This window comes from Halichoerus grypus, chromosome 6 (genome assembly GCF_964656455.1).
Source record: "Halichoerus grypus chromosome 6, mHalGry1.hap1.1, whole genome shotgun sequence".
NCBI lineage: Eukaryota > Metazoa > Chordata > Mammalia > Carnivora > Phocidae > Halichoerus > Halichoerus grypus.
In genome coordinates this window covers 24,744,475-24,953,724 of record NC_135717.1, presented here as the reverse complement: position 1 = coordinate 24,953,724, position 209,250 = coordinate 24,744,475, and the positions used below count along the sequence as shown (strand labels likewise).

At 45.9% G+C, this 209,250-nt stretch overlaps 3 protein-coding genes, 5 long non-coding RNA genes and 3 pseudogenes across 9 annotated transcripts; 5 read left to right on the top strand and 6 right to left on the bottom strand.

The window, feature by feature from the left end:
- Nucleotides 1-1,285: 1,285 nt before the first annotated feature.
- LOC144382279 (acyl-coenzyme A synthetase ACSM1, mitochondrial-like) lies at nt 1,286-29,327 on the bottom strand. Of its 2 annotated transcripts, XM_078074756.1 has the most exons (8): nt 29,189-29,327; nt 19,930-20,011; nt 19,274-19,375; nt 17,426-17,617; nt 5,270-5,397; nt 4,096-4,195; nt 3,081-3,200; nt 1,286-1,609 (listed from the first exon to the last, which is right to left on the bottom strand). In XM_078074756.1, the coding sequence occupies exons 4-7, from the start codon at nt 17,426-17,428 to the stop codon at nt 3,096-3,098; spliced, it is 336 nt and encodes a 111-aa protein (XP_077930882.1). In that variant the 5' UTR covers nt 17,429-17,617; nt 19,274-19,375; nt 19,930-20,011; nt 29,189-29,327; the 3' UTR covers nt 1,286-1,609; nt 3,081-3,095. The 2 variants fall into 2 exon arrangements, with proteins under 2 accessions (XP_077930882.1, XP_077930881.1); XM_078074755.1 differs by lacking the exon at nt 17,426-17,617.
- LOC144382280 (uncharacterized) lies at nt 26,908-44,761 on the top strand. The gene is made up of 3 exons (XR_013448871.1): nt 26,908-28,704; nt 29,141-30,450; nt 44,548-44,761. It is a non-coding gene; the product is annotated as an uncharacterized LOC144382280 (long non-coding RNA).
- Nucleotides 34,284-39,565, top strand: LOC144382278 (thyroid receptor-interacting protein 11 pseudogene; annotated as a pseudogene).
- A 6,324-nt stretch (nt 44,762-51,085) lies between the features above and the next one.
- Nucleotides 51,086-55,932, bottom strand: LOC144382277 (uncharacterized). The gene is made up of 4 exons (XR_013448870.1): nt 55,512-55,932; nt 53,537-53,699; nt 52,862-52,944; nt 51,086-51,276 (listed from the first exon to the last, which is right to left on the bottom strand). It is a non-coding gene; the product is annotated as an uncharacterized LOC144382277 (long non-coding RNA).
- Nucleotides 55,933-56,250: 318 nt separating this feature from the next.
- LOC144382049 (uncharacterized) lies at nt 56,251-95,093 on the bottom strand. Its single transcript, XM_078074033.1, has 22 exons — nt 94,855-95,093; nt 93,822-94,023; nt 84,579-84,660; nt 83,923-84,024; nt 82,075-82,266; nt 77,179-77,306; nt 76,005-76,104; nt 74,990-75,109; nt 72,292-73,517; nt 70,128-70,215; nt 66,892-67,023; nt 63,437-63,458; nt 61,608-61,696; nt 61,298-61,375; nt 60,177-60,240; nt 59,869-60,007; nt 57,779-57,880; nt 57,051-57,111; nt 56,907-56,942; nt 56,760-56,827; nt 56,542-56,636; nt 56,251-56,273 (listed from the first exon to the last, which is right to left on the bottom strand). The coding sequence occupies exons 9-22, from the start codon at nt 72,351-72,353 to the stop codon at nt 56,251-56,253; spliced, it is 1,059 nt and encodes a 352-aa protein (XP_077930159.1). The 5' UTR covers nt 72,354-73,517; nt 74,990-75,109; nt 76,005-76,104; nt 77,179-77,306; nt 82,075-82,266; nt 83,923-84,024; nt 84,579-84,660; nt 93,822-94,023; nt 94,855-95,093.
- A 4,661-nt stretch (nt 95,094-99,754) lies between these two features.
- LOC144382048 (thyroid receptor-interacting protein 11 pseudogene) lies at nt 99,755-104,424 on the top strand (annotated as a pseudogene).
- Nucleotides 104,425-108,560: 4,136 nt separating this feature from the next.
- LOC144382276 (uncharacterized) lies at nt 108,561-109,644 on the top strand. The gene is made up of 3 exons (XR_013448869.1): nt 108,561-108,720; nt 108,909-108,982; nt 109,380-109,644. It is a non-coding gene; the product is annotated as an uncharacterized LOC144382276 (long non-coding RNA).
- A 6,304-nt stretch (nt 109,645-115,948) lies between these two features.
- On the bottom strand, nt 115,949-120,785 carry LOC144382275 (uncharacterized). Its single transcript, XR_013448868.1, has 4 exons — nt 120,365-120,785; nt 118,400-118,562; nt 117,725-117,807; nt 115,949-116,139 (listed from the first exon to the last, which is right to left on the bottom strand). It is a non-coding gene; the product is annotated as an uncharacterized LOC144382275 (long non-coding RNA).
- Nucleotides 120,786-121,103: 318 nt separating this feature from the next.
- On the bottom strand, nt 121,104-159,944 carry LOC144382047 (uncharacterized). Its single transcript, XM_078074032.1, has 22 exons — nt 159,706-159,944; nt 158,673-158,874; nt 149,430-149,511; nt 148,774-148,875; nt 146,926-147,117; nt 142,031-142,158; nt 140,857-140,956; nt 139,842-139,961; nt 137,145-138,370; nt 134,981-135,068; nt 131,745-131,876; nt 128,290-128,311; nt 126,461-126,549; nt 126,151-126,228; nt 125,030-125,093; nt 124,722-124,860; nt 122,632-122,733; nt 121,904-121,964; nt 121,760-121,795; nt 121,613-121,680; nt 121,395-121,489; nt 121,104-121,126 (listed from the first exon to the last, which is right to left on the bottom strand). Exons 9-22 carry the CDS (start codon nt 137,204-137,206, stop codon nt 121,104-121,106), a joined length of 1,059 nt encoding a protein of 352 aa, XP_077930158.1. The 5' UTR covers nt 137,207-138,370; nt 139,842-139,961; nt 140,857-140,956; nt 142,031-142,158; nt 146,926-147,117; nt 148,774-148,875; nt 149,430-149,511; nt 158,673-158,874; nt 159,706-159,944.
- A 4,661-nt stretch (nt 159,945-164,605) lies between these two features.
- Nucleotides 164,606-169,275, top strand: LOC144382046 (thyroid receptor-interacting protein 11 pseudogene; annotated as a pseudogene).
- Nucleotides 169,276-186,694: 17,419 nt separating this feature from the next.
- LOC144382274 (uncharacterized) lies at nt 186,695-202,178 on the bottom strand. The gene is made up of 3 exons (XR_013448867.1): nt 202,012-202,178; nt 195,439-195,626; nt 186,695-186,912 (listed from the first exon to the last, which is right to left on the bottom strand). It is a non-coding gene; the product is annotated as an uncharacterized LOC144382274 (long non-coding RNA).
- Nucleotides 202,179-209,250: the final 7,072 nt, after the last annotated feature.

The window sequence follows — 209,250 nt, the reverse complement described above, 5'->3', positions numbered from 1 at the left end:
CATTTGTATGAAATTCTGTTTAGATGCTGCTGCCCGCCTCCAGAGCCCCAGAGTTGGGTGGTCCTGGTTATAGAAGGAGAGACCAGCTACAGAAGGGGTGGAGTCAGACTAGCCCAAAAGTGAACGGGAGAGAGGCCCAGCCTCTAAGGGGGACTAGGGAATTCCAGGAAGGATGGCCGGGGTCACCCTGATTATAAGTGGAACAGGGAGCAGGGAAAGAAGAAGCAGTGAACAGAGTTTGGGGGCCTCGAACAGGTGAGATCACTCGTGGAGGTGAGGAAGTGTCCCCAAAGCCAGCGTCAGCCTCCCGTCTACGAAGCCCTTCGTGGCCCCTGGAAACAGGGCCGGGAGCCTAGAGTGTGACATCCAGCTGTGCTGCTTACCAGCTGTGTGACCCTGGGCTGGTTTCCTTCAGTGAGCTGGGGGCGTCCAAGCCTGTGTCCATAACTGTGCTGAGGACAAGAGGAAGCCACGTGCTGAGCACCTATGGACATGAGCAGCAGCATCTCCATGGGGCAAGTGCCTTCCCAGATGCGGTGCCTCACGTCTCACAGCTGTTAAAGGCGACACTGGTGACAAGCACAGGTCCCTCCTGTTTCAGGCCTGTGCTAAGCCCTGCCCTTTGCACACATCATCTCTCGGTCTCCAGATGGCAGGAGGACCTCCTAAAGTGCGGGGAGAGCTCCGGGCCCCTGGGGAGGCTGAGGGATTCCTGGGCCCTGGGGAAGGGTGAGTGATTGGGGGACCCTACGGAGGGCTGGGGAACGGAGCTCCTGGGCTCCATGGAAGGAATGGGGGATCGGGCACCCCGGAAAGGGCTGGAGGAGTCTTGCAGGATTCCTGGGTCCCCACAGGGCAGATCCCTCCCACACCTAAGCTGGTGCAGGCTGGGACCTGGAAGCAGCAGCATACAGAGGCAGCAGGTCCATGGGATGCTGGATGGAACGGAGAGGAATGGTCTGGCAGGCAAGTGGAATCACCAGGCTGGGCTGCCCTCGGCGCCTTCCCCCTTCCCCAGCCACCTCACTAGCTCTGGCCCTGACCTCACCCTCCAGCAGGGCATGGGCAAGCCAGGCAGAGGTGGACACCTGGGCCCAAGGAAGGGTCCCTCCTCAGACCTCTGTGTTGTGCTTGTTGAACAGACAAAAGGAGTCACCCAGGGCCCCTGGAACCAGGGGGGAGAATCTGGCCCCAGAGTCCTCTCCAATGGGGCTTGGGGAGAATCATGGAGGGACAGCATTTAGCACTGGTTCATTCACAGAATAAAAGCACAACACGAGTCCCCTTGGATGCTGATGTCAGTTCATTACCCCAGCCACATACTGGGCGCTCACTCGGGGACTTGGAAGCAGGAGAGTAACGGATAGTAATTTAAAAGAACAAAAATGCTGGAATGTGAGCACTCCTGGTGCTCTTAAAATCAATGTCCAACACTCCCCTCCTCACCCTCCCCATAGTGAGGAAACTGAGGCAGCCAGGGATGTGGCGAAGAAGACACAGTGGTTTCTGAGGCTTTTGCTGATTCCATCTGACCAAACTCCTTGTTCCGAAGGTCACTTCTTTTAATCTTGCCCGTGACGGTTTTGGGCAGCTCTGAGACAAATTCCACCTGGTCAAGGATAAAGCAAACCCATCCCAACTTAGTCCTGCTGTCATTTCTTACCAATGCCCCAGGCTCCTCCTCTGCCCCTGCACAGTCCCCCAGACGGGCTGGCACCATGTGGTGGCCCCAATAGGCTCCACCAAGGCATGTCAGGGTGTCCCCTGACCCGGGAAGTTGGATGCAGCCCTGTGACGTGCTCTGACCAGTGAGATGTGAGTGGGAGTGAGGCGTGCCACCTCGAACAGAACACTTGGGACAACTGGGTCTGGCATCCACTCTGGCCATCTCTTCTAGCACCTGGCAGTTACCTATGGTGGGTGCTCCTTTATCCTGGTCCCAGGAAGACCATGCGGACATGTGGCAGGAGCAAGAAAGATACTTCCCTAGTAGGAGCCACTAAGACGAGGGGCTCCTAGTTCCTCACAGTAACATCAGCCCATCCTAACTGGCATGCAGCCTCCAGTCTACTCTCTAGGAGGCAGCAGAGCCTTACATGTGAAGGACGAACTCTGTTTTCAGATACACTGGCTTTGAGTTCAGCTCTGCCCTTTTCTTCAGTCCAACCTCCGGCAATTTACTGTGAGTCTCTCAGCCTCCCCCATTTCCAGTCTGTCAAATGGATGCTTATGCCATCTCAGGTTTGGGGGGATTAAATGAAATAATACATGTAGAGCTTTGAGTCCAGCCCCTGGCACACATGTTCAATAAATATTAGCTATCTACCTTTGGGTAAACACTCAGAAAGCACAGCAATGTATTATTACAAAAGAAAGACACGTTAAATTTTTCACCCATGTATCCTTGCAAACGTGGTTTTTCAACAAGTCAGATAACATGTATATTTATTCACAGCCTGCTTTTTTCTCTTAATAATATATTTTTGTGATGTTTTTTATGTTACAAATAAGAGATCTGCATCATCTTTTTAAATTATAGGACAGCATTAATTACCACGAATAATTTAATCATTTCTCTATTGTTGGACATTTTCATAGTTCGCACATGGCACTGAAAACAAATGAGGTAGAAAAAAAACCTCTCAGAATGTATTTTATGCTACAATAAATATTATTTTGTTAACTTTTGTTTGTTATGTATCTATATATGTACTGGGCTTCAATTTAGAATATATTTCTTACTACAAATAATGTTTTTTACAAGTGTGGCAGTTGTTGACTTGAATGTCTTTTTCACATTGTGAAAGATTTCAAATAACCTTCTTGGATATTTCTAGGCTCTTGGCTGATTTTTTTCTGTAGGTTTTTTGTCAGCCTTTTTGTTTTCTGACACAGGATAGAGGTTTCCAGGATTAAGATGGATCTCCCCTAAACCCCTAAGTTGAATGCTTCTTCGGTAGAGAAAAATGCTCATTCCATGGGCTACATCAGCTTCACCTCAGCGACCCTAGGAGATTTGGGGCAGCAGAGCCCAGGGCCCACTGGAGGGGACCAGACCCCATCCCTCTGCCCTCACTCACCTTCCTGGGGTACTTCTACGGGGCTGTCACTGACTTCACATGCTGCTGCAGCTCCTTGGTGAGCTGGTCCCGGCCATGGGAGAGGAATTCCGGGGTCAGGACAATAAATGCCTTCCCCACCTGCAGCACAGAACCAGAGTGGAGGCTCAGGGGGAGTGGCAACCAAGTGTAGAGTCTAAAAAGTCAATGTGTATTAAGTAAATGGAAAAACAAGTTGACAGTTGAGCCCCTGGAAAAGAACAGGACCAGTGTCCATACTTCCAATTTCTACTCTCTGCCTTGGAAAATTACTTCACCTCCCTCAGCCTCCATGTCCTTCTCTGATGTGGGGACAGCACGGCTTCATTCCTCAGGGCATGGCTCTCAAGATTCATCGAGATCATTCATATAAACCACGAAGCTCGTTTCAACTGATTTTTATTCCTATCATTATCATCACCATTTTCACTATTATTGTAGGTAGAGTTCTGTGGGCATTAAATCAATGGTGGTGATTAACTACGTTCCTATTATTCATGTCGCTTCTACAGGGCACAGGGCCTTGTCCAGAGTAGGTGCTCAGCACACAGTGAATCAATGAATGCTTGCTCTGGAGCCAGACTGCTCAGATTCCCATTCTGGCTCCACCACTTAACAGCTTTGTGATCAGGCAACTTATTTAATCTCCTTATGCTTGTTTCTTTCCCTGTAAAAAAGGGTCTCAGAGCCCTTAATTAATGAGGTTGCTGTGAGGGGGGTGAAATGAGCCGGCAGGTAGGAAGGGCTCAGAAATTAGGAGATGGGCAGCAGTAGCCCCAGCTGCAAGCCACACTCACAAGCATCATGTTCTGTCACACATGGTTGAGGCCACACTGCTCTCTGGTGGCCACACAGTGTAAATGCACATGCACACCCCGGGGGGGCCCCCCTCCACCCTAGGTCCAAGGTTGGAGAGACAGGACCGGGAGGAAGGTTTCCCCGCACCTGCCTTGGTGCCCACACACAGACACGATGACCTCTGTGTCCTCCTCCTTACCTCCCTTCGAATTGGGTCCAGGCTGCTCACCACAGCTGATTCAGCCACAGCCGGGTGTTCGGCCAGGGCATTCTCCACCTCTGCGGGCCCGATGCGGTACCTGCAGGATCAATGGCTCCTTGGTTTCTGAGTGGCTGCCAGGGCCGGGTGACCCAGGCCCTCAAGTCTCATGTTTTGGAGGGTCACCTCGTCCCTTGTCACATAGGATAACTGTCACAGGAAGCCAGATACCTGTGCCCTGGCTCTGTCATGGGCCCCAAACGTGAAGAATGGGCACTCCGTGCTGAGAAATACAACACTCACATGCTCCCCAGAGTTTCTCACCTCACTGTCTCTGCTCAGGGAGGAGGGTGAATGTTTAGTCCTCCCCGAGCTCTGGGGCTGGGCTCAAGCAGCTTCCCTTGGCATGAAACCTAGTAGAAGCCTCGGCCTTTATCTTAAACATTCATGCAAATTCTGCATACTCTTCCCCATTATATTAGCATGTTTTAGAAATTTAAAAGGTAAACACACTCAACTTCCCTGAAATATCCAAGAGAACTTGTTACTCTGGTACAATGTGTCATTTTTTTTTTCTTCCAAATCACGTTAAGGTTTAGGGACGACTGACTTGGAGCCAGACAGCTTTGGTAAATCTTGGTTGTACCCAGCACTCTTTGAAACTTTAAGGAACTTTATTCACTAGTCAGTAACCCAGTTCCTTCATCTGTAAAATGGCAAAATTGCATCTACCTTCTAGCATTGAGAGCTGGGTTATATAAAGCACTGCAGAGTGTGCGTCCCCATAGTAAGTGCCTCATAAAGGTTTATGTTGTTGTTATCTATTATTAAAATTTTCAGTGATTGTTGTGTCCCATTAGAGGAGCCAAACATAGAGGAAGCTTCCTCAACCAAAAAGGGCCTAAGTAACGTCTTCCTTCCAAATTCCTTAAATTGCATAATGTCTCATTATGGTTCGCCTTGCAGACCTCTTGAACTACATTTTGATAGACTTTTCTGGATGCAGGGCTTGGGGGAGGTACACAGGTATCCCCAGAAAAGGGCCCCACGGACAGAGCTCTGCTCAGAGTTAGACTGAGCTAACCATCACCAAGCTTGGATGAATGTCAGAACAAGCTAGATCCCATGAGGCATGTGAGGGTGATGCCTCCCGGCTCAGGTCAGCCATACCTACCCAGAGGCATTGATGATGTCATCGTTCCTCCCCAGGAACCAGATGTAGCCCTCTTCATCCATAGTTGCTCTATCTCCAGAGTTGTAAAAGTCCCCACACGCCACTTCGGCTGTCTTTACTGGGTTGTCCTGCAAAGACAACAATACCCCTTTGTTGAAGGCAATGAGTTTAGAGATGATGAGCCACAACCTGGTGCTCAGATCTGGGTCTGGATCGCGCTCCTGGCTCTACCTGGCACCTGGGCAAGTTTTGTAATCTCTCTGAGTCTATTTTCATTATATCCAAGTACTCAATGAACACTACTTGTCAATTAGTGAACAATATTGAGCCAATTTTAAGGATAATTTCTTAAAGTAACAACTCACTTTTGTGTGGCACTCTAGTATAACAAAATTTCCACTAGAACATGGACCCTGTGTATTTTATTTACTTGTTCTCAGCTTAGCATTCACATAGTGCCTGGACAAATGAGAGGTGTCAATAAACTTTTGTTAAATGAATTTCCTTCCCAAAATACTACATCATCTGATCCTCCCAGAAAACCTACAAGGCTTTTATTTTTCTAATTAAACTGTTTATTTTAAGATCATTGTATATTTGCAGGGTACCTGGGTGGCTCATTCGGTTGGGCGGATAACTCTTGATTTCTGCTCAGGTCATAATCTCAGGGTTGTGAGATCGAGCCCTGTGTAGGGCTCTGCACTCAGCATGGAGCCTGCTTGAGATTCTCTGTGTCCCTCCACCCCTTCCCTAACTAATGCACACATGCATGAATACATGTTCTCTCTCTCTCTCTCAAATAAATAAATAAATCTTTTTTAAAAAGACAATTATATATTTGCATGCAGTTATAAGAAATAACACAGAGAGATCCTGTGTGCCACTTACTCAGTTTTCTCCAATGGTAGCATCTTGCAAAACTACAGTTCAATATCACAACCAGGATATTGACATTGCTACAGTCCACCAATCTCACTTAGATCTCCCAGTTTACTTTTACTTTTTTGTGTGTGTCTACGTGTATTTTATCAAATGTGCATCCCCCACCAGAGTCAAGTTACAGAAGACTCCCGTCATCCTGAGGATCTCCTGTGTTGCTCTTTTATATCTACACCCATCTCCCTCATCTTTTCCCTCCCTCCAAATCCCTAAGCCCTTGACAGGGACTGATCTATTCCCTAGTTTTATAATTTTGTCACTTTAAGAATGTTACATAAATGGAATCCTATAGTATGTAATCTTTTGGGACTAGCTCTGTTTTTATTTTTTTCACTCAGTATAATTTTCTGGAAATTCATCCAGCTTCTTATGTTCATCAATACTTTGTTCTATTTACTGCTAAATGGTACTTCATGTTATGGATGAACCACAGTTTGGGTGTCAACCCATTGAAGGGCATCTGGGTTGTTTCCAGTTTGGGGCTATTGTGAATAAAGCTGCTCTCAACATTCATGTGCAGGTTTTATGTGAGGCTAGATTTTTATAGGCCATAACAGAAGAAATGAATGCTCAGAGAAGCACAATAACTCACTCAAAGTCACTCAGCTGGTCAGTGGTAGGGTTGGTATTTGAATTTAATTCTTGCTCCACAGCCTTTGTACTCAACCACTAAGCAATGTGTTGAGATCATCCCTCTCATGAAACACGAAATGATTTGAAAAGGGTCCAGGAAAAAAAAAAAACAAAAAACATTGAATGACATCCCATTTTAGGTTCCCTTCCAATTGTTCTGATTGTATTAAGGAGACTGTCTGACATGTTTTTAAAAGCTCTGGAACTACCAAGAGTGAGTTTCAGGACTGGAGCTTTTAGTGGGAACAGGGTTTAGTTAGAATTCAAGAAAAATTGTTTTGTTTGCATTGTAGTTATAGTTTAATTGCCTTCTGTTTTTGGCAAATCATACTGTTTTCCATTTGTGATACCGATTAACTTTTTAAAAAACATATGTTTTATTTTTTTTAAAGATTTTATTTATTTATTTGACAGAGAGAGACACAGCGAGAGAGGGAACACAAGCAAGGGGAGTGGGAGAGGGAGAAGCAGGCTTCCCGCGGAGCAGGGAGCCCGATGCGGGGCTCTATCCCAGGACCCTGGGATCATGACCTGAACCGAAGGCAGATGCTTAACGACTGAGCCACTCAGGTGCCCCCAAAAAACAGATGTTTTAAAGTAAAATAATGATTATTGTGTGCATCTTTTCTAACCTATCTGGGGGGCTGCCTGAAGGACAGGTGCAAGGAACTCACTTTATGTAACTCAGAAAAAAGCAGCAAGCACGGCTCATAGAAGCTACCAGGCAAACTACAAAAGTGAAGTTGCCTGAAGTAAGAGATTATGGGTGGAGATATACAATAGACCATCAAGGTCTGGGGGAGATGCTGGAGTGAGTTTTGGGGGGTTTTTTGTTTTTTGTCTTTGAAATTAGGATGTTCAAGACAGCTATATGCATGGGGGAATTAAGACAGCCATGAACATGCCTGGGCAAGATGCATGCTCAGCAAAGTCCTGAGAAAACCTTAAGCTTTCATCTCAGGCTGATCCCTAGGCTCAGAGCAAGTCCAGCTAAGTGGTGAAGGAGTATCCCAGCACAGAGCCAATCTGCACAGTGGTTGTTCTCTCTTCTTTTTTGGTTGGTGATGTTTTTCTTTGTTCATTTGAGCTCCTGCCCCTCAAGGAAATCTCTGTCAAAACATTAACTGAACACGAGCTAAAGGATCAGAAACCTCAGTAATCACACATGACAAACAATAGTCTTTAAAGAATCTGCAAAAGTACCACAACAAAGGACTACGATAGCCTTCAACAGTCCAAAATCAAAAACAAAACAATGAAACCCCAGCAACCTCAACCCCCAGGGAAGTGGGAGAATCTGATTTCTAGAGTTCACTCATATGTGGAATTTAAGAAACAAAACAAATGAACATTGGGGAAAAAAGAGGGGAAAGCTAAGAAACTGACTCTTAACTGTAGAGAACAAAGTGATGGTAACCAGAGGGGGGGGCAGGGGGATGGGTGAAATAGGTGATGGGGATTAAGGAGTGCACTCCTTAGGATGAGCACTGGCTGATGTATGTAAGTGATGAATCACTAAATTCTGTACCTGAAACTAATATTGCACTGTATGTTGACTAAGTGGAATTTAAATAAAAACTTGGAAGAAATAATAAGTCAAACGTGTTAAATGATCAAAAACTAAGAGAAAAAATGAACAAAGAACTAAAAAACAGAAAAAATTATATATGGACAAAAGAAATTAAAAAATGATTCTATTTAGAATAGCAACAAAATGAATATAATACTAAGAATAAATTTAGTCAAGAAAGTGAAAGACTTGTACACTGAAAAATAAAAATTTTTGCTGAAAGAAATGAAAGAAGGTATCAATAAATGGAAAGACATACTGTATTAATTGGAGACTTAATATTAAGATGACAATACTACCCAAAGCCATCTTCAGGTTCAATGCACTCCCTATCAAAATCTCAGTGGTATAGAAATATTCATCCTAAAATTCATATGAGATCTTGACGGATCCCAAATAGCCAAGACAATCTTTTTTTTTTTTTTTTTTTTTTTAATTTTTTTTATTGTTATGTTAATCCCCATACATTACATCATTAGTTTTAGATATAGTGTTCCATGATTCATTGTTTGTGCATAGCACCCAGTGCTCCATGCAGAACGTGCCCTCCTCAATACCCATGACCAGGCTAACCCATCCTCCCAACCCCCTCCCCTCTAGAACCCTCAGTTTGTTTTTCAGAGTCCATCGTCTCTCATGGTTCTTCTCCCCCTCCGATTTCCCCCCCTTCATTCTTCCCCTCCTGCTACATTCTTCTTCTTTTTTTCTTTCTTAACATATATTGCATTATTTGTTTCAGAGGTACAGATCTGAGATTCAACAGTCCTGCACAATTCACAGCGCTTACCAGAACACATACCCTCCCCAGTGTCCATCACCCAGTCACCCCATCCCTCCCACCCCACCCCCCACTCCAGCAACCCTCAGTTTGTTTCCTGAGATTAAGAATTCCTCATATCAGTGAGGTCATATGATACATGTCTTTCTCTGTTTGACTTATTTCGCTCAGCATAATACCCTCCAGTTCCATCCACGTCTTTGCAAATGGCAAGATCTTATTCCTTTTGATGGCTGCATAATATTCCATTGTATATATATACCACATCTTCTTTATCCATTCATCTGTTGATGGACATCTTGGCTCTTTCCACAGTTTGGCTATTGTGGACATTGCTGCTATAAACATCGGGTTGCACGTAGCCTTTCGGGTCCCTACATTTGTATCTTTGGGGTAAATACCCAGTAGTGCAATTGCTGGATCATATGGTAGCTCTATTTTCAACTTTTTGAGGAACCTCCATACTGTTTTCCAGAGTGGCTGCACCAGCTTGCATTCCCACCAACAGTGTAGGAGGGTTCCCCTTTCTCCACATCCCCGCCAACATCTGTCATTTCCTGACTTGTTAATTTTAGCCATTCTGACTGGTGTGAGGTGGTATCTCATTGAGGTTTTGATTTGGATTTCCCTGATGCCGAGCGATATTGAACACTTTTTCATGTGTCTGTTGGCCATTTGGATGTCTTCTTTGGAAAAATGTCTGTTCATGTCTTCTGCCCATTTCTTGATTGGATTCTTTGTTCTTTTGGTGTTGAGTTTGATGAGTTCTTTATAGATTTTGGATACTAGCCCTTTATCTGATATGTCATTTGCAAATATCTTCTCCCATTCTGTCAGTTGTCTTTTGGTTTTGTTGACTGTTTCCTTTGCTTTGCAAAAGCTTTTTATCTTGATGAAGTCCCAATAGTTCATTTTTGCCCTTGCTTCCCTTGCCTTTGGCGATGTTTCTAGGAAGAAGTTGCTGCGGCTGAGGTCGAAGAGGTTGCTGCCTGTGTTCTCCTTTAGGATTTTGATGGACTCCTGTCTCACATTGAGGTCTTTCAACCATTTGGAGTCTATTTTTGTGTGTGGTGTGAGGAAATGGTCCAGTTTCATTCTTCTGCATGTGGCTGTCCAATTTTCCCAACACCATTTGTTGAAGAGACTGTCTTTTTTCCATTGGACATTCTTTCCTGCTTTGTCAAAGATTAGTTGACCATAGAGTTGAGGGTCCATTTCTGGGCTCTCTATTCTGTTCCATTGATCTATGTGTCTGTTTTTGTGCCAGTACCATACTGTCTTGATGATGACAGCTTTGTAATAGAGCTGGAAGTCTGGAATTGTGATGCCGCCAGCTTTGCTTTTCTTTTTCAACATTCCTCTGGCTATGCGGGGTCTTTTCTGGTTCCATACAAATTTTAGGATTATTTGTTCCATTTCTTTGAAGAAAGTGGATGGTATTTTGATGGGGATTGCATTGAATGTGTAGATTGCTCTAGGTAGGATTGACATCTTCACAATATTTGTTCTTCCAATCCATGAGCATGGAACGTTTTTCCATTTCTTTGTGTCTTCCTCAATTTCTTTCATGAGTATTTTATAGTTTTCTGAGTACAGATCCTTTGCCTCTTTGGTTAGATTTATTCCTAGGTATCTTATGGTTTTGGGTGCAATTGTAAATGGGATCGACTCCTTAATTTCTCTTTCTTCTGACTTGTTGTTGGTGTATAGGAATGCCACTGACTTCTGTGCATTGATTTTATATCCTGCCACTTGACTGAATTCCTGTATGAGTTCTAGCAGTTTTGGGGTGGAGTCTTTGGGATTTTCCACATAAAGTATCATATCATCTGCAAAGAGTGAGAGTTTGACTTCTTCTTTGCCAATTTGGATGCCTTTGATTTCTTTTTGTTGTCTGATTGCTGTGGCTAGGACTTCCAGTACTATGTTGAATAGCAGTGGTGATAGTGGACATCCCTGCCGCGTTCCTGACCTTAGGGGGAAAGCTCTCAGTTTTTCCCCATTGAGAATGATATTCGCTGTAGGTTTTTCATAGATGGCTTTTATGATATTGAGGTATGTACCCTCTATCCCTATACTCTGAAGAGTTTTGATCAAGAAAGGATGCTGTACTTTGTCAAATGCTTTTTCTGCATCTATTGAGAGGATCATGTGATTCTTGTTTTTTCTTTTGTTAATGTATTGTATCACGTTGATTGATTTGCGGATGTTGAACCAACCTTGCAGCCCAGGGATAAATCCCACTTGGTCGTGGTGAATAATCCTTTTAATGTACTGTTGGATCCTATTGGCTAGTATTTTGGTGAGAATTTTTGCATCCATGTTCATCAGGGATATTGGTCTGTAATTCTCCTTTTTGATGGGGTCTTTGTCTGGTTTTGGGATCAAGGTAATGCTGGCCTCATAAAATGAGTTTGGAAGTTTTCCTTCCATTTCTATTTTTTGGAACAGTTTCAGAAGGATAGGTATTAATTCTTCTTGAAATGTTTGGTAGAATTCCCCTGGGAAGCCATCTGGCCCTGGGCTTTTGTGTTTTGGGAGATTTTTGATGACTGCTTCTATTTCCTTAGTGGTTATAGGTCTGTTCAGGTGTTCTATTTCTTCCTGGTTCAGTTTTGGTAGTTGATACATCTCTAGGAATGCATCCATTACTTCCAGGTTATCTAATTTGTTGGCATAGAGTTGCTCATAATATGTTCTTATAATTGTTTGTATTTCTTTGGTGTTGGTTGTGATTTCTCCTCTTTCATTCATGATTTTGTTGATTTGGGTCATTTCTCTTTTCTTTTTGATAAGTCTGGCCAGGGGCTTATCAATCTTGTTAATTCTTTCAAAGAACCAGCTCCTAGTTTCGTTGATCTGTTCTACTGTTCTTTTGGTTTCTATTTCATTGATTTCTGCTCTGATCTTTATTATTTCTCTTCTCCTGCTGGGTTTAGGCTTTATTTGCTGTTCTTTCTCCAGCTCCTTTAGGTGTAGGGTTAGGTTGTGTACTTGAGACCTTTCTTGTTTCTTGAGAAAGGCTTGTATTGCTATATACTTTCCTCTTAGGACTGCCTTTGCTGTATCCCAAAGATTTTGAATAGTTGTGTTTTCATTTTCATTGGTTTCCATGAATTTTTTTAATTCTTCTTTAATTTCCTGGTTGACCCATTCATTCTTCAGTAGGATGCTCTTTAGCCTCCATGTATTTGAGTTCTTTCTGACTTTCCTCTTGTGATTGAGTTCTAGTTTCAAAGCATTGTGGTCTGAAAATAGGCAGGGGATGATCCCAATCTTCTGGTACCGGTTGAGACCTGATTTATGACCTAGGATGTGATCTATTCTGGAGAATGTTCCATGGGCACTAGAGAAGAATGTGTATTCCGTTGCTTTGGGATGGAATGTTCTGAATATGTCTGTGAAGTCCATTTGGTCCAGTGTGTCATTTAAAGTCTTTATTTCCTTGTTGATCTTTTGCTTAGACGATCTGTCCATTTCAGTGAGGGGGGTGTTAAAGTCCCCCACTATTATTGTATTGTTGTCAATGTGTTTCTTTGCTTTTGTTATTAATTGCCTTATATAATTGGCTGCTCCCATGTTAGGGGCATAGATATTTACAATTGTTAGATCTTCTTGTTGGATAGACCCTTTAAGTATGATATAGTGTCCTTCCTCATCTCTTATTACAGTCTTTGGTTTAAAATCTAATTTGTCTGATATAAGGATTGCCACCCCAGCTTTCTTTTGGTGTCCATTAGCATGGTAAATGGTTTTCCACCCCCTCACTTTCAATCTGGGGGTGTCTTTGGGTCTAAAATGAGTCTCTTGCAGACAGCATATCGATGGGTCTTGTTTTTTAATCCAATCTGATAGCCTGTGTCTTTTGATTGGGGCATTTAGCCCATTTACATTCAGGGTAACTATTGAAAGATAGGAGTTCAGTGCCATTGTATTGCCTGTAAAGTGACTGTTACTGCATATTGTTTGTGTTCCTTTCTGGTCTATGTTGCTTTTAGGCTCTCTCTTTGCTTAGAGGACCCCTTTCAAGATCTCTTGTAGGGCTGGTTTCGTGTTTGCAAATTCCTTTAGTTTTTGTTTGTCCTGGAAGCTTTTTATCTCTCCTTCAATTTTCAATGACAGCCTAGCTGGATATAGTATTCTTGGCTGCATATTTTTCTCATTTAGTGCTCTGAATATGTCCTGCCAGTCCTTTCTGGCCTGCCAGGTCTCTGTGGATAAGTCTGTTGCCAATCTAATGTTTCTACCATTGTAGGTTACATATCTCTTCTCCCGAGCTGCTTTCAGGATTTTCTCTTTGTCTCTGAGACTCGTAAGTTTCACTACTAGATGTCGGGGTGTTGACCTATTTTTATTGATTTTGAGAGGGGTTCTCTGTGCTTCCTGGATTTTGATGCCTGTTTCCTTCCCCAAATTAGGGAAGTTCTCTGCTATAATTTGCTCCATTATACCTTCTGCACCTCTCTCTCTTTCTTCTTCTTCTGGGATCCCAATTATTCTAATGTTGTTTCGTCTTATGGTATCGTTTATCTCTCGAATTCTGCCCTCGTGATCCAGTAGTTGTTTATCTCTCTTTTTCTCAGCTTCTTTATTTTCCATCATTTGGTCTTCTATCTCACTGATTCTTTCTTCTGCCTCATTTATCCTAGCAGTTAGCGCCCCCATATTTGATTGCACCTCATTAATAGCCTTTTTGATTTCTACTTGGTTTGATTTTAGTTCTTTTACTTCTCCAGAAAGGGTTTCTCTAATAACTTCCATGTTTTTTTCAAGCCCAGCTAGTATCTTTAAAGTGATGATTCTGAACTCTAGATCTGACATCGTACTAATGTCCGTATTGAGTAGGTCCCTGGCAGTCGGTACTACCTCTTGTTCTTTTTGTTGAGGTGATTTTTTCCGTCTTGTCATTTTGTGCAGAGGAGAATAGATTAATGAGAGAACAAAATGCTAACAGGGTAACAACGTCCCCAGAAAATATACTCTAAACAAATCAGAAAAGACCTGAAGCAGTGGGAAAAGGGAAAGAGAGAAAAAAGAAAAGGAAAGAAAAAAAGAAAAAAGAAAAAGATAAAGATAAAAACAAACAAAAGCAGAACAAAACAAAACAAAACAAAAACAGAATGTGATCAAATATGATCAGGCTGGATTATAGATCAGTGCCACACACTAGATTTTGGGTGTATTTTGGTCTGTTAAAAGAAAGTCCCTCCCAAAATTTTAAAGAAAGAAAAACTTATATATGTACAAAAATAAGGGTTGATATGATGAAGGGATGGAATATGACTGTAAAGATGGAAATTATAAAAAATTTTAAAAAAGGATTTGATAAGTTGTTTGAAAAAAGAAAGAAGAGGATTAAAAAAAAAAAAAAAGAAAGAAAAAAGGGAGAGAATGTGATCAGGCAGGGGAGTAGAAAAAAACCATACACTAGAGATTTAGAGTATATTTTGATCTGTTAGAAGAAACTATCTCAAGATTTTAAAGAGAGAACAACTTATATATATATGCCAAAAATACGGGTAACTACTATGAAAGGATAGAATATGACTTTAAAAATGAAAAATAAAAATGTTTTTTTAAAAAAGGGATTGATAAGATGTTGGTTGAAAAAGGGAAAAAGAAAAATTCAAAAAAAAAGAAAAAAAGAAAAAAAGACAGTTAAAAAAAATAATTAACTTTGAAAGACTAAAGAATCATGGTAAAAAAGCCATGAATTCTATGTGCAGTATTCCCCTAGCGCTGGAGTTCTGCCGTTCTCATTGATCAGTAAACTTGGTCTTGGCTGGCTGCTCTCGCTGATCTTCTGGGGGAGGGGCCTGTTGCCGTGGTTCCCAAATGTCTTTGCCGGAGGCAAAATTGCCCCGCCCTTGCCGGTCCGGGCTAAGTAATCTGCTCGGGTTTGCTCTCCGGAGCTTTTGTTCCCTGCAAGCTTTCCGTACAGCTTTGGAGGCGGAGAGTGAAAATGGTGGCCTCCCAGTCTCCGCCCCGGCGGAGCCGAGAACTCGGGGTCCCGCTCCTCAGCGAGCCCCCAGAGAAAAGCCGTCAGTCACTCCCGTCTCCCCGGTCTCTGGCCGCACTCCGCGCTCACCCGGCCTGTGACCGCGCCTTTCTATCTGGCACCCGACCCCGTGTGGAGTCTCCAAACCCAGCAGATCCCTGCGGTGCACTCCCGCACCTCTCCTCCCGGGGGAAGAAGGTGAGTCTCCCCGGATCTGCCGCTTGTTGGGTCCCTGCTGGAGGAGCTGTGGCCCGACTGTGCCGCGGATCACGGTTTATAGCAACCCCGAGCTGAGAGCCCGCGCCTGGGCTCCGTCTCTGCAGCCGGCTTCCCCGCTCCGATCCCTGGGAGCTCTGCCACACTCAGGCACCCCCGGTCTTTCTGTGACCCCGAGGGTCCTGAGACCACACTGTCCCCCGAGGGTTCCACCCCCCACTTCGCCACCAGAGTGACGTCCCTCAGCGGAGCAGACTTCTAAAAGTTCCGATTTTGTGCTCCGTGGCTCTATCACTTGCCAGAAGCGGCCGTCGGAGGCCCCTCCCCCACCGTCTATCCTCCCGAATGTCGCCTCGGATTCACTTCTCCGCACGTCCTACCTTCCAAAAAGTGGTCGCTTTTCTGTTTAGAGAGTTGTTGCTCTTCTTTTCTTTGATCTCCTGTTGAGTTTGTAGGTGTTCAGAATGGTTTGATCCCTATCCAGCTGAATTCCTGAGAGGAGACGAAATCCAGGTCTCCTACTCCTCCGCCATCTTGCTCCCTTATCGCCAAGACAATCTTTTAAAGGGAGAAGAAAGTTCTTCTTTTCAGGGAGAAGAGCTTACACTACTGATTTTTAAACTTACTGCAAAACTATAGATTTCATATGAAATCTTGACGGATCCCAGATAGCCAAGACAAACTTTTAAAGGGAGAAGAAAGTTCTTCTTTCCAGGGAGAAGAGCTTACACTACTGATTTTTAAACTTACTGCAAAACTATAGATTTCATATGAAATCTTGACAGATCCCAGATAGCCAAGACAATCTTTTAAAGGGAGAAGAAAGTTCTTCTTTCCAGGGAGAAGAGCTTACACTACTGATTTTTAAACTTACTGCAAAACTATACTGGAAATAATCTAAATGTCTATTAAGAAATTGATGGATATACAAAATATGGTACACCCATACAAAACTGGCATAAAAAAAAAAAACAACACATAGATGATTGGAATAAAATAGAGAACCCAGAAAGAAATCCTCACATATATTGTCAATGGCTTTTAGGCAAAAATGCCAAGACCATTCAGTGGGAAGAGTCAATCTTTTCAACAAATGGCACTGAGAAACTTAGATGTTCAGATGCAAATGAATGCAGTTACCTTATACACCATATACACAAATTAACTCAAAATGGATCAAAAACCTAAACACAAGAGCTAAAATTCTGAAACTCTTAGAAGAAAACATAGGGGGAAGTCTTCATGATTTTGGATTTGACAATTATTTATTGACTATGACACCGAAAGCACAGGAAACAAAAGAAAAAAATAGATAAAATGTTCCTCATCAAATTTTTAGAATTTTACTTGAAAGGACACTATCAAAAGAGTGAAAAGACAATGCACTGAATGGGAGAAAATATTTGCAAAGCATATATCTTATGAGGGGTTCATATTCAGAATATATAAAGAGCTCTTACAAATCAACAACAAAACAAACAACCCAATTTTAAAAATAGGCAAAGGACTTGAATAGACAATTCTCCAGAGAAGGTACACAAATGGCCAATAAGCACATGAAAAGATGCTCAACATCACTAGTCATTAGGGAGATGAAAATCAAAACCACAATGAGATACCACATCACATGCGGTAGAATGACTATTATACACACAAAACAAACAAACAAACCTGAAAATAACAAGGTTTAGCAAGGATATGGAGAAACCGGAACACTTGTACATTGCTGATAGAAATATAAAATGGTGCAGCCACTGTGGAAAACATTTTGGCAGTTCCTCAAAAAGTTAAATATAGGGGCGCCAGGGTGGCTCAGTCATTGGGCGTCTGCCTTTGGCTCGGGTCATGATCCCAGGGTCCTGGCATCAAGCCCCACATCAGGCTCCCTGCTCAGCGTGGAGTCTGCTTCTCCCTCTCCCACTCCCCCCTGCTTATATTCCCTCTTTCACTGTCTCGCTGTCTCTCTCTCTCTGTCAAATAAATAAATAAAATCTTTCAAAAAAAAGTTAAATATAGAATTACCATATGATGCAGCAATTCCACTTTCAGGTATATATCCAAAAGAAGTGAAAGCAGGAACTCAAAACGGATACTTGCACACCAATGTTCATTGCAGCATTATTCACAGTAGCCAAAAGATGGAAATAATCTAAATGTCTATTAAGAAATTGATGGATATACAAAATATGGTACACCCATACAATACCATTCAGCCTGAAAAAAAATGACATTTGGTCACACGCTACAACATGGATGAACCTTGAAAACATGTGCTAGGTGAGATAAGCCAGACACAAAAGGGCAAATGTTGTAAAATTCCACTTAATAGAGGTAACTAAAATAGGCAAATTCTTAAAGCCAAAAAGTGTATTAAAGGTTACCAAATGCTGGGGATATGAGGAGGAGGGGGGAGTTATTATTTAATGGGAACAGAGTCTCCATTTGGGATGGAAAAAATTTCTGGAGATGCATGGTGGTAACTGTACAATGTTGTGATTTACTCAGTGCTGCTGAATTGTATGCTTAAAAATGGTGAAAAGGGTAAATTTTATATATTTTACCTCAGTAAAGAAAAGAAAGGAAAAAAGCAAACAAATCTCAGTGGAGGAGTGACAACATATAGTCAAGAGAGCATGTGAAATGGGGTATATATCTACATAGGTGTGGGCATAGAGGAGGACATCTTTGTAAAATAAAATATGTTATTTCCAACTAAAAAAAAAACTGATGTTGCTCTGGACCATCCCAGTTTAATTTAACCAGAATCTCTATGGTTGGATCCAAGAATTATTTTTTTAAATCTTCTCAACTGATTCTAACATACAGGCAGGGTTGAGAACCACTGATCTATATATCTGTTACTCTGTTTATTTTCTCTTTTATCCAAGCCTAAAATCGTACTACTGTGAATTAAGGCTAGGGCCTGCATTATTTGCTTTTGGTCAATAATGGCACAAAAGGAGCAGCACCACCCACCCCCAAGGCATAGAGTGAGGCCAACAGGGACACCAACGGTTGTTCCTGTGGAGAAAGGAGACGGGTCTGAGATCAACTTCAAGGTCTGTCCACTCTCCCCTGACAGTCTTGGAAGCTGAGAATTTGGTCAAGAGTTTCAGGTTTCCTTAGAGCCTGTCACAGTTTTATGTAATCCCTGGATCTTACGTAGGGTTTGGGAACCAAAAAGATGTGGGTTTGAATCCTAGACCTGCCATTTATTTGACGTGGGGAAAACATACAAAGCTTCCAATCTGCAGTTTCTTCCTCTGTGAAGTGGGGGCACCACTGTCCTCTCTGGAGGCTCAGCAAGGTTAACAGATTTGTGCACAGCCTGTTGGTAAGTGGGACTGTAGGATCTGAACTCAGTCAAAGCTTCCTGCATACTCAACCTCAAGAGATCATTGGACGGGCGCCTGGGTGGCTCAGTCGTTAGGCTTCTGCCTTCGGCTCAGGTCATGATCCCAGGGTCCCGGGATCAAGTCCCACATCGGGCTCCCTGCTCAGCGGGAAGCCTGCTTCTCCCTCTCCCACGCCCCCTGCTTGTGTTCCTTCTCTCACTGTGTCTTTCTCTGTCAAATAAATAAATAAAATCTTTAAAAAAAAAAAAAAAAGAGATCATTGGAACCCAAGTCTGGGGTGCTTCTTTCTACCCTGTCAGCACTTAAGTGTCAGACGGTTTCGGACAGGAAAGGATGTGAGAACACACTAGGAGCTTAGAGATTAGTTAGAAGAGGCTTCATTGAGTTGGAGTGACTGAAGGGAGGTGTGAAGAAGGCTCGTGTTGCGGAGTTGTATCCACCCCCTTAGCACCCACACTGCTCCCTGAAGGGGTTTTGGGGGCCTGGAAGTGGGCAGGTGAGGATCACCACTTACTTCGTAGCCCATGAAGAGGCCAATGGGCTTGGTGGGCTTCATCCTGATGCCAGTGTTGCCTTCAGTGTTGAACGGCAGGCTGTTGCCCTTGTCGTCAATGATCTGGAGCAACAGGCGTGTGAATCCCACCCTGCAGGGTCACCCCAACACGCCTGCCCCACCCACACAGTACCGGACTATTTGTGTGACACTGGTGAGAATAAATGGGGGGAGGAGCCCTGTTGGGAAATAGATTACAGCTGTCAGAAGAGTTTGAAGTCAGGAAGTGGTGAAACCCAAGTTATGGGTCTACTGGTCTCATGGACATGCAGACGTGGCAAACGTGTCTTCAAGCTAGAAAACACAGATCAGGGAAAACTAGAAGCACCAGCTGATGGAGAGAGCTGCCAGGGCTCCCTCCAGGTGCTCTGGTCCCATCTGTTGTGTATGAGGCTTCCGGCTGCCAGGCTGAGCAGCATTCATGCCCAGGATACTGCAGTTCTCAACTGAAGCCTCCCCAGGAAATCGGCGGGAAAACAGGAGGAGAGGAAGAAGGACAACAACTGGGGTGGGGGTGGGGTGGAGTGGGCACAGCTGGTTCTGTCACCTGGTGTCCCACAATTGTCCAATCCCAGCTGAGCCCTAACTGCACCCAGCAAATGCCTTTAGGACCAGACCTGGACGTCGAAGGCGGGGGATGCCTTCCCCGATGGAACCCGGCTTGATCTTCATTCCACGGAGAGTGCCACAACTTACTCCCTATTCATAAAAGAAAGAAAATGGGGTTGGTCCAAGAGTCCAGGCTGATTACAAAGCATTAAGAACCACACACAGCATCCTCACTCATCCATGTCATTCGATGCTATGCAAAGAACCCTTATGGGGAAGCTAGAAGGCCCAGATTCTAGGTGCAAGGCATTGACCCAATTCTGGTCAGCAGATATTCACCACACCTGACATGGACTGGGCCTGTGCTAGCTCCTGGGGCTACCCGGTCCAGTGGGAGGGGCCAAAAAAGAAGCAAAGGGGTGAGCCCGGGGCTGTGGGCATGTAATGTGAGGTGTGGAGTACGCACTGTATGTCAGACATGTGTCCGTTTGTTAGAGGAAGGCCATGACATCATTTAACATTGACTCAGGCTGTTAAACAGTGATAGGAACACTGTCTCAACGACTCAGAGCTGTGCTGAGAATATTCAGATTGTGTTGTCCCCTCTGCTAGGCAACTGCCCCACCCCCATTTATCTTCCTGATGAACTTTATTCCTCCTTTATGGTACTCTAAAATATCTTTCTAAAGCTAAGCCAGACCAGGATTTGAATCTTTTTTTTTTTTCTTTTTAAGATTTTGTGTGTTTATTTGAGAGAGAGAAAAACGAGAGACAGAGTAGGGGTGGAGGGGGAGGGGCAGAGGGAGAGGGAGAAGCAGACTCCCCAGCTGAGCAGGGAGCCCAATGCGGGGCTCGATCCCAGGACCCCAGGACCACCACCCAAGCCAAAGGCAAATGCTTAACCGACTGAGCCACCCAAGGATTTGAATCTTGACTCCAGCTATGTGCCAATTAATCCCCTTTCATCTTCTCCTCTGTAAAGGGGGGTAATTACAACACTTAGCTCTCATAGTACCTGTGAGTGTGTGGAAAACTCTTCACACAGTGCCTGGCACACCAAGTTAGTTCCATAAACAGTTACAACTAGCTATTATCCTGGCCCCAAGAAAAGTCAGTTGGGAGATTCTCCTTCTGTAGTATTTCTTCCCACACTTCCATTGTAGCCAACAGAGCATTATACTTCTTTTTTTTTAAAATATTTATCCATTTATTTTAGAGAGAGAGAAAGAGCTCAAGAGTGCTTGAATGGGGTTTGGGGGGCAGAGGGAGAGAGAGTCTTAAGCAGACTCCCTGCTGAGCATGGAGCTCTATGCGGGGGCTCAATCCCACGACCCATGAGATCACCACCTAAGCTGAAACCAAGAGTCGGAAGCTCAACCCACTGAGCCAACCAGGAGCTCCCAATTATACTTATTTTTGCTTGTCTGTTTCCCTCAGTGGATAACAAGCATCCTGAGAATAGAGATTGCCCCATTCATCTCTACTATCCTAGCATCTAGGGCAACACTTACTTAAAAACAAGAGTAACGGCAAGGTGAGCATGTACAAGAGGTTGGACATTGTAGCCAGAGCTTTATATACTTCCTTTCATTTCCCTTATCACAACCCAGCGAGACTGGGTTATATTTCCATTTTGGAGACAGAGAAGCAGAGACTCTGGAAGGTTCAATGCTATGCCAATGGTCTTGAAGCCTGTAATTGGCAAGCTGAGATTTGAACTGGGGTCTGAGTTCCTGAGAGGGAAAGCTCTTTCTCCTTTGCTATGTTGCTGCTCACAGTACAGGCATGTGGAAAATGTTCCACAGATGAGTCAGTGGCTATGAAAATACTTTGTGAAATACAGCACCACCTGGGTATAAGGCAGTATTCTGTTGTTGCAAATAGTTGATACAAAGGAACCTGGATCATGGGTATATTGTAGTTCTCATCCCACCCTCCTCCTTGTCCAAATATAAACTATGAACCATACAAGAACTAACCTAGAGTCTTAATATTTCTTAGGCCTGGAAGCAGACCAATTAACTGATGATTTAAAAGCATATTTTTTTGCAAAAAAGTCAGACAAGTATGTGAATTGAGGCTAAAATAGTCATTTTGCTCCAGCTCCTGAGGTGGTAGTCATCTGTCTGTCAGTTACAGGGATAACAAGGAGGCTGGGCAAAGTGGCCCAGCAACAGAAATGACTTGAGAATTGTGTTGGAAGAAAGATACCTGCCCCTGCCCCTACTATCATTAATAACGTTTTTGTGGTTCAAGACATGCCTGATACTCTGAATGCCCTGTCACCTGGCTAGTCAGTGATGCCTTTGGGAGTCACACTGTGTGTGTGTGTGTGTGTGTGTGTGTGTGTGTGTGTCTGTGTGTGTGTGTTGGTATATACAGGAAGTTTCTGCTCCCTCCCCCACTCTAGCTAGTGTCCCACAATCAAACCTGTGTGCTGTCCACGTGAACACCAGAAATGAACTGCTGGGGCCAGCTCCTGGCTGCCTGTGGTTGCCACCCTAGGAAGGGATGAAGTAGGCAGGACTTGCAGATGGTGGGCTCCATGTAACTGGAGAGAACCTCCCATCCCGCCACCCTTCCTGGGCTCCCTAGAGCTAATGATCACAAGGATGGTAGCACCATGTCCTTACACCCCTTTTCAAAGTTTTGTCCAATAGTTTTCAGTACATTGGCCTCTTGACAAACTGATGAGCTGTGAATTGTCTTTGTGCAAATTGATTTGGGGCAAATTAGCCTAGAATTCTGAAGCCTCCCATTGGCTTCAAGCAATGCTGTGAGCAGAGTGGGGCCTCTGCACATACATGGTTCAGCTCGTCTGCTGGGCTCAGTGGCTCAGCACATCCTGACTGACCAAGAAAGTACCATCTACCTACTGTTTCTGACTGTCCGTAGACCTCGTAGAGCAGAAGACCTGTCCATTTTCTCCACTGCTCTTGATCCTCCGGCAGCAGAGCCTCCCCGCCAGCACTGCAGTGCTCCAGGGTAGGGAACCTGAGACTTAGGGGAAGGCAAAGTGACAAGAGAACTTGCAATCAGGCCTTGGATGTTCTGCCCCAGGCCCAGAGTGTTAAGAGCTCAGAGCCTCGTCATCTGGATCATTCATGCTTCTGCTTCCTCATGTTCTTACTTGCCTTTTGGGCAATTTGCTGGTGGTCAAAGCCAACTGGAAGTCACTCACTTCCTGTCAGTTCATGTTAACTCTTCTGGCAAGGGCTGGGTGGTGGTGGTGAGGCTAATGGGTTTGGATCAAAGGTTTGGATCAACTTTGGAAGTTGACATAAAAAGATGGCAAAGATGTATTTATCAGACCTTGTCTTCACATTCTCCGTGGCTATGAGGGGTATTTTATAAACTGTAATGTGATGGGGGATAAAATCCCAAGAGCATGTTAGGATGCTAACAGAACTGCATTGCCTTCTCTGAAGGGTAGGGTCATGTGAATTGAAGGGCTTTTGTATTTCTGAGCAGAGAATGCAAGTTAGAGGGTAGAAATGAATTGCCCAGGACATCAAGGAAGACTGGGATGCGTGTAAGAAAGGAGAGAAGGGTTATGGTAGCAGCCCTGAGAGAAAGAATTTCAGGGAGCCAAAAAGTTGGCTGTGAACATCTGTGGTAGGTACATTGCATGATGTAAATCCTCTTCTTCATTTTTCCCCATAAAATTTTCTGCTTATAAAAAAACAACCACAAAATAATGATGGATTCCCTGAAGGACGTGCGGAGAAGTGATTGAGGTCTGAGTACCAGGTGGCCTGGGGCTGAGCCGGGTCAGCTCTTGGGGATGAGAGAGGTAGCAGACATCTGGTTCACCTTCTCATCCTCATCACGCTGTCCTGGTACATCAGAGTCAGAGTCAGGGACAGGAGGGCTGAGTTCACTGAGGGTGTCTTCTTCATTCTTCTGTAGCTTTATCCAAAGTAGGTAAAATGGGCAGATTCTCTCATGCAGTCATTAGCTATGCTTTGGTTGTATTTTTACTGGGTTTGGACAAAGATCATCGACTGAGGAATGTTCAAAAAGTAGCTTAATATGAGCTTTGAAATACAGATGGAAACAGGATCCAAATCGCTTGAGGCTTCATGAATAAAATCAAACCTGTGTTTCAGAGTTAGCTTCATAAGGGTAGCCATAGAACACCTTAATATTTTAATTCTATATTTAAGACATGTTACTCTGATTTTTGAAGTAGCCGTTTTAATCTCAGACTCTTTAAAAGATACATAAATGCCCATAAGTTTCAAAGAGCAGATTTCAGTTTAGCTGAAATTAACCTGCAAACATGGGGAAATGCAAAACTAAAACTCTACAGTAAGATAACACTATATATCCATCAGATTGACAAAAATTAAAAACTCTGACAATAACAAATATTGCCAATGTTATGGAACAATGGGAATTCTCCTCTCCTGTTAATGGGAGCATTTCAATACTTTGGAAAATCGCATGGTAAAATGTCATGTCAGTGTGAACTAGCAATTCGTCTTCCAGAAAAATGCTACAGAAATGCATGCTTATACGCACCAGCGTACATGTACAAGAATCCAATGCAGCATGAATCACTAATAGCCCCAAAATGAAAACTACCCAGTGTCCATTAATGGTAGAACAGATAAAAAACACATGATGTTTTTATACAATGGGATATTATACAGCAATGAAAATTAACTACAGCAACCTGCAGCAACGTCGACACATCTTAAAAACATAATGCTGAGAAAAGAAGCCAAATATTACAGAGTAATATCTGATTACACACATAAAGGTCAAAAGCAAGTAAAATATGATAATTTGTTTAGGGGTATTTCCTTAGGAGGTAAACTATAAGGGAAAACAAGGAAATGAACACCATAAAAGTCAAGATAGTAAATTCCTTTAGGGAAGAAAGAGAACCATGAAGAGATCTCTGGGGTGTGGGCAATATTCTGTTTTTCTGATTCAGTGAGTGGTGACACACGCATCCTCGCCAACATTTGTTATTTCCCGTCTTGTTAATTTTAAGCATTCTGACTGGTATGAGGTGGTATCTCGTTGTGGTTTTGATTTGTATTTCCCTGATGCCGAATGAAGTGGAGCAGTTTTTCATGTGTTTGTTGGCCATTTGTATGTGTTCTTTGGAGAAATGTCTGTGCATGTCTTCTGCCCATTTCTTGACTGGACTAATTGTTTTTTGAGTGTTGAGTTTGGTAAGTTCTTTATAGATCCTGGATACTAGCCCTTTATTTGATAAGACATTTGCAAATATCTTCTTCCATTCCATAGGTTGCCTTTTCTAGTTTTGCTGAGCTTTTCCTTTGCTGTGCAGAAGCTCTTTATCTTGATGAAGTTGCAATAGTTCATGTTTGCTTTTGCTCCCTTGCCTTTGTAGATGTATCTAGCAAGTAGTCGCTGCGGTTGAGGTCGAAGAACCTCCTGCCTGTGTTCTCCCCTAGGATTTTGATGGATTCCTGTCTCACAGTAAGGTCTTCCATCCATCTTGAGTTTATCTTTGTGTATGGTGCCAAAAAATGGTCCGGTTTTATTCTTCTACATGTGGCTGTCCAGTTTTCCCAGTACCATTTATTGAAGAGACTGTCCTTTTTCCACTGGATATTCTTTCCTGCTTTGTCGAAGATTAGTTGACCATAGAGTTGAGGGTCCATTTCTGGGTTCTGTCTTCTGTTCCATTGATCCATGTGTCTGTTTTTGTGCCAGAACCATAGTGTCTTGATGATTACAGCTTTGTACAATAGCTTGAAGTCTGGCATTGTGATGCCACTAGCTTTGGTTTTCGTTTTCAACATTCCTCTGGCGATGCAGGGTCTTTTCTGGTTCCATACCAATTTTAGGATTATTTGTTACACTCTGTGAAAAAAGTTGATGGTATTTTGATGGGGATTTCATCGAATGGTTAGATTACTCTGTGTAGACATTTTAACAATGTTTTTCCAATCCATGAGCATGGAACGTTTTTTCATTTCTTTGTGTCTTCCTCAATTTCTTTCCTAAGTGTTGTGTAGTTTTTGGAGTACAGATCCTTTACCTCTTTGGTTAGGTTTATTCTTAGGTATCTTATGGGTTTCAGTGCACTTGTAAATGGGATCGATTCCTTCATTTCTCTTTCTTCCGTCTCATTGTTAGTGTATGGAAATGCAACTCATTTCTGTGCATTGATTTTATATCCTGCTGAATTCTTGTATGAGTTCTAGCAATTTTGGGGCGGTCTTTTGGGTTTTCCACATAAAGTATCATGTCATCTGCAAAGAGTGAGAGTTTGACTTCTTTGCTCAGTCGGATGCCTTTTATTTCTTTTTTGTTGTTGTCTGATTGCTGAGGCTAGGACTTCTCTAGTTGAAAAACTGTGGTGAGAGTGGGCATCCCTGTCATGTTCCTGACCTTACAGGAAAAGGTCTCAGTGTTTCCCCATTGAGAATGATATTCGCTGTGGGCTTTTCATAGATGGCTTTTATGTTATTGAGGTATATCCCCTCTACCCCTATACCGTGGAGAGTTTTAATCAAGAAAGGATGCTGCATTTTGTCCAGTGCTTTTTCTGCATCAATTGAGAGGATCATATGGATCTTGACCTTTCTTTTATTAATGTGAAGTATCACATGGATTTGATTTGCGAATGTTGAACCACCCTTACAGCCCAGGAATAAATCCCACTTCGTCACGGTGAATACTCCTTTTAACGTGCTGTTGGATCCTGTGCGCTAGTATTGTGCTGAGAATTTTTGCATCCATGGGGTCTTTGTCTGTTTTTGGGATCAAGGTCATGCTGGCCTTATAGAACAAGTTTGGAAGTTTTCCTTCCATTTCTATTTTTTGAAACAGCCTCAGAAGAATAGGTATTAGTTTTTCTTTGAATGTTTGGTGGAATTCCCCTGGGAAGCCATCTGGCCCTGGACTCTTGTGTGTTGGTAGATTTTTTGATCACTGCTTCAATTTCCTTGCTGGTTATGGGTCTGTTCAGGTTTTCTATTTCTTCCTGATTCAGTTTTGGTGGTTTCTAAGTTTCCAGGAATGCATCCATTTCTTTCAGATGGCCTAATTTGTCGTCATATAGTTGCTGTGTGTGTTCTTAAGATTGTTTGTATTTCTTTGGTGTTGGTTGTGATCTGTCCTCTTTCATTCATGACATTATTATTTTGGGTCCTTTCCCCTTTCTTTTGGATAAGTGTGGCTTGAGGTTCATCAAGCTTATTAATAATTTCAAAGAACCAGCTCCTGGTTTCATTGATTGTTCTACTGTTCTTCTGGTTTCTATTTCATTGTTTTCTGCTCTAATCTCTATAATTTCTCTTCTCCTGCTTGGTTTAGGCTTTATTTGCTGTTCATTCTCTGGCTCCTTTGGGCATAAGGTTAGCTTGTGTATTGGAGACTTTCTGATTTTTTGAGGAAAGCTTGTATTGCTATGTACTTTCCTCTTAGGACCGCCTTTGCTGTATCCCAAAGGTTTTGAACAGCTGTGTTTTCATTTTCATTCATCTCCATGAAATCTTCAATTCTTCTTTAATTTCCCGGTTGATGCATTCATTCTTTAGTAGGATGCTCTTTAGCCTCCGAGTGTTTGAGTTCCTTCCCTATTTCCTGTTGTGATTGAGTTCCTGTTTCAAAGCGTAGTGGTCTGAAAATATGCAGGGAATAATCCCAATCTTTTGGTATGGGTTGAGACCTGATTTGTGCCCCGGTATGGGATCTCTTCTGGAGAATGTTCCATGTGCCCTGTAGAAGAATGTGTATTCTGTTGCTTTAGGATGGCATTCTGTGATATATCTGTGAAGTCCATCTGGTCCAGTGTGTCATTCAGAGCCCTTGTTTCCTTGTTGATCATCTGCTTAGATGATCTGTGCATTGCTGTGAGTGGGGTGTTGAAGTCCCCTACGGTTATTGTATTATTCTCGTTGTGTTTCCTTCATTTGGTTATTAATTGGTTTATGTAATTGGCTGCTCAAGTTAGGAGCATATATATTTATAATTGTTAGATCTTCTTGTCGGGTAGGCCCTTTAAGTATGATACAGCGTCCTTCTTCATCCCTTACTACAGTCTTTGGTTTAAAATCTAATTTGTCTGATAGGAGGATTGCTACCCCAGCTTTCGTTTGAGGTCCATTAGCATGATAAATGGATCTCTACCCCCTCACTTTCGATCTGGAGGTGTCTTTAGTTCTAAAATGAGTCTCTTGTAGATAGCATATGGATGGGTCTTGCTTTTTTATCCAATCGGATACCCTGTGTCTTTTTTTTTTTAAATGATGTTTTTTTTTTTTAAAGATTTTGTTTATTCATTTGAGACACAGAGATACAGGGAGAGACAGAGAGAGAGAGAGAGCATGAGCAGGGAGAGAGGCAGAGGGAGAAGGAGAAGCAGGCTCCCCGCTGAGCCAGGAGCCCGATGCGGGGCTCGATCCCAGGACCCTGGGATCATGACCTGAGCCGAAGGCAGACGCTTAACCATCTGAGCCACCCAGGCACCCCTACCCTGTGTCTTTTGATTGGAGCATTTAGCCCATTTACATTCAGAGTAACTATTGAGAGATATGAATTTAGTACCGTCGTATTACCTGTATAGTCCCTGTTTCTGTAGATCTTTTTCTTTCTGGTCCAGTGTTACTTTTGGGCTCTCTCTTGGCGTAGAGGATCCCTTTTAGTATTTCTTTCTTTTTTTTTTTTTTTAAGATTTTATTTATTTGACAGAGAGAGACACAGCGAGAGAGGGAACACAAGCAGGGGGAGTAGGAGAGGAAGAAGCAGGCTTCCCGCGGAGCAGGGAGCCCAATGCGGGGCTCGATCCCAGGACCCTGGGATCATGACCTGAGCCAAAGGCAGAGGCTTAACGACTGAGCCACCCGGGTGCCCCAGTAATTTTATTTTATATTCCTCTTCTTTTGGGGGTGAAGTTGAAGATCGTTTTTATATGTTTAAGAGCCATTTATATTATCTTTTACTGTGAACTGTCTGGTCAAGTAAGGAATTACTTTCTTGACCTTAGTAAAATGATAGTAACACTGTTAGGCTCTGAAGTCCTTTCTATCAAGGCAGTGAAGGGATTTGAGATGGGAGGATGACTTAGTCAGATTGAGAAATTGACCAAATGACCACAGTCCTTGGGCATGCAGGGGAATCCTCACCCTAAAGATGGAGCCTATGGGTAGATTGTATAAGAAATGTAAAGAAAGTGTAAAGTGGTGGTTCCTGAGAATAAGGCCATGGACCTTACTTGGAGCTGAGGGTGAACCCAGGCATCAGGGAGATGGGGCCAGGCCTGGCTAAGAGGCCTGAAATCCTGTCTCCCAGGCTCCTGAGGCAGCTTTCCTAACCAGTGCTACAGAGGTGGGAACCCACCTTGGGGCCCTGGGAGCTGGACGCCCCAGGCAGGGTGTCAGCCGGCCTTCCTTCCTTCTTCCTCTGCATGGGCTGGCATCTCCAGACCGGACCCACTAGGAGAGGGCTTCCCAGGCAACATGTGGTGAGCATCTTTAAAGTTTTGTTCCAATAATCTATCTGTTGTGGACGATATTCTATGACATACATGAAAAATGATTTCCTAGAAAAATAAAATGCAAGAGACACATAAAATAGAAGCTCAACTTATTTATTAGGAGAATCAATAGACATAGAATTCCTATGTCCCATTGCAGTAAGTTTCTAAATGCTACTGAGATTTGGTTCTTAAAGTAGTTATACTTTAAGCAACAGGGCTTTAGAACAGATATTATCTTCCATTTCCCCCTCTTAGAACAGATACTATTTTCCATTTTCCCCTCTTTTATTTCTCATCGTCTTCACTCCAGCTCCCCACCCCACAGCTGAACCAGTCCATTTATTCGGCAACGTTTGCTCATGCCTTCCCCTCCCGCAGACGGTCTATGAGGCCACTTTATAAACAGGGGCTCTTACCCACACAGGATGGAGAGGAAGGGAACGTGGTGGCAATACGGCTTTTCTTTCTTTCTTTTTTTTTTTTTTTTGCTTTGACATTTATCTGCCCCATTTCCTGACCCCAGAATCTTATTTTCGTCATGATCTCGCATTGTTGAGTTTTCACAGAGTCCTGAGAGGCTTACACCTAACCAAGAGAAAGTATATTTCCAAGAGGAACATTTAGATCTGATTTTTTATGTAAAACCCTTGGCTTTCTTATGTAAAATTATGGGACTTTTTTTTTAAGATGGTTAATTCCACCATCAAGTAGATTGTACTTACTTGAGTTCAAACAGCTTTAAAAAAAAAACTGGGTGTTGCACGCAAATAATGAATCATGGAACGCTATATCAAAAACTACTGAAGTACTATATGGTGATTAACATAACATAAAACAAAAAACAAGAGAATGTGAAAGTCACTCTTTGTCCCATGAAGTCCACAGATAAACCGCTGACCCCAAAGAAGAGCAGAAGGGTCCTCATTTGCTCTTCTCCTGGGGTGGGCTCTGCAGGGATGATTTCCCACCTCACTGAGCGATAGCTTGTCTCTGTCTCTCAGGATATTTTGCTCGAGTCCAAGGCATCAGCCAGCTGCTAAAGGCATTTCTGCGGAAGACAGGATGTCATTATCAAATTCTAAATCTTGGCGCTGGGATAGATACCACCTTCTGGAGATTAAAGGTAAATGAAAATTCCCCTTTTTCTTTTCCGAATTGTTTCATTTGTGAAGGTGCCCGCCTGGTTCAAAAATGTTAAAAACATATTCAGAAGGAATGCAGTGACTGCCTGTCTCGCACCCCTGTCCCCAGCTGCTTGCACCTGCTGCCACCCTCAGCCACATATGTGATGTCACCAGGGCCTCGGTGAAGGATAGGTGCCTGGCTTCCCATCCTTTGCTGTTGCAACAGGGGTTATGAAAAAAATCCTTGTAGACATGTCCTCAGCACGTGTGGAAGAGCCCTGCCAGTGGAATTGTGAGACCCAGAGCCCCTGCATCTGCCATATTGACGATAAGGAAGAGGTTTCCTTTTTTATTATGTTATGTTAATCACCATTCATTACATCATTAGTTTTTTTTTTAAAAGATTTTATTTATTTATTTGACAGAGAGATTGACAGCGAGAGAGGAACACAAGCAGGGGGAAGTGGGAGAGGGAGAAGCAGGCTTCCCGCTGAGCGGGGAGCCCGATGCGGGGCTCGAACCCAGGATCCTGGGATCATGACCTGAGCCGAAGGCAGACGCTTAACGACTGAGCCACCCAGGCGCCCCTCATCATTAGTTTTTGATGTAGTGTTCCGTGATTCGTTGTTTGTGCATAACACCCAGTGCTCCATGCAGAACGTGCCTTCCCCAATACCCATCACCAGGCTAACCCATCCTCCCACCTCGCTCCCCTAGAACCCTCAGTTTGTTTTTCAGAGTCCATAGTCTCTCGTGGTTCATCTCCCCCTCCAATTTCCCCCCCTTCATTCTTCCCCTCCTGCTATCTTCTTCTTTTTTTTTCTTAACATATAATGTATTATTTGTTTCAGAGGTACGGATCTGTGATTCAACAGTCTTACACAATTCACAGCGCTCACCATAGCACATACCCTCCCCAATGTCTTACCACCCAGCCACCCCATCCCTCCCACCCCCCACGACTCCAGCAACCCTCAGTTTGTTTCCTGAGATGAAGAATTCTTCATATCAGTGAGGTCATATGATACATGTCTTTCTCTGATTGACTTATTTCGCTCAGCATAACACCCTCCAGTTCCATCCATGTCTGATAACGATGATTTTATTGTCATCATGACAGCATCCTCGGTACGGTTTGGGGATGTGCAAGGCTGGGTGATGGTGATATGAAACAAAGGCCTTTTGTAGCTATTCCCTGATTTGGTCCCTCACCTGCTCTGTTAGGGGGCAAGAACAGGTGTATGTAACTACGCTCATTCACAGGAAAGGCGATGGGTCTGGTTAGTGGCAGAACCAGGACAATATGGACTGCAGCTCCTGCAAGTCCGGGTTCCTTCCCTGTTCTCTACACAGGGCCTTGTGCTTGTTCAGGGGGTTCTTTGCGGTCTGTCGATTCACGGTGTGTCTGTACCTCAGGCCCCACGTCTGTGTCCCGTGTCATAAGTCATAAAGGCACAGCCACGGCGCTTACTAGGGCAGGTCCTGCTGGGAGAGTCTCTCGTGTATTTATTTCCTCAGGAATCCTCACAACCCCGTGAGGTGCTGTCCCTTTCTCTACTGTGCAGACGAGGAACGCTTGGCCCGGGGAGGTTAGTGACTTCCAGCGCCTCACAGCAGACACGTGGTGGAGCTGGGATCGGAAGCCCATTCCCCGGCTCCAGAGTGCCGGCCCTTTCCCCCCACCGTGCTCTCCTCTCACAGAAAAAGTAGTAGTACCACAAGACAGTGCTCACCCTCACCATGCGGGGTGCTTTGTGATATTTGCTCTTGTATCCTATTTGATCCCCTAAATGCTGGCCCCACTCCACCCCCCCCCACATTGGTTTCCTGACCCTCCCTAATCTGTCTCAGTCTGGGTTTTGGAAAACTCTGTTAGGTCCTACTTCCCCAGCACCTCTCAGTGCCTCCCCACGTCCATCCCAGTGGTGGCTCCCCCAGTTCAGGCTCCCCTTGACTTCTTCCCTGGACCTTCTTCCTGGATGGCTGTGAGATCCTCCTAAGTTTTGTCCTCCATCCGTTCTCCATGCGGAGACCAAAGTCACCTCAAAATACATTTCTGACCATAGTGTTCCTAATTTAAGGCGCTAAGTACACCTTTGCTGTTTGGGGCCTAGTGTTCAGTCCATGAAGATGGTCGGTCAATGTATGAGGGAATACAGAATTAGAAAACTTACTGTGTGTTCGTCCTCAGGATGAAGATCTTCTCCCAAGTAAGTATTCTGAGGTCGACTTTCCAATGATAGTCACGAGAAAGCTGCACAGCACCACGGAACCTCACTGTGGGGTTGCTCACAAGGTCCTCGATCTTGGGACGAGAACGTGGCCTCGCAATGCTCTATGAATGGATAACACACAGGATGCACGTGCCATTCACACACGTGCTTTGGTCAAACTAAACTCCCCTTTTGACCCCACTATTGGGGAAAAAAAGAAGCAAAAGCTGTGGAAAACTCACACTTTCCTATTTCTCCCAGCATAAACAGTAGGTCCAGTACAGCCAACTGCCCCAAAGACGTTGAAAGATGTGCCCCCGATAACGGGGCACATGACAGTCACCTGCAGGAGCTCTCAACACCACCAACGGTTCCTGTTGCAACAGCCTGATGCTCCACAAATTCCGGTCTGTTCTGTCATTTCATAATGGATCATGTTTCCTGTCAAGCATTAAAGCAGTCCCAAAGAAACCTGGAGAAGACTCGGCTTCCAAATCCAAAGGGAGAAAGGCTTTTTAAAAAGCTCTTCAAAATTACACTAAAAGTCGTCCCAAGGCGTTTCCACAGTTCTTTCCTCCCAGTTCCCAATTTCTCAATGTCAGGATCTTGGGCAGTCTGGTCATAGGGGCCCGGGTCTGGAGACAGCGGCACCTCTACAGTCCCTGGATGGACGCCCGAACGTCCTGGGCGGATCCGATGGGCTCTGATGGCCCCTTCCTTATTTAGTGCCGTCAGGCACTGGGAGGTGGAGGGTCTGCAGCGGCGGGGCGACCGGGAACGCCTGAGACCATGGCCCGCAGAGCACAGCGTCCGCTCGGCCTGGGGCTCACTGGTTAGCGGAGTTTTCACCCAGGGCAAACCCCGGGGGAGGGCAGGGGAAGGCTCGGGTGCAGTCCGCCCAGGGCGATGCTGGGTGGGGCCCGGACAGAGGGCGACGGGGACGGCCGACCCACCCCGCTGCTCCCCAGGGGCTCGGGCAGCGGCACCGAGCCGGGCTCCAGGTCTTGGCGTGGCGCAGCCCCAGGCCCGGACCCCGAGGCCTGATGTGGGGCGGCGGCAAGGGACCAGAGCTCGCGACCAGGAGAGCAGCCGGCCCTCCCGCGCCCGAGCCTGGTACGGGCTCCTGCCGACCGGGACCGACGCACTCGCCTTCCCACGGTCTGGTGGGTCAGCTGCTTCATGCAGCTGCATTGCTTCTTCCTGGCGGCGGCGGCGGCCGGCACGGCCAGGGCAGGGCAGGGCAGCTCGAGGAATCGCCCGGGGGGAGGGGGGCCGACATCGCTTCATGTCCACCCGAGGCGGCAGTGGAAGCGGCTCTGGGGCCGGCGCCCCGCCCTCGCCGCCTCTCATCCAGTGGCGCGGCGGGTCGGGGCCTTGGGAGGCCAGACCCGGGACGCGGTACCCAGCCCCTCCTCCACCCATGGCGGGAACCCCGGGGCCGCCCTGTGCAGGGCCCGGAGGCCCCCTATCCGGCACCGCCACCACCGCCGCCCGCGACCCCCTGCCGGGTCAAGCCGCAAGCCTCCGCGAGGCAGCGGATGCGCCCAGCGCACGGAGCCTGCAGTGAACCGCCAAACCCCGGTGTGGGACGCACTGTCCGCGTAGAGCTGGCAGGGCACAGAGGGACAGAACACTCTGGAGCCTCTGGAGGCTGGAAATGCCCAAAGTCTCCTTGAGGGCCGTGCCTCTGCGCAGGTGTAGATATCTGTCAAATGCACCTGCGATCTGCTCTCCTAGGTGAATGGATGCGTGTGCCTGTGTACTAGTCACCTCGATTAAGAAGATACTGTTGTGTGGAAAGCACAAGCCGCAGGAGTTGTGTACCGAGATACCACTTAGGGGGAAAGTCCAGGGCCACATGCATTTTCTGTGGGCAGGCACCTGGGGGCAGTCAGGCAGGAGCACTCACTAGGGGCCCACCCAGGAGAGCCAGGAAGCAGGGGCAGAAGGGGAAGGGGCCCAGCCCTGCATGGGAAGTCGTGGGGCTGAGCGGCTGGGACCGGGACCAGTGGCCAGAGTCGGCCCTGGGAAGGCCCGAGGCCTCGGCCTTTCCTAGCAACGTGGCCTGCGCAGGGGAGGCGGGTGCCGGGCCCACGCAGGCGTTGCCTAGAAACGCCTATTGTCTTCTGATTCTTAGCCTGGCGCAAGCAGGGGTTCTGGGACACTTGGCGGGGTAGTCCGACTGCGCTGGACGCTTTTCCACAGCGGACCACGACAGTTATATGACCCGCGGAGATGTGCTCTTGGGTTGGTGGCCTGGGCTCTGGCCTAGGCCATTCCCAGGGGGGAGTGGATGGCCGTGAGACTTCCTTGACCGGCTACAACTCGGATCTCACGATGGACTTTGCTGATGTCATATCATCTCAGACAGAAATCAACAGACTCCTCAACGAGATCAAAACACTGGAGGCTGATCTTACACTTTGGAAACGTTTGTCCAAGGGACCAAATAGCTCAGACTCCAATGCCATCTGGAAACTGAAGAGCACCATCAGGGACCTAGAAGAGAGGCGCATGAGGGAGATGGAGGAACATCAACTCGGAGTTGCGATACTGCACAGTGTCCATCAAGAAAAACTGGCCGACATCATTGACAGGCACCGCAAACAACTCCTCGAGTATGAAAAACGGATAGAAGACCTGCAACATCAAGAGTCTGCCGGTCATGGGAAAGATGACTTACTTCAAGAAAGGGAAACTGAGCTTCGAAGGTTGAAGCAACAGCTTGCAGAAATGGAGCGGCTGAATGACAGTTTAAACAACGTTGCTTCTGATCTCAGAGCAGAAAACCAAAAGTTGGTTTTGGCGCTCCAGGATGTAAGACATCAGCTGGAAGAATCGATTCTCCGGAACAACGAGGATTCTCTGGAAAACAACACTGCTGTGAGGGCTTTAAAAATAGAAAAAGGACGGTTAATAGCAAAATTGGCTCGGGCGGAAAAGAAGCTGTTGGAGGAAACAAACAAGTGTGAGCAAACTATCAAAGAATTGTCCCCTTTAGAGCATGTGCATTTCATTCAACACAGTCAAGAGAAAGACCTGGAAATAGTACACCTCAAAAAGAGGATCGAGCAGATGGACGCTGACCGTAAAGAAACGAAGGAAATGCTGTCCTCTGCTCTGGAGGAGCAGAAGCAATTGACACAACTCATTAAAGAGAAAGAGATGTATATTGAAGAACTTACAGGAAGTCCAGAGCTTCAGGAGGAATTCGGCCAGTCTACCCAAACCTTCAGAAGCAGTGACATTTTCCAGCCATCCGTGGAGGACAAAGACAGGTGTCTCCCATCCGTGACAGGCAAAAATCATCATGTGAGAGAAGAACTGGAGAGCCTAAGACAACAGAGTCGCTCTGTTCCTGCGGTCGACCCTAAAATCCTAGACGAGATCATAGAACTAGAGTGTGAGGTGTTTCAACTGCAGGAGTTAAAGGATGATCTCGAGGAGGAAATCAGAGAGCAACAGAAGATCATTCACAACCAGCAGCAGGGGAAGATAGGACTGCTTCATTCTTTACAAGAGCAGAAGCAGAAAGTGGAGCATCTCCAATACCGGCAGGAGCAGATGAATACTGAACACGCTCAGCTCCTTTCAGCGAAAGACGAGGAGATTCAGCATTTGCAGGACACGATAGAACAAATGAAAGCCCGGTTGCCTGACAAAAGCCAGCACATTCCAACAGAAGACTGTGATGATGTGGAAGTCACAACCAGTCAGCCTCTTCCTAGAGAAAACGGAAGCGAAAAGCTTGATTCACGTGAAGCCGAAACTCAAAGATCAGTCCTAGGAATCAAAGAACACGAACTGGAGATGAAGCTTCTAACTGAACAGAACATCCGACTGACGGAACAGATCGATCGGCTCTCCAAAGAGGAGATTGGTAAACTAACTCAGATTATCCAGCAGAAAGACTTGGAGATTCAGGGTCTTTCCAGCAGGATCTCTGCGGCTTCTCACAGCCAGAACGGGGACGTGGAGCGACTTCAGCGGCAATTGCAAGAGCATGCTTGGAAAAGCGAACAGGTCTTGGCTGTCTTAAATGAGAAAACGAGGGAGAACAGCAATCTGAAGACAGAGTATGACAAAATGGCAGATAGAATGGCTGCCACAGAAGCAGAGCTCCGGCGGATGCAAGAGGAAAATCAAAAACTGTCCACTAGAATTGACAGTAGTGGTCAGGAGCTGTTTAGAGAAACGATTCAGAATTTATCACACATTGTTCGAGAGAAAGACCTCGAAGTGGATGCGTTAAGTCAGAAATGTCAGACTTTATTGACACTCCTGCAACCATCCAGCACTGGTAATGAGGTTCGAGGCGTTAATATGGATCAGTTCAAGCAGCTTCTACAGGAACGGGACACATTAAAACAGCGAGTGAAGATCATGGAAGAGTGGAAACAGCAGGTGATGACCACAGTCCAAAATATGAAGCGTGAGTCACCCCAGCTTCAGAGAGCTCTGGCACAACTCCAGGCGGGGGCTTTCGCCAGCAGCGAAAAGGATTCTGAACTAGAGACGACCTCTAGTGACCTGATCCAAACGTACAAAGGCAATGAAATAAAATTACAACATTTAGAGAAGGAACTGGCACAAATTCAGCTCAGCATCGGGGAGCTTTGCAATGCCAAGGATCTCCTTCTAGGGAAACTGGACGTGATTTTCCTCCAGCCCTCCCCCGACTCCTCAGAGTCAGCGGACTCTCTGGAGGCCATGAAATCTGACAGAGTGAGTGAGGCTTCTCACTTGCTCCAAGCGGAGGTAGAAGAGCTGAGAAAATCCATGCAAGAAAAAGATACAATGATTCGAGCCCTCCAGGAAGATAAGCAGAGATGGATTGATTCAGTGGCTGCCACGTGGGAAGGAGAAGGCCAAGAACAGGAACACAGGGATTCTGACATCGAGCAGCTGAAGGAGAAACAGGCCGTTCTACAAAACTTCATTAAGGATCAGGAGCTCCGAATCCAAGCGAAAAGTGAGGACTTGCTTTCTTTACCGGAGAACTTCCGTAGCCAAGTGAGTGAAAATGAACTTTTGAGGCAGACGGTCACCAATCTGAAGGAGAGAATAGCAGAGTTGGAAATGGATGTGTGTCAACTGAAAGAGGAAAATGCAAAAGTCGAGGAAAACTCTAGAGAAAAGGAAGTGGGAAATGAGGCATTGCAAGAGACAGATAGGCTGCTTTCAGTGATGCGGAGAGAGGAGGAATCCCAGGGTGCTGCGATGAAAGAGAAGGCACTTGCTTTGGAGCAACTATTGCAAGAGAAAGAAGAGCACGAGACCGGGGTATTGAACCGGCTGGTCAGTGCAGTTACATCCATGCAGGGAAAGACAGTTCTGTGCCAACAGGGGAGAGATGAAGTCCTGTTGGCCCTGAAACAGAAACAAACGGAAACCTGTGCCCTCCAGAAGGAGGTCCACCATTTACGTGAGAGCGAATTACGCCTAACCCAGGAGCTGGAGAGACGGCGACACCTCGCTCTAGAAGCCGAAGACGCTCATCGCCGGGAAGCTCTGGCCTCAGAAGACAAAGTGGCTCAACTCAGGAAGGAAGTGACGGTCTTGCAGGGAAAACTCGTTTTGTCTTCCACTGCCATGGAAAATGCCAGCCGAGGAGCCAGTGTGCAGGTAGAGTCGCTGCAGGAGCAGCTGCACGTGGTGACCCAGCAGAGAGAGGACACCGCGCTGCAGCTTGCTGCCTCCCAGGAAGAAGGAAAGCGGTATGGTCACATCCTAGCTGACCTCAAGTTGGAGCTCGCCGAATGGATGGAAAAGGCAGACAGCCTAGAAGGAAAACTGAAGTCATTGCAGGGACGATTACATAAAACAAATGCTGACTTGGAGCTGAAGGAAGACCAACTCCAAGAATTCCAGAAACAGAATGAGGTCCAGCAGGAAATCCTGGAGGACACACAGAAGAAACTGATGAACTTAGTAAGTCCGAAGGAATGGTGGACAAAAGCCTACTAAGGAGCCTCTTCCTGGGATCTTTCCAAGCACCTGATGCTGAACGGCAGGAAGCCTTAAGGTTGATGGGAAGCATGCTGGGGATCCGAGAAGACCAGATGCGGCAGCTGTTCAATGAAGGGCCAGGAGGTGTTACCAGCTGGATGACTCGGGGGCCTGGATCCAAAAGCGCCCCCAACACACGTGTGAAGCCAAATCACCGACCTATGGCCAAGAATTCTTTTTCAGGACTTTTCGTCCAGTTTCTAGAAGCGGAATCTCATTCAGCTTTGCCACCACCAAAGCCCTCTGCTCATGACGCGAAGCCCCCAGATTCCGGAGGAAGGGGAAAACTGGCTATGAAACAGGGCCCACCACGTCTGAACGCTACCCTAGGATCCACATCCCGGACAAAAGATGCGAAGCCCCGCACCACAACTGTGTCTCTTATTACCCCACCTGGACCGGAAACGGATGGATCGGAGCACCTTCTTCTAAATGCCGTCACTGATGCTTTGCCCACGTACACACCCCAAATACTGTCACCTGCCAAGAAGGTTGGAATGGCAGCCAAAGGCCTCTCAAAGGAATAGAGGATTCTCAAGCCAGAGATGAGACAGCGCTCGAAAGACCCCAAGTCGCTCTGTGTGTTTACCTTATCCCAAAATGTCCTTTTGCAAAACGTAATATTTTTGCAGTCTTGCTTTCAGCTTAATAAAAATATTCTTTTATGAGTTAACAAAAACAGGCATCTTTTCATGACTGCAGAGGTATTCACCAAACTGAAAATGGTGGTTATTTCTTATGAGAGTAGACACTGGTGGGGTTGGGGGCTGTGGTCAATGGTACTTCCAGTATTGTTTGTAATGCTTTGATGTTTTCATAAGGAGCACCTATCTACATATACCTTTGGTAAGGAAAACATCAACTTGTTTTAATGTTCCAAACTTATCAAATACACGAGCACATCCGCTTTGTTTGAGAAACTAGGTGTATAGCATGAAAGTTTAAGATGAATACATTTTTTTTAAAAATGCAAGTTTGATTTTCCCATCTATGTCCCATTTCTCTTTCTCCTTTTTTATTTTTAATTGTTTTTTCCATTTCACTTTATGTTGCCTGGGAATCTACTTCATGGGTAACCTGATTTATCTCAGGCCTTTAGAAATATATGTATATTTGTCTATTTGGGCGTATAGTATTCTATGACTTGCTTTTTAAAAAAAAAATCACTCTGCCTTGGAGATCTTTACAAATGTGAATGAATTCCAATTCATTCTTTAAAAGGAAATGCAGGCATTTATGGATATACCCTAAATTACTTAACTAGCTCCTATTGATCAGTATTTAATCGGTTTTTACTTCAAATGTCCATGGTCAACTCCCTTCTTCATTTCCTCAAAAGCCACTGCAAATCTTCATTTGCAGTTCCAGGCTAATTACTCCACTATACTCTGGAAACCATCCATTCAGACTTCTTTTCTTCTTCTTCTTCTTTTTTTTTTTTTTTAAAGATTTTATTTATTTATTTGACAGAGAGAGCAGGAGAGCACAGGCAGGGCGGGTGGCAGAGGGCGAAGGAGAAGCAGGCCCCTTGCTGAGCAGGGAGCCTGATGTGGTGCTTGATTCCCGGGTCACCGAGATCATGACCTGAACCAAAGGCAGACGCTAAACTGACTGAGCCACCCAAGCGCCTCCCATTCAGACTTCTTTAAAGATCTCATTCCATTAATTTTCCATTCTGCTGTATCTTCCGCCTGCCAAATATCTTAACTCCTTCCCTCCCTTTCTGTTGCCAGTGCTCTGGTTCACCCATTCCTGTCTCTTGCACAGACTAGTGCAGTAGACTGCCTACTGATCTTGCTGGTTCCACTCTCGGCCTCCTTTGAATCCATTCTCCATGCTGCTGTCAGGGCGAACTGAGATGAAAATCTGATGTGACTTCCCTGCTGTCATTATTTGTGGGTTCCCTCATTGCTTGGAGTTCGACCTTTAAGAGACCATCCAAGCCCTTGCTTTTGCAGCCTTCCCTCCTGCTCATCATTCACATACAGGCCGCCCTTTAGCCCCAGGGAATTCTTACAAGCCCCAAATAGATTATTATCCAAATAACTTCAAGTGCATGAGCCTCATCATTGTGCCTTGACAAAGGTACAAAGCAGAAGGATTTCATTTTTCTCCTCTTCACCCATTGGTAAAGGGAGTGATTCCCACCCTAAAGTTATGGGATGTCCGGATGCTGAACAGATGAGCTCGACAGTAATTTATTACCCATGTATACTCCTGGCGCACACCGTGCAGGGCCACAAGGGGGTTTTACCTGGGAGCAGAATGAAGAAGGGCTTTGGGGCGGGGGCAGACCTTGTAGTAACAGGAGAGTGACGGTGAGCCCTTCTTCCTGCAGGAGGGCATGACTGGCTTGCTGGATAATTCCACACGCTGTCAGGGAAATGGACCTTACTCCTTGGGGAGAAACTGTGCCTGGTCCCTGGGATAAAGAAGGTCGTTTGGCCAGGAGACCTGATCTGTGGGAGCAGAGGGGGAAGGGAACTTTGAGTGAGGCCGAGGCCATTGGAGGCCCTCTGATGTTCCCTGCTACCAAGACAACACTGCCTATTGAATCTTAATCTCAGGCTTTCCATCACAGTGGACTCTGATATCTAGACATCAATTTCAACCTGGGACTGAGACTTTTAAGGATTAGGACAGGTGCTTCTCTAGGAAGTGAAATTGTCACGTGACCAAGAGGGGGAGTTGGTCTTCAAAACCAAAATGTATCAACTGTCATTGATGGTCACTCAGTTGATCCCAAGGGAATCCTGAGGTAGCCAAGGGGTAGAAGGAAAGGCTGACGTCCTCCAGCACCATGGAATCTGGCAATGGACTGTGGATAGAAGCAGCCACCCCCACCTGCAGGTTGGATATGCAGACTTTGGCTTCAGCCTGTAGCAAGAAGGCCTTGGTAACTACATTGAGCTGGTGGGGGTATCATGACCCGAGGAACAGCAGACAGCAGGACATGAAGGCTCAGAGTCTGTGAGAGACTCCGTTTCCAGGAGAGCCCAGTGCATGGCCAGCAATTGCTTCTTTCCTGGTCTATAACCCAGGGCCAAGGAGGGCCATTACTTGCATTGGGAGTCCATGGACAATTCCAGGGACTCCAGGAACCTGGAGAGGTAGTTGCTAAAGCCTTTTTACTTGGAGCACTAACGGGTGATTTTTTCTTTTTTAAGATTTTATTTATGTATTTGAGAGACAGTTGGAGCTGGAGGAGGAGGTCAAAGGGAGTGGGAGAAGAAGCAGGCTCCCCACTGAACAGGGAGTCCCCTGCCAGGCTGGATCTCAGGACCCTGCGATCATGACCTGAGCCAAAGGCAGACGCTTCACCAACTGAGCCAGCCAGTCGTCCCCTCACAGGTGTTTTGGACAGATCCTAGAGCCTTTTGTTGAGGGGAGCCCCACCCAGCATGGGCTCATTGACAAGTAACAGCCTAAATGGGCTTATGTAAAATTTATAAACAAGGAATATGTTGCCTCCAGAACCAAAAAAAAAATACTGACAGACTTTGAACTTGTACGTCCTTCTTTGTTTCTAAGGATTTTATTTGGTTACTTGAAAGAGCCCGAGAGTGAGAGTACAAGGGGCTGGTAGGGGCAGAGGGAGAGGGAGAAGCAGGCTTCCCAGGGAGCGGGGAGCCTGATGCGGGGCTTGTTCCCAGGACGCTGGGTTCGTGACCTGAGCCGAAGGCAGACGCTTAATGGACTGAGCCACCCAGTCGCCCCTGCACCTGTATGTCCTTAACAAGTGTGTCAAACAGATGTCCTCACGTAGGTAGTCGTAGATGTGATGTCATACCTATGTTCCTGGAGAAAGACGGGTGCAGGAAGATCCTGCCCACAAAGATGCCTGTGATAGCAGAGAGGTTTGGGTGCCCTGTGCTTAACAAGGTAAAATGTGTCCCCTTCAAAGTCAAGGCACATTTGACTGAGAGGATGTTGAAATACGCATGGAACAGAACATACTGACCAAATCTATATTAGCAAAATATTCCCCATCGTTAAATTTGTTGGGCTCCCTTGTGTTTTTTTAAAGATTTTATTTCTTTCTTTTAAAGAGAGAGACACTTAGTGCACGAGCCCAGTGGGGGGGGGGAGGGGGGACGGAAGGGCCGAGTGAGAGAATCCCAAGCTGACTCTACCCTGAGCATGGAGCCTAACATGGAGCTGGATCCTATGACTCTGAGATCATGACCTGAGCAGAAAGCATAGCCCACTGACCCACCCAGGTGCCCCTAGGGGTCTCAAGGTTTTAAGGGGACCAGGATTTATTTTAATCAGGTATGATAAGTCAGGAAGATATAGAAGTAGCTGTCACAATGGAAGAAGTTTTGTAGATTTACAGATCCCAAGAAAGGAGGTTCTGAGAGCCATGGAGGGCCACCTGGGGAAGCACCAGGATTGGTCAGGAGAAAGAGGGAGTGAAGGGAAAATGTGGGCAAGACCCTTTATTGTGGTTTCCATGGGAAGGGACAGGTGAGGCAGGATAAGCACATTTAAGACTGGCTAGTTTGAATAATTTCAGTGGGCTCCAGGGCATAGTGGTGTCTGCAGTAGTCTGTCCCTGCCCTTGGGGTGATCAGGGCAGGGCATAGTGGCCCAGAGCTTCTTAAGAGGAGGTGGTTGGGGGGTAAGGGTTCTGTACTGGTTGGTTTAGATGTGAAAGGTATGCTCACAGGCAAGTTGTTGACTTTTTCTAAGAATTAAGTAAGCCTGCCAGGGACAGTCCCTCCAAAGTCAGCAAGGCCTGATGTCAAAGCATTAAATACAGAAGCTAGAAAATATGGTTATTTTACTAGGTATAACCATAATTGGAGCCCTGGTATTGAGTCCATGAAGGTTACCCAACTGGTACATCTTAGCAGACATTAAAGTTAATTCAGAACCCATGTTTTAGAGGGCCAAAAGCCAATTGACCTCCTTTTATCTTTTGCCATATACATTATCTTAGTAAATTTTGGATTTCTTTTTTTTTTTTTTTTTTTTAAGGTTTATTCCTTCATTTGAGAGAGAGACAGCAAGCCAGTGTGAAAGAGCAGGAACCAGGGGGAGCTGCAGGCAGAGGCAGAGGGAGAAGCCGACTGACTCCCCTCCAAGCAGGGAGCCTCTCATGGGGCTCAATCCCAGGACTCTGGGATCACGGCTGGAGCCGAAGTCAGACGCCTAACCATCCGAACCACCCAGGCGCCCCTGTAAATTTTGGATTTCCAATTGGGCCCAATTGTGAACCTATGTTGAATTAATTTGGGGGGTTCCTCTTCCTGTATCCAGTTTTCTTTCTTCCATTCCTCCTTTTCTTGGGTTTGTTTGGTCCTTGATATATGGTTGGGTTAGGGAGTGTCTTTTTACCCTGTTCATCTTTCTCCGTTTTTTCTTCCAGAGAGTCTCAAATCAGCATCATCAGGGTTGGAGCCTCTGTCGTGGCAATGGTCGTATGGTCTCAAGTCTCCTGGCGTAAGTCAGGGTGTGAATTGATACCCTCACTGTGCCACAGGGGTGCCACGGATGTTTCCCCCATAACCCTGAGGATGGCGATCTTGTGCCAAAGAGGTTTAGGCAGTGGAGTGGTAAGTGAAAGAGCACAGGACCCACAGCGCAGACGTTGATAAAGCCAAACCACCTTCTGCTACAGCCCTACCTTCTCTCAGTGTGGACTGCTTCCCCTCCCCCCTTTTCCCACTCTACAGATTCCCTCAGGAGACTATTTCATTTCTAGCCCCATAAAGTCATGGGTTTTTGTTTCTGTCTCCAGCTATTCAGACATGGTGCACATGTCCTGGGTGTTTATGGGGAAAGGGAGCCGGGTGGGTCGGCCCCACAGATGACTGTCCTCTTCCTGCAGGCATGCCAGTCCATCTCCCCAGTGTTGGAGTCCACAGCCAGGAAGACCATTTTGTCCATGGCCAGAGTGGGAGCCTCAAGCCCCTGGATCCAGAGATGAGTCCCTGGACGCGCTGGGAAGCAACAACACTAAGAGAAAGCAAGTGTGTGGAGGAGGGGTTTTGCACTGGGAGAGAAGTGGAGCACCAAACGGCCGACCCTCCACTTTTGTGTTTCTCATCAGCTCCTGGGCCCTGGGCTGCCATGGATGTGCGCCTCAAAAGCCTGAGGGCTCCGGAGGACACACGGTAACAGGGAGAGGAGCGGCAGCTGGGGAGATGGGCAAGGCCACTCGCGTTGCCTGAACCACAGTGACTCAGGAGAGAGTCTGTTTCTGAAATGTCCCAGAAGTATTCCTATTCTTGCAACAAGTTCTCTAACTATTGCTTCATGTTCTTCAGTGTACTCTAGGTTCCCTAATGTGCTCAGTGATTTCATTCAGTGCATTCCTGCAGTATTGGTCTCTTTTGTTCCTAGCCACTGGGGGAGGACACTTCCAGGAGGCATACAGGACTCCGGGTTTGCCTTCAGTCCAAACAAGTGCCAATAAATATTTTCAGTTGGCTCCTTTCAGACCTAGGGTCCTGGATTAAAACCAACCTATGGTTTGGAATTGTCATCTTGTTTTGGATTCTGTACTTGCTGTCTCTCAATCCTCTGTAGAAACACTGTCTCCAATGAAGTGATGCTGGCTCACTGGTCTCAATCTTGAGCAGATACAGACTTCACATGGGAAGTTCGTGAGAGTTTCTCCCATCTAACCCTCCCTGTTCCTCAAGTGTCACTTGAGTAGTTTCCAACCGCGATGCACATTCCCTCCAACGTGAGACATGCCGATCTGAAAAAGCTTTGCTGGCACTCAAACACAAAACCACTAAATACAAAGAACTTGACTGTTGATCAGGAAGCCTTCTGGGGACACCTGGGCGGCTCAGTCGATTAAGCGTCTGCCTTTGGCTCAGGTCATGGTCCCAGAGTCCTGGGATTGAGTCCCACATTGGGATCCTTGCTCAGCGGGGGCCTGTTTCTCCCTCTGCCTCTCTGTCTCTCTCTCTCTCTCTCATACATACATACAAATAAATAAAATCCTAAAAAGAAAAAGAAATTCTCCCAAGGAAACTTTTTTAAAGTTTTTATGTACAATTAGTCCACATACACTATGATAGTCATTTCAGGTGTACAATCTAGCGCTTCAACACTTCCAGGCAACACCTGGTGCTCATCACAAGTGCATGACCTAAGCCCTATCACCTATTCAACCCATTCCCCCAAACACCTCCCCTCGGTAACAACAGCTTGTTCTCTATACTTAAGAGTGTTTCTTGCTTTGACTCTTTTTTCTTCTCTTTGCTCATTTGTTTTTTTTTTCTTTAGAAACTCCACAGATGAGTAAAATCATACAGTATTTATCTTTCTCTGATGTATTTTGCTCATCAAAGCAAATCTTGATGAGAAGCAGGAAGGGTGTTACACAAATACAATGAATCGTGGAACACTACATCAAAAACTAACGTACTGTATGGCGACTAACATAACATAATAAAATTTTTAAAAAAGCGTCATTTTGAAAACTCATAACGGGAAACGTCACAAAACACAGGCAGGAGGTTTGGGCAGGGGGGGCCCTCACACACTACCCCTCCAGATCCAGTGGGGACCCAACAGGAAGACATGGACTTGACCGCGCACACGGATACGCCACTATTCCAGCTAGCAGAACTCGATTCTCACCTCTCTATGCCCCCCCCACCTCCTCCAACAGGACTCACCCATGAGAAGCTACCACACTTGGAACTACCAGATGCCGCCAATGGACCTTTGGTCCTTAACAGCCTTCCAAATTGCCCCCTTTCCTCCTGAAAACAGTGAGCCTCTCTGATAGTCCCCAGTGTGCCTGAGGTTTCATCACAGCTTCTCTGTCCTACATTCAAGTCTCTTTCCTCCCAAAGAAACCCGACAGTGGCTGATAATTCCCTGAGAGTTTCTCCCTTTAAGGTTACACACTGGACGGGACTTTGTTTTTACCTGGGGCTCTGGTCGGTTCCAGCAGAAATCAGACAGTGGGATCCCAGCTCATTCTTCTAGAAGGTCCTGAGAGTCAGCAGTTAGTGTGTTCACCTCCCAACTAAATGCTGCTCCCCTTCCTCTTCATTGGAGTCAGGGTTTCTCCCCAGAAACCAGCCTGCATCTGTAACAAAACCACCACAGCATCTCTGACGTGGCGTCGCGGGACCCCTCAATCCACGGACCCCTGAGGAAAATACCTCTGGTTCAAATACCCTCAGGGAACATAAGGACCAAACCAGGGGAACAGCCCCCAAAATGCAAGCGACTGTGCTGCTCACCTACCAGCAGGTCCTGGGAAGCCGCCCAGAGCCCCCTCCTCAGCACTCAGCCAACAAGGCTGCTTCTCCGTCGCTCCTCAGGAGGCACCAAGTTGCTGCAAAGGCCCCAGGTTCTCCCCAGGGCGGCGGCAGAACTTGCTGGTAAACGCAGCTCTGGCTCTCGGAGGGCTAGTGGGTCCTCAGGGGGCAGCAGCAACCTCTCCTGCCCTGAGCTACCCTGGCTCGGATAACGCCATGACGTCTTCTGACAGCAGGCAGTTGCTGCGCGCGCGGGGACACCGCCCCCTCCCGGTGGAGGTGCGCGGGCGCCCCCTGCTGGCCGCACTGGGAATCCCTACAATGCTCAAAGCCAGGGCCCCTCAGCTGCAGGCACAGAGCATGCTCAGGTCCAGCCAAGCCATCTCTCTCCATGACAGATCCTGAGGCTCGGCCCCACAACCCCATGCAAAAGGGGGTGTGCCCATCTTCCCAAGTGAAACGGCCTCTGCAAAGCTCAGCCCTAGGAAGGTTGGAGCTTTCGGCTCAGGGAAATCTGATCACCGGCTTTCCCACCTTCTCTGGTCCCAATGCTCAAAGCACCTACATCGACCTCCTCCACCCTGGTCCATGGTCCACTTCCATACACCTAGACCAGCAACCTCTTGTCATCCTTGAAATTCCTCTTCGTCTCTGCTTCTCTCTACCCTGTGTCTCTCTCTTGGTTCCTCTCGCTTTCTAGGACTTGCCCAATCCCCCCACCACTCACTCAGCGTCTCTCTCCCTGACAGTCTCTTTCCCTCTCTCCCCAGGCCCTCGGGCCTTCTGCTCTGTGCAGCCCTGTCCAAGACCACAGGGAACCACCTCTCCTGTCTCCCCCTCTCTCCTGCCATCATTCGGCCCAGACCCTGCTCACAGGGCATGGCAATCCCATTTTCAAAGGCTGCTCAGGCTGACCTTGACCACAGCAGTGCACTTCCCAGCCACTCCTGGGAAGCATGTGGACAGACAGACCTGGACACCTCGGTGGCCCAGCCACGACCCCAAAGCTACTGGGGGATGGCTGCTTCCACAAGCCGGGAAGAAGGAGGGCTTTGCAAGACCCAGGAGTTCTGGTGCAGAATGGATTGGAGTACAGGACCTAAACAGTGACAGAAGCATACACCCAACTCCTCCTGTGTGGTGAGGGAGGAATGGGTCCCCTGTCATTGTCCTCTGCCCTGCCCATCCCTCAACAAGGAAACTGGGGGAGGATTATGGGGCATCGTGGGTCTTACCAAGAAAACTGTCACCATCAGCCCCGCTCAGAGCCCACCTGCTGTTGGGGGGCAGCTGGTGAGGTGAAACCAGTGCACACAATCTGGATTAATGCAGGGCCTCCTCACCGGTCTCCCAGGGCCACTAGGGATGCTTCATTCATTCCTCACCATCACAACAGACCACTGCCTGGGGACAGACACCTGTCCTGCTCATCACCACACACCCCCTAAACGAGCAGGCGCCATGTGCTCGAGAGTATCTAGCACCAGAGTTAATACAACCACCAACAGACTTAAATACATGTTGTGTCCGCCTCCCCAGAAGGATTTCTTACGCCCCTTGCAGTGAAGATACCACAAAGGGGAATCTTGCTACTCTCCTCCATCACCACCATTGCTGCCGGTTTGTTTTCTGTGTGTACGGGCCTCACACTGTGCACTGGAAGGGGAGCGACTGCAGGGCCTCCTGATGGCAGACGCTGACACAGAGACAGAGCCGTGAAAGGTTTATTTGGGGGATCCCAGGAGAGACAGAGCACAGGGGACAGGATGGGCAGGGACAACACTCAGGACATTAGGCTGATCTGACAATTTTCTAAATATATGCACACACAGCCTGGTTGTTACTGCTCAGGGACGTCTTCAAATATCAAATGTACTGTCCTGTAAGGCAGATAGATTTGGGTTAGTACACTGTGACCTTATGTTTTCCTAAATGCATTTGCTTCCTCTGGTATATCTGAGGCCTTGAATGAACACCTGAGTGTGTGGCTGCTTCCGTGAGTCTGTATGTAATAGAAAATAATTGTCTTCACATCTCAGATATAAATCTCTGCATGGACATGTTCTCAGAATGATCTTTTACTTCATTCTCGGCTAGGACCTAAAATTTAATAGAAAAAAAAAGGGGGTCTTTGCCTTATTTTTGAAATGAGGATGCCAATCTCTGGGCTGAGGTGTTATACTCTCAGTGTAATGTTGTGGACTTAAATGAACATCTTTTGATGATCATCTGATGGAGCTATTTTCATGTAAACAGTGAGAAGGGGGAGTGGCCAACAGCCCAGATATTTTGCATATTCTTTCTCTTTTTTTGAGATAGAGAGACAGAGACCAAAAAAGGGCAAATTTGTGCTGGAAAGGCGGCGGGGGGTGGGGAGTGGGGAGGAGAGAAATTCCTAGATAGGCTCCACACTCAACGCCGAGCCTGACTTGGGGCTCGATCACAGAACCCTGAGATCATGACCTGAGCAGAAATCAAGAGTCCGATGCTTAATCGACTGAGCCACCCAGGGGCCCCTGCAGATTCTTTATGTACTTCAACTCCTATTCTTCTAATGACCTCAGAATCCGACAGGCTCCCCTTTCACAGATAACAAAGCTGAGGCTCTGAGTAGGCCCCACGGAGAGCTGGCATTCGGGCAGGAACACAGGTAAATCCGCAGGATACTGTGACCAAAGTTCAGGGAGATGCAAAGTGCAGGCAGAGCGGTGACTCAGAGGCAGAGGCGTAGTGACAGGGATCCAGCGAGGGTGGCTCCTGGTCAATCCTGAATTCCCCACCAAGAGTCTGACTCGGGCTGAAGGCCAAGGCAGCCACTCTGCTGATCTTGGTCCCGTCTTCACTTTTTCTCACTGGGGCCCACAAACTCAGGCAGACAAGAATCCCCAAAGGAACCAAGTTCAATTTCCCAAGTCTCCACCACATTCTTTCACCCAGTTCAGAACCTTCAGAAATTCAGAGGAAACAATCCTTATAGATTAGGAACGAACAGCTTTATGGCAACAATGACGTTCTGATACAAATAACTGCATTATCCACGCCGTGTGACGGACACAGGCAGCAACCCGGTGTGGATCTCACGGTGTCCTCACACTCACTGCTCAAGCTGCTGGCCTGCAGGAACAGCCTCTGCTCTACCCGAGAGAGGCCCATCCACTCCCCTGAGCACCTCCATCCTTCTCATCCACAGCCTCCTGTTTCTAGTGACTCATGGCTCCCTCTCTTGTCCTTCAGATGCATCGCTGGTGCTTCCCTTATACGGAACACAACATCTATGTCGTTTAATGAGTGTGTCCCTCGCTGCTCTCAGACACCTGAAATTCCCTCCTCATCCCTCCCAGAGCACAGAATATGGTCTCTGTACAGTGTGCATGCGCATACCTGCTGTGCCCAGCTTTTGGAGAAGAGCGGCTCTCCTTCACCACAAAGGGCCCTGCCGACCACCTCAGTGTGAGTGAAAGACAAAGTCCATCAAAGGCGTCTCCTGAGCAACCTGAAGAAAGTGATCCTGTCCTTAGCAACATTCACTCTCCCATAACATGAGAGGTCTGCATGCAGGACTGCTCTTCCTTATGGAGGATGCCCCAGCGTCTGCATCTGACCCACGTCAGAGAAAAGACGGAAGACCATCCCACTGGAAGTGACTGAGCAACATTCCAACAAACCGTCTACACCTGCCTCCAGCATCTGCCACTGTTTCTCATTCTCACCTCCCTTACCGGACAAGAGGGTTTCCCACAAGTATCCACTGACTGCCGAGGACAAGGGACAGACCCCTACCCTGATGATTAATCAAGGCACCATAGCCCTGCTTCAGGTGTTTCTATAACTAAGGAAATGAGAGCTCAAACTCAACACGCTGAAAACAAAGTGAGAGGTGTGTTTCATCCCACCCAGAACAACAACTGTGGACTCTGGACGTGCCCAACGGTAAGAAATATATGTCTGCCATTGTGCGATAGAGAGGATTCCTTCCCAACGACGGCACCTCCCCCCCCCCCCCCCCCCCCCCCGCTCAGTGTGTGCAAATAGCCAAGCACAACACCTGTATGTCCTGAGAAACCTCAGGATGTTACAGCGCCCCCTGGCGGTTTTCCCCTCGCAATGTCAAGGCCTCAGCACAAACTCAGCCTTTGCCCCACCAACTCAATAAGAAAGAAGACAATACACATTGTAAGTCAATTCATACGATTCATATCATCCCACCCTGTGCTGTAGGTTCGGGTGCAGGGTAAGGACGCAGAGACCACTGGGTGGGTGGAGGGAGATGTGCCCCAGGGCCCCAGGATGGTGATGAAGGGGGATCCGTGGGGTACGGTGGACCCAGTGGGCCGGGTACAGGAGGGGGTCCTCTTGCATCCACAGGGTTCTGCAGAACAGAAACCAAAGGAATGTTGCTATGACAGACAGAAGCAGAACCCCCACCAACCTGAAACCCAAAGAAGCAGGGGTCAGCACCTGGCCCTCTCTTCACCCTGAGCTTCCAGGGAGCAGAGCACCAGTGCCACTAAACCCTAGTCCCCCTCTTGGTGCCACCACACACTCAGGGACCAAGGAAGGAAAGAACGTAGTGTCCCCACACATCACCATCCATGTCTGAGAAGGTGGGACGTCAAGTCGTCTTCGCCTACCAGGTGACCAGAGGCCACAAGAAAGGGCCCATAAGCAGCATATGCCAGACAGGCACGCATCTGCGTCCAGGCCCACTCTGATCCCCTCGTCCAGTGTGGCCCCAGAGGCTTGCCATGTGACTCAGAACAAAAACACGCTGAGAAGTCCGGAGAAGCCCAGTGTCCACACGTGGAATCACAGCCCCTCGTGGGTCCAACTGCTTCCCACCAGCACCCGCCTGACCCTGCTCCGCTTCCCTCCCTGACAAAGGGGTCTTCTTCTACTCTCCCAAGTGCTGTCCATGGCCACAGACACCGCTCAAGAGACAGGAGTTTCTGGAGTCCTGCAGCGGACCGGGAAAAGTGCTGAGAAGAACACGATCCCGAGGAGTTCGTGAGACCCAGCTCTGTGGATCTGCGTCACCGGCATTCCGATGCTCCTCAGCTCAGGCACAGAGCAAATGCGTAGTCGTAGTCCTTGGTGCCGAGAACCACTGAGGGGCCGATTCTGCATCCCCGGATGCAAACCAATGTGTCTGGAGAGCAGGCGTCACCCTCCCAGGATGGATCAGGAGAGACGCTATCAGTTGGCACAGCCACCAAAGCGCATCAGAACCCGCTCACGGGAGCACGACTGAAACGTGTGTGAGCCGTGGGCCCTGCAGGGAGTCACCGGGATTCCCTCTTCACGGCTGTGCTCCGGGGGGCCTTTTCTACCACACACCTGGCCCCTGGCAGAGTTCACCTTCATCTCACCCAGGGTGCAACTGGAGGGATTCCGGGTCGCGTCTTCACCCACACAGATGGAACGCACGTGAGGTCGCAGCTCACCTTCTCCACCAACACTCACAGCTGCCCAAAGCACGTGGCACAAAGTGTGAGGCAGGGCATGGCTTTCCCGTTTCCAGCTGTGAGGATTACGCAGACATTCTCCCAGCTTAGTCTCCTGACCCGAAAACCAACACCACTACCGCTCTCGCGGGAAAGCAAACTGCAAGGAGTCAGCGGGACTGGCCGACTTCAGTGTGGAGTGACATATTGCTCTCCTCCGGAGTTTACACACACACACACACATGCACACACACACACACACACACACAAGGGCAGGGTCCTGCTCTCCTTCATTTCTAAGCACCTGGAGCTTCAGGACGCCCCGCGGAAGGTGATGATTTGGAAACAGAGAAGTCTGTAGGCTCCGAATGAAGACTTGGCATATTGAAAGGTCAATGACACCACACACAGATCCCAGGACATACCCAATAGACACAGGTCAGGACAGGGTGCTGCCCAGACAGGAACAGGATTCCAGAAATGGTTACAATTGAGGAAAGACACAGTATTTACCTGGTCCTTCTGTGGGACCTTCTTGGGCGGGGTGCCGCTGTTGTCCCCTTGTGTGCCACAGGTTTCTGAATACGGCCGAAGCCCTACAAGGGACGGAGGTGGATTCAGACTGGCCTTGACCATGCAGGATGGAAGCCAACCCTCTACACCTGCCCCACCCTGTTCCACTCTCTCCCACTCCCACATCCCTTCCAGATTCAGAGCGTTTCTCACAGGTCTCCTCTCACCCCTGTGGACAAAGGAGACACAAGTCCCCCACACCTGAGGATGTGATCAGTCCACCCAGTGACAGATGTTTTCAGAGCTAATGAATAACACTGGACAACTGGGGCCTCCACAAGTCACAGTGACTTGAGGTTGTGCTTCATCCATCCCAGGGCCCAAAACATTGTGTCTGGGCAGTGCCCATGGGCAAAGCTTTTATGTCTGTCTTTTGCAAACTGTCACTTTTCTTCTCGATGGCGGACACCTGCTGCCCATTTCTGTAGGGTGAAACAAGACAGTCCATGAAATGGATGTCCACAGAAAGGTGAGGAATGCTACTATGTCCTCACTCAGGTCGATCCTTGCATTGCAAAGCCTTCTGGTACCTCCTCTACATCTTCTCCACCAACTGAAGTACTTAAACTATGAATAGGCTTTACGATTCAGGTCATCCAATTCAGATCATCTTACCATGTGTAGCAGGAACGAGCTGTGCTTGAGGCCCCCATGTCCACCCATGTGGAGGAGGTGCAGGTGGCCCATAGCCAGTGAAGCCTGGTAAACCCTGCCCCATGTGGTAGGGCATATGGGGGGGCCTTGGGGCATGAGGAAACCCTCTCACATCTGTACCGACCTGCAGAACAGAGGAGAAAATATTTGGGCAAGACACACAAAAGTTGCAACACCAAGAGCTGAAACCCAAGAGAGCTCTCAGCATCCTGCTCCTTCTCCAATACCATGTTCCAGGAGAGCCACATCGTGCTAGAAAACTTTATCCCTCCCAATAGCTGCCTACTATAATAAGGGGGGTGGGGTGAGGAAGGAGAATGGATGTTACAGGAATAACCTACTGTCACCAAACATCACTACCCATGTCTGCCAACGTTCACTACCAAGAAGTAGTGTCTTAAAGGGTGAAAAGGGATCACTGGAAACGAGTAAAGCAGCCCACACTCCAGACACGGAGGCATTGACATCGTGGACAACACTTCATCGTTCCTCTTCAACCACCGCAGAAGATTTGGGTTTGTTAAGAATAGACAGAATGTGGGGCGCCTGGGTGGCTCAGTTGGTTAAGCGTCTGCCTTCGGCTCAGGTCATGGTCCCAGGGTCCTGGGATCGAGCCCCGCATCGGGCTCCCTGCTCAGCGGGCAGCCTGCTTCTCCCTCTCCCACTCCCCCTGCTTGTGTTCCCTCCTCGCTCTGTCTCTCTCTGTCAAATTAATATTTAAAAAAAAAAAAGAATAGGCAGAATGTGGTGAAACTGAATGCCCTTTCTCCACAAGGAATCTGAGCCACTCGAGGTGAATCCCTTGCCCACAAAGCCCCTGACTGTCCCCACCTGCCTCACTTCCTGACAAAGCGGTCTTCTACTCTCTGCAGTTTCTGTCCAGGCCACAAAGACCCTTGAGGAATTAGGGGCCTGTGGTCTGATAGTGGACCTGGAAAAGGGTTTTCCCAGAGGAACATGATACCAATGGCCCTTATTTACGTGCAGCGGCTGTGTTTATCTTAAAACACAGTCTTCGGAATTTTCCGCACACTGAGTTCCAGAGCAATTTTGTCCAGTGGGAAATTAAGATGGGAAGGCTAAATAACAGAATTCACAAAAATGTTTATGTTTTCTCATGGACAACTCCAGAACGTGTGATGAGAGAAGAAACCAGCTCTCACAGTGACATAAGACCAAAAAGACCTGCTCCTAGAAGCCCAACTGAAGGGCTTGTGAGGCCCGGGTCATGCAGCTAATCACCGACATCCCCCCTTCAGATCGTGTGGGCCAGTACACCCAACAGCTTTGGAAATTCACAACAGTCGTCGAAAGGGTACAAGTAGAGGGATTCTGTACAGCATTTTTACCAGCAGAAGTCAAACAGGGATGACTTACGAAACTTGCCCTATCTAAGAACATGCCAAACTGCAAAACAGGCAATATAAAATGGAGAGAGAGTTTCCCCTAGTTTCCAGTTGTGAGGATTACCACAGACCTTGTCCCAGGTAAATCATCTAACCCCAACATGAACACTACACCAATCGCACCTGATCGTAACCTACTGACTGGCAGTCAGGCCGGCCAGAGACTTCACTGTGGAGTGACGTGTCATCCTCCTCGAGCTAAGTCCCCGCCCGGGCACTGTGGGTGGGCAGGGGTCGACTCACACACACACTCACACACACACACACACACACACACACACACACACACACACACAGTGAGCGCCCTGCCATCCTTCACCTCTAAGCACCTGTGGCTTCAGGAGGTGCCACCGAAGGTGAGGATCTGTAATGGAGAAGCCTGTCAGCCCCTGGGTGAACTGCTTGTATTTTGAAAGGTGAACGACACCACAGACAAACCCTAACCCACCCAACAGACACAAGGCCAGGACAGGGTGCTGCTCAGAAAGGGAGAAGTTTCCGGAACACCTGGTAGAGGCCACGGTAGTTACCTTGCTCATCCCTGGGTCTCTAGGAGGCTCGGTGCCCCTGTTCCCCATGGGAGACGCACCAGTTTCAGCATCAGACCAAAGCCCTAGAACAGATGGAGGTGGATTCAGACCAGCACCGACTGTGCAGAATTCAAACCCACCCTCCAAACCCGCCCCTAACACGTTCCCCTCTGTCCCACTCTTGGGTCCCTTCTCAGACACACAGCATTTCTCAAATGTCTCTGCTGACCCCTGAGGACAAGGGGGAGACCTCTGCCTCTCCCCCTCGAGGATGGGACCACCATCGCCCAGCTTGCTTCAGGTGTTTTCATAGCTAAGGGAACGGCAGTAGACTGCTCTGGGCTCAACCAGCTAAAAATGGAGAAACCCTCAACATGAACGGCATGCATTCTTTTCTCAGGCCGCCAGTTGACGGTTCAATCCTTCAGTCTATAGATGAGGCCTAGCATGTGTGACTGGCTATTACGTAAATATTTAAGAGAAGAATTGGAGTAGACTAATCGTACAGTCAGGAGCAAAGTAAAAATAGGCAGATTGAGAAGTAAAGCTGTGGCTTTATACCGATAACATTAGAGGAGTAAAATGCATGACTTTCACGGATTAATAGATTACTGTCGATGACAAATAAAACAAAAATCAAGGAACCTCCATAAAGAGTAAATAAATGCCATTTTTCTCAATTTTTGTTTTTTTCCAAAAAGTCTTCACCGTTGCGTCAAAGTGGGAAGGGAGCTCGGGCTCACAACTCCTCCAGGCTCAGCTCTGCAGTAGGTGGGTGGTAGAGGGGGTGGGGGAGGGTCTGCAGTCAGGGGAGGGGCATGAGCTCCACCTGTCACAGGGACAGGTGCCCTGCTGCCGGTGGGCACCTGAGGAAAGCACCCTCCTGTCACCCCTTCAGACGACCTGCTGTCCTTAGGGAGTGGTCGTGATTCTCTCCAGGACACACAGTGATCACCCACAGGAACGGGAAGGACATCGTGTGCTTTCCCAGCAGAGATCAGGCTGCTGCATTTCACAGCACGCTCCCTACCTCTCCACACACGGTTCTGTGTCTCAGGTCTTCCCGGCATCGGTTCCTGCCTCATGGATCCCTCAGGCAGCGTCCCTCTCCTCATCATGTGCAATCTTGAATACAGAAAAAGAATGGACGTCTAGAAGAATTACAACACCATGTCCTCTACTAGACACTAAACAGCTTAGCCTTGACCCCTCAAGACACCCAGAAAAGGGCACGTCAAACTCGCACACCTGTGTCTCACGTAGGCGTTCTCCCTGCTCTGCTGCACTATCTTCCTCTCCCAAACCCGAGCCTTAGTCTGGGGGAGAAAAACACATCCGCCTTCAGCTGTGCCGGACTGTGCCCCAAACGAAGAGGAGGAAAAAGAAAACACTTACCCAGTTATCTAGAGCACTTCTCTCATGAGCTGCGATCTGAAAAAGTCAACGCACCAAGAGCCCATGTTCAGGGATCTAAGGGCCACTTCCATCACCTGCAGGAGGCGCGAAGGGGCCAGGATGTTGGGGCACAACTCAGGTTACCTTGTGTTTGAAGGTGAGCTCTGCCTCCCGCAGCTGATCTTGCAACGCTCCGACTTCTCGCCTGTGAGTTATAATTGCTTTCGTCAGATAACACCCAATATTGGCTGTGATTTTAAATCATCTGCCCACGTGGCCATTCTCCTCTTATCTGTCCCCTCATACAATTGATCCTGACACAGGAAACACTTTTCACATGGTTATAATGCACAGTAGGATCAAAGCTATTGCTACCTCTTTTCCGTAATCGTTTTTCTTCCCCTGCAGGGTTCAGAGTTGACATAATTTCCTTACCCATTTTCAATCTTTCCCTAATTTATCACATGACAAGTGTGCCATCAAGTGTACTGGGAAACTTCTATCCTCGCCATGGTTCCCAGGGTTGCAGAGACCAGCGCCATCAGATGGCACTACCGGCTTTATGGGTAGGATTCATCCTACGACAAACTGCTTTCCTCAAGATTAGGACAACTGACACCACCCCCAGGGACGATGGCGTGGAAGAAGTTTCCACAGAATCAGGCCAGCGCTGGGGATCAGGACATGTTTAGTAATGAAATGGTTTTGTTCTTTCTAGAGCTTCACTTTTTGTGTCTGGTAATTCTCTCTGGATATGCCTTTGAATTTTTGTTTCTATTACATGGGAATTGAGTCTAAACAATGAAGAAAAGTGAAAAATACGAAGTCAACAGGGATGTCAGGAGCCGCTAATATTTAGTTTCTGAACTCACTTGTACTTGTCCGTTTCTTCTTTGATTCCTTTCAGATTTTCCACGGCAGCTGACAGCTGACTCTCTGTTGCCTCCAGGTCACGGCGGGTCTTTGCGACCTTCCTAAGACAGGAAAGGTATAGACATGGTCCAGTAGCCAAGGTCCAGAAGTTCTACCGTCATTCCTCCCAGCACACTGGATGGCCTAGATTCCAGTGTCCCTCATAAATGCACAGACTGACAACACAAGGAGGGAAATGAACTGAAGGTCCCATTTAGGGTTCAAGAAAAATCAAACTCCGGATGCTGCCAAGTCGTTGCAATCAGAGCTGTCTTTACACTTCTCTACTTCATTATCAAGTCCTCAAGTAACATTGCAGTTTGTGTCCTCTCAGAGTTGGTCTTTTGTCGGAGACGGTGAAGGCTCCTTTCAGTTCAAAGGGAAAACCAAGCCTGACCAACTATAGGATGAGGCGGGGGACCATCGTTAGTCGTACACCTCCACGGGGAGCCCTGATCCTCAGACCAAGGCTGTGCCTGACACAATGAACCCGAAAGGAAGCCTTCCAGAATATGGCTTCATCAGCATGGCAACTCACTCCCAGACATCTCTGGGTCTACAACTACAACCCCCGCCTCCTCCTTTGAAGAGGCCAATCTTAGTGCCGGCAATATGTCCTCAAGTGTAAAAGGCTGTGAACTGTCACATAGTCAGTGTGTTCTCTCCACGCAACAGATTTCAGATGGAAAACTATCAACTGCATGGAGTCAACCGACTTGAACAAGACTGAGTTCACTGATAGTGAAGGCAGCAACGTGCGATGCTTAGAAAGGCTGGTTTGCTGTGTTGCCCTCAGACTCTTTTGTTCATGGTGTTGATTGAAAGGGTTTCAACAGGACACCTGATTTACTCAATATCACATGCAAAAAGACTCTTAGAAACGGAGTCAAAAGCTCCAGACAGAGAAAGACACATGCATTTGCTTCTGGTCTCTCAGGCAATCCTTCAGCAAATGCTTTCTGGAGCGGCTGTAATGGAGTGGCTCAGTTGTAAAGTGTAGAAGACAGAAAGGTGGTCAGGACACTGTACCCACCCCCAAAAGAAATTTCCAATGAACAGAACCAGGATGCCAATGACACAGAGCAGCCCCCACCCCCGCTGTGGGAAGGAATAACACAAAGCTGAGTGTCCAGGGAAGACAGGGAACAGTTTTGCTTTTCAACGTGAATGAGGGACTCGAAGGTCCTGATCTCCTCCTGAGAAAATCAAGGAAACACTGGACAAAAGAGCAAACTCGTGAGTGAATGCACCCAATTTCTAAAGAGTACATGAAGAAACACGAGAACCAGATGGAGAAGAAGGAAGCCTAGGAGAAGGCCAGCCTGGCAGTGGGAGCCAATCTCGCCAGGACACATCAATACATTCTGGAACAGGCAAGTGAACTGGAAAGAAGCTGAACAACTTTATGGGCATGGGCTTAGAAGGAAACGAGTCAAGTTCAGGGTCAGCCAGCAAAGGTGAGCCCTAGTGAAACCGCAGGCTTTGGCTGGGACCCAGGAGAGTTCCACCTAAAAAAATCAGCTGGATGGGAAATACCCTGGCCTTCTTAGGGACTGGGCTACAGTGAGTGATGTCAGTCGTACACTGGATGAAGGGATCCAGGACTGCTGGAGCCCCAACCCACTTTCCACAAAGAAACTCCCAGTGTCTCTGCAGCAGGACAATTCCATTTTTCTATCCACATTATTGACCCAAGTCTCGTACTGAACCAAAAGTGACTGAATTCAGGGCTAATAAGAACATGGGATGACACGGAAACCAAAAGGACAATGCAGACAGACCCAGAGGGGATCCAGGTATCAAAGTTTTTAATGATGGTACCTTCCCTCTTCTACTCCAAGGAGTCACACAACAAGCGTGACAAGCAGTTAGAACACACAGGGAAATGCAGGTCACACACATCAAGGCAGGAAGGGCAGGCACTATCCTACAGAATGCATTTGGCAAAAATACTCTAGAGCCAATTCTAAAAGAAATACAATTATCTAGACTGGCCGTCACAGAAATTCATACAATAGTATCTGTGGCAATTCACACAAGAATAGCTTACTCTTCGGCAGCCACTCGTCTCTGTTCAGAGAAATCCACCACGATACCCACTTTCCTCCTCAGGAGTTTCAATTCGGCTTCTTGAGTGGTTTTCAAAGAACTCAGGGCATTGCAATGGTCTTCCATCCATCGTTGATATTCTGGAAAGGATGAGTTTTCTTTTGTGTGTGTATGTGCACATGACCTGAGAACTTCGGTTTGATAGGGAAAGGAGAAGGGCAAGACCTTGAAGGCAGGAAGGCATTCTTTCCCTTCCCAATGCAAACTCATTGCCACCATATGGGGATTTCTTCCCCCAAAATAACATACCCTGCAGTTCTCGTTTTTTGGCCCTAAAGGCTCTCTGCTCTCCATCCTCGGATGCATCCTGGGCCTTTAAGACAGATATGAGAAAAGACATTCAGGAAATCATGATCACACAACAACGTGAGGGCGCCTAACAGGACAGGATCATGCAGTGCAACAAAGAAAGCCCTTAAGGCATAATAGAAGAAGGAGAAAGTAAGCAAAGTGGAAAAGAGTTCAAGTCAAAGAACTCACAAATGACTTTCTTAGTGGCTTTCATTCATATATATATCCACATACATACATATATACACGTCTTCCCCTATTCACATTGAAAATGCTCCGTTTGGCATTAAGAGAGGAAGGGACTGTACAGTCGGGCCAGCCATCGCCCTTCATCGCTCAAGTATCTTGTGGGGATCTGCTACATATCTTGGAGGGCAGGGCTGAATGATGTGATCATTACCTCGCTGTGAAATCAACCATACTTCCTAGTCCTTATAAGAGCAAACCTCATCATGGTGGTTCTAAGTGAAATCCCAGCTCACTGCTCCGTAGGAGTTTCAGTTCCCAGATGCCCACTCTCTACTGTGCTAAACAGCAAGCGAGGATGCTGCACTCACCTCACCCAGTGAACCAAAAGCCTGCCGGAGCCACATTAAGCTAAAACTCAACAGCCAGCTCTTACCACACCCTGATTCTTGACCTTCTTCTCTCTCTCAATTTGCAAGTGAGCCCGTGCCCGACGAAGGGTGTCATTTAAATTTTCATTAACTTCCTCAACCTTTTTGATGTTCTCCTTCAACAAAACATTTTGAATGAGTAATAATAATCCATTCCTTGGGGCACCTGGGTGGCATCCGGGTGGCACAGTCGGTGGAGTGTCTGACTCCTGCTTTCGTTTTGGCTCAAGGCCTGATCTCAGGGTTATGGGATTGACCCCTGCATCAGGCTACACACTCAGCATGGAGTCAGCTTGGGATTCTCTCTCTCCTTCTGTCCCCTACCACTCACTCTTTCTCTCTCTCTCAAATCAATCAATCAATCAGTGTTTAAAATAATAATAATAATCATGATAATGATGATAATTCATTACTTTGATTTCTGTTGGTAGGACACAATTCAGGCAAAGAAGGGATTCTTACCTTCCATTGAAGCACTTCCTCAGAGAGAAACTTATGTTCACTCTTGGTTTCTGCAAGGTGTTTCTTGCCTTCCTGGATCTATAAAACATATGAAGAAGGAAACAGAATTCCAAAATAGCATCGTGTTACACAAACCTATCTACTCATGTGTGACTCCTTTCAAAATAGAGAGGCAGTGCTCTACATTTGTGAAACTTCTCTTGAATCAGGACCATTTCTGGATCACATGAAATAGGTCAATAGGATGAACTACAAGAGGTGGAAGTAACCAAAATGAAATCACAAAAAGTATTTGAAAAGGCACTGATACCTTCAGCTCCCAAAGGGATATTTCCTGAGCAAGCTCCCTGTTTTCTGTTCTAAGTCGATGGATCTTCTCCTTTATTTGTTGTAAGGTTACTAAAAGGAGAAAAAAGCATCTCAAAGATAACTAGCAAAACCAGTGACATTGAATAATCCCAGTGTATGAGCACCAGAGACACATTCTCTGACACTTGGGTGTAACTAACTTGTTAGCATTCCCATTGTGCCCTAAGGAAGCAAGTTTTAGCAGCATTGGAAACCTAAGACAACCTATTTCGGGGAGATTCCTACTGAAATTTTTTTCAAAAATAGAGAAACGCCCTCAAATGTCTTCTAAGTTTGCTCCCATGCGGAAGCACCAATCTTGGAAAATGCAATCACTGCAAATGCTGATGTCATCCCCAGATACCTAACAGAAAAACCAAGCATCCTGTCAACTAACATTTCTCTCCTCCAATGATTAAGGTACAAAAATAAGTCCCTGCAAACAACCCAAAATGAACAAAACCATCCTTTGCTCCTGCTCAGCGCCATGTCCGTTTCCAGATCCTCCTTGGAATTCCACACAAGGAAAGCTCAAAGTGGCAATTGAGTGACACCTCCAAGGCCTTCAGTGACTTTCTGCTGCTCACAGATTGCCTGTCATGAACCCTAGGCAGGGGCTCTGGAGGACAAGATCTTTGGAATCAAACACACTCGGGTACAAACTCCACATTACAGTCTCTGGAGGGCCTGGATAACTCACACTCCCTGGGACACAAGCTTTTCTCATCCCAACATGAGAAGTTTACCCTCTACCCTGACAGGAAAACAACACTCATGAAGCGCCCTATCACTGATGGATAACACATCGAAGGTCAAGAACACAGACTCCTCTAACTGGCACTTAATTCTCTCATCTCGGGGTACTTGCGTGGCTCAGTCGCTTAAGTGTCTGCCTTCAGCTTGGGTCATGATCCCACATCGGATCATGATTCCACCCTGGGTCCTGGGATCCCACATCTGGGTCTGGGCTCAGTGGGGTGCATGCTTCTCCCCCTCCCTCTGCCAGCCACTCGGTCTGCTTGTGCCCTCTCTGTCAAGTGAATAAACAGAATCTTCTAAAAAATCATAATTCTCTCATCTTACCTCAAAGTGCAAACTTCTCTTCTATTGGCCCAATGTGAGCGCTCTCGTGCCCTGAGATCTCTCTTCTCACCACCCCCACTGCTGCACTCACAGGGACGAACACCAGCATTCGAGGGTTTGCTATGTGCCAGGCAGCCACCCTGGCCGTCAACAGACAGCACCACGGAATCACCACAATCCATGAGGCCCGACACAGTACATCACCCCCACTGGCACCCGTTCCTTTCCACTCATTCTCCCCTGGCAGGAAAGGCTCCCTCCACTTCAGACTCAAAACCACGCTTTAAACCTCTCTTGTGACACACGCTCTGTCTGGCAACATGTGGCTCCTTCTCTAAGTGTAGCCCGCTTGTTAGACTCAAAGAGTGTTTTCTCATCTCGACATTTCACCAAGAGCCAGGTCATGGCAAAGTACTCACTCCAGACCTCAGGCTCCTATCATCGCATGCCTCCTAAACATGTCTCTGCAAAATGACTCTTCCTATTCTCCCTACTCCCATGAGGTATACCTCCTCCTGGTCTCCTAAGAGATGGCAACACCCTCCACATTGTCACTTAGACTCCACATGGGAAAGAGAACGATTTTCAGGAGTTAACAAGTCAATTAGACATCAGGAGTCACCATATTTATCCCTAGTCCTATTATACCCACATCAAACACCAGTACCGAGAATTTACGACAATGAAAACTAAAGCCAAAAAACTTACCTTGATATTGTCGAGGCTTTATCTAAGAGAGGAAGAAACAAAATGAAGTTTGATGTCAAAACATATTACTAGTCAAAATCTCTAGTTCAGGTCAATACGGAAACAGTCATCCAATAAAATTACAATAATCATTTTGTTTAGCAGAATGACTTCACAGGATGAAAAAAGAAGACAAAATTGGAATTTCCTGATTAAGTCACCATAGTTCACAATCCATTTCTGATAAAGAGCACAAAGGTATATAACTTAGTTTTGACCCCAAAATCTAGTCACATTCTGTGAAATGAACGTTCAACCTGTTCAATTTTGACAGCGGACCATGCAGACATTTTAAAACACATTCATGAATTCATCATTTCCGTAACTTTAATGCAACCCAATATCCACACTGAGTTCAGAAACGGATTATTCTAAGATCCTGAAAGAAAGAAAATGGAAGGAAGGGAGGAAGGAATGTAGGAAGGGAGGCTGGCAGGTGAGCAAAGCGCTGACAAAATTATGCCGTTTTCCTTGTCCAGAAAGCTTCTCTGAACTATTACTAAGGGTTGGCTGTTTGCTGAATTCACACACAGTTATGGCACATCAGGTGCTATGAAGTTTCCCAGATTGCTACAGAGGGTCATCAAAAAGAAAGAAAAGCCATCGAAGGAGAAAAAGAGTGGCACGTGGCGAGAGATGAAGCATAAGCAACAAGAGAAATGACAGCGGATGTTTCAAAAGAGGGGAACCCGGCTATCCAGATCGAGTCACCCTGATAAATTATAGCTTAGGAAACTCTAGGCAAGACCCCATTTTGACACCATTAACATATTTCCCCATTCAAAAGTTTTACAGGATGAGGAGAGGCTGAGGCCAGCCCCCAAATCTTGCCAGGATATTGGAATATCAGCACGCTATCAACAAGCCAGTTGTTAGGGGAAAGTCCATCAGTGGAGGGCAAACAGAAAACCATGGTGATTCCTGTAACTTCACATGTTGCTTAGGAATCTCTGAGTTGCTCTGGCCCTTGTCACCCAGCCCCACAGGAAGGGGAAGTGAAGAGACAGATGAGCACAGCAAAGACGTCAAAGTTTTGTTTTCCTTTTTTTAAAAATTTTTTATTGTTATGTTAATCACCATACATGACATCATTCGTTTTTGATGTAGTGACCCATGATTCATTGTGCATAACACCCAGTGCTCCATGCAGAACGTGCCCTCTTTACCTGGCTAACCCATCCTCCCACCCCTCTCCCCTCTAGAACCCTCAGTTTGTTTTCAGAGTCCATCGTCTCTCATGGTTCATCTCCCCCTCCGACTACCCCCCCTTCATTCTTCCCCTCCTGCTATCTTCTTCTTCTTTTTTTCTTAACATATATTGCATTATTTGTTTCAGAGCTACAGATCTGTGATTCAACAGTCTTGCACAATTCACAGCGCTCACCGTAGCACATACTTGTTTTCCTTTTGAAGGGAAGGTTTCTCCATTGGCAGGGAGAGGGGGGAGGTTCCATTTAGAAATAACCTCAGAAGTTTTCTGTTCTTCTTAGAAAGGTCTGCCTTCAAGTGAAACTATGTCCCCAGAGCCTAACTGGGCCTTTCCCAAAGACTGCAATAGAGGTGAGGGGGAAAGTCTCAACTCCAATGCAATCTCCTCCCTGTCTCACCTGGGAGTAAACTCAGTCTAACCCCACACAGATGAGTAGACAACCTCACCCTAACGTCCTATTTACCTCAGTTCCTTTACCAGAACAGGAGATCTAGCTTTCAACACAACCTCACAAGGCATACTAGAGGTAAAAACCACGCCAGCAAGCACTAGAATCACACTACCTGAGGCATCTAAGGCAGAGACGATGGCATCGGCAGGCTGGGAATTTCAAGTCCCTTCCATACCTGATCTTGGATCTAAGCAAAAAGGGGGCAGTAGGAAGAAGAGATGATGAATGTAAGCAGAGATATGAAACTCTAAGATTTTACCGGGATGCTGGACAACACCATAACAGAAATGAAGAATGCCTTTGATGGCTTCATTAAGAGACTCAACATACCAGAGGAAAGAATCATTGTGCCTAAAGAATTTCCGGCAGAAACTTCCAAAAAGAAAAACAAAGACAAAAATTAAAAAGACAGCACAGAAAATCCAAGACCAGTGGGACAATTACAAATCGTGTAACACACACATAATAGGAAAACAGCAGGAGAATGGACAGAGAGACAGTTGGAGCAATAATGACTGAGGATTTTCCTAAATTAATATAGCCACCAAATCGCAGATCCAGGAAGCTCAAGACAAGGAAAGCAGGATAAATACCAAAAGAAACACACAAACAACTAACACCAACGATGCCTAACCCAGAATGTTCAGTCACAGGTCCTTAAAGACAAAGAAACAATTCTGGAAATCTGGAGCAGGGCTTGGGTGTGGGTGGTGGAAGGGGGAAGGAGAGCAGTAACCCTTACCCAAGAGGAATAAGGATAAGGACTACATCACACTTCAGAAACCTTGCCATCAAGAAGGATGAAATGTTTAAAGTGTTCAAAGAAACATCCAACTAGAAACCTGTGGCCAGTGAAATGATCCTGCAAAACACACTACAGAGGAAGGAAAACCGTCGGGGATAATGATGGGAATGACGTCAACGGTAAAGGTGTCAATTCTCCAAAAGACATAATAATTTCTCATGTGCATGCATTAACAACAGAGTGTCCAAGTACATCAGGCAGAAACTGAAAGAATTGCTGATGGAAACAGACGAATCCCTATTATAGCTGGGGAATTCAGAATCCTCTATCAGTCATTGACAGATCCAACAGATACAGAAATTCCATGAGAACACAGGTGAACTGAAAAGCATCACCGATCAGCTGGATCCATTAACATCTGCAGAATAATCCATTCAACAACCCAAGGAAAGACATTCTTCTCAAGTTCCCATGGAACATTCACTAAGAGAGGCCATATTCGGGGCCATAAGATACATCTGAACAACCAAAGGAAAAGAAATCACAGGAAGTATGTTCTCAGACCACAGACGACTCAAACTAGACATCAAGCACCGAAAGATAGCTAGAGAATGACCCAAAAATGGAGATGAAACAACACACTTCTAAAGAACACATGGGTTGGAGGGCAGGTGGGTGGAGGGATGGAGGAAAGAGGTGAAGGGGATTAAGAGTACACTTATTGTGATGAGCACTGAGAAATGTATAGACTTGCTGAATCATGTTGTACACCTGAAACGAATACTACACTGTTGGCCAATTATGCTTGAACTTTAAAAAAAAAAAAGAACATATGGATCACAGAAGGCACTGCAACACAAATTTACATCTATTTCAATCTAGGTGATCATCAAAATTGATGTATTAGAGGGATATTTCTATTACTGAATGGATACAAAAGGTCCAATGACTATAAAATTTTCTGCTTATGTATGAAGAACAGTATATATAAGCTACTTTAGTATACTTACAGCGAGGATGGTTCTCCAGATATAAATGAGAAGGACACAAACTCCCAAGGGGGCAGTGATAATGGGAAGTTTCCATAGAACTCCAACCCCATCAGGGCCAAGAGGGAAACGGCCAGGCACAACATGGACAAGCTGAAATAACACGTGAGACAATGAGGAATCTCAAAGATTTACAATGTCTCTGTCCCAAACCATCAACTTTACAAACCCTCAACCAGCCTCCCCCAGGTAAGCACACCTCTCAAGTGCCTCCCCACGGAGGAGAAGGAGCACAGAGGAATTCCAAAGGAGCAGGGGCAAACTTTTGGGAGTGATGAGTGTGTTTACTATCTTACTGTGCTGATGGGTTTCACTGTGTTTACCTATGTAAATATCAACAAACTCTATTCTTGAAAAAGGTGTTGTGATCATATATACATTATAGAACACTGAAGCTGTAGGAAAAATCTAATAGGCAAATCTGAAGAGATTTGATTTTGCCTACAAACACATTGCAAATAAATTTTCTATAGCTAACAGAACTTAAGAATTTATAAGCCCACATAAAATAGACAAGAGAAGTAAATGTAAACTTACAGTAGGTAAGAAGTCACTGACTTCTATTGTACATCCATGAAGGACCTGGATAAACTCCTCTGGAACCTTTCCAAAAATATGCCCCAAATTTATGGAAGAATGAGAGAAAGCAAGAATAAAAAATGTACTAGAGATATAAATGAGAATGTTCTATGGACAGATGTTTATCGATAAGGACATGAGTGAGAGAGAGACAGGAGGCTTCTATTAGAATAATATGGGATGAGTATTTCAACAAAAATAAAGTACAATTATTGCTTAGTTTCTGAAAACAGTGATGTTTTCTTTCAATGCCCACTTTGCTTCAGAATCACAGCCCAAAATGTCAGATTTCAGGGGTACATGAAGATTTTCATGATCAGGTGATCTTGTTTCTTTTGATGATATCTGTGACATTTTAAATTACTTGAACACCTATCTCCAAAAGCCAGTGAAAGGCATTCATGTTCCTATTTCTCAGTATTGTAACTAAATCAGTCAAGACCAACTCTAAAATTTAATTTTTTAAAAGATTTTATTTATTGATGTGAAAGAGAGAGAGAGCATGAGCAGGGGAAGGGGTAGAGGGGGACAGAAAAGAAGACTGCCGGCTGAGCAGGGAGCCCAAGCAGGGCTCAATCCCAGGACCCTGGGATCATGACCCAAGGCTAAGGCAGAAGCTCAACTGACTGAGCCACCCAGGTGACCATGAAATTTCATTTCTAAAAGAATACAAAATTCCTGGATATGGACACCAAAACAAAGAACACATCTCATTTTACAAAAACTGGACTTCCAAGTATTTTAGGAGACGAGACGCTCACAATGCAATTCATACTCATTCACACCAAGCTTGAATTGCGTGCAAACACAACTCTCTAGAAAGTACCCCTGAAATCTATAACATTTTCATCTTCAGCCCTCACAGCTGAGGTCACAAACATGTGTGCTGGTGGGAAACATACACGGTCTTTGAACAGCCGCTGTCTGAAAGAGAACATTAGCTATCTGCACAATGGTTGATCATGGGGATCAAATGCACAAAAGACAGAGGCCATCTTGTCACAAATGGAAAACACCCCCAGTTGTGGCCACGTGGTACATCTGGCAGCTGTCGGGATGCTGACCAGTAGCTGATTCTTAACTAGATGACATCCAATGGGGCCAATAACACTGGCTTCTAACAGACAATGGCCATGAGCAGGTGGAGGAGGGAAATGCGAGACCAGGTAGTTTATGCAAGAGCTCAGAGATGAGGGAGGGTGAGAAAGTCCAAGTGATCTATGAGATGCAGCCTCGGTAGAGGGGACTATTTCCAATAAAGACTACCAAGAAATTCCCTCCTTTGAAGACTCAAAAGAAACAGAATCGAGTCTCTTTTGACTGGAGGTATTCATGTGGGATGAGTCTGCCTCAACACTAGGGTCCTTCCTGACTACTCCCACTTTGCAGAGCCCTCTCTAAGAATCTGGTGTAGGCCGATCTAAAGAAGTCTGCTTATTTCTAGGGTGTTCCCTGTCTGTCTCTCTCTCCTGACGGTAAGGGTTTTATTTTTTAAGGAGTGAAATATCACACTAGGAACCAGGTATTTCTTTATATTGGGACAATCCTAAGGACATTCAGGAGCTTTTGACTTTGGGGAAATCAACACTCTGTACATACTGGGCCAAAGAATGGATAACAACTCATTCGCTTCCTGATGACATCAATCCATCAGATTTTCCTGGGACAGACGTCCCAGCAAGATGCGGTCACTTAGTCTCTGCTGGGCTTCTCAGGGCTCCCATGGACCTGGTGGGACACAGAGTCCCTGGGGACAGCCTCCGAGCCCAGAAGGAAAGGGCTGACTCAGAAGTTGTTACAAGTCAACCAACCAGGAAGCACAGAGCACAAAGGACACTTCACTGTTTAACACTTGAGTCCCAACACCAATGCTTAAGATACCACTGTTCCCAGGGCTGTCAAACTTCACAAATATGAACAATGTGCTGATATGAAATCAAAGTATGTAGAAGATGGACCCTAAACATACAAGGCTTGCAGCAGGATCTTCACTGGGCTTCCAGGAGCTAGTCTAATACCCGTAGCTCCTAGACATTAGCATTCCTGACATTTTCAAAGACAAGTTGAATGAGATCTAATGTACATATCATACAAGCCCCCTATTGAAGACAAAGAGCTCAATGGCTTTTCATATCTTCTCAAATCCTTCCTTCTTGACACCATAAGCCTAGTATTTTCAGGTTTCCATCCTGCCAGAGCTGCTCTTTTTGGACCAAGCACACAGACAGGACCCAGAACTTGATGTGGACGGCTGTGGCCCCAGCCCCTTCAGGCTGACCGAGAAACCTGCCCTGCGGTCCTCGGTCTTCAGGAAGAACTGCAGTTCTTCTCAAGTTCCCACCAAGGACCCCATGAAAAAACTATTATTTCACCACCATGTGAAAGAACCCAGGAGGAACGAAGACACCACTAGCAGCTTTGAGTCACCGGGTGGCTCAGTCAGTTAAGTGACGACGTCTTGGTTTGGATCAAGTCATGATTTCATGGTCCTGAGGCTGAGCCCCTCTTCAGGCTCTGGACTCACTGCACAGCTGGCTTGGGATTCTCTCTCTCCCTCCCCCTCTGCCCTTCCCCCCCCACACCTGTGAAGATACCAGTGAAGTGCCATGTTTACTCACATTTGGGTTTGGGGAACCGGGACAGCGGAGCAAGAGCACCAGGAACAACAGCCTCTGCACCTTCATGTCTTGGTCCTTCCAAGGGGTGCTGGGGCGTCAGGGAGGAGGTGGAGATGGGGGGTGGAGTGGAGGTAGGGGTGGGTGGGGTAGGGAGGGGTGGGCAGGGGTGGGAAGGGGACAGGGTTTTAAGGAGGGTTGGGAGCAGGGTAGAAGTAAAGGGTGGGATTGGGGAAGGCGTTTGTCAGGAGAAGAAGGGGTCAGCGACGGTGTCAGGGTCAGAGTAAGTACTCGAGGGGAGGTTCAGAAAGGGTAGTAGGTCAGCAGGTTAGGAAATCACTAGGTCAGCAGGAAACAGTAGCAGGTGAAGGGATTGGAGGACGATACACTTTTCTCCAAGCCTTGCCCTGGTTGAACCGTTCCTTAGCAACCCAGAGGCTTTATACTCTCTCTCAGCCAGTCATCTGCCTTTGCCCCTGCTAGATCATAATGGACACCCCGCGTGACCTCATACTTAAAGAGCCCCTTCCCAACTGGCGCCCCACCACGTGCCATCCCAATAACAGGTCCTCTCTGGAACTTTGGCCATCCTTCTTGTTTCTGCTCCCTCCCAACCCGGGTCCCTGTTCCCCTCTTCTGGGCGCTATCTCCTTCCTTCCAGAACTCCCATCCTAGAGCCATTGGCTGAACAACATATAAAGCAAAGGAGGACAGAACTGCAACAACAAGCAAATACACAAGCAGAGTGGGAGGTTTCAACCCTCTCTCAGTGACTCAAAGCACACAGAACATCCATAACATGTAGACCTTGATAGCAAACCATCTGAATCCCACAGCTATCTCCGTATGTCTGTCCATATCCATATACCACTGTGGAGGACACATTAACTTTGGGCATATAGGATACACTTACAAAAATGCACCCGATCTATTTTGGCCATAAGGGACATTTCAGTACGTTTCAGAGGCATGAAATCACACAGAGCATGTTGTGGTAATAGAATGTGCTAGAAATCATGGCTAAAAAGCTCACTAGAATTTCCCATATGTTTAGAAATTGAGAAGTACCTCTATAAATAAAATAGGAGTAAAGAAATCCCAAAGAAAAAGCTACCTTGGAACCGAATGAAATAAGCATGAGAAAATTGTAATCAAGTATGTCTTCTGGGCTGGTATATCCTGGGATATTAGTATGAGAAGACTGTATGGCCTCAAAATCATCCCTAGTTGACGGAGACATTTTAACACCTCAAACAGCGGTAGATCTGTCACTTACCTATGTGACCCTGCTACACACTAGCTTGGGCTTTACGTTATGAACCTCACAGGGGAAACAATCCAAGCTGACTCTCATGGGATCGCTTGGGACCTCCAGGAATGAGAGTATTTTAAGAGAAAACATTCACCAGCTTCTCTCCTGGGGAATCCAAGACAACACCCAGAGAGCTGGCAGCTCCAGGTGTGCTGGGCGGGGAGAGCCAAGCAGGTGGGCAGGGCCAGGGACCCAGGTGACTAGACAAACCCCCTGTGATCATCTCTCTTGGGCCCTGTCCTGAGCCGAACTTCCTAAACTGTTTCTCTCTAGGACTAACACAATGTTTCCCCAACTCATTCAGGCCCAAGGCAGCTGAAAATCAATGCTCTACAAACCACCACTTATTGTGTCAATTTCTTGTCAACAGGAACCATTTTAGCACTGCTAAAATAGGAACGCAGTATCTTGAACATAAATATAAAGAAACCATAAAAAACAAGCAAACAAAAACAAAACAAGGAGAGCAAAACATTTGTATGAAATTCTGTTGAGAGGCTGCTGCCCGCCTCCAGAGCCCCAGAGTTGCGCGGTCCTGGTTATAGAAGGAGAGACCAGCTACAGAAGGGGTGGAGTCAGACTAGCCCAAAAGTGAACGGGAGAGAGGCCCAGCCTCTAAGGGGGACTAGGGAATTCCAGGAAGGATGGCCGGGGTCACCCTGATTATAAGTGGAACAGGGAGCAGGGAAAGAAGAAGCAGTGAACAGAGTTTGGGGGCCTCGAACAGGTGAGATCACTCGTGGAGGTGAGGAAGTGTCCCCAAAGCCAGCGTCAGCCTCCCGTCTACGAAGCCCTTCGTGGCCCCTGGAAACAGGGCCGGGAGCCTAGAGTGTGACATCCAGCTGTGCTGCTTACCAGCTGTGTGACCCTGGGCTGGTTTCCTTCAGTGAGCTGGGGGCGTCCAAGCCTGTGTCCATAACTGTGCTGAGGACAAGAGGAAGCCACGTGCTGAGCACCTATGGACATGAGCAGCATCATCTCCATGGGGCAAGTGCCTTCCCAGATGCGGTGCCTCACGTCTCACAGCTGTTAAAGGCGACACTGGTGACAAGCACAGGTCCCTCCTGTTTCAGGCCTGTGCTAAGCCCTGCCCTTTGCACACATCATCTCTCGGTCTCCAGATGGCAGGAGGACCTCCTAAAGTGCGGGGAGAGCTCCGGGCCCCTGGGGAGGCTGAGGGATTCCTGGGCCCTGGGGAAGGGTGAGTGATTGGGGGACCCTACGGAGGGCTGGGGAACGGAGCTCCTGGGCTCCATGGAAGGAATGGGGGATCGGGCACCCCGGAAAGGGCTGGAGGAGTCTTGCAGGATTCCTGGGTCCCCACAGGGCAGATCCCTCCCACACCTAAGCTGGTGCAGGCTGGGACCTGGAAGCAGCAGCATACAGAGGCAGCAGGTCCATGGGATGCTGGATGGAACGGAGAGGAATGGTCTGGCAGGCAAGTGGAATCACCAGGCTGGGCTGCCCTCGGCGCCTTCCCCCTTCCCCAGCCACCTCACTAGCTCTGGCCCTGACCTCACCCTCCAGCAGGGCATGGGCAAGCCAGGCAGAGGTGGACACCTGGGCCCAAGGAAGGGTCCCTCCTCAGACCTCTGTGTTGTGCTTGTTGAACAGACAAAAGGAGTCACCCAGGGCCCCTGGAACCAGGGGGGAGAATCTGGCCCCAGAGTCCTCTCCAATGGGGCTTGGGGAGAATCATGGAGGGACAGCATTTAGCACTGGTTCATTCACAGAATAAAAGCACAACACAAGTCCCCTTGGATGCTGATGTCAGTTCATTACCCCAGCCACATACTGGGCGCTCACTCGGGGACTTGGAAGCAGGAGAGTAACGGATAGTAATTTAAAAGAACAAAAATGCTGGAATGTGAGCACTCCTGATGCTCTTAAAATCAATGTCCAACACTCCCCTCCTCACCCTCCCCATAGTGAGGAAACTGAGGCAGCCAGGGATGTGGCGAAGAAGACACAGTGGTTTCTGAGGCTTTTGCTGATTCCATCTGACCAAACTCCTTGTTCCGAAGGTCACTTCTTTTAATCTTGCCCGTGACGGTTTTGGGCAGCTCTGAGACAAATTCCACCTGGTCAAGGATAAAGCAAACCCATCCCAACTTAGTCCTGCTGTCATTTCTTACCAATGCCCCAGGCTCCTCCTCTGCCCCTGCACAGTCCCCCAGACGGGCTGGCACCATGTGGTGGCCCCAATAGGCTCCACCAAGGCATGTCAGGGTGTCCCCTGACCCGGGAAGTTGGATGCAGCCCTGTGACGTGCTCTGACCAGTGAGATGTGAGTGGGAGTGAGGCGTGCCACCTCGAACAGAACACTTGGGACAACTAGGTCTGGCATCCACTCTGGCCATCTCTTCTAGCACCTGGCAGTTACCTATGGTGGGTGCTCCTTTATCCTGGTCCCAGGAAGACCATGCGGACATGTGGCAGGAGCAAGAAAGATACTTCCCTAGTAGGAGCCACTAAGACGAGGGGCTCCTAGTTCCTCACAGTAACATCAGCCCATCCTAACTGGCATGCAGCCTCCAGTCTACTCTCTAGGAGGCAGCAGAGCCTTACATGTGAAGGACGAACTCTGTTTTCAGATACACTGGCTTTGAGTTCAGCTCTGCCCTTTTCTTCAGTCCAACCTCCGGCAATTTACTGTGAGTCTCTCAGCCTCCCCCATTTCCAGTCTGTCAAATGGATGCTTATGCCATCTCAGGTTTGGGGGGATTAAATGAAATAATACATGTAGAGCTTTGAGTCCAGCCCCTGGCACACATGTTCAATAAATATTAGCTATCTACCTTTGGGTAAACACTCAGAAAGCACAGCAATGTATTATTACAAAAGAAAGACACGTTAAATTTTTCACCCATGTATCCTTGCAAACGTGGTTTTTCAACAAGTCAGATAACATGTATATTTATTCACAGCCTGCTTTTTTCTCTTAATAATATATTTTTGTGATGTTTTTTATGTTACAAATAAGAGATCTGCATCATCTTTTTAAATTATAGGACAGCATTAATTACCACGAATAATTTAATCATTTCTCTATTGTTGGACATTTTCATAGTTCGCACATGGCACTGAAAACAAATGAGGTAGAAAAAAAACCTCTCAGAATGTATTTTATGCTACAATAAATATTATTTTGTTAACTTTTGTTTGTTATGTATCTATATATGTACTGGGCTTCAATTTAGAATATATTTCTTACTACAAATAATGTTTTTTACAAGTGTGGCAGTTGTTGACTTGAATGTCTTTTTCACATTGTGAAAGATTTCAAATAACCTTCTTGGATATTTCTAGGCTCTTGGCTGATTTTTTTCTGTAGGTTTTTTTGTCAGCCTTTTTGTTTTCTGACACAGGATAGAGGTTTCCATGATTAAGATGGATCTCCCCTAAACCCCTAAGTTGAATGCTTCTTCGGTAGAGAAAAATGCTCATTCCATGGGCTACATCAGCTTCACCTCAGTGACCCTAGGAGATTTGGGGCAGCAGAGCCCAGGGCCCACTGGAGGGGACCAGACCCCATCCCTCTGCCCTCACTCACCTTCCTGGGGTACTTCTACGGGGCTGTCACTGACTTCACATGCTGCTGCAGCTCCTTGGTGAGCTGGTCCCGGCCATGGGAGAGGAATTCCGGGGTCAGGACAATAAATGCCTTCCCCACCTGCAGCACAGAACCAGAGTGGAGGCTCAGGGGGAGTGGCAACCAAGTGTAGAGTCTAAAAAGTCAATGTGTATTAAGTAAATGGAAAAACAAGTTGACAGTTGAGCCCCTGGAAAAGAACAGGACCAGTGTCCATACTTCCAATTTCTACTCTCTGCCTTGGAAAATTACTTCACCTCCCTCAGCCTCCATGTCCTTCTCTGATGTGGGGACAGCACGGCTTCATTCCTCAGGGCATGGCTCTCAAGATTCATCGAGATCATTCATATAAACCACGAAGCTCGTTTCAACTGATTTTTATTCCTATCATTATCATCATCATTTTCACTATTATTGTAGGTAGAGTTCTGTGGGCATTACATCAATGGTGGTGATTAACTGCGTTCCTATTATTCATGTCGCTTCTACAGGGCACAGGGCCTTGTCCAGAGTAGGTGCTCAGCACACAGTGAATCAATGAATGCTTGCTCTGGAGCCAGACTGCTCAGATTCCCATTCTGGCTCCACCACTTAACAGCTTTGTGATCAGGCAACTTATTTAATCTCCTTATGCTTGTTTCTTTCCCTGTAAAAAAGGGTCTCAGAGTCCTTAATTAATGAGGTTGCTGTGAGGGGGGTGAAATGAGCCGGCAGGTAGGAAGGGCTCAGAAATTAGGAGATGGGCAGCAGTAGCCCCAGCTGCAAGCCACACTCACAAGCATCATGTTCTGTCACACATGGTTGAGGCCACACTGCTCTCTGGTGGCCACACAGTGTAAATGCACATGCACACCCCGGGGGGGCCCCCCTCCACCCTAGGTCCAAGGTTGGAGAGACAGGACCGTGAGGAAGGTTTCCCCGCACCTGCCTTGGTGCCCACACACAGACACGATGACCTCTGTGTCCTCCTCCTTACCTCCCTTCGAATTGGGTCCAGGCTGCTCACCACAGCTGCTTCAGCCACAGCCGGGTGTTCGGCCAGGGCATTCTCCACCTCTGCGGGCCCGATGCGGTACCTGCAGGATCAATGGCTCCTTGGTTTCTGAGTGGCTGCCAGGGCCGGGTGACCCAGGCCCTCAAGTCTCATGTTTTGGAGGGTCACCTCGTCCCTTGTCACATAGGATAACTGTCACAGGAAGCCAGATACCTGTGCCCTGGCTCTGTCATGGGCCCCAAACGTGAAGAATGGGCACTCCGTGCTGAGAAATACAACACTCACATGCTCCCCAGAGTTTCTCACCTCACTGTCTCTGCTCAGGGAGGAGGGTGAATGTTTAGTCCTCCCCGAGCTCTGGGGCTGGGCTCAAGCAGCTTCCCTTGGCATGAAACCTAGTAGAAGCCTCGGCCTTTATCTTAAACATTCATGCAAATTCTGCATACTCTTCCCCATTATATTAGCATGTTTTAGAAATTTAAAAGGTAAACACACTCAACTTCCCTGAAATATCCAAGAGAACTTGTTACTCTGGTACAATGTGTCATTTTTTTTTTCTTCCAAATCACGTTAAGGTTTAGGGACGACTGACTTGGAGCCAGACAGCTTTGGTAAATCTTGGTTGTACCCAGCACTCTTTGAAACTTTAAGGAACTTTATTCACTAGTCAGTAACCCAGTTCCTTCATCTGTAAAATGGCAAAATTGCATCTACCTTCTAGCATTGAGAGCTGGGTTATATAAAGCACTGCAGAGTGTGCGTCCCCATAGTAAGTGCCTCATAAAGGTTTATGTTGTTGTTATCTATTATTAAAATTTTCAGTGATTGTTGTGTCCCATTAGAGGAGCCAAACATAGAGGAAGCTTCCTCAACCAAAAAGGGCCTAAGTAACGTCTTCCTTCCAAATTCCTTAAATTGCATAATGTCTCATTATGGTTCGCCTTGCAGACCTCTTGAACTACATTTTGATAGACTTTTCTGGATGCAGGGCTTGGGGGAGGTACACAGGTATCCCCAGAAAAGGGCCCCACGGACAGAGCTCTGTTCAGAGTTAGACTGAGCTAACCATCACCAAGCTTGGATGAATGTCAGAACAAGCTAGATCCCATGAGGCATGTGAGGGTGATGCCTCCCGGCTCAGGTCAGCCATACCTACCCAGAGGCATTGATGATGTCATCGTTCCTCCCCAGGAACCAGATGTAGCCCTCTTCATCCATAGTTGCTCTATCTCCAGAGTTGTAAAAGTCCCCACACGCCACTTCGGCTGTCTTTACTGGGTTGTCCTGCAAAGACAACAATACCCCTTTGTTGAAGGCAATGAGTTTAGAGATGATGAGCCACAACCTGGTGCTCAGATCTGGGTCTGGATCCCGCTCCTGGCTCTACTTGGCACCTGGGCAAGTTTTGTAATCTCTCTGAGTCTATTTTCATTATATCCAAGTACTCAATGAACACTACTTGTCAATTAGTGAACAATATTGAGCCAATTTTAAGGATAATTTCTTAAAGTAACAACTCACTTTTGTGTGGCACTCTAGTATAACAAAATTTCCACTAGAACATGGACCCTGTGTATTTTATTTACTTGTTCTCAGCTTAGCATTCACATAGTGCCTGGACAAATGAGAGGTGTCAATAAACTTTTGTTAAATGAATTTCCTTCCCAAAATACTACATCATCTCATCCTCCCAGAAAACCTACAAGGCTTTTATTTTTCTAATTAAACTGTTTATTTTAAGATCATTGTATATTTGCAGGGTACCTGGGTGGCTCATTCGGTTGGGCGGATAACTCTTGATTTCTGCTCAGGTCATAATCTCAGGGTTGTGAGATCGAGCCCTGTGTAGGGCTCTGCACTCAGCATGGAGCCTGCTTGAGATTCTCTGTCTCCCTCCACCCCTTCCCTAACTAATGCACACATGCATGAATACATGTTCTCTCTCTCTCTCTCAAATAAATAAATAAATCTTTTTTAAAAAGACAATTATATATTTGCATGCAGTTATAAGAAATAACACAGAGAGATCCTGTGTGCCACTTACTCAGTTTTCTCCAATGGTAGCATCTTGCAAAACTACAGTTCAATATCACAACCAGGATATTGACATTGCTACAGTCCACCAATCTCACTTAGATCTCCCAGTTTACTTTTACTTTTTTGTGTGTGTCTACGTGTATTTTATCAAATGTGCATCCCCCACCAGAGTCAAGTTACAGAAGACTCCCGTCATCCTGAGGATCTCCTGTGTTGCTCTTTTATATCTACACCCATCTCCCTCATCTTTTCCCTCCCTCCAAATCCCTAAGCCCTTGACAGGGACTGATCTATTCCCTAGTTTTATAATTTTGTCACTTTAAGAATGTTACATAAATGGAATCCTATAGTATGTAATCTTTTGGGACTAGCTCTGTTTTTATTTTTTTCACTCAGTATAATTTTCTGGAAATTCATCCAGCTTCTTATGTTCATCAATACTTTGTTCTATTTACTGCTAAATGGTACTTCATGTTATGGATGAACCACAGTTTGGGTGTCAACCCATTGAAGGGCATCTGGGTTGTTTCCAGTTTGGGGCTATTGTGAATAAAGCTGCTCTCAACATTCATGTGCAGGTTTTATGTGAGGCTAGATTTTTATAGGCCATAACAGAAGAAATGAATGCTCAGAGAAGCACAATAACTCACTCAAAGTCACTCAGCTGGTCAGTGGTAGGGTTGGTATTTGAATTTAATTCTTGCTCCACAGCCTTTGTACTCAACCACTAAGCAATGTGTTGAGATCATCCCTCTCATGAAACACGAAATGATTTGAAAAGGGTCCAGGAAAAAAAAAAAAAAAAAAAAAACATTGAATGACATCCCATTTTAGGTTCCCTTCCAATTGTTCTGATTGTATTAAGGAGACTGTCTGACATGTTTTTAAAAGCTCTGGAACTACCAAGAGTAAGTTTCAGGACTGGAGCTTTTAGTGGGAACAGGGTTTAGCTAGAATTCAAGAAAAATTGTTTTGTTTGCATTGTAGTTATAGTTTAATTGCCTTCTGTTTTTGGCAAATCATACTGTTTTCCATTTGTGATACCGATTAACTTTTTAAAAAACATATGTTTTATTTTTTTTAAAGATTTTATTTATTTAATTGACAGAGAGAGACACAGCGAGAGAGGGAACACAAGCAAGGGGAGTGGGGGAGGGAGAAGCAGGCTTCCCGCGGAGCAGGGAGCCCGATGCGGGGCTCTATCCCAGGACCCTGGGATCATGACCTGAACCGAAGGCAGATGCTTAACGACTGAGCCACTCAGGTGCCCCCAAAAAACAGATGTTTTAAAGTAAAATAATGATTATTGTGTGCATCTTTTCTAACCTATCTGGGGGGCTGCCTGAAGGACAGGTGCAAGGAACTCACTTTATGTAACTCAGAAAAAAGCAGCAAGCACGGCTCATAGAAGCTACCAGGCAAACTACAAAAGTGAAGTTGCCTGAAGTAAGAGATTATGGGTGGAGATATACAATAGACCATCAAGGTCTGGGGGAGATGCTGGAGTGAGTTTTGGGGGGTTTTTTGTTTTTTGTCTTTGAAATTAGGATGTTCAAGACAGCTATATGCATGGGGGAATTAAGACAGCCATGAACATGCCTGGGCAAGATGCATGCTCAGCAAAGTCCTGAGAAAACCTTAAGCTTTCATCTCAGGCTGATCCCTAGGCTCAGAGCAAGTCCAGCTAAGTGGTGAAGGAGTATCCCAGCACAGAGCCAATCTGCACAGTGGTTGTTCTCTCTTCTTTTTTGGTTGGTGATGTTTTTCTTTGTTCATTTGAGCTCCTGCCCCTCAAGGAAATCTCTGTCAAAACATTAACTGAACACGAGCTAAAGGATCAGAAACCTCAGTAATCACACATGACAAACAATAGTCTTTAAAGAATCTGCAAAAGTACCACAACAAAGGACTACTATAGCCTTCAACAGTCCAAAATCAAAAACAAAACAATGAAACCCCAGCAACCTCAACCCCCAGGGAAGTGGGAGAATCTGATTTCTAGAGTTCACTCATATGTGGAATTTAAGAAACAAAACAAATGAACATTGGGGAAAAAAGAGGGGAAAGCTAAGAAACTGACTCTTAACTGTAGAGAACAAAGTGATGGTAACCAGAGGGGGGGGCAGGGGGATGGGTGAAATAGGTGATGGGGATTAAGGAGTGCACTCCTTAGGATGAGCACTGGCTGATGTATGTAAGTGATGAATCACTAAATTCTGTACCTGAAACTAATATTGCACTGTATGTTGACTAAGTGGAATTTAAATAAAAACTTGGAAGAAATAATAAGTCAAACGTGTTAAATGATCAAAAACTAAGAGAAAAAATGAACAAAGAACTAAAAAACAGAAAAAATTATATATGGACAAAAGAAATTAAAAAATGATTCTATTTAGAATAGCAACAAAATGAATATAATACTAAGAATAAATTTAGTCAAGAAAGTGAAAGACTTGTACACTGAAAAATAAAAATTTTTGCTGAAAGAAACGAAAGAAGGTATCAATAAATGGAAAGACATACTGTATTAATTGGAGACTTAATATTAAGATGACAATACTACCCAAAGCCATCTTCAGGTTCAATGCACTCCCTATCAAAATCTCAGTGGTATAGAAATATTCATCCTAAAATTCATATGAGATCTTGACGGATCCCAAGTAGCCAAGACAATCTTTTAAAGGGAGAAGAAAGTTCTTCTTTTCAGGGAGAAGAGCTTACACTACTGATTTTTAAACTTACTGCAAAACTATAGATTTCATATGAAATCTTGACAGATCCCAGATAGCCAAGACAAACTTTTAAAGGGAGAAGAAAGTTCTTCTTTCCAGGGAGAAGAGCTTACACTACTGATTTTTAAACTTACTGCAAAACTATACTGGAAATAATCTAAATGTCTATTAAGAAATTGATGGATATACAAAATATGGTACACCCATACAAAACTGGCATAAAAAAAAAAAAAAGACACATAGATGATTGGAATAAAATAGAGAACCCAGAAAGAAATCCTCACATATATTGTCAATGGCTTTTAGGCAAAAATGCCAAGACCATTCAGTGGGAAGAGTCAATCTTTTCAACAAATGGCACTGAGAAACTTAGATGTTCAGATGCAAATGAATGCAGTTACCTTATACACCATATACACAAATTAACTCAAAATGGATCAAAAACCTAAACACAAGAGCTAAAATTCTGAAACTCTTAGAAGAAAACATAGGGGGAAGTCTTCATGATTTTGGATTTGACAATTATTTATTGACTATGACACCAAAAGCACAGGAAACAAAAGAAAAAAATAGATAAAATGTTCCTCATCAAATTTTTAGAATTTTACTTGAAAGGACACTATCAAAAGAGTGAAAAGACAATGCACTGAATGGGAGAAAATATTTGCAAAGCATATATCTTATGAGGGGTTCATATTCAGAATATATAAAGAGCTCTTACAAATCAACAACAAAACAAACAACCCAATTTTAAAAATAGGCAAAGGACTTGAATAGACAATTCTCCAGAGAAGGTACACAAATGGCCAATAAGCACATGAAAAGATGCTCAACATCACTAGTCATTAGGGAGATGAAAATCAAAACCACAATGAGATACCACATCACATGCGGTAGAATGACTATTATACACACAAAACAAACAAACAAACCTGAAAATAACAAGGTTTAGCAAGGATATGGAGAAACCGGAACACTTGTACATTGCTGATAGAAATATAAAATGGTGCAGCCACTGTGGAAAACATTTTGGCAGTTCCTCAAAAAGTTAAATATAGGGGCGCCAGGGTGGCTCAGTCATTGGGCGTCTGCCTTTGGCTCGGGTCATGATCCCAGGGTCCTGGCATCAAGCCCCACATCAGGCTCCCTGCTCAGCGTGGAGTCTGCTTCTCCCTCTCCCACTCCCCCCTGCTTATATTCCCTCTTTCACTGTCTCGCTGTCTCTCTCTCTCTGTCAAATAAATAAATAAAATCTTTCAAAAAAAAGTTAAATATAGAATTACCATATGATGCAGCAATTCCACTTTCAGGTATATATCCAAAAGAAGTGAAAGCAGGAACTCAAAACGGATACTTGCACACCAATGTTCATTGCAGCATTATTCACAGTAGCCAAAAGATGGAAATAATCTAAATGTCTATTAAGAAATTGATGGATATACAAAATATGGTACACCCATACAATACCATTCAGCCTGAAAAAAAATGACATTTGGTCACACGCTACAACATGGATGAACCTTGAAAACATGTGCTAGGTGAGATAAGCCAGACACAAAAGGGCAAATGTTGTAAAATTCCACTTAATAGAGGTAACTAAAATAGGCAAATTCTTAAAGCCAAAAAGTGTATTAAAGGTTACCAAATGCTGGGGATATGAGGAGGAGGGGGGAGTTATTATTTAATGGGAACAGAGTCTCCATTTGGGATGGAAAAAATTTCTGGAGATGCATGGTGGTAACTGTACAATGTTGTGATTTACTCAGTGCTGCTGAATTGTATGCTTAAAAATGGTGAAAAGGGTAAATTTTATATATTTTACCTCAGTAAAGAAAAGAAAGGAAAAAAGCAAACAAATCTCAGTGGAGGAGTGACAACATATAGTCAAGAGAGCATGTGAAATGGGGTATATATCTACATAGGTGTGGGCATAGAGGAGGACATCTTTGTAAAATAAAATATGTTATTTCCAACTAAAAAAAAAACTGATGTTGCTCTGGACCATCCCAGTTTAATTTAACCAGAATCTCTATGGTTGGATCCAAGAATTATTTTTTTAAATCTTCTCAACTGATTCTAACATACAGGCAGGGTTGAGAACCACTGATCTATATATCTGTTACTCTGTTTATTTTCTCTTTTATCCAAGCCTAAAATCGTACTACTGTGAATTAAGGCTAGGGCCTGCATTATTTGCTTTTGGTCAATAATGGCACAAAAGGAGCAGCACCACCCACCCCCAAGGCATAGAGTGAGGCCAACAGGGACACCAACGGTTGTTCCTGTGGAGAAAGGAGACGGGTCTGAGATCAACTTCAAGGTCTGTCCACTCTCCCCTGACAATCTTGGAAGCTGAGAATTTGGTCAAGAGTTTCAGGTTTCCTTAGAGCCTGTCACAGTTTTATGTAATCCCTGGATTTCTTACGTAGGGTTTGGGAACCAAAAAGATGTGGGTTTGAATCCTAGACCTGCCATTTATTTGACGTGGGGAAAACATACAAAGCTTCCAATCTGCAGTTTCTTCCTCTGTGAAGTGGGGGCACCACTGTCCTCTCTGGAGGCTCAGCAAGGTTAACAGATTTGTGCACAGCCTGTTGGTAAGTGGGACTGTAGGATCTGAACTCAGTCAAAGCTTCCTGCATACTCAACCTCAAGAGATCATTGGACGGGCGCCTGGGTGGCTCAGTCGTTAGGCTTCTGCCTTCGGCTCAGGTCATGATCCCAGGGTCCCGGGATCAAGTCCCACATCGGGCTCCCTGCTCAGCGGGAAGCCTGCTTCTCCCTCTCCCACGCCCCCTGCTTGTGTTCCTTCTCTCACTGTGTCTTTCTCTGTCAAATAAATAAATAAAATCTTTAAAAAAAAAAAAAAGAGATCATTGGAACCCAAGTCTAGGGTGCTTCTTTCTACCCTGTCAGCACTTAAGTGTCAGACGGTTTCGGACAGGAAAGGATGTGAGAACACACTAGGAGCTTAGAGATTAGTTAGAAGAGGCTTCATTGAGTTGGAGTGACTGAAGGGAGGTGTGAAGAAGGCTCGTGTTGCGGAGTTGTATCCACCCCCTTAGCACCCACACTGCTCCCTGAAGGGGTTTTGGGGGCCTGGAAGTGGGCAGGTGAGGATCACCACTTACTTCGTAGCCCATGAAGAGGCCAATGGGCTTGGTGGGCTTCATCCTGATGCCAGTGTTGCCTTCAGTGTTGAACGGCAGGCTGTTGCCCTTGTCGTCAATGATCTGGAGCAACAGGCGTGTGAATCCCACCCTGCAGGGTCACCCCAACACGCCTGCCCCACCCACACAGTACCGGACTATTTGTGTGACACTGGTGAGAATAAATGGGGGGAGGAGCCCTGTTGGGAAATAGATTACAGCTGTCAGAAGAGTTTGAAGTCAGGAAGTGGTGAAACCCAAGTTATGGGTCTACTGGTCTCATGGACATGCAGACGTGGCAAACGTGTCTTCAAGCTAGAAAACACAGATCAGGGAAAACTAGAAGCACCAGCTGATGGAGAGAGCTGCCAGGGCTCCCTCCAGGTGCTCTGGTCCCATCTGTTGTGTATGAGGCTTCCGGCTGCCAGGCTGAGCAGCATTCATGCCCAGGATACTGCAGTTCTCAACTGAAGCCTCCCCAGGAAATCGGCGGGAAAACAGGAGGAGAGGAAGAAGGACAACAACTGGGGTGGGGGTGGGGTGGAGTGGGCACAGCTGGTTCTGTCACCTGGTGTCCCACAATTGTCCAATCCCAGCTGAGCCCTAACTGCACCCAGCAAATGCCTTTAGGACCAGACCTGGACGTCGAAGGCGGGGGATGCCTTCCCCGATGGAACCCGGCTTGATCTTCATTCCACGGAGAGTGCCACAACTTACTCCCTATTCATAAAAGAAAGAAAATGGGGTTGGTCCAAGAGTCCAGGCTGATTACAAAGCATTAAGAACCACACACAGCATCCTCACTCATCCATGTCATTCGATGCTATGCAAAGAACCCTTATGGGGAAGCTAGAAGGCCCAGATTCTAGGTGCAAGGCATTGACCCAATTCTGGTCAGCAGATATTCACCACACCTGACATGGACTGGGCCTGTGCTAGCTCCTGGGGCTACCCGGTCCAGTGGGAGGGGCCAAAAAAGAAGCAAAGGGGTGAGCCCGGGGCTGTGGGCATGTAATGTGAGGTGTGGAGTACGCACTGTATGTCAGACATGTGTCCGTTTGTTAGAGGAAGGCCATGACATCATTTAACATTGACTCAGGCTGTTAAACAGTGATAGGAACACTGTCTCAACGACTCAGAGCTGTGCTGAGAATATTCAGATTGTGTTGTCCCCTCTGCTAGGCAACTGCCCCACCCCCATTTATCTTTCTGATGAACTTTATTCCTCCTTTATGGTACTCTAAAATATCTTTCTAAAGCTAAGCCAGACCAGGATTTGAATCTTTTTTTTTTCTTTTTAAGATTTTGTGTGTTTATTTGAGAGAGAGAAAAACGAGAGACAGAGTAGGGGTGGAGGGGGAGGGGCAGAGGGAGAGGGAGAAGCAGACTCCCCAGCTGAGCAGGGAGCCCAATGCGGGGCTCGATCCCAGGACCCCAGGACCACCACCCAAGCCAAAGGCAAATGCTTAACCGACTGAGCCACCCAAGGATTTGAATCTTGACTCCAGCTATGTGCCAATTAATCCCCTTTCATCTTCTCCTCTGTAAAGGGGGGTAATTACAACACTTAGCTCTCATAGTACCTGTGAGTGTGTGGAAAACTCTTCACACAGTGCCTGGCACACCAAGTTAGTTCCATAAACAGTTACAACTAGCTATTATCCTGGCCCCAAGAAAAGTCAGTTGGGAGATTCTCCTTCTGTAGTATTTCTTCCCACACTTCCATTGTAGCCAACAGAGCATTATACTTCTTTTTTTTAAAAATATTTATCCATTTATTTTAGAGAGAGAGAAAGAGCTCAAGAGTGCTTGAATGGGGTTTGGGGGGCAGAGGGAGAGAGAGTCTTAAGCAGACTCCCTGCTGAGCATGGAGCTCTATGCGGGGGCTCAATCCCACGACCCATGAGATCACCACCTAAGCTGAAACCAAGAGTCGGAAGCTCAACCCACTGAGCCAACCAGGAGCTCCCAATTATACTTATTTTTGCTTGTCTGTTTCCCTCAGTGGATAACAAGCATCCTGAGAATAGAGATTGCCCCATTCATCTCTACTATCCTAGCATCTAGGGCAACACTTACTTAAAAACAAGAGTAACGGCAAGGTGAGCATGTACAAGAGGTTGGACATTGTAGCCAGAGCTTTATATACTTCCTTTCATTTCCCTTATCACAACCCAGCGAGACTGGGTTATATTTCCATTTTGGAGACAGAGAAGCAGAGACTCTGGAAGGTTCAATGCTATGCCAATGGTCTTGAAGCCTGTAATTGGCAAGCTGAGATTTGAACTGGGGTCTGAGTTCCTGAGAGGGAAAGCTCTTTCTCCTTTGCTATGTTGCTGCTCACAGTACAGGCATGTGGAAAATGTTCCACAGATGAGTCAGTGGCTATGAAAATACTTTGTGAAATACAGCACCACCTGGGTATAAGGCAGTATTCTGTTGTTGCAAATAGTTGATACAAAGGAACCTGGATCATGGGTATATTGTAGTTCTCATCCCACCCTCCTCCTTGTCCAAATATAAACTATGAACCATACAAGAACTAACCTAGAGTCTTAATATTTCTTAGGCCTGGAAGCAGACCAATTAACTGATGATTTAAAAGCATATTTTTTTTGCAAAAAAGTCAGACAAGTATGTGAATTGAGGCTAAAATAGTCATTTTGCTCCAGCTCCTGAGATGGTAGACATCTATCTGTCAGTTACAGGGATAACAAGGAGGCTGGGCAAAGTGGCCCAGCAACAGAAATGACTTGAGAATTGTGTTGGAAGAAAGATACCTGCCCCTGCCCCTACTATCATTAATAACGTTTTTGTGGTTCAAGACATGCCTGATACTCTGAATGCCCTGTCACCTGGCTAGTCAGTGATGCCTTTGGGAGTCACACTGTGTGTGTGTGTGTGTGTGTGTGTCTGTGTGTGTGTGTTGGTATATACAGGAAGTTTCTGCTCCTTCCCCCACTCTAGCTAGTGTCCCACAATCAAACCTGTGTGCTGTCCACGTGAACACCAGAAATGAACTGCTGGGGCCAGCTCCTGGCTGCCTGTGGTTGCCACCCTAGGAAGGGATGAAGTAGGCAGGACTTGCAGATGGTGGGCTCCATGTAACTGGAGAGAACCTCCCATCCCGCCACCCTTCCTGGGCTCCCTAGAGCTAATGATCACAAGGATGGTAGCACCATGTCCTTACACCCCTTTTCAAAGTTTTGTCCAATAGTTTTCAGTACATTGGCCTCTTGACAAACTGATGAGCTGTGAATTGTCTTTGTGCAAATTGATTTGGGGCAAATTAGCCTAGAATTCTGAAGCCTCCCATTGGCTTCAAGCAATGCTGTGAGCAGAGTGGGGCCTCTGCACATACATGGTTCAGCTCGTCTGCTGGGCTCAGTGGCTCAGCACATCCTGACTGACCAAGAAAGTACCATCTACCTACTGTTTCTGACTGTCCGTAGACCTCGTAGAGCAGAAGACCTGTCCATTTTCTCCACTGCTCTTGATCCTCCGGCAGCAGAGCCTCCCCGCCAGCACTGCAGTGCTCCAGGGTAGGGAACCTGAGACTTAGGGGAAGGCAAAGTGACAAGAGAACTTGCAATCAGGCCTTGGATGTTCTGCTCCAGGCCCAGAGTGTTAAGAGCTCAGAGCCTCGTCATCTGGATCATTCATGCTTCTGCTTCCTCATGTTCTTACTTGCCTTTTGGGCAATTTGCTGGTGGTCAAAGCCAACTGGAAGTCACTCACTTCCTGTCAGTTCATGTTAACTCTTCTGGCAAGGGCTGGGTGGTGGTGGTGAGGCTAATGGGTTTGGATCAAAGGTTTGGATCAACTTTGGAAGTTGACATAAAAAGATGGCAAAGATGTATTTATCAGACCTTGTCTTCACATTCTCCGTGGCTATGAGGGGTATTTTATAAACTGTAATGTGATGGGGGATAAAATCCCAAGAGCATGTTAGGATGCTAACAGAACTGCATTGCCTTCTCTGAAGGGTAGGGTCATGTGAATTGAAGGGCTTTTGTATTTCTGAGCAGAGAATGCAAGTTAGAGGGTAGAAATGAATTGCCCAGGACATCAAGGAAGACTGGGATGCGTGTAGGAAAGGAGAGAAGGGTTATGGTAGCAGCCCTGAGAGAAAGAATTTCAGGGAGCCAAAAAGTTGGCTGTGAACATCTGTGGTAGGTACATTGCATGATGTAAATCCTCTTCTTCATTTTTCCCCATAAAATTTTCTGCTTATAAAAAAACAACCACAAAATAATGATGGATTCCCTGAAGGACGTGCGGAGAAGTGATTGAGGTCTGAGTACCAGGTGGCCTGGGGCTGAGCCGGGTCAGCTCTTGGGGATGAGAGAGGTAGCAGACATCTGGTTCACCTTCTCATCCTCATCACCCTGTCCTGGTACATCAGAGTCAGAGTCAGGGACAGGAGGGCTGAGTTCACTGAGGGTGTCTTCTTCATTCTTCTGTAGCTTTATCCAAAGTAGGTAAAATGGGCAGATTCTCTGATGCAGTCATTAGCTATGCTTTGGTTGTATTTTTACTGGGTTTGGACAAAGATCATCGACTGAGGAATGTTCAAAAAGTAGCTTAATATGAGCTTTGAAATACAGATGGAAACAGGATCCAAATCGCTTGAGGCTTCATGAATAAAATCAAACCTGTGTTTCAGAGTTAGCTTCATAAGGGTAGCCATAGAACACCTTAATATTTTAATTCTATATTTAAAACATGTTACTCTGATTTTTGAAGTAGCCATTTTAATCTCAGACTCTTTAAAAGATACATAAATGCCCATAAGTTTCAAAGAGCAGATTTCAGTTTAGCTGAAATTAACCTGCAAACATGGGGAAATGCAAAACTAAAACTCTACAGTAAGATAACACTATATATCCATCAGATTGACAAAAATTAAAAACTCTGACAATAACAAATATTGCCAATGTTATGGAACAATGGGAATTCTCCTCTCCTGTTAATGGGAGCATTTCAATACTTTGGAAAATCGCATGGTAAAATGTCATGTCAGTGTGAACTAGCAATTCGTCTTCCAGAAAAATGCTACAGAAATGCATGCTTATACGCACCAGCGTACATGTACAAGAATCCAATGCAGCATGAATCACTAATAGCCCCAAAATGAAAACTACCCAGTGTCCATTAATGGTAGAACAGATAAAAAACACATGATGTTTTTATACAATGGGATATTATACAGCAATGAAAATTAACTACAGCAACCTGCAGCAACGTCGACACATCTTAAAAACATAATGCTGAGGAAAGAAGCCAAATATTACAGAGTAATATCTGATTACACACATAAAGGTCAAAAGCAAGTAAAATATGATAATTTGTTTAGGGGTATTTCCTTAGGAGGTAAACTATAAGGGAAAACAAGGAAATGAACACCATAAAAGTCAAGATAGTAAATTCCTTTAGGGAAGAAAGAGAACCATGAAGAGATCTCTGGGGTGTGGGCAATATTCTATTTTTCTGATTCAGTGAGTGGTGACACACGCATCCTCGCCAACATTTGTTATTTCCCGTCTTGTTAATTTTAAGCATTCTGACTGGTATGAGGTGGTATCTCGTTGTGGTTTTGATTTGTATTTCCCTGATGCCGAATGAAGTGGAGCAGTTTTTCATGTGTTTGTTGGCCATTTGTATGTGTTCTTTGGAGAAATGTCTGTGCATGTCTTCTGCCCATTTCTTGACTGGACAAATTGTTTTTTGAGTGTTGAGTTTGGTAAGTTCTTTATAGATCCTGGATACTAGCCCTTTATTTGATAAGACATTTGCAAATATCTTCTTCCATTCCATAGGTTGCCTTTTCTAGTTTTGCTGAGCTTTTCCTTTGCTGTGCAGAAGCTCTTTATCTTGATGAAGTTGCAATAGTTCATGTTTGCTTTTGCTCCCTTGCCTTTGTAGATGTATCTAGCAAGTAGTCGCTGCGGTTGAGGTCGAAGAACCTCCTGCCTGTGTTCTCCCCTAGGATTTTGATGGATTCCTGTCTCACAGTAAGGTCTTCCATCCATCTTGAGTTTATCTTTGTGTATGGTGCCAAAAAATGGTCCGGTTTTATTCTTCTACATGTGGCTGTCCAGTTTTCCCAGTACCATTTATTCAAGAGACTGTCCTTTTTCCACTGGATATTCTTTCCTGCTTTGTCGAAGATTAGTTGACCATAGAGTTGAGGGTCCATTTCTGGGTTCTGTCTTCTGTTCCATTGATCCATGTGTCTGTTTTTGTGCCAGAACCATAGTGTCTTGATGATTACAGCTTTGTACAATAGCTTGAAGTCTGGCATTGTGATGCCACTAGCTTTGGTTTTCGTTTTCAACATTCCTCTGGCGATGCGGGGTCTTTTCTGGTTCCATACCAATTTTAGGATTATTTGTTACACTCTGTGAAAAAAGTTGATGGTATTTTGATGGGGATTTCATCGAATGGTTAGATTACTCTGTGTAGACATTTTAACAATGTTTTTCCAATCCATGAGCATGGAACGTTTTTTCATTTCTTTGTGTTCCTCAATTTCTTTCCTAAGTGTTGTGTAGTTTTTGGAGTACAGATCCTTTACCTCTTTGGTTAGGTTTATTCTTAGGTATCTTATGGGTTTCAGTGCACTTGTAAATGGGATCGATTCCTTCATTTCTCTTTCTTCTGTCTCATTGTTAGTGTATGGAAATGCGACTCATTTCTGTGCATTGATTTTATATCCTGCTGAATTCTTGTATGAGTTCTAGCAATTTTGGGGCGGTCTTTTGGGTTTTCCACATAAAGTATCATGTCATCTGCAAAGAGTGAGAGTTTGACTTCTTTGCTCAGTCGGATGCCTTTTATTTCTTTTTTGCTGTTGTCTGATTGCTGAGGCTAGGACTTCTCTAGTTGAAAAACTGTGGTGAGAGTGGGCATCCCTGTCATGTTCCTGACCTTACAGGAAAAGGTCTCCGTGTTTCCCCATTGAGAATGATATTCGCTGTGGGCTTTTTATAGATGGCTTTTATGTTATTGAGGTATATCCCCTCTACCCCTATACCGTGGAGAGTTTTAATCAAGAAAGGATGCTGCATTTTGTCCAGTGCTTTTTCTGCATCAATTGAGAGGATCATATGGATCTTGACCTTTCTTTTATTAATGTGAAGTATCACATGGATTTGATTTGCGAATGTTGAACCACCCTTACAGCCCAGGAATAAATCCCACTTCGTCACGGTGAATACTCCTTTTAACGTGCTGTTGGATCCTGTGCGCTAGTATTGTGCTGAGAATTTTTGCATCCATGGGGTCTTTGTCTGTTTTTGGGATCAAGGTCATGCTGGCCTTATAGAACAAGTTTGGAAGTTTTCCTTCCATTTCTATTTTTTGAAACAGCCTCAGAAGAATAGGTATTAGTTTTTCTTTGAATGTTTGGTGGAATTCCCCTGGGAAGCCATCTGGCCCTGGACTCTTGTGTGTTGGTAGATTTTTTGATCACTGCTTCAATTTCCTTGCTGGTTATGGGTCTGTTCAGGTTTTCTATTTCTTCCTGATTCAGTTTTGGTGGTTTCTAAGTTTCCAGGAATGCATCCATTTCTTTCAGATGACCTAATTTGTTGTCATATACTTGCTGTGTGTGTTCTTAAGATTGTTTGTATTTCTTTGGTGTTGGTTGTGATCTGTCCTCTTTCATTCATGACATTATTATTTTGGGTCCTTTCCCCTTTCTTTTGGATAAGTGTGGCTTGAGGTTCATCAAGCTTATTAATAATTTCAAAGAACCAGCTCCTGGTTTCATTGATTGTTCTACTGTTCTTCTGGTTTCTATTTCATTGTTTTCTGCTCTAATCTCTATAATTTCTCTTCTCCTGCTTGGTTTAGGCTTTATTTGCTGTTCATTCTCCGGCTCCTTTGGGCATAAGGTTAGCTTGTGTATTGGAGACTTTCTGATTTTTTGAGGAAAGCTTGTATTGCTATGTACTTTCCTCTTAGGACCGCCTTTGCTGTCTCCCAAAGGTTTTGAACAGCTGTGTTTTCATTTTCATTCATCTCCATGAAATCTTTAATTCTTCTTTAATTTCCCGGTTGATGCATTCATTCTTTAGTAGGATGCTCTTTAGCCTCCGAGTGTTTGAGTTCCTTCCCTATTTCCTGTTGTGATTGAGTTCCTGTTTCAAAGCGTAGTGGTCTGAAAATATGCAGGGAATAATCCCAATCTTTTGGTATGGGTTGAGACCTGATTTGTGCCCCGGTATGGGATCTCTTCTGGAGAATGTTCCATGTGCCCTGTAGAAGAATGTGTATTCTGTTGCTTTAGGATGGCATGCTGTGATATATCTGTGAAGTCCATCTGGTCCAGTGTGTCATTCAGAGCCCTTGTTTCCTTGTTGATCATCTGCTTAGATGATCTGTGCATTGCTGTGAGTGGGGTGTTGAAGTCCCCTACGGTTATTGTATTATTCTCGTTGTGTTTCCTTCATTTGGTTATTAATTGGTTTATGTAATTGGCTGCTCAAGTTAGGAGCATATATATTTATAATTGTTAGATCTTCTTGTCGGGTAGGCCCTTTAAGTATGATACAGCGTCCTTCTTCATCCCTTACTACAGTCTTTGGTTTAAAATCTAATTTGTCTGATAGGAGGATTGCTACCCCAGCTTTCGTTTGAGATCCATTAGCATGATAAATGGATCTCTACCCCCTCACTTTCGATCTGGAGGTGTCTTTAGTTCTAAAATGAGTCTCTTGTAGATAGCATATGGATGGGTCTTGCTTTTTTATCCAATCGGATACCCTGTGTCTTTTTTTTTTTAAATGATGTTTTTTTTTTTAAAGATTTTGTTTATTCATTTGAGACACAGAGATACAGGGAGAGACAGAGAGAGAGAGAGAGCATGAGCAGGGAGAGAGGCAGAGGGAGAAGGAGAAGCAGGCTCCCCGCTGAGCCAGGAGCCCGATGCGGGGCTCGATCCCAGGACCCTGGGATCATGACCTGAGCCGAAGGCAGACGCTTAACCATCTGAGCCACCCAGGCACCCCTACCCTGTGTCTTTTGATTGGAGCATTTAGCCCATTTACATTCAGAGTAACTATTGAGAGATATGAATTTAGTACCGTCAAATTACCTGTATAGTCCCTGTTTCTGTAGATCTTTTTCTTTCTGGTCCAGTGTTACTTTTGGGCTCTCTCTTGGCGTAGAGGATCCCTTTTAGTATTTCTTTCTTTTTTTTTTTTTTTAAGATTTTATTTATTTGACAGAGAGAGACACAGCGAGAGAGGGAACACAAGCAGGGGGAGTAGGAGAGGAAGAAGCAGGCTTCCCGCGGAGCAGGGAGCCCAATGCGGGGCTCGATCCCAGGACCCTGGGATCATGACCTGAGCCAAAGGCAGAGGTTTAACGACTGAGCCACCCAGGTGCCCCGGTAATTTTATTTTATATTCCTCTTCTTTTGGGGGTGAAGTTGAAGATCGTTTTTATATGTTTAAGAGCCATTTATATTATCTTTTACTGTGAACTGTCTGGTCAAGTAAGGAATTACTTTCTTGACCTTAGTAAAATGATAGTAACACTGTTAGGCTCTGAAGTCCTTTCTATCAAGGCAGTGAAGGGATTTGAGATGGGAGGGTGACTTAGTCAGATTGAGAAATTGACCAAATGACCACAGTCCTTGGGCATGCAGGGGAATCCTCACCCTAAAGATGGAGCCTATGGGTAGATTGTATAAGAAATGTAAAGAAAGTGTAAAGTGGTGGTTCCTGAGAATAAGGCCATGGACCTTACTTGGAGCTGAGGGTGAACCCAGGCATCAGGGAGATGGGGCCAGGCCTGGCTAAGAGGCCTGAAATCCTGTCTCCCAGGCTCCTGAGGCAGCTTTCCTAACCAGTGCTACAGAGGTGGGAACCCACCTTGGGGCCCTGGGAGCTGGACGCCCCAGGCAGGGTGTCAGCCGGCCTTCCTTCCTTCTTCCTCTGCATGGGCTGGCATCTCCAGACCGGACCCACTAGGAGAGGGCTTCCCAGGCAACATGTGGTGAGCATCTTTAAAGTTTTGTTCCAATAATCTATCTGTTGTGGACGATATTCTATGACATACATGAAAAATGATTTCCTAGAAAAATAAAATGCAAGAGACACATAAAATAGAAGCTCAACTTATTTATTAGGAGAATCAATAGACATAGAATTCCTATGTCCCATTGCAGTAAGTTTCTAAATGCTACTGAGATTTGGTTCTTAAAGTAGTTATACTTTAAGCAACAGGGCTTTAGAACAGATATTATCTTCCATTTCCCCCTCTTAGAACAGATACTATTTTCCATTTTCCCCTCTTTTATTTCTCATCGTCTTCACTCCAGCTCCCCACCCCACAGCTGAACCAGTCCATTTATTCGGCAACGTTTGCTCATGCCTTCCCCTCCCGCAGACGGTCTATGAGGCCACTTTATAAACAGGGGCTCTTACCCACACAGGATGGAGAGGAAGGGAACGTGGTGGCAATACGGCTTTTCTTTCTTATTTTTTTTTTTTTGCTTTGACATTTATCTGCCCCGTTTCCTGACCCCAGAATCTTATTTTCGTCATGATCTCGCATTGTTGAGTTTTCACAGAGTCCTGAGAGGCTTACACCTAACCAAGAGAAAGTATATTTCCAAGAGGAACATTTAGATCTGATTTTTTATGGAAAACCCTTGGCTTTCTTATGTAAAATTATGGGACTTTTTTTTTAAGATGGTTAATTCCACCATCAAGTAGATTGTACTTACTTGAGTTCAAACAGCTTTAAAAAAAAAACTGGGTGTTGCACGCAAATAATGAATCATGGAACGCTATATCAAAAACTACTGAAGTACTATATGGTGATTAACATAACATAAAACAAAAAACAAGAGAATGTGAAAGTCACTCTTTGTCCCATGAAGTCCACAGATAAACCGCTGACCCCAAAGAAGAGCAGAAGGGTCCTCATTTGCTCTTCTCCTGGGGTGGGCTCTGCAGGGATGATTTCCCACCTCACTGAGCGATAGCTTGTCTCTGTCTCTCAGGATATTTTGCTCGAGTCCAAGGCATCAGCCAGCTGCTAAAGGCATTTCTGCGGAAGACAGGATGTCATTATCAAATTCTAAATCTTGGCGCTGGGATAGATACCACCTTCTGGAGATTAAAGGTAAATGAAAATTCCCCTTTTTCTTTCCCGAATTGTTTCATTTGTGAAGGTGCCCGCCTGGTTCAAAAATGTTAAAAATATATTCAGAAGGAATGCAGTGACTGCCTGTCTCGCGCCCCTGTCCCCAGCTGCTTGCACCTGCTGCCACCCTCAGCCACATATGTGATGTCACCAGGGCCTCGGTGAAGGATAGGTGCCTGGCTTCCCATCCTTTGCTGTTGCAACAGGGGTTATGAAAAAAATCCTTGTAGACATGTCCTCAGCACGTGTGGAAGAGCACTGCCAGTGGAATTGTGAGACCCAGAGCCCCTGCATCTGCCATATTGACGATAAGGAAGAGGTTTCCTTTTTTATTATGTTATGTTAATCACCATTCATTACATCATTAGTTTTTTTTTTAAAAGATTTTATTTATTTATTTGACAGAGAGATTGACAGCGAGAGAGGAACACAAGCAGGGGGAAGTGGGAGAGGGAGAAGCAGGCTTCCCGCTGAGCGGGGAGCCCGATGCGGGGCTCGAACCCAGGATCCTGGGATCATGACCTGAGCCGAAGGCAGACGCTTAACGACTGAGCCACCCAGGCGCCCCTCATCATTAGTTTTTGATGTAGTGTTCCGTGATTCGTTGTTTGTGCATAACACCCAGTGCTCCATGCAGAACGTGCCTTCCCCAATACCCATCACCAGGCTAACCCATCCTCCCACCTCGCTCCCCTAGAACCCTCAGTTTGTTTTTCAGAGTCCATAGTCTCTCGTGGTTCATCTCCCCCTCCAATTTCCCCCCCTTCATTCTTCCCCTCCTGCTATCTTCTTCTTTTTTTTTCTTAACATATAATGTATTATTTGTTTCAGAGGTACGGATCTGTGATTCAACAGTCTTACACAATTCACAGCGCTCACCATAGCACATACCCTCCCCAATGTCTTACCACCCAGCCACCCCATCCCTCCCACCCCCCACGACTCCAGCAACCCTCAGTTTGTTTCCTGAGATGAAGAATTCTTCATATCAGTGAGGTCATATGATACATGTCTTTCTCTGATTGACTTATTTCGCTCAGCATAACACCCTCCAGTTCCATCCATGTCTGATAACGATGATTTTATTGTCATCATGACAGCATCCTCGGTACGGTTTGGGGATGTGCAAGGCTGGGTGATGGTGATATGAAACAAAGGCCTTTTGTAGCTATTCCCTGATTTGGTCCCTCACCTGCTCTGTTAGGGGGCAAGAACAGGTGTATGTAACTACGCTCATTCACAGGAAAGGCGATGGGTCTGGTTAGTGGCAGAACCAGGACAATATGGACTGCAGCTCCTGCAAGTCCGGGTTCCTTCCCTGTTCTCTACACAGGGCCTTGTGCTTGTTCAGGGGGTTCTTTGCGGTCTGTCGATTCACGGTGTGTCTGTACCTCAGGCCCCACGTCTGTGTCCCGTGTCATAAGTCATAAAGGCACAGCCACGGCGCTTACTAGGGCAGGTCCTGCTGGGAGAGTCTCTCGTGTATTTATTTCCTCAGGAATCCTCACAACCCCGTGAGGTGCTGTCCCTTTCTCTACTGTGCAGACGAGGAACGCTTGGCCCGGGGAGGTTAGTGACTTCCAGCGCCTCACAGCAGACACGTGGTGGAGCTGGGATCGGAAGCCCATTCCCCGGCTCCAGAGTGCCGGCCCTTTCCCCCCACCGTGCTCTCCTCTCACAGAAAAAGTAGTAGTACCACAAGACAGTGCTCGCCCTCACCATGCGGGGTGCTTTGTGATATTTGCTCTTGTATCCTATTTGATCCCCTAAATGCTGGCCCCACTCCACCCCCCCCCACATTGGTTTCCTGACCCTCCCTAATCTGTCTCAGTCTGGGTTTTGGAAAACTCTGTTAGGTCCTACTTCCCCAGCACCTCTCAGTGCTTCCCCACGTCCATCCCAGTGGCGGCTCCCCCAGTTCAGACTCCCCATGACTTCTTCCCTGGACCTTCTTCCTGGATGGCTGTGAGATCCTCCTAACTTTTGTCCTCCATCCGTTCTCCATGCAGAGACCAAAGTCACCTCAAAATACATTTCTGACCATAGTGTTCCTAATTTAAGGCGCTAAGTACACCTTTGCTGTTTGGGGCCTAGTGTTCAGTCCATGAAGATGGTCGGTCAATGTATGAGGGAATACAGAATTAGAAAACTTATTGTGTGTTCGTCCTCAGGATGAAGATCTTCTCCCAAGTAAGTATTCTGAGGTCGACTTTCCAATGATAGTCACGAGAAAGCTGCACAGCACCACGGAACCTCACTGTGGGGTTGCTCACAAGGTCCTCGATCTTGGGACGAGAACGTGGCCTCGCAATGCTCTATGAATGGATAACACACAGGATGGACGTGCCATTCACACACGTGCTTTGGTCAAACTAAACCCCCCTTTTGACTCCACTATTGGGGGAAAAAAGAAGCAAAAGCTGTGGAAAACTCACACTTTCCTATTTCTCCCAGCATAAACAGTAGGTCCAGTACAGCCAACTGCCCCAAAGACGTTGAAAGATGTGCCCCCGATAACGGGGCACATGACAGTCACCTGCAGGAGCTCTCAACACCACCAACGGTTCCTGTTGCAACAGCCTGATGCTCCACAAATTCCGGTCTGTTCTGTCATTTCATAATGGATCATGTTTCCTGTCAAGCATTAAAGCAGTCCCAAAGAAACCTGGAGAAGAATCGGCTTCCAAATCCAAAGGGAGAAAGGCTTTTTAAAAAGCTCTTCAAAATTAAACTAAAAGTCGTCCCAAGGCGTTTCCACAGTTCTTTCCTCCCAGTTCCCAATTTCTCAATGTCAGGATCTTGGGCAGTCTGGTCATAGGGGCCCGGGTCTGGAGACAGCGGCACCTGTAGAGTCCCTGGATGGACGCCCGAACGTCCTGGGCGGATCCCAGGGGCTCTGATGGCCCCTTCCTTATTTAGTGCCGTCAGGCACTGGGAGGTGGAGGGTCTGCAGCGGCGGGGCGACCGGGAACGCCTGAGATCATCGCCCGCAGAGCACAGCGTCCGCTCGGCCTGGGGCTCACTGGTTAGCGGAGTTTTCACCCAGGGCAAACCCCGGGGGAGGGCAGGGGAAGGCTCGGGTGCAGTCCGCCCAGGGCGATGCTGGGTGGGGCCTGGACAGAGGGCGACGGGGACGGCCGACCCACCCCGCTGCTCCCCGGGGGCTCTGGCAGCGGCACCGAGCCGGGCTCCAGGTCTTGGCGTGGCGCAGCCCCAGGCCCGGACCCCGAGGCCTGATGTGGGGCGGCGGCAAGGGACCAGAGCTCGCGACCAGGAGAGCAGCCGGCCCTCCCGCGCCCGAGCCTGGTACGGGCTCCTGCCGACCTGGACCGATGCACTCGCCTGCCCACGGTCTGGTGGGTCAGCTGCTTCATGCAGCTGCATTGCTTCTTCCTGGCGGCCGCGGCGGCCGGCACGGCCAGGGCCGGGCAGCTCGAGGAATCGCCCGGGGGGAGGGGGGCCGACATCGCTTCATGTCCACCCGAGGCGGCAGTGGAGGCGGCTCTGGGGCCGGCGCCCCGCCCTCGCCGCCTCTCATCCAGCGGCGCGGCGGGTCGGGGCCTTGGGAGGCCAGACCCGGGACGCGGTACCCAGCCCCTCCTCCACCCATGGCGGGAACCCCGGGGCCGCCCTGTGCAGGGCCCGGAGGCCCCCTATCCCGCACCGCCACCACCGCCGCCCGCGACCCCCTGCCGGGTCAAGCCGCACACCTCCGCGAGGCAGCGGATGCGCCCAGCGCACGGAGCCTGCAGTGAACCGCCAAACCCCGGTGTGGGACGCACTGTCCGCGTAGAGCTGGCAGGGCACAGAGGGACAGAACACTCTGGAGCCTCTGGAGGCTGGAAATGCCCAAAGTCTCCTTGAGGGCCGTGCCTCTGCGCAGGTGTAGATATCTGTCAAATGCACCTGCGATCTGCTCTCCTAGGTGAATGGATGCGTGTGCCTGTGTACTAGTCACCTCGATTAAGAAGATACTGTTGAGGGGCGCCTGGGTGGCTCAGTTGGTTAAGCGACTGCCTTCGGCTCAGGTCATGATCCTGGAGTCCCGGGATCGAGTCCCGCATCGGGCTCCCTGCTCGGCAGGGAGTCTGCTTCTCCCTCTGACCCTCCCCCTTCTCATGCTCTCTGTCTCTCGTTCTCTCTCTCTCAAATAAATAAATAAAATCTTTAAAAAAAAAATAAAAAAAAATAAAAAAAAAAAAAAAGAAGATACTGTTGTGTGGAAAGCACAAGCCGCAGGAGTTGTGTACCGAGATACCACTTAGGGGGAAAGTCCAGGGCCACATGCATTTTCTGTGGGCAGGCACCTGGGGGCAGTCAGGCAGGAGCACTCACTAGGGGCCCACCCAGGACAGCCAGGAAGCAGGGGCAGAAGGGGCAGGGGCCCAGCCCTGCATGGGAAGTCGTGGGGCTGAGCGGCTGGGACCGGGACCAGTGGCCAGAGTCGGCCCTGGGAAGGCCTCGGCCTTTCCTAGCAACGTGGCCTGCGCAGGGGAGGCGGGTGCCGGGCCCACGCAGGCGTTGCCTAGAAACGCCTATTGTCTTCTGATTCTTAGCCTGGCGCAAGCAGGGGTTCTGGGACACTTGGCGGGGTAGTCCGACTGCGCTGGACGCTTTTCCACAGCGGACCAGGACAGTTATATGACCCGCGGAGATGTGCTCCTGGGTTGGTGGCCTGGGCTCTGGCCTAGGCCATTCCCAGGGGGGAGTGGATGGCCGTGAGACTTCCTTGACCGGCTACAACTCGGATCTCACGATGGACTTTGCTGATGTCATATCATCTCAGACAGAAATCAACAGACTCCTCAACGAGATCAAAACACTGGAGGCTGATCTTACACTTTGGAAACGTTTGTCCAAGGGATCAAATAGCTCAGACTCCAATGCCATCTGGAAACTGAAGAGCACCATCAGGGACCTAGAAGAGAGGCGCATGAGGGAGATGGAGGAACATCAACTCGGAGTTGCGATACTGCACAGTGTCCATCAAGAAAAACTGGCCGACATCATTGACAGGCACCGCAAACAACTCCTCGAGTATGAAAAACGGATAGAAGACCTGCAACATCAAGAGTCTGCCGGTCATGGGAAAGATGACTTACTTCAAGAAAGGGAAACTGAGCTTCGAAGGTTGAAGCAACAGCTTGCAGAAATGGAGCGGCTGAATGACAGTTTAAACAACGTTGCTTCTGATCTCAGAGCAGAAAACCAAAAGTTGGTTTTGGCGCTCCAGGATGTAAGACATCAGCTGGAAGAATCGATTCTCCGGAACAACGAGGATTCTCTGGAAAACAACACTGCTGTGAGGGCTTTAAAAATAGAAAAAGGACGGTTAATAGCAAAATTGGCTCGGGCGGAAAAGAAGCTGTTGGAGGAAACAAACAAGTGTGAGCAAACTATCAAAGAATTGTCCCCTTTAGAGCATGTGCATTTCATTCAACACAGTCAAGAGAAAGACCTGGAAATAGTACACCTCAAAAAGAGGATCGAGCAGATGGACGCTGACCGTAAAGAAACGAAGGAAATGCTGTCCTCTGCTCTGGAGGAGCAGAAGCAATTGACACAACTCATTAAAGAGAAAGAGATGTATATTGAAGAACTTACAGGAAGTCCAGAGCTTCAGGAGGAATTCGGCCAGTCTACCCAAACCTTCAGAAGCAGTGACATTTTCCAGCCATCCGTGGAGGACAAAGACAGGTGTCTCCCATCCGTGACAGGCAAAAATCATCATGTGAGAGAAGAACTGGAGAGCCTAAGACAACAGAGTCGCTCTGTTCCTGCGGTCGACCCTAAAATCCTAGACGAGATCATAGAACTAGAGTGTGAGGTGTTTCAACTGCAGGAGTTAAAGGATGATCTCGAGGAGGAAATCAGAGAGCAACAGAAGATCATTCACAACCAGCAGCAGGGGAAGATAGGACTGCTTCATTCTTTACAAGAGCAGAAGCAGAAAGTGGAGCATCTCCAATACCGGCAGGAGCAGATGAATACTGAACACGCTCAGCTCCTTTCAGCGAAAGACGAGGAGATTCAGCATTTGCAGGACACGATAGAACAAATGAAAGCCCGGTTGCCTGACAAAAGCCAGCACATTCCAACAGAAGACTGTGATGATGTGGAAGTCACAACCAGTCAGCCTCTTCCTAGAGAAAACGGAAGCGAAAAGCTTGATTCACGTGAAGCCGAAACTCAAAGATCAGTCCTAGGAATCAAAGAACACGAACTGGAGATGAAGCTTCTAACTGAACAGAACATCCGACTGACGGAACAGATCGATCGGCTCTCCAAAGAGGAGATTGGTAAACTAACTCAGATTATCCAGCAGAAAGACTTGGAGATTCAGGGTCTTTCCAGCAGGATCTCTGCGGCTTCTCACAGCCAGAACGGGGACGTGGAGCGACTTCAGCGGCAATTGCAAGAGCATGCTTGGAAAAGCGAACAGGTCTTGGCTGTCTTAAATGAGAAAACGAGGGAGAACAGCAATCTGAAGACAGAGTATGACAAAATGGCAGATAGAATGGCTGCCACAGAAGCAGAGCTCCGGCGGATGCAAGAGGAAAATCAAAAACTGTCCACTAGAATTGACAGTAGTGGTCAGGAGCTGTTTAGAGAAACGATTCAGAATTTATCACACATTGTTCGAGAGAAAGACCTCGAAGTGGATGCGTTAAGTCAGAAATGTCAGACTTTATTGACACTCCTGCAACCATCCAGCACTGGTAATGAGGTTCGAGGCGTTAATACGGATCAGTTCAAGCAGCTTCTACAGGAACGGGACACATTAAAACAGCGAGTGAAGATCATGGAAGAGTGGAAACAGCAGGTGATGACCACAGTCCAAAATATGAAGCGTGAGTCACCCCAGCTTCAGAGAGCTCTGGCACAACTCCAGGCGCGGGCTTTCGCCAGCAGCGAAAAGGATTCTGAACTAGAGACGACCTCTAGTGACCTGATCCAAACGTACAAAGGCAATGAAATAAAGTTACAACATTTAGAGAAGGAACTGGCACAAATTCAGCTCAGCATCGGGGAGCTTTGCAATGCCAAGGATCTCCTTCTAGGGAAACTGGACGTGATTTTCCTCCAGCCCTCCCCCGACTCCTCAGAGTCAGCAGACTCTCTGGAGGCCATGAAATCTGACAGAGTGAGTGAGGCTTCTCACTTGCTCCAAGCAGAGGTAGAAGAGCTGAGAAAATCCATGCAAGAAAAAGATACAATGATTCGAGCCCTCCAGGAAGATAAGCAGAGATGGATTGATTCAGTGGCTGCCACGTGGGAAGGAGAAGGCCAAGAACAGGAACACAGGGATTCTGACATCGAGCAGCTGAAGGAGAAACAGGCCGTTCTACAAAACTTCATTCAGGATCAGGAGCTCCGAATCCAAGCGAAAAGTGAGGACTTGCTTTCTTTACAGGAGAACTTCCGTAGCCAAGTGAGTGAAAATGAACTTTTGAGGCAGACGGTCACCAATCTGAAGGAGAGAATAGCAGAGTTGGAAATGGATGTGTGTCAACTGAAAGAGGAAAATGCAAAAGTCGAGGAAAACTCTAGAGAAAAGGAAGTGGGAAATGAGGCATTGCAAGAGACAGATAGGCTGCTTTCAGTGATGCGGAGAGAGGAGGAATCCCAGGGTGCTGCGATGAAAGAGAAGGCACTTGCTTTGGAGCAACTATTGCAAGAGAAAGAAGAGCACGAGACCGGGGTATTGAACCGGCTGGTCAGTGCAGTTACATCCATGCAGGGAAAGACAGTTCTGTGCCAACAGGGGAGAGATGAAGTCCTGTTGGCCCTGAAACAGAAACAAACGGAAACCTGTGCCCTCCAGAAGGAGGTTCACCATTTACGTGAGAGCGAATTACGCCTAACCCAGGAGCTGGAGAGACGGCGACACCTCGCTCTAGAAGCCGAAGACGCTCATCGCCGGGAAGCTCTGGCCTCAGAAGACAAAGTGGCTCAACTCAGGAAGGAAGTGACGGTCTTGCAGGGAAAACTCGTTTTGTCTTCCACTGCCATGGAAAATGCCAGCCGAGGAGCCAGTGTGCAGGTAGAGTCGCTGCAGGAGCAGCTGCACGTGGTGACCCAGCAGAGAGAGGACACCGCGCTGCAGCTTCCTGCCTCCCAGGAAGAAGGAAAGCGGTATGGTCACATCCTAGCTGACCTCAAGTTGGAGCTCGCCGAATGGATGGAAAAGGCAGACAGCCTAGAAGGAAAACTGAAGTCATTGCAGGGACGATTACATAAAACAAATGCTGACTTGGAGCTGAAGGAAGACCAACTCCAAGAATTCCAGAAACAGAATGAGGTCCAGCAGGAAATCCTGGAGGACACACAGAAGAAACTGATGAACTTAGTCAGTAAGTCCGAAGGAATGGTGGACAAAAGCCTACTAAGGAGCCTCTTCCTGGGATCTTTCCAAGCACCTGATGCTGAACGGCAGGAAGCCTTAAGGTTGATGGGAAGCATGCTGGGGATCCGAGAAGACCAGATGCGGCAGCTGTTCAATGAAGGGCCAGGTGGTGTTACCAGCTGGATGACTCGGGGGCCTGGATCCAAAAGCGCCCCCAACACACGTGTGAAGCCAAATCACCGACCTATGGCCAAGAATTCTTTTTCAGGACTTTTCGTCCAGTTTCTAGAAGCGGAATCTCATTCAGCTTTGCCACCACCAAAGCCCTCTGCTCATGACGCGAAGCCCCCAGATTCCGGAGGAAGGGGAAAACTGGCTATGAAACAGGGCCCACCACGTCTGAACGCTACCCTAGGATCCACATCCCGGACAAAAGATGCGAAGCCCCGCACCACAACTGTGTCTCTTATTACCCCACCTGGACCGGAAACGGATGGATCGGAGCACCTTCTTCTAAATGCCGTCACTGATGCTTTGCCCACGTACACACCCCAAATACTGTCACCTGCCAAGAAGGTTGGAATGGCGGCCAAAGGCCTCTCAAAGGAATAGAGGATTCTCAAGCCAGAGATGAGACAGCGCTCGAAAGACCCCAAGTCGCTCTGTGTGTTTACCTTATCCCAAAATGTCCTTTTGCAAAACGTAATATTTTTGCAGTCTTGCTTTCAGCTTAATAAAAATATTCTTTTATGAGTTAACAAAAACAGGCATCTTTTCATGACTGCAGAGGTATTCACCAAACTGAAAATGGTGGTTATTTCTTATGAGAGTAGACACTGGTGGGGTTGGGGGCTGTGGTCAATGGTACTTCCAGTATTGTTTGTAATGCTTTGATGTTTTCATAAGGAGCACCTATCTACATATACCTTTGGTAAGGAAAACATCAACTTGTTTTAATGTTCCAAACTTATCAAATACACGAGCACATCCGCTTTGTTTGAGAAACTAGGTGTATAGCATGAAAGTTTAAGATGAATACATTTTTTTTAAAAATGCAAGTTTGATTTTCCCATCTATGTCCCATTTCTCTTTCTCCGTTTTTATTTTTAATTGTTTTTTCCATTTCACTTTATGTTGCCTGGGAATCTACTTCATGGGTAACCTGATTTATCTCAGGCCTTTAGAAATATATGTATATTTGTCTATTTGGGCGTATAGTATTCTATGACTTGCTTTTTAAAAAAAAAAATCACTCTGCCTTGGAGATCTTTACAAATGTGAATGAATTCCAATTCATTCTTTAAAAGGAAATGCAGGCATTTATGGATATACCCTAAATTACTTAACTAGCTCCTATTGATCAGTATTTAATCGGTTTTTACTTCAACTGTCCATGGTCAACTCCCTTCTTCATTTCCTCAAAAGCCACTGCAAATCTTCATTTGCAGTTCCAGGCTAATTACTCCACTATACTCTGGAAACCATCCATTCAGACTTCTTTTCTTCTTCTTCTTCTTTTTTTTTTTTTTTTTTTAAAGATTTTATTTATTTATTTGACAGAGAGAGCAGGAGAGCACAGGCAGGGCGGGTGGCAGAGGGCGAAGGAGAAGCAGGCCCCTTGCTGAGCAGGGAGCCTGATGTGGTGCTTGATTCCCGGGTCACCGAGATCATGACCTGAACCAAAGGCAGACGCTAAACTGACTGAGCCACCCAAGCGCCTCCCATTCAGACTTCTTTAAAGATCTCATTCCATTAATTTTCCATTCTGCTGTATCTTCCGCCTGCCAAATATCTTAACTCCTTCCCTCCCTTTCTGTTGCCAGTGCTCTGGTTCACCCATTCCTGTCTCTTGCACAGACTAGTGCAGTAGACTGCCTACTGATCTTGCTGGTTCCACTCTCGGCCTCCTTTGAATCCATTCTCCATGCTGCTGTCAGGGCGAACTGAGATGAAAATCTGATGTGACTTCCCTGCTGTCATTATTTGTGGGTTCCCTCATTGCTTGGAGTTCGACCTTTAAGAGACCATCCAAGCCCTTGCTTTTGCAGCCTTCCCTCCTGCTCATCATTCACATACAGGCCGCCCTTTAGCCCCAGGGAATTCTTACAAGCCCCAAATAGATTATTATCCAAATAACTTCAAGTGCATGAGCCTCATCATTGTGCCTTGACAAAGGTACAAAGCAGAAGGATTTCATTTTTCTCCTCTTCACCCATTGGTAAAGGGAGTGATTCCCACCCTAAAGTTATGGGATGTCCAGATGCTGAACAGATGAGCTCGACAGTAATTTATTACCCATGTATACTCCTGGCGCACACCGTGCAGGGCCACAAGGGGGTTTTACCTGGGAGCAGAATGAAGAAGGGCTTTGGGGCGGGGGCAGACCTTGTAGTAACAGGAGAGTGACGGTGAGCCCTTCTTCCTGCAGGAGGGCATGACTGGCTTGCTGGATAATTCCACACGCTGTCAGGGAAATGGACCTTACTCCTTGGGGAGAAACTGTGCCTGGTCCCTGGGATAAAGAAGGTCGTTTGGCCAGGAGACCTGATCTGTGGGAGCAGAGGGGGAAGGGAACTTTGAGTGAGGCCGAGGCCATTGGAGGCCCTCTGATGTTCCCTGCTACCAAGACAACACTGCCTATTGAATCTTAATCTCAGGCTTTCCATCACAGTGGACTCTGATATCTAGACATCAATTTCAACCTGGGACTGAGACTTTTAAGGATTAGGACAGGTGCTTCTCTAGGAAGTGAAATTGTCACGTGACCAAGAGGGGGAGTTGGTCTTCAAAACCAAAATGTATCAACTGTCATTGATGGTCACTCAGTTGATCCCAAGGGAATCCTGAGGTAGCCAAGGGGTAGAAGGAAAGGCTGACGTCCTCCAGCACCATGGAATCTGGCAATGGACTGTGGATAGAAGCAGCCACCCCCACCTGCAGGTTGGATATGCAGACTTTGGCTTCAGCCTGTAGCAAGAAGGCCTTGGTAACTACATTGAGCTGGTGGGGGTATCATGACCCGAGGAACAGCAGACAGCAGGACATGAAGGCTCAGAGTCTGTGAGAGACTCCGTTTCCAGGAGAGCCCAGTGCATGGCCAGCAATTGCTTCTTTCCTGGTCTATAACCCAGGGCCAAGGAGGGCCATTACTTGCATTGGGAGTCCATGGACAATTCCAGGGACTCCAGGAACCTGGAGAGGTAGTTGCTAAAGCCTTTTTACTTGGAGCACTAACGGGTGATTTTTTCTTTTTTAAGATTTTATTTATGTATTTGAGAGACAGTTGGAGCTGGAGGAGGAGGTCAAAGGGAGTGGGAGAAGAAGCAGGCTCCCCACTGAACAGGGAGTCCCCTGCCAGGCTGGATCTCAGGACCCTGCGATCATGACCTGAGCCAAAGGCAGACGCTTCACCAACTGAGCCAGCCAGTCGTCCCCTCACAGGTGTTTTGGACAGATCCTAGAGCCTTTTGTTGAGGGGAGCCCCACCCAGCATGGGCTCATTGACAAGTAACAGCCTAAATGGGCTTATGTAAAATTTATAAACAAGGAATATGTTGCCTCCAGAACCAAAAAAAAAATACTGACAGACTTTGAACTTGTACGTCCTTCTTTGTTTCTAAGGATTTTATTTGGTTACTTGAAAGAGCCCGAGAGTGAGAGTACAAGGGGCTGGTAGGGGCAGAGGGAGAGGGAGAAGCAGGCTTCCCAGTGAGCGGGGAGCCTGATGCGGGGCTTGTTCCCAGGACGCTGGGTTCGTGACCTGAGCCGAAGGCAGACGCTTAATGGACTGAGCCACCCAGTCGCCCCTGCACCTGTATGTCCTTAACAAGTGTGTCAAACAGATGTCCTCACGTAGGTAGTCGTAGATGTGATGTCATACCTATGTTCCTGGAGAAAGACGGGTGCAGGAAGATCCTGCCCACAAAGATGCCTGTGATAGCAGAGAGGTTTGGGTGCCCTGTGCTTAACAAGGTAAAATGTGTCCCCTTCAAAGTCAAGGCACATTTGACTGAGAGGATGTTGAAATACGCATGGAACAGAACATACTGACCAAATCTATATTAGCAAAATATTCCCCATCGTTAAATTTGTTGGGCTCCCTTGTGTTTTTTTAAAGATTTTATTTCTTTCTTTTAAAGAGAGAGACACTTAGTGCACGAGCCCAGTGGGGGGGGGGAGGGGGGACGGAAGGGCCGAGTGAGAGAATCCCAAGCTGACTCTACCCTGAGCATGGAGCCTAACATGGAGCTGGATCCTATGACTCTGAGATCATGACCTGAGCAGAAAGCATAGCCCACTGACCCACCCAGGTGCCCCTAGGGGTCTCAAGGTTTTAAGGGGACCAGGATTTATTTTAATCAGGTATGATAAGTCAGGAAGATATAGAAGTAGCTGTCACAATGGAAGAAGTTTTGTAGATTTACAGATCCCAAGAAAGGAGGTTCTGAGAGCCATGGAGGGCCACCTGGGGAAGCACCAGGATTGGTCAGGAGAAAGAGGGAGTGAAGGGAAAATGTGGGCAAGACCCTTTATTGTGGTTTCCATGGGAAGGGACAGGTGAGGCAGGATAAGCACATTTAAGACTGGCTAGTTTGAATAATTTCAGTGGGCTCCAGGGCATAGTGGTGTCTGCAGTAGTCTGTCCCTGCCCTTGGGGTGATCAGGGCAGGGCATAGTGGCCCAGAGCTTCTTAAGAGGAGGTGGTTGGGGGGTAAGGGTTCTGTACTGGTTGGTTTAGATGTGAAAGGTATGCTCACAGGCAAGTTGTTGACTTTTTCTAAGAATTAAGTAAGCCTGCCAGGGACAGTCCCTCCAAAGTCAGCAAGGCCTGATGTCAAAGCATTAAATACAGAAGCTAGAAAATATGGTTATTTTACTAGGTATAACCATAATTGGAGCCCTGGTATTGAGTCCATGAAGGTTACCCAACTGGTACATCTTAGCAGACATTAAAGTTAATTCAGAACCCATGTTTTAGAGGGCCAAAAGCCAATTGACCTCCTTTTATCTTTTGCCATATACATTATCTTAGTAAATTTTGGATTTCTTTTTTTTTTTTTTTTTTTTAAGGTTTATTCCTTCATTTGAGAGAGAGACAGCAAGCCAGTGTGAAAGAGCAGGAACCAGGGGGAGCTGCAGGCAGAGGCAGAGGGAGAAGCCGACTGACTCCCCTCCAAGCAGGGAGCCTCTCATGGGGCTCAATCCCAGGACTCTGGGATCACGGCTGGAGCCGAAGTCAGACGCCTAACCATCCGAACCACCCAGGCGCCCCTGTAAATTTTGGATTTCCAATTGGGCCCAATTGTGAACCTATGTTGAATTAATTTGGGGGGTTCCTCTTCCTGTATCCAGTTTTCTTTCTTCCATTCCTCCTTTTCTTGGGTTTGTTTGGTCCTTGATATATGGTTGGGTTAGGGAGTGTCTTTTTACCCTGTTCATCTTTCTCCGTTTTTTCTTCCAGAGAGTCTCAAATCAGCATCATCAGGGTTGGAGCCTCTGTCGTGGCAATGGTCGTATGGTCTCAAGTCTCCTGGCGTAAGTCAGGGTGTGAATTGATACCCTCACTGTGCCACAGGGGTGCCACGGATGTTTCCCCCATAACCCTGAGGATGGCGATCTTGTGCCAAAGAGGTTTAGGCAGTGGAGTGGTAAGTGAAAGAGCACAGGACCCACAGCGCAGACGTTGATAAAGCCAAACCACCTTCTGCTACAGCCCTACCTTCTCTCAGTGTGGACTGCTTCCCCTCCCCCCTTTTCCCACTCTACAGATTCCCTCAGGAGACTATTTCATTTCTAGCCCCATAAAGTCATGGGTTTTTGTTTCTGTCTCCAGCTATTCAGACATGGTGCACATGTCCTGGGTGTTTATGGGGAAAGGGAGCCGGGTGGGTCGGCCCCACAGATGACTGTCCTCTTCCTGCAGGCATGCCAGTCCATCTCCCCAGTGTTGGAGTCCACAGCCAGGAAGACCATTTTGTCCATGGCCAGAGTGGGAGCCTCAAGCCCCTGGATCCAGAGATGAGTCCCTGGACGCGCTGGGAAGCAACAACACTAAGAGAAAGCAAGTGTGTGGAGGAGGGGTTTTGCACTGGGAGAGAAGTGGAGCACCAAACGGCCGACCCTCCACTTTTGTGTTTCTCATCAGCTCCTGGGCCCTGGGCTGCCATGGATGTGCGCCTCAAAAGCCTGAGGGCTCCGGAGGACACACGGTAACAGGGAGAGGAGCGGCAGCTGGGGAGATGGGCAAGGCCACTCGCGTTGCCTGAACCACAGTGACTCAGGAGAGAGTCTGTTTCTGAAATGTCCCAGAAGTATTCCTATTCTTGCAACAAGTTCTCTAACTATTGCTTCATGTTCTTCAGTGTACTCTAGGTTCCCTAATGTGCTCAGTGATTTCATTCAGTGCATTCCTGCAGTATTGGTCTCTTTTGTTCCTAGCCACTGGGGGAGGACACTTCCAGGAGGCATACAGGACTCCGGGTTTGCCTTCAGTCCAAACAAGTGCCAATAAATATTTTCAGTTGGCTCCTTTCAGACCTAGGGTCCTGGATTAAAACCAACCTATGGTTTGGAATTGTCATCTTGTTTTGGATTCTGTACTTGCTGTCTCTCAATCCTCTGTAGAAACACTGTCTCCAATGAAGTGATGCTGGCTCACTGGTCTCAATCTTGAGCAGATACAGACTTCACATGGGAAGTTCGTGAGAGTTTCTCCCATCTAACCCTCCCTGTTCCTCAAGTGTCACTTGAGTAGTTTCCAACCGCGATGCACATTCCCTCCAACGTGAGACATGCCGATCTGAAAAAGCTTTGCTGGCACTCAAACACAAAACCACTAAATACAAAGAACTTGACTGTTGATCAGGAAGCCTTCTGGGGACACCTGGGCGGCTCAGTCGATTAAGCGTCTGCCTTTGGCTCAGGTCATGGTCCCAGAGTCCTGGGATTGAGTCCCACATTGGGATCCTTGCTCAGCGGGGGCCTGTTTCTCCCTCTGCCTCTCTGTCTCTCTCTCTCTCTCTCATACATACATACAAATAAATAAAATCCTAAAAAGAAAAAGAAATTCTCCCAAGGAAACTTTTTTAAAGTTTTTATGTACAATTAGTCCACATACACTATGATAGTCATTTCAGGTGTACAATCTAGCGCTTCAACACTTCCAGGCAACACCTGGTGCTCATCACAAGTGCATGACCTAAGCCCTATCACCTATTCAACCCATTCCCCCAAACACCTCCCCTCGGTAACAACAGCTTGTTCTCTATACTTAAGAGTGTTTCTTGCTTTGACTCTTTTTTCTTCTCTTTGCTCATTTGTTTTTTTTTTCTTTAGAAACTCCACAGATGAGTAAAATCATACAGTATTTATCTTTCTCTGATGTATTTTGCTCATCAAAGCAAATCTTGATGAGAAGCAGGAAGGGTGTTACACAAATACAATGAATCGTGGAACACTACATCAAAAACTAACGTACTGTATGGCGACTAACATAACATAATAAAATTTTTAAAAAAGCGTCATTTTGAAAACTCATAACGGGAAACGTCACAAAACACAGGCAGGAGGTTTGGGCAGGGGGGGCCCTCACACACTACCCCTCCAGATCCAGTGGGGACCCAACAGGAAGACATGGACTTGACCGCGCACACGGATACGCCACTATTCCAGCTAGCAGAACTCGATTCTCACCTCTCTATGCCCCCCCCACCTCCTCCAACAGGACTCACCCATGAGAAGCTACCACACTTGGAACTACCAGATGCCGCCAATGGACCTTTGGTCCTTAACAGCCTTCCAAATTGCCCCCTTTCCTCCTGAAAACAGTGAGCCTCTCTGATAGTCCCCAGTGTGCCTGAGGTTTCATCACAGCTTCTCTGTCCTACATTCAAGTCTCTTTCCTCCCAAAGAAACCCGACAGTGGCTGATAATTCCCTGAGAGTTTCTCCCTTTAAGGTTACACACTGGACGGGACTTTGTTTTTACCTGGGGCTCTGGTCGGTTCCAGCAGAAATCAGACAGTGGGATCCCAGCTCATTCTTCTAGAAGGTCCTGAGAGTCAGCAGTTAGTGTGTTCACCTCCCAACTAAATGCTGCTCCCCTTCCTCTTCATTGGAGTCAGGGTTTCTCCCCAGAAACCAGCCTGCATCTGTAACAAAACCACCACAGCATCTCTGACGTGGCGTCGCGGGACCCCTCAATCCACGGACCCCTGAGGAAAATACCTCTGGTTCAAATACCCTCAGGGAACATAAGGACCAAACCAGGGGAACAGCCCCCAAAATGCAAGCGACTGTGCTGCTCACCTACCAGCAGGTCCTGGGAAGCCGCCCAGAGCCCCCTCCTCAGCACTCAGCCAACAAGGCTGCTTCTCCGTCGCTCCTCAGGAGGCACCAAGTTGCTGCAAAGGCCCCAGGTTCTCCCCAGGGCGGCGGCAGAACTTGCTGGTAAACGCAGCTCTGGCTCTCGGAGGGCTAGTGGGTCCTCAGGGGGCAGCAGCAACCTCTCCTGCCCTGAGCTACCCTGGCTCGGATAACGCCATGACGTCTTCTGACAGCAGGCAGTTGCTGCGCGCGCGGGGACACCGCCCCCTCCCGGTGGAGGTGCGCGGGCGCCCCCTGCTGGCCGCACTGGGAATCCCTACAATGCTCAAAGCCAGGGCCCCTCAGCTGCAGGCACAGAGCATGCTCAGGTCCAGCCAAGCCATCTCTCTCCATGACAGATCCTGAGGCTCGGCCCCACAACCCCATGCAAAAGGGGGTGTGCCCATCTTCCCAAGTGAAACGGCCTCTGCAAAGCTCAGCCCTAGGAAGGTTGGAGCTTTCGGCTCAGGGAAATCTGATCACCGGCTTTCCCACCTTCTCTGGTCCCAATGCTCAAAGCACCTACATCGACCTCCTCCACCCTGGTCCATGGTCCACTTCCATACACCTAGACCAGCAACCTCTTGTCATCCTTGAAATTCCTCTTCGTCTCTGCTTCTCTCTACCCTGTGTCTCTCTCTTGGTTCCTCTCGCTTTCTAGGACTTGCCCAATCCCCCCACCACTCACTCAGCGTCTCTCTCCCTGACAGTCTCTTTCCCTCTCTCCCCAGGCCCTCGGGCCTTCTGCTCTGTGCAGCCCTGTCCAAGACCACAGGGAACCACCTCTCCTGTCTCCCCCTCTCTCCTGCCATCATTCGGCCCAGACCCTGCTCACAGGGCATGGCAATCCCATTTTCAAAGGCTGCTCAGGCTGACCTTGACCACAGCAGTGCACTTCCCAGCCACTCCTGGGAAGCATGTGGACAGACAGACCTGGACACCTCGGTGGCCCAGCCACGACCCCAAAGCTACTGGGGGATGGCTGCTTCCACAAGCCGGGAAGAAGGAGGGCTTTGCAAGACCCAGGAGTTCTGGTGCAGAATGGATTGGAGTACAGGACCTAAACAGTGACAGAAGCATACACCCAACTCCTCCTGTGTGGTGAGGGAGGAATGGGTCCCCTGTCATTGTCCTCTGCCCTGCCCATCCCTCAACAAGGAAACTGGGGGAGGATTATGGGGCATCGTGGGTCTTACCAAGAAAACTGTCACCATCAGCCCCGCTCAGAGCCCACCTGCTGTTGGGGGGCAGCTGGTGAGGTGAAACCAGTGCACACAATCTGGATTAATGCAGGGCCTCCTCACCGGTCTCCCAGGGCCACTAGGGATGCTTCATTCATTCCTCACCATCACAACAGACCACTGCCTGGGGACAGACACCTGTCCTGCTCATCACCACACACCCCCTAAACGAGCAGGCGCCATGTGCTCGAGAGTATCTAGCACCAGAGTTAATACAACCACCAACAGACTTAAATACATGTTGTGTCCGCCTCCCCAGAAGGATTTCTTACGCCCCTTGCAGTGAAGATACCACAAAGGGGAATCTTGCTACTCTCCTCCATCACCACCATTGCTGCCGGTTTGTTTTCTGTGTGTACGGGCCTCACACTGTGCACTGGAAGGGGAGCGACTGCAGGGCCTCCTGATGGCAGACGCTGACACAGAGACAGAGCCGTGAAAGGTTTATTTGGGGGATCCCAGGAGAGACAGAGCACAGGGGACAGGATGGGCAGGGACAACACTCAGGACATTAGGCTGATCTGACAATTTTCTAAATATATGCACACACAGCCTGGTTGTTACTGCTCAGGGACGTCTTCAAATATCAAATGTACTGTCCTGTAAGGCAGATAGATTTGGGTTAGTACACTGTGACCTTATGTTTTCCTAAATGCATTTGCTTCCTCTGGTATATCTGAGGCCTTGAATGAACACCTGAGTGTGTGGCTGCTTCCGTGAGTCTGTATGTAATAGAAAATAATTGTCTTCACATCTCAGATATAAATCTCTGCATGGACATGTTCTCAGAATGATCTTTTACTTCATTCTCGGCTAGGACCTAAAATTTAATAGAAAAAAAAAGGGGGTCTTTGCCTTATTTTTGAAATGAGGATGCCAATCTCTGGGCTGAGGTGTTATACTCTCAGTGTAATGTTGTGGACTTAAATGAACATCTTTTGATGATCATCTGATGGAGCTATTTTCATGTAAACAGTGAGAAGGGGGAGTGGCCAACAGCCCAGATATTTTGCATATTCTTTCTCTTTTTTTGAGATAGAGAGACAGAGACCAAAAAAGGGCAAATTTGTGCTGGAAAGGCGGCGGGGGGTGGGGAGTGGGGAGGAGAGAAATTCCTAGATAGGCTCCACACTCAACGCCGAGCCTGACTTGGGGCTCGATCACAGAACCCTGAGATCATGACCTGAGCAGAAATCAAGAGTCCGATGCTTAATCGACTGAGCCACCCAGGGGCCCCTGCAGATTCTTTATGTACTTCAACTCCTATTCTTCTAATGACCTCAGAATCCGACAGGCTCCCCTTTCACAGATAACAAAGCTGAGGCTCTGAGTAGGCCCCACGGAGAGCTGGCATTCGGGCAGGAACACAGGTAAATCCGCAGGATACTGTGACCAAAGTTCAGGGAGATGCAAAGTGCAGGCAGAGCGGTGACTCAGAGGCAGAGGCGTAGTGACAGGGATCCAGCGAGGGTGGCTCCTGGTCAATCCTGAATTCCCCACCAAGAGTCTGACTCGGGCTGAAGGCCAAGGCAGCCACTCTGCTGATCTTGGTCCCGTCTTCACTTTTTCTCACTGGGGCCCACAAACTCAGGCAGACAAGAATCCCCAAAGGAACCAAGTTCAATTTCCCAAGTCTCCACCACATTCTTTCACCCAGTTCAGAACCTTCAGAAATTCAGAGGAAACAATCCTTATAGATTAGGAACGAACAGCTTTATGGCAACAATGACGTTCTGATACAAATAACTGCATTATCCACGCCGTGTGACGGACACAGGCAGCAACCCGGTGTGGATCTCACGGTGTCCTCACACTCACTGCTCAAGCTGCTGGCCTGCAGGAACAGCCTCTGCTCTACCCGAGAGAGGCCCATCCACTCCCCTGAGCACCTCCATCCTTCTCATCCACAGCCTCCTGTTTCTAGTGACTCATGGCTCCCTCTCTTGTCCTTCAGATGCATCGCTGGTGCTTCCCTTATACGGAACACAACATCTATGTCGTTTAATGAGTGTGTCCCTCGCTGCTCTCAGACACCTGAAATTCCCTCCTCATCCCTCCCAGAGCACAGAATATGGTCTCTGTACAGTGTGCATGCGCATACCTGCTGTGCCCAGCTTTTGGAGAAGAGCGGCTCTCCTTCACCACAAAGGGCCCTGCCGACCACCTCAGTGTGAGTGAAAGACAAAGTCCATCAAAGGCGTCTCCTGAGCAACCTGAAGAAAGTGATCCTGTCCTTAGCAACATTCACTCTCCCATAACATGAGAGGCCTGCATGCAGGACTGCTCTTCCTTATGGAGGATGCCCCAGCGTCTGCATCTGACCCACGTCAGAGAAAAGACGGAAGACCATCCCACTGGAAGTGACTGAGCAACATTCCAACAAACCGTCTACACCTGCCTCCAGCATCTGCCACTGTTTCTCATTCTCACCTCCCTTACCGGACAAGAGGGTTTCCCACAAGTATCCACTGACTGCCGAGGACAAGGGACAGACCCCTACCCTGATGATTAATCAAGGCACCATAGCCCTGCTTCAGGTGTTTCTATAACTAAGGAAATGAGAGCTCAAACTCAACACGCTGAAAACAAAGTGAGAGGTGTGTTTCATCCCACCCAGAACAACAACTGTGGACTCTGGACGTGCCCGACGGTAAGAAATATATGTCTGCCATTGTGCGATAGAGAGGATTCCTTCCCAACGACGGCACCTCCCCCCCCCCCCCCCCCCCCCCGCTCAGTGTGTGCAAATAGCCAAGCACAACACCTGTATGTCCTGAGAAACCTCAGGATGTTACAGCGCCCCCTGGCGGTTTTCCCCTCGCAATGTCAAGGCCTCAGCACAAACTCAGCCTTTGCCCCACCAACTCAATAAGAAAGAAGACAATACACATTGTAAGTCAATTCATACGATTCATATCATCCCACCCTGTGCTGTAGGTTCGGGTGCAGGGTAAGGACGCAGAGACCACTGGGTGGGTGGAGGGAGATGTGCCCCAGGGCCCCAGGATGGTGATGAAGGGGGATCCGTGGGGTACGGTGGACCCAGTGGGCCGGGTACAGGAGGGGGTCCTCTTGCATCCACAGGGTTCTGCAGAACAGAAACCAAAGGAATGTTGCTATGACAGACAGAAGCAGAACCCCCACCAACCTGAAACCCAAAGAAGCAGGGGTCAGCACCTGGCCCTCTCTTCACCCTGAGCTTCCAGGGAGCAGAGCACCAGTGCCACTAAACCCTAGTCCCCCTCTTGGTGCCACCACACACTCAGGGACCAAGGAAGGAAAGAACGTAGTGTCCCCACACATCACCATCCATGTCTGAGAAGGTGGGACGTCAAGTCGTCTTCGCCTACCAGGTGACCAGAGGCCACAAGAAAGGGCCCATAAGCAGCATATGCCAGACAGGCACGCATCTGCGTCCAGGCCCACTCTGATCCCCTCGTCCAGTGTGGCCCCAGAGGCTTGCCATGTGACTCAGAACAAAAACACGCTGAGAAGTCCGGAGAAGCCCAGTGTCCACACGTGGAATCACAGCCCCTCGTGGGTCCAACTGCTTCCCACCAGCACCCGCCTGACCCTGCTCCGCTTCCCTCCCTGACAAAGGGGTCTTCTTCTACTCTCCCAAGTGCTGTCCATGGCCACAGACACCGCTCAAGAGACAGGAGTTTCTGGAGTCCTGCAGCGGACCGGGAAAAGTGCTGAGAAGAACACGATCCCGAGGAGTTCGTGAGACCCAGCTCTGTGGATCTGCGTCACCGGCATTCCGATGCTCCTCAGCTCAGGCACAGAGCAAATGCGTAGTCGTAGTCCTTGGTGCCGAGAACCACTGAGGGGCCGATTCTGCATCCCCGGATGCAAACCAATGTGTCTGGAGAGCAGGCGTCACCCTCCCAGGATGGATCAGGAGAGACGCTATCAGTTGGCACAGCCACCAAAGCGCATCAGAACCCGCTCACGGGAGCACGACTGAAACGTGTGTGAGCCGTGGGCCCTGCAGGGAGTCACCGGGATTCCCTCTTCACGGCTGTGCTCCGGGGGGCCTTTTCTACCACACACCTGGCCCCTGGCAGAGTTCACCTTCATCTCACCCAGGGTGCAACTGGAGGGATTCCGGGTCGCGTCTTCACCCACACAGATGGAACGCACGTGAGGTCGCAGCTCACCTTCTCCACCAACACTCACAGCTGCCCAAAGCACGTGGCACAAAGTGTGAGGCAGGGCATGGCTTTCCCGTTTCCAGCTGTGAGGATTACGCAGACATTCTCCCAGCTTAGTCTCCTGACCCGAAAACCAACACCACTACCGCTCTCGCGGGAAAGCAAACTGCAAGGAGTCAGCGGGACTGGCCGACTTCAGTGTGGAGTGACATATTGCTCTCCTCCGGAGTTTACACACACACACACACATGCACACACACACACACACACACACAAGGGCAGGGTCCTGCTCTCCTTCATTTCTAAGCACCTGGAGCTTCAGGACGCCCCGCGGAAGGTGATGATTTGGAAACAGAGAAGTCTGTAGGCTCCGAATGAAGACTTGGCATATTGAAAGGTCAATGACACCACACACAGATCCCAGGACATACCCAATAGACACAGGTCAGGACAGGGTGCTGCCCAGACAGGAACAGGATTCCAGAAATGGTTACAATTGAGGAAAGACACAGTATTTACCTGGTCCTTCTGTGGGACCTTCTTGGGCGGGGTGCCGCTGTTGTCCCCTTGTGTGCCACAGGTTTCTGAATACGGCCGAAGCCCTACAAGGGACGGAGGTGGATTCAGACTGGCCTTGACCATGCAGGATGGAAGCCAACCCTCTACACCTGCCCCACCCTGTTCCACTCTCTCCCACTCCCACATCCCTTCCAGATTCAGAGCGTTTCTCACAGGTCTCCTCTCACCCCTGTGGACAAAGGAGACACAAGTCCCCCACACCTGAGGATGTGATCAGTCCACCCAGTGACAGATGTTTTCAGAGCTAATGAATAACACTGGACAACTGGGGCCTCCACAAGTCACAGTGACTTGAGGTTGTGCTTCATCCATCCCAGGGCCCAAAACATTGTGTCTGGGCAGTGCCCATGGGCAAAGCTTTTATGTCTGTCTTTTGCAAACTGTCACTTTTCTTCTCGATGGCGGACACCTGCTGCCCATTTCTGTAGGGTGAAACAAGACAGTCCATGAAATGGATGTCCACAGAAAGGTGAGGAATGCTACTATGTCCTCACTCAGGTCGATCCTTGCATTGCAAAGCCTTCTGGTACCTCCTCTACATCTTCTCCACCAACTGAAGTACTTAAACTATGAATAGGCTTTACGATTCAGGTCATCCAATTCAGATCATCTTACCATGTGTAGCAGGAACGAGCTGTGCTTGAGGCCCCCATGTCCACCCATGTGGAGGAGGTGCAGGTGGCCCATAGCCAGTGAAGCCTGGTAAACCCTGCCCCATGTGGTAGGGCATATGGGGGGGCCTTGGGGCATGAGGAAACCCTCTCACATCTGTACCGACCTGCAGAACAGAGGAGAAAATATTTGGGCAAGACACACAAAAGTTGCAACACCAAGAGCTGAAACCCAAGAGAGCTCTCAGCATCCTGCTCCTTCTCCAATACCATGTTCCAGGAGAGCCACATCGTGCTAGAAAACTTTATCCCTCCCAATAGCTGCCTACTATAATAAGGGGGGTGGGGTGAGGAAGGAGAATGGATGTTACAGGAATAACCTACTGTCACCAAACATCACTACCCATGTCTGCCAACGTTCACTACCAAGAAGTAGTGTCTTAAAGGGTGAAAAGGGATCACTGGAAACGAGTAAAGCAGCCCACACTCCAGACACGGAGGCATTGACATCGTGGACAACACTTCATCGTTCCTCTTCAACCACCGCAGAAGATTTGGGTTTGTTAAGAATAGACAGAATGTGGGGCGCCTGGGTGGCTCAGTTGGTTAAGCGTCTGCCTTCGGCTCAGGTCATGGTCCCAGGGTCCTGGGATCGAGCCCCGCATCGGGCTCCCTGCTCAGCGGGCAGCCTGCTTCTCCCTCTCCCACTCCCCCTGCTTGTGTTCCCTCCTCGCTCTGTCTCTCTCTGTCAAATTAATATTTAAAAAAAAAAAAGAATAGGCAGAATGTGGTGAAACTGAATGCCCTTTCTCCACAAGGAATCTGAGCCACTCGAGGTGAATCCCTTGCCCACAAAGCCCCTGACTGTCCCCACCTGCCTCACTTCCTGACAAAGCGGTCTTCTACTCTCTGCAGTTTCTGTCCAGGCCACAAAGACCCTTGAGGAATTAGGGGCCTGTGGTCTGATAGTGGACCTGGAAAAGGGTTTTCCCAGAGGAACATGATACCAATGGCCCTTATTTACGTGCAGCGGCTGTGTTTATCTTAAAACACAGTCTTCGGAATTTTCCGCACACTGAGTTCCAGAGCAATTTTGTCCAGTGGGAAATTAAGATGGGAAGGCTAAATAACAGAATTCACAAAAATGTTTATGTTTTCTCATGGACAACTCCAGAACGTGTGATGAGAGAAGAAACCAGCTCTCACAGTGACATAAGACCAAAAAGACCTGCTCCTAGAAGCCCAACTGAAGGGCTTGTGAGGCCCGGGTCATGCAGCTAATCACCGACATCCCCCCTTCAGATCGTGTGGGCCAGTACACCCAACAGCTTTGGAAATTCACAACAGTCGTCGAAAGGGTACAAGTAGAGGGATTCTGTACAGCATTTTTACCAGCAGAAGTCAAACAGGGATGACTTACGAAACTTGCCCTATCTAAGAACATGCCAAACTGCAAAACAGGCAATATAAAATGGAGAGAGAGTTTCCCCTAGTTTCCAGTTGTGAGGATTACCACAGACCTTGTCCCAGGTAAATCATCTAACCCCAACATGAACACTACACCAATCGCACCTGATCGTAACCTACTGACTGGCAGTCAGGCCGGCCAGAGACTTCACTGTGGAGTGACGTGTCATCCTCCTCGAGCTAAGTCCCCGCCCGGGCACTGTGGGTGGGCAGGGGTCGACTCACACACACACTCACACACACACACACACACACACACACACACACAGTGAGCGCCCTGCCATCCTTCACCTCTAAGCACCTGTGGCTTCAGGAGGTGCCACCGAAGGTGAGGATCTGTAATGGAGAAGCCTGTCAGCCCCTGGGTGAACTGCTTGTATTTTGAAAGGTGAACGACACCACAGACAAACCCTAACCCACCCAACAGACACAAGGCCAGGACAGGGTGCTGCTCAGAAAGGGAGAAGTTTCCGGAACACCTGGTAGAGGCCACGGTAGTTACCTTGCTCATCCCTGGGTCTCTAGGAGGCTCGGTGCCCCTGTTCCCCATGGGAGACGCACCAGTTTCAGCATCAGACCAAAGCCCTAGAACAGATGGAGGTGGATTCAGACCAGCACCGACTGTGCAGAATTCAAACCCACCCTCCAAACCCGCCCCTAACACGTTCCCCTCTGTCCCACTCTTGGGTCCCTTCTCAGACACACAGCATTTCTCAAATGTCTCTGCTGACCCCTGAGGACAAGGGGGAGACCTCTGCCTCTCCCCCTCGAGGATGGGACCACCATCGCCCAGCTTGCTTCAGGTGTTTTCATAGCTAAGGGAACGGCAGTAGACTGCTCTGGGCTCAACCAGCTAAAAATGGAGAAACCCTCAACATGAACGGCATGCATTCTTTTCTCAGGCCGCCAGTTGACGGTTCAATCCTTCAGTCTATAGATGAGGCCTAGCATGTGTGACTGGCTATTACGTAAATATTTAAGAGAAGAATTGGAGTAGACTAATCGTACAGTCAGGAGCAAAGTAAAAATAGGCAGATTGAGAAGTAAAGCTGTGGCTTTATACCGATAACATTAGAGGAGTAAAATGCATGACTTTCACGGATTAATAGATTACTGTCGATGACAAATAAAACAAAAATCAAGGAACCTCCATAAAGAGTAAATAAATGCCATTTTTCTCAATTTTTGTTTTTTTCCAAAAAGTCTTCACCGTTGCGTCAAAGTGGGAAGGGAGCTCGGGCTCACAACTCCTCCAGGCTCAGCTCTGCAGTAGGTGGGTGGTAGAGGGGGTGGGGGAGGGTCTGCAGTCAGGGGAGGGGCATGAGCTCCACCTGTCACAGGGACAGGTGCCCTGCTGCCGGTGGGCACCTGAGGAAAGCACCCTCCTGTCACCCCTTCAGACGACCTGCTGTCCTTAGGGAGTGGTCGTGATTCTCTCCAGGACACACAGTGATCACCCACAGGAACGGGAAGGACATCGTGTGCTTTCCCAGCAGAGATCAGGCTGCTGCATTTCACAGCACGCTCCCTACCTCTCCACACACGGTTCTGTGTCTCAGGTCTTCCCGGCATCGGTTCCTGCCTCATGGATCCCTCAGGCAGCGTCCCTCTCCTCATCATGTGCAATCTTGAATACAGAAAAAGAATGGACGTCTAGAAGAATTACAACACCATGTCCTCTACTAGACACTAAACAGCTTAGCCTTGACCCCTCAAGACACCCAGAAAAGGGCACGTCAAACTCGCACACCTGTGTCTCACGTAGGCGTTCTCCCTGCTCTGCTGCACTATCTTCCTCTCCCAAACCCGAGCCTTAGTCTGGGGGAGAAAAACACATCCGCCTTCAGCTGTGCCGGACTGTGCCCCAAACGAAGAGGAGGAAAAAGAAAACACTTACCCAGTTATCTAGAGCACTTCTCTCATGAGCTGCGATCTGAAAAAGTCAACGCACCAAGAGCCCATGTTCAGGGATCTAAGGGCCACTTCCATCACCTGCAGGAGGCGCGAAGGGGCCAGGATGTTGGGGCACAACTCAGGTTACCTTGTGTTTGAAGGTGAGCTCTGCCTCCCGCAGCTGATCTTGCAACGCTCCGACTTCTCGCCTGTGAGTTATAATTGCTTTCGTCAGATAACACCCAATATTGGCTGTGATTTTAAATCATCTGCCCACGTGGCCATTCTCCTCTTATCTGTCCCCTCATACAATTGATCCTGACACAGGAAACACTTTTCACATGGTTATAATGCACAGTAGGATCAAAGCTATTGCTACCTCTTTTCCGTAATCGTTTTTCTTCCCCTGCAGGGTTCAGAGTTGACATAATTTCCTTACCCATTTTCAATCTTTCCCTAATTTATCACATGACAAGTGTGCCATCAAGTGTACTGGGAAACTTCTATCCTCGCCATGGTTCCCAGGGTTGCAGAGACCAGCGCCATCAGATGGCACTACCGGCTTTATGGGTAGGATTCATCCTACGACAAACTGCTTTCCTCAAGATTAGGACAACTGACACCACCCCCAGGGACGATGGCGTGGAAGAAGTTTCCACAGAATCAGGCCAGCGCTGGGGATCAGGACATGTTTAGTAATGAAATGGTTTTGTTCTTTCTAGAGCTTCACTTTTTGTGTCTGGTAATTCTCTCTGGATATGCCTTTGAATTTTTGTTTCTATTACATGGGAATTGAGTCTAAACAATGAAGAAAAGTGAAAAATACGAAGTCAACAGGGATGTCAGGAGCCGCTAATATTTAGTTTCTGAACTCACTTGTACTTGTCCGTTTCTTCTTTGATTCCTTTCAGATTTTCCACGGCAGCTGACAGCTGACTCTCTGTTGCCTCCAGGTCACGGCGGGTCTTTGCGACCTTCCTAAGACAGGAAAGGTATAGACATGGTCCAGTAGCCAAGGTCCAGAAGTTCTACCGTCATTCCTCCCAGCACACTGGATGGCCTAGATTCCAGTGTCCCTCATAAATGCACAGACTGACAACACAAGGAGGGAAATGAACTGAAGGTCCCATTTAGGGTTCAAGAAAAATCAAACTCCGGATGCTGCCAAGTCGTTGCAATCAGAGCTGTCTTTACACTTCTCTACTTCATTATCAAGTCCTCAAGTAACATTGCAGTTTGTGTCCTCTCAGAGTTGGTCTTTTGTCGGAGACGGTGAAGGCTCCTTTCAGTTCAAAGGGAAAACCAAGCCTGACCAACTATAGGATGAGGCGGGGGACCATCGTTAGTCGTACACCTCCACGGGGAGCCCTGATCCTCAGACCAAGGCTGTGCCTGACACAATGAACCCGAAAGGAAGCCTTCCAGAATATGGCTTCATCAGCATGGCAACTCACTCCCAGACATCTCTGGGTCTACAACTACAACCCCCGCCTCCTCCTTTGAAGAGGCCAATCTTAGTGCCGGCAATATGTCCTCAAGTGTAAAAGGCTGTGAACTGTCACATAGTCAGTGTGTTCTCTCCACGCAACAGATTTCAGATGGAAAACTATCAACTGCATGGAGTCAACCGACTTGAACAAGACTGAGTTCACTGATAGTGAAGGCAGCAACGTGCGATGCTTAGAAAGGCTGGTTTGCTGTGTTGCCCTCAGACTCTTTTGTTCATGGTGTTGATTGAAAGGGTTTCAACAGGACACCTGATTTACTCAATATCACATGCAAAAAGACTCTTAGAAACGGAGTCAAAAGCTCCAGACAGAGAAAGACACATGCATTTGCTTCTGGTCTCTCAGGCAATCCTTCAGCAAATGCTTTCTGGAGCGGCTGTAATGGAGTGGCTCAGTTGTAAAGTGTAGAAGACAGAAAGGTGGTCAGGACACTGTACCCACCCCCAAAAGAAATTTCCAATGAACAGAACCAGGATGCCAATGACACAGAGCAGCCCCCACCCCCGCTGTGGGAAGGAATAACACAAAGCTGAGTGTCCAGGGAAGACAGGGAACAGTTTTGCTTTTCAACGTGAATGAGGGACTCGAAGGTCCTGATCTCCTCCTGAGAAAATCAAGGAAACACTGGACAAAAGAGCAAACTCGTGAGTGAATGCACCCAATTTCTAAAGAGTACATGAAGAAACACGAGAACCAGATGGAGAAGAAGGAAGCCTAGGAGAAGGCCAGCCTGGCAGTGGGAGCCAATCTCGCCAGGACACATCAATACATTCTGGAACAGGCAAGTGAACTGGAAAGAAGCTGAACAACTTTATGGGCATGGGCTTAGAAGGAAACGAGTCAAGTTCAGGGTCAGCCAGCAAAGGTGAGCCCTAGTGAAACCGCAGGCTTTGGCTGGGACCCAGGAGAGTTCCACCTAAAAAAATCAGCTGGATGGGAAATACCCTGGCCTTCTTAGGGACTGGGCTACAGTGAGTGATGTCAGTCGTACACTGGATGAAGGGATCCAGGACTGCTGGAGCCCCAACCCACTTTCCACAAAGAAACTCCCAGTGTCTCTGCAGCAGGACAATTCCATTTTTCTATCCACATTATTGACCCAAGTCTCGTACTGAACCAAAAGTGACTGAATTCAGGGCTAATAAGAACATGGGATGACACGGAAACCAAAAGGACAATGCAGACAGACCCAGAGGGGATCCAGGTATCAAAGTTTTTAATGATGGTACCTTCCCTCTTCTACTCCAAGGAGTCACACAACAAGCGTGACAAGCAGTTAGAACACACAGGGAAATGCAGGTCACACACATCAAGGCAGGAAGGGCAGGCACTATCCTACAGAATGCATTTGGCAAAAATACTCTAGAGCCAATTCTAAAAGAAATACAATTATCTAGACTGGCCGTCACAGAAATTCATACAATAGTATCTGTGGCAATTCACACAAGAATAGCTTACTCTTCGGCAGCCACTCGTCTCTGTTCAGAGAAATCCACCACGATACCCACTTTCCTCCTCAGGAGTTTCAATTCGGCTTCTTGAGTGGTTTTCAAAGAACTCAGGGCATTGCAATGGTCTTCCATCCATCGTTGATATTCTGGAAAGGATGAGTTTTCTTTTGTGTGTGTATGTGCACATGACCTGAGAACTTCGGTTTGATAGGGAAAGGAGAAGGGCAAGACCTTGAAGGCAGGAAGGCATTCTTTCCCTTCCCAATGCAAACTCATTGCCACCATATGGGGATTTCTTCCCCCAAAATAACATACCCTGCAGTTCTCGTTTTTTGGCCCTAAAGGCTCTCTGCTCTCCATCCTCGGATGCATCCTGGGCCTTTAAGACAGATATGAGAAAAGACATTCAGGAAATCATGATCACACAACAACGTGAGGGCGCCTAACAGGACAGGATCATGCAGTGCAACAAAGAAAGCCCTTAAGGCATAATAGAAGAAGGAGAAAGTAAGCAAAGTGGAAAAGAGTTCAAGTCAAAGAACTCACAAATGACTTTCTTAGTGGCTTTCATTCATATATATATCCACATACATACATATATACACGTCTTCCCCTATTCACATTGAAAATGCTCCGTTTGGCATTAAGAGAGGAAGGGACTGTACAGTCGGGCCAGCCATCGCCCTTCATCGCTCAAGTATCTTGTGGGGATCTGCTACATATCTTGGAGGGCAGGGCTGAATGATGTGATCATTACCTCGCTGTGAAATCAACCATACTTCCTAGTCCTTATAAGAGCAAACCTCATCATGGTGGTTCTAAGTGAAATCCCAGCTCACTGCTCCGTAGGAGTTTCAGTTCCCAGATGCCCACTCTCTACTGTGCTAAACAGCAAGCGAGGATGCTGCACTCACCTCACCCAGTGAACCAAAAGCCTGCCGGAGCCACATTAAGCTAAAACTCAACAGCCAGCTCTTACCACACCCTGATTCTTGACCTTCTTCTCTCTCTCAATTTGCAAGTGAGCCCGTGCCCGACGAAGGGTGTCATTTAAATTTTCATTAACTTCCTCAACCTTTTTGATGTTCTCCTTCAACAAAACATTTTGAATGAGTAATAATAATCCATTCCTTGGGGCACCTGGGTGGCATCCGGGTGGCACAGTCGGTGGAGTGTCTGACTCCTGCTTTCGTTTTGGCTCAAGGCCTGATCTCAGGGTTATGGGATTGACCCCTGCATCAGGCTACACACTCAGCATGGAGTCAGCTTGGGATTCTCTCTCTCCTTCTGTCCCCTACCACTCACTCTTTCTCTCTCTCTCAAATCAATCAATCAATCAGTGTTTAAAATAATAATAATAATCATGATAATGATGATAATTCATTACTTTGATTTCTGTTGGTAGGACACAATTCAGGCAAAGAAGGGATTCTTACCTTCCATTGAAGCACTTCCTCAGAGAGAAACTTATGTTCACTCTTGGTTTCTGCAAGGTGTTTCTTGCCTTCCTGGATCTATAAAACATATGAAGAAGGAAACAGAATTCCAAAATAGCATCGTGTTACACAAACCTATCTACTCATGTGTGACTCCTTTCAAAATAGAGAGGCAGTGCTCTACATTTGTGAAACTTCTCTTGAATCAGGACCATTTCTGGATCACATGAAATAGGTCAATAGGATGAACTACAAGAGGTGGAAGTAACCAAAATGAAATCACAAAAAGTATTTGAAAAGGCACTGATACCTTCAGCTCCCAAAGGGATATTTCCTGAGCAAGCTCCCTGTTTTCTGTTCTAAGTCGATGGATCTTCTCCTTTATTTGTTGTAAGGTTACTAAAAGGAGAAAAAAGCATCTCAAAGATAACTAGCAAAACCAGTGACATTGAATAATCCCAGTGTATGAGCACCAGAGACACATTCTCTGACACTTGGGTGTAACTAACTTGTTAGCATTCCCATTGTGCCCTAAGGAAGCAAGTTTTAGCAGCATTGGAAACCTAAGACAACCTATTTCGGGGAGATTCCTACTGAAATTTTTTTCAAAAATAGAGAAACGCCCTCAAATGTCTTCTAAGTTTGCTCCCATGCGGAAGCACCAATCTTGGAAAATGCAATCACTGCAAATGCTGATGTCATCCCCAGATACCTAACAGAAAAACCAAGCATCCTGTCAACTAACATTTCTCTCCTCCAATGATTAAGGTACAAAAATAAGTCCCTGCAAACAACCCAAAATGAACAAAACCATCCTTTGCTCCTGCTCAGCGCCATGTCCGTTTCCAGATCCTCCTTGGAATTCCACACAAGGAAAGCTCAAAGTGGCAATTGAGTGACACCTCCAAGGCCTTCAGTGACTTTCTGCTGCTCACAGATTGCCTGTCATGAACCCTAGGCAGGGGCTCTGGAGGACAAGATCTTTGGAATCAAACACACTCGGGTACAAACTCCACATTACAGTCTCTGGAGGGCCTGGATAACTCACACTCCCTGGGACACAAGCTTTTCTCATCCCAACATGAGAAGTTTACCCTCTACCCTGACAGGAAAACAACACTCATGAAGCGCCCTATCACTGATGGATAACACATCGAAGGTCAAGAACACAGACTCCTCTAACTGGCACTTAATTCTCTCATCTCGGGGTACTTGCGTGGCTCAGTCGCTTAAGTGTCTGCCTTCAGCTTGGGTCATGATCCCACATCGGATCATGATTCCACCCTGGGTCCTGGGATCCCACATCTGGGTCTGGGCTCAGTGGGGTGCATGCTTCTCCCCCTCCCTCTGCCAGCCACTCGGTCTGCTTGTGCCCTCTCTGTCAAGTGAATAAACAGAATCTTCTAAAAAATCATAATTCTCTCATCTTACCTCAAAGTGCAAACTTCTCTTCTATTGGCCCAATGTGAGCGCTCTCGTGCCCTGAGATCTCTCTTCTCACCACCCCCACTGCTGCACTCACAGGGACGAACACCAGCATTCGAGGGTTTGCTATGTGCCAGGCAGCCACCCTGGCCGTCAACAGACAGCACCACGGAATCACCACAATCCATGAGGCCCGACACAGTACATCACCCCCACTGGCACCCGTTCCTTTCCACTCATTCTCCCCTGGCAGGAAAGGCTCCCTCCACTTCAGACTCAAAACCACGCTTTAAACCTCTCTTGTGACACACGCTCTGTCTGGCAACATGTGGCTCCTTCTCTAAGTGTAGCCCGCTTGTTAGACTCAAAGAGTGTTTTCTCATCTCGACATTTCACCAAGAGCCAGGTCATGGCAAAGTACTCACTCCAGACCTCAGGCTCCTATCATCGCATGCCTCCTAAACATGTCTCTGCAAAATGACTCTTCCTATTCTCCCTACTCCCATGAGGTATACCTCCTCCTGGTCTCCTAAGAGATGGCAACACCCTCCACATTGTCACTTAGACTCCACATGGGAAAGAGAACGATTTTCAGGAGTTAACAAGTCAATTAGACATCAGGAGTCACCATATTTATCCCTAGTCCTATTATACCCACATCAAACACCAGTACCGAGAATTTACGACAATGAAAACTAAAGCCAAAAAACTTACCTTGATATTGTCGAGGCTTTATCTAAGAGAGGAAGAAACAAAATGAAGTTTGATGTCAAAACATATTACTAGTCAAAATCTCTAGTTCAGGTCAATACGGAAACAGTCATCCAATAAAATTACAATAATCATTTTGTTTAGCAGAATGACTTCACAGGATGAAAAAAGAAGACAAAATTGGAATTTCCTGATTAAGTCACCATAGTTCACAATCCATTTCTGATAAAGAGCACAAAGGTATATAACTTAGTTTTGACCCCAAAATCTAGTCACATTCTGTGAAATGAACGTTCAACCTGTTCAATTTTGACAGCGGACCATGCAGACATTTTAAAACACATTCATGAATTCATCATTTCCGTAACTTTAATGCAACCCAATATCCACACTGAGTTCAGAAACGGATTATTCTAAGATCCTGAAAGAAAGAAAATGGAAGGAAGGGAGGAAGGAATGTAGGAAGGGAGGCTGGCAGGTGAGCAAAGCGCTGACAAAATTATGCCGTTTTCCTTGTCCAGAAAGCTTCTCTGAACTATTACTAAGGGTTGGCTGTTTGCTGAATTCACACACAGTTATGGCACATCAGGTGCTATGAAGTTTCCCAGATTGCTACAGAGGGTCATCAAAAAGAAAGAAAAGCCATCGAAGGAGAAAAAGAGTGGCACGTGGCGAGAGATGAAGCATAAGCAACAAGAGAAATGACAGCGGATGTTTCAAAAGAGGGGAACCCGGCTATCCAGATCGAGTCACCCTGATAAATTATAGCTTAGGAAACTCTAGGCAAGACCCCATTTTGACACCATTAACATATTTCCCCATTCAAAAGTTTTACAGGATGAGGAGAGGCTGAGGCCAGCCCCCAAATCTTGCCAGGATATTGGAATATCAGCACGCTATCAACAAGCCAGTTGTTAGGGGAAAGTCCATCAGTGGAGGGCAAACAGAAAACCATGGTGATTCCTGTAACTTCACATGTTGCTTAGGAATCTCTGAGTTGCTCTGGCCCTTGTCACCCAGCCCCACAGGAAGGGGAAGTGAAGAGACAGATGAGCACAGCAAAGACGTCAAAGTTTTGTTTTCCTTTTTTTAAAAATTTTTTATTGTTATGTTAATCACCATACATGACATCATTCGTTTTTGATGTAGTGACCCATGATTCATTGTGCATAACACCCAGTGCTCCATGCAGAACGTGCCCTCTTTACCTGGCTAACCCATCCTCCCACCCCTCTCCCCTCTAGAACCCTCAGTTTGTTTTCAGAGTCCATCGTCTCTCATGGTTCATCTCCCCCTCCGACTACCCCCCCTTCATTCTTCCCCTCCTGCTATCTTCTTCTTCTTTTTTTCTTAACATATATTGCATTATTTGTTTCAGAGCTACAGATCTGTGATTCAACAGTCTTGCACAATTCACAGCGCTCACCGTAGCACATACTTGTTTTCCTTTTGAAGGGAAGGTTTCTCCATTGGCAGGGAGAGGGGGGAGGTTCCATTTAGAAATAACCTCAGAAGTTTTCTGTTCTTCTTAGAAAGGTCTGCCTTCAAGTGAAACTATGTCCCCAGAGCCTAACTGGGCCTTTCCCAAAGACTGCAATAGAGGTGAGGGGGAAAGTCTCAACTCCAATGCAATCTCCTCCCTGTCTCACCTGGGAGTAAACTCAGTCTAACCCCACACAGATGAGTAGACAACCTCACCCTAACGTCCTATTTACCTCAGTTCCTTTACCAGAACAGGAGATCTAGCTTTCAACACAACCTCACAAGGCATACTAGAGGTAAAAACCACGCCAGCAAGCACTAGAATCACACTACCTGAGGCATCTAAGGCAGAGACGATGGCATCGGCAGGCTGGGAATTTCAAGTCCCTTCCATACCTGATCTTGGATCTAAGCAAAAAGGGGGCAGTAGGAAGAAGAGATGATGAATGTAAGCAGAGATATGAAACTCTAAGATTTTACCGGGATGCTGGACAACACCATAACAGAAATGAAGAATGCCTTTGATGGCTTCATTAAGAGACTCAACATACCAGAGGAAAGAATCATTGTGCCTAAAGAATTTCCGGCAGAAACTTCCAAAAAGAAAAACAAAGACAAAAATTAAAAAGACAGCACAGAAAATCCAAGACCAGTGGGACAATTACAAATCGTGTAACACACACATAATAGGAAAACAGCAGGAGAATGGACAGAGAGACAGTTGGAGCAATAATGACTGAGGATTTTCCTAAATTAATATAGCCACCAAATCGCAGATCCAGGAAGCTCAAGACAAGGAAAGCAGGATAAATACCAAAAGAAACACACAAACAACTAACACCAACGATGCCTAACCCAGAATGTTCAGTCACAGGTCCTTAAAGACAAAGAAACAATTCTGGAAATCTGGAGCAGGGCTTGGGTGTGGGTGGTGGAAGGGGGAAGGAGAGCAGTAACCCTTACCCAAGAGGAATAAGGATAAGGACTACATCACACTTCAGAAACCTTGCCATCAAGAAGGATGAAATGTTTAAAGTGTTCAAAGAAACATCCAACTAGAAACCTGTGGCCAGTGAAATGATCCTGCAAAACACACTACAGAGGAAGGAAAACCGTCGGGGATAATGATGGGAATGACGTCAACGGTAAAGGTGTCAATTCTCCAAAAGACATAATAATTTCTCATGTGCATGCATTAACAACAGAGTGTCCAAGTACATCAGGCAGAAACTGAAAGAATTGCTGATGGAAACAGACGAATCCCTATTATAGCTGGGGAATTCAGAATCCTCTATCAGTCATTGACAGATCCAACAGATACAGAAATTCCATGAGAACACAGGTGAACTGAAAAGCATCACCGATCAGCTGGATCCATTAACATCTGCAGAATAATCCATTCAACAACCCAAGGAAAGACATTCTTCTCAAGTTCCCATGGAACATTCACTAAGAGAGGCCATATTCGGGGCCGTAAGATACATCTGAACAACCAAAGGAAAAGAAATCACAGGAAGTATGTTCTCAGACCACAGACGACTCAAACTAGACATCAAGCACCGAAAGATAGCTAGAGAATGACCCAAAAATGGAGATGAAACAACACACTTCTAAAGAACACATGGGTTGGAGGGCAGGTGGGTGGAGGGATGGAGGAAAGAGGTGAAGGGGATTAAGAGTACACTTATTGTGATGAGCACTGAGAAATGTATAGACTTGCTGAATCATGTTGTACACCTGAAACGAATACTACACTGTTGGCCAATTATGCTTGAACTTTAAAAAAAAAAAAGAACATATGGATCACAGAAGGCACTGCAACACAAATTTACATCTATTTCAATCTAGGTGATCATCAAAATTGATGTATTAGAGGGATATTTCTATTACTGAATGGATACAAAAGGTCCAATGACTATAAAATTTTCTGCTTATGTATGAAGAACAGTATATATAAGCTACTTTAGTATACTTACAGCGAGGATGGTTCTCCAGATATAAATGAGAAGGACACAAACTCCCAAGGGGGCAGTGATAATGGGAAGTTTCCATAGAACTCCAACCCCATCAGGGCCAAGAGGGAAACGGCCAGGCACAACATGGACAAGCTGAAATAACACGTGAGACAATGAGGAATCTCAAAGATTTACAATGTCTCTGTCCCAAACCATCAACTTTACAAACCCTCAACCAGCCTCCCCCAGGTAAGCACACCTCTCAAGTGCCTCCCCACGGAGGAGAAGGAGCACAGAGGAATTCCAAAGGAGCAGGGGCAAACTTTTGGGAGTGATGAGTGTGTTTACTATCTTACTGTGCTGATGGGTTTCACTGTGTTTACCTATGTAAATATCAACAAACTCTATTCTTGAAAAAGGTGTTGTGATCATATATACATTATAGAACACTGAAGCTGTAGGAAAAATCTAATAGGCAAATCTGAAGAGATTTGATTTTGCCTACAAACACATTGCAAATAAATTTTCTATAGCTAACAGAACTTAAGAATTTATAAGCCCACATAAAATAGACAAGAGAAGTAAATGTAAACTTACAGTAGGTAAGAAGTCACTGACTTCTATTGTACATCCATGAAGGACCTGGATAAACTCCTCTGGAACCTTTCCAAAAATATGCCCCAAATTTATGGAAGAATGAGAGAAAGCAAGAATAAAAAATGTACTAGAGATATAAATGAGAATGTTCTATGGACAGATGTTTATCGATAAGGACATGAGTGAGAGAGAGACAGGAGGCTTCTATTAGAATAATATGGGATGAGTATTTCAACAAAAATAAAGTACAATTATTGCTTAGTTTCTGAAAACAGTGATGTTTTCTTTCAATGCCCACTTTGCTTCAGAATCACAGCCCAAAATGTCAGATTTCAGGGGTACATGAAGATTTTCATGATCAGGTGATCTTGTTTCTTTTGATGATATCTGTGACATTTTAAATTACTTGAACACCTATCTCCAAAAGCCAGTGAAAGGCATTCATGTTCCTATTTCTCAGTATTGTAACTAAATCAGTCAAGACCAACTCTAAAATTTAATTTTTTAAAAGATTTTATTTATTGATGTGAAAGAGAGAGAGAGCATGAGCAGGGGAAGGGGTAGAGGGGGACAGAAAAGAAGACTGCCGGCTGAGCAGGGAGCCCAAGCAGGGCTCAATCCCAGGACCCTGGGATCATGACCCAAGGCTAAGGCAGAAGCTCAACTGACTGAGCCACCCAGGTGACCATGAAATTTCATTTCTAAAAGAATACAAAATTCCTGGATATGGACACCAAAACAAAGAACACATCTCATTTTACAAAAACTGGACTTCCAAGTATTTTAGGAGACGAGACGCTCACAATGCAATTCATACTCATTCACACCAAGCTTGAATTGCGTGCAAACACAACTCTCTAGAAAGTACCCCTGAAATCTATAACATTTTCATCTTCAGCCCTCACAGCTGAGGTCACAAACATGTGTGCTGGTGGGAAACATACACGGTCTTTGAACAGCCGCTGTCTGAAAGAGAACATTAGCTATCTGCACAATGGTTGATCATGGGGATCAAATGCACAAAAGACAGAGGCCATCTTGTCACAAATGGAAAACACCCCCAGTTGTGGCCACGTGGTACATCTGGCAGCTGTCGGGATGCTGACCAGTAGCTGATTCTTAACTAGATGACATCCAATGGGGCCAATAACACTGGCTTCTAACAGACAATGGCCATGAGCAGGTGGAGGAGGGAAATGCGAGACCAGGTAGTTTATGCAAGAGCTCAGAGATGAGGGAGGGTGAGAAAGTCCAAGTGATCTATGAGATGCAGCCTCGGTAGAGGGGACTATTTCCAATAAAGACTACCAAGAAATTCCCTCCTTTGAAGACTCAAAAGAAACAGAATCGAGTCTCTTTTGACTGGAGGTATTCATGTGGGATGAGTCTGCCTCAACACTAGGGTCCTTCCTGACTACTCCCACTTTGCAGAGCCCTCTCTAAGAATCTGGTGTAGGCCGATCTAAAGAAGTCTGCTTATTTCTAGGGTGTTCCCTGTCTGTCTCTCTCTCCTGACGGTAAGGGTTTTATTTTTTAAGGAGTGAAATATCACACTAGGAACCAGGTATTTCTTTATATTGGGACAATCCTAAGGACATTCAGGAGCTTTTGACTTTGGGGAAATCAACACTCTGTACATACTGGGCCAAAGAATGGATAACAACTCATTCGCTTCCTGATGACATCAATCCATCAGATTTTCCTGGGACAGACGTCCCAGCAAGATGCGGTCACTTAGTCTCTGCTGGGCTTCTCAGGGCTCCCATGGACCTGGTGGGACACAGAGTCCCTGGGGACAGCCTCCGAGCCCAGAAGGAAAGGGCTGACTCAGAAGTTGTTACAAGTCAACCAACCAGGAAGCACAGAGCACAAAGGACACTTCACTGTTTAACACTTGAGTCCCAACACCAATGCTTAAGATACCACTGTTCCCAGGGCTGTCAAACTTCACAAATATGAACAATGTGCTGATATGAAATCAAAGTATGTAGAAGATGGACCCTAAACATACAAGGCTTGCAGCAGGATCTTCACTGGGCTTCCAGGAGCTAGTCTAATACCCGTAGCTCCTAGACATTAGCATTCCTGACATTTTCAAAGACAAGTTGAATGAGATCTAATGTACATATCATACAAGCCCCCTATTGAAGACAAAGAGCTCAATGGCTTTTCATATCTTCTCAAATCCTTCCTTCTTGACACCATAAGCCTAGTATTTTCAGGTTTCCATCCTGCCAGAGCTGCTCTTTTTGGACCAAGCACACAGACAGGACCCAGAACTTGATGTGGACGGCTGTGGCCCCAGCCCCTTCAGGCTGACCGAGAAACCTGCCCTGCGGTCCTCGGTCTTCAGGAAGAACTGCAGTTCTTCTCAAGTTCCCACCAAGGACCCCATGAAAAAACTATTATTTCACCACCATGTGAAAGAACCCAGGAGGAACGAAGACACCACTAGCAGCTTTGAGTCACCGGGTGGCTCAGTCAGTTAAGTGACGACGTCTTGGTTTGGATCAAGTCATGATTTCATGGTCCTGAGGCTGAGCCCCTCTTCAGGCTCTGGACTCACTGCACAGCTGGCTTGGGATTCTCTCTCTCCCTCCCCCTCTGCCCTTCCCCCCCCACACCTGTGAAGATACCAGTGAAGTGCCATGTTTACTCACATTTGGGTTTGGGGAACCGGGACAGCGGAGCAAGAGCACCAGGAACAACAGCCTCTGCACCTTCATGTCTTGGTCCTTCCAAGGGGTGCTGGGGCGTCAGGGAGGAGGTGGAGATGGGGGGTGGAGTGGAGGTAGGGGTGGGTGGGGTAGGGAGGGGTGGGCAGGGGTGGGAAGGGGACAGGGTTTTAAGGAGGGTTGGGAGCAGGGTAGAAGTAAAGGGTGGGATTGGGGAAGGCGTTTGTCAGGAGAAGAAGGGGTCAGCGACGGTGTCAGGGTCAGAGTAAGTACTCGAGGGGAGGTTCAGAAAGGGTAGTAGGTCAGCAGGTTAGGAAATCACTAGGTCAGCAGGAAACAGTAGCAGGTGAAGGGATTGGAGGACGATACACTTTTCTCCAAGCCTTGCCCTGGTTGAACCGTTCCTTAGCAACCCAGAGGCTTTATACTCTCTCTCAGCCAGTCATCTGCCTTTGCCCCTGCTAGATCATAATGGACACCCCGCGTGACCTCATACTTAAAGAGCCCCTTCCCAACTGGCGCCCCACCACGTGCCATCCCAATAACAGGTCCTCTCTGGAACTTTGGCCATCCTTCTTGTTTCTGCTCCCTCCCAACCCGGGTCCCTGTTCCCCTCTTCTGGGCGCTATCTCCTTCCTTCCAGAACTCCCATCCTAGAGCCATTGGCTGAACAACATATAAAGCAAAGGAGGACAGAACTGCAACAACAAGCAAATACACAAGCAGAGTGGGAGGTTTCAACCCTCTCTCAGTGACTCAAAGCACACAGAACATCCATAACATGTAGACCTTGATAGCAAACCATCTGAATCCCACAGCTATCTCCGTATGTCTGTCCATATCCATATACCACTGTGGAGGACACATTAACTTTGGGCATATAGGATACACTTACAAAAATGCACCCGATCTATTTTGGCCATAAGGGACATTTCAGTACGTTTCAGAGGCATGAAATCACACAGAGCATGTTGTGGTAATAGAATGTGCTAGAAATCATGGCTAAAAAGCTCACTAGAATTTCCCATATGTTTAGAAATTGAGAAGTACCTCTATAAATAAAATAGGAGTAAAGAAATCCCAAAGAAAAAGCTACCTTGGAACCGAATGAAATAAGCATGAGAAAATTGTAATCAAGTATGTCTTCTGGGCTGGTATATCCTGGGATATTAGTATGAGAAGACTGTATGGCCTCAAAATCATCCCTAGTTGACGGAGACATTTTAACACCTCAAACAGCGGTAGATCTGTCACTTACCTATGTGACCCTGCTACACACTAGCTTGGGCTTTACGTTATGAACCTCACAGGGGAAACAATCCAAGCTGACTCTCATGGGATCTCTTGGGACCTCCAGGAATGAGAGTATTTTAAGAGAAAACATTCACCAGCTTCTCTCCTGGGGAATCCAAGACAACACCCAGAGAGCTGGCAGCTCCAGGTGTGCTGGGCGGGGAGAGCCAAGCAGGTGGGCAGGGCCAGGGACCCAGGTGACTAGACAAACCCCCTGTGATCATCTCTCTTGGGCCCTGTCCTGAGCCGAACTTCCTAAACTGTTTCTCTCTAGGACTAACACAATGTTTCCCCAACTCATTCAGGCCCAAGGCAGCTGAAAATCAATGCTCTACAAACCACCACTTATTGTGTCAATTTCTTGTCAACAGGAACCATTTTAGCACTGCTAAAATAGGAACGCAGTATCTTGAACATAAATATAAAGAAACCATAAAAAACAAGCAAACAAAAACAAAACAAGGAGAGCAAAACATTTGTATGAAATTCTGTTGAGAGGCTGCTGCCCGCCTCCAGAGCCCCAGAGTTGCGCGGTCCTGGTTATAGAAGGAGAGACCAGCTACAGAAGGGGTGGAGTCAGACTAGCCCAAAAGTGAACGGGAGAGAGGCCCAGCCTCTAAGGGGGACTAGGGAATTCCAGGAAGGATGGCCGGGGTCACCCTGATTATAAGTGGAACAGGGAGCAGGGAAAGAAGAAGCAGTGAACAGAGTTTGGGGGCCTCGAACAGGTGAGATCACTCGTGGAGGTGAGGAAGTGTCCCCAAAGCCAGCGTCAGCCTCCCGTCTACGAAGCCCTTCGTGGCCCCTGGAAACAGGGCCGGGAGCCTAGAGTGTGACATCCAGCTGTGCTGCTTACCAGCTGTGTGACCCTGGGCTGGTTTCCTTCAGTGAGCTGGGGGCGTCCAAGCCTGTGTCCATAACTGTGCTGAGGACAAGAGGAAGCCACGTGCTGAGCACCTATGGACATGAGCAGCATCATCTCCATGGGGCAAGTGCCTTCCCAGATGCGGTGCCTCACGTCTCACAGCTGTTAAAGGCGACACTGGTGACAAGCACAGGTCCCTCCTGTTTCAGGCCTGTGCTAAGCCCTGCCCTTTGCACACATCATCTCTCGGTCTCCAGATGGCAGGAGGACCTCCTAAAGTGCGGGGAGAGCTCCGGGCCCCTGGGGAGGCTGAGGGATTCCTGGGCCCTGGGGAAGGGTGAGTGATTGGGGGACCCTACGGAGGGCTGGGGAACGGAGCTCCTGGGCTCCATGGAAGGAATGGGGGATCGGGCACCCCGGAAAGGGCTGGAGGAGTCTTGCAGGATTCCTGGGTCCCCACAGGGCAGATCCCTCCCACACCTAAGCTGGTGCAGGCTGGGACCTGGAAGCAGCAGCATACAGAGGCAGCAGGTCCATGGGATGCTGGATGGAACGGAGAGGAATGGTCTGGCAGGCAAGTGGAATCACCAGGCTGGGCTGCCCTCGGCGCCTTCCCCCTTCCCCAGCCACCTCACTAGCTCTGGCCCTGACCTCACCCTCCAGCAGGGCATGGGCAAGCCAGGCAGAGGTGGACACCTGGGCCCAAGGAAGGGTCCCTCCTCAGACCTCTGTGTTGTGCTTGTTGAACAGACAAAAGGAGTCACCCAGGGCCCCTGGAACCAGGGGGGAGAATCTGGCCCCAGAGTCCTCTCCAATGGGGCTTGGGGAGAATCATGGAGGGACAGCATTTAGCACTGGTTCATTCACAGAATAAAAGCACAACACAAGTCCCCTTGGATGCTGATGTCAGTTCATTACCCCAGCCACATACTGGGCGCTCACTCGGGGACTTGGAAGCAGGAGAGTAACGGATAGTAATTTAAAAGAACAAAAATGCTGGAATGTGAGCACTCCTGATGCTCTTAAAATCAATGTCCAACACTCCCCTCCTCACCCTCCCCATAGTGAGGAAACTGAGGCAGCCAGGGATGTGGCGAAGAAGACACAGTGGTTTCTGAGGCTTTTGCTGATTCCATCTGACCAAACTCCTTGTTCCGAAGGTCACTTCTTTTAATCTTGCCCGTGACGGTTTTGGGCAGCTCTGAGACAAATTCCACCTGGTCAAGGATAAAGCAAACCCATCCCAACTTAGTCCTGCTGTCATTTCTTACCAATGCCCCAGGCTCCTCCTCTGCCCCTGCACAGTCCCCCAGACGGGCTGGCACCATGTGGTGGCCCCAATAGGCTCCACCAAGGCATGTCAGGGTGTCCCCTGACCCGGGAAGTTGGATGCAGCCCTGTGACGTGCTCTGACCAGTGAGATGTGAGTGGGAGTGAGGCGTGCCACCTCGAACAGAACACTTGGGACAACTAGGTCTGGCATCCACTCTGGCCATCTCTTCTAGCACCTGGCAGTTACCTATGGTGGGTGCTCCTTTATCCTGGTCCCAGGAAGACCATGCGGACATGTGGCAGGAGCAAGAAAGATACTTCCCTAGTAGGAGCCACTAAGACGAGGGGCTCCTAGTTCCTCACAGTAACATCAGCCCATCCTAACTGGCATGCAGCCTCCAGTCTACTCTCTAGGAGGCAGCAGAGCCTTACATGTGAAGGACGAACTCTGTTTTCAGATACACTGGCTTTGAGTTCAGCTCTGCCCTTTTCTTCAGTCCAACCTCCGGCAATTTACTGTGAGTCTCTCAGCCTCCCCCATTTCCAGTCTGTCAAATGGATGCTTATGCCATCTCAGGTTTGGGGGGATTAAATGAAATAATACATGTAGAGCTTTGAGTCCAGCCCCTGGCACACATGTTCAATAAATATTAGCTATCTACCTTTGGGTAAACACTCAGAAAGCACAGCAATGTATTATTACAAAAGAAAGACACGTTAAATTTTTCACCCATGTATCCTTGCAAACGTGGTTTTTCAACAAGTCAGATAACATGTATATTTATTCACAGCCTGCTTTTTTCTCTTAATAATATATTTTTGTGATGTTTTTTATGTTACAAATAAGAGATCTGCATCATCTTTTTAAATTATAGGACAGCATTAATTACCACGAATAATTTAATCATTTCTCTATTGTTGGACATTTTCATAGTTCGCACATGGCACTGAAAACAAATGAGGTAGAAAAAAAACCTCTCAGAATGTATTTTATGCTACAATAAATATTATTTTGTTAACTTTTGTTTGTTATGTATCTATATATGTACTGGGCTTCAATTTAGAATATATTTCTTACTACAAATAATGTTTTTTACAAGTGTGGCAGTTGTTGACTTGAATGTCTTTTTCACATTGTGAAAGATTTCAAATAACCTTCTTGGATATTTCTAGGCTCTTGGCTGATTTTTTTCTGTAGGTTTTTTGTCAGCCTTTTTGTTTTCTGACACAGGATAGAGGTTTCCAGGATTAAGATGGATCTCCCCTAAACCCCTAAGTTGAATGCTTCTTCGGTAGAGAAAAATGCTCATTCCATGGGCTACATCAGCTTCACCTCAGCGACCCTAGGAGATTTGGGGCAGCAGAGCCCAGGGCCCACTGGAGGGGACCAGACCCCATCCCTCTGCCCTCACTCACCTTCCTGGGGTACTTCTACGGGGCTGTCACTGACTTCACATGCTGCTGCAGCTCCTTGGTGAGCTGGTCCCGGCCATGGGAGAGGAATTCCGGGGTCAGGACAATAAATGCCTTCCCCACCTGCAGCACAGAACCAGAGTGGAGGCTCAGGGGGAGTGGCAACCAAGTGTAGAGTCTAAAAAGTCAATGTGTATTAAGTAAATGGAAAAACAAGTTGACAGTTGAGCCCCTGGAAAAGAACAGGACCAGTGTCCATACTTCCAATTTCTACTCTCTGCCTTGGAAAATTACTTCACCTCCCTCAGCCTCCATGTCCTTCTCTGATGTGGGGACAGCACGGCTTCATTCCTCAGGGCATGGCTCTCAAGATTCATCGAGATCATTCATATAAACCACGAAGCTCGTTTCAACTGATTTTTATTCCTATCATTATCATCATCATTTTCACTATTATTGTAGGTAGAGTTCTGTGGGCATTACATCAATGGTGGTGATTAACTGCGTTCCTATTATTCATGTCGCTTCTACAGGGCACAGGGCCTTGTCCAGAGTAGGTGCTCAGCACACAGTGAATCAATGAATGCTTGCTCTGGAGCCAGACTGCTCAGATTCCCATTCTGGCTCCACCACTTAACAGCTTTGTGATCAGGCAACTTATTTAATCTCCTTATGCTTGTTTCTTTCCCTGTAAAAAAGGGTCTCAGAGTCCTTAATTAATGAGGTTGCTGTGAGGGGGGTGAAATGAGCCGGCAGGTAGGAAGGGCTCAGAAATTAGGAGATGGGCAGCAGTAGCCCCAGCTGCAAGCCACACTCACAAGCATCATGTTCTGTCACACATGGTTGAGGCCACACTGCTCTCTGGTGGCCACACAGTGTAAATGCACATGCACACCCCGGGGGGGCCCCCCTCCACCCTAGGTCCAAGGTTGGAGAGACAGGACCGTGAGGAAGGTTTCCCCGCACCTGCCTTGGTGCCCACACACAGACACGATGACCTCTGTGTCCTCCTCCTTACCTCCCTTCGAATTGGGTCCAGGCTGCTCACCACAGCTGCTTCAGCCACAGCCGGGTGTTCGGCCAGGGCATTCTCCACCTCTGCGGGCCCGATGCGGTACCTGCAGGATCAATGGCTCCTTGGTTTCTGAGTGGCTGCCAGGGCCGGGTGACCCAGGCCCTCAAGTCTCATGTTTTGGAGGGTCACCTCGTCCCTTGTCACATAGGATAACTGTCACAGGAAGCCAGATACCTGTGCCCTGGCTCTGTCATGGGCCCCAAACGTGAAGAATGGGCACTCCGTGCTGAGAAATACAACACTCACATGCTCCCCAGAGTTTCTCACCTCACTGTCTCTGCTCAGGGAGGAGGGTGAATGTTTAGTCCTCCCCGAGCTCTGGGGCTGGGCTCAAGCAGCTTCCCTTGGCATGAAACCTAGTAGAAGCCTCGGCCTTTATCTTAAACATTCATGCAAATTCTGCATACTCTTCCCCATTATATTAGCATGTTTTAGAAATTTAAAAGGTAAACACACTCAACTTCCCTGAAATATCCAAGAGAACTTGTTACTCTGGTACAATGTGTCATTTTTTTTTTCTTCCAAATCACGTTAAGGTTTAGGGACGACTGACTTGGAGCCAGACAGCTTTGGTAAATCTTGGTTGTACCCAGCACTCTTTGAAACTTTAAGGAACTTTATTCACTAGTCAGTAACCCAGTTCCTTCATCTGTAAAATGGCAAAATTGCATCTACCTTCTAGCATTGAGAGCTGGGTTATATAAAGCACTGCAGAGTGTGCGTCCCCATAGTAAGTGCCTCATAAAGGTTTATGTTGTTGTTATCTATTATTAAAATTTTCAGTGATTGTTGTGTCCCATTAGAGGAGCCAAACATAGAGGAAGCTTCCTCAACCAAAAAGGGCCTAAGTAACGTCTTCCTTCCAAATTCCTTAAATTGCATAATGTCTCATTATGGTTCGCCTTGCAGACCTCTTGAACTACATTTTGATAGACTTTTCTGGATGCAGGGCTTGGGGGAGGTACACAGGTATCCCCAGAAAAGGGCCCCACGGACAGAGCTCTGTTCAGAGTTAGACTGAGCTAACCATCACCAAGCTTGGATGAATGTCAGAACAAGCTAGATCCCATGAGGCATGTGAGGGTGATGCCTCCCGGCTCAGGTCAGCCATACCTACCCAGAGGCATTGATGATGTCATCGTTCCTCCCCAGGAACCAGATGTAGCCCTCTTCATCCATAGTTGCTCTATCTCCAGAGTTGTAAAAGTCCCCACACGCCACTTCGGCTGTCTTTACTGGGTTGTCCTGCAAAGACAACAATACCCCTTTGTTGAAGGCAATGAGTTTAGAGATGATGAGCCACAACCTGGTGCTCAGATCTGGGTCTGGATCCCGCTCCTGGCTCTACTTGGCACCTGGGCAAGTTTTGTAATCTCTCTGAGTCTATTTTCATTATATCCAAGTACTCAATGAACACTACTTGTCAATTAGTGAACAATATTGAGCCAATTTTAAGGATAATTTCTTAAAGTAACAACTCACTTTTGTGTGGCACTCTAGTATAACAAAATTTCCACTAGAACATGGACCCTGTGTATTTTATTTACTTGTTCTCAGCTTAGCATTCACATAGTGCCTGGACAAATGAGAGGTGTCAATAAACTTTTGTTAAATGAATTTCCTTCCCAAAATACTACATCATCTCATCCTCCCAGAAAACCTACAAGGCTTTTATTTTTCTAATTAAACTGTTTATTTTAAGATCATTGTATATTTGCAGGGTACCTGGGTGGCTCATTCGGTTGGGCGGATAACTCTTGATTTCTGCTCAGGTCATAATCTCAGGGTTGTGAGATCGAGCCCTGTGTAGGGCTCTGCACTCAGCATGGAGCCTGCTTGAGATTCTCTGTCTCCCTCCACCCCTTCCCTAACTAATGCACACATGCATGAATACATGTTCTCTCTCTCTCTCTCAAATAAATAAATAAATCTTTTTTAAAAAGACAATTATATATTTGCATGCAGTTATAAGAAATAACACAGAGAGATCCTGTGTGCCACTTACTCAGTTTTCTCCAATGGTAGCATCTTGCAAAACTACAGTTCAATATCACAACCAGGATATTGACATTGCTACAGTCCACCAATCTCACTTAGATCTCCCAGTTTACTTTTACTTTTTTGTGTGTGTCTACGTGTATTTTATCAAATGTGCATCCCCCACCAGAGTCAAGTTACAGAAGACTCCCGTCATCCTGAGGATCTCCTGTGTTGCTCTTTTATATCTACACCCATCTCCCTCATCTTTTCCCTCCCTCCAAATCCCTAAGCCCTTGACAGGGACTGATCTATTCCCTAGTTTTATAATTTTGTCACTTTAAGAATGTTACATAAATGGAATCCTATAGTATGTAATCTTTTGGGACTAGCTCTGTTTTTATTTTTTTCACTCAGTATAATTTTCTGGAAATTCATCCAGCTTCTTATGTTCATCAATACTTTGTTCTATTTACTGCTAAATGGTACTTCATGTTATGGATGAACCACAGTTTGGGTGTCAACCCATTGAAGGGCATCTGGGTTGTTTCCAGTTTGGGGCTATTGTGAATAAAGCTGCTCTCAACATTCATGTGCAGGTTTTATGTGAGGCTAGATTTTTATAGGCCATAACAGAAGAAATGAATGCTCAGAGAAGCACAATAACTCACTCAAAGTCACTCAGCTGGTCAGTGGTAGGGTTGGTATTTGAATTTAATTCTTGCTCCACAGCCTTTGTACTCAACCACTAAGCAATGTGTTGAGATCATCCCTCTCATGAAACACGAAATGATTTGAAAAGGGTCCAGGAAAAAAAAAAAAAAAAAAAAAACATTGAATGACATCCCATTTTAGGTTCCCTTCCAATTGTTCTGATTGTATTAAGGAGACTGTCTGACATGTTTTTAAAAGCTCTGGAACTACCAAGAGTAAGTTTCAGGACTGGAGCTTTTAGTGGGAACAGGGTTTAGCTAGAATTCAAGAAAAATTGTTTTGTTTGCATTGTAGTTATAGTTTAATTGCCTTCTGTTTTTGGCAAATCATACTGTTTTCCATTTGTGATACCGATTAACTTTTTAAAAAACATATGTTTTATTTTTTTTAAAGATTTTATTTATTTATTTGACAGAGAGAGACACAGCGAGAGAGGGAACACAAGCAAGGGGAGTGGGGGAGGGAGAAGCAGGCTTCCCGCGGAGCAGGGAGCCCGATGCGGGGCTCTATCCCAGGACCCTGGGATCATGACCTGAACCGAAGGCAGATGCTTAACGACTGAGCCACTCAGGTGCCCCCAAAAAACAGATGTTTTAAAGTAAAATAATGATTATTGTGTGCATCTTTTCTAACCTATCTGGGGGGCTGCCTGAAGGACAGGTGCAAGGAACTCACTTTATGTAACTCAGAAAAAAGCAGCAAGCACGGCTCATAGAAGCTACCAGGCAAACTACAAAAGTGAAGTTGCCTGAAGTAAGAGATTATGGGTGGAGATATACAATAGACCATCAAGGTCTGGGGGAGATGCTGGAGTGAGTTTTGGGGGGTTTTTTGTTTTTTGTCTTTGAAATTAGGATGTTCAAGACAGCTATATGCATGGGGGAATTAAGACAGCCATGAACATGCCTGGGCAAGATGCATGCTCAGCAAAGTCCTGAGAAAACCTTAAGCTTTCATCTCAGGCTGATCCCTAGGCTCAGAGCAAGTCCAGCTAAGTGGTGAAGGAGTATCCCAGCACAGAGCCAATCTGCACAGTGGTTGTTCTCTCTTCTTTTTTGGTTGGTGATGTTTTTCTTTGTTCATTTGAGCTCCTGCCCCTCAAGGAAATCTCTGTCAAAACATTAACTGAACACGAGCTAAAGGATCAGAAACCTCAGTAATCACACATGACAAACAATAGTCTTTAAAGAATCTGCAAAAGTACCACAACAAAGGACTACTATAGCCTTCAACAGTCCAAAATCAAAAACAAAACAATGAAACCCCAGCAACCTCAACCCCCAGGGAAGTGGGAGAATCTGATTTCTAGAGTTCACTCATATGTGGAATTTAAGAAACAAAACAAATGAACATTGGGGAAAAAAGAGGGGAAAGCTAAGAAACTGACTCTTAACTGTAGAGAACAAAGTGATGGTAACCAGAGGGGGGGGCAGGGGGATGGGTGAAATAGGTGATGGGGATTAAGGAGTGCACTCCTTAGGATGAGCACTGGCTGATGTATGTAAGTGATGAATCACTAAATTCTGTACCTGAAACTAATATTGCACTGTATGTTGACTAAGTGGAATTTAAATAAAAACTTGGAAGAAATAATAAGTCAAACGTGTTAAATGATCAAAAACTAAGAGAAAAAATGAACAAAGAACTAAAAAACAGAAAAAATTATATATGGACAAAAGAAATTAAAAAATGATTCTATTTAGAATAGCAACAAAATGAATATAATACTAAGAATAAATTTAGTCAAGAAAGTGAAAGACTTGTACACTGAAAAATAAAAATTTTTGCTGAAAGAAACGAAAGAAGGTATCAATAAATGGAAAGACATACTGTATTAATTGGAGACTTAATATTAAGATGACAATACTACCCAAAGCCATCTTCAGGTTCAATGCACTCCCTATCAAAATCTCAGTGGTATAGAAATATTCATCCTAAAATTCATATGAGATCTTGACGGATCCCAAGTAGCCAAGACAATCTTTTAAAGGGAGAAGAAAGTTCTTCTTTTCAGGGAGAAGAGCTTACACTACTGATTTTTAAACTTACTGCAAAACTATAGATTTCATATGAAATCTTGACAGATCCCAGATAGCCAAGACAAACTTTTAAAGGGAGAAGAAAGTTCTTCTTTCCAGGGAGAAGAGCTTACACTACTGATTTTTAAACTTACTGCAAAACTATACTGGAAATAATCTAAATGTCTATTAAGAAATTGATGGATATACAAAATATGGTACACCCATACAAAACTGGCATAAAAAAAAAAAAAGACACATAGATGATTGGAATAAAATAGAGAACCCAGAAAGAAATCCTCACATATATTGTCAATGGCTTTTAGGCAAAAATGCCAAGACCATTCAGTGGGAAGAGTCAATCTTTTCAACAAATGGCACTGAGAAACTTAGATGTTCAGATGCAAATGAATGCAGTTACCTTATACACCATATACACAAATTAACTCAAAATGGATCAAAAACCTAAACACAAGAGCTAAAATTCTGAAACTCTTAGAAGAAAACATAGGGGGAAGTCTTCATGATTTTGGATTTGACAATTATTTATTGACTATGACACCAAAAGCACAGGAAACAAAAGAAAAAAATAGATAAAATGTTCCTCATCAAATTTTTAGAATTTTACTTGAAAGGACACTATCAAAAGAGTGAAAAGACAATGCACTGAATGGGAGAAAATATTTGCAAAGCATATATCTTATGAGGGGTTCATATTCAGAATATATAAAGAGCTCTTACAAATCAACAACAAAACAAACAACCCAATTTTAAAAATAGGCAAAGGACTTGAATAGACAATTCTCCAGAGAAGGTACACAAATGGCCAATAAGCACATGAAAAGATGCTCAACATCACTAGTCATTAGGGAGATGAAAATCAAAACCACAATGAGATACCACATCACATGCGGTAGAATGACTATTATACACACAAAACAAACAAACAAACCTGAAAATAACAAGGTTTAGCAAGGATATGGAGAAACCGGAACACTTGTACATTGCTGATAGAAATATAAAATGGTGCAGCCACTGTGGAAAACATTTTGGCAGTTCCTCAAAAAGTTAAATATAGGGGCGCCAGGGTGGCTCAGTCATTGGGCGTCTGCCTTTGGCTCGGGTCATGATCCCAGGGTCCTGGCATCAAGCCCCACATCAGGCTCCCTGCTCAGCGTGGAGTCTGCTTCTCCCTCTCCCACTCCCCCCTGCTTATATTCCCTCTTTCACTGTCTCGCTGTCTCTCTCTCTCTGTCAAATAAATAAATAAAATCTTTCAAAAAAAAGTTAAATATAGAATTACCATATGATGCAGCAATTCCACTTTCAGGTATATATCCAAAAGAAGTGAAAGCAGGAACTCAAAACGGATACTTGCACACCAATGTTCATTGCAGCATTATTCACAGTAGCCAAAAGATGGAAATAATCTAAATGTCTATTAAGAAATTGATGGATATACAAAATATGGTACACCCATACAATACCATTCAGCCTGAAAAAAAATGACATTTGGTCACACGCTACAACATGGATGAACCTTGAAAACATGTGCTAGGTGAGATAAGCCAGACACAAAAGGGCAAATGTTGTAAAATTCCACTTAATAGAGGTAACTAAAATAGGCAAATTCTTAAAGCCAAAAAGTGTATTAAAGGTTACCAAATGCTGGGGATATGAGGAGGAGGGGGGAGTTATTATTTAATGGGAACAGAGTCTCCATTTGGGATGGAAAAAATTTCTGGAGATGCATGGTGGTAACTGTACAATGTTGTGATTTACTCAGTGCTGCTGAATTGTATGCTTAAAAATGGTGAAAAGGGTAAATTTTATATATTTTACCTCAGTAAAGAAAAGAAAGGAAAAAAGCAAACAAATCTCAGTGGAGGAGTGACAACATATAGTCAAGAGAGCATGTGAAATGGGGTATATATCTACATAGGTGTGGGCATAGAGGAGGACATCTTTGTAAAATAAAATATGTTATTTCCAACTAAAAAAAAAACTGATGTTGCTCTGGACCATCCCAGTTTAATTTAACCAGAATCTCTATGGTTGGATCCAAGAATTATTTTTTTAAATCTTCTCAACTGATTCTAACATACAGGCAGGGTTGAGAACCACTGATCTATATATCTGTTACTCTGTTTATTTTCTCTTTTATCCAAGCCTAAAATCGTACTACTGTGAATTAAGGCTAGGGCCTGCATTATTTGCTTTTGGTCAATAATGGCACAAAAGGAGCAGCACCACCCACCCCCAAGGCATAGAGTGAGGCCAACAGGGACACCAACGGTTGTTCCTGTGGAGAAAGGAGACGGGTCTGAGATCAACTTCAAGGTCTGTCCACTCTCCCCTGACAATCTTGGAAGCTGAGAATTTGGTCAAGAGTTTCAGGTTTCCTTAGAGCCTGTCACAGTTTTATGTAATCCCTGGATTTCTTACGTAGGGTTTGGGAACCAAAAAGATGTGGGTTTGAATCCTAGACCTGCCATTTATTTGACGTGGGGAAAACATACAAAGCTTCCAATCTGCAGTTTCTTCCTCTGTGAAGTGGGGGCACCACTGTCCTCTCTGGAGGCTCAGCAAGGTTAACAGATTTGTGCACAGCCTGTTGGTAAGTGGGACTGTAGGATCTGAACTCAGTCAAAGCTTCCTGCATACTCAACCTCAAGAGATCATTGGACGGGCGCCTGGGTGGCTCAGTCGTTAGGCTTCTGCCTTCGGCTCAGGTCATGATCCCAGGGTCCCGGGATCAAGTCCCACATCGGGCTCCCTGCTCAGCGGGAAGCCTGCTTCTCCCTCTCCCACGCCCCCTGCTTGTGTTCCTTCTCTCACTGTGTCTTTCTCTGTCAAATAAATAAATAAAATCTTTAAAAAAAAAAAAAAGAGATCATTGGAACCCAAGTCTAGGGTGCTTCTTTCTACCCTGTCAGCACTTAAGTGTCAGACGGTTTCGGACAGGAAAGGATGTGAGAACACACTAGGAGCTTAGAGATTAGTTAGAAGAGGCTTCATTGAGTTGGAGTGACTGAAGGGAGGTGTGAAGAAGGCTCGTGTTGCGGAGTTGTATCCACCCCCTTAGCACCCACACTGCTCCCTGAAGGGGTTTTGGGGGCCTGGAAGTGGGCAGGTGAGGATCACCACTTACTTCGTAGCCCATGAAGAGGCCAATGGGCTTGGTGGGCTTCATCCTGATGCCAGTGTTGCCTTCAGTGTTGAACGGCAGGCTGTTGCCCTTGTCGTCAATGATCTGGAGCAACAGGCGTGTGAATCCCACCCTGCAGGGTCACCCCAACACGCCTGCCCCACCCACACAGTACCGGACTATTTGTGTGACACTGGTGAGAATAAATGGGGGGAGGAGCCCTGTTGGGAAATAGATTACAGCTGTCAGAAGAGTTTGAAGTCAGGAAGTGGTGAAACCCAAGTTATGGGTCTACTGGTCTCATGGACATGCAGACGTGGCAAACGTGTCTTCAAGCTAGAAAACACAGATCAGGGAAAACTAGAAGCACCAGCTGATGGAGAGAGCTGCCAGGGCTCCCTCCAGGTGCTCTGGTCCCATCTGTTGTGTATGAGGCTTCCGGCTGCCAGGCTGAGCAGCATTCATGCCCAGGATACTGCAGTTCTCAACTGAAGCCTCCCCAGGAAATCGGCGGGAAAACAGGAGGAGAGGAAGAAGGACAACAACTGGGGTGGGGGTGGGGTGGAGTGGGCACAGCTGGTTCTGTCACCTGGTGTCCCACAATTGTCCAATCCCAGCTGAGCCCTAACTGCACCCAGCAAATGCCTTTAGGACCAGACCTGGACGTCGAAGGCGGGGGATGCCTTCCCCGATGGAACCCGGCTTGATCTTCATTCCACGGAGAGTGCCACAACTTACTCCCTATTCATAAAAGAAAGAAAATGGGGTTGGTCCAAGAGTCCAGGCTGATTACAAAGCATTAAGAACCACACACAGCATCCTCACTCATCCATGTCATTCGATGCTATGCAAAGAACCCTTATGGGGAAGCTAGAAGGCCCAGATTCTAGGTGCAAGGCATTGACCCAATTCTGGTCAGCAGATATTCACCACACCTGACATGGACTGGGCCTGTGCTAGCTCCTGGGGCTACCCGGTCCAGTGGGAGGGGCCAAAAAAGAAGCAAAGGGGTGAGCCCGGGGCTGTGGGCATGTAATGTGAGGTGTGGAGTACGCACTGTATGTCAGACATGTGTCCGTTTGTTAGAGGAAGGCCATGACATCATTTAACATTGACTCAGGCTGTTAAACAGTGATAGGAACACTGTCTCAACGACTCAGAGCTGTGCTGAGAATATTCAGATTGTGTTGTCCCCTCTGCTAGGCAACTGCCCCACCCCCATTTATCTTTCTGATGAACTTTATTCCTCCTTTATGGTACTCTAAAATATCTTTCTAAAGCTAAGCCAGACCAGGATTTGAATCTTTTTTTTTTCTTTTTAAGATTTTGTGTGTTTATTTGAGAGAGAGAAAAACGAGAGACAGAGTAGGGGTGGAGGGGGAGGGGCAGAGGGAGAGGGAGAAGCAGACTCCCCAGCTGAGCAGGGAGCCCAATGCGGGGCTCGATCCCAGGACCCCAGGACCACCACCCAAGCCAAAGGCAAATGCTTAACCGACTGAGCCACCCAAGGATTTGAATCTTGACTCCAGCTATGTGCCAATTAATCCCCTTTCATCTTCTCCTCTGTAAAGGGGGGTAATTACAACACTTAGCTCTCATAGTACCTGTGAGTGTGTGGAAAACTCTTCACACAGTGCCTGGCACACCAAGTTAGTTCCATAAACAGTTACAACTAGCTATTATCCTGGCCCCAAGAAAAGTCAGTTGGGAGATTCTCCTTCTGTAGTATTTCTTCCCACACTTCCATTGTAGCCAACAGAGCATTATACTTCTTTTTTTTAAAAATATTTATCCATTTATTTTAGAGAGAGAGAAAGAGCTCAAGAGTGCTTGAATGGGGTTTGGGGGGCAGAGGGAGAGAGAGTCTTAAGCAGACTCCCTGCTGAGCATGGAGCTCTATGCGGGGGCTCAATCCCACGACCCATGAGATCACCACCTAAGCTGAAACCAAGAGTCGGAAGCTCAACCCACTGAGCCAACCAGGAGCTCCCAATTATACTTATTTTTGCTTGTCTGTTTCCCTCAGTGGATAACAAGCATCCTGAGAATAGAGATTGCCCCATTCATCTCTACTATCCTAGCATCTAGGGCAACACTTACTTAAAAACAAGAGTAACGGCAAGGTGAGCATGTACAAGAGGTTGGACATTGTAGCCAGAGCTTTATATACTTCCTTTCATTTCCCTTATCACAACCCAGCGAGACTGGGTTATATTTCCATTTTGGAGACAGAGAAGCAGAGACTCTGGAAGGTTCAATGCTATGCCAATGGTCTTGAAGCCTGTAATTGGCAAGCTGAGATTTGAACTGGGGTCTGAGTTCCTGAGAGGGAAAGCTCTTTCTCCTTTGCTATGTTGCTGCTCACAGTACAGGCATGTGGAAAATGTTCCACAGATGAGTCAGTGGCTATGAAAATACTTTGTGAAATACAGCACCACCTGGGTATAAGGCAGTATTCTGTTGTTGCAAATAGTTGATACAAAGGAACCTGGATCATGGGTATATTGTAGTTCTCATCCCACCCTCCTCCTTGTCCAAATATAAACTATGAACCATACAAGAACTAACCTAGAGTCTTAATATTTCTTAGGCCTGGAAGCAGACCAATTAACTGATGATTTAAAAGCATATTTTTTTTGCAAAAAAGTCAGACAAGTATGTGAATTGAGGCTAAAATAGTCATTTTGCTCCAGCTCCTGAGATGGTAGACATCTATCTGTCAGTTACAGGGATAACAAGGAGGCTGGGCAAAGTGGCCCAGCAACAGAAATGACTTGAGAATTGTGTTGGAAGAAAGATACCTGCCCCTGCCCCTACTATCATTAATAACGTTTTTGTGGTTCAAGACATGCCTGATACTCTGAATGCCCTGTCACCTGGCTAGTCAGTGATGCCTTTGGGAGTCACACTGTGTGTGTGTGTGTGTGTGTGTGTCTGTGTGTGTGTGTTGGTATATACAGGAAGTTTCTGCTCCTTCCCCCACTCTAGCTAGTGTCCCACAATCAAACCTGTGTGCTGTCCACGTGAACACCAGAAATGAACTGCTGGGGCCAGCTCCTGGCTGCCTGTGGTTGCCACCCTAGGAAGGGATGAAGTAGGCAGGACTTGCAGATGGTGGGCTCCATGTAACTGGAGAGAACCTCCCATCCCGCCACCCTTCCTGGGCTCCCTAGAGCTAATGATCACAAGGATGGTAGCACCATGTCCTTACACCCCTTTTCAAAGTTTTGTCCAATAGTTTTCAGTACATTGGCCTCTTGACAAACTGATGAGCTGTGAATTGTCTTTGTGCAAATTGATTTGGGGCAAATTAGCCTAGAATTCTGAAGCCTCCCATTGGCTTCAAGCAATGCTGTGAGCAGAGTGGGGCCTCTGCACATACATGGTTCAGCTCGTCTGCTGGGCTCAGTGGCTCAGCACATCCTGACTGACCAAGAAAGTACCATCTACCTACTGTTTCTGACTGTCCGTAGACCTCGTAGAGCAGAAGACCTGTCCATTTTCTCCACTGCTCTTGATCCTCCGGCAGCAGAGCCTCCCCGCCAGCACTGCAGTGCTCCAGGGTAGGGAACCTGAGACTTAGGGGAAGGCAAAGTGACAAGAGAACTTGCAATCAGGCCTTGGATGTTCTGCTCCAGGCCCAGAGTGTTAAGAGCTCAGAGCCTCGTCATCTGGATCATTCATGCTTCTGCTTCCTCATGTTCTTACTTGCCTTTTGGGCAATTTGCTGGTGGTCAAAGCCAACTGGAAGTCACTCACTTCCTGTCAGTTCATGTTAACTCTTCTGGCAAGGGCTGGGTGGTGGTGGTGAGGCTAATGGGTTTGGATCAAAGGTTTGGATCAACTTTGGAAGTTGACATAAAAAGATGGCAAAGATGTATTTATCAGACCTTGTCTTCACATTCTCCGTGGCTATGAGGGGTATTTTATAAACTGTAATGTGATGGGGGATAAAATCCCAAGAGCATGTTAGGATGCTAACAGAACTGCATTGCCTTCTCTGAAGGGTAGGGTCATGTGAATTGAAGGGCTTTTGTATTTCTGAGCAGAGAATGCAAGTTAGAGGGTAGAAATGAATTGCCCAGGACATCAAGGAAGACTGGGATGCGTGTAGGAAAGGAGAGAAGGGTTATGGTAGCAGCCCTGAGAGAAAGAATTTCAGGGAGCCAAAAAGTTGGCTGTGAACATCTGTGGTAGGTACATTGCATGATGTAAATCCTCTTCTTCATTTTTCCCCATAAAATTTTCTGCTTATAAAAAAACAACCACAAAATAATGATGGATTCCCTGAAGGACGTGCGGAGAAGTGATTGAGGTCTGAGTACCAGGTGGCCTGGGGCTGAGCCGGGTCAGCTCTTGGGGATGAGAGAGGTAGCAGACATCTGGTTCACCTTCTCATCCTCATCACCCTGTCCTGGTACATCAGAGTCAGAGTCAGGGACAGGAGGGCTGAGTTCACTGAGGGTGTCTTCTTCATTCTTCTGTAGCTTTATCCAAAGTAGGTAAAATGGGCAGATTCTCTGATGCAGTCATTAGCTATGCTTTGGTTGTATTTTTACTGGGTTTGGACAAAGATCATCGACTGAGGAATGTTCAAAAAGTAGCTTAATATGAGCTTTGAAATACAGATGGAAACAGGATCCAAATCGCTTGAGGCTTCATGAATAAAATCAAACCTGTGTTTCAGAGTTAGCTTCATAAGGGTAGCCATAGAACACCTTAATATTTTAATTCTATATTTAAAACATGTTACTCTGATTTTTGAAGTAGCCATTTTAATCTCAGACTCTTTAAAAGATACATAAATGCCCATAAGTTTCAAAGAGCAGATTTCAGTTTAGCTGAAATTAACCTGCAAACATGGGGAAATGCAAAACTAAAACTCTACAGTAAGATAACACTATATATCCATCAGATTGACAAAAATTAAAAACTCTGACAATAACAAATATTGCCAATGTTATGGAACAATGGGAATTCTCCTCTCCTGTTAATGGGAGCATTTCAATACTTTGGAAAATCGCATGGTAAAATGTCATGTCAGTGTGAACTAGCAATTCGTCTTCCAGAAAAATGCTACAGAAATGCATGCTTATACGCACCAGCGTACATGTACAAGAATCCAATGCAGCATGAATCACTAATAGCCCCAAAATGAAAACTACCCAGTGTCCATTAATGGTAGAACAGATAAAAAACACATGATGTTTTTATACAATGGGATATTATACAGCAATGAAAATTAACTACAGCAACCTGCAGCAACGTCGACACATCTTAAAAACATAATGCTGAGGAAAGAAGCCAAATATTACAGAGTAATATCTGATTACACACATAAAGGTCAAAAGCAAGTAAAATATGATAATTTGTTTAGGGGTATTTCCTTAGGAGGTAAACTATAAGGGAAAACAAGGAAATGAACACCATAAAAGTCAAGATAGTAAATTCCTTTAGGGAAGAAAGAGAACCATGAAGAGATCTCTGGGGTGTGGGCAATATTCTATTTTTCTGATTCAGTGAGTGGTGACACACGCATCCTCGCCAACATTTGTTATTTCCCGTCTTGTTAATTTTAAGCATTCTGACTGGTATGAGGTGGTATCTCGTTGTGGTTTTGATTTGTATTTCCCTGATGCCGAATGAAGTGGAGCAGTTTTTCATGTGTTTGTTGGCCATTTGTATGTGTTCTTTGGAGAAATGTCTGTGCATGTCTTCTGCCCATTTCTTGACTGGACAAATTGTTTTTTGAGTGTTGAGTTTGGTAAGTTCTTTATAGATCCTGGATACTAGCCCTTTATTTGATAAGACATTTGCAAATATCTTCTTCCATTCCATAGGTTGCCTTTTCTAGTTTTGCTGAGCTTTTCCTTTGCTGTGCAGAAGCTCTTTATCTTGATGAAGTTGCAATAGTTCATGTTTGCTTTTGCTCCCTTGCCTTTGTAGATGTATCTAGCAAGTAGTCGCTGCGGTTGAGGTCGAAGAACCTCCTGCCTGTGTTCTCCCCTAGGATTTTGATGGATTCCTGTCTCACAGTAAGGTCTTCCATCCATCTTGAGTTTATCTTTGTGTATGGTGCCAAAAAATGGTCCGGTTTTATTCTTCTACATGTGGCTGTCCAGTTTTCCCAGTACCATTTATTCAAGAGACTGTCCTTTTTCCACTGGATATTCTTTCCTGCTTTGTCGAAGATTAGTTGACCATAGAGTTGAGGGTCCATTTCTGGGTTCTGTCTTCTGTTCCATTGATCCATGTGTCTGTTTTTGTGCCAGAACCATAGTGTCTTGATGATTACAGCTTTGTACAATAGCTTGAAGTCTGGCATTGTGATGCCACTAGCTTTGGTTTTCGTTTTCAACATTCCTCTGGCGATGCGGGGTCTTTTCTGGTTCCATACCAATTTTAGGATTATTTGTTACACTCTGTGAAAAAAGTTGATGGTATTTTGATGGGGATTTCATCGAATGGTTAGATTACTCTGTGTAGACATTTTAACAATGTTTTTCCAATCCATGAGCATGGAACGTTTTTTCATTTCTTTGTGTTCCTCAATTTCTTTCCTAAGTGTTGTGTAGTTTTTGGAGTACAGATCCTTTACCTCTTTGGTTAGGTTTATTCTTAGGTATCTTATGGGTTTCAGTGCACTTGTAAATGGGATCGATTCCTTCATTTCTCTTTCTTCTGTCTCATTGTTAGTGTATGGAAATGCGACTCATTTCTGTGCATTGATTTTATATCCTGCTGAATTCTTGTATGAGTTCTAGCAATTTTGGGGCGGTCTTTTGGGTTTTCCACATAAAGTATCATGTCATCTGCAAAGAGTGAGAGTTTGACTTCTTTGCTCAGTCGGATGCCTTTTATTTCTTTTTTGCTGTTGTCTGATTGCTGAGGCTAGGACTTCTCTAGTTGAAAAACTGTGGTGAGAGTGGGCATCCCTGTCATGTTCCTGACCTTACAGGAAAAGGTCTCCGTGTTTCCCCATTGAGAATGATATTCGCTGTGGGCTTTTTATAGATGGCTTTTATGTTATTGAGGTATATCCCCTCTACCCCTATACCGTGGAGAGTTTTAATCAAGAAAGGATGCTGCATTTTGTCCAGTGCTTTTTCTGCATCAATTGAGAGGATCATATGGATCTTGACCTTTCTTTTATTAATGTGAAGTATCACATGGATTTGATTTGCGAATGTTGAACCACCCTTACAGCCCAGGAATAAATCCCACTTCGTCACGGTGAATACTCCTTTTAACGTGCTGTTGGATCCTGTGCGCTAGTATTGTGCTGAGAATTTTTGCATCCATGGGGTCTTTGTCTGTTTTTGGGATCAAGGTCATGCTGGCCTTATAGAACAAGTTTGGAAGTTTTCCTTCCATTTCTATTTTTTGAAACAGCCTCAGAAGAATAGGTATTAGTTTTTCTTTGAATGTTTGGTGGAATTCCCCTGGGAAGCCATCTGGCCCTGGACTCTTGTGTGTTGGTAGATTTTTTGATCACTGCTTCAATTTCCTTGCTGGTTATGGGTCTGTTCAGGTTTTCTATTTCTTCCTGATTCAGTTTTGGTGGTTTCTAAGTTTCCAGGAATGCATCCATTTCTTTCAGATGACCTAATTTGTTGTCATATACTTGCTGTGTGTGTTCTTAAGATTGTTTGTATTTCTTTGGTGTTGGTTGTGATCTGTCCTCTTTCATTCATGACATTATTATTTTGGGTCCTTTCCCCTTTCTTTTGGATAAGTGTGGCTTGAGGTTCATCAAGCTTATTAATAATTTCAAAGAACCAGCTCCTGGTTTCATTGATTGTTCTACTGTTCTTCTGGTTTCTATTTCATTGTTTTCTGCTCTAATCTCTATAATTTCTCTTCTCCTGCTTGGTTTAGGCTTTATTTGCTGTTCATTCTCCGGCTCCTTTGGGCATAAGGTTAGCTTGTGTATTGGAGACTTTCTGATTTTTTGAGGAAAGCTTGTATTGCTATGTACTTTCCTCTTAGGACCGCCTTTGCTGTCTCCCAAAGGTTTTGAACAGCTGTGTTTTCATTTTCATTCATCTCCATGAAATCTTTAATTCTTCTTTAATTTCCCGGTTGATGCATTCATTCTTTAGTAGGATGCTCTTTAGCCTCCGAGTGTTTGAGTTCCTTCCCTATTTCCTGTTGTGATTGAGTTCCTGTTTCAAAGCGTAGTGGTCTGAAAATATGCAGGGAATAATCCCAATCTTTTGGTATGGGTTGAGACCTGATTTGTGCCCCGGTATGGGATCTCTTCTGGAGAATGTTCCATGTGCCCTGTAGAAGAATGTGTATTCTGTTGCTTTAGGATGGCATGCTGTGATATATCTGTGAAGTCCATCTGGTCCAGTGTGTCATTCAGAGCCCTTGTTTCCTTGTTGATCATCTGCTTAGATGATCTGTGCATTGCTGTGAGTGGGGTGTTGAAGTCCCCTACGGTTATTGTATTATTCTCGTTGTGTTTCCTTCATTTGGTTATTAATTGGTTTATGTAATTGGCTGCTCAAGTTAGGAGCATATATATTTATAATTGTTAGATCTTCTTGTCGGGTAGGCCCTTTAAGTATGATACAGCGTCCTTCTTCATCCCTTACTACAGTCTTTGGTTTAAAATCTAATTTGTCTGATAGGAGGATTGCTACCCCAGCTTTCGTTTGAGATCCATTAGCATGATAAATGGATCTCTACCCCCTCACTTTCGATCTGGAGGTGTCTTTAGTTCTAAAATGAGTCTCTTGTAGATAGCATATGGATGGGTCTTGCTTTTTTATCCAATCGGATACCCTGTGTCTTTTTTTTTTTAAATGATGTTTTTTTTTTTAAAGATTTTGTTTATTCATTTGAGACACAGAGATACAGGGAGAGACAGAGAGAGAGAGAGAGCATGAGCAGGGAGAGAGGCAGAGGGAGAAGGAGAAGCAGGCTCCCCGCTGAGCCAGGAGCCCGATGCGGGGCTCGATCCCAGGACCCTGGGATCATGACCTGAGCCGAAGGCAGACGCTTAACCATCTGAGCCACCCAGGCACCCCTACCCTGTGTCTTTTGATTGGAGCATTTAGCCCATTTACATTCAGAGTAACTATTGAGAGATATGAATTTAGTACCGTCAAATTACCTGTATAGTCCCTGTTTCTGTAGATCTTTTTCTTTCTGGTCCAGTGTTACTTTTGGGCTCTCTCTTGGCGTAGAGGATCCCTTTTAGTATTTCTTTCTTTTTTTTTTTTTTTAAGATTTTATTTATTTGACAGAGAGAGACACAGCGAGAGAGGGAACACAAGCAGGGGGAGTAGGAGAGGAAGAAGCAGGCTTCCCGCGGAGCAGGGAGCCCAATGCGGGGCTCGATCCCAGGACCCTGGGATCATGACCTGAGCCAAAGGCAGAGGTTTAACGACTGAGCCACCCAGGTGCCCCGGTAATTTTATTTTATATTCCTCTTCTTTTGGGGGTGAAGTTGAAGATCGTTTTTATATGTTTAAGAGCCATTTATATTATCTTTTACTGTGAACTGTCTGGTCAAGTAAGGAATTACTTTCTTGACCTTAGTAAAATGATAGTAACACTGTTAGGCTCTGAAGTCCTTTCTATCAAGGCAGTGAAGGGATTTGAGATGGGAGGGTGACTTAGTCAGATTGAGAAATTGACCAAATGACCACAGTCCTTGGGCATGCAGGGGAATCCTCACCCTAAAGATGGAGCCTATGGGTAGATTGTATAAGAAATGTAAAGAAAGTGTAAAGTGGTGGTTCCTGAGAATAAGGCCATGGACCTTACTTGGAGCTGAGGGTGAACCCAGGCATCAGGGAGATGGGGCCAGGCCTGGCTAAGAGGCCTGAAATCCTGTCTCCCAGGCTCCTGAGGCAGCTTTCCTAACCAGTGCTACAGAGGTGGGAACCCACCTTGGGGCCCTGGGAGCTGGACGCCCCAGGCAGGGTGTCAGCCGGCCTTCCTTCCTTCTTCCTCTGCATGGGCTGGCATCTCCAGACCGGACCCACTAGGAGAGGGCTTCCCAGGCAACATGTGGTGAGCATCTTTAAAGTTTTGTTCCAATAATCTATCTGTTGTGGACGATATTCTATGACATACATGAAAAATGATTTCCTAGAAAAATAAAATGCAAGAGACACATAAAATAGAAGCTCAACTTATTTATTAGGAGAATCAATAGACATAGAATTCCTATGTCCCATTGCAGTAAGTTTCTAAATGCTACTGAGATTTGGTTCTTAAAGTAGTTATACTTTAAGCAACAGGGCTTTAGAACAGATATTATCTTCCATTTCCCCCTCTTAGAACAGATACTATTTTCCATTTTCCCCTCTTTTATTTCTCATCGTCTTCACTCCAGCTCCCCACCCCACAGCTGAACCAGTCCATTTATTCGGCAACGTTTGCTCATGCCTTCCCCTCCCGCAGACGGTCTATGAGGCCACTTTATAAACAGGGGCTCTTACCCACACAGGATGGAGAGGAAGGGAACGTGGTGGCAATACGGCTTTTCTTTCTTATTTTTTTTTTTTTGCTTTGACATTTATCTGCCCCGTTTCCTGACCCCAGAATCTTATTTTCGTCATGATCTCGCATTGTTGAGTTTTCACAGAGTCCTGAGAGGCTTACACCTAACCAAGAGAAAGTATATTTCCAAGAGGAACATTTAGATCTGATTTTTTATGGAAAACCCTTGGCTTTCTTATGTAAAATTATGGGACTTTTTTTTTAAGATGGTTAATTCCACCATCAAGTAGATTGTACTTACTTGAGTTCAAACAGCTTTAAAAAAAAAACTGGGTGTTGCACGCAAATAATGAATCATGGAACGCTATATCAAAAACTACTGAAGTACTATATGGTGATTAACATAACATAAAACAAAAAACAAGAGAATGTGAAAGTCACTCTTTGTCCCATGAAGTCCACAGATAAACCGCTGACCCCAAAGAAGAGCAGAAGGGTCCTCATTTGCTCTTCTCCTGGGGTGGGCTCTGCAGGGATGATTTCCCACCTCACTGAGCGATAGCTTGTCTCTGTCTCTCAGGATATTTTGCTCGAGTCCAAGGCATCAGCCAGCTGCTAAAGGCATTTCTGCGGAAGACAGGATGTCATTATCAAATTCTAAATCTTGGCGCTGGGATAGATACCACCTTCTGGAGATTAAAGGTAAATGAAAATTCCCCTTTTTCTTTCCCGAATTGTTTCATTTGTGAAGGTGCCCGCCTGGTTCAAAAATGTTAAAAATATATTCAGAAGGAATGCAGTGACTGCCTGTCTCGCGCCCCTGTCCCCAGCTGCTTGCACCTGCTGCCACCCTCAGCCACATATGTGATGTCACCAGGGCCTCGGTGAAGGATAGGTGCCTGGCTTCCCATCCTTTGCTGTTGCAACAGGGGTTATGAAAAAAATCCTTGTAGACATGTCCTCAGCACGTGTGGAAGAGCACTGCCAGTGGAATTGTGAGACCCAGAGCCCCTGCATCTGCCATATTGACGATAAGGAAGAGGTTTCCTTTTTTATTATGTTATGTTAATCACCATTCATTACATCATTAGTTTTTTTTTTAAAAGATTTTATTTATTTATTTGACAGAGAGATTGACAGCGAGAGAGGAACACAAGCAGGGGGAAGTGGGAGAGGGAGAAGCAGGCTTCCCGCTGAGCGGGGAGCCCGATGCGGGGCTCGAACCCAGGATCCTGGGATCATGACCTGAGCCGAAGGCAGACGCTTAACGACTGAGCCACCCAGGCGCCCCTCATCATTAGTTTTTGATGTAGTGTTCCGTGATTCGTTGTTTGTGCATAACACCCAGTGCTCCATGCAGAACGTGCCTTCCCCAATACCCATCACCAGGCTAACCCATCCTCCCACCTCGCTCCCCTAGAACCCTCAGTTTGTTTTTCAGAGTCCATAGTCTCTCGTGGTTCATCTCCCCCTCCAATTTCCCCCCCTTCATTCTTCCCCTCCTGCTATCTTCTTCTTTTTTTTTCTTAACATATAATGTATTATTTGTTTCAGAGGTACGGATCTGTGATTCAACAGTCTTACACAATTCACAGCGCTCACCATAGCACATACCCTCCCCAATGTCTTACCACCCAGCCACCCCATCCCTCCCACCCCCCACGACTCCAGCAACCCTCAGTTTGTTTCCTGAGATGAAGAATTCTTCATATCAGTGAGGTCATATGATACATGTCTTTCTCTGATTGACTTATTTCGCTCAGCATAACACCCTCCAGTTCCATCCATGTCTGATAACGATGATTTTATTGTCATCATGACAGCATCCTCGGTACGGTTTGGGGATGTGCAAGGCTGGGTGATGGTGATATGAAACAAAGGCCTTTTGTAGCTATTCCCTGATTTGGTCCCTCACCTGCTCTGTTAGGGGGCAAGAACAGGTGTATGTAACTACGCTCATTCACAGGAAAGGCGATGGGTCTGGTTAGTGGCAGAACCAGGACAATATGGACTGCAGCTCCTGCAAGTCCGGGTTCCTTCCCTGTTCTCTACACAGGGCCTTGTGCTTGTTCAGGGGGTTCTTTGCGGTCTGTCGATTCACGGTGTGTCTGTACCTCAGGCCCCACGTCTGTGTCCCGTGTCATAAGTCATAAAGGCACAGCCACGGCGCTTACTAGGGCAGGTCCTGCTGGGAGAGTCTCTCGTGTATTTATTTCCTCAGGAATCCTCACAACCCCGTGAGGTGCTGTCCCTTTCTCTACTGTGCAGACGAGGAACGCTTGGCCCGGGGAGGTTAGTGACTTCCAGCGCCTCACAGCAGACACGTGGTGGAGCTGGGATCGGAAGCCCATTCCCCGGCTCCAGAGTGCCGGCCCTTTCCCCCCACCGTGCTCTCCTCTCACAGAAAAAGTAGTAGTACCACAAGACAGTGCTCGCCCTCACCATGCGGGGTGCTTTGTGATATTTGCTCTTGTATCCTATTTGATCCCCTAAATGCTGGCCCCACTCCACCCCCCCCCACATTGGTTTCCTGACCCTCCCTAATCTGTCTCAGTCTGGGTTTTGGAAAACTCTGTTAGGTCCTACTTCCCCAGCACCTCTCAGTGCTTCCCCACGTCCATCCCAGTGGCGGCTCCCCCAGTTCAGACTCCCCATGACTTCTTCCCTGGACCTTCTTCCTGGATGGCTGTGAGATCCTCCTAACTTTTGTCCTCCATCCGTTCTCCATGCAGAGACCAAAGTCACCTCAAAATACATTTCTGACCATAGTGTTCCTAATTTAAGGCGCTAAGTACACCTTTGCTGTTTGGGGCCTAGTGTTCAGTCCATGAAGATGGTCGGTCAATGTATGAGGGAATACAGAATTAGAAAACTTATTGTGTGTTCGTCCTCAGGATGAAGATCTTCTCCCAAGTAAGTATTCTGAGGTCGACTTTCCAATGATAGTCACGAGAAAGCTGCACAGCACCACGGAACCTCACTGTGGGGTTGCTCACAAGGTCCTCGATCTTGGGACGAGAACGTGGCCTCGCAATGCTCTATGAATGGATAACACACAGGATGGACGTGCCATTCACACACGTGCTTTGGTCAAACTAAACCCCCCTTTTGACCCCACTATTGGGGGAAAAAAGAAGCAAAAGCTGTGGAAAACTCACACTTTCCTATTTCTCCCAGCATAAACAGTAGGTCCAGTACAGCCAACTGCCCCAAAGACGTTGAAAGATGTGCCCCCGATAACGGGGCACATGACAGTCACCTGCAGGAGCTCTCAACACCACCAACGGTTCCTGTTGCAACAGCCTGATGCTCCACAAATTCCGGTCTGTTCTGTCATTTCATAATGGATCATGTTTCCTGTCAAGCATTAAAGCAGTCCCAAAGAAACCTGGAGAAGAATCGGCTTCCAAATCCAAAGGGAGAAAGGCTTTTTAAAAAGCTCTTCAAAATTAAACTAAAAGTCGTCCCAAGGCGTTTCCACAGTTCTTTCCTCCCAGTTCCCAATTTCTCAATGTCAGGATCTTGGGCAGTCTGGTCATAGGGGCCCGGGTCTGGAGACAGCGGCACCTGTAGAGTCCCTGGATGGACGCCCGAACGTCCTGGGCGGATCCCAGGGGCTCTGATGGCCCCTTCCTTATTTAGTGCCGTCAGGCACTGGGAGGTGGAGGGTCTGCAGCGGCGGGGCGACCGGGAACGCCTGAGATCATCGCCCGCAGAGCACAGCGTCCGCTCGGCCTGGGGCTCACTGGTTAGCGGAGTTTTCACCCAGGGCAAACCCCGGGGGAGGGCAGGGGAAGGCTCGGGTGCAGTCCGCCCAGGGCGATGCTGGGTGGGGCCTGGACAGAGGGCGACGGGGACGGCCGACCCACCCCGCTGCTCCCCGGGGGCTCTGGCAGCGGCACCGAGCCGGGCTCCAGGTCTTGGCGTGGCGCAGCCCCAGGCCCGGACCCCGAGGCCTGATGTGGGGCGGCGGCAAGGGACCAGAGCTCGCGACCAGGAGAGCAGCCGGCCCTCCCGCGCCCGAGCCTGGTACGGGCTCCTGCCGACCTGGACCGATGCACTCGCCTGCCCACGGTCTGGTGGGTCAGCTGCTTCATGCAGCTGCATTGCTTCTTCCTGGCGGCCGCGGCGGCCGGCACGGCCAGGGCCGGGCAGCTCGAGGAATCGCCCGGGGGGAGGGGGGCCGACATCGCTTCATGTCCACCCGAGGCGGCAGTGGAGGCGGCTCTGGGGCCGGCGCCCCGCCCTCGCCGCCTCTCATCCAGCGGCGCGGCGGGTCGGGGCCTTGGGAGGCCAGACCCGGGACGCGGTACCCAGCCCCTCCTCCACCCATGGCGGGAACCCCGGGGCCGCCCTGTGCAGGGCCCGGAGGCCCCCTATCCCGCACCGCCACCACCGCCGCCCGCGACCCCCTGCCGGGTCAAGCCGCACACCTCCGCGAGGCAGCGGATGCGCCCAGCGCACGGAGCCTGCAGTGAACCGCCAAACCCCGGTGTGGGACGCACTGTCCGCGTAGAGCTGGCAGGGCACAGAGGGACAGAACACTCTGGAGCCTCTGGAGGCTGGAAATGCCCAAAGTCTCCTTGAGGGCCGTGCCTCTGCGCAGGTGTAGATATCTGTCAAATGCACCTGCGATCTGCTCTCCTAGGTGAATGGATGCGTGTGCCTGTGTACTAGTCACCTCGATTAAGAAGATACTGTTGAGGGGCGCCTGGGTGGCTCAGTTGGTTAAGCGACTGCCTTCGGCTCAGGTCATGATCCTGGAGTCCCGGGATCGAGTCCCGCATCGGGCTCCCTGCTCGGCAGGGAGTCTGCTTCTCCCTCTGACCCTCCCCCTTCTCATGCTCTCTGTCTCTCGTTCTCTCTCTCTCAAATAAATAAATAAAATCTTTAAAAAAAAAATAAAAAAAAATAAAAAAAAAAAAAAAGAAGATACTGTTGTGTGGAAAGCACAAGCCGCAGGAGTTGTGTACCGAGATACCACTTAGGGGGAAAGTCCAGGGCCACATGCATTTTCTGTGGGCAGGCACCTGGGGGCAGTCAGGCAGGAGCACTCACTAGGGGCCCACCCAGGACAGCCAGGAAGCAGGGGCAGAAGGGGCAGGGGCCCAGCCCTGCATGGGAAGTCGTGGGGCTGAGCGGCTGGGACCGGGACCAGTGGCCAGAGTCGGCCCTGGGAAGGCCTCGGCCTTTCCTAGCAACGTGGCCTGCGCAGGGGAGGCGGGTGCCGGGCCCACGCAGGCGTTGCCTAGAAACGCCTATTGTCTTCTGATTCTTAGCCTGGCGCAAGCAGGGGTTCTGGGACACTTGGCGGGGTAGTCCGACTGCGCTGGACGCTTTTCCACAGCGGACCAGGACAGTTATATGACCCGCGGAGATGTGCTCCTGGGTTGGTGGCCTGGGCTCTGGCCTAGGCCATTCCCAGGGGGGAGTGGATGGCCGTGAGACTTCCTTGACCGGCTACAACTCGGATCTCACGATGGACTTTGCTGATGTCATATCATCTCAGACAGAAATCAACAGACTCCTCAACGAGATCAAAACACTGGAGGCTGATCTTACACTTTGGAAACGTTTGTCCAAGGGATCAAATAGCTCAGACTCCAATGCCATCTGGAAACTGAAGAGCACCATCAGGGACCTAGAAGAGAGGCGCATGAGGGAGATGGAGGAACATCAACTCGGAGTTGCGATACTGCACAGTGTCCATCAAGAAAAACTGGCCGACATCATTGACAGGCACCGCAAACAACTCCTCGAGTATGAAAAACGGATAGAAGACCTGCAACATCAAGAGTCTGCCGGTCATGGGAAAGATGACTTACTTCAAGAAAGGGAAACTGAGCTTCGAAGGTTGAAGCAACAGCTTGCAGAAATGGAGCGGCTGAATGACAGTTTAAACAACGTTGCTTCTGATCTCAGAGCAGAAAACCAAAAGTTGGTTTTGGCGCTCCAGGATGTAAGACATCAGCTGGAAGAATCGATTCTCCGGAACAACGAGGATTCTCTGGAAAACAACACTGCTGTGAGGGCTTTAAAAATAGAAAAAGGACGGTTAATAGCAAAATTGGCTCGGGCGGAAAAGAAGCTGTTGGAGGAAACAAACAAGTGTGAGCAAACTATCAAAGAATTGTCCCCTTTAGAGCATGTGCATTTCATTCAACACAGTCAAGAGAAAGACCTGGAAATAGTACACCTCAAAAAGAGGATCGAGCAGATGGACGCTGACCGTAAAGAAACGAAGGAAATGCTGTCCTCTGCTCTGGAGGAGCAGAAGCAATTGACACAACTCATTAAAGAGAAAGAGATGTATATTGAAGAACTTACAGGAAGTCCAGAGCTTCAGGAGGAATTCGGCCAGTCTACGCAAACCTTCAGAAGCAGTGACATTTTCCAGCCATCCGTGGAGGACAAAGACAGGTGTCTCCCATCCGTGACAGGCAAAAATCATCATGTGAGAGAAGAACTGGAGAGCCTAAGACAACAGAGTCGCTCTGTTCCTGCGGTCGACCCTAAAATCCTAGACGAGATCATAGAACTAGAGTGTGAGGTGTTTCAACTGCAGGAGTTAAAGGATGATCTCGAGGAGGAAATCAGAGAGCAACAGAAGATCATTCACAACCAGCAGCAGGGGAAGATAGGACTGCTTCATTCTTTACAAGAGCAGAAGCAGAAAGTGGAGCATCTCCAATACCGGCAGGAGCAGATGAATACTGAACACGCTCAGCTCCTTTCAGCGAAAGACGAGGAGATTCAGCATTTGCAGGACACGATAGAACAAATGAAAGCCCGGTTGCCTGACAAAAGCCAGCACATTCCAACAGAAGACTGTGATGATGTGGAAGTCATAACCAGTCAGCCTCTTCCTAGAGAAAACGGAAGCGAAAAGCTTGATTCACGTGAAGCCGAAACTCAAAGATCAGTCCTAGGAATCAAAGAACACGAACTGGAGATGAAGCTTCTAACTGAACAGAACATCCGACTGACGGAACAGATCGATCGGCTCTCCAAAGAGGAGATTGGTAAACTAACTCAGATTATCCAGCAGAAAGACTTGGAGATTCAGGGTCTTTCCAGCAGGATCTCTGCGGCTTCTCACAGCCAGAACGGGGACGTGGAGCGACTTCAGCGGCAATTGCAAGAGCATGCTTGGAAAAGCGAACAGGTCTTGGCTGTCTTAAATGAGAAAACGAGGGAGAACAGCAATCTGAAGACAGAGTATGACAAAATGGCAGATAGAATGGCTGCCACAGAAGCAGAGCTCCGGCGGATGCAAGAGGAAAATCAAAAACTGTCCACTAGAATTGACAGTAGTGGTCAGGAGCTGTTTAGAGAAACGATTCAGAATTTATCACACATTGTTCGAGAGAAAGACCTCGAAGTGGATGCGTTAAGTCAGAAATGTCAGACTTTATTGACACTCCTGCAACCATCCAGCACTGGTAATGAGGTTCGAGGCGTTAATACGGATCAGTTCAAGCAGCTTCTACAGGAACGGGACACATTAAAACAGCGAGTGAAGATCATGGAAGAGTGGAAACAGCAGGTGATGACCACAGTCCAAAATATGAAGCGTGAGTCACCCCAGCTTCAGAGAGCTCTGGCACAACTCCAGGCGCGGGCTTTCGCCAGCAGCGAAAAGGATTCTGAACTAGAGACGACCTCTAGTGACCTGATCCAAACGTACAAAGGCAATGAAATAAAGTTACAACATTTAGAGAAGGAACTGGCACAAATTCAGCTCAGCATCGGGGAGCTTTGCAATGCCAAGGATCTCCTTCTAGGGAAACTGGACGTGATTTTCCTCCAGCCCTCCCCCGACTCCTCAGAGTCAGCAGACTCTCTGGAGGCCATGAAATCTGACAGAGTGAGTGAGGCTTCTCACTTGCTCCAAGCAGAGGTAGAAGAGCTGAGAAAATCCATGCAAGAAAAAGATACAATGATTCGAGCCCTCCAGGAAGATAAGCAGAGATGGATTGATTCAGTGGCTGCCACGTGGGAAGGAGAAGGCCAAGAACAGGAACACAGGGATTCTGACATCGAGCAGCTGAAGGAGAAACAGGCCGTTCTACAAAACTTCATTCAGGATCAGGAGCTCCGAATCCAAGCGAAAAGTGAGGACTTGCTTTCTTTACAGGAGAACTTCCGTAGCCAAGTGAGTGAAAATGAACTTTTGAGGCAGACGGTCACCAATCTGAAGGAGAGAATAGCAGAGTTGGAAATGGATGTGTGTCAACTGAAAGAGGAAAATGCAAAAGTCGAGGAAAACTCTAGAGAAAAGGAAGTGGGAAATGAGGCATTGCAAGAGACAGATAGGCTGCTTTCAGTGATGCGGAGAGAGGAGGAATCCCAGGGTGCTGCGATGAAAGAGAAGGCACTTGCTTTGGAGCAACTATTGCAAGAGAAAGAAGAGCACGAGACCGGGGTATTGAACCGGCTGGTCAGTGCAGTTACATCCATGCAGGGAAAGACAGTTCTGTGCCAACAGGGGAGAGATGAAGTCCTGTTGGCCCTGAAACAGAAACAAACGGAAACCTGTGCCCTCCAGAAGGAGGTTCACCATTTACGTGAGAGCGAATTACGCCTAACCCAGGAGCTGGAGAGACGGCGACACCTCGCTCTAGAAGCCGAAGACGCTCATCGCCGGGAAGCTCTGGCCTCAGAAGACAAAGTGGCTCAACTCAGGAAGGAAGTGACGGTCTTGCAGGGAAAACTCGTTTTGTCTTCCACTGCCATGGAAAATGCCAGCCGAGGAGCCAGTGTGCAGGTAGAGTCGCTGCAGGAGCAGCTGCACGTGGTGACCCAGCAGAGAGAGGACACCGCGCTGCAGCTTCCTGCCTCCCAGGAAGAAGGAAAGCGGTATGGTCACATCCTAGCTGACCTCAAGTTGGAGCTCGCCGAATGGATGGAAAAGGCAGACAGCCTAGAAGGAAAACTGAAGTCATTGCAGGGACGATTACATAAAACAAATGCTGACTTGGAGCTGAAGGAAGACCAACTCCAAGAATTCCAGAAACAGAATGAGGTCCAGCAGGAAATCCTGGAGGACACACAGAAGAAACTGATGAACTTAGTCAGTAAGTCCGAAGGAATGGTGGACAAAAGCCTACTAAGGAGCCTCTTCCTGGGATCTTTCCAAGCACCTGATGCTGAACGGCAGGAAGCCTTAAGGTTGATGGGAAGCATGCTGGGGATCCGAGAAGACCAGATGCGGCAGCTGTTCAATGAAGGGCCAGGTGGTGTTACCAGCTGGATGACTCGGGGGCCTGGATCCAAAAGCGCCCCCAACACACGTGTGAAGCCAAATCACCGACCTATGGCCAAGAATTCTTTTTCAGGACTTTTCGTCCAGTTTCTAGAAGCGGAATCTCATTCAGCTTTGCCACCACCAAAGCCCTCTGCTCATGACGCGAAGCCCCCAGATTCCGGAGGAAGGGGAAAACTGGCTATGAAACAGGGCCCACCACGTCTGAACGCTACCCTAGGATCCACATCCCGGACAAAAGATGCGAAGCCCCGCACCACAACTGTGTCTCTTATTACCCCACCTGGACCGGAAACGGATGGATCGGAGCACCTTCTTCTAAATGCCGTCACTGATGCTTTGCCCACGTACACACCCCAAATACTGTCACCTGCCAAGAAGGTTGGAATGGCGGCCAAAGGCCTCTCAAAGGAATAGAGGATTCTCAAGCCAGAGATGAGACAGCGCTCGAAAGACCCCAAGTCGCTCTGTGTGTTTACCTTATCCCAAAATGTCCTTTTGCAAAACGTAATATTTTTGCAGTCTTGCTTTCAGCTTAATAAAAATATTCTTTTATGAGTTAACAAAAACAGGCATCTTTTCATGACTGCAGAGGTATTCACCAAACTGAAAATGGTGGTTATTTCTTATGAGAGTAGACACTGGTGGGGTTGGGGGCTGTGGTCAATGGTACTTCCAGTATTGTTTGTAATGCTTTGATGTTTTCATAAGGAGCACCTATCTACATATACCTTTGGTAAGGAAAACATCAACTTGTTTTAATGTTCCAAACTTATCAAATACACGAGCACATCCGCTTTGTTTGAGAAACTAGGTGTATAGCATGAAAGTTTAAGATGAATACATTTTTTTTAAAAATGCAAGTTTGATTTTCCCATCTATGTCCCATTTCTCTTTCTCCGTTTTTATTTTTAATTGTTTTTTCCATTTCACTTTATGTTGCCTGGGAATCTACTTCATGGGTAACCTGATTTATCTCAGGCCTTTAGAAATATATGTATATTTGTCTATTTGGGCGTATAGTATTCTATGACTTGCTTTTTAAAAAAAAAAATCACTCTGCCTTGGAGATCTTTACAAATGTGAATGAATTCCAATTCATTCTTTAAAAGGAAATGCAGGCATTTATGGATATACCCTAAATTACTTAACTAGCTCCTATTGATCAGTATTTAATCGGTTTTTACTTCAACTGTCCATGGTCAACTCCCTTCTTCATTTCCTCAAAAGCCACTGCAAATCTTCATTTGCAGTTCCAGGCTAATTACTCCACTATACTCTGGAAACCATCCATTCAGACTTCTTTTCTTCTTCTTCTTCTTTTTTTTTTTTTTTTTTTAAAGATTTTATTTATTTATTTGACAGAGAGAGCAGGAGAGCACAGGCAGGGCGGGTGGCAGAGGGCGAAGGAGAAGCAGGCCCCTTGCTGAGCAGGGAGCCTGATGTGGTGCTTGATTCCCGGGTCACCGAGATCATGACCTGAACCAAAGGCAGACGCTAAACTGACTGAGCCACCCAAGCGCCTCCCATTCAGACTTCTTTAAAGATCTCATTCCATTAATTTTCCATTCTGCTGTATCTTCCGCCTGCCAAATATCTTAACTCCTTCCCTCCCTTTCTGTTGCCAGTGCTCTGGTTCACCCATTCCTGTCTCTTGCACAGACTAGTGCAGTAGACTGCCTACTGATCTTGCTGGTTCCACTCTCGGCCTCCTTTGAATCCATTCTCCATGCTGCTGTCAGGGCGAACTGAGATGAAAATCTGATGTGACTTCCCTGCTGTCATTATTTGTGGGTTCCCTCATTGCTTGGAGTTCGACCTTTAAGAGACCATCCAAGCCCTTGCTTTTGCAGCCTTCCCTCCTGCTCATCATTCACATACAGGCCGCCCTTTAGCCCCAGGGAATTCTTACAAGCCCCAAATAGATTTTTATCCAAATAACTTCAAGTGCATGAGCCTCATCATTGTGCCTTGACAAAGGTACAAAGCAGAAGGATTTCATTTTTCTCCTCTTCACCCATTGGTAAAGGGAGTGATTCCCACCCTAAAGTTATGGGATGTCCGGATGCTGAACAGATGAGCTCGACAGTAATTTATTACCCATGTATACTCCTGGCGCACACCGTGCAGGGCCACAAGGGGGTTTTACCTGGGAGCAGAATGAAGAAGGGCTTTGGGGCGGGGGCAGACCTTGTAGTAACAGGAGAGTGACGGTGAGCCCTTCTTCCTGCAGGAGGGCATGACTGGCTTGCTGGATAATTCCACACGCTGTCAGGGAAATGGACCTTACTCCTTGGGGAGAAACTGTGCCTGGTCCCTGGGATAAAGAAGGTCGTTTGGCCAGGAGACCTGATCTGTGGGAGCAGAGGGGGAAGGGAACTTTGAGTGAGGCCGAGGCCATTGGAGGCCCTCTGATGTTCCCTGCTACCAAGACAACACTGCCTATTGAATCTTAATCTCAGGCTTTCCATCACAGTGGACTCTGATATCTAGACATCAATTTCAACCTGGGACTGAGACTTTTAAGAATTAGGACAGGTGCTTCTCTAGGAAGTGAAATTGTCACGTGACCAAGAGGGGGAGTTGGTCTTCAAAACCAAAATGTATCAACTGTCATTGATGGTCACTCAGTTGATCCCAAGGGAATCCTGAGGTAGCCAAGGGGTAGAAGGAAAGGCTGACGTCCTCCAGCACCATGGAATCTGGCAATGGACTGTGGACAGAAGCAGCCACCCCCACCTGCAGGTTGGATATGCAGACTTTGGCTTCAGCCTGTAGCAAGAAGGCCTTGGTAAGTACATTGAGCTGGTGGGGGTATCATGACCCGAGGAACAGCAGACAGCGGGATATGAAGGCTCAGAGTCTGTGAGAGACTCCGTTTCCAGGAGAGCCCAGTGCATGGCCAGCAATTGCTTCTTTCCTGGTCTATAACCCAGGGCCAAGGAGGGCCATTACTTGCATTGGGAGTCCATGGACAATTCCAGGGACTCCAGGAACCTGGAGAGGTAGTTGCTAAAGCCTTTTTACTTGGAGCACTAACGGGTGATTTTTTCTTTTTTAAGATTTTATTTATGTATTTGAGAGACAGTTGGAGCTGGAGGAGGAGGTCAAAGGGAGTGGGAGAAGAAGCAGGCTCCCCACTGAACAGGGAGTCCCCTGCCAGGCTGGATCTCAGGACCCTGCGATCATGACCTGAGCCAAAGGCAGACGCTTCACCAACTGAGCCAGCCAGTCGCCCCCTCACAGGTGTTTTGGACAGATCCTAGAGCCTTTTGTTGAGGGGAGCCCCACCCAGCATGGGCTCATTGACAAGTAACAGCCTAAATGGGCTTATGTAAAATTTATAAACAAGGAATATGTTGCCTCCAGAACCAAAAAAAAAATACTGACAGACTTTGAACTTGTACGTCCTTCTTTGTTTCTAAGGATTTTATTTGGTTACTTGAAAGAGCCCGAGAGTGAGAGTACAAGGGGCTGGTAGGGGCAGAGGGAGAGGGAGAAGCAGGCTTCCCAGGGAGCGGGGAGCCTGATGCGGGGCTTGTTCCCAGGACGCTGGGTTCGTGACCTGAGCCGAAGGCAGACGCTTAATGGACTGAGCCACCCAGTCGCCCCTGCACCTGTATGTCCTTAACAAGTGTGTCAAACAGATGTCCTCACGTAGGTAGTCGTAGATGTGATGTCATACCTATGTTCCTGGAGAAAGACGGGTGCAGGAAGATCCTGCCCACAAAGATGCTTGTGATAGCAGAGAGGTTTGGGTGCCCTGTGCTTAACAAGGTAAAATGTGTCCCCTTCAAAGTCAAGGCACATTTGACTGAGAGGATGTTGAAATACGCATGGAACAGAACATACTGACCAAATCTATATTAGCAAAATATTCCCCATCGTTAAATTTGTTGGGCTCCCTTGTGTTTTTTTAAAGATTTTATTTCTTTCTTTGAAAGAGAGAGACACTTAGTGCACGAGCCCAGTGGGGGGGGGGAGGGGGGACGGAAGGGCCGAGTGAGAGAATCCCAAGCTGACTCTACCCTGAGCATGGAGCCTAACATGGAGCTGGATCCTATGACTCTGAGATCATGACCTGAGCAGAAAGCATAGCCCACTGACCCACCCAGGTGCCCCTAGGGGTCTCAAGGTTTTAAGGGGACCAGGATTTATTTTAATCAGGTATGATAAGTCAGGAAGATATAGAAGTAGCTGTCACAATGGAAGAAGTTTTGTAGATTTACAGATCCCAAGAAAGGAGGTTCTGAGAGCCATGGAGGGCCACCTGGGGAAGCACCAGGATTGGTCAGGAGAAAGAGGGAGTGAAGGGAAAATGTGGGCAAGACCCTTTATTGTGGTTTCCATGGGAAGGGACAGGTGAGGCAGGATAAGCACGTTTAAGACTGGCTAGTTTGAATAATTTCAGTGGGCTCCAGGGCATAGTGGTGTCTGCAGTAGTCTGTCCCTGCCCTTGGGGTGATCAGGGCAGGGCATAGTGGCCCAGGGCTTCTTAAGAGGAGGTGGTTGGGGGGTAAGGGTTCTGTACTGGTTGGTTTAGATGTGAAAGGTATGCTCACAGGCAAGTTGTTGACTTTTTCTAAGAATTAAGTAAGCCTGCCAGGGACAGTCCCTCCAAAGTCAGCAAGGCCTGATGTCAAAGCATTAAATACAGAAGCTAGAAAATATGGTTATTTTACTAGGTATAACCATAATTGGAGCCCTGGTATTGAGTCCATGAAGGTTACCCAACTGGTACATCTTAGCAGACATTAAAGTTAATTCAGAACCCATGTTTTAGAGGGCCAAAAGCCAATTGACCTCCTTTTATCTTTTGCCATATACATTATCTTAGTAAATTTTGGATTTCTTTTCTTTCTTTTTTTTTTTTTTTTTTAAGGTTTATTCCTTCATTTGAGAGAGAGACAGCAAGCAAGTGTGAAAGAGCAGGAACCAGGGGGAGCTGCAGGCAGAGGCAGAGGGAGAAGCCGACTGACTCCCCTCCAAGCAGGGAGCCTCTCATGGGGCTCAATCCCAGGACTCCGGGATCACGGCTGGAGCCGAAGTCAGACGCCTAACCATCCGAACCACCCAGGCGCCCCTGTAAATTTTGGATTTCCAATTGGGCCCAATTGTGAACCTATGTTGAATTAATTTGGGGGGTTCCTCTTCCTGTATCCAGTTTTCTTTCTTCCATTCCTCCTTTTCTTGGGTTTGTTTGGTCCTTGATATATGGTTGGGTTAGGGAGTGTCTTTTTACCCTGTTCATCTTTCTCCGTTTTTTCTTCCAGAGAGTCTCAAATCAGCATCATCAGGGTTGGAGCCTCTGTCGTGGCAATGGTCGTATGGTCTCAAGTCTCCTGGCGTAAGTCAGGGTGTGAATTGATACCCTCACTGTGCCACAGGGGTGCCACGGATGTTTCCCCTATAACCCTGAGGATGGCGATCTTGTGCCAAAGAGGTTTAGGCAGTGGAGTGGTAAGTGAAAGAGCACAGGACCCACAGCGCAGACGTTGATAAAGCCAAACCACCTTCTGCTACAGCCCTACCTTCTCTCAGTGTGGACTGCTTCCCCTCCCCCCTTTTCCCACTCTACAGATTCCCTCAGGAGACTATTTCATTTCTAGCCCCATAAAGTCATGGGTTTTTGTTTCTGTCTCCAGCTATTCAGACATGGTGCACATGTCCTGGGTGTTTATGGGGAAAGGGAGCCGGGTGGGTCGGCCCCACAGATGACTGTCCTCTTCCTGCGGGCATGCCAGTCCATCTCCCCAGTGTTGGAGTCCACAGCCAGGAAGACCATTTTGTCCATGGCCAGAGTGGGAGCCTCAAGCCCCTGGATCCAGAGATGAGTCCCTGGACGCGCTGGGAAGCAACAACACTAAGAGAAAGCAAGTGTGTGGAGGAGGGGTTTTGCACTGGGAGAGAAGTGGAGCACCAAACGGCCGACCCTCCACTTTTGTGTTTCTCATCAGCTCCTGGGCCCTGGGCTGCCATGGATGTGCGCCTCAAAACCCTGAGGGCTCCGGAGGACACACGGTAACAGGGAGAGGAGCGGCAGCTGGGGAGATGGGCAAGGCCACTCGCGTTGCCTGAACCACAGTGACTCAGGAGAGAGTCTGTTTCTGAAATGTCCCAGAAGTATTCCTATTCTTGCAACAAGTTCTCTAACTATTGCTTCATGTTCTTCAGTGTACTCTAGGTTCCCTAATGTGCTCAGTGATTTCATTCAGTGCATTCCTGCAGTATTGGTCTCTTTTGTTCCTAGCCACAGGGGGAGGACACTTCCAGGAGGCATACAGGACTCCGGGTTTGCCTTCAGTCCAAACAAGTGCCAATAAATATTTTCAGTTGGCTCCTTTCAGACCTAGGGTCCTGGATTAAAACCAACCTATGGTTTGGAATTGTCATCTTGTTTTGGATTCTGTACTTGCTGTCTCTCAATCCTCTGTAGAAACACTGTCTCCAATGAAGTGATGCTGGCTCACTGGTCTCAATCTTGAGCAGATACAGACTTCACAGGGGAAGTTCGTGAGAGTTTCTCCCATCTAACCCTCCCTGTTCCTCAAGTGTCACTTGAGTAGTTTACAACCGCGATGCACCTTCCCTCCAACGTGAGACATGCCGATCTGAAAAAGCTTTGCTGGCACTCAAACACAAAACCACTAAATACAAAGAACTTGACTGTTGATCAGGAAGCCTTCCGGGGACATCTGGGCGGCTCAGTCGATTAAGCGTCTGCCTTTTGCTCAGGTCATGGTCCCAGAGTCCTGGGATTGAGTCCCACATTGGGATCCTTGCTCAGCGGGGGCCTGTTTCTCCCTCTGCCTCTCTGTCTCTCTCTCTCTCTCATACATACATACAAATAAATAAAATCCTAAAAAGAAAAAGAAATTCTCCCAAGGAAACTTTTTTAAAGTTTTTATGTACAATTAGTCCACATACACTATGATATTCATTTCAGGTGTACAATCTAGCGCTTCAACACTTCCAGGCAACACCTGGTGCTCATCACAAGTGCATGACCTAAGCCCTATCACCTATTCAACCCATTCCCCCAAACACCTCCCCTCGGTAACAACAGCTTGTTCTCTATACTTAAGAGTGTTTCTTGCTTTGACTCTTTTTTCTTCTCTTTGCTCATTTGTTTTTTTTTTTTTAGAAACTCCACAGATGAGTAAAATCATACAGTATTTATCTTTCTCTGATTTATTTTGCTCATCAAAGCAAATCTTGATCAGAAGCAGGAAGGGTGTTACACAAATACAATGAATCGTGGAACACTACATCAAAAACTAACGTACTGTATGGCGACTAACATAATAAAATTTTTTAAAAAGCGTCATTTTGAAAACTCATAACGGGAAACGTCACAAAACACAGGCAGGAGGTTTGGGCAGGGGGAGCCCTCACACACTACCACTCCAGATCCAGTGGGGACCCAACAGGAAGACATGGACTTGACCTCGCACACGGATACGCCCCTATTCCAGCTAGCAGAACTCGATTCTCATCTCTCTATGCCCCCCCCCCCACCTCCTCCAACAGGACTCACCCATGAGAAGCTACAACACTTGGAACTACCAGAGGCCGCCAATGGACCTTTGGTCCTTAACAGCCTTCCAAATTGCCCCCTTTCCTCCTGAAAACAGTGAGCCTCTCTGATAGTCCCCAGTGTGCCTGAGGTTTCATCACAGCTTCTCTGTCCTACATTCAAGTCTCTTTCCTTCCAAAGAAACCCGACAGTGGCTGATAATTCCCTGAGAGTTTCTCCCTTTAAGGTTACACACTGGACGGGACTTTGTTTTTACCTGGGGCTCTGGTCGGTTCCAGCAGAAATCAGAAAGTGGGATCCCAGCTCATTCTTCTAGAAGGTCCTGAGAGTCAGCAGTTAGTGTGTTCACCTCCCAACTAAATGCTGCTCCCCTTCCTCTTCATTGGAGTCAGGATTTCTCCCCAGAAACCAGCCTGCATGTGTAACAAAACCACCACAGCATCTCTGACGTGGCGTCGCGGGACCCCTCAATCCACGGACCCCTGAGGAAAATACCTCTGGTTCAAATACCCTCAGGGAACATAAGGACCAAACCAGGGGAACAGCCCCCAAAATGCAAGCGACTGTGCTGCTCACCTACCAGCAGGTCCTGGGAAGCCGCCCAGAGCCCCCTCCTCAGCACTCAGCCAACAAGGCTGCTTCTCTGTCGCTCCTCAGGAGGCACCAAGTTGCTGCAAAGGCCCCAGGTTCTCCCCAGGGCGGCGGCAGAACTTGCTGGTAAACGCAGCTCTGGCTCTCGGAGGGCTAGTGGGTCCTCAGGGGGTAGCAGCAACCTCTCCTGCCCTGAGCTACCCTGGCTCAGATAATGCCATGACATCTTCTGACAGCAGGCAGTTGCTGCGCGCGCGGGGACACCGCCCCCTCCCGGTGGAGGTGCGCGGGCGCCCTCTGCTGGCCGCACTGGGAATCCCTACAATGCTCAAAGCCAGGGCCCCTCAGCTGCAGGCACAGAGCATGCTCAGGTCCAGCCAAGCCATCTCTCTCCATGACAGATCCTGAGGCTCGGCCCCACAACCCCATGCAAAAGAGGGTGTGCCCATCTTCCCAAGTGAAACGGCCTCTGCAAAGCTCAGCCCTAGGAAGGTTGGAGCTTTGGGCTCAGGGAAATCTGATCACCGGCTTTCCCACCTTCTCTGGTCCCAATGCTCAAAGCACCTACATCGACCTCCTCCACCCTGGTCCATGGTCCGTCATTCCTTCCAGCACACTGGATGGCCTAGATTCCAGTGTCCCTCATAAATGCACAGACTGACAACACAAGGAGGGAAATGAACTGAAGGTCCCATTTAGGGTTCAAGAAAAATCAAACTCCGGATGCTGCCAAGTCCCTTGCAATCCGAGCTGTCTTTACACTTCTCTACTTCATTATCAAGTCCTCAAGTAACATTGCAGTTTGTGTCCTCTCAGAGTTGGTCTTTTCTCGGACACGGTGAAGGCTCCTTTCAGTTCAAAGTGAAAAACCAAGCCTGACCAACTATAGGATGAGGCGGGGGACCATCGTTAGTCGTACACCTCCACGGGGAGCCCTGATCCTCAGACCAAGGCTGTGCCTGACACAATGAACCCAAAAGGAAGCCTTCCAGAATATGGCTTCATCAGCATGGCAACTCACTCCCAGACATCTCTGGGTCTACAACTACAACCCCTGCCTCCTCCTTTGAAGAGGCCAATCTTAGTGCCGGCAATATGTTCTCAAGTGTAAAAGGCTGTGAACTGTCACATAGTCAGTGTGTTCTCTCCACGCAACAGATTTCAGATGGAAAACTATCAACTGCATGGAGTCAACCGACTTGAACAAGACTGAGTTCACTGATAGTGAAGGCAGCAACGTGCGATGCTTAGAAAGGCTGGTTTGCTGTGTTGCCCTCAGACTCTTTTGTTCATGGTGTTGATTGAAAGGGTTTCAACAGGACACCTGATTTACTCAAGATCACATGCAAAAGGACTCTTAGAAATGGAGTCAAAAGCTCCAGACAGAGAAAGACACATGCATTTGCTTCTGGTCTCTCAGGCAATCCTTCAGCAAATGCTTTCTGGAGCGGCTGTAATGGAGTGGCTCAGTTGTAAGGTGTAGAAGACAGAAAGGTGGTCAGGACACTGTACCCACCCCCAAAAGAAATTTCCAATGAACAGAACCAAGATGCCAATGACACAGAGCAGCCCCCACCCCCGCTGTGGGAAGGAATGACACAAAGCTGAGTGTCCAGGGAAGACAGGGAACAGTTTTGCTTTTCAACGTGAATGCGGGACTCGAAGGTCCTGATCTCCTCCTGAGAAAATCAAGGAAATACTGGACAAAAGAGCAAACTCGTGAGTGAATGCACCCAATTTCTAAAGAGTACATGAAGAAACACGAGAACCAGATGGAGAAGAAGGAAGCCTTGGAGAAGGCCAGCCTGGCAGTGGGAGCCAATCTCCCCAGGACACATCAATACATTCTGGAACAGGCAAGTGAACTGGAAAGAAGCTGAACAACTTTATGGGCATGGGCTTAGAAGGAAACGAGTCAAGTTCAGGGTCAGCCAGCAAAGGTGAGCCCTAGTGAACCCGCAGGCTTTGGCTGGGACCCAGGAGAGTTCCACCTAAAAAAATCAGCTGGATGGGAAATACCCTGGCCTTCTTAGGGACTGGGCTACAGTGAGTGATGTCAGTCGTACACTGGATGAAGGGATCCAGGACTGCTGGAGCCCCAACCCACTTTCCACAAAGAAACTCCCAGTGTCTCTGCAGCAGGACAATTCCATTTTTCTATCCACATTATTGACCCAAGTCTCGTACTGAACCAAAAGTGACTGAATTCAGGGCTAATAAGAACATAGGATGACACGGAAACCAAAAGGACAATGCAGACAGACCCAGAGGGGATCCAGGTATCAAAGTTTTTAATGATGGTACCTTCCCTCTTCTACTCCAAGGAGTCACACAACAAGCGTGACAAGCAGTTAGAACACACAGGGAAATGCAGGTCACACACATCAAGGCAGGAAGGGCAGGCACAATCCTACAGAATGCATTTGGCAAAAATACTCTAGAGCCAATTCTAAAAGAAATACAATCATCTAGACTGGCCGTCACAGAAATTCATACAATAGTATCTGTGGCAATTCACACAAGAATAGCTTACTCTTCGGCAGCCACTCGTCTTCGTTTAGAGAAATCCACCATGATATCCACTTTCCTCCTTAGCATTTTCAGTTCGGCTTCTTGAGTCGTTTTCAAAGAACGCAGGGCATTGCAATGGTCTTCCAACAATTGTTGACATTCTGGAAAAGATGAGTTTTCTTTTGTGTGTGTATGTGCACATGACCTGAGAACTTCGGTTTGATAGGGAAAGGAGAAGGGCAAGACCTTGAAGGCAGGAAGGCATTCTTTCCCTTCCCAATGCAAACTCATTGCCACCATATGGGGATTTCTTCCCCCAAAATAACATACCCTGCAGTTCTCGTTTTTTGGCCCTAAAGGCTCTCTGCTCTCCATCCTCGGATGCATCCTGGGCCTTTAAGACAGATATGAGAAAAGACATTCAGGAAATCATGATCACACAACAACGTGAGGGCGCCTAACAGGACAGGATCATGCAGTGCAACAAAGAAAGCCCTTAAGGCATAATAGAAGAAGGAGAAAGTAAGCAAAGTGGAAAAGAGATCAAGTCTAAGAACTCACAAATGACTTTCTTAGTGGCTTTCATTCATATATATATCCACATACATACAAATATACACATCTTCCCCTATTCACATTGAAAATGCTCCGTTTGGCATTAAGAGAGGAAGGGGCTGTACAGTCGGGCCAGCCATCGCCCTTCATCGCTCAAGTATCTTGTGGGGATCTGCTACATATCTTGGAGGGCAGGGCTGAATGATGTGATCATTACCTCGCTGTGAAATCAACCATACTTCCTAGTCCTTATAAGAGCAAACCTCATCATGGTGGTTCTAAGTGAAATCCCAGCTCCCTGCTCCGTAGGAGTTTCAGTTCCCAGATGCCCACTCTCTACTGTGCTAAACAGCAAGCGAGGATGCTGCACTCACCTCACCCAGTGAACCAAAAGCCTGCCGGAGCCACATTAAGCTAAAACTCAACAGCCAGCTCTTACCACATCCTGATTCTTGACCTTCTTCTCTCTCTCAATTTGCAAGTGAGCCCGTGCCCGACGAAGGGTGTCATTTAAATTTTCATTAACTTCCTCAACCTTTTTGATGTTCTCCTTCAACAAAACATTTTGAATGAGTAATAATAATCCATTCCTTGGGGCACCTGGGTGGCATCCGGGTGGCACAGTCGGTGGAGTGTCTGACTCCTGCTTTCGTTTTGGCTCAAGGCCTGATCTCAGGGTTATGGGATTGACCCCTGCATCAGGCTACACACTCAGCATGGAGTCAGCTTGGGATTCTCTCTCTCCTTCTGTCCCCTACCACTCACTCTTTCTCTCTCTCTCAAATCAATCAATCAATCAGTGTTTAAAATAATAATAATAATCATGATAATGATGATAATTCATTACTTTGATTTCTGTTGGTAGGACACAATTCAGGCAAAGAAGGGATTCTTACCTTCCATTGAAGCACTTCCTCAGAGAGAAACTTATGTTCACTCTTGGTTTCTGCAAGGTGTTTCTTGCCTTCCTGGATCTATAAAACATATGAAGAAGGAAACAGAATTCCAAAATAGCATCGTGTTACACAAACCTATCTACTCATGTGTGACTCCTTTCAAAATAGAGAGGCAGTGCTCTACATTTGTGAAACTTCTCTTGAATCAGGACCATTTCTGGATCACATGAAATAGGTCAATAGGATGAACTACAAGAGGTGGAAGTAACCAAAATGAAATCACAAAAAGTATTTGAAAAGGCACTGATACCTTCAGCTCCCAAAGGGATATTTCCTGAGCAAGCTCCCTGTTTTCTCTTCTCAGTTGATGGATCTTCTCCTTTATTTGTTGTAAGGTTACTAAAAGGAGAAAAAAGAATCTCAAAGATAACTAGCAAAACCAGTGACACTGAATAATCCCAGTGTATGAGCACCAGAGACACATTCTCTGACACTTGGGTGTAACTAACATTCCAGAAAGTTACAGACTTTATCTTTTTTTTTCTTTGTTTCTTTTTTTTTTAAATTTTTTTATTGTTATGTTAATCCCCATACATTACATCATTAGTTTTAGATATAGTGTTCCATGATTCATTGTTTGTGCATAACACCCAGTGCTCCATGCAGAACGTGCCCTCCTCAATACCCATCACCAGGCTAACCCATCCTCCCAACCCCCTCCCCTCTACAACCCTCAGTTTGTTTTTCAGAGTCCATTGTCTCTCATGGTTCTTCTCCCCCTCCGATTTCCCCCCCTTCATTCTTCCCTTCCTGCTACATTCTTCTTCTTCTTTTTTTCTTTCTTAACATATATTGCATTATTTGTTTCAGAGGTACAGATCTGAGATTCAACAGTCTTGCACAATTCACAGCGCTTACCAGAACACATACCCTCCCCAGTGTCCATCACCCAGTCACCCCATCCCTCCCACCCCACCCCCCACTCCAGCAACCCTCAGTTTGTTTCCTGAGATTAAGAATTCCTCATATCAGTGAGGTCATCTGATACATGTCTTTCTCTGTTTGACTTATTTCGCTCAGCATAATACCCTCCAGTTCCATCCACGTCGTTGCAAATGGCAAGATCTCATTCCTTTTGATGGCTGCGTAATATTCCATTGTATATATATACCACTTCTTCTTTATCCATTCATTACAGACTTTATCTTATGTTTTTAGTATGTGCAGCAAAGTTGTATGACTTTAATCTTATGGGAACCAGGTGTTTTTTTTTCTTTTTTCTTTATGTTTGGGATGTTCCTTTTTTATTATATTTTTAATGAAGCAGATATACAATGTGCACTGGGGACAGAAATAGAGCCAATGCTTTGAGGTTTTGCTGAGTCATTATGACCTCGGTAAATGTTAAAGTCGAGCTTCCCTGGGAGCCCAGAAGCAGGGCCCACATACATGAAATTTTCCTTTCTTTTATCAACTAGAATGAATAGACCTATAGAACACTCTACCACACAACAACAGAACACACATTTTCCTCAAGTGCACAAAAAACATTCTCCCAGACAGACCATATGTTAGGCCAGGAAGCAACTCTCAATAAATTTAAAAGGAAGGAGTGAAATAATAAAAAGTATGTTCTCTAACCATAATGGAATAAAATTAGAAATCCACAACATAAAGAAATTTGAAAAATTTACAAATATGGAAAATCAACATGAACACACACTACCAAATGATCAACGGGTCCAAGAAAAATTTACAAGGGAAATCTGAAAATACCTTGATGAATGAAAGCAGAATACAACATACCAAAACTTATGGTAAGCCACGAAAGCAGTGCTGAGAGGGAAATTTATGGTTGTAAACTCCTACATTCAAAAACTATGAAAGATCACTTATCAATAGCCTAATCTTTCATTTTAAGAAACTGGAAAAAAAAAAAAAAGAGCAAACTAAACCCAAAGCAAGCATAAGGAAGAAAATTTACAACATTGAAAATACAGAAATATAGAAAAATAGAAAAAATAAATTTAAAAAATATAAGGAAAATGAACTAGGGACAAAGAAAAAAAAGAACAAAAGAAAAAGAAAAAAAAAATCACCTGAACAAAACTTATTTCTTGAAAAGATTAACAGAGTTGACTAATCCTTTAGATAGGATGACCACAATAAAAAGAGAGAAGACTCAAATTACTAAAGTCAGGAATAAAATAGAGGTCATTCTGACCACACAGAAACAAAAAAGATTATAAGGAAATACTATGAACAATTGTGTATCAACAAGTTTAATAACCGAGATGAAATAGACAAATTCTTAGTAAAACACGACTACCAACAAAGACTTAAGAAGTAATTAAAAATCTGAATAGACGGACAACAAGTCAGGAGATTCATCGGTAATCAGAAAACCTCCCACAAAGAAAAGCCCAGACCTAGATGGCTTCACTAGCAAATTCTACCCAAAGTTTAAAGAAGAATTAACATCAATCTTTCACAAACTCTTCCAAAACATATGAAACCATTTATTTTGAGGACTGGCCTCAAAATAAAGCCTAGGTGGCTAAGTCAGTTAAGGGTCCAACTCTTTTTTCTTTTCTTTTCTTTTTTTTTTTATGTTCAGTTAGCCAACATACAGTACATCCTTAGTTTTTGATGTAGTGTTCAATGATTCATTAGTTGCATAGAACATTCAGCCCAGGTCATTATCTCAGAGTTGTGGGATCAAGCCCAGCATCAGGTTCTGTGCTCAGCATGGAGCCTGCTTGTCCCTCTCCCTCTGCTCCTCCACCCTCCTCTCCCCACCACCCCGCTTGTGCTCTCTCTGTCTCTATCTCTTAAAATAAATAAATAAATAAATAAAATCTTAAAAAAAACAAAAAAAGAATGTGTGTTTAAGAAACCTCAGAGGAGGGCATCTGGGTAGGCTCAGTCTTAAGCATCTGCCTTCGGCTTAGGTCATGGTCGCAGGGTCCTGGGATCGAGCCCTATATCAGGCTCCCTGCTCAGCAGGAAGCCTGCTTCTCCCTCTCCACAGCCCCCCTGCTTGTGTTCCCTCTCTTACTGTCTCTCTCTGTATCAAATAAATAAATAAAATCTTAAAAAAAAAAAAAGTGTCTGCCTTTGACTCAGGTCATGATCTCAGGGTCCTGGAATCGAGGCCCGAGTAGGGCTCCCTGCTCAGCAGGGATTCTGTTCCCTCCCCCAAATGTGGGCTCTCTCTCTTGTTCTCTCTCTCAAATAAATAAATAAAATCTTTAAAATAATAATAATCCTTTAATATTATCTAATATCTGGCCCGTATTTATATTTTTCCCTTTCTACTCAAAATTTGTTAGCTTTTCTAAATCCAGAATTCACTCAAGGTTTGTGCATTTAATCGGTTCTAACGGCTTGTGAGTTTTTTTCCATCTAAAACAAGTTCCGCCAACTTTTCTGTTTTTCATGGCACAGACAGTTCCAAAGAATAGAGGACGGCTGTCTTGTAAACTGCCCCACATTCTAGAGTCTCGGGATCAACATTTTTGACAAAAATACTTCATAGATGGTGCATATTTCTCATTTCCTCATCTTGGGGGAAACATGGTGTTGTCCCGCTTTGGGAGCTATTAATTTGGGTCCTTTGGTTAACAAAGTACTACCATTTCTCTCCATGGTAAAGGCACATTTTCTCCTTTATACTTCATAAGGAATCTGTGGGGTAATGATTTGAGACTCGCTGAATATCTTATTCTCCAATCAACTTTCACCCAATGATTTTAAGCATGCATTAATGATTCTTTCCTGAATCAATTATGAAAATGGAGGATGCAAAATGGTGCTTTTCAACCTGTCATTCCTTACATATTAATTAGGTGGCATTCCTCTATAAAGCGATTTCCATTTTTTCTGTAAAGGGAAGCCTCCTTTTAATTATTTTTAAATATAAATATTATGTATTCAACCTTTCTAATAATAAAACTCTATGTTAGATATAGAAAACTTTGAAAAACTAAGAAAAAGGCCAAAGAAAATTCTTTTCACTCATAATCCCACCATTACTACTCACTGTGAACATTTGGATATATATCCTTCTCTTAGTTTTCTATGTACATATATTATTTTATAAAATTGGAATTACATTCTACCTACTGGCTATCAATCTTGCTTTTTTACTTATGACTTTCACATATAGGTAAATCCTTTTATATAACAGAAAAAAATTTTGTAAAGATTTTATTGATTTATTTGACAGAGAGATACACAGCAAGAGAGGGAACACAAGCAGGGAGAGTGGGAGAGGGAGAAGCAGGCTTCCCGCCGGGCAGGGAGCCCGATGCGGGGCTCGATCCCAGGACCCTGGGATCATGACCTGAGCCGAAGGCAGACGCTTAACAACTGAGCCACCCAGGCGCCCCTATAGAACAGAAAATTTTATTAATTTCCCAGTATGCTACCAAAAGGAAATATCATGATTTATTGAACATATCCCCTATTATTGGAAATTTTCTTCATTTCCAATGTTTCCTATTAAACATACTTTTTCAGTGAGTAACCTTGTTAACTCTTTGAATGCCATTTTAATTATTTCCTATGAAAAATTATCAAAAGCCAAATGTCTGAGTTAAAGGCTATGTAATTTTTTTCTACTCCCTGCTGAGCAGGGAGCCTGAGGCAGGGCTTGATCCCAGGACCCTGGGATCATGACCTGAGCTGCAACCGCTTAACTGACTGAGCCACCCAGGTGCCCCCAATGATTCAACACTTTGATACAACGCTTGGTGCTCATCACAGGTGTATTCGTTAATCCCCATCACCTACTTCACTCATCCCCTCCCCTTGGGTAATCATTTGTTTGTTCTCTATAATTAAGATTCTGTTTCTTGTTTTTTAAAAGTTCTAATATTACCAAATTTCTCTAAGGGATAATGCTTAATATTTTCAAACTTTGACAAGATAACTCAGACACACTGATACCAAAAAAATCTCTTTCTCCCCCATAATATAGAGATTCCAAATAAGAGATTCCGGTATCTCATACACCTATTTGGATTATTCGACTTGAGAATGAGTTGCTTACACAGAGTTTTACCAAAATTCATTAGAACTTTAAGAAGCAGATTTTTTTTAGATACAAGAACCTAGACTAACTGGTCTTGTGGTTTCAATAGCAGTCAAGTCAAGTGCTGTTAGAATCTGTGGCTATCTGGGGCACTGGGTGGCTCAGTCGGTTGGACGTCTCCCTTCAGCTCAGGTCATGATCCCAGCGTCCTGAGATCAAGCCCCATGCCGGGCTCTCTGCTCAGTGGGGAGTCGGCTTCTCCAACTCCCTCTGTGCTCTCTCCCTGTGTTCTTTCTCTTTCTCTCTCTCTCTCTCAAATAAGTAAAATCTTTTTGTGTGTGTGTGAAGATTTTATTTATTTATTTGACAGAGAGAGAGAGAGAGAGCACACAAGCAGGACGAGTGGGAGAGGGAGAAGCAGGCTTCCCGCGGAGCAGGGAGCCTGATGTGGGGCTGATCCCAGGACCCTGGGATCATGACCTGAGCCGAAGGCAGACGCCTAACGACTGAGCCACCCAGGCGCCCCTAAAATCTTTTTAAAAAAAGAATCTGTGGATACTCTACAGAATGATCAAGCAAAATGAGGTTGTCTGTGCTAAGGGGTATTTGTACTAATCACTCTATTGTGTTTCTGGTGTAAGAACATAAATCCAAAGTCACCTTCTGATAGAAAGCCATGGACAGTGTTGAAATTAAAGGCACAATTTAAGAGCAGTGATTGTGTTTGATGGATGATGAGCCTAAGAAAATAGCAGCCAGCGTCCCTTGCACAAACGGCAACTGGCCCTATGCTAAATGCTATGCTTGCATTGCATCATTTCAGCCTCAGGAAAAAACCTCTGGGTAAAGTACCATCCTTATTCCTGTTTCCAGATGGGAAGAAAAAAAAAAAAAAAACACCTGATGCTAACAGAAGTCACCAACAAAGATCTATGTGTGTTTTCTCTCTGGGAAGCACCTGGAGAGTGCAGATTTTGTGTTCTTTTTCTCTATCTCCCTTCAGGGCTAGCTAGCACAGTGCTCAGCTCATACCATTAAATGATTGTGGAAGTTATGTAAATTTAGGTTTCTGAATTTGTTCTTCTCTCAGGTGAGCTGGGAGGAATATGCTTCAGCGAGAGTCCACATGGCTTACCTCACAGGGGACAGAGGGATCATGGATGAAGATGGTTACCTCCGCTGGACTGGTAGAGCTGATGATGTCCCAGATGTGTTGGGGTCAGAGGTGGTAAATGCTTGTGGTTACTGCTATTGAGCGTGGGGCTGTGGTGGTCTGGGGAGGGCTCTGGACCACCTCAGATACACAAGCATTAGAGAAAGTTTAGAAAATGCAAATAAACAAAAATAAAAAAATAAGAGTCATTCACCATCTCATATTTTGGTGTATATTCTTCCAGTCTTCTTTCTTCGTATATAGAAACACTTTTTTAGTAGAAGTGAGTTCAAGGAGAAATGTTCTAGCATAACTTGTCTTTTTCATTCAGCAATATAAGAGAAATGTTCTGTGCAATAATGCATACTTACATAGTACCATTTTAAAATTTTTAATTGAGTAAAACATACATTCAGTAAGTACACAAATCTTACATGAACAGCCCAATGAATGTTTACATGTTTATGCGCCTGTAATCACATTTAGATTAGGGCATAAGATATTCCCAGCACCCTAATAGGCTCCCTCATGTCCTCATGCCTCTGTGAAAACTGAACTCCTCCTTTTATGAACTTAGAAGTAAATTTCTGTACCTAAAAGCAGTTTCAGGAATTGGGAAAAGTCAATTAAATCCTAAGAGCAATCAATTCTGAGTGGCAGATGACTGCAAGCAGATTCCATGGGCCATCCCAATTCAGAACTGGCCAACCACAAAAGTCACAGGAATGTTAAATATGACAAGCAATTTGAACATCCCACTCTCTAAATCGCAAACCTGCTTTCCCAGTGTTTTGACACAGCTTAAAAAACTCAACTAAATTTTGCTCCGGAAGTCTCTCCTCTGAGCATTCCCTACTGGAGTTAACTCTGAATGAAGCACTTCCTTTCTTCACCTCTAACTGGTCTCAAGTTTTACCTTTAGCCTCTCTTTCCATCAGTAACTATTATTCTGACTTCTAAAACCATAGATTAATTTTGCCTGCTCCCTTATACAAATGGAATCATCCCGTCTGTACTCTTTTGTGTCTGACTTCTTTCTCTCAAAATAATGCCTGTGAGATTTATCCATGTCATTGTCTGTATCTGTATCAATAGGTCATTCTTCTTCATTGCTATGTAGAATCCCATTGTATGAATACACCTAAAATTTACTGATCCACTCTACTTTTGGTGAGAGAATGGGATTGATTCCAATCTGGGATAACATGAATAAAGGTGCTTTGAATATTATTCTACATGTCTGTGGCTGAATAGGTGCAAAGATTTATGATTGAGAGAGATCTAGGAGGGGAGATGCTGAATCATAAGGTATGCATATTTTCAGTTTGATTAAGATATTACCACAGTTTTCTAATTCCCAATTTATACTCCTACCACAGTGGAAGCTGAATCAAAGTTCCATTTGCATAATTATGCTAAGCGAAATAAGTCAGTCAGAGAAAGACAAATATCAGATGATTTCAATCATATGCGGAATTTAAGAAACAAAACAAATGAGCATAAGGAAAAAGAGAGAGAGAGAGAGAGAGAGAGAGGCAAACCACGAAAGAGACTTATAACTATAGAGAACACACTGATGGTTGCCAGAGGGGAGGTGGGTGGGGAGATGGGTGAAACAGGTGATGGGGATTAAGAAGCACATTTGTTGTGATGGGCACTGGATGTTGTTTGGTTTGTTGAATCACTAAATCCTACACCTGAAACTAATATTATACTGTATGTTAACTGGCATTTAAAGAAAAACTTTTTTTTAAAAAGTTCTATTTGGGCGCGCCTGGGTGGCTCAGTCGTTAAGCGTCTGCCTTCGGCTCAGGTCTCGGTCCCAGGGTCCTGGGATCGAGCCCCACATCGGGCTCCCTGCTCTGCGGGAAGCCTGCTTCTCCCTCTCCCGCTCCCCCTGCTTGTGTTCCCTTTCTCGCTGTCTCTGTCAAAAAATCAATAAAATCTTCAAAAAACAAAAAGTTCTATTTGCTCCATACCCTCAACAACACTTGTTATTATGAATCTTTTGAACTTCAGTCATCCTGGTAAGCATGCAGTATTATTTCATAATAGTTTTCATATAATTTTAAGGGACATGTAGTAGTTCATTCTGTCAAGATGATAAAGTTTTTTACTTTACTAATCCCTTATTGTTAGAGGTATGATTTTATATTTTTTTTTCAATTTTTTACTTTATAAAACACTTGGATGATCATCCTTTAACATAAAATTTTTGTGTGCCAATATCAGAAATATAAAAGGAGTTATCGCTACAGATCTTACACATATTAAAAAGATAGAGGTGCCTGGGTGGCTCAGTTGATTAAGTGTTGGCCTTAGCCAGTTTTGGCTTAGGTCATGATCTCAGGGTCGTGGGATTGAGCCCCATGTTGGGCTCTGCACTCAGTGGGGAACCTGCTTGAGATTCTCTCTCTCCCTCTCCCTCTCCCCCTCTACCAGTCTCTCACTTTCTCTCTCTAAAATACGTAAATAAAGCTTTAAAAAAAAAAGATAACAAGAAAATACTATGAACAGTTTTATGTCAACAAATTCAACAATGTAGATGAAATGGAAAGATGCCTCAAAAAATATAACATACCACACAAAATAAAACAAAAATCTGAATGATCCAGTATCTATTTTAATAACTGAAATAATTATTAACAACCTTACCAGAAAGAAAGCCCCAGGTCCAAGTGGTTTTACTGGTAAATCCTATCAAACATTTATGGAAGAAATAACATGAAACTTACAAAAACCCTTCCAGACAGTAAAGGAGCAAGTAACATTGGATATGATCAGGTTTTAAGTCTTTGCCAATGTGAAAAGTGAATAATCTTCTTTGTCCTTTGATTACTAGTAAGATTGAAGTTTTCTTATGTTTACTGTCCTTTTTCCATTTTAAAATCAGAATGTTTATCTTTCTCTGACTCATTTTTTTAAAGATTGATTTCTTTATGAGAGAGGGAGCAAAAGAGAGAGTGCATGAGATCGAGGCGGGGGAGGGGAGGAAGTGGGGAAGGCAGAGGAAGAGACAGAATCTCAAGCAGACTCCCATCTCAAGTGGAGCCTGACACTGACACAGGGCTCAATCCAACAACCATGAGATCATGACCTGAGCCAAAATTAAAGCGAGAGTTAGACACCTAGCTGACTGAGACTGCGCATAGGGTGGTGTGCTGATGATGAAATTAAAAGTCCTCAATCTGCAGTCCCTCCACCTACATGCTATGGCCTATAATACCTGCTTGCCATTAGAGCACTTTTGAGTTAAGGTATTATGTCAAAGATCAAAACTGTGGGAGGAATGGATCACGAATCCAGTCCTTCCTCTATACTGGAAATCACTTACTAGATTTTCAGTAGCGCCCTGAGGCACAAGGAGACAGGAGAGTTTGGTTTTGATGGAAAAATGAGATAGGTCACGAAAAACCAGAATATAAAAACCATAAAACTCCACAGTACAGGGACGCCTGGGTGGCTCAGTCGTTAAGTGTCTGCCTTCGGCTCAGGTCATGATCCCAAGGTCCTGGGATCGAGCCCCGCATCGGGCTCCCTGCTTGGCGGGAAGCCGGCTTCTCCCTCTCCCGCTACCCCTGCTTGTGTTCCCTCTCTCACTCTGTCTCTCTGTGTCAAATAAATAAATAAAATCTTTAAAAAAAAAAAAAACAGAAACACTCCACAGTACAGAAGGAGGCCGTATTCAGCCAGATAAGTGGAGATAATGAAGCAAAACAAGCACTTTTGGCAAAATATTTCATTACAGACCAGGGCCTACAGCATATTTGTTTGGGGCATAGTCTGTTAAGGGAACCAGAAAAGGAATAAGACCAAAAAATGTGTCGTATCATAATCCCTCTCAGAGAGACTGAGAGTGTGTGGCTGGAAGTAATTTGGTATACTATGTACTAATCCCATAAAAGACACATGAATGAAAGGAGGTGGTTGCTAACCACCCACCTAAGGAGAGGAGATCAGACCAACTGCAGAGTGTCCTTCGGACTGAGAGAGGCATGCACGTTTGGGGGCAGAGCTGCTGTGCTTGGAACTCTGGGGATGAGGCTGCACACTGTCACCTGTATCTTTCTTTTTCATCCTTCCCCCATGCAGCAAACAGCCTTTCCTCCAAACAGATATTGAACAAGTGTATAAAGAATATTGGTTAAATATCGGTTATAAAGAATACTGGGCTACCAGAGGGGCTGCATGTCTCAGTCTCACCCTGGCTGCAGGGAGGTGGAGAGAAGACAAGTGGAGAGACACCACGCTTTTCATGGTACTCACTTGAATCCGCAAGCTCTCCAGCTTGCCCCCTCCTCCCTTCCTTACAAAACAAAGAGAAAAAGAAGAAAAGGGTGAAAGTCAGAGGATGTATTTGGTTAAAAAACAAACACCAAAACTCCTTTCCCCTGCCTACAAAGTAAAGGTGATAGAGCTCCAACATCTCTTATCCACCATTCCAAAATCCGAAAAGCTCTGAAAAATAAAAGTGCTTTTCATATCTCATTTGGCTGCATAACCTGACCTATCAGCAAGTGAAACTCCTCCCCATAGTATTTATTTATCCTAATCAGTAGGAATATTCATATATTTCAAGGCAGAAATATTTATTAGTATGATTTCAAGATGCAGCTCCAGATCCTGTTAGGGGAGTAGCATGGTTCTATACACCGTATCACCTTTATAAAAACTGAAAAACAAGGAATTCTAAAACACGTTAGCCACAGGGGTTTCAGGCAAGAAATAATATTCAAAGATATTTCATAAGCTGCAAATGAGAAAATGTTCACAAAGCACCCAAAAAAGTGCCTGACATCCAAAAAACAGGAATTCCATTTTCTTCTGTCCATGTTTTGCTCGTGTGAATAAGGAGCCCTTCTTCAGAAATTAGCTCCAGGCTGGCGAATGGGGGTCAGATATTACAAATGAGGTACGGAGTGAAAACATTTGCAACTTATCTAACAGACATAGAGCTAATATCCCTAATATATCCCGGCTTCTTAAAGAAGAAAAAGACCAAACTTGGTAGGAAAATAGGCAAAATACATGAATAGATAGTTTCAAGGAAAATAGAAACAAATGCTCCCCAAACATTAAAAAGCAATTGTAATGTTAAATTGGATTTGGAAATTGTTTTTCCCAGTTCTATGTACTAAAAAGTTCCTCCAAACAATGGCATCTAATAATAATGAATCAACATTGAGCGTACATCATGACTTCTAAAGATCATTTCCTATTCAAGGAGATCCTATGAGACACTGATGTTTCCAAGTATAGAGCAGAGCGAATACCAGGTAAGCCTGGGACCTCTCGTTAGATGAGAAAGTAAAGAAGTAATGAAATAATGATGGGGGCGTGTCAAAGGAATACAAAAGTCCATTAAAAGGGCTCTCACTGACCAAATTTGAGAAAATTTAGACATCAAAAAGAATAATCATTGCAACTGGTTAGAACATCGACGTTTTAAAATCCTATGACTCGGTAGTGATACTGAGGTTAGGAGGAGGAAGCAAAGTTCTTTTCAGAGAAAATGGCAGTTAGTAAATGTAGAAAAATGACAGAATTTGAAAATCAACCTTTTGTAACCTCCAATGCAGTGATTGATTCAGATAAGGATCATTATTGGACGCTCTCTCCTCTCAATGAAAGTTTTTAGGAAATAGGATATTCACACAGAGCCAAGTATTATCCCACAAATTACATGCTTACCTCAATGTACCTTCAATTGAGAAATGTGTCTGACACCATCTAAACCAAGTAAGCCCATTTCACATCATTAACAGTGGAACAATCTGACACATAGGCCTAGTGACATGATGCAATGTATTGTATGTGGATTGCCTATGAAATGTTCTCGTCAAAAATATTGATCCTGAATCTGATCTACTCCAATCTAAACCTAATCTCCAATTCACATTAACAAGTTAAATGATACCATGAGTGTCTTAGTCCATTTGGGAAGCCATAACAAAATACCACACACTGGGGTGGGCTTCTAAACAACAGAAATTTAGTTCTCATAGTTCTGGAAGCCAGAAGTTTGGGATCAAGGTGCCAGCATGGTTGGATGTGGGTCCTCTTCTTGTATCCTCACACGGTGGAAAAGGCAAGAAAGCTCTCGGGCCTCTGTCGTAAGGGTGCTAATCCCATACATGAGGGCAAAGCCTCATTAAGGTAAACTATTAGCCTCAAAACTAGTAGGCTCAATTAAACTATTAGGTGATCCCTGATAACCTCCCAAAGTTCCCACCTCCTAATACCGTCACCTCAGGGGTTAGGATTTCAACATATAAATTTGGGGTAGGGGACGCAAAGATTCAGACCACAACAATGAGGAAACAATCACACATGTGCGGTATGTGAAATATTCAACAAGACAACTCCCCTGGATTCAAAGGCAATGTCACGGCAATAAAAGCAGAAGAATTCCTCCAGGTTAGAAAAGACCAACAAGACATAAGAACAAGATGCATGACATGGATCTTGTTTGGATCCTGGATCTTCAAAAAAAAAAGACTCGAAAAGACATTTTGAGATAAAGAATTTTCAGTTGTGGAAGGGATATAAATGATATCAAGGAACTATGATTGTCTTAGGTGTGAAAATAGTATTATTGTTATACAGAAGAATGTCCTTCTTATGTCTTAAGGATGAATGCAGAAGACTTTAAATGTGAAGAGAATAATGTCTGCAACTTTCTTTCAAATAAATGGTTTAGAAAAAAATGTGTGTGTATATACATATACAAACATATGTATATATTCATATGTGTATGTAGTATGTATATGTAAATAATGAGAGAAATAATGCAAATAAGGTAACAAGTTAAAGCATGCCACAATGATTCTGATTCTAAAGATCCCCAAAACATACTTTGAAAACCATTAAGCTAGGCAATATTCAAACCGGATTCTCCAAATTAGTATTTGATGGTGGCTGCTGGAAGTTCCTAGAAACCAAAGTATAATCCGAGACACATCTCTCCGTATGTGTCTCTCCTAGTGCCTCAACTCAAACAATATCTGGGGTTTCTTAATGCAGCTTCATGAATGGACTTGTTTCCATTTGTCCTCTTGTCCGGCACATTGTGAAAGCTTTTATACTCTTAGATCCTGCTTTATTTCTCCTGCTTTTTGTTTTTAATCTTACAATAAAAAAAACTTCCCTCATGTGGTATATGAGTACAGAGAAAGTCTGATCTGCCTCAGAAACATCTGTCTCAGGAAAGTCAGTTATTCTTGACTGCAATTGAGGTGTGGGAGCAGGTGACTTTTTCCTTTGATTTCACAGCCTCTCAAGGTAAATAGATTATTATTTCCTTCTCTTCTGTAAGCTTAAGGGTCTGGAACTCTACGGCGCCTTCTGCTTCCAAAGGTCTATCCTTCAACACCAACGGATCCAAGAGAAAACTGTACAATGAGAGAGCGTGAACAACTTCCTGACACGTGAAAATAAAAATGCACACATTTTTACACAATATTTTAGAAGAGTAGGATGGTATAGTGGAAAAGATCAGATTCTATGTTGATGGCCCAGAGGAGGGAGGGATGGAGGCAGGGAGACTGAGAAGGAGGTCCCTTCCCCCATTCTTATACAATAGCAAGAGGGACAGAAAGAAAATGGCAAATCTAAGTGGCATACGAGTGGTATATTCTTTTGAAATGTATTTGCTGAATTCCCACACAATGCAAGGTAATTTTACCTATTGCTTCTTATTTTTTTTAAGATTTCATCTATTTCTTTGAGAGAGAGTGCAAAGCAGGGGGAGGGGCAGAGGGCGAGGAAGAAGCAGACTCCCCACTGAGAGGAGCTAGATCCCAGGACCCCAAGATCATGATCTGAGCCTAAGGCAGAGGATTAACCAGCTGAGCCACCCAGGCACCCCTCTCACTTTATTTGTATACAGTTTTTTTGAGATAGGAACTGTTAGTGTCCTGACTTCATTAACAGGCTCGGGGAGGTTAAATGGTTTTCCCTGATAAGCTGCTGAATCAGAATCAAACTCAAACCTCTGACTTCAAGTCCCATAAGTTTTCTTCTTCTTAATGATCCCTAGAGAGAGGAGTTTAAGAAAAAGAAACCTCAATGCTTTCCAACCCAAGAAACCTTAAGAATGATGGTAACCAGTAAGAGAAAAGAAGTAGGCGCAAAGGGCAAAGGCCATGGTATACGATGATCCCAATAACAATGGATATTTATCCAGTGCTTCTTCTCCTTTCTCTCTATAACAGATCGATAAACAATATAAATTGTGTCAAGGGGCATGAGACATAGAGAAGCCACAAGTCTTGCTTCTAAGGAAATGATTGTTTTGTGAAGATTTCATAAGAATTGATTGTTAAACAGAATAAAAGGCTATTCTTGAGTCAAAAAAAAAAAAAAGAATTGATTGTTAAAATGATGTCATCCAATGATGTCAGCAAATGGCAGACAAGAGTCATTTATTCAAGAAATGTTTGGTTAAGTACCTTGGAACAGATACTGTTCTGAGCCCTGGGCATACAATAGTGAACAAATCATATAAAGGCTCCACCTTCATAGATCTCATATAATAGTGAGGACATAGGCATGAAACAAGCAAATGAATCGGCAATAGCTCAAATACCAACAAATGTTAGAAAGGAAATAAAGCAGGATGAGGGGTGATCATGTGACACCCTAAAACTATGACATTTGAGTTGCTACCTGATGAACAAGAATCAGTTATATTGGGGCGCCTGGGTGGCTCAGTCGTTAAGCTTCTGCCTTTGGCTCAGGTCATGATCCTGGGGTCCTGGGATCGAGCCCCACATCGGGCTCCCTGCTCAGCGGGGAGCCTGCTTCTCCCTCTCCCACTCCCCCTGCTTGTGTTCCTTCTCTTGTTGTGTCTTTCTCTGTCAAATAAAGCAATAAAAAATAAGATAAAATAAAATAAAAAAGAATCAGTTATATGAAAATTTGAGTTGATGGATTCCAGGCTAGGGAACAGTGTATGCAAAGGCCCTGAAGTAGGAACAACTTTGGCATGTTCAATGAACAAAAAAGATGGCTGGAGCATGGTGGGCAAGGGAGAGAAACGTGGTGGTAGGTGAAGCTGGAAAGGTGAGCAAAAGAAAGGCTATGAAGAGCAGTGGTTCTCCATCCTCTCTGCTCATTAGACTCACTAGAGGTGCTTTCTAAAAATACAGATGACTGAGTCCCCTCTCTCAGAGAAACCGATTTCATTGTCCTGACGTGGGACTCAGACATAGGTGCTTTGAAAAACACCCTGGAGATTCTGATAGATATCCAAGGTTCAGACTTGAAAATACTAAGACTTCCAGAGAGTCTGGAGTAAGGACAATACGTGTGTGAGATTGTGGGTGGACACAAAAAATTACTAAAATTTAAACAGAGTAAGCTGAAGAACCATTTCAAAAGAACTGCTCTTTCAAGAACATCCTCCACAGACAAATGCGAGCAATCTTAATTGCCTGCCCTCCTGTGAACATGAAAGCATCTCCTGCCAAGAAAACTTAGCCCAAGAGGCACCAACTCCTAAAATATCAAGACATTCCAACTTGCAAGCTAGCTAACATGTAATGAATCTGAATGTGTGTTAGACATTGTGTGCTTGGCACCTCTGTACGGAATTTCATTTTATCTTCACAGTCATTTCATCTTATCTGTTAAGTGTTTTAGGGAGGAAAATACTAATCTTGGAGAAACTAAATATTGTACATAACACCACACAGCCACTAAGCGGCACAGATGAAATTTGAACTCCGTTCTCTCTGGTTCCAAATCTGGTTCCAAAAAGTCTATGATTGTCACCACTCTCCTGTATGTGAATTCTAGTTTGCTAAGGTTACAAAATGGTCAGTTTTTATTTTTTTAAGTACTGCTCCTCTAGGAAAGTTCTTTTGGGTTATGTTATGAAAGACTTCCAGAAATAGAATGAATCTAACATATTCTGGTAAAAGGACAACTACAGTAGCCATTACCCAGGAAACCCCCCCCCCACCTCCCCACCCAAGTAATGTGAGAATATGCACTCTGGCCAAGTGACAAGTTCTGGCCAATGAATGGAAATGATGTCTATCCTATCTAAGCTAGAACATATAATTGCTCACTCTTCCACACCTACTGGTAACCCTTCAAATAATGGTTGTTCCATCAACCAGGTCACAGAAGACCATGATAGGCAAGTAGCAAGAGCAAAACATAAGCAAACCTTTGTTGTTCTATACACCACAGAGATCTGGGTGATTATTTGATATACAGCATAGCATAGTTTATCCTGGTACAAACTGGATCCTCTCTGAGTTTTATCAGGGGGGATAAATTACTGGTTCTACTAGGGAGGACAATTCACTAGTTCTATTTCTGTAAGATACAAGCCTACAAAGAGCATGTGTAAGTGTATATATGTATCTGTCTATGTGTGTGTATATATGTTGCTAATAAGTATATTCAAAATTAAAAATTCCACGTCCATTAATGGAAAACATTCCTCTAAGTATTTTTTCAGTACGATCAGTTATTCAACCTGACAAGGCAGTTGATAAATGGAAGACCAAATAACAGACACATTCAGATCACAAACACTTCCTTGGAAGGAAAACGTGTATGTGAGCAAGAAAGGGCAAAAAGAAGGTCTCCTGAGAAAGAGCCTACCCATATTAATGTTTCTGTAGGAGAAATACATGAATTCAGTCAACAAATCCTGGGAAAGCTACTGTGTGCCAGGCATTATCCAAAGTGCTAGAGATAGAATCGTGAACAGAACAGACAAAAATCCCTCCTTTCATGAAGCTTCTATTCCAACGGAATAAGGGAAGATAATGACATTGCTCCAAAGGCACTTAATTGTGCTGCTATATTCTCTTCTTATTTCTCATGATCTGAGCATCCATCTGAATAAATGAGAAACGTGGTAAACCCAAAACCTTCCTCTCGTGTCAACATTTAGGGTAAAGTGGGAAGCAATATGTGTGATAATCTAACCTACACTGTCTGGGGCCCTGAAATGCAGGTCACTAATTGGGCTTAAACTCTAAAATAGTGATTTTCATTTCCCTTCATAGGAAACAATAGCTCTTTCTTCTTCTGGATGCACCTGGTGCCCTGCCCACTGGACTAGAGAAAGAAATGGAGTCAATGTTTTGATCATTACATCTGGCATCTAAGGTTCCCTTCATCCCCTTGGGAACCCCAAAAGAAATGACTCTCCCTAGGGCAATTATCCACCCAGGCCAGAGGCTCCAGGGGTAGAGTTTAAAGTCAATGATGACACCATTTTTGACTCTAACTGGTATGTTTGCATGGAAAATACTGCAACTCAAGGTCAGCTATGGTTTAATGTATGTGCCATTTCATCCAAGGGTGACAAAGACAGTAACAATCCCAGCTCATTTTTTTTATTCTAATAACTATGAGCTGTGTGAATCTGTAACTTGTGTATGCCCAGGACCCTGCACAGAGTCTAGTACAAAGTAGGTTAATGAGTAAATATCTGGGGGAATAAATGTGTGCTAAATAATCATAGGGGTGTGTGTGTGTGTGTGTGTGTGTGTTTGTGTGTGTGTATTTCAGTTTATAATCTTACTTTAGGGGCGCCTGGGTGGCTCAGTCGTTAAGCGTCTGCCTTCAGCTCAGGTCATGATCCCAGGGTCCTGGGATCGAGCCCCACATCGGGCTCCCTGCTCAGCGGGAAGCCTGCTTCTCCCTCTCCCACTCTCCCTGCTTGTGTTCCCTCTCTTGCTGTGGGTCTCTCTGTCAAATAAATAAATAAAATCTTTAAAGAAAAAAAAAAACTAATGAGGTACTGTATGGTGAGTAACATAACATAATAAAATTAAAAAATTTAAAAAATGGCTCCTATGTCCAAAATTCATCAGATGCCATACTTTTGCCTGCAGATCTAGCTATTATTAAGGTCCCAGGGATATTCTGCACTTGACTCCCTGGACGCCAGAGGAAACAGCCTTGCTGACATTTCTGCCAAAAAATCTGCTCAAAAGGAGCTTGAGAGTCAGGCCTCTGTCATGTGCTGAAGGGATGTCCTCTACCAATTGACAATTTGGAAAAATTGATCAGATATGCCCAACAACTGGGCCCAGACAAGGAGAAACAATGTTGGGAATCTAATGACTGATAAAAAGAGAGAATTCTGCCTTGGATCAAGTAACAATCTGGCCCTCCCCAAAATTCTAAAATTCCCATGCCTGACAACAGTACAAACATTAAACCATTGGGCTAATAACAAACTGATAGTGTTCATGAACCAATATTGGTGGGGAAATATTAAGAAGGCTGCAAAAAGTGCCTACCTTGCTCGTCCCCTTGGTCCAAAATACAATCCTGGGAAAGAAATCCATACCTCCCCTGGGCATTTAAACTGCCCAATGAACCCTTTGAGATTTGGCAAGTGGATTTCATGCAACTTCCTCATCTCATGGAAATAAGTGTTAGTCAATGTGCCTATGTTTCCTCACTGGACCAAAGCTTTCCCTTGCAGAAAGGCCAATGACTCGTGTGTGGCTCCAATCCTGTTAGAGAAAAGTATCCCTCCCAGGGAAGCCCTCTTGAACTACACAGTGACCAGAAAACCCATTCTACCGTGCAGGGACCTCAGCCCGTTTGTGATGTTTGGCCAGTTTGACAACACTTTCATTGTCCATCACTAACCCCTATCTTCACAGATGGTCCAATGCAATAATGGCAATACTGGGGACTCAATGCGCAAAATGTGCATATTTTCCAACGACCTGGGCCAAAGGCATTGCTGTTACTCCTTCGAAATCTCAAGTCCACCTCCTTTGGAACTCAGACTCTCACCCTTGGAGACAGTCACTGGACATCCATGCATTCGACCACTGCCCCTTTTGACCCACAGGTGGGAAAGGGGGATATATTTCAATAATGCAAAGATCTAGTTGCTTCTATTAAAACTAACCGTGTTGTAGCAGAGCAATCTTTTCACAGGCCACTCCCAGGGGACACTTACCTTGATCATCACACCTTGCAACCTGGAGAGTCTCTCTATCGGAAAAGACACCTCCACAGAGATTCTCTTCAACCTCCCTTGAGAGGCCCTTAGCACATACTGCGAACCAAACCTTGTGCTGCCAAATCCCAGGGAATGGACTCTTGGGTCCACGGGACACATTGAAAGAAGGCACCAAACCCTGACTGGACCTGTACACCATCTGGTGACAAGAAGGTAAATACTTCCCAAATTGAAATAGAAAACATCTGGGGAGACAGCTTTCCCCACATGTCCAGACCAGGCCTGCATTCCTTTTCTCACTGTTGCTCCTTCTACCTCTTTTGTGCAAAGAACATGCCATTTTCTGCATATCCCAGTCTCTTGCAAAAGGAGGAAACCTCTTTGGATTATGATCTTCCCTAAAATAGCCTCATTTTGATCTTGTGAGCATTTCTAGAGGTTGAGAAGGTTCAGAATTCAAAAGTCTTTCTTTTACCTAAACTACTAACTGAATCCTGATTCTAATCCAAATGCATGGTTTCTGAATTTACAACATAACACACCACTACTGATAACCCATAGAGTTCTCAACAGTTCTTTGGAAAGAACAATACTGTGTCTGAAATGTCCCAGAAGTATTCCTATTCTTGCAACAAGTTCTCTAACTATTGCTTCATGTTCTTCAGTGTACTCTAGGTTCCCTAATGTGCTCAGTGATTTCATTCAGTGCATTCCTGCAGTATTGGTCTCTTTTGTTCCTAGCCACTGGGGGAGGACACTTCCAGGAGGCATACAGGACTCCGGGTTTGCCTTCAGTCCAAACAAGTGCCAATAAATATTTTCAGTTGGCTCCTTTCAGACCTAGGGTCCTGGATTAAAACCAACCTATGGTTTGGAATTGTCATCTTGTTTTGGATTCTGTACTTGCTGTCTCTCAATCCTCTGTAGAAACACTGTCTCCAATGAAGTGATGCTGGCTCACTGGTCTCAATCTTGAGCAGATACAGACTTCACATGGGAAGTTCGTGAGAGTTTCTCCCATCTAACCCTCCCTGTTCCTCAAGTGTCACTTGAGTAGTTTCCAACCACGATGCACCTTCCCTCCAACGTGAGACATGCCGATCTGAAAAAGCTTTGCTGGCACTCAAACACAAAACCACTAAATACAAAGAACTTGACTGTTGATCAGGAAGCCTTCCGGGGACATCTGGGCGGCTCAGTCGGTTAAGCGTCTGCCTTTGGCTCAGGTCATGGTCCCAGAGTCCTGGGATTGAGTCCCACATTGGGATCCTTGCTCAGCGGGGGCCTGTTTCTCCCTCTGCCTCTCTGTCTCTCTCTCTCTCTCTCATACATACATACAAATAAATAAAATCCTAAAAAGAAAAAGAAATTCTCCCAAGGAAACTTTTTTAAAGTTTTTATGTACAATTAGTCCACATACACTATGATATTCATTTCAGGTGTACAATCTAGCGCTTCAACACTTCCAGGCAACACCTGGTGCTCATCACAAGTGCATGACCTAATCCCTATCACCTATTCAACCCATTCCCCCAAACACCTCCCCTCGGTAACAACAGCTTGTTCTCTACACTTAAGAGTGTTTCTTGCTTTGACTCTTTTTTCTTCTCTTTGCTCATTTGTTTTTCTTTTCTTTAGAAACTCCACAGATGAGTAAAATCATACAGTATTTATCTTTCTCTGATGTATTTTGCTCATCAAAGCAAATCTTGATCAGAAGCAGGAAGGGTGTTACACAAATACAATGAATCGTGGAACACTACATCAAAAACTAACGTACTGTATGGCGACTAACATAACATAATAAAATTTTTTAAAAAGCGTCATTTTGAAAACTCATAACGGGAAACGTCACAAAACACAGGCAGGAGGTTTGGGCAGGGGGAGCCCTCACACACTACCACTCCAGATCCAGTGGGGACCCAACAGGAAGACATGGACTTGACCGCGCACACGGATACGCCACTATTCCAGCTAGCAGAACTCGATTCTCATCTCTCTATGCCCCCCCACCTCCTCCAACAGGACTCACCCATGAGAAGCTACCACACTTGGAACTACCAGATGCCGCCAATGGCCCTTTGGTTCTTAACAGCCTTCCAAATTGCCCCCTTTCCTCCTGAACACAGTGAGCCTCTCTGATAGTCCCCAGTGTGCCTGAGGTTTCATCACAGCTTCTCTGTCCTACATTCAAGTCTCTTTCCTCCCAAAGAAACCCGACAGTGGCTGATAATTCCCTGAGAGTTTCTCCCTTTAAGGTTACACACTGGACGGGACTTTGTTTTTACCTGGGGCTCTGGTCGGTTCCAGCAGAAATCAGACAGTGGGATCCCAGCTCATTCTTCTAGAAGGTCCTGAGAGTCAGCAGTTAGTGTGTTCACCTCCCAACTAAATGCTGCTCCCCTTCCTCTTCATTGGAGTCAGGATTTCTCCCCAGAAACCAGCCTGCATGTGTAACAAAACCACCACAGCATCTCTGACGTGGCGTCGCGGGACCCCTCAATCCACGGACCCCTGAGGAAAATACCTCTGGTTCAAATACCCTCAGGGAACATAAGGACCAAACCAGGGGAACAGCCCCCAAAATGCAAGCGACTGTGCTGCTCACCTACCAGCAGGTCCTGGGAAGCCGCCCAGAGCCCCCTCCTCAGCACTCAGCCAACAAGGCTGCTTCTCTGTCGCTCCTCAGGAGGCACCAAGTTGCTGCAAAGGCCCCAGGTTCTCCCCAGGGCGGCGGCAGAACTTGCTGGTAAACGCAGCTCTGGCTCTCGGAGGGCTAGTGGGTCCTCAGGGGGCAGCAGCAACCTCTCCTGCCCTGAGCTACCCTGGCTCAGATAACGCCATGACGTCTTCTGACAGCAGGCAGTTGCTGCGCGCGCGGGGACACCGCCCCCTCCCGGTGGAGGTGCGCGTGCGCCCTCTGCTGGCCGCACTGGGAATCCCTACAATGCTCAAAGCCAGGGCCCCTCAGCTGCAGGCACAGAGCATGCTCAGGTCCAGCCAAGCCATCTCTCTCCATGACAGATCCTGAGGCTCGGCCCCACAACCCCATGCAAAAGAGGGTGTGCCCATCTTCCCAAGTGAAACGGCCTCTGCAAAGCTCAGCCCTAGGAAGGTTGGAGCTTTGGGCTCAGGGAAATCTGATCACCGGCTTTCCCACCTTCTCTGGTCCCAATGCTCAAAGCACCTACATCGACCTCCTCCACCCTGGTCCATGGTCCGTCATTCCTTCCAGCACACTGGATGGCCTAGATTCCAGTGTCCCTCATAAATGCACAGACTGACAACACAAGGAGGGAAATGAACTGAAGGTCCCATTTAGGGTTCAAGAAAAATCAAACTCCGGATGCTGCCAAGTCCCTTGCAATCCGAGCTGTCTTTACACTTCTCTACTTCATTATCAAGTCCTCAAGTAACATTGCAGTTTGTGTCCTCTCAGAGTTGGTCTTTTCTCGGACACGGTGAAGGCTCCTTTCAGTTCAAAGTGAAAAACCAAGCCTGACCAACTATAGGATGAGGCGGGGGACCATCGTTAGTCGTACACCTCCACGGGGAGCCCTGATCCTCAGACCAAGGCTGTGCCTGACACGATGAACCCGAAAGGAAGCCTTCCAGAATATGGCTTCATCAGCATGGCAACTCACTCCCAGACATCTCTGGGTCTACAACTACAACCCCTGCCTCCTCCTTTGAAGAGGCCAATCTTAGTGGCGGCAATATGTTCTCAAGTGTAAAAGGCTGTGAACTGTCACATAGTCAGTGTGTTCTCTCCACGCAACAGATTTCACATGGAAAACTATCAACTGCATGGAGTCAACCGACTTGAACAAGACTGAGTTCACTGATAGTGAAGGCAGCAACGTGCGATGCTTAGAAAGGCTGGTTTGCTGTGTTGCCCTCAGACTCTTTTGTTCATGGTGTTGATTGAAAGGGTTTCAACAGGACACCTGATTTACTCAAGATCACATGCAAAAGGACTCTTAGAAATGGAGTCAAAAGCTCCAGACAGAGAAAGACACATGCATTTGCTTCTGGTCTCTCAGGCAATCCTTCAGCAAATGCTTTCTGGAGCGGCTGTAATGGAGTGGCTCAGTTGTACGGTGTAGAAGACAGAAAGGTGGTCAGGACACTGTACCCACCCCCAAAAGAAATTTCCAATGAACAGAACCAAGATGCCAATGACACAGAGCAGCCCCCAGCCCCGCTGTGGGAAGGAATAACACAAAGCTGAGTGTCCAGGGAAGACAGGGAACAGTTTTGCTTTTCAACGTGAATGAGGGACTCGAAGGTCCTGATCTCCTCCTGAGAAAATCAAGGAAACACTGGACAAAAGAGCAAACTCGTGAGTGAATGCACCCAATTTCTAAAGAGTACATGAAGAAACACGAGAACCAGATGGAGAAGAAGGAAGCCTAGGAGAAGGCCAGCCTGGCAGTGGGAGCCAATCTCCCCAGGACACATCAATACATTCTGGAACAGGCAAGTGAACTGGAAAGAAGCTGAACAACTTTATGGGCATGGGCTTAGAAGGAAACGGGTCAAGTTCAGGGTCAGCCAGCAAAGGTGAGCCCTTGTGAAACCGCAGGCTTTGGCTGGGACCCAGGAGAGTTACACCTAAAAAAATCAGCTGGATGGGAAATACCCTGGCCTTCTTAGGGACTGGGCTACAGTGAGTGATGTCAGTCGTACACTGGATGAAGGGATCCAGGACTGCTGGAGCCCCAACCCACTTTCCACAAAGAAACTCCCAGTGTCTCTGCAGCAGGACAATTCCATTTTTCTATCCACATTATTGACCCAAGTCTCGTACTGAACCAAAAGTGACTGAATTCAGGGCTAATAAGAACATGGGATGACACGGAAACCAAAAGGACAATGCAGACAGACCCAGAGGGGATCCAGGTATCAAAGTTTTTAATGATGGTACCTTCCCTCTTCTACTCCAAGGAGTCACACAAGAAGCGTGACAAGCAGTTAGAACACACAGGGAAATGCAGGTCACACACATCAAGGCAGGAAGGGCAGGCACTATCCTACAGAATGCATTTGGCAAAAATACTCTAGAGCCAATTCTAAAAGAAATACAATCATCTAGACTGGCCGTCACAGAAATTCATACAATAGTATCTGTGGCAATTCACACAAGAATAGCTTACTCTTCGGCAGCCACTCGTCTTCGTTTAGAGAAATCCACCATGATATCCACTTTCCTCCTTAGCATTTTCAGTTCGGCTTCTTGAGTCGTTTTTAAAGAACGCAGGGCATTGCAATGGTCTTCCAACAATTGTTGACATTCTGGAAAAGATGAGTTTTCTTTTGTGTGTGTATGTGCACATGACCTGAGAACTTCGGTTTGATAGGGAAAGGAGAAGGGCAAGACCTTGAAGGCAGGAAGGCATTCTTTCCCTTCCCAATGCAAACTCATTGCCACCATATGGGGATTTCTTCCCCCAAAATAACATACCCTGCAGTTCTCGTTTTTTGGCCCTAAAGGCTCTCTGCTCTCCATCCTCGGATGCATCCTGGGCCTTTAAGACAGATATGAGAAAAGACATTCAGGAAATCATGATCACACAACAACGTGAGGGCGCCTAACAGGACAGGATCATGCAGTGCAACAAAGAAAGCCCTTAAGGCATAATAGAAGAAGGAGAAAGTAAGCAAAGTGGAAAAGAGATCAAGTCAAAGAACTCACAAATGACTTTCTTAGTGGCTTTCATTCATATATATATCCACATACATACAAATATACACATCTTCCCCTATTCACATTGAAAATGCTCCGTTTGGCATTAAGAGAGGAAGGGGCTGTACAGTTGGGCCAGCCATCGCCCTTCATCGCTCAAGTATCTTGTGGGGATCTGCTACATATCTTGGAGGGCAGGGCTGAATGATGTGATCATTACCTTGCTGTGAAATCAACCATACTTCCTAGTCCTTATAAGAGCAAACCTCATCATGGTGGTTCTAAGTGAAATCCCAGCTCCCTGCTCCGTAGGAGTTTCAGTTCCCAGATGCCCACTCTCTACTGTGCTAAACAGCAAGCGAGGATGCTGCACTCACCTCACCCAGTGAACCAAAAGCCTGCCGGAGCCACATTAAGCTAAAACTCAACAGCCAGCTCTTACCACATCCTGATTCTTGACCTTCTTCTCTCTCTCAATTTGCAAGTGAGCCCGTGCCCGACGAAGGGTGTCATTTAAATTTTCATTAACTTCCTCAACCTTTTTGATGTTCTCCTTCAACAAAACATTTTGAATGAGTAATAATAATCCATTCCTTGGGGCACCTGGGTGGCATCCGGGTGGCACAGTCGGTGGAGTGTCTGACTCCTGCTTTCGTTTTGGCTCAAGGCCTGATCTCAGGGTTATGGGATTGACCCCTGCATCAGGATACACACTCAGCATGGAGTCAGCTTGGGATTCTCTCTCTCCTTCTGTCCCCTACCACTCACTCTTTCTCTCTCTCTCAAATCAATCAATCAATCAGTGTTTAAAATAATAATAATAATCATGATAATGATGATAATTCATTACTTTGATTTCTGTTGGTAGGACACAATTCAGGCAAAGAAGGGATTCTTACCTTCCATTGAAGCACTTCCTCAGAGAGAAACTTATGTTCACTCTTGGTTTCTGCAAGATGTTTCTTGCCTTCCTGGATCTATAAAACATATGAAGAAGGAAACAGAATTCCAAAATAGCATCGTGTTACACAAACCTATCTACTCATGTGTGACTCCTTTCAAAATAGAGAGGCAGTGCTCTACATTTGTGAAACTTCTCTTGAATCAGGACCATTTCTGGATCACATGAAATAGGTCAATAGGATGAACTACAAGAGGTGGAAGTAACCAAAATGAAATCACAAAAAGTATTTGAAAAGGCACTGATACCTTCAGCTCCCAAAGGGATATTTCCTGAGCAAGCTCCCTGTTTTCTGTTCTAAGTCGATGGATCTTCTCCTTTATTTGTTGTAAGGTTACTAAAAGGAGAAAAAAGAATCTCAAAGATAACTAGCAAAACCAGTGACACTGAATAATCCCAGTGTATGAGCACCAGAGACACATTCTCTGACACTTGGGTGTAACTAACATTCCAGAAAGTTACAGACTTTATCTTTTTTTTCTTTGTTTCTTTTTTTTTTAAATTTTTTTATTGTTATGTTAATCCCCATACATTACATCATTAGTTTTAGATATAGTGTTCCATGATTCATTGTTTGTGCGTAACACCCAGTGCTCCATGCAGAACGTGCCCTCCTCAATACCCATCACCAGGCTAACCCATCCTCCCAACCCCCTCCCCTCTACAACCCTCAGTTTGTTTTTCGAGTCCATTGTCTCTCATGGTTCTTCTCCCCCTCCGATTTCCCCCCCTTCATTCTTCCCTTCCTGCTACATTCTTCTTCTTCTTTTTTTCTTTCTTAACATATATTGCATTATTTGTTTCAGAGGTACAGATCTGAGATTCAACAGTCTTGCACAATTCACAGCGCTTACCAGAACACATACCCTCCCCAGTGTCCATCACCCAGTCACCCCATCCCTCCCACCCCACCCCCCACTCCAGCAACCCTCAGTTTGTTTCCTGAGATTAAGAATTCCTCATATCAGTGAGGTCATATGATACATGTCTTTCTCTGTTTGACTTATTTTGCTCAGCATAATACCCTCCAGTTCCATCCACGTCGTTGCAAATGGCAAGATCTCATTCCTTTTGATGGCTGCATAATATTCCATTGTATATATATACCACATCTTCTTTATCCATTCATTACAGACTTTATCTTATGTTTTTAGTATGTGCAGCAAAGTTGTATCACTTTAATCTTATGGGAACCAGGTGTTTTTTTTTCTTTTTTCTTTATGTTTGGGATGTTCCTTTTTGATTATATTTTTAATGAAGCAGATATACAATGTGCACTGGGGACAGAAATAGAGCCAATGCTTTGAGGTTTTGCTGAGTCATTATGACCTCGGTAAATGTTAAAGTCGAGCTTCCCTGGGAGCCCAGAAGCAGGGCCCACATACATGAAATTTTCCTTTCTTTTATCAACTAGAATGAATAGACCTATAGAACACTCTACCACACAACAGCAGAACACACATTTTCCTCAAGTGCACAAAAAACATTCTCCCAGACAGACCATATGTTAGGCCAGGAAGCAACTCTCAATAAATTTAAAAGGAAGGAGTGAAATAATAAAAAGTATGTTCTCTAACCATAATGGAATAAAATTAGAAATCCACAACATAAAGAAATTTGAAAAATTTACAAATATGGAAAATCAACATGAACACACACTACCAAATGATCAACGGGTCTAAGAAAAATTTACAAGGGAAATCTGAAAATACCTTGATGAATGAAAGCAGAATACAACATACCAAAACTTATGGTAAGCCACGAAAGCAGTGCTGAGAGGGAAATTTATGGTTGTAAACTCCTACATTCAAAAACTATGAAAGATCACTTATCAATAGCCTAATCTTTCATTTTAAGAAACTGGAAAAAAAAAAAAAAAAGAGCAAACTAAACCCAAAGCAAGCATAAGGAAGAAAATTTACAACATTGAAAATACAGAAATATAGAAAAATAGAAAAAATAAATTTAAAAAATATAAGGAAAATGAACTAGGGACAAAGAAAAAAAAGAACAAAAGAAAAAGAAAAAAAAAATCACCTGAACAAAACTTATTTCTTGAAAAGATTAACAGAGTTGACTAATCCTTTAGATAGGATGACCACAATAAAAAGAGAGAAGACTCAAATTACTAAAGTCAGGAATAAAATAGAGGTCATTCTGACCACACAGAAACAAAAAAGATTATAAGGAAATACTATGAACAATTGTGTATCAACAAGTTTAATAACCGAGATGAAATAGACAAATTCTTAGTAAAACACGACTACCAACAAAGACTTAAGAAGTAATTAAAAATCTGAATAGATGGACAACAAGTCAGGAGATTCATCGGTAATCAGAAAACCTCCCACAAAGAAAAGCCCAGACCTAGATGGCTTCACTAGCAAATTCTACCCAAAGTTTAAAGAAGAATTAACATCAATCTTTCACAAACTCTTCCAAAACATATGAAACCATTTATTTTGAGGACTGGCCTCAAAATAAAGCCTAGGTGGCTAAGTCAGTTAAGGGTCCAACTCTTTTTTCTTTTCTTTTCTTTTTTTTTTTATGTTCAGTTAGCCAACATACAGTACATCCTTCGTTTTTGATGTAGTGTTCAATGATTCATTAGTTGCATAGAACATTCAGCCCAGGTCATTATCTCAGAGTTGTGGGATCAAGCCCAGCATCAGGTTCTGTGCTCAGCATGGAGCCTGCTTGTCCCTCTCCCTCTGCTCCTCCACCCTCCTCTCCCCACCACCCCGCTTGTGCTCTCTCTGTCTCTATCTCTTAAAATAAATAAATAAATAAATAAATAAATAAAATCTTAAAAAAAACAAAAAAAGAATGTGTGTTTAAGAAACCTCAGAGGAGGGCATCTGGGTAGGCTCAGTCTTAAGC

What these genes read in the sequence shown, in the direction of transcription:
- LOC144382047 (XM_078074032.1), bottom strand. Translation starts at nt 137,206, where the DNA reads ATGGACACAGGCTTGGACGCCCCCAGCTCACTGAAGGAAACCAGCCCA. An exon ending in AGCCCAGGGTCACACAGCTG is followed by an intron (nt 135,069 to 137,144) that starts GTAAGCAGCACA and finishes CTGACGCCCCAG; the next exon opens with CACCCCTTGGAAGGACCAAG. An exon ending in GAAGAAACGGACAAGTACAA is followed by an intron (nt 121,965 to 122,631) that starts GTGAGTTCAGAA and finishes TATAACTCACAG; the next exon opens with GCGAGAAGTCGGAGCGTTGC.
- LOC144382279 (XM_078074755.1), bottom strand. Translation starts at nt 19,315, where the DNA reads ATGAAGCCCACCAAGCCCATTGGCCTCTTCATGGGCTACGAA. An exon ending in GACATCATCAATGCCTCTGG is followed by an intron (nt 4,196 to 5,269) that starts GTAGGTATGGCT and finishes TTGATCCTGCAG; the next exon opens with GTACCGCATCGGGCCCGCAG. An exon ending in TGGACCCAATTCGAAGGGAG is followed by an intron (nt 3,201 to 4,095) that starts GTAAGGAGGAGG and finishes TCTGTGCTGCAG; the next exon opens with GTGGGGAAGGCATTTATTGT.
- LOC144382049 (XM_078074033.1), bottom strand. Translation starts at nt 72,353, where the DNA reads ATGGACACAGGCTTGGACGCCCCCAGCTCACTGAAGGAAACCAGCCCA. An exon ending in CCGGTTCCCCAAACCCAAAT is followed by an intron (nt 67,024 to 70,127) that starts GTGAGTAAACAT and finishes GTGTTATTTCAG; the next exon opens with CTTGTCCATGTTGTGCCTGG. An exon ending in CAAAAAACGAGAACTGCAGG is followed by an intron (nt 60,008 to 60,176) that starts GTATGTTATTTT and finishes CATCCTTTCCAG; the next exon opens with AATATCAACGATGGATGGAA.